At 47.2% G+C, this 286,034-nt stretch overlaps 6 protein-coding genes and 3 long non-coding RNA genes across 14 annotated transcripts; 5 read left to right on the top strand and 4 right to left on the bottom strand.

Annotated features, from left to right (window-relative positions):
* Window positions 1-5,932: 5,932 nt before the first annotated feature.
* On the bottom strand, window positions 5,933-18,712 carry LOC101825078 (antizyme inhibitor 2). Its single transcript, XM_013120163.3, has 11 exons — window positions 18,445-18,712; window positions 17,822-18,005; window positions 16,878-17,051; window positions 15,716-15,888; window positions 14,874-15,008; window positions 13,408-13,573; window positions 12,172-12,319; window positions 8,117-8,217; window positions 7,217-7,434; window positions 6,713-6,769; window positions 5,933-6,218 (listed from the first exon to the last, which is right to left on the bottom strand). The coding sequence occupies exons 1-10, from the start codon at window positions 18,453-18,455 to the stop codon at window positions 6,745-6,747; spliced, it is 1,335 nt and encodes a 444-aa protein (XP_012975617.2). The 5' UTR covers window positions 18,456-18,712; the 3' UTR covers window positions 5,933-6,218; window positions 6,713-6,744.
* A 163-nt stretch (window positions 18,713-18,875) lies between these two features.
* On the top strand, window positions 18,876-20,135 carry LOC121144141. Its single transcript, XR_005881448.1, has 2 exons — window positions 18,876-19,022; window positions 19,570-20,135. It is a non-coding gene; the product is annotated as an uncharacterized LOC121144141 (long non-coding RNA).
* A 25,857-nt stretch (window positions 20,136-45,992) lies between these two features.
* Serinc2 (serine incorporator 2) lies at window positions 45,993-69,971 on the bottom strand. Of its 2 annotated transcripts, none has more exons than XM_040756525.1 (10): window positions 69,957-69,971; window positions 58,915-59,076; window positions 58,120-58,310; window positions 57,123-57,202; window positions 56,508-56,645; window positions 53,745-53,914; window positions 52,026-52,116; window positions 51,077-51,212; window positions 47,807-48,016; window positions 45,993-46,517 (listed from the first exon to the last, which is right to left on the bottom strand). In XM_040756525.1, exons 2-10 carry the CDS (start codon window positions 58,948-58,950, stop codon window positions 46,382-46,384), a joined length of 1,188 nt encoding a protein of 395 aa, XP_040612459.1. In that variant the 5' UTR covers window positions 58,951-59,076; window positions 69,957-69,971; the 3' UTR covers window positions 45,993-46,381. The 2 variants fall into 2 exon arrangements, with proteins under 2 accessions (XP_040612459.1, XP_005079567.1); XM_005079510.4 differs by lacking the exon at window positions 69,957-69,971 and adding an exon at window positions 69,757-69,878.
* LOC121143917 lies at window positions 68,910-70,311 on the top strand. Its single transcript, XR_005881221.1, has 2 exons — window positions 68,910-69,707; window positions 70,062-70,311. It is a non-coding gene; the product is annotated as an uncharacterized LOC121143917 (long non-coding RNA).
* Window positions 70,312-103,170: 32,859 nt separating this feature from the next.
* On the top strand, window positions 103,171-109,942 carry Fabp3 (fatty acid binding protein 3). The gene is made up of 4 exons (XM_005079513.4): window positions 103,171-103,319; window positions 106,823-106,995; window positions 108,687-108,788; window positions 109,658-109,942. The coding sequence occupies exons 1-4, from the start codon at window positions 103,247-103,249 to the stop codon at window positions 109,709-109,711; spliced, it is 402 nt and encodes a 133-aa protein (XP_005079570.1). The 5' UTR covers window positions 103,171-103,246; the 3' UTR covers window positions 109,712-109,942.
* A 546-nt stretch (window positions 109,943-110,488) lies between these two features.
* On the bottom strand, window positions 110,489-158,225 carry Zcchc17 (zinc finger CCHC-type containing 17). Of its 4 annotated transcripts, XM_040756521.1 has the most exons (8): window positions 158,114-158,225; window positions 150,964-151,084; window positions 144,639-144,696; window positions 133,625-133,725; window positions 132,214-132,305; window positions 122,503-122,603; window positions 120,499-120,644; window positions 110,489-111,232 (listed from the first exon to the last, which is right to left on the bottom strand). In XM_040756521.1, the coding sequence occupies exons 2-8, from the start codon at window positions 151,027-151,029 to the stop codon at window positions 111,074-111,076; spliced, it is 723 nt and encodes a 240-aa protein (XP_040612455.1). In that variant the 5' UTR covers window positions 151,030-151,084; window positions 158,114-158,225; the 3' UTR covers window positions 110,489-111,073. The 4 variants fall into 4 exon arrangements, with proteins under 4 accessions (XP_040612455.1, XP_040612456.1, XP_040612458.1 ...); XM_040756522.1 differs by lacking the exon at window positions 150,964-151,084 and having other exon boundaries at window positions 158,114-158,191; XM_040756524.1 differs by lacking the exons at window positions 144,639-144,696; window positions 150,964-151,084 and having other exon boundaries at window positions 158,114-158,199.
* A 157-nt stretch (window positions 158,226-158,382) lies between these two features.
* On the top strand, window positions 158,383-187,249 carry Snrnp40 (small nuclear ribonucleoprotein U5 subunit 40). The gene is made up of 10 exons (XM_005079514.4): window positions 158,383-158,578; window positions 161,204-161,333; window positions 163,206-163,299; window positions 165,950-166,115; window positions 170,379-170,501; window positions 178,560-178,680; window positions 179,123-179,205; window positions 180,551-180,612; window positions 184,213-184,316; window positions 186,774-187,249. Exons 1-10 carry the CDS (start codon window positions 158,435-158,437, stop codon window positions 186,821-186,823), a joined length of 1,077 nt encoding a protein of 358 aa, XP_005079571.1. The 5' UTR covers window positions 158,383-158,434; the 3' UTR covers window positions 186,824-187,249.
* Window positions 187,250-200,069: 12,820 nt separating this feature from the next.
* Nkain1 (sodium/potassium transporting ATPase interacting 1) lies at window positions 200,070-242,298 on the top strand. Of its 2 annotated transcripts, none has more exons than XM_005079515.4 (7): window positions 200,070-200,213; window positions 233,944-234,081; window positions 236,002-236,082; window positions 238,449-238,646; window positions 239,687-239,747; window positions 240,218-240,299; window positions 240,484-242,298. In XM_005079515.4, exons 1-7 carry the CDS (start codon window positions 200,160-200,162, stop codon window positions 240,491-240,493), a joined length of 624 nt encoding a protein of 207 aa, XP_005079572.1. In that variant the 5' UTR covers window positions 200,070-200,159; the 3' UTR covers window positions 240,494-242,298. The 2 variants fall into 2 exon arrangements, with proteins under 2 accessions (XP_005079572.1, XP_040612454.1); XM_040756520.1 differs by lacking the exon at window positions 200,070-200,213 and adding an exon at window positions 232,803-232,910.
* Window positions 236,792-238,449, bottom strand: LOC121143916. The gene is made up of 2 exons (XR_005881220.1): window positions 238,237-238,449; window positions 236,792-237,876 (listed from the first exon to the last, which is right to left on the bottom strand). It is a non-coding gene; the product is annotated as an uncharacterized LOC121143916 (long non-coding RNA).
* Window positions 242,299-286,034: the final 43,736 nt, after the last annotated feature.

The following is a 286,034-nucleotide window of genomic DNA, read 5'->3' as shown; positions in this document are numbered from 1 at the left end:
TAAGGATGAGAAAGGAACACAGATTCAACAGATGTTAACAGAGGTTTGTTCAAAAAGGCCCCCAAGGGGCTGAGAGACGGCTCAGTGGGTAAAGAACTTGTTGGGAAAGCACAAGACCTAAATTTGGATCCCTGGTACCTGTGTTAGAAGAGCCAGGAGTGGTGGCTTGTACTTGTAACCCCAGCAGTGGGTGGGGCAGAGACTTGTGTATCCCTGGAGCTCACTGGCTTGCCAGTCTAGCCCAATGGATGAGTCCCAGGTTCAGGGAGAGACACAGTCTCAAAAAAATATAGTGAAGAGTCACTGAGGATGGAAACCAATATATCACCTCTGCTCTTCACTTGTATACATACATACATACATACATACATACATACATACATACATACACACACACACACACACACACACACACAGGAGCACACACATGCACACACACATGGTCTCTATAGTCCCAGCAGATATTAACCTAGGGATTCTAGAATGAGAAATCAGGATTGTAGGTAAGTCCCAGGAATTCTTACGATGGTTTGTTAGCTTGCATTTCTCCAACATCTCATGTAATCGCACAATAGACTATAACAATAATAAACAGCAAGCCATTTTCTTTGAGAAGGTTATACTCAAGTTTCAGACATTTCCCTTTTTGGTTGTGAGTCTAGCCTTTAATGGCCGAGCCATCTCTCCAGCCCGGCATTTCCCTTTTTCTACGAAGCTCACATGGTGGAGTGGTAGCACATGCCTGTAATCCCAGTAAGCAGAAGGCTGAGGCAGGAGGCTCATGAGGTCCAGGTCTTCTCTCGACCTCCTAGGTCAACCCAGATCTGTCCGACTCTCTGGTCATTGTTACTTCTCCCTTCTGGGCCAGGCTTATCCCACTTTGCACTTTGTCACCCGTCTGGTGTGTCCTCTGGTGCCATCTCCCAGTCACCTCTCCTTCTCCAGCCATTGTCTGAATTCACATTCTATCATTCCCTATTGTATTTCATTGTCTACTTCCTGTCTTCCTCTGCCCCTGCATGGAATGTTCTTGCTGAATGGAAAATGGAAAAAGAAATAAAAAGGAAAGGAACATGACTGGTCCCGGGTTTGGATGAAAGAAAAAAAAAAGAAAGAAAAAGGAAAGGAACATGACTGTTCCTAGGTATGGTGGAGGAGAGGGTTTATTGTAGATGTGTGGGAGAGTGTAGTCAGAGTCAGGGACATCTGGGAGAGTCTAGAGTGGAGATGGCCAGACTGAGCTGGGCTATGTGGAGTGGGGAGGGAAGGGAGAGGGGAGAGACAGGGACCAGTTGTAGCCTCCAGGAGGCCCAAAACACAAAAATAAAATGGCTAAATTATATAAGGAAGAGTAGCCCAGCCCCTGGGCTGGAGAGTTGAGGGTAGGGGTGAGTGTGCCAGCCTGGAGGACCCCGGAACAGGTGGTGATGCGGGAATGCAGGGAGAGCCTGGTGACCAGATCCACTTTGAAATGTTAAATGTTATCCCAAGAAACCTAACACTTGCTAAAGAGTTTCCTGACTAATCCTGGTGCCCACAACAATGTGTCTCATAGTGTTCTGTAATCCTTATGAATGAATTGGATTAAATGGAGAAGGACATACAGCTACTTAAAGTCATCTCTCTAGATTCCTATATAGTTCCGTGTTAGAGCATTAGCCTAGCATACACAGAACCCTAGATTAGAGTCCCAGCACCTGGCAGGGGCCAGGGTGGGGGTGGTGGGGTGGGAGAGGGTGGGGGGTTGGGGTGGGGATGGGATGGGTGTTGTGTGGCAGGGGTTACAAAAGAAAAAGAAGGAGGAGGGCTGCAAAATGGATCAGCATGTTTTGCCACCACTGTTCTTTCTTTTTTTAAAGAAACCATCTTATTTCACATATCAATTCCCCCTCCCTCTCCCTCCCATCCTCCCATGCCCCCATCAATCCCCCCAACCCACCCCCATCCACTCCCCAAGGATAGTGAGGCCTTCCATGGGGGACCATCAAAGTTTGCCACATCATCTGGGGGGAGGGCTAGGCCCTCCTCCATGTATCTGGGCTGAAATAGTATCCCTCCATAGGAAATGGGCTCCCAAAGTCCATTTGTGCACTAAGGATAAATACTGGCTCCACTGTCAGAGGTCCCATAGACTGCCCAGGCCTCCTAACTGGCACCCACATTCAGAGAGCTTGGTTCAGTCCAACGCTGGTTCCCCAGCTTTAGGACTAGGGTCTGTGAGCTCTCACTAGGTCAGGACAGCTGTTTCTGTGGGTTTCTCTAGCACGGTCTTGACTGTTTTGCTGGTCCCCCCCTTCCTCTCTACAGCTGGATTCCAGGAGTTCTGTTCAATGTTAGCTGTGGACCTCTGCTCCTGCTTCCATCAGCTACTGGATGCAGACTCTAGGATGACAATTAAGGTAGTCTTTGGTCTCACTATAGGGGAAGGGCATCAAAGGTGGCCCCTCACTACTGCCTAGATTCTTTTGTTTTTTGTTTTTGTTTTTAGAGACAGGGTTTCTCTGTATTGTTTTGGAGGCTCTCCTGGAACTCGCTTTGTAGACCAGGATGGCCTCGAACTCACAGAGATCTGACTGCCTCTGCCTCCTGAGTGCTGGGATTAAAGGCGTGTGCCACCAACACCTGGCTACTGCCTAGATTCTTAGTTGGGATTATCTTTGTGGATCTCTGAACATTTCCCTAGTGCCAGATTTCTCTTTAAACCTATACTGGCTTCCTCTATTAAGGAATCTCTCTCTCTCTCTCTCTCTCTCTCTCTCTCTCTCTCTCTCTCTCTCTCTCTCTCTCTCTCTCTCTCTCTCTCTCTCTCTCTCTCTCTCTCTCTCTCTCTCTCTCTCTCTCTCTCTCTCTCTCTCTCTCTCTCTCTCTCTCTCTCTCTCTCTCTCTCTCTCTCTCTCTCTCTCTCTCTCTCTCTCTCTCTCTCTCTCTCTCTCTCTCTCTCTCTCTCTCTCTCTCTCTCTCTCTCTCTCTCTCTCTCTCTCTCTCTCTCTCTCTCTCTCTCTCTCTCGCATGTTTTGCCACTAATCCTGATGACAGGAGTTAAATCCCCCGAACCCAAATGATGGAAGAGGAAGGAGAGAACCAACTCCTTTAATTTATCCTCTGATTGTCACATGATCACCAGGGCACGAGCATGTCCCCTATAAACACACTCACGCACATACAAAATAATAAAACATCGTCCAACCTTTTTAAGTCGGCCATTGTTAGCTGGAGCCGGAAACCTTAGTGACCCTCAACTCAGGCTCAATTCCGATCATGATCAGTAGGTGGCAGAAAGGGACCATGGCTGAAGTCTAGACTAACCCGTGAGTATGGAGTATCTGGGTTTACCCAAGAGCCATGCTTGCTCTGCGCAGGCCATGCTGGGGCGGGGGGGGCGGGAAGGGGCACCGAGGACATTTGACTTCAATGCCTGGCTTTGGCAATGGTTAGGTGACCCACTAAAGTTGCTCCTATATGTGGGTAGGAGAAAGCCAGGAGGACTTCCGGGGCTGTGGGTAGAGCCTGAATCTGCAGAGATCCCACCTCAGGCTTCAGGCGTCTCCCTGTCCTTGTACCTCCCGCAACCTCCGCCTACTCTGCACCTGTGGCCACGGCAGGACACGGGCGAGGGCGAGCCGCCAGCTCGCTGACTCCCGCGGTCCCCAGCTGCCCCTGCACAACCTGCTGAGGTCTGCAGGCGCATCCTCTCCCAGCCTTGTTCTGGCTGTCGTACCTGTTTCCTTCTGGGAACGCAAAACTCCTCCTGCCCCCTTCTCCTCTCCATGACCTTGATACTTGAATCACTGGGAAGTGAATCTGATTTCCTGACCTCAGATTTCCTCAGCCTGTTCGCTCCAATCCTCTGCACAGGCACAGATGCACCATGCACCTTCCACCCTGCCCCGCCTGGCTTGGGGGCCCCGCCTACTCCCTGCAAGTCTTCTAAGTGTTCTCACCCAGTAGGATAATGAATATTGGCAAAGGACTTGCAGTGACTTTTTGGGAACGATTAGTAGCAATTATCCCAAAGCAGAGAGAATCAAATTCATAAAGAAAACAATTTGGATTCTTCTGCGCATTGTAAGAAAAACGCCTATCTCTGGGGTTCTTACATTCTACACTGATGCAAACAAGTCAGGTAAGGCAGGTTATAAATCTGGAAATATAAGTAAAATAGTTCAAAGCCCTTACAGCTCTGTACAAAAGGCGGAGTTGTACGCCATTCTCATGGTACTTAAAGACTTTACAGAGCCTCTTAATATAGTTACGGATTCTCAGTATGCAAAGAGAGTTGTCTTACACATTGAGACTACAGAATTTGTTCCTGATTATACAGAATTAACCTCATTGTTCCTACAATTATAGGAACCCATCAGAAACAGGACTCATCCTATATCTATAACACACATCAGATCCCATACGGGTCTGCCAGGTCCTCTAGCACGAGGTAATGATGAGATTGATCGTTTATTAATAGGAAGTGTGTTGGAAGCGTCAGGATTTCATAAGAAACACCATGTTAACAGCAAAGGCTTAAAGAAGGATTTTTCTATCACTTGGCAACAAGCCAAGCAGAAGTTTTGCTCTTGAAATTCAAACCGTGGTTTCTTACCTGAAAGTGAGCCTTCCCTTTCCCCTTGGTCCCCTTTTCCTGCAACTCCCCCATTCTCCTTTCTGTTGCCTCTGTAGCAACAGAGATGGTGGCCTGTGCTGGGCAGCTCTTCCCCTACTGTCTTTGCAGCCCTCAATGGCATCAGAGTTCTTCACTCGTGTCTCAGCTCACCTCTTACCTCAGCAGCCTTGGACAGAGCTGAGCATCCTTCTCTTCCTTGGCTCCAAGACTACGAAGGCCACCCAACACGGACCCCTCCCACTCTGGGTGTTTCTCCTCTTGACCTCTCCTCGGAGGCTGATCTTTGTGGGACCCACTTGGAGGTTTGTGCATCTTGTCAAACTTGATGAAGCAGTCTTGATTCCCGCCCTCCTAGTCCCCTCCCGTACCCTGTCCAGGAAAGGGCAGGCCTGGCCCTAGACCCCAAGGTCTGTTTTTACTTCCCCTCATCTCCTCCTCTTCTTTTACAGGGCTGAGAGGAACCTCCCTGCTGCCTCTGCACTCATCCCTGCACCCTGCCTTCACTGCTCTAATTAACATAAAACCCTTACTTAGTAAGATGCTTGACTGGCATCGCTCCCATGTCACTTTGTCATTTACCTATGTGTTTGTTTATGCTGTGTCCTACCTGTAAGGGAAAGCTTTTCCTCTCATGTTGAACATGGGTCCCTTGGGCCTAGAATGGCATCAGACAGGTGCATGCATGGATAATGGACAGACGGATGGTAGATTGATGAATGGTGGATGGATGCATGATGGGTGGATAGATGAGGAGTGATGGCTGGTGGGTGGCGGGATAGTTGGAGAGATGAATGATGGATGATGAATGGGTGGATGGATGATTGGCAGATGGATAGTGTATTGATGGATGGATGAACAGGTGGGTGAATGATAAGAGGATGGATGGTGGATAATGAGTGTATGGATGGTGGACATGGAGGCATGGTAGGTATGTGGAGGCTTGTGGTGGGCATGGTAAGATGTGGAGGCATGAATGGATGAGAAATGGATAAATGATAGGTGAATAGCCAGGTGGTGGTGGTGCACACCTTTAATCCCAGCACTCAGGAGGCAGAGGCAGGCAGATCTCTGTAAGTTCGAGGTCAGCTTGGTCTACAGAACAAGTTCCAGGACAGCTAGGGCTACAAAGAGAAACCTTGTCTTGGAAAAAAATTACAGATGAATAATGAATGGGTGGATAATGGCTAGCTGGCTGGCTGGAAGGATGGACAGATAGATAAATGAATGAGTGGTAGATGAATATGTAAATATTCATAGTTCTAGAGAATTAGACCCACAGAACAACAGACCCACAGACAAACAGAACACATCAGCTCTTGCATCTAAACACAATTTTATATTTTCACCAAAGCCAAGTCATATCTCTACTTTTAAAACCCTTTAGTAGATAGATATTAACATTTCCACTCCCAATTTGCAAGCTCTGCAGAGGTCCAATGGGTAGCACGCTGTCCTGAAGGCGGAACCTTTCCCACATCCATGGGAGGTGTCTGCAACCCACACCTTCCATGGGCTGTCTGGGGAGAATTTTCTTCAGCTCAAAGATGCTGGAAGATTCGTTCAGACAGTGGAGCTATTCTGTGACACAACCTGGCAGAGACTGTGGATCCCAAAAAGCCTCATCAGGTAAAGTTTGGAAAGCATGCAGGAGATGGTGGCTTTGCCCCGGGTCCATTCCCCTCACCCCACCCCCACGCATGCATGATCACCACAAAAGATGGACCCGAAGCACTCCCAGGTTCACTTTTGCTAGTGTCCTTCCCCAGGAGACACAGTCTCCGCCCCCACCCCAGATTAAAGTACCTTGCCCTGAAGGGGGTTCTCCTGTGTCAGCACAAGTCCTACTGTCCCTGACTCCCTCACCCCCCACCACCACCATGGGGATTCCATTGTCTAGGGAGATTGAGAGTCAGAAGGGATGCCAAACCAGCCACCCAGGACATCCAGCTGGTACTTCAAGCCCACTAAAGAAGGACAACAGTTTTCATTGTGTAAAAGGGTCTGCACTAAGAAGAGGCCAGGCCTCTATTTTTCCCCCAAGGGCCTACTCCACCACCCTCTGACTTAAGCTTTCCTCATTGGGCATTATCATACCAGGTGCCTCTCCATTCTGGCCATGTCCTGGCCTACGGTGCTGTCTCCAGTAGGCTCCTGTGGAAAATTACTACAGTTCAAGAGGTTCATAGACCCTCCACCCCCACCCCTGCCCCACCCTACCCCTGGTGCTGAGTACTGAGCTGGGCAGAGCAGGGGCTCCTCTGAAGTGATCCTGAGAACTGGGAACCTATCAGGAGCCACCAGAGCCAGCAAGGTTTGGCCATGGCACCAAGGGCTAGATGGCTGCTTGATTCTACTTCCACTGAGCCATCCACATGGTGCAGCTACCCAGGCAACCTCTGACTTAACCTGGGGAGAGGCCAAGACCCAGTCAACCCCATAGACAGAGGTCAGATCCATTAGGCCCTATTAGGGTCAATGTGAAGATCAGAGTGTTTCCTGTGCCCAGGCTCCCAAGTTCAGCCACCAGCTCACATTGCCAGGTCTAGAGTCCAGAGGAAGCTCCCCATAGCTGCCCCCCATAACCTTGCCCCGGGTCACCTGAGATGGGGGCCCATGGCTTCATAGACGGTTATGATGGGGAAGCCGTTGAAGGTGGAACTCATGGAGCTTGTGTAGGCACCCGTGTCAGGGAAAATCAGCCAATCGCCCACATCCAGCTCCGGCAGCTGCACCTCCTTCAAGGAGAGCCTGTCAAAGGCATCACACGTGGGGCCATAGAGGGTGCAGGGGAGGAGGCTGGGCTCCGAGGGGAACTCCTGCAGGGAGAAGGAGATGGGGTCAGAGAAGGAAGGGTCTCATTGCGTTGCTAGGATGTTAGACATGGCCCTGGGAGACATGTGACCACCCAGTAAGGACAGCACCATTCAGCCACAGTGAACAGTGACAGAGAGTGACTTTCTGTGCAAGCTTCGAGCTTGCATTGCATGGGGCCATGTCTCAGCGTACAAGTCCACAAACACATCACGTGTGCATGAGCCGGAGACCGTGTCTCAGAGTCCTCTGCACCCTGGAGTCACCTGGGGAGTTTTAATGACAAATGGATGCTGGATTCAACCTGGGGATTTGAATCTATTTATACATGAGAGAACATGGCTGGACAGTGGGGACTTTGACAGCTTGACAGGTGGCTTTAATGTGACGGGAGCTTGGGAACCACCACTCTCCAAGTCTCCTGCATCTCCTACATTCCAGAGTTCCAGAAACAAGGACAGTATATAGAGAGACGCACATGGAAGCATCCAGAGCTGATCAGACCCACGCAGCCTCCACAGACACACGTGCCTTCACAGACCTTAATCACCAGGCGTGCACCGGGAAACACGTACAGATGTGTACATGCAGCGCCTTGCACCCATGCCCAGCATGACAACCTGCAGAGCAAGGGTGACCTGACACCCTGCCTCTTGGGTCAGCAGCTGGACTTGATGGCCTCCTTACCTTCACCGCAATGGGTATCCTGGAGACAGGCTCCCTGAGGAAGATTCGGAAGGCACCATAATAGCCCTCATTGAGATAGTATTTCAGCTTCCTGTGGCCTCCTGGGAACAGGAAATGGACAGGATGAAGTGTGCTTGGCAAGGTCTCTCTAATGAGTCCCAACTCCCTTGGAAGAGGCAGGCTGCCCAGTGAGGCAGAACTCCAGCCTTATCCTAAGGGTCTTCCCCAAACCTCTCCCGTCACAGCTAGGCACACGGCACCACGCCCCACTGCCCTCCACTCCCCCCACAGGAATACTGAATGGTGGCGATGGGTGTGGGATGATCTTCTTTAAGCCCCTCATGTGTGGAGAACACGAATCCTCTTGTCTACACTTACTGGGTACCATGACCCCTGCATTCCAGTTTGAGAAACTGGGTCTTGCCAGAAGTCTCCAGGAGTCCCCAGACACAGGTGCAGGTGCTTGGACTAGGTCCCTGAGCACCTACTGTGTGAAATGGGACAGGGACTTTTTTTTTTCTTCAGTTCAGGACATGCCAGTGTGTACATTTCCTTCCTTTTAGGGATGCTTTTGTTAACTGCATTTCCCTCCCTCCTTCCTCCCTCTCTTCTTCCTTCCTTATTTCCCTCCCTCCATTCCATTCCATCCTTCCTTTCTTTTTTCCTTCCTTCCTTCCTTCCTTCCTTCCTTCTGTCTTTCCCTCTTTCCTTCCTTCCTCTCTTTCTTATTTACATGGTGTTGGTGGATTGAACCCAGGGCCTTGCTTTGCTGGGCAAGTGTTCTACCACTGAACTATATCCTCAGACCTTAGCTTTCTCAATGGGCTCTTGCCACGTAACCAAATACAGAATTGAAATTGTGATCTTTTTGCCTCAGCCTCCTAAGTGTTGGGGTTGCAGGCATAAGACACCACACGCCACTTTATCTTATGTTTGTTTTTGTTTGTTTGAGACAAAGACTTATAGCCCCATTGGCCTATGTAGTGTAGGCTTGTCTTGAACTCATGATCTGCATCCTCATCCTGAATGCTGGCATAACAGGTGGGTACCGGCCACCAATGCCCAGCTGTTGGCCATGTTTTTTAAACCCTTTTACTCTTTGGCAGGGGCACCACCCAGCTCCCAAATAAGTTCACAGAGGTTTATTCTTACTTATAAATGCTTGACCTTAGCTGGGCATTGGTGGCACACACCTTTAATCCCAGCACTCGGGAGGCAGAGGCAGGCGGATCTCTATGTGTTCAAGGCCAGCCTGGTCTACAGAGCAAGTGCCAGGATAGGCTCAAAAGCTACACAGAGAAACCCTGTCTCTAAAAACCAAAATAAGTAAGTAAATAAATAAATAAATGCTCGACCTTAGCTTGGCTTGTTTCTTGCCAGTTTTCCTTAAATTATCCAGTCTACCTTTTAAAGCCTCTGGGCTTTTATCTTTCTCTATTCTATATACCTCTCTTTACTTCTTACTCTGTGGATGGCTGTGTAGCTAGGTGGCTCACCCCTGACATCCTCCTCTCCTTCTTTTCTTGTTCCTTGATCCTCCCTTCCTAGATTTCTCCTCCTATTTATTCTCTCTGCCAGTCAGCTCCGCCTATCCTTTCTCCTGCCTGGCTATTGGATGTTCAGCTCTTTTTTAGACCAGTCAGATGTTTTAGACAGGCAAGGTAACACAGCTTCACAGAGTTAAGCAAATGCAACTTAAAAGAATGCAACGCATCTTTGCATCATTAAACAAATGTTCCACATCATAAATGAACATAACACATCTTCAGCTAATATTCCACAACAATGGTGGTGCACATCTGTAAAACTCAGAACTAGGGAAGTTAAGACAGGAGGGTCAGAAGTTTAAAATCATTCTCGGCTACATGGCTGTTGGGGAAACCAAGAATGTTAATCACTTAGGGGTGTCTCCTCAATGGAGAAAATAAAATACCTGCATCCCACCCAGAAAGCTTGGAGTGAGGGTTGTTAATGACCTGGTGACCTTTTGCTATCTGTAGAGGCAGACTTCACCCAAGCAGCCCTCACCCAAATCCCCGAATGTCTATCCCAGACTGTCCCTCCCCAGATCTTGATTTTCAGCTCTCAGTCAACAGAACCCACCTTAGGGAGATGTCACTTGTATTTTATGGCTTGCTGACTTCTATGCTATCTCGATCAGAGCCCTCACTAGATTCTGGGCCTTATAGCTATAAAACCCACTCTCGTCATCACGTGTACTCTGTAAAGGAGTTTCTATGGAGTCACACCTTAAGCTTTATTGTGCACCTGGGATTGGAATGATTGATGCCTGGAAACCTTTCTCCAAATTCTATTGTGTTTAAATATGCCAACAGTACACCACCCAGTATTAGACTCCCTGAAGTCTGACCCGGGTTGATGGGCATCAATCTGAATCGAGTTTTCGTTATCACTTCTTCAAGGATCGCTTCACTGCCTGCCTTGACACCTGCAGAGACCCCTCACATGGCAAGTTCCAGGTCAGCTTAGACTACACGAGACCCCATATCCACAAGCAAATGTCACAGTGACGATGCTGGCCTACTCTCCCTTCTCACCCAATCCACTCTATGTGGATAATTCATGCAGGAACTCCTGTCCCTGGGAAACTGTGTGTGAAAATTTATCTGAGGCAGCTGTCTCCATGTAAGTATGTCTTGTCATAGCTAATTAGAACAAATCCTTAGGACAAATCCGGGTGTGCTATGAAACAGCACCCACTCTGACAGCACCAACAGCTGCAGATGGCTCCCTCCCTCACAACGTGCTGCCTCTACGGATATTACTCAAGCAAGCCCGTGGCAGCTTTTTCCCTAGCCCCCTCACATTCTTGTTACATGACTCCCAGATCCTACGGGCACAATGGTCTACCAAGCCTGTTCTTCACAGCCATCTTAGTCTGTCTTCCCATCCTTGCTCCTGATCCTGCTGCATTCAGGATTCCAGTCGGACTCTGTCAACATCTGGGCAATCGGCGGCCACTTGAATGCTGACTCTGAGTACAGACTTTTTCACCTCTGGTTTCCTTTCTCTCTCCTCCCTATCTCCTTAACCCCGATTCCAGTGGCACCCAGATCAATTCTGTATTGAGTTCATCATAAGGCTAGAGATGAAGGGCACCAGCTCTGGAGTCGGGAAGACATGGGCTGGCTGCTTTGCTGACTAGCTGTGCTGCCCTGGACAAGTCACTGCCTCTCTTGGAGTCTCCGTGCCTACACATCGGGGGTGAGCAGACGTGAGGCAGAATATGCATCTCAGCGTCATTGACTTCTGCAGATTGGCGGCCTTTGCTTTAGCTGACGTCATGAATAACAAGCTCCCAAATCCTTGTAATTGGGTGAGATGACTGAGGACAGGTGCGCTACACCCCCAGCATCCCCCGAAGAGACACTTCATCAAAAGAATGAAGGGGGTCAGAGTGATGGGTAAATATTTACATGTCAGTGTCACTCAGTCCTGAAGAGCAAAGATGGCTAATCCAGTGAATGCAGACCTGGGAATAGTCTCGATTTCATCATGAAAACAGTTCTGATTCATTCTCTGGGAACATGGCAATACCACCTTCCTCCCACACTCAGAGGCAAAAAGCTGAAGAGTTCTCCTGGGAGACACGGTGATGAGTGTCAAAACATACCATCGCCAGAGGATGTCAGCCTTCGGGATGCATCCGATCACAGGCAGTCAGCCCTGCTTATCTGTTGTGGGAGCTTGTACTCAAGCACTCTGTTATTGATAGAAACTGTCACCCCCTGCACCCAAGGGTCTGCTCTTGGCTGACTAGATTTAGTAATGGGTGTCTAGGGCCTTGGAGGCTAAACCTTGCAATTGCTCGCTTAGGGTTGGGTAGACTTAGACCTAGAAGAGCACCTTGGTCTCTGTCCTTCCCCTTCCCCTCTTCTGGGGAACAGTGAACAGTGCACACATGGGGCCGATGCAGTGCCAACCTTTGATCTCGATTCCTATAATTAGGCTCCCAGGGTATACCCCCAGACCCACAGTCCAACCTCTCCCTGAGTCCCAGGGACACCCGGACAGTGGCTACGCCTAGCGCCCACCTGACTCCAGTGCAGCCTTCTTGGCTATGATGTTCACAGCTGTTGTGCATACAGACTCCATATAGAAGCGGCCAGGCTCTGCGATGACCTCAACACCAGTCCCCTCCGGGAAGTACTGAGCCCGGGCAGCATTGATCACTCTAGCCATCTGTGGAGACAGATCCGGCCTCTGCTGTGTCCCGAGTCTATGCACCTGCCATGAGCAGCCCCCTTTCCCGTGTCCCTACAATAACCCTTCAGACATCAAGCTTGCCTCATCTTATTCAAGAAGAAACAGGTAGAAATGAAGCTGGGGGAGGCCAAAGCACACAGCCAGTGTGTGGCTCTGGCACCCTGAGGAATGTGACATTGCAAATAATTGGCACATGGTCAGCAGAGACAGAATGTCTTTGTGGTCCCTGAAGCTAAGGGACCATGAGTGTCCACCAGGCCTATCCAAGGCCAGCAGCTAATGTGTCTAAAGAAGGACACAGAGGGGCTGTGGAGATAGCTCGGGGTATAACACCCACCTCATGTGAGGCGGGGATAAAAAAGGAGAGGATAGGGGGAGGGGGAAGAAGGAGAAGGAAGAAGAGAGATGGGGATGGGAGGAGGACGGGAGGGGAGGAGGGTGAAGAGAAGGAAGAGGGAGGGGAGGAAAAAGAGAGAGGACGAGGAAGAGAAGACCATTGTTAGATGTAGCTCCTGATCCTGGACTAGAGCTGTGAGGCAACAAAAGAAGCACAGCAAGTAGGTGTACACACTCAGACACACTCGGGTGCACACACTCAGACACACTCAGGTGCACACACTCAGACACACTCAGGTGCACACACTCAGACACACTCAGGTGCACACACTCAGACACACTCAGGTGCACACACTCAGGGGTACACACTCAGACACACTCGGGGGTACACACTCAGACACACTCAGGTGCACACACTCAGACACACTCAGGTGGACACACTCAGACACACTCAGGTACACACACTCAGACACACTCAGGTGAAAACACTCAGACACACTCGGGTGCACACACCCAGACACACTCAGGTGCACACACTCACTCATAGCTACACATGTCATCAGGTGAAGATGCCTGTCAGAATCAAACCACAGTGTCCACAGACAGACTCCCAGTTATGCAAGGTTCTATGTACAAACACAGGCATGCGCACACAGCACACACTTATCCCCCGACCCCAAGCTGCTACACCCAGACTGTCACTCATGCCCTGGGGCCATCCCTCTCACCTCCTCAAATCTAGCTTTGGAGCCCTCAGTTCCAGGGAAGCCCCCTCCAAGATCCAAGAGGCTCATGTGGTGGCCAGCCCTCCGGCCCATCTCAAACACACAGTGGCAGTCGGCAATGGCCTGCTGGTAGCTCTGGGGCGTCTGGCAGTCGGAACCCACGTGGAAGCTGAGCGTGGCCGTTGGTGTGGAAGACCCAGGTGGAAATTCGAGTCAGTGTGAAGACAGTTACACTGAGGAACACCCACCCACCGGCTGCAAGACCAGTGCTAGCCAGTGACAAGATAACACAGGCACACCAGCTGTCTTCACAGACACACATATCCCATAGTCACCCAATGGGCTGTGACAAAGTAGTGTTTTCCCCTAACTGCCCACTCCAGACACCTTTGTTGAAGGGGTTCCCCTTCTCTTAGCTAGAACCCCACAAACCAGTGCTGCCCCTGAAGATAAACTGAGAAACCAGTTCATGTCAGAGGGGATGAGGTGAGTGAGGATTTCCTATCACATGCAAAGTCTGGCTGGCTGGATGGCTCAGAGAGTAAAGGCACTCACAGCCAAACCCTGAGATCAATTCCTGAACCCCACATGGTGGCAGAAGAAAAGTGGCTCCTAGAAGCTGTCCCCCAACCCCCACATGGGCACCATGGCATGTGCACACACAGGCACACACACAAGTAAGCAAATGTAAGAAAAAATTCAATTACTTTTTAAAAAAATTGTAAGGGGTCATGAACACACATAGCAATTGACAGTAGTCGCTCTGTCTCTCTTTTTAAAATAGTATCTCATATAGCACAAGCTATCTCCAACTTGTTATATAATCAAGGGTGACCTCTAACTTCTCACCCTCCCATTTCTGGAGAGCTGGGATTACAGGATGCTTACCACTCTGGTTTTACTCGGTGCGTATATGGTGCATATACAAGACAAGAACGCTACCATATGAGCTATGTCCCTAGCCCCAGTCCCCCTCTTTGAAATCAGGTTTCCTAGTGTCCAGCCAGCTCTTGATCTTGTCACCCTCCTGCCTCTGCTTCCTGAGTGCTGGGATTACAACTGTGTGTCCCCACATCCAGGGTTCAGAATCCCTTAAAGAGTAAAATGAATGCATGTATCCTGGAGGAATGATATGTAAAAATTTTCCAAATGAGACTCTCTCTGTAAAGTGATTAGACCCCAAGGGAAGAAAGGAAATCAGCGACATCAATCCTAACTTCATCTAAAATTCCAATTTTTTCTCATCTTGGAGACTTTGCATTTGTTTTGATTTTTTTAAATACTGTTTGAAAATGTTGTATATCTGGAGCGTTAAGTTTTTGATGTTTACTTCAATGTGCCCCCTAGGCTATCAGGGCCTCACATCCTCAAGGCCTAGGAAACACACAAAGCAGAGGTGTCCCTGAGAGTCCTTGGCTGCCTAGGGACAGCAATAGACATCAAGACAGGAAATGCCAGTGCTCACGTACGAGGCCCCCACCACGGCCAACCCCAGGTCTCTGGCAGCCTGGAGCAAGTGTCCGCATGCCTCCAACGGAGCACCAAACTTGTCGTTCAGCGGGAAGCTGCTTTGACTCTTCTGGATCTGTATTCGGAGGACCAACCTGGAAGAGGAAGGAGGAGGAGGGTGGCATGGGTACACAGGAACCCCGAGGGGTACACAGGAACCCCCAGGCCCTCCAGCCTTCCTACCCATCCCTGCCTAGTTGCTCCCAACTACCTAGCATGGAGACCAAGGAGTGGACACATGCTATTTACAGAATTTTGCCTGGCAAAAGCAAGTAGGGTAGAATCACAATTAAACTTTCTAAAGAATCTGAGATATAGGCTGGGTGGTGGTGGCTCATGCTGCTAATCACAGCTCTCAGGAAGTAGAGGTATGCAGGACTTTGAGTTCAAGGCCAGTCTGGTCTACAGAGTGAGTTCCAGGGTAGCCAGGGCAACACAGAGAAACCCTGTCTTGAAAAACCAGAGATGTCACACAACTTTCCTAAGATCACACAGCATATGGCTAATGAATCTGAAATGTGAGCCTTGGTATGACTCGAGAATAAGTACTTTTTCTATGGCATCATGGATGCCAGACCTTCTCATGCCAAGCTCTGTCCAGTGCCGGTACAGAGATAAGTCGTTTGGTACTGATGTGCTCCCGAGAAGGCACTGGCCTCCTGACTGAACCTTTGTGGCTGCCATCTGGCCCTCTGGTTGCCCAGAGGTTTTCTCGGGGCCGCCTTCTGCCTGGTTGCTGAGGTCCAGATCCATCTGTTGGAGTCCCTTGGCCCACGTTCCCGGTGTACCTCTGCCATCTCACCTAGCCCCAGGGTGGTGCTGGGCCACCTTAGCCAGTTCCTCCTCACTGTCGAAGGTCAGAAGCTGCACCCCGGAGCGGGCTGCGTACCGGATGTGGGAGACGGCCTTGCAGGGGTTGGCGAAGATGATTCGTGAGGGGGCCACGCCCAAGCCCAGCACCTGCTCCAGCTCCCCCTAGCGTGGGTGAAGGCCAGAATTGGAGCTGCTCTGTTGTTCCTGCCTTCCCTGACTCTTCGGGGACAGGACCTTAGCCTGAACTAGTGGGAATACCTTCAAATGAATCCCAGGTCCCTTACTGGGAGAGCATCAGGTCCCCAAGAAACCTCCAGATAAGTCTCACTCAGTACCTGAGGCCCCTCCCAGCATTCCTCACCCTGACCCCTACCCTGAACCTCTCCCACCCGGGGCTGGGATTCGCTTCCCTTCTCCAACCTCTGGTTCCTTTGATTCAGGCATTTTGTCTGTGACCTCCTCTTCTCTCTCTTCTCTTCCTCTAACCCTCACCCCTCACCCCTTCTCCTGGTCCAGTCTGTTCTGCTGGCCATGTTCTTCCAGATGCCCCTGGCTGTTCCCCTCTTCATGTCTACAATAAAACCTTCTCCTCAACCATACCTAGGAGCCGTCATGTCCTCGTTTTTTTATTCAGTATTGGTTCCATTTTAAACAGGGAGAAACTGAGGCTCAGAAGGGTGGCTGCCTGTGCCAGGAAGTGACCCGGTTCCCTAGTTCAGGTTACCTGGTCTTGTCACATAGCCAAGTGCAAGGCTGACCACAGCAATTTGCTCATTTATTCATTTAAAAGCATCCAAGGGACCAGGCTACCGCTCAGTTGCTAGAGTGCTAGTGTAGCATGCACAAAGTCCTGGGGCCACTCAGCACCGAGTAAACTGGTGGCCTGTGCCCATAGGAAGGTAGAGGTGGGAAGACCAGAAGTTCGAGGTCACCTTTGGCTGTGTAGTGAATTCTAAGCCGGCCCGGACTACATTAGACTCAGAACAAATCAAAACCATCAGTGGAACAACAACAAGTCTTGCGCCTTCAACCTGCCAGCCGCCATCTTGGGGACCACAGTCCCCATCCCTGATCTCCTGACCATTGGGCAGTGTTTCTCCAGAAGGTGATAGGCCCATGGAGAGGCGATTGGCAAGCTGGCACAGTCTCACCTGACTGGCACAGTCAAAGCCAGTGCCCAGGGCAGCCAAGACTCTCAGCACCCAGGGCCTACTGTTGCACTTCACTGCGTAGAAGGGCTGGACTTGGGGCAGGGCCTGGAGGAAGGTCTGATGGCGGCCGACCAGTGCATCCAGGTCAAGCACCATGAAGGGGTCTTGGCAGCCCTGTTAGGACAAGAACAGGAGAGGGAAGTGGGGGAGGGCTAGGTCCTGGAGTCCTCTTCGCTCTATGACAAAAGCATTATAGTTCCTCTAATTTTCCTTTCCTCTCCTTCCATTTCACTTTGTGGGGTGTTTGTTTGTTTGTTTGTTTGTTTGTTTTTTGAGGCAGGGTTTCTCTGTGTAGCCTGGCTGTCCTGAAACTTGCTCTGTAGACCAGGCTGGCCTCAAACTCACCACTGACTGGTATTTCTCCCTTTTCAAGGGTCAGGGAAAACAAAGACTTAGTTAAAAAAAAAAAAAAGTAAGGTCACACAGTAAGAATATGACAGAGAGGATTTGATTTTTTAAATTTAATTTTGTCTTTTGAGACAGGGTCTATGTAGCTCTATCTGTCCTAGACTTGCTGTGTAGTCCAGGCTGGCCTCCAACTTAGAGATCAACCTGCCTCTGCCTTCTGAGTTCCGGGATTAAAGAAGTGCACCACCATATATGGCAAAGAAAGGATTTGAACTGGTCTTTTTATCTCTTAAAAGAAGTGCAGGGAGGCAACTATCTGTAGACTAAAGCCAGAGACAGATGGCTTCAGTCCCTGGCAATGACTTGGTTGAGGGCAAACCTGGGTGCCAAGGAAGGGAACATAAATGACAGCAGAGCTTGCTCAGAACCCCAGCACAGGCCCTGGGAGAGCCTGGTCTGATGACCTCCAAACTGTAAATGGGAAGCCTTCTTGGGTGCCAGCAATGGAAGGGGTGGGGCTCACCCTGCCTCCTTACCTTGATGGTGAGTTCCTGGATCTTCCTCGGGACCAGCTGCCAGGCAGATCCCTCTTGTTCCAGGATGATGGGCTCTGATGGCAACAGGCTTCCCACAGCTCCCAGCTGTTCCTTTGGGTTCCCAGGGTGGGTGTTCATCCCTGAGACTCCAGTTGAGGTGTTCTCTTGGCACAGTTCTGGCATTCTAGAAAGGACAGCTCTGTGGATCCTGTCTCTTGCAGTCATTGAAGCCTGAACCCCATTCATCTCCAAGAACCCCACCATGCCCTGTGATATTTTCCATCTTTACAGCAGGCTGCAGATGGCATGTGGCCTGAGCCATGGATGCAGGTGATAAGCAGGGCACAGTGGTCATCCCTCAGAAGGGAATCCAGCCTCCTTCCCACACGCTCCACATTCAAGAGGGACTCAGTAGAGCGTCCCAACTGTATGTCATAGGACATTAGAAGTGAGACCTTGACCACTATCACCAGGAAAGAAAGGGACTTGCCTCAGGTTGGGTGACCACCTGCATCCCCTGGAACAACTAGAGATCCCTCAGACTAAAGTGGAGTCACCGGCATCCAGAGGGCATCTGGTGCACAGCAGGGACTGCATCCATGACCCTTCCACACGTGACTCACCTTGCGGCCATGATGACCGTTTTCCTGAAGTACAGCACGGAGAGCTGGGGAGATGGGAAAATGCCTGTGGGGAAATCTGGTTCCAACAAGATCTCAGGGTGCAGGAAGCCTTCACCAAACCTCCAGGAGAGATCACACCTCCCAAGGTGCGCCCACTGGCAGGTGTTCAGAGATGGGAGCACCTGCCAAAAGCAAGCACTTTCAGAGGCAGGAGAGCCCAGAAACCCTTTCACCTCTCGCCCTCCTCCCCAGAGGTGTCCAGATCACTCCACGGAGGGGGTGCGTCTGGGAGCAGAATCCACAGCTAATCAGGTGGCCCTGCAGGCTGGAGCATGCGCTGGGCTCTCCTGGCGCCTCTTGCTCTCTGCTGCCAATTTAACTGGTGAGCCCATCTGTGCTACTCCATCTTGCCCCACCCTCCCTGTCCTTGCCCTCCCTCTCTGTGAGAGCCTCTAAGGACTCTCTGTGACCTGATGACCCTCCCAGGATGGAACCATCACCTTGGAGCAGGACCAACTCTAGGATGTCATCTGTCACTTTTTGAAGGCTTATACCACCACCTTCAAGCTACAACCCAAGTAAGTCCAATATTATTTCAGTAAATGATGGCTATGCTCCTCTTGACTCTAACCTCACTTCCTGGGCAGAGTGGGTACACCAGGGACTAGGTCTTCCTATGACAGGAGAGCTAGAGACATGGTCTGTCTTAACCTAGAAATAAACCTACTCATTAGTCCCTTCCTACAACCTGCCTCCTGCCTGCAGTCCCTCTGTGGTCCTCCCTCCCCAGGATAGCAGATGGCAAAGCCTGCCTTCCCACTCTAAAAATGTAGCCATGGGTGCATCAGTTGACTGTTCTGAGCTTCAGTTTCTTCATCTGGAAAATGGGACCTCAGGGGGCAAGAGGCAGAATGTGAAATAAGAAGCAATGCAAGGCCTTGCTGCCACTGCTGTAGAAAGCTTTGCTTGAGTGGAACACACACACACACACACACACACACACACACACACGTACACACGCGCACATACACGCACACATGCATGCACACACGTGTCTTTTGAGGTCTCAGAGTCTCCTGTGTTGATTAAAATGAGAACAGAGTAGAAACAGTGTGTTTCGCCCAGCCCACAGGACCCGGCATCCTGCAAGGACCATGGGGAAGAACAATGGTCCAGAGACAGACTCTGAGCAGGAGGCTTCAGCGACTCACCAACAAGAACAGGCTCCAGAGCAAACTGGATGGTAGAAAGAAGAGCTGGTGTCAAAAAAATTCAATGTGAAAATGTTCAGAGAGTTAAATATGCGTTACATGTTTGGTGTTTTGCCTCCGTGTATGTCTATGCAACATGTGCATGCTTGGTGCCCACAAAGGTCAGAAGAGGGCCCTGGATGCCCTAGAGCCAGAAGAACACATGGTTGTCAGCCACCATGTAGATGGTGAGAATGGAACCTGAGTCCTCTGAAAGATCCGTCCGTGCTCTTAGCCACTGAGCCATTTCTCCAGCCTCTACATATGTGTTCTTTAAAAAGCCATAAAGCATACTCAAGAGAGCAGAAGGAAATAACATATCTATAGGGGATGACCTTTTAAGCTCACATACGATCAGAGGACGCTGTAAGGGTTGGATTACATCAATTCATGAATAATGCAATTTCACAATAATAAAGCCCAGTGCTTCTTGGCATCACAGGATCTGGGAGTTGGTTCTCACCTAGCTTTGACTTGATGGTGGTATGAATTAAGTAGGTGTGCCTTTGATTTATGGATGTATTATTTTGATATCTGAGATCTAAGGTCCCATAGCTTCTTGGCTTTTGGGTGGAGGGTAAACGTAGTATTGAATCTTTCTGTAAAAGATGTGGGTTTTTAAAAAGATTTTATTTATTATGTACACAGTGTTCTGCCTGAATATATGCCTGTAGGACAGAAGTGGGCACCAGATCTCATTTCAGATGATTGTGAGCCACCATATGGTTGCTGGGAATCAAACTCAGGACCTCTGTAAGATCAACTAGTGTTCTTAACCACTGAGCCATTTCTCATTTCTCCAACCCCAAAAGATGTGTTTTATTTATTTAAATGTGTGTGTGTGATAGTATATGCACATGTGTGTGTGCTTGGGTGCACATGCCTGTACAGGTGTGAGGTTCTGTGAAAGCAAAGAAGCCAGATGATGTTGGATCCCTTGGAGTAGGAGTTACAGGCATTTACAGGATGCTTGGCTCATTACATGGGTGCTCAGATTTGAAGTCCAGTCCTTGTGATTGCACAGCAAATATTCTTAACTTCTGACCCATCATTCTACCCCCTAATGTTGAATCTTAGACACCAAGAAGCACTGGATATTGCCAGGTGCCTAATAGCAGCTGGCCAGCAGGTCCCTTGTTCATTAGACAGGGTCAAGGTGTTCCTGTGGGCTCAGGAGAGGGATCTGGTGATCCTCCAGCTGAGAACCTCCAGCCCTTTCCTCTCCCATCAGGGGCCAAAGCTCCCAGGCTCCCAGGGACTCAGAAGTTCAAGTAAGGATAGCAGGAGGAGCCTGGAGTCAAAGGAGGATGTTTAGTGAATCAAGAGAAGATCCCTTAGCTACCAGGGCCTCCTGAATTCCACTGCCAAACCATGGAGAAGCCAAGTAAGACCTCCAGCTTGTGGTTCCAAGCAAAAAGGTGAAAAGGCCCTTGTTTCCATGAGACACCATCCTCTCCTACCAGATGACTCTGGAAAAGCCTATCTCTACCTTCGTACCTTCCCAGCTAGACCAGACCATGGGGAGTTGCTTTTGTCCCCAAAGCCTCAGTTTCATCATCTTAGGAAGGTCCTGAGGATGGGTTGGGAGGAGATGGGTTGGGATGAGATGGGATGGAATAGGGTGGGGTGGAACGGGATGGGATGGTGTAAGATAAGATCGGAGGGGAGGGAAGAAGGTGGGATGAGATGGGTGGGATGGGGTGAGATGACATGGAATGACATGAAATGACACAATGTGACAGGTGACAGAAGGTCTCACCTGTGAGTTCAGTTAAGTGCCTGGTTCTACTAATAACCAGGACAATGAAGTTGATGGCAACAGTAGCAATGGCTTTTAAGAACCATCAGTTCACCCTTTCTTTGTCGGAACTTTTAATCCTTTAGGTTTTCATTTTACTTCGGGGGTGCGGTCCCCAGAATCCCAGGGTCTCCCACCTGCTAGGCAAACACTTCATCATTGAGCTACACTTCCAGCCCAAAACTTTGTTTGATTTTAATCGACACATAAACAATTATTTATGGAGTACAGTGTCATTTTTCATTAATGTAAATACCACAGAATAATAAACCTGGAGTCATTAGCATGTCCCTCACATTAAATGGTTACTGCTGCTTTGTGATGAGAACAATTCAAATAGCCTCTTTAGCTGTTTTATTCCCTAACTTTATTGTCATGGTGTGTGTGTGTGTGTGTGCATTGTGTATGTGTGTGCAGGCATCTATGTGCCACAGCACTCCGGTGCAGCTGGAAGATAACTTTCAGAAGTGGGTTTCCTGCGAGATTAGAGTCAGGTTCTCATGCTTGCACTGCAAACATTTCTCCCCACTGAGCCGTTTTGTCTGCCCTCTTTCAGCTGTTTAAAAATACATGGTTTAAAGTACATTCTTAACTTTATGACTGGGGTGTGTAGCTCAGCTGGTAGAAAAGTTGCTGGGGTTTGACACCTGGAGCTGCGTAAACCAAGCATCATGATGCATGCCTTAAATCCCAGCACTTGGGAGGCAGAGGCAGATGGATCTCTATGAATTCGAGGCCAGCTTGGTCTACAGAGCTAGTTCCAGGCTAACTAGGGCTACATAGAAAGATCTTGTCTCAAAAAAAAAAAAAGAAAGAAAGAAAGAAAGAAAGAAAAAAATAAGAAAATTTAAAGACAAAACAAAACAAACAAACAAGAAGAACCTCAAGTGATGGGGGAAGTCCTGTGTATATGTCAATAAAGCACTGCTGGCCAATAGGGAAGCAAGATAGGTGGGACTAGGAGTCCAAGAGGACTCTAGGTAGAAGAAACACAGGAAGTCAAGATGTAACTGCCATAGGGATAAGAAGCCCGGAAACTTTGCTCCGGTAAGAGAAATACTTAGATTAACAATTATGGGGTAAATACTTAAGTCAGAGCTAGCCAGTAAGAAACAAGCAAGGCCAACAGCTTCATAATTAATATAGCCTCCTGTGTGTTTATTTGGGACTTATGTGGCTCTGGAACCAGGCTGGCGGGAAGGTTTCTCTTTACACTCAAGAGTCAAAGACCAGCCCAGATTACATGAGACCCCCCCCCCATCTCAAAACAGACAAACAAAAGCGCTCTGAAGCCCGGGGTAACAGCCTTCTGTGCAGTTGTAGTTGGTCCTCGCTGCCCCAAGTCACCCCTTTCCTCACCACCCACCCCAATGTCCCCATCCTCACCTATGTTCTGGGAACTTCTGCTCCATTCTATATCTTCATAAGCCTGACTCTTAGATTCCACAGATAAGCAAGATCGAGTGATAGGCACGCCTCTAGACTTGGCTTATTCCACTTAGCAAGGCTCATCCATGCTGTTGCAATTGACAGAACTTTACAATTAAAACAGGGAACACAAAACAGGCTCTATGGTGTTTGTTTGATTGTTTTTGTGGGGGTTTGGGGAGGTAAATTTTGTCTTACTGATTTTTTGTTTTGTTTTGAGAGAGAGAACATGAAGTTGGGTGGACAGAGAGGCTCTGGAAAAGTTTGAGAAGCAAAGCTTATGATCAAAATATAGCGTAGGGGAAATTTTATAATATAAGTAAATAAAACTGTATGTAGTTGCATACATGTTTACATGTGTGTATATGCATTATCTGGAGGCCTGAAGTTGACATCAAGTATTTTCCTCAATTGCCGTCCACTCTTGATTTCACTTAGGTAGGGTCTCTTGCTGAGCCTGGAGTTCTGGCTACCAATATGCCCACAACCTACTTTACCTTTACCTCCCAAGCAATGGGGTTGCAGGTGGCCATCATGTCTGCCTGACTTTTTTGTTTGGTTGGTTGGTTTTGGTTTCTTTGAGACAGGGTTTCTCTGTGTAGCCCTGGCTGTCCTGGAACTCATTCTGTAGACCAGGCTGACCTCCCCTCACAGAGATCCTTCTGCTTCTGGCTCCTGAGTGCTGGGATTAAAGGAGTCCGCCACCATCGCCCCACCTGCCTGACTTTCAGATGGGTTCTGAAGATCTGAACTCTTATCCCCATGCTGTGCAGTGAGTGCTTTACCTAATGAGTTGTCTCCCCCTCCTCTTAAAACACATTTAAAGCAACTCATCAATGTAAGACAGAAGAGATATTCACAGTAAAAATCAATGGCTGAGAGAAATAAAACGAAAGATAAAGGCACAGCTTACCGCTTTCCCAGGACGTACACACCAAATGCTCTATCTGGGTGACTATGGAGTCTCCATAGGAACACAGTGAGGCAGGGTCTGTCTGGGACCAGCTACATGGCTGAGAGGACTCAGAGCATTGGCAAAAAGTAATGTCTAATAAATATATAACCACCTTTGCAGCACACTAGCTTAGCACCTGGATAGACAGTAAGCAAGAGTCTCCTTGTGAGTCCCCTGCTCAATACTCTGTGATGCTGCCAACATGGGCAGGACAGCTGTCACCTGGCACTGCCCAGAGAATCTGTGGAGCCCCAGCATCTTGGCCTCAGAGAGATGGATGGAGTTGAGCTAATCCAGGCCCTTACTTGGACTGTTTCTCTTGGACCTGGAATTTATCCATTAAGCTAGGCTGGCTGACCAGTGAGCCTCATGGGCCTCCAATCTCTGTATTCCCAGAACTGAGATTACAAACACACACCACTATCTCTGGCCCCCACGGAACCGTTATTCTTTAGAGTAGGATTGTAAATCATTAGGACCACTTTGAAAACATGTGTTGGTAATACCCACAAATTAAATGCACACACACCCTACAGTTTAAGAACTCTACTTCTACCTTTAGTCCCAGAACTCGGGAGCAGAGGCAGACAGATCTCTGAGTTTGAGGCCAGCCTGGGCTACAGAGCAAGTTACAGGACAGCCAAAGCTACACAGAGCTGAAGTTCCTCTCTCTCTCTCTCTCTCTCTCTCTCTCTCTCTCTCTCTCTCTCTCTCTCTCTCTCTCTCTCTCTCTCTCTCTCTCTCTCTCTCTCTCTCTCTCTCTCTCATACACACACACACATACACACACACACACACACACAAAAACACAAAACCTAAAATAAAAATTAAAAAAGAACTCAACTTCAGAGCAGATGTCTGTAAGAAATAAGTGTATGTGTCTATCAAAAATATGCATCAGATGTTCATCTATAGGAGGGACATTTGTAATACCTCAAAGTAAAAACCAGCCAAAAATCCATGAGTAGTAGAATTTATAAGAAAATTATAGTCTATTCTATGGACTAATACACAGGAATGAGAAGGAACAAGCTAGTGCTAAATGTAAAAAACATGAGTGAATCTTGGACATAATTTTGAGTTAAAGTAGCCAGACTCACTACTACTACTACTACTACTACTACTACTACTACTAATGCTAATAATAATAATAATATCTGCCATACACATATACTTGCTATAATACTTTATGATTTCACATGCTGGGTAAACACTCTACCAGTGGCTGAAATTACCAGTCCTTAATTTAAAGATTTTTATTTTGAACTGGGCATAGTGACACATACCTTTAATGCCAGCACTTGGGAGGCAGAGAAAATCAGATCTCTGTGAGTTGAAGCCAGCCAGAGCTATACAGAGACAAGGTCCTACTAAGTTGGTCAAACCAAACTGGCCTTGAATGCTCAGTTCTCCTGCCTTAGCTTCTAGAGTAGCTAAGGTTTCACATTCCACCACGGCCAGAATGTATGGTATTTTTTAACATGAAGTTCAAAACCAAGCCAGCTCTATGCTAAGGAGAGTTGTTACTGTTGAAGAAGGCCCTGTTGATGTAGAGGGGACACCAGAAGACCTTTTTGGGATACCACAATATTCTGTGTCTATATCTTGTTCTGGGTGGGTGGTATTATACAGATTATATTTTCGTTGAGTTGAATTCTCAAGATTTAGAAAACATTGTTTAGGATCTAGGAAGATGGCTGTCAGTAAAGTGTTGTCACACAAGCGTGGAGACCAAGGTTTGAATCCTCAGTGTCCACAAAGAGCTGGGACCTCTAATTCCAGCTCCGGGAAGCAGGGACAGGAGGATCCCTGAGGCTTGCTGGCAAGCTAGCTTTGTTGAACTGCAGAGCTCCAGGCTCAGTCAGAGACCCTGGCTCAAAAAGAACAGTAGAGAGCTGTAGGGGAGACTCCTGATGGCTGGCCTCTGTGTGCACACATGTACCTCCACCCACATATAGATGCATGCAACCACACATAGGCATGCAACAAAGTAAACAAAATTTTTCTACAAATTGTCACGTCAGACCCTTCGATTCTTATATGAAATTAGAATTGACTTGGTTGGCAGCATCTCAAGATATATTATGTGGCCATTCAGGAAGATTTACAGGCCTCTCAAACTCTAGCCCTCAGATCGCATCAAGCCTCCCTTGTCAGCACAACTAATCTTCTTCCTGGGTGGATGAGTTGTTTCTGACTCTCTAAGAACCCTGCTGTGACCTTGTAAAGAGCTGTAAGTGACAGTCATTCCCTCCCTGCTCCACCCCTTCACCCCGCCTCTTCTGGGGATCTATGAAGGCTGTCCCCCAGGGCAGTGGCCACATCAATCCCAGCAGGGAAAGCTGTAAACCTATAATTGTAGGTTTTACATAATTTGCATTAATAAGTCCCTGCAGGATCTGAAGCAGTGAACACTAAGGAAGCCAGACCCAGGGGCACAGCTAGATCAGACCCCTCCCTTCACAGGAACTCGGTCACCCAGGTTCTGCCTTTTACACACTAGCTCAGCCCTGACAAAGGGTCTGTCTGGTGTGTCCAAGCAAGGGCCTGCAGGCCACATGAAGATGAAGAGACCATGACTGTAGCCCAACACAAAACTGTAAACTCGACAAAAACGTTAGACTCTGGGTGACCATCGGTTTGTTTTGATGTGTGTGTGTGTGTGTGTGTGTGTGTGTGTGTGTGTGTGTGTGTGTGAGAGAGAGAGAGAGAGAGAGAGAGGAGACGACAGACAGACAGACAGGCAGGCAGGCAGGCAGAGACTCAATTGCATGTTTCTCGAGAATGACATTTAATGGGTGACAGCATCCTGTGGCAATATCAAAGAGTTGGACATGCCTGCTTGAACCATTTGCTCAACTGACCAGCTACACCTTGACTGAGTAGTGACCTGGAGTAAATGAAGTTCAATGGCTTAATTTCCCCAGTACAAAGGAATGCAGACACAAGGGGAAACTATTCCAACAGCCTGGCCGCCCCCGGTGTCGCTACACAGACTCTGAAGTATAGCGTCTCTGCTTGTCCAGGTTAGTTCTCGTTAACGTGACACAAACCTAGAGATCTGTGAAGATGGAACTTGATTGGCTTGTGGGCACATCTATGGGACATTTTCTTAATTAACAATTGGTATGGGAGGGTCAAGGCTACTGTGACTGGTGCCACACCTGGGAAGGTGGTCCTGAGTGGTATAAGAAAGGAAGCAGGTCAACCCATGGGAAACATACCAGGGGTCCCTTGAAGACCCGATCATTCTGATTTCAACTGCATCTGACTGGCTACCATGGCAGCAGCCTCCACACCCCTGGGGTCATGTACCCTGTCCTGCTCAACAAGACCTTGCCTTTCCTTCAAAGCATAAACATTGTCTATCTACTCCAGATAGGGGACTGATGAAAGACCAAACGAGTCTACCCTGGTCCAGCTTAGTTAATTAGTAAGTCTACTGGGGTTTTTCATAGACTCGTGGATGAGGGTTACTTACAGGAGCATAAGTGATGGGACAGCGGCATCACTGGAAACCCACTATGGTGTGGTGACAAATCACAAAAGTAGCATCACTGGAGCTCTCTGCCCAACATGTAGACAACTCCCAACACAAAGGAATGCAGGACTCTGCTCCCCACAACAGTTATTTACTGCTTATGCAAACCCAGGAAGGGGCCCTTGAGTCTTGAATCTTTCTTGTGAGTTTTGTGAACTTCCCAGCTTGTCCCACAGTGGAATGTTGAAAACCGGAGGGAGCAGGTCTGGGAGATTGATGAGAATATTTAAGACTATTCTTGGCAAATTTCAAATACACAATCCGCACTGTCCATTGTCCATGCAGAATGCCAGGTCTCCATAGCTTACTCACCTTACAGAAATGGAAGTCTGTGATCTCTTCCCTGATGAAGGATGTCCGTCTGTATATATGTTTCTTTTATTGGTTGATGAATAAAACACTGTTTAGCCAATAGAGGCAGGAAAATAGGCAGGGCTAGAAAACAAGAAGTCTAGGAAAGGTAAGCAGAGAGAAGCCTTGAGGAGACGCCATGTAGCCGCCAAAGGAGCAACAGGTCCAAGCATTCACCAGTAAGCCAACACCAGGTGGAAATACATAGATTTATAGAAATGGATTAATAATTAAGACAGAGCTAGCCAATAAGAAGCCCTAGCCATCAGCCAACAGTTTAATAATTAATACAAGTCTCTGTATGTTTATTTGGGGCTAAAGTGGTCGCGGGCTAGGCGGGAAAGAAACTCCAGCAACACTCCCCATCCCCACATTCCCCTGCACCCCTTCCTCTCAGGCCCTGGTCATGTGACCCTGTGTCTCTGACTTGAGGTTTTGAATTCTACATGTAAGTGATGTTCTGCAGTGTTTTGCTGGCGTATTTCACTTTGCATAACATCTTCCGGGTTCGCCCGTGCTGCACTCAGGAGGCTGCCTTCGTTTCTGGGCATGAGTGATGCTCCACCCATTGCTTTGTAGGTGCTCAGGATCATTCCCATGCCTCAGCCATTGTGAAGAGCACGGGAGAGCAGAGTATCAACCCTAGCGTATCAACGACACTTCCTTTGGACACACCCAGGCATGGGATCGTGGGGTCACACCACAGTCCTGTTCTTAATATTTTCAGAACTCTCATGTTGCTTGTCACACTGACTGTTCTGTTCACATCCACAGGGACATCTCATATAAGAGGCAGCTTCAACTACACTTGCTCTCCTTTGGTTTTTTGAGAATGGCCACTCTAACAGGTGTGAGGTTAAGATCTCACTGTGGTTTTAACTCACATTTCCCTGGTGATTAGTAGTAGTACATTTTTTTTAAGTAAACCATTTTTTTTGAAATTTTTCTTTTACGTGTGTGGATGTTTTACCTACATGTATGTCTTTGAACTACATTCATGCAATGCCTTTGGAGGCCAGGAGAGGGCATCAGATCCCCTGGGACTGGAGTTACAGATGGGTGCTGGGAATTGAACCCTGGTCCTGTGGAAGAGGAGCTAGTGCTCTTAACCAATGAGCCATCTCTCCAGCCCCTTGAAATTTTGCACATCTTTGATGACCTGTTTATTTTCTTTTGAGAAGCATGTATTCTGGTTATTTTTCTCATTCTTTTTCAGTATTTTTTAAACTAGTTATTACTTTAACTAAAATTATGATCAGACATGTGGAGCAGAGAATTAGAGCCCAGGCCCCAGGTACAATGTCTCCCTGCTGTGTTTAAAGCAGGGTTGTGAAGTGGCATCACGAGTTCTAATTCAAACACAGAAATGCAGGCCGGGCGGTGGTGGTGGTGCACGCCTTTAATTCCAGCACTCGGGAGGCAGAGGCAGGAGGACCTGTGTGAGTTTGAGACCAGCCTGGTCTACAAGAGCTAGTTCCAGGACAGCCTCCAAAGCCACAGAAAAATCCTGTCTCAAAACAACATAAAAACAAAACAAAACAAAAACACAGAAATGCAAATCATGAGGCTGGAGCTGAATTGGCAAAGACCTGGGTTTGATCCCCAGCACTGCATAAATTGACTATGCTAGTTCAATGATGCAAACCCAGAGCTCAGTGGAGAAAGATGAGTCAGGAGTTCAAGGTCGTCCTTGATTATATAGACCCTGTGGGGGGGGCAGGAGGGAGGAAAGAAGGAATGAATGAAGGAAGGAGGGATGGAGGGATGGAGGGAAGGAAGAAAGGAAGGAAGGAAGGAAGGAAGGAAGGAAGGATTGCAAAATGCTCCCAAGGTAGACCTCTGGGAGACAAAACCCAAAGGGAAAGAGATAGATTAGGATTCTGTTTATTGTTTTGTTTTTAAGACAGGGTCTCTCTACTGTCCTAGAACTTTCTGTGAAGACCAGGTTGGCCTGGAACTTACAAAGATCCACCTGCCTTTGCATGATCTAGGCAAGGATTCTATTACCAACAACAACAAAAAAGCCATGGGGTTAGGCGATGGCTGGGCTAAGAGAGTGCCTTCTGCACAAGCCACAAGCACAAGCGTGGACCCCCCATTAAAACTCACCTATTTAGGAGGGAGCAGGTAGACTTCCTGCAGCTCATTGGCCAGCCAGGACAGTCACATCAGTAATTTTCAGGTTCAGTGAAAGACCCTTTCTCAAAAATAAAGATGGATGGGGGCTGGAGAGATGGCTCAGCAGTTAAGAGCACTGGCTGCTCTTCCAGAGGGCCCAGGTTCAGTTCCAGTATCCTGTGTCTCACAACTGTCTATAACTCCATCCCCAGGGAACCTGATGCTGAAGCTGTCTTCTGGCCTCTGAGGACACCGGGTGTCCAGGTAGCACAAAGACACATGTGCAGGCAAAACACCCGTATGTGCAAAATAAATAATAAAGATAAATTAAAAGTAAGTAAAAGCGGAGAACAATCACAGGGAGATACCTATGTGCCTTCCACATACCCCCCCACATGCATGTGCACAGGTATGTGTACCCATATGCACCTATGCACACTACCACAGTACATATTCCACACACACAGTGACGGCCCTGTAGACCTGTGTTCTCCTTGGACACCCCTCCATACACAGCCTATAGCTGTCTGTGGATGGGCCTTTCTCCATCCAAGACAAACATCTTTGGCCGAATGTCCCCAGTTCCCACAGGCCTGTCCTCTTCCCTCTCTTGTGGAGGTGACTCAACTCTCACCGCAGGTCACACAGAATGGCTGCCATAGTTCAGGGACTGTCATGGTTCAGGCCTCCTTTGACAGCAGGAAAAGGGCCTTCGCAGGATGGTGCCTGTCAGTTTTACTGTTGTGACTCAGTTTCCTGGATGACCCCCAGGGGAGCTGGAGAAGATTAGAATTCTGTGATTCATCGTAGAAGAAGCACCCCACACCCACCCCTGATTGAGGATGGGCAGAACCAACCCTCCTCACTCTACTCCAAGCAGGACCTGTGTCCTGACCTCTCTGAGCAGATGCCTGCCTGTTCTGGAGACTTCCCCTCCCCCATCCGTTTTTCAGGTCAGCAAACTGAAGTTAATGGAGCGCAGTGACTCTTACTAAGCACCGGAGCGAGCAGTACCTGTGATCTTCCACGCCCAATGACTCTGCTTTGTAAAAATGTGGACCAAAAGCAACTGTTTCGTGAGGTGACTGTTGAGTAGGAACCAGGCTGACTGGAATCTATACACCGAGTCACAGATGTAAACACCAGAGGGCAGTAGGGGGTGGAGAACGACTGTCCAAATCTTATGCACCAGGAGCTTGAGGTTTACAACCTGGCCTGGTACTGTATGCCTGCAATTCTGGCATTTGGGTAGTGGAGGCTGTGAATCAGAAGTTCCAGGTCATTGTCCACTAAATAGTGAACCTGGGCAACATGAAACCCTGTCTCAAACAGCATTCCATACCCGCACACATGCTCGCACTCACAAGTGCGGTGAAAAAGACAAAGCCAGGCTTATCTGCCTTGTGCCTGTAACTCCCTCCAGGGCTAACATGGACGCCTTATGCAAGAATGTTCACAGATACTGACAAGTTGCTCCAGGAAACAATGTTACAATGGCATTGGAGGCCCATTTTAGGGGAGGGCGGCTACGGGATCACACTTAAGAGGGATTTTTCCAAAGCCACACTAGAGACAAGGTGAATAATTAACCCTTTAATGAGTTAACGCACTTTCCTTCCCAGAAACCCCACCCTCTGTGCAGTCAGCACAGAGCTGTCCTCAGGTTCTGAAAAGTCTGCCCGCCTCTCTGAGCACTGACTCAGAAAGGTGTGACTTCCTTTTTCTTCTTTTTCCATCTTTCCTTTGTCCGGAGCCTGGCCGCGCCCTCTCTCGCAGGCTTCCTTCCTCTTTCTCTGTCCTTTCGCCAGGACGCTGCTTGTTCACTCTGTGGGTTGAGCACACGGGCTTTCTCTCTTCCTGGTCTCCATCTCCTTCCTCTGGGAAGCTGCCAAGGTTTACAGCTTGTTTGCCCTGAGGTTTTTCTTTTAAACACGTACTTTAGTGGCTGGATTTTAGCTGGAGATTCTAGGGTTCAGAGTCTGAACTGGGGCAGGAGGTGGCATGGCTTACCAGTGGTTCTCAACCTTCCTGATGCTGTGACCCTTTAATACATTTCCTCTTGTTGTGGTGACCCCCCAACCACAAAACTATTTTCGTTGCTACTTCGTAACTGTAATTACTGTCATGAATTGTAATGGTAATATCAGCTATGCGACCCCAGTGGGGTAGTGACCCACAGGTTAAGAACCACTGCCTTAGATAGACAAGGTCAGGACAGACTGAATGAGAGCTGAAATTTAAAGTTTGCCTTACTTTGGGACTTACCCTGGTCAGAGGCAGGAGGCAGAAGGATGGATTTGGTCTAGAATTCAGTGTTGGACACTGAGCTAGTTCCCCGGCCCTTCAGTTGTGTGAATGGGGATAAATGGAAGAGCTTTGGGACTGGAGACGTGGCTCGGGAGTCAAGAGCACATACTGCTCTTGCAGAGAACCCAAGTTTGGTTGGAGATCCAACCCCCTCGCCTTCAATGACACATACATACACATAAAAACAGAATAAATCTTAAAAAAAAAAAAACTTTAAAAGGACCAGTGCTGCCTGGTTTTATTTCAATTTGATCCAAGCTAGCATCATCTAAGAGAAGGAAACCTTAAATGAGAAAATGCTTCCTGGAGACTGGGCTGGTGATCCTGGGTGCTATAGGAAAGCAAACTGAGCAAACCGTGAGGGACACGCCCATAAGCAACATTGCTTCAGCTCCTGACTCCAGGTTCCTGCCCTGAGTCCCCACAGTGATGGACTGGACTGTTACCAGGAAGTGTGCCCTGAAATAAACCCTGTCCTCCCTAAGTTGTTTTTGGGCATGATGTTTTATCATTGCAATAGAAACCCTAACTAACACAGGACCACTTTAAAAATACAAATTTCCCCACATCTTTCTGTTCTCCTTGTAACTCATTCTAAGCTAAGGAGAAGTAACATTTATTTAACTGTACCCATTTCTCCCCAGAGAGGCTTTTAATTTGTTTCAGTTTTGTTACAAATAACACTGACCAGCAGCATCTTTGATATCTCCACCCTGCCATGCCTGTGTGTGCTGTTTCTCTGTCTGCTTAGCAGCAGCTCCTGAATCTACTGATAGTTAACTACCATCTGTGCCTTCCTGTTCTGTCAGCATGGGTTCAGCTGCAGCTATAGCTATGCAGCCCTGAAATGATGTTGTCTTATCTAAGTTGTTTTATTTACCAATAAAGACTCAGGAGTCAGATGTTGCATTGAAAACCTACAGGATCAGAGAAGCCAAAAAGTAGCCAATTGACCTTTCTTTTTGACTGGAGACCCAGCAAGAGAGAGAGCCTCTCTACAGAGTCACAACCCAAAGACACCAAGAATCTCTAAGTCCCTTCCTACTCCTTCCTGTGTCTCTTTATCCACGTTGCTGAGTCCTCCATTTTCTCTATGGCTAATTCTTATCAATTAGTCACTGGCTCCGCCCCCTGATCCAAGGTTAATTTTTTTAAACGTAATCTGGGAGTTTCACAGCTTGATCAAATATCCCACAACAAGTGGGTGGTACCAGCAAACTGCCATGCTTGTGTGTGATACCTGCATCCTGTCATACTGTGTGTACCTGCATGCTGTCATGTTTGTGTGTGATATCTGCATCCTTCCATGCTGTGTGTGTGTGATATCTGCATCCTTCCATGCTGTGTGTGTGTGATATCTGCATCCTGACATGTGTGTGTGTGATATCTGCATCCTGCCATGTGTGTGTGTGACACCTGCATCCTTCCATGCTGTGTGTGTACCTGCATCCTGACATGCTGTGTGTGTGACACCTGCATCCTGACATGTTTGTGTGTGATACCTGCATCCTGCCATGCTGTGTGTGTGTGATACCTGCATCCTGACATGTGTGTGTGTGATATCTGCATCCTGTCATGTGTGTGTGTGACACCTGCATCCTTCCATGCTGTGTGTGTACCTGCATCCTGACATGCTGTGTGTGTGACACCTGCATCCTGACATGTTTGTGTGTGATACCTGCATCCTGCCATGCTGTGTGTGTGTGATACCTGCATCCTGACATGTGTGTGTGTGATACCTGCATCCTGCCATGCTGTGTGTGTGATACCTGCATCCTGTCATACTGTGTGTGTGTGATACCTGCATCCTGACATGCTGTGTGTGTGATACCTGCATCCTGACATGCTGTGTGTGTGTGATACCTGCATCCTGACATGTGTGTGTGTGTGATACCTGCATCCTGTCATACTGTGTGTGTGTGATACCTGCATCCTGTCATGCTGTGTGTGGTACCTGCATCCTGACATGCTGTGTGATACCTGCATCCTGCCATGCTGTGTGTGATACCTGCATTCTGCCATGCTGTGTGATACCTGCATCCTGACATGCTGTGTGTGGTACCTGCATCCTGCCACACTTGTGTTTTGTACCTCCACCCTTCCATATTTTTTTTTTGGTTTTTCCAGACAGGGTTTCTCTGTGGCTTTGGAGGCTGTCCTGGAACTCGCTCTGTAGACCAGGCTGGCCTCGAACTCACAGAGATCCGCCTGCCTCTGCCTCCCGAGTGCTGGGATTAAAGGCGTGCGCCACCAACGCCCGGCTCCCTTCCATATTTTTGTTTTGTTCTATTATGAATATTACAGAATTGTCTAGGTAAAAGTACATGGGTGACTTTCATTTAATCAGTATTGTAAGGTTGCTATGGCACTATACAATAAGTTCAAGGCCAGTCTGTGCAACTTGGTGAGGTCCTGTCTCAAAATAAAAAAAATTATAGATATATAGATATAGATATATACATACATACATATCACAGTAGTAGAGCACTTGCTTGGCCTGCTAGAGAACTTAGGTTCATTCTCTGATACTGAAAAAAAAAACTTGCTTTCCCAATACTGAAAAAAAAAATTGCTTTGGCAATTGTAAGGACCAAGTGCCACCAGCAATGGGCATAGGTCCTTCTTCTACTCCTCATCCTGACTGTTTCAGTCCAACGCTCTCCCTGTCACCACTCTACCGGCGGAGGTTTCTTTTGCTCCACCTAGATAGAAATTGTAGATAGATACAAAGTCTACAAATTCTGCTCCCAGGTGACTTCCCATCCCTTCTGTGTTTGGCTGCAGAGAGACTTACCAGTAGACAGGCGTGAACAGCAGCAAAGAGCGCCCTCTAGTGTTAGACTCGCTGTGCAGGCTTCGGAATCAGGAATCGCTGGATCACTGGGTGACCCCCAGCACCAGCGCAGCTGGGCAGGTTCAGGTCCGTGGGTGCAGCTAGTGAGTAGTTCCGAGTCCTCCACAGACGCTCCTTCAGCTGTCGGCTGTAAAGCCCCCTGATCCTTTAGCAGTTGTACAACATTTATGGACCCTGTGCTGAGAAGCTAGGGCCTTGGGCTCGGCAACCAACCAGGTGCCAGTCCCAAGCAGGGCTCTTTGAAGGCCTAACCACAATGAATGGAATCTAGGTAAGAGGTGCCAGAACTGCTTCCAAGACCACCAGTTGCCCCTGCTCTCTTTCAACTGTTGTACAGTTACCGCTTCAGCTATCAAGCCACTGGGCCTACTACTGCTATAACGATGATGTCAGCTGATACCATCTGCCTCCGCTGCTGCTGCTGCCTTCATGTTGCCAGCAGGACCTGCGGTACTGAAAGCGGGCAACTCCAGAGATGCCTCTAGTACCCCAGTGTTGCAACCTCAGGAAAGCAATCATTGAGCCGTTCATTCTAGACCAATCACGGGCCAGTCCCGGCTTTGCCTCTGTAGCATCAATCACAGCCTTTTATTTATTTATTTGTTCATTTATTTATTTAGTTATTTTCGAGACAGGGTTTCTCTGTGGCTTTGGAGGCTGTCCTGGAACTAACTCTTGTAGACCAGGCTGGTCTCGAACTCACAGAGATCCACCAGCCTCTACCTCCAGAGTGCTGGGATTAAAGGTGTGCGCCGCCGCCGCCGCCGCCGCCACCGCCCGGCTTCCAATCACAGTCTTTAACGCTTGTGTTTTGCTGCAGTCATGACCTTGCCTCTTACACACTTCCTCCCCCAGAAGAGCTTCTCCTCTGGCCAAGTTGGAAATGGTTGCGGGGTTACCTAGAACACCACTTTACCGCCACCTTCTCCTCCTCCCTTCACTCCTCTTCCTCCTACTTAATACAGAGTCTCATGGAGCCCAAACTTGACTCGAGCTTGTTAAGTAGCTAAGGATGGCCTTGCACTTCCCATCCTCCTGTCTCTACCTGCCACGTGCTGGGATTACAGATATGCACCACCAAGCCCAACTTCATTCAGTGCTGGGGATGAAACCAAGGGCTCCGTATGCTAGGCAAATTCTCTGCCAACTGAACTATATCCCCAGTCCTAGAGTACAACTTCTTGTGTGTTTAATTTTTTTTACATTAAATTTTTTATTTTCTATGTATGTTTAGTTTACATGTATGTCTGTTCACTACATATGAGCCTGGTGCCCTTAAAAATCAGCAGAGTGAGGCTGCAGAGATGGATGGCTCAGTGGTTAAGAGCACTGGCTGCTTTTCAAGAGGTCCTGAGTTCAATTCCCAGCAACCACATGGTGGCTCACAATCATCTGTAATGAGATCTGGTGCCCTCTTCTGGCATGCAGGAATACATGTAGACAGAACACTGTATACATAATACATAAACAAATCTTAGAAAGAAAGAAAGGAAGGAAAGAAGGAAGGAAGGAAGAAAGAAAGAGAGAAAGAAAGAAAGAAAGAAAGAAAGAAAGAAAGAAAGAAAGAAAGAAAGAAGGAAAGAACGAAAGTTGAGTCTCCTGAGACTGGAGTTACCGATGGTTGTGAGCTATCATGCAGGTGCTGGGAATTGAACTAGGTCCTCTGTAAAAACAAGTGCTCTTAACCCTTGAGCCATCTCTCCAGCCCCAAAGCAAAGTTTCTTGAACTGTGGGTAGTAACTTCATATGGAATAGCATAATAGAATAGGGAGGTCATAAAATATTTGGCAACAATAAAAGGTTTCTGACTTCAAAATCAAATACATAATGAATTTGGGGTGTTTCTGGTGTAGCTCCCCTGCGCTGCATCGTGAGACCCTGCTGCAGCATGTCTGGGGCATGCCACAGGGCCACACAACTCCAGTGCCGCCTGCAAACCTCAGCTCGTATTCGGAACTGTTGTATGCTATGAACTTAGACGTCTTCACTGCACACACAAAAACCTCCTGCTCTCTGGGCAGTGGTAACACACACATTTAATCCCAGCACTCAGGAGGCAGAGGGCAGCCAAAGCAACACAAAGAAACCATGTCTTGAAAAACAAAAGCAAAATCTCCTGCTCTTAAACAGCCCTGATCACCTTCCTATACTCACACCTTCTTATGTTTATACCACTTTATACTACGTATTTATGTGAATCTATGGTCTCAATATTGACAATTATAAAATCAAAATGTGAATCGACTCTGAAAATGCTGTGTCCTGTAGTCTCAAAAATGTAGCCAAGATTTAATTCTTTATGTAAAAATAAACACCTATGTGAGGAGGCCTAGGGAATCTATTGAGCCTTGGGCAGCAGATCAGTACCCATCCCAAGTATACACACGGACTTTGGACTCCCATCCAACAATGTGAGGTGCACTCTCATCCTGAACTCTTGGGGAAGGGTCTAGGCCCTGACCTATATGAAATGACAGACTATGGACACCCCCATGGAGGGCCTCACCCTCCCTGGGGAAATGAGGGGATAATAGGGGGGTTGGGGGGAGGGCACGGGAGGAGGGGAGGGAAAGGGAGAGGGACTTGGAACTGACTTGTGAAGCAACCTTGCTTCTTATCTAAATTTAAACTGAAAAATAAAAAATAAAATAAAATAAATAAAAAATAAACACCTATTACATAGGTATGCAAGTCTGTTTTTGTTTTAATAATTTGAAAAAGTATATATGTGCAAAGAACTGTTTTAAAATAATTGTTATATAAATGTTTGATCTGTATATGATATGTATATCTATGTCTATAACTATATAAGTGGAGTCAAGTAAAATTTCTTGGATAAAGAGGGTGGTGAATGGAAAAACTATAGGAAGTCTTAATCCAGACTTATACTTCAAGCCTTGTTAGAGCAAAAAGTCTGGTACAAATTGTTTCAAGCATCCCTGGCTAGGACTGTGCCCTCAGGAGCCAAGGAAATCAGCTGCCATCTTTTGTACAGTTGTTCAAGGCATCTGTGGAAAGTTCTAGAAGGCTGGTGCTGGCATTAGGGCAGTCAGGCTGGCTGCTTGCTCAAGGCAGTTGGGACAACAGGAGTTCAATAGCTGCTAATTAGGGAATCAAGTTGCCCATTCTCAGTGTTTTGACCAATTTAGAGGGAAATGAATATCAGAAGGGGTGGCCCCAACTAAACTTGCCACTTAGCTGGATGTAGTGGCTCAAGCCTTTAATCCCAGCACTTGGGAGGCAGAGGCAGGCAGATCTCTAGGAGTCTGAGGCCAGCCTGGTCTACATAGTAGTTCCAGGACAGCCAGAACTAAAAGAAACCATGACACACACACACACCAAAAAAAATTGTTGTTTTTGGTTTTTGTTTGTTTGCTTTGAGACAGGATTTCTCTGTGTAGCACTGGGTGTCCTGGAACTACTATCTATGTTTAGATACTTGTTTTTATTTTCATGTGTACAGTTTTTTGCCCTCATGTATTGCTGTGCACTGCCTGCATGCAGTCCTAGATTCTGTGGGACTGGAATTACAGATCATTGTTTAGCAGCTATGTGGATACTGGGAATTGAACCTGAGTCCTCTGGAGGAGCAACCAGTGCTCTTAACTTCTGAGTCATATTTCCAAACACCCATTTATTTATTTTGCCACAGAATCCCACTGTGTAATCCTTGCTGTCCTGGAACTTGCTGTGTAGACCAGGCTGGCCTGGAACACACGGAGATCCATCTACCACTGCCTCCTGAGTGCCACCATTCCAGGCCTTATTTATTTATTTGTTTGTTTGTTTGTATGTATGCTTATATATGCATCACATACATGCAGTACCCACATAGGCCAGAAGAGGGCATTTGATTCCCTGGAACTAGAGTTGCAGGTGGTTGTATTGCTCAATATGGGTGCTAGGAACCAAACTCAGGTCCTCTGCAAGAGCAGAAAGTGCTGTTAACCACCAATCTACCTCAAAGGACCCTCTTCAAGGAACAAAATGCAAAAGCACTCCACAAACCCACTGCACCCATCTCCGGGTCTCTCGAGAGGCTAGAGAGCAGAAGGTGTTATACAGGTCTAGGCTTCCTTTGCTTTGTGGTGAATTGGCTTTGGGTGTGGGAACAGCTAGACAGAGCCTGGAGATTTGACTGAGCATCTGCAGCAAACATGGGCATCCTTTTTTGTGCTGCTGCCCCTTTGGGGCCAGAGTGCCCAGTGCCGAGGTCTGATGGAGGCTGGGATTCCAAGAGAATAAGAGGTGTCAAGAATTCATTCCTTTCCAAGTCACCTGCTCTAGGCCTGCAGGGTAACACCACTGGGCATCAGCACCACTCTGGTTTTGCCTGTTTGCCTGCCCTTCATGACAACATCGTGGTTCTTTGTGTCTAGTTGTGTTGATGGTTGCAAAAATTAGTGGTGTTTCCTGGATGGGCTCTATTCCCTCTGCACACACTGGATTCCCTCCTGCCTGAATTTCAATTGCAGAAAGAAGGGTTCCAGACATGCTGAAGGCTAGCCTTCATCTGGGCTTGTTGTCCTGGGTAGTTTTTACTGTCAACTCAACACAACCAAGAGTCACCTGGAAAGAGGGGTTCAAAACTTAGGGATTGCCCAGATCAACCTAGCCTGTGGCCAAGTCTGTGGGAAACTGTCCTGACTGATGATGGATGTGGAAGGGCCCAGCCCACTGTGGGTCATGCCGCTGGAGCAGGTTCTGAGGTCTGTAAGAAAGCTGGAGGAGCAAGAGCCAGAGGAGAAAATTGGTAAGCAGCCTCCTCCATGGCTCCATCTCCAGGTCCCTGCCTTGAATTCCTGACCTGACTTCCCTCACTGATGAACTGTGGCCCAGAAGTGTAAGCCAAATAAACACTTCCCCACTAAGCTGCTATTGGTCCTGGTGTTTTATTACAACAATAGAAAAGCAAATTACAACATCACACACACTCACACTCACACACTCACACACACACAGACACACACACAGACACACACAGACACACACACAGACACACAGACACACACACAGACACACACACACACTCACACACACACACACACTCACACACACGGCTGTCTTTCATCAGTTCTCTTTCTCAAATAAGTTGAGGAGCAAGTCTCTAACAAAAATAAATTAATAATAAACACACTTTTGAATGTGTTAAATCCTTGAGTGGTCATGGAAATTCCATGGTCACAGATCCTAGATAACTAAAAGAACATTTTTAATTGAAGTAAAGTTCGCATAATATAAAGTCAACCATTTTCTTTTTATTACCTTTATCTATTTATTATTTATTTGGGGGAGGGGGACATGTGTGCCCTGACATGCTTGTGAAGGTCAAAGGACAACTGCATGAATCTGATTCCCTGTCACCATGCGGGTCCCAGAGATAGAACTCAGGCCTCACCCACATAAGCTTGATGCACTCTCCTCTTGTGTACCCTACTCTGGGTAAAAGACTCTGGCTTAGATATAAAAAGAATAGGAACAAAACTCCTTAGAAATGATACTACAAATCTCAACTCAGAAAAATTGACCAGTAAAACCAAGTAGTCCATCTCAGAAAGCTAATACATTATTAATTTGAAATAGTCATATATACACCTATATGTATAGCTATACATGAAGTATTTTTGGAAATTGTATTCCCAGAGTTGCTAAAAATGAAATGTTTGGTGGGTCAGGACTCTGCAATCACAGACTCCAAAATCAGAAAAGCCTTTTTAAAAAATCACTTCTTGTGTCTGCTTTTCAAAAAGACATTTCCTGATTGAGACTAATGCTCAACCCAGATGAATGGGGCATGAGAATCAGATTCCACCTCTCATTTGATGAACTAGCAGAGACTATCCAGCCAGGTTTAAATTTCTACAGTCTCAGGAGCCACTATGGAGGGTGCTGCCAAAAAAAAAAAAAAAAAAGAACTCAGGCCTCAGGCTTAGCAGCAAGCACCTTTACTCACTGAGCTGCCTTGTGACCCCCAAATACACTACTTTAAAATGTACAGTTCCATGGTGTGCATTTTTGCAGTGTGATCCCATCCTCACCTCCATCTGGCTCCATGTAATTTTCATCACCCTAAAAGGAAACCCCTGCCTGCTAGGCAGTCACTATACACTCTCTTCCCTGACCCTGGCAGTCACTGATTGGCTTTCCCTCCCTGTAGATCTGTCATTCCGGGTGTCTCAGAGCAATGGAACCAGACAGCAAGAGACCATTTGCTTATCCATTCATCATCCATTAAAGGCTATTTGGGCTGTTTCTGCTTTTAAAAAATATCTTGCCGGGCGTTGGTGGTGCATGCCTTTAATCCCAGCACTCTGTAAATTCGAGACCAGCCTGGACTACCAAGCGAGTTCCAGGAAAGCCTCCAAAGCCACAGAGAAACCCTGTCTCGAAAAAAAAACAAAAAAAAATATCTTTATGTGGGGGCAGGAGAGATAGCTCTGTGGTTAAGAGCACTGACTGTTCTTGCAGAGGACCCAGATTCAGTTCCCAGCACCCACATGGCAGCTCACAACTCCAGTTCCAGGAAAATCTGGTGCCCTCTTTTGGCCTCTGTGGGTGCTGCACGCATGTGGTGAGCATACTTGCAGGCAAAACATCAAACACAGACTAAAAATAAATCACTTTAAAAAAGAAGAAGACAGGAGTGGTAGCACACACATTTAACCCCAGCAATTTGGAGGCAGAGGCAGGTGGATCTCTGTGAGTTTTAGGTCAGCCTGGTCTACAGAGTGAGCTCCAGAGCAGTCAGGGCTACACAGAGAAACCCTGTCTCAAGAAATAAAAAAAAAATCTTTGTGTGTGAGCACAGGATGTGTCTGTGTGCAGAGCTCCCCAGAGCACACGTGGAGGGCAGAGGACACCTTTGCACGCAATCTTCACCTTCCACCTTGTTTCAGACAGGAGCCTTGCCATTCACTGACGTCTAGTCCAGGCTGCCCGCCCACAGATCTTCCAGGGATTCTCTGCCCCCACTTCCTATCTTCCATGCTCAAAACCATGCCCAGCCCAACATCGTTCCAAAGGACAAGAACTCAGAACCCCACAGTTGTATGTGAAACACTCACACCCACATGACCATCCTCCCACTATTTTTAGAAGAGAGAGAGAGAGAGAGAGAGAGAGAGAGAGAGAGAGAGAGAGAGAGAGAGAGAGAGAGAGAGAGAGAGTATATATGTGCTCATGCTTGCCAGTTCCTGCACAGGTGCATGTGGGTACCCGAAGCCAAAAGAGACTGTTGCTCCCCTGGAGCTGGGTTATGGCACCCAACATGGGGTGTGAGGAATCAAATTCAAGTTCTGGTCCTTTGCAAACAGCGCACACTTTTAACCATGGAACTGTCTCCTGCCTCTCTGGTAGACTTTGAGGCAGGATTTGCAGGATATTCTGAACTGGCCATTCCTCCCACTTTAGTCTCAAGCCTAAGGCTTACACCACCAGGCATGCACCACCTGTGGCTGGCTTCCCATGCTCATTGTTACAGAGAACCTCCACATACTCTGCCAGCCTCAGCTCCAAAGTCATTTCTTAGGAAAGTCCTCTGACCCTGTACCCCTCAGTCGCAGAACTTGAACTTCCTGACCCTACGGATTCCTCCATTCCCACTATTTCCACAGCCTTCCTGTGCCTGTTCCAGAATCAAAGGTGCACACTCAACTCACCTGACTTGTTCTCAGTGCTTCTCATCATGTGGCTCTGTTCTAGGCCCCAGGGGAGCCACAGACAACCAGTGAGTATAGGTTCTCGTTTGTACTGGCCTTGGAGAGAGTTGGACCATACAGTGACAGTCACACAAGTGGATCCAAGGGTCATACAAGAAATAAACAGAGCACTAGGAGAAATTTGTGCTGATTAGACTCAGGGTCAGGGTCCTATTTGCTATTATTATCCCTAAAATTAGTGGCCAGTAAATTCTTTCAGTTAGTGTGGGGATTTGAATGAGAGTGGCCCTCACAGGTTCATATGTTTGAATGCTTGCTTGGTCTCCAATGAAATGTTTGGGAAGGATTAGGAGGTGTGGCCTTGTTGGAGTAGATGTGTCACTAGGCTTTGAGGTTTCAAAAGTTCATGCCAGGCTCAGTCTCTCCCTCTCCCTCCCTCCCTGCCTCCCTTCCTCCCTCCCTCCCTCCCCTCTCTCTCCTTCCTGGGTCTCAGGATATAAAGCTCTCGGTCACTGCTCCAGTACCTGCCTGCTTCCTGCCATAATGATCCTGAACGAAGCTTCTAACCCTGTAAACAAACCCCCAGTTAAATGCTTTCTGTTAAAAGAGGCTATGGTGTCTCTTCACAGCATAGGACAGTGACTAAGACACTCAGCAATGCATTCAGCCACACAGAGCTGATACCTAACAAGAGTTACATATACTGGAGTTGGTTCTCCTCTTGCAAGAGAAGTCAGAAGCAGGCACAGCAGAGCTCCTATGGGCATCAAGAGTCCAAACTCTCCCCATTCTCCTAAGACAGACTTCCCATCCACAGGTTTGCAGTCTCATCGTCCCAAGAAGGTTGCTGTGGCTCCAGGCATTGCTTTGAGTTAAAAGACAGGCACAGCAGTACCTTATAGCAGGAAGGCAAACAGTTCAGCAGTCCTTCTTACATCTGATTAGCTCAGAGCAGCTGTAACTTGACTAGGCAGGAAAGGGAGAAGGAGCTAAGGATGTCCACTGTGTACCTACTGTGTGCTAGGACAGAGAGAAGGGGCTGAGGATGTCCACTATGTAACTACCGTGTGCTAGGTGAAAGCAAAACACTTTAAGGATTACAAGACAGCTACGTTGCCACGCCATGAAAACTGTAGGTAAGGCACAGAGAAGACAACAGCTTGCTTCCTATCACACAGTGAAACATTCAGGCAGACAGAACTAGCCAAGCCCAGAGCTCTCCAAGTACTGACTGTTTTCAGTGTGATCTATACCAGCTTTGAGCTCACTTTGCCCACATGTCACTGCACAACCGGAGTCCAAAAGATGCTACAGGCAGGCGGGGCTGAGGGACAGCAGCCTGGGCCTGAGGATAGGACAGCGCAGGCCCTCAGACTTAAGGACAGTTCCTTCCCAAGTCCATGGCCAGCAAGGGGCTTGCAAGCAACAGAGCTGGCACCCACAAATGTAGGCCTCTTCTATAAATGTACAGAGGGGAGTGACAGACAGGGAGAGCGGCGGTGTACAAGGAAGAGAGGGTGAGGGTGGTAGGAAGCAAGAACAGAGGAGGGATGGGCAGAGACGGGTGGAAGCCAGATCGCTGGGCAGCTGGAGAGCAGGGGCCACCTAAAGACAGCTAAGCAGGACCCCTGCCCTGGTGGGTGGGGACAACCCACCTCCCCCAACTCAGTCACTGCCATGCTAATGAGCATGACAGCACCTCACTTCACTGAAGATGAAGGTGAAGTCCTTCACCCACTCAGAAGAACGGGTGTTTCTTTGTTCTGTGACCCCTGTCCCTCTGCTCTCCCCGACACACACATACCACCAGCATGGCCCAGCCCAGCCCGTGGCCTACAACACACTAGGTGCATTGCTGACTGAATAATCTGGGGCTATAGCAGGCCTACAAATCAACCACTTCGACAAAGGTACAGGTCACCAGGACACCCAAAGGAGAAACAAGGAAAGAGTAATATGTGTGCCTCAAGGTGCTCCAACCACCTCATGGAGAAGGAACCACATATCCTCCAGACCCATCCCTGGTGACAGAGCCTTCTCCTCCAGACCCATCCCTGGTGACAGAGCCTTCTCCTCCAGACCCATCCCTGGTGACAGAGCCTTCTCCTCCAGACCCATCCCTGGTGACAGAGCCTTCTCCTCCAGACCCATCCCTGGTGACAGAGCCTTCTCCTCCAGACCCATCCCTGGTGACAGAGCCTTCCTTAGCTTAACCCTGTCTGGCCTTCCACCTACCCCAACTCACCCGGGAAAACCTGTCTAAAATACAATGTGACTTAGACATCTGGGAGATCCCATCATCAACTCCAGGCTTTCCCCTGGCTCAGCACCCATGGCTCCCCTCTGTCTTTGGGATACCTAGACTCCCCACAGCTCCCGAGGGTCTGTGCCGTCCCACCCATCTTCTCACTCTCCTCTGACCCCACCTGCCCTCTGCCCTCTGCCCTTGCTCTTGAGCCCCACCTCCTCGGGCTGTGTACCTCCAGCAATTGTTTCCTGTGCTTTGAGCTGTCACTCCTCTTAGAGCTCTACCTGCATGTATGCAGATCTCTTACACGTGGTTGTGAGCCACCATGTGGTTTGCTGAGAATTGAACTCAGGACCTCTGGAAAAGCAGCCAGTGCTCTTAACCTCTGAGCCATATCTCCGGGTCCCTCCAGGCAAGACTGTAAAGAGCATCCAATCAGACTATCAAAAACCTACCTACAGTCCACACCCACGAGTGGGTGGGACGAATGACCTCTACTGGATAAACAGGAGCCTATCTGTGACCCTCACACCACTGAGCATCTCTGGCTGAGTCTACTGCACAGGCCACTCCTCGAGCCATTGCAGAAGCTGCTGACCAACCCGGCAGCACCACTCTCCCGCAATCACTGAGGAGCTAGATACCCCAGCCTGCTCAGAGTAGCAGAGCTAGGCACGCTTGGTGGCTTCAGATCGCAAACACTTCTCTAGGTATTCCAAGGTCTGGGACTGTTCTGGATCTTCTCTGGACTCCCATGGCATCAAGTCCAAGGACCATTGCAGCAAGAAGAGAAGTGAGTGTAGTGACCAGGCCCAGACTATCAATATGGGTCTGAGGGGAGCAGAGCAGAGGGGCAGACACTGGAAAGCAGGGTCCTGAACCCAGCCCTTTTGGCTCCCTGGCATAACCCATGCTCTCTATCCTGCCCATCATACTCTTCAAGACCCTTGTCCCCAGGCATGACATTCTACTCTCCACCCCCAGGTAGGTTAAGGAGGCACAGAGCCTCCCACCAAGGGTGAGGAGCACAGGACATGGAATTCATACACGTGTACAGGCGTGTTTATTGGGTGGAGTCTTAGAGACTCAGTAAGGCACATGGTCTAGGAGGGGGTGGATTCTGAAGGCCTGGAGCACAGGCCTTGGTGTGGGCACCCCAGTGGGGTGCGTACTCCTGCCAGATGAGCAGCTCTGGGCCACTCTCTCTTCTAGGGACCCTGAGAACAGGGTTTCTTCTGTCTCAAGGGTGAATGTACATGGCCAAGGCAGGGGTGTGGGGCTTGAGCATAATGTTCCACAGACCCTGGAGGCACTGAGAATGGAGGGGCCTGACTCGGGCAGGTCCTAGAAGAGGGTGGGTGGGTGTGGCCAAGGGTGGGGTGGCCCTTGTTGAGCCCCAAGGTACCAGTGGGCAGGCTGCAGGGCCTTCTCAGCTGAAGTCTCTGTTGGGCAGGAGCAGGGGGGCCACCAGGGTCCACAGGTAGAGCAACAGCCCCGCCCAGCTGGCACAGATCTTCACCCACACAGAGGTCCATGTGCTGATCATCTTCCGGGTCTCACCAGGGCTGGAACACAGCATCAGGTTCATGAGCCTGGCCCCCAATCTTGGCCTCCCATCCTGCAGCCTCAGTCTTGTTCCCTGACTTGACGAGCCAGCTGAGACATCTAAATTCAACCCTGGCTCTTACCCCACACCTCCAATCCCTGTGTCTCACACTAGAGACACATTGGCCTTGGGACCCTGGGCCACAGAACCAATCTTGACCCCAATTCTAATCTTGACTGGACTCCCAGGCCTTGACTTGACCTGCCTCCTGGTCCCTCACGTTGTCACCCTGAGCTAGGCATAGAGATGCACACCTAATCCTAGCATTTGGGAGGCAGAGGCAAGCAGAGTGGGAGTTCAAGACCATCCTTGGCTACATGGTAAGTCTGAGACCAGTCTGGGATACACGAGACCCTGTATTTCAAAAGCAAAACAAAAAAGTCTGAGAGCCAGTGGCCCAGGCCTGTAATCCCAGTCTCCCAGGGAAGTGAGGCAGGAGGATCTCAAGTCCAAGGCCCACCTGGGCTACACAGAGAAGCCCACCTTTAGTACTTTGTCACCTAGTTCTTTGGCATCACCCCTCACCCCTGAGGACCGATGAGCTCTGACCTTAATCCTGCCTGGCCTTGACTTTGGTCCTTAATCCGATGACTCAGCTTTGACCCCTGACTTCAACTCCTTGCTACCCTATTGGCTTGATGACCTCTGAGCCTCAATTTTAACCAAATGACCTAACCCGAGTGTCTGCTGATACGCTATTGTTCCCAATAGTCTTGACAAGGTGGGACTCTCCAACGGTTCCAATCCCAACTCTGGACCTCTTGACTCTAACACTTGATTCTGTGACTTCAATTCTGATACTGTATCCTAATCCTGCCCCTCCATGCACCCCCACACTGGACTCCCCCACAACCAAGGTCCATTTTGGTCTCTCTTTTTTTTTTTTTTTTTTTTTTTTTTTGGTTTTTACGAGACAGGGTTTCTCTGTATTGTTTTGGAGGCTGTTGGTCCAGCCTGGCCTTGAACTCACAGAGATCCGCCTGCCTCTGCCTCCCGAGTGCTGGGATTAAAGGCATGTGCCACCAACGCCCGGCCCCTTTTTCTCTCTTAGCAAAAGTGTGAGAAGCTGGGCCGATGAAGACACATCAGGGAAACTAGGAAGAACAGGGTAGGCTTTGTGGGGGTCTAAGACAGGCCCTGCTGCCTAGGTTCCCAAGCTTGAGAAGAAACCGGAAGACCCAGGAGTGACTGGAGGAAATACACAGTGAGTCCCCCCAGGCTCCCGCCCACCAGGCTGCCATAGCACACCTGTACCAGTTGGTAAGTGTCATCATGACATGCAGGGAGGCCAGCAGCAGGCAGAAGTGAAAGAAGGAATAGCTGTAGGTGACGCCATCCTGCTCGTTGTCATAGGCTCGGCCCTCACTGACGGCCACCTGCTGCTGCTGCACAGTGTCCAGGGGACACTCCTCCGTCTGCATCAGGCTGTTCACCTGCCGGTGGTCAGAGGACCGCAGGCTGTGGGAGAGGAAGGCAGACACAACAGAGTGTAACCCTGTGAGTCAGGGAACCTGTCACAACAGACTCAGGTGATTCAGGAGGCCCAGGAACCAACAAACAGTTCAGTCTACTCCAATCCTGACGACCCAATACAACTCTTCGAATCCTTGATTCCATCAAGTATGTCACAAATGCCCAGTACTGGGTATAAACTAAGTAGTCACTTCACCATTTCTAGAACAGGCGCTGAGTACTGAGTACCAAGTACTGTGAGCACCAAACCAGAGCTTCATTCATTGAAGTTTGGCTGGGTAAGTTTTTGACACAAACTAGGGTCATCTGGGAAGAGGGACCCTCAACTGAGGAATTCCTTCCACCAGATCAGCTGAAAGCAAGTCTTTGGGACATTATCTTGATTAAGTATTGATGTAGGAGGGCCAAGAAGGACCCAGTTCACTGTGTACAATGCCATCCTGGGCCGGTAGTTCTGAACTATATAAAGCCAGCTGAGGCTGGAGAGATGGCTCAGTGGTTAAGAGCACTGGCTGCTCTTCTAGAAGACCTGGGTTCAATTCCCAGCACCCACACAGCAGCTCACAACTGTCTGTAACTCCAGTCCAGAGGAGCTGGCATCTTTATACAGATACACATGCAGGCAAAACACCAATGCTCGTAAATAAATGAAAAAATTTAAAAGAAAAAGAAAGCCAGCTGAGCAAGCCATGGAGAGTAAGCCAGGAAGCAGCGTTGCTCTGTGGCTTCTGCTTCAGTTCCTGCTTCCGGGTTCTTGACTTGAATTCTTGCTCAAACATCTTCCTGTGAGGGACTGTTTGTTGCCTGGAAGTGTGAGCCGAAATAAATCCTCTCCTCCCAAATTGCTTCTTATCATGGCATTCATCATGGCAATAGAAAGAAAATTAGCCAGGCGGTGGTGGCGCACGCCTTTAATCCCAGCACTCGGGAGGCAGAGGCAGGTGGATCTCTGTGAGTTCGAGGCCGGGCTGGACCGACAGCCTCCAAAACAATACAGAGAAACCATCTCATAAAAAAGAAAGAAAGAAAGAAAATTAATCCAGGTTGTTTTTTGAGTGGGAGGATGTATGTGTATGTGTGCATGTATGCATGTAGGTGTCCTTGTCTGTAGGGACATGATGTATATATGTGTGTGTACATGTGTGTATAAGTGTGTATGTGTGTATATATGTATGTAGATGTGTATATGCATATGTGTATATATGTATTCATTGTATGTATATGTGTATGTATGTATGTATATGTGTATGTATATATATCTGTGTGTATGTGTATATGTGTATGTATTTGTGTGTATGTGTGTATATATGTATTCATTGTATGTGTATGTGTGTGTGTGTGTGTGTGTGTGTGTGTGTGTGTGTGTGTGTGTGTGTACACATGTAGGTCAGCAGATAATGTTAAGTTTCTCCCTCAACTGTTCATCCACTTTCTTTTTTGAGAGAGGGTCTCCAATGAACCTGGAACTTAATATTTCAGATACACTGGCTGTCCAGCAAACTTCTGAGCCCTTCCTGTATCCACCCTGCAGTAGTAGGGTTACAGTGGTATGCTGTAGGTGTGTGCTGGGTTATAGTAGTGTGCTGTAGGTGTGTGCTGTAGGTGTGTGCTGGGTTACAGTGGTGTGCTGTAGGTGTGTGCTGTAGGTGTGTGCTGGGTTACAGTGGTGTGCTGTAGATGTGTGCTGTAGGTGTGTGCTGGGTTACAGTGGTGTGCTGTAGGTATATGCTGGGTCATAGTAGTGTGCTGTAGGTGTGTGCTGGGTTACAGTGGTGTGCTGTAGGTATATGCTGGGTCATAGTAGTGTGCTGTAGGTGTGTGCTGGGTTACAGTATGTGCTGTAGGTGTGTGCTGGGTTACAGTGGCGTGCTGTAGGTGTGTGCTGGGTTATAGTATGTGCTGTAGGTATGTGCTGGGTTACAGTGGCATGCTGTAGGTGTGTGCTGGATGTAAACTCAGGTCCTCATGTTTCCACAGCTTGTACTTTCCACTGAATCATAATCACTGTACTCTGGTTATCTTGTGTGACAGTCTCATGTAGTCTAGGCTGGCCTGAAACTCAGTCATTATGTAGCCCAAATTGTTCTGAAATTCACAGCAATCCTGCTTATGTTTCCCAAGGGTGGGAATTAAAGGCATGCGTCATGTCTGGAAACTTTGAGCTTTGTTATTCTTAGGTATTTAGTGTTAGGGATTGCCTTCATGTTTATGAAAAGAAAGCAGAGGGAGGTCAGTGGCAGAGCATTGGCCCTGGCTAGATCCCAGCACTGAAAACAAAGACAAAAAAAAAAAAATACACGGGTTGACAAGATGGCTCAGTGAGGTAAAAGTTCTTGCTGCACAAGCCAGGAGACCTGAGTTTCAAACACAACCCATGTACAGATGGAAGGAGAAAAATGACTTCACAAACTTATCCTCTGACCTCCACATATGTACAGGCACTCACACGCACACATCATGCTTACATATGCAAGAATACTTTTTTAAACGCCTGTATTTTATTATCTGGGTTCTGGCCTTTCTTGGGCTCTTGGTTAGCTAATGAATGAATCACTACATTAGACATTTTGAAGTTGTACTTGGATTTTTTTTTTACAGCTTGTACCTTAATACTTTCATTCTTTGCTGTTTCTATTGGCTCATAGCATTGTTTTAATAAATTCTATGAAAAAAATCTTCATGAAAATAATAAACAGAGCCAGGGGCATGGCTCAGCAGGTCAAGTCACCTGCTGCCAAGCCTAATGACATAAGCTCAGTCCCAAAGGATTGAACTAAGAGGGGTATTTTCTTGATTGATTGATGTGGGAGGGCCCAGCCTACCGTGGGTGGTGTCATGCCTGGGCAGATGAGCCTGGATTGTATAAGAAAGCGAACTGAACAAGCGTCGAAAGCCAACCAATAGGCAGTGTTCCTCCATGATGGACTGTGACTGAGATACACACTCTCAGTAAAGTCGGTTTTGGTCATGGTAATTATCACAGCAATAGAAAGCCCCCAGTCCTCCCTCACTCCCCAGCTAAGTACCCCCCCAAGGCCATGGTACCTAATGAAGAAGGTGCACAGGAGGAAGACGACAAGGCCCACGATGCTCGGGGCATCCCACCACACGGTGCTGTAGTCCTCCAGGTCCACCTGGCTTGTTCCATTTCTAGTGGGCAGGTGAGGGTTGCATTTTTGGTCTGGGAAAGAAACACAGATACCTTTAACCTTAGTTGACAGGATCTAGAAGACAGGGAACTCTCACTAAAGATGTGTTAAGTATAATAGGTTTGAAAGACAATAAAAGATAATTTGATAATGCAAATTAGAATAGAAAGTAAATTAGGTACAAGACTTTCGAATCATCAAGAAAGATTAGATGATGGAGTATTTTGTCTGAAGTGGTCAAATGCTATAGACTAGACATTGCTGATGTACTTATTGCCTGTATATATTGTATATAGTTATTATACTTATTGTGTATACAGTTTTTTATATTAATTATAACTTTTTAAAATTTTAGACAAAAAGAGGGGGATATATGGTAGTATCTTGCTTATACAAATAAAGCCTGTCTAGCTAACCATAGAGGTCTGGAGGTCTGTACAGACAGACAGGAAGTGAGGCTATAAGTAGGGAGAAACAGGAAATCTCTTTCTTGTCTGCTAAGGCGATAAGGAGATAAGGTGTGACTGTGGCTTGCTCCTTCTTCTCTGATCTCTCAGCATTTTCCTCTATATCTGACTCTGACTTTTTATTATCTAAACCAATTAAGAACATCATTTACATTTTATGAGAATAGAGAGAGAGCTGACCCAAGCGGAAAGACAGACAGACACACATGACCCTCTAAGGCCCAGCAGTAGACAGCAGATGGCAGGTACAATGAAGACAGATTAACAACTCTTCCTGTCTACCCCCAACCAAGACTGAGCCTCTGGGTGTCCCGGACCCTGTGACAACCCTAACACTTCAGCAGGCCACTGCTGAACCAGCGCCTGAATCACACTCACCGGGGACGTTGGATAGGGCCAACCAGGTGACAAACATGGTATACAATGTGACGATGGAGGCCTGCAGCAGACCTGAGTTGGGCTGGGCATTCTGGCAATAACAGTTCATGGGTTAGAGCTCAGCCCACCAGATCACCCGCCGCGCCTCCCTACCCAAAACCGGAGCCCTAATTCTTTCTCTTGACACCCCAGATTACCAGCACCATTTCTTCTGCAAATGCTCAGGTCAGCCACTACCCCACCGTCACACTCCAGACACCCTGATACTTCAGTCTCCTCTGCAAATCTCTCCTACCTCAGCACCTTTGAAACGTGACACATCCCTGCCCCCACTGTCCCAGGGCGGGGATGTGTGTAGTGGTAGGGGAGCTGGAGGTGTGTGTGTGTGTGTGTGTGTGTGTGTGTGTGTGTGTGCGCGCACGCGTGTGTGTGTGAGCATGGAGGCCAAAGACAACCTCACCTGTCATCCCTCAGGAACCCTCTCTCTCTCTCTCTCTCTCTCTCTCTCTCTTTGGGAGACAAGGACTTGGGCTGAAGATGGCTCAGCCATTAAAGGTTAGGCTCACAACCAAAAATATTAGTGACAAGGACTCTCAGTGGGATCTCGTGCTTGCCAATTTGGCTAGACTGGCTGTCCCCACCTCCCCAGCTCTTGAATTATAAGCATACCCGACCTTTTTTATACGGGTGCTTTAAAAACCCGGTTGACTTTGGTTTTTAAAGCAAATGCTTTAAATGTGAAACATCTCTGCCGGGCGTTGGTGGCGCACGCCTTTAATCCCAGCACTCAGGAGGCAGAGGCAGATGGATCTCTGTGAGTTCAAGGCCAGCCTGGTCTACAAGTGCCAGGATAGGCTCCAGAGCTACACAAAGAAATCCTGTCTGGAAAAAAGTCAACCTGCAAGCCCTACCTGCCTAAGAACCAGGTAACTTCCTGGAATGCTGGGAGTTGCAGTTGTTTGAAAATAACAGTGTCACATACGAAATACAGTGGTCATATGGTTTTGTCCTTTAAAAGCCCCAATCCCTCTGTACTCCTTAAACTGTTTGTTCCTCAGTAAAGTGGAGATGACGATGACGGTTAGCTATTACTCTCTCTCTTCCTCTACTTCCTCACAGCCACACCCCCAACCTGTAGAGCAGATCTTGGTGACAGCAGTGCCCACCAAATGAGTGTGCATGCATCGCCTTCATAGGCTTCAACTTTCACCGTGGGACAAAAGAGAGGCCCCCAACCTTTGTACTGACTCCCCAAAACTTAAGTTTCCTGTCAACACTGAGATCCAAACTGGAAAATACCTGCAGGTACATACAGTGGTCAGAGATACTCTCTGAAGAGCTAAAGACCCTTCTGCCATTCCTGTCCACTGCCTCAGAGGGTCGATATCAGGAAATTGCACCCCACTCCCCAGTACCTCCTCCTGAACTCTGAAAATCATTTTTCTTGACTGGCACAACATTAATAACTACAGCTACAGCTGGAGTCCACTTGATACCTATATGTCTAATCAGACCTCAATCGTGAGAGCAACCCCAAAGAGCATTTACACTTGAGGAGGGAGGAGCACTTTCCCGAAGATGCCCAGCATGCAGATATGACAGCCAAATCAGGAGACCAGGAGCTTAGCTGGTCTCTTTGACCTGTCAGCCCCTGTCCTGGGACCCAGCTTCCCACATGAAGTCCCACCTGCAAAGGGGTTGTGCCAGCTGCAAGCTCACCTGGACCTTGGGCAGGACAGCAACAATGGAGACACAGACACAGAAGGTGAGGTTGAGGCTGATGAAGACCTTGCCCTCGTGGCAGGCACCAGACTCCGTGTAGTAGATGAACATCAATGCCACAGCAGCAATGGACAGCAGGTAGAAGAGGAATGTGAAGAAGAAAAGGCCTGGGCAGAGTGGAGATGAGCAATGGTTCAGAGGCAGGAGGCAGAGGCAGGACCATCAGCCACCCCACAGGGCTGCAGCCACCCTCCTGCCGTGGGCCTCAGGTCCCTGAAATATGGAATGGCACCTTTGTGAGTTCCTGTCCCAACCCAACCCATAATGACTCACATGTTATACGGAGGTGACTGCCACTCCAAGAACAATAAAGACAAACAGAGCTATACTGGGCATCATTGCACCACTGTGATTTGAAAAGAACTTGCTGGTAGGGCTGCAGACAGCGCAGCAGTAAGAGCACTTGTTGCTCTTACAAATGCCTGGGGTTTAGTTCTTAGAATCCACATGGTGACTCATAACCATCCATAACTCCAGTTCCAGGTAGTGTATCCCCCTTTTTTAACCTTCACAGACACCGGGCACACACACAGGCAAACACCCATCCACATAAAAGAAAATAAACCCAAGATAATTTGCTGGTAAAGCCCTTCAAGACTATATAGAATATGACGGATCCATCTTGTACACCCCATTATATGTTTAATCTCCGCCTAAAGTTCAAGTTTGGGTTAGACAACTTCAGCAGTCTTAGATCTTGAATATGCAAAAATTTTGTAATCTAGAAAAATAACTAATGATGAATAATCCAGCAATAAACCCAGGCTCCAATTCAGGCTCAACCAGGCTCAAACTCAAAATATACCATTTTCTAAAACAGTCTCATTCACTTATCCTCTTATTGTTATTATTCTGAGATAGGGTCTCTCTTTGTAGCCCTGACTGTCCTGAAACTTGCCATGTAGACCAGGCTGGCCTCGAACACACACAGATCCACCTGCCTCTGCCTCCCAAGTGTGGGGATTAAAGGTGTGTGCCACTACCACCAGGCTAAATTTATTTATGTATATGTTTTGTTTTAATGTATGAGTCTCCTGCCTGCATGCCAGAAGAGGGCATCAGACTCCATTATAGATGGTTGTGGGCTACCATGTGGGTGCTGGGAACTGAACTCAGGACCTCTGGAAGAGCAGCCAGTGCTCTTAACCTCCGAGCCATCTCTCCAGCCCCAAACTTTGGTGGGTTTTGCTGTATTTCCTTGGCCACAAATTAAATTCCCTGGCCATAAATAATGATGAGTGAAATAGCAAGCTTGCCTTCAAGTTCCTGCTTGAGTTCCTGCTTGAGTTCCTGCCTTGACTTTCTTCAACAATGGGTTCTAACTTTTAGGCTGGAAAGAAAGAAAGAAAGAAAGAAAGAAAGAAAGAAAGAAAGAAAGAAAGAAAGAAAGGAAGGAAGGAAGGAAGGAAGGAAGGAAGGAAGGAAGGAAGGAAGGAAGGAGAGAGGGATGAGGGAGGGAGGGAGGGAGGGAGGGAGGGAGGGAGGGAGGGAGGGAGGGAGGGAGGGAGGAAGAGGAAAGGAACCTTTTCTCCACGAGTTGTTTTGGGTTGTGGTGTTGTATCACAGCAACTAGAACACCCACTGAGGAAGGGTCTTGCTATAGCCACTTAGGCTGGCCTTGAACTTCTGAACTCAATTCATCCCCCTGCCTCAGTCTCCCAAGTAGCTGGCTCTGCCATCACTTGCTGCCAAGACCAGCTTACCTTAGTACTTTAAGATGACAATGCAAAGCTTGTAAAACACAGGCTTCATAATCTCACAACCTTCCTAATAATTTCACAACCTTCCTAATAATTTCACAACCTTCCTAATAATTTCACAACCTTCCTAATAATTTCACAACCTTCCTAATGTATCCCAACCATCGTTTCTCTCTACACTCACACAATACCGACACTTGATTTTGTTATTGAGCTCTCACCATTGCTGGGCCTGGGGTTGCACACAAGTTCAGGCCTGCCTGGGCTATAGAGGGAGTCCCAGGCTAGCCTGGGCAACTTAGTGAGACTGTGCCTCAAAGTAAAAAGTAAGAAGTGGGCCGGGGATGTAGCTTGGTGGTACTGTGGTTGCTTGCCCAGCGTGTTCAAGATCCTGGGTTTAATCCCCAGTAATATTTTAGAAAGGTTGCCAGGAGGTGGTGGGGCACACCTTTAATCCCAGTGTTTGGGAGGCGGAGGCAGATCTGTGTGAGTTCAAGGCCAGCCTGGTCTACAAAGCAAGTTCCAGACAGCTAGGGTTGTTACACAGAGAAACCCTGTCTCGAAAAAGGAAAGAAAGAAAAGGTTATACTATGGAATTGTCATAAGTACATGGTAAGATTTTCCTTAGTTGCTCACAAAACAAGGGCGTTGTCAACAGCTCATGAGACCTAGCGATTGGACCAGCAGGTTCAGAACAGTGTGAAGGGCAATGAGTGTAGCCTAGGCTTTCTTGGAGACTTCCGGTAAGTGCAGGGGATTCAGCAGGACAATCTGCTGCTAGACTTGCAGTGACACCGCTTAAAGTATGGCTGAGCCACCACTAAAAGGGCCTGGCACATCACTGCTCTGTGTAGTCTGCCCCTCAGAAGCTATGAACCTCAACCCCTCAGGGCCCCTCAGGCAGCTTCCCACGGCCAGGCCTTTCCTCCAGACTTCAGCACCAGACCCTGATCCAGCACGGCACCCAGCCCCTCAGGGTGGAGGCCAGCACGGCACTGACCTGCGTACCAGGCCGGGGAGTCACACTCCTCAGCCTTGCACAGCCACCGCTGATTCCAGGAGTGGGCGAAGTCAATGAACAGGATCAGCTGGATGAGGATGAAGAGGAAGGAGCCCACGACGCCAAAGTAGAACCAGACTGTGGGGAGAGAGCAATGAGGCAGGTGGCCGGGGCCGTAGGAGTGACTGACTGTGGGGACAGCAGGTGGCTGGGGCAGTAGGAGTGACTGACTGTAGGGACAGCAGGTGGCTGGGGCCGTAGGAGTGACTGGGGACAGCAGGTGCCCAGGGTTCCTAGCATGGCTTCACTCGGGTGTCCTCTCTCAAACACACAGGCTCATTCGAGAGTCACTCATGTCTTACGCTTCATGGGGCACATAGAGAGAAGCAGAGTCCCCCTCTCTTGGCGTGGCTGAGTTGGACTCAGGCTAGGTGTCCCCCGCCCCCAGTTACCCCAAGGCTTCAAAGCCTAGCTCCAGGATGCTGTCCAGGGAGAGAATGTAGGGGACCATCAGCCACCTGGAGTCAGTGTGATTCGGGGCAAAGAGGCACCCCCACTCTCCCACCCACCCCACCCCCTCTCCGCTGCCCCTCCCTTGTCTTCAGATCCACCTACTCTTGGGAAAGGAGCCATCAGGGATGTAGAAGGCACCCACGGTGATACCCACGAGGATCAGGAATTTAAAAAACCAAAACCTGCAAGAGAGATGAAGGGGGAATCTGAATGGGGACATTGACATATGGAACCAGAGCACAGGCAGCCCAGAACCCCCCCCCAGGGACAGGTCCTGGGATGGATGAAGGGGCATGCTGGTGATCTGATAGACACAGGGTCTTTTCCTCTCCTAGAAAAAGCCTGGAACTCACGACAGAGGGAAGAACCAAGCAATGAGATTATCACTAAACTGCTGTGTGATCTCAGCAAACCAATAGTCTCTGAGCTTTTTCCTCATTTGAAAAAATGGATTTGAGTAGGGGTAGCTATGTGTCACGAAAGCATGAGACTGACATTTGATCTTCAGCACCCACATAAAAACCCAGACATGCTTGTCGCTGGGAGGCCTGGCCAGGCTAGTGTAATCAGCCCCAGATGAGAGATCTTAGAGAGAGAGAGAGAGAGAGAGAGAGAGAGAGAGAGAGAGAGAGAGAGAGAGAGCAGACACACAGACAGACACACACAGAGAGACAGACAGAGAGAAAGACAGACAGACAGAGAGTAACAGAGAGACACAGAGAGAGAGAGAGAGAGAGAGAGAGAGAGAGAGAGCAGACACACAGACAGACACACACAGAGAGACAGACAGAGAGACAGACAGAGAGAGAGACAGACACAGAGAGAGTAACAGAGAGAGAGAGACAGAGAGACAGAGAGAGAGAGACAGAGAGAGAGAGAGACAGAGAGAGAGAGAGAGAGAGAGAGAGAGAGAGAGAGAGAGAGAGAGAGAGAGAGAGAGAGAGAGAGAGAGAGAAGGTGTAGTGGATGGCTCCTGGGTACAGCTGAGGCTGACCTCTGGCTTCTACCAGTGAGGGCAGGGTACAGAGGTCTCGGGACAGGCAGAGGGGAGGAGAGCCTTCCAGGGGAGTGTGCCAGGGGGCAGGTGGTCGCCGCTCACCCATTCTGGATGGCCGCTCGCGGGTCCCGGCTGCTGCGGACGCAGAGCATGAGCAGCATAAAAAAGAAGAAAAAGGCCGCGGTGGCGAAGCACATGCGGTAGACAGCGCGGAAACCCAGCAGGGAGCCGCAGTCCAGGGGGCCCTGTAGGACCACGGGTTGCTGGGTCCTGTCTTCACACACCCAGGGTAGCTGTGGACACAATAGGGTAGCTTGAGGGCCACGCCAACAGAATCCTGCAGCCTCCCATCAGGTCTGAGCCTCCATTCCCATGGCCTGTTTCCCACTCCCTTTGGGGCTGAACCCTAAGAGAGGCTGCTAGACTCCTATGCCATAGCAGCTCCCTCCTAACTCACCATTTCCCTGCTGTCACAACCGCCCAACCCCTATCTCAGTGTGTGAAGCTCTGCTTCCCAGGGTGGTCTCACTAAGGGGCCTGCGGGACCACCACCTCCCCACCACCACCACCCCGCCCCCGGGAGAGTTGGCCTTTCTACGGACTCCGCAGGGATCCACACCTATGCACAAATCAAGAGGTTAAGTTTTGGGTCTAAAAGCGCCCACTAGAGGCGCATTAAGATCAAGTCAAGATTCCTGCCCAGAGAGCTTCAGTATTCACGGGGAGACGCACTCTCGCGACCTGCCTCTAGAGGGCAGTCTCGATGAACAGAACCATCCTGAAGGAAGGAGGCTCGTGTCCGCCCACCCCCTGCCACCTGCCCATTATCAGCATCTTCCCTTGATTATGGAGGCCCGGGCAATCCGGGCGCCTCCCAAGCCCCTCCGGGACACTCACCTTGTAAAGCTGACTCTCCACCCCGGGGCTCAGCATGATGATGGACACCAGCACGCCCAAGAAGAGAAAGCAGGTGAAGAGGAGGCGGCTCACCGTGGAGTTGCGGGTTGAGGGGCAACAGCCGCATAGGATGCAGGGTGCAGAGCCGCAGAGGCAGGATGCCTAGGGGAGGCAGGGACGGCAGCCCGGTCAGTTCCCTTCACTGCATGGACACTCAATACAGGCCACCTGCTCTATCCTCAGTCTTCAAGCCTGTGCTGAACTGGGGAGAGGACCCTCATTTAACTTTCTAGCCCGAGATTAAAACTGAATCCACATAGGACCACAAAGCCTGTGGCAGCAGAAGTGAGGGCTGGGCTCACGCTATCACTGAGACGGAGGGAGTGATTAAAAAGAAAACCAGAAGGCCAGCTGTCACTGATGAATGACCTGTGTGAGCTGTATTTCCCCTTCCATAAAACAGGGATCATGAAGGTAGCCACTTTTCACAGGGTAGTTGTGAGAAGGAAGTAGAGTGTTTAACTTGTTTTGTTTTTTTTAGATTTATTTTATGTATACTGATGTTTTGTTTGCATAGACATCTGCAGACCAGAAAGCTTTGGCTCCCATAGATGGTTGTGAGCCACCAGCCATATGGTTGCTGAGAACTGAACTCAGAACCTCTGAAAGAGCAGCAGCCAGTGCTCTTAACCACTGAGACATCTCTCTGGTCCTGGTATTTAAACTGTAAACCCAAACCAGGTGTAGTAACACATGCCTGTAATCCCTGGGGTAAAAGGATTAAGTGTTCAAGGCCAGTCTTAGTGACATAGTGAGTTTGATGCTGCCTGGGCTACATGAGACCTTGTCTCAGACAGACAGACAGCAGACAGACAGACAGACAGACAGAATGTAAGCTCCTTGGGATCCCTTATCTCTTCCCCAGATCATTTTTCTCCATAGTTCTCTACTATTCTTTGTATCTCACTTGTCGGTCTGCATCTTCCTTGTAGCCAAGATGGATTTTGGCCTGCTTTGTTCACTGGGTCAGACCGCGAAACAGTGCCAAGAACCTACTAGGGGCTTATAACTATGTGTTCAATGAACATGAAGTGTCTGGCATAGAACCAGATACATGTTAAGCCCTGAAAAACCAGGATGTTTAAAACATCCGAAATGGAGACTTCCCAGTGGCGGCGGAGCTGGGGCTGAACCCATTGTGGACAGCTAATGGTAGCTTAGCGCCTCTCACCATCCACTGCCTAGGCTGCAGTCTTCCTGGGCCGAAACCACTGAGGGGTCAGGGAGGCAACACCATAGACACCATAGTTGAGTCAGTGAAGGGACTCATCCCTCTGGGAAGCCAGGGCCCAAGCACAAAGCCTTGAAGAAACAGCCTGTAAGGCATTACGCTGGCCTGCCCTGGCAGAATGCACTCAGGCAGCACCCTGGTCAGCCCAGGGTTCCATGACTACTAGTCTGCACGCAGGTGCAAAGGACCCTTTAAAAGAAAGTCCCCGCCCACTTATGCCCTCCTTTCTGGTCTCTCTTTCCCTCTCTCTTTCCTGCTGTTCCCCTGGGGCAGACAGGACTCTTCCTGTCTCCCTCTTCTCTTCTGTCCTTTCTCTGTCTCTCTGTCTCTGTCTCTTTCCTTCCCCCTTCCCTCCCCTTTCTAATAAAACTTGTCACTTAAACTCTGCCCAACATGTTTGTCCCCGAGTCTCAGTCACCCTCATCTGCCATGGAATCCGCCAAGGTTCCCCACTCTCTTTATCATTACACAGCTTCCCTGCCCAGCCACAAACAGCCCAGGTCCTCACCCAGGTGTTTAAGAACCCAAAATGAACAATCCTCCATGGACCAAAAGGTCCTTAAGCCAAAAGCTACCACCGTTTAGTAAGCTATTGGGATACTTGAGAGATCCCGTTTCTGTAACAGAGCAAGCCAGGCTGGTTTTGACTGGGTTGTCAAGTCCTCAAAGAAGTGAGCTGAGGGCTGAAGGGCCAGGAGGCAATACCAGACCCAGAGAGGGAAAGCGCTCCTGTCCAGGGCAGCAGGGGCTGTTGCCTTTGAGGAACGAATGGAGAAGGCGTAGTGAGCTGGCAGTGTGATGTCTGATGGGCAGATGGGACCAGACAGGACCACACAGGACCACGGTTTCCATCCGCAGGACACTGGACACCTGCCAAGAGTACACAGCCCTGGCTGCAGAAATGAGCTCGCCCCGTAGGGTCAGCTTGGCTGACAGAAGCTTTAGAGGCTCCTCTGGGAACTTTCTGGACCCATTGGGGACACAACACTCCATGTGGCTGCCTTCCCATCTGCCTCTTCTCCAAGACTGAAGCATCCCTGGAAATCCTGTCACTCACAAAGCCGAGTGCAACACGGATGCTAAATAAGTACAAAATAGTTCTAATCCAAGTCTTCCAGATGCCATAGCCATCTTTGGGTAAGCCAGAGACACTTCCCATTTTACACATACAGATGATGAGGTTAAAGGTTAAAGGGCTTAGCAGAGGTCATACAGCAATACAGTCACAGCACTGAGGCTGGGAGACAAAAGTGGCAGGAAGGGCTAGCTGCAGGGTGAGTGGAAAGCATGCCATTCACCCGTGGGATGGTTCCCATCTACAAATGAAGAAAAAGACTCAAAAGGGTGACAGGAGACAGGGCATGGTCACACACACCTAGAATCCCGGCACTCCAGAGGCAGAGGACTGAGGGAAGAGGATAATGACCTGAAGACTATGTTAAGCTAAATAATGCATTTGAAGCCAGCCTTTCCATCTCCATCACCCCCCCCCCAAAAAAAAGTTTCATATGACCGAGATCTGTAAATCAGCCTAGGAGCTAGGATTGCAACTCAGGTCTTCGCTGCCAAGGCCAGGCTTTACCCACAGACACCACTTCCCAGCCCACAGGCTATGATGAGAGTGTCATTTAATTTCTAAACGCCCCAGCCATGCAAACATTCCCTGCAAAGCTAGAGTAAACCACGAAGGCCTTCCCTCCTCAGGTGCCTGGTTCCATTAGGCCCCACCTCTGGCTCATTGAGTCCACTTTCACTTTGTGCCACTTGGAACAGTCAGACATGCAACCAGGTTCCAGCGAGATGCTGTTTCAGTTCATTCTGTTTCATAGAGGTCAAAATCCAGAAGCTTTCCCAGAGCGTCCTGAGACCTGAAATGTCAGTGTCTCAGGTCCTGATATGGAACCAGAGGGCCCAGGTTAAGAGAGACACAGGCCCAACACACTGCTCCCCCGTGTGCAAATCCATAACTGTTTCATCTACCGGCCACCCTGGCCCTGCCTAGACCAGCTCCCACCAGAGCTGCTTCCTACAGACACACTGGCCTCTGGGCATGAGGGAGAGTGGCCACATGAGCTCACAGGAATACTGGAAGTGCACCGTGGTGCTGTACAAGGCAGGAAATAACTGAAGGAGGCTGACAACCAGGCGCCTGTCAAGTACATTATGGCACTTCACGGCAGGGTTGCTCTACTGGTGTGTGTGTGTATGTGTGTGTATGTGTGTGTGTGTATGTGTGTGTATGTGTGTGTGTGTATGTGTGTGTGTGTATGTGTGTGTGTGTGTGTGTGCTGCAGCACATTAGATCACCATCTGCTGATTTCACAGACATGAACATAATAAAGGTTTCAGTCACATGCACACCTGTCACATCAGCTGTTCAAGAAGCAAGGCAGAAAGGTTGTAAGCTCAGGGCCAGCCTGGACTACAGAGTGAGGTCAAGGCGAGACCCTAGTTCAAAGTAAAAATTTTAAATATCTGAAGATGTAGCTCGGTAGTGCTGGTTTGGCTCAGTCTCCAGTATTACAAAAATAACTCAGTCATTCTTTCTGAGACAGTGTCTGCTTGACCAAGTTGGCCTCAAATTTGCTACACAGCTAAGAATGGCCTTAAACTCCTGATTTCAATCTTCCAGCCTCCACCAAAAGCTTTTTTAGATAGGATCTCACTACGTAGCCCTAGCTAGCTTAGATCTTGATATACAGACCAGGCTGGATGTTACTCACAGAGGTCTGCCTGCCTCTGCCTCCTGAAGGCTGTGATAAAGGCATGAGCACCAGACCCTGTTTCTTAGCATCTATCTGACTGACCCTGGGGAAGTCTCTGCAGGGAACCCTCAGAAAGCAGCTGGCCAGCCTCTGTTGCCTGCTGACAGCAGTGGAGAGTTTTTCCTCCCCCAACAAGCCACACAGTTTTGGAGCCAGGTGGGCAAAGGTCATTCATCTTCCTGGCTGGTTGCCCCTAGAAACACTTGTAGGGCACTTGGTAGGCAGAAGAGGTAGCTCAGAGGCCACAGTTTTGGGCTGTGTTTAAAACAAAATGGCCTTCACTCCTAGCTGTACATCCAAAAGAAATCAAAAGGTACTCTCAAACCAATTACTCACACACATGCACCCATGTTTGCACACCGAACACCAAGTTCTTGGATGAGTGAACAGATAAAGTTTGGTCTAAATATACACTGAGTGTCAATATAACTCTTACAAAGGAAAAGCTGGGTGTGGGTGGAACACACCTGTAACCCCAGCAATTGGAAGGCAGAGACAGTGCAGGGCCAGCCTGAGACACACCGTGAGATGTGCCACACAAATAAATAAATAAAAATTCCAACACAAGCTACAACCTGCATGACATGACTCCGACCGTCATAATCCAGGCGCCAAGGACATGAATGGCATAAGGAACTCAGAATAGCTGAATTCGTTATTGAGGGGAAGTTTCGGTGCGCTGGTGTAGTGACCAAGGCCTGCACCAGGGTTTCGGTCTACGGAAGTGAAAAGGCTACTGCAGACAATGCTGGTGATGGCTGCAAAGCGGGGTGAACTGTAGTAAAACTGGCTAAGTGAAGCCAAGGGAGACTGAGGTAGGAGAAACCCTTGCACTCTGGTGGCCGAGGCTGGTCAGCGTCACATATTAAGTCCTGACTCAAAAGAAATAATGGCTGCAGTGGCAGAGTGTATTTAACCACAACGGGGGCAGAGGCAGTGGCTGTGATGTAGCACAGGTGCCTAACCTGGCCAAAGCTTTGTTTTTGGTACTGGGTGAGGTGGTACTCCTGTACTCAGGAGGTAGAGGCAGGAGGGTCAGATGTTAGTCTGAGGCTAACCTGGGCTACACGAGACCCTGAAGGGGTGGGAAGAAATGAAAAGAGAGTGAGGAGAGAGAGAGAGGAGGAAAGAGAAGTGGTAATAAACGGAAAGGAAAGGAGGGCAAGCTGCCTCACCTCCCTGAACCTGCTGCCCCAGCTGGGATGTGAGGTAGACAGAGGCACAGATAGCACTTGCCTTGAGTGCAATGCCTAGTACGCAAACAGACAAAGCTAGAGGTGATAGCCCACACCAGTACTCCCAGCACTTGGGAAGCACAAGCAGGAGGATCCAGAGTTCGAGGTTATCCTCAGCTACATCACAATAATCCAAGACCAACCTAAACTATGTGAGACCGGGTCTCAAAAATCAAAACATAAAACCAAGGAGGAGGAGGGAGGGGAAGGGGAGGACAAGACTGTAGAAGCAGCAGCCACCGACGCCACTGGATTTTCTGGATTTCTGCAGGGGCTGAGTGGTACTGGGAGGTAGCCACTGTTCTCGAAGCTTACACCAGTGAGTCTGGATTCACCCCCAGAGGCAATGGGATCCACTGCCAAAGAAGAGTGACAGCAGCTTTATACTTAGTGACAGAACTAAAATGAGGAGGCAGATGGGGAAACGGGTGCAGGGAGAGAGTCACTGGCTGCTCTGAGTCACCCAGAAGACAGAACTGACACCAAGAGACAAGATGGCAGTTATCACTGGGTGCCTGCACTGACAGTATTCACTCTGACAATGCCACTTGCCTGGGCTGTGTCATTTAACTAGGTCTGTCTGGGAAGGTAAATGACAAGGTCCTTGAGGACTAAAACAAAGATCAAAGATCCAAATGGTAGGCATTATACTATATAGTATGGTATGATATGATGTGATATGCATTTCTTCACTATTTAAAAGCCAAAACTTGGCGCAGGGATACACCCTACAGCCTCCACAAATCACCGTGGTCTTGTGAGCACAGAGGGAGAGACAGCTGAAGGCTCCCACACCTCTCCCTGCAGGCTCCCAGAGCTGGCTTGGCACCAACTTTTCCAGCGTTTCCCCTCCCTGGACTCAGCATTCTTATATATGAAATGGCTCTTGGGCAGGACACTAGCTTGGCCAAGTTCAGGCTCTGCATATGGACAGCTCTGAGCTTCATGGTGTTCTCTGATGTCTCCACTTCCTCACCGGCAGTCCTCAGTAATTCACCACTGTGTTGTGCCTATGGTTTGGCTGCTCCATGTTGGCTTAATGCAAAATATGTCCATGCACCCCTCTCGGTACTGTTAGGGAGCCCTACTTGGAAAAGTTGTAGGTTTATTGACTATAAATGACTGGTTGTTCCTGTCCAAAACATTCTCAAGTGCCATTACTTACCTCCCTAATAAGAACAGCTGTGGAGTTCTTTCCACGGCCCTTTGGGGGCGTGTTTTATATTTGTTGGGCACACATATAGCTGTGGACAGTCAGGAAGATGAATTCTGCTTAAACTGTATAATTTTGATGAATAGAAATACTAGGATATTTTCCATTACTCAGACTGACACAGCCTTTAATACAGACAAGCTAACTTTAGACTTCAAAGCAGAGTCAAAGCAGGCTGGTTGCCTCCTAGAGACAAGGCCTTTTTCCCAGGCGTTGTTTTACTGATTCAAGGCCAGAGCTTGAAGCAACTTTAGTCTGCACATACTCTATACCACTCACGGTCCAGCTAATTGTTATTGTTAAGTCTTGAATTCTAATTCCATTTTCTCTCTGGGAACCCTCACCAACCTAGAGCTACATGCATGGGTCAATGTGACATCGATAGCCTAAGGGAAACTACGTGACTTATCATGTGTTATGAGAAATGGGTAGAGCCCTGAAAATGTAATTTATAATTGTCCAAGTTTTGTCTGAGGGAGAGTGGAGGCAGCTGAGCAGCAGTGGCCGCCAGGCTAGCAAGCAAAGAGAAGGATCTACAGCTAATTAGGAAGCTACATAGAGGGGAGTTTTTTGTTGTTGTTTTACTTTTTGTTGTCTTGTTTTGTTTTTCAAGACAGGGTTTCTCTGTGTAACAGCACTAGTCATCCTGGAACTTGAGGAGATCCGCCTGCCTCTGCCTCCCAAATCCTGGGATTAAAGGCGTGAGATAACACTGCCTGACTTGAGGAGGCATTTTTTAAAGAAACAGGAATGAAGAAAGTTAGCTTTAGATCGTGTGAACCTGTTCTTTCCCTAAAGCCCTTTTTAGATAGATAAGAATTTTTCCTAAACCTTTACTACTCTGAGACTTTCTTTTTATTACCTGGAGCAGATCTAGGAGCTGGCTTTCCATGGTCTGTGTCAACAAGCAACAACAACAATTTAAAAAATTTTTTCATTCCCATGGGGCAACTTTTCCCAGAAGCAGAGTACTGCTGGCATCAAGGAGTGTCCCCCTGCACCACCTACTACTATTTTGCTGTGAGGAAATCACTGAATCCCTCTGCCCCAGCTTCTTCATCAGAAAAATGGAAATCAATTTTTTGAGACGATTCCCAGGCCCAGGACTCAAGCTAAGGATGACCTTTGAACTTCGGATCCTTCTTTTTACTTCTTTTAATTTAGTGAGTTTGGAGTATTTGGTTGGTTGGTTTTTGGTTTTTTGAGACAGGGTTTCTCTGTATAGTCCTGGTTGTCCTGGAACTTAGTCTGTAGCCCAGGCTGACCTTGAACTCAGGGATTCTTCTGCCTCCACCTCCCTATGCTGAGATGATCAAGCCCAGTTTATGCTATACTAAGACTAGAACCCAGGGCTTCATGCATTCTAGGCAAGTACTCTACCAATCAAGCTACAGGCCCAGCCTGAAATGGAAATAATGCCAACTACATCACTGGGATCTTCGGGAAGATTAAACAAAAGGACATATATACAGGGTGACAGTTCATGTCAAGTGTCAACTTAAGAGGACCTAGAGTAATCTCAGAGACAAATATGTAGGCCTGTGTATAGGGGGGGTATCTAGATTAATTCCCTGAGGTGGGTAGACCTGTGTAAACGTGGCTGACAACATCCTGTGGGCTGGGGTCCCCGACTGAAGGGCAAAGAAAGCTGAGCACAGACATCCACATCTTTCCACTTCCTGATTGTCTGGGCAATGTAACCAGTGGCCACAAGCTCCTGCCACCAAGCCTGCCCTGCCATAACAAATGGTTGCCTCAAACTGAGAGCTGAACTAAACCTCCCTCCTAAAGTTGCTCTTGTTGGGTATTTTGTTGCAGCAATGAAAGCAAATACTTATAAATACATAAGTGTCTTTCTTGCAGTGCTGGGCCTGTGCCACAAGATAGCTCCATTCCTGTGTGGTGGTGGCCACTGTTGGCATGGTCACCTGTAAAATGGAATAACAATGCCATAGGATTTCTGGGAGAATCAGTGAGACAACATGACCAAGGGCATTGATACAGGACCTGGCATACTAAATGTCAGAGGGCACCAAAGGAAGGGGGCAAGTCCCTTACAGATACTGGATAGTAACTGGTTTCCTACTCTGCCCTAGACCAGCTATGTCTCTAAGCAACCAGAGTGGGGGAGGGGAGTGAGGGAAGAAGCCTGGGCCAAGAATCAGATTTTTTAAAAATTATGTATCCCAGGCTTACTTGAAACTCACTATGTAGTAGCAGCTGACCTTGAACTCCTGGTTCTTCTGCCTCTACATTCTGAACACTGGGATTATAGATATGCATCACTATGTCTGGCTTCAGACTTTAAATTTTTATTTTAGATTTATTTTTTATTTTATGTGTATGAGCATTTTACCTGCATGTATGTCTGTGCATTCTGTGTGTGTGTGTGTGTGTGTGTGTGTGTGTGAGTGTGCAGTGCCTGAGGGAATCAGAAGAGGGCACCAGATACCTTGGAAATGGAGGTACAGACAATTGTGAGCTGCCATGTGGGCATTGGGAATCCAACCCAGGTCCTCTGGACTAGCTGCCGATGTTCTTAACTGCTGAGCCATCTCTCTAGCTCTCTGGCTTCAGATTTTAAACCTGACTGTAATTCCCTCATATTTTCACTGTGTGTCCTGAGACAAGAGAGCTAACCCCTGTAAACTGAGGGTCTGAGCAAGCCTGTCTGGCCTCAGCTCTGACAACTGTGCACTGGGTGACTCAGAGCATGTCTTGGCTCTGTTCTCCAAATGGAATTCTCCACTTACATGTTCTCCAAAGTAACCACAGCTCCCACACTGCCCACTGGCCGTACACAGGAGCTGGGAGGCAGTCTCCATCCCTCACCTGTCCATCTCCCCCAACAGCATATATACCAAGGGAAGCACTGTCGTGGCCTGCAGCTCACTGATGGGGAGACCAAGACACAGGGAATGGCAGGCAAGTCTGCCCTCACAACCCCCACCACCCAAGCAGGGCATGGGTAACCAGGCGAAACCAGATGTGAATCTTGTGGGCTGTGAGTGGGAAGGTCTCCCTCCCTAACCAGGAAACAATTCTCTGGAAAGGACATGGATATCAGCAAGTAATATCCTTGCTCATGATCACCAGCACACACACACACACACACACACACACACACACACACACACACACACACACACGCCAATGGAAACAGAGGCCCAAGAGAGGGCAAGAGTTGTGTCCAGGGACCCACTCCATTGCCTGCCTAGACTGAGCTCACTCTCAGAAAATGACTACAAAGAAAACCTCTAGATGCCCAGCTCTCTCCTGGGCACCCACTCCTAACACGCACACAAATCAGGGACAAAGGAAGCAAGTCCTGAGCCTTCCTTCAGCAGTCAGCCGCTGGAGCCCCTCTCCGCCCCTCTTTGTGTGGGGCCAGAAGGGGAGGGAGCTGTCTGAATGAACCTCAGATTTAATGAAGGGAAGGAAAGGGGGCTGGGAAAGGGAAAGAATGGGCCTCCCAGCCGGGTATGACTGAATCCCCTCCCCTGTGCTGGTTGCTGCCCCAAAACAGAGCTGGCCACCCGCCTGGTCCCCAATACAGGCGACCAGGTGGGCACACACAACCTCCTTCGATTTCTAGGTCTTCGCGAATCCAAAGTTTGGCCCAGGTGGTCAGTGACAACCGACACCAATCTCGCTCAAGGGAGCAGAAGGGGGGTAATACCCAACCCCCACCCGTTTCCCAGCTCGGGCCGGAGGAGAAGGGTCCAGCATTTACAGGGGAGTGCCCAAGAAAGAGCGGGCCAGACTGCGCGCAGAGAGAGGATGCAGACGGAGTCGGTTACGACGCTCAGACAGACAGACTGAGCCCGAACCCTAGGGACGCGGGCAGGACAAACACAAAGAACAGACTGAGCCAGTGAGCCAGGCGACAGGGACAGACAGAATGACGGAGGCTCTACCGGGGGGGCGGGGGGACAGAAGCGCAGTCAGAAGGGAGCCGGGACTTTGCCAGTCACACAAAGAGTCCCCGCGCCCCGGAGAGAGACGCGCCACGCATCCGGAGGCCGATCCGACTTGCGGCGCGCGCGGCGGCGGCGGGGCTCCCCGCACCCGCTGCGGGCCTCAGTGTCCCGGTTCCCGGAGCTGAGACGCCCAGGGCGTCCGGCCGCGCCCCACCCCTCCCCCGCAGTCACCAGAGCGGCGACCAGCTGTCCAGCGCCCGGCTACCGATGCCGAGTGGCTGCGGGATGAGGATAAGAAGCGCGCCCATGGGGCCCTGGAAAGACAAGTTTGGAGGAAGCAAAAAAGAAGAAAGTACTTGGAGGACGAAGGTAAGGAAAAAGTGAGCGGGACCGCAGCAGGGACGGGGTGGGCACTCACGCAGCTGAGCAGGGAGCAGGCCCCCAGACAGGCCCCCATGGTTGAGCGGGGCGCCGGGCGCCAGCCTCGGATCCCGGATCCTGTGAGATTCCAAGCGCTTGGCTGGCCCCACCCAGGGCCCCGCCCCGCCCTGGCCCCGCCCCACCTGCCGAAGTCACTCGACACTTTTCGGCCACGCTCGGAGGCCTCCTAGGACTCACCTGGGACAGGTGCTGGAGCTAGACTTTACCGAAAGAGGTTCAGATGGGGAAAAGCCAAGTACTTATGTGGGCGGGCGCAACCCCACCCAACTCTGTCTGATCTAGGCTTGTATCCTGAACCAATGCGAGGATAGGAAAATACACCTGGATTTGAACATCGCCAGGGCCATTGTGTGACCGACCGGACCCCAGGAGCTGTCACTAATACAGGAAGAATCTAAGAGGTGGTCCTCGGTGACTCCCTTGGACTGTGGCACAAAACCTTTGCTCGATCTATGGGTGCTGAATGATAAATTATTGGATAAAAAGGAGGGCGGTAATGAAGCTGAGTCAGTAAAGTGCTTTGCTTACAGAACATGCATGAAGCCCTGGGTTTGATCCACATAAAACGGCATGGTGACTCATGCCTGTGATTCCAGCACTCGGGAGTCTGTGGAGTCAGGATTAGAAATTCAAGATCATCCATGGCTTCGTAGCCAGTTCTAGGTCAGCCTGGGCTACATAAGATTCTGTGGAAGGAAAGAAGAAACGGGGGGCCGGGGGGAGGAAAGGAGAGAGGGACAGACAGATGGAAGAGGAAGATGGGGGAGCTGCTTTTCTTCTCCAAGCCTCAGTATCCACTATTGAAATGAAGTTACTTACCTCATGGGACTGTTACAACACACAGCAAGTACTCAATAAATAGAAGCCCTCATCATCCAGTCCTCTTTAAGGTCCCCAGCCTCATACATACCTCCTCTCCACCTACCTATTCTTCTAACTGCTGGCCCTGCCTTGGGCCACTCTCTCTCTCTTCTCTCTCTCTCTCTCTCTCTCTCTCTCTCTCTCTCTCTCTCTCTCTCTCTCTCTGTCTCTGTCTCTATATCTCTATCTCTGTCTCTGTCTCTGTCTCTCTCTGTCTCTGTCTCTCTGTCTCTGTCTCTCTCTCTGTGTCTCTCCCTCTGTCTCTCTCTCCCTGTCTCTCTCTGTCTCTCTCTGTCTCTGTCTCTGTCTCTGTCTCTCTGTCTCTGTCTCTCTGTCTCTGTCTCTCTGTCTCTGTCTCTGTGTCTCTCTGTGTCTCTCTCTGTCTCTGTCTCTCTCTCTGTCTCTCTCTGTCTCTCTGTCTCTCTCTGTCTCTCTGTCTCTCTCTGTCTCTGTCTCTCTGTCTCTCTGTCTCTGTCTCTGTCTCTCTCTGTCTCTCTCTGTCTGTCTCTGTCTCTCCCTGTCTCTCTGTCTCTCTGTCTCTCTGTCTCTCTGTCTCTGTCTCTCTGTCTCTCTGTCTGTCTGTCTGTCTCTCTGTCTCTCTGTCTCTGTCTCTCTGTCTCTCTGTCTCTGTCTCTGTCTCTCTGTCTCTGTCTCTGTCTCTCTCTCTCTGTCTCTCTGTCTGTCTGTCTGTCTCTCTGTCTCTCCTCAATACTCCTTGCTCCTTATCCATTTGCAGCCACAACCTCCTAGCTCAGGGGGTCACTAGGAGGAGGACATCCTGGCAGGTCATCAGGGATGAGCAGAGATCTGTAATTATGGTAGCTCACCCCCAGCCTTCTCCTGCATCAACTCTAGATCATATAATGTTAGGGAAGGAAGTGCATAGGCTTTAGCTGGCCCCAGGGGCCAAAGATCTTGCCCAACTGCTTCCCTGGGTGATTCATACAGCACCTGGCTGAGCTGGTAATTGTGCCAGGGCAGTTCTGCAAATACCCTACACTTTCCCCCCTCCACACATCAGCCCGTGTGGTGCCTTTCTCCTGAAAGTCCTTTTCTTTATCCACTGGTGGTGCCTTCAAAGAGCTGCTCACATCCCACATCTTCTGGATGAAGAGAACCATGACCACAGCCTACGACCTGGCCCAACTAGGAATGAAGCTCTGCCCACTTCCCTGGCGCTTCCAGAACAAAAGGCCCTCACATATAATTCACCTTATCAGAGTTCAGGCAAGAGCCACGCTCTTTTGTGGCACCGTTTGAATCCGTGTCTGTGCTACCAGTAGCACCCCCTTTCCATGACCCAGCACGGTAGGATGCCCGAGACACAGAGGGGTGACAGCTAGGGTTCCTACACTGTCTGAGCCTCCCAGCGCCTATGCCATCTTGGGGACACCTCACCTACTCTGCCTTGGTCCCCTCCCCTAAAGTATGGGTGGTTACTCTGCTCAACCCCACAAAGTAGGTATGAGATCCGAAAGCATTGTCTAAGAAGTAATTGCTTTTGGGGGTGCTGGGGTGGTTGAGGCAGAATCTCACTGTGTAGCCTTGGCTAGCCTAGACTTGATTTGTAGAGCAGACTGGTCTCGAACTCACAGAGCTCTGCCTGCCTCTGCCTCCCGAGTGCTGAGACTAAAGGCATGTGTCACCATGCCCGCCCAGCTGAACAGCTGCTTTCTGAGAAGAGAGGGCATTAACGTGGCTGGAAATTTCCATGACAGAATTCTGAGCTGTCATGGTCCTGGCCTTACCCTGGCCTGAGACTGAGGCCAGCTAGGCTCTGGAATCCCCCTCATCACCCTGTAGGAAAGAACCAGCCCTATGCAGACTACTCACTGTGTAGTCCTGTTCCGGTGCCCCCTCCTCTTTCAGCCTCACACTTCTCATCTGTAAAATGGAAACAATCATTTTGCTCAGGTTATCTCAGGGGCTGGTTATGCTATAAAGAAGGGGATTGAAAGGTTTGTTGACTTGGCAACCTCAGCCCCATCAGATTTTCTCTCAACCTTCAACCTCCTGTACGGGACTAGAATAACCGTCTCTCACACCTCCAAAGACAAGATCACAGTCAGCAGCTGTGTGACCATGACAAGTCACCCAGCCTCCCCGAGCCTCACAGGAGTGCTAGGATGCTGATTCAGCTCCTCCACTTAATGCCATGGAAACTGCATTCATTGAGAAAAATTGCAAGAGCCATTTGGTCCATCCCCTGTGCCCAACACCCAGGTGAGACATGCTCAGCTCCATAGTCCCCAAAAGCAAGAAAGCCCTGGCTTCCATAAGCCATTTGCCCCAGTGTTCTCTGACACACTATCACTTTACAAATCTGAAATATACGAACTAGGCCCTCCCAAGTCCTTAATGCCCCCTAACTTCCCACAATCCACTGGTACCCAATCCTCTCACCATCCTCCCGTCCATGAGGACTCAGTTGCACTCCTGCTTTGAGCCTCCTGTCCTCTGGGCCTCAGATCTCTGCACTGGCCTCTACTTCCTGCTCATGACCCATTTACAGAGTAGAGATGAGGCCATCCCTTATGAATATGCATGTAGGGTAATGAGGGCTTGGGATTGGGGGAGCACCTGGGAAGAGGCATAATCACTATCTACCTTGCTCTCTCCATCCAAACTCCCAACCAGGATGGTCCTTCCTCTCAAAGGTGCATGGGAGCTGAAGCAACAACCCCAACATGGGCAACAACTGTTCACAAGTGCCTATGGCTACTGCACTTGGCAAAGAGCATCTCCTGTAAGACGTACCAAAGGTGGGACGTACCCAGTGGAGCAGAGCCGGTATGGAACCCATGTCCTTCCAGAGGATGGGACATCAGAGCTGCAGTGTTTAAACCCTGCTGCCAGGTGTTCAGCTGAGAACACTGAGCATATGGTCTTAGAGCCGCATCTGTACATTGCATGCCTGTTAGGTGACCAAGGTGTTTGAGGACAATTCAGGAACATGACGTCTCATGCCTGTGGTCCCAGTACTTGGCAGGAGGGTTGCCATGACTTTGAGGCTAAACTGGACTACAGAGTGAGATCATGTCTCAAAAAAACTCAAAAAGCAAGAAGAAAAGAAAGGAGAAAGGGCCGGGCGTTGGTGGTGCACGCCTTTAATCCCAGCACTCGGGAGGCAGAGGCAGGTGGATCTCTGTGAGTTCGAGACCAGCCTGGTCTACAGAGTGAGTTCCAGGACAGCCTCCAAAGCCACAGAGAAACCCTGTCTCGAAAAAACAAAACAAAAAAAAAAAAAAAAGGAGAAAGGGGGCTTGGAAGGAGGGGGAAGAAAGAAAATAGGGAGAGGCAAGGAGGGCAAAGAGAAGGGAGGAGGGAGGGGGAAGGAGGAGAGAAAACAAAGGGAAAGGAAGGAAGGAAGGAAGGAAGGAAGGAAGGAAGGAAAGACAGACTCTGACGGAAATGACAACATAGCAATACATCTGCATGTGTAGAGACAGCCAGATGTGTATTCACAGTGCATGTTCAACACATGTATGGGATACACATGTGGCATCATTCGTGTGCAGATGTCCAGCACACACATGTCTGTTCCACTTTGGGACCCTTTTTCAACCACCAGTCTCAGAGGGCAGGGTGTGGCCTGGATGCTGAGGATGAAGCGGCAGCCATGCTGATAGTCATTGTTGGTCGACAGAGAATGATCTAGTCGGCCCTGTTCCCCACTCCAGAGGGTAGAAGGAGTCTGGGATGAGAAAGAAAAGGCTGACGAAGGTGGAAGAGGTGGGCAAATAGCGGGGTGCTGTTAGAGATGAAGATGGCGAGGGTCTGCAGATGTTTCCCTGAGGACATCGGGAGTCTGCTCTGAACGCAGCCGAGCAAAGGTGCTCAGGAGTCTGCTCTGAGCAAAGGTGCGTCGCACAGAGCAAGGCAATGCTTGATGCGAGGATGTATGTGGCTACGTGCACGGAGAGTGCACGGGTGAATTTGGGATGTTAGTGAGTCACATGCAGTGTGTATACATGTGGGTGTTAGCATGTGCATGTATGAAACAGGATATCTTAGTGTGGGGAGAAAGGAAGACAATAAATATTACTAGGCTCAGTCTTCACATTTGTTGCCTGGAGGTGGACTGGATAGGGAGATGGATGAGGGAGGGATGGGGTGGAGGAGGATGGGTAGAAGCATGCACAGAGAGACGGGTGGAAGGACAGATATAAGACAGAGCAAAAATACTAAACAGTGCTCACCATGGGCTTCAGGTCGTACGTGCATATGTACTTTTCTTTCTTCTTTTTGTTTGTTTGTTGTAGCTGCTAGTTTTTCGAAGTGGAGTCTCACTGTATAGCCTCTCACAGCCTGGAACTTGCTGTGTAGCCCAAGCTAGCCTGGAGCTCTTGGTCTTCCTGGCTCTGCCTCCCAAGCGCTGAATATAGACCACCATGCCCAGACAGACTGCACAATTCTTTTAAGCTTTCTGAATGCTTGAAAGATTTTTTAATAACAAAATGTATATTCAGGGGGCTGGTGAGATGGCTCAGTAAATAAAGGCCCTTGCTGCCAAGTTCCATGACCGGGGTTTGATCCCAGGACCCACATGGTGAAATGAAAGCACTGACTCCCGCAACTTGCCCTCTGACCTCCACATGGATCTTGTGGCATGTTCCCCACCCCCAAAATAAGCATACCTTTCTCAAAAATGTATACACAACATGAGTTAAACGCCTACTCCAAGAGAACCATGGACAAGGAAAGAGCTGATCTCAACACAGGCAATTTTAAGCTCTCCTCCTATTTTCAGACGTTGCAACGCAGCTATAAACCCAGTTTTTAGTTTGGTTTTTTTTTCATTTTTTTGAGACAGGGTTTCTTATGTAGCCCTGACTGTCTTGGAGCTAGCTATGTAGACCAGGCTGGCCTCCAACTCACAAACATCCGTCTGCCTCTGGGATTAAAGGTGTGCGCCACCACTGCCCTGCTTGGAATGCTAACTTATTAAGCAAAGCATGCCATAACCTGCTGGAAGACTGGGCTACATGGCCATACTTTTCAAAAACTAAATTAAATTAAAAATCCAGGCTTGGTGGAGTACAGCTCCAGTCCTCGGCACTGGGGCAGTAGGGGTACAACCACACAGGAAGTCAGGCCGAAGCCCCAGCTTAGCCTGCTTCTATTTCCTATGAAGCCTCCTGGTCTCTATGAAGCCAGCACCATTCCTTGGGTAAAGGGGATGTACTTGTGTTGAGGAAAGGCAACCACCAGCCCCAGGGCAGCCATGGGGACCAGGAACTCTGTCATCTACAGCTTGGACACGCTCTGACCAAGCAGCGTCTCCTGGCAAACAACAGGAGTGTGGGTGTCTGAAACCCCAGAGTTTCCTGGAGGAAGCCAGGGCAAAGGCAGGTATCCAGAGCCCCATGGAGCAGTGACCTCTGTCTCCTTCTCCCATAGTCATTACCTCCTGCCCTGTCCATCATCTTCCCTTGTCCTGTGACTTAGGTTCAAGCTTTCAGTAGGACCTCACTGCGCAGAAACTGGGGCCTGGGAGAATGGTGCTGCTTAGGCTGCCTAGCTAGTCTGGAGTAACACCAGCCCACAGCCTGGGGGCACAGCAGGAGGAGGACCAGGTCCCACAGATCCAGGGAGGAGGCACAGAGTACCTTCCTACCTATAGGACATTCACGGGACCTAAGCCAGGAGGAGTGCGGGAACAGCATATGGCTTGGGATCTCATCCCAGCATTGCCAAACGGTAACCCTGGGCAGCTCCCTGCCCTTGTCTGTACTGGAGTCCATCTATAAAAGAATAGTTGGTGGGCCAGCAAAATGGCTCGCCAGGTGAGGTGCTTGCCACCAAGTCAACAAGCTGAGCTTGATCTCTGGAAGCCTCATGATGGGAGGAGGGACCAACTCCAGAAGTTGTTTCCTGACCTCCATGCTTTTGCTGTGAACTTGCTGACCACCACAAATCGGATCCATCATGGTCCCCGAGATCCCCCAGAACAATGCATTGGGGCAGCTGCTTCCCAAATTCCTTAGGCCCGCCTGTCTCTGCAGCTGCTACAGAATAGCTGGACTTCAAGGGCTGCCAGCAGGCTCCTGGCCCTGGGGATGGGAAGCCCTGGCTCCCTGTAATCAGGCTCAGCCTCAGAACCAACCCATCTCATCATTAGACACTCTCTCCACCTGCTCAGCCCCAGGCTGTGACCCAGCTGCTCAAGGCCCAGGGAAGGAGACAGGTAGGTAGCCAGTCTGTCATGCGGCGGAGCCCTCCTCACTCAGGGTTTAGGGAAGGGTATCTGGAGACACGAGCTGGGAGAAAACACAGTCTGTCCAAAGCCAAGCCCCCACTCCGACACCCAGGCAGCAGTCAGCCCTAGGGAACAGGGCTTTGTCTCAGAGGAGCCTACAGTCGCTACATGATGAGCTCTCATTCCACCTCAAAAAAGAAAGGGGTGGGGTAACTCAGAAAGGGAAGTGTTTGCTGTGCAAGCACGAGGACCAGAGTTTGGATCCTAGAACCCAGGGAAAGCCAGACGTGGTAGTGCACATCTGTAATCCCAGGGTGCCTACATAAGAAACAGAAACAGGAGAGTCTCGGCAAAGTTCAGAGGCAACCAGCTTATACAGTGATGACAGGGATCTGGTCTCTGGGTGGCAAAGGTGACAAGAGATCTTGTCTCAGGATAGAAAGCAAGGACAGGCACCCAAGGTTACCCTCTGATCTCCACACATGCATTCCCCAACTTGGACACACATGAACTGACAAATACATACACACTACACACACATTTTAAAAAAGAAGTATGCCAGGCATGGAGGAGCATGCCTTTAGTTCCTGCACTCAAGAAACAGAGGTGGATCTCTGAGTTGGAGGCCAGCCTGGTGTACATAGTGAGTTCCAGGACAGTCAGAGCTACAATAGAGAGAGACCTATCTCAGAAAAACATTAAAAATTAAAAAGAAGAAGGAAAACCAGGGTTGGTGAACCACAGACAAAAGACAGGTACAAAAAGGGTGTGGGAGAAAGGGGGAACCTTTAACCATTTGAATTAGAGCAGACATTAGGGAAGACAGTGTAGAAGTTCCTCAAAAAGTTAGAAATAGAACTATCATGTGATTGGAGGGAACAGTCAAAGCAGGGGAAATAGAAGGAAAACGGTGTTATAAAGGGGGAAAGAGGAAGAATGGAGCAGAGAGGATTAAATGGGGTAGGGGATGGGAGGGCAGGGCACAAGAGGAAGGGTAGGGATGGCTAACACTAAAGGCCTTTGAAAAGGCCTGCTGATGTAGAGGCATCTGTCTGTGTGTGTCTGTGTGTATACCCGTGTGTGTGTGTGTGTGTGTGTGTGTGTGTGTGTGTGTCTTTTATATAATTTTTATAGATGTATATAATATAATATGTAATGAGTTTGAATGGAGTTACCCCGTCACAGGAGACAAAAACCCAAGTTGATACCTTATGCCAGTAAAGAAAACCCCTAGTAACCAGGAATGGGTCACCTATTTTTCAGTTGTTGGCTAGTGAGATCCCATAGACCCCAAACACTATAGGCTATTGCCATTACTCTCCATTAGAACTGGATAATGAGATCCTATTGTTGAAGACACAGAGTACTTGAGCCATTAACATGGAGAAATCAAGTAGATACTGAGCCAGAAACTTCACTTACTGGCTAGCCTTCATAGCCCTGGAAGGTGAGGTGCTAGGCATGTTACTAGAAAAGTAAGGCCAGGCATAGTGACGCACACCTTTAATCCCAGCACTCGGGAAGCAGAGACAGGTGGATCTCTGTGAGTTTGAGGGCAGCCTGGTCTACAGAGTGAGTTCCAGGACAGCCGAAGATACACAGAGAAGCCTGTCTGAAAAAACCAAAAAGAAAAGAATGAAAGAAAGAAAAGAAGGAAGGAATGAAGGGAGAAAGAAAGAAGGAAAGGAAAAGCAAACATCAGAGAGCTACCACAGTGGCTGACCTGACAAGACGTGTCCACTAGTGCGAAAGTGGCATGAATTGCATAGGAGTAACCAAGCATTCTCTGATTGGATTTAAAGCCTGCTCCATAGATGGAATCCATACCAGTGTTACTGTGGCCAAGAACCTGTGGCAAGGCCAAGTGTGGTGGCACACATCTTTAGTCCCAGGACCTGGGAGGCAGAAGTAGAAGGATCTATGTGAATTTGAGACCAGCCTGATTACAAAGTGAATTCCAGGACAGCCAGGGCTATGGATTGAGACTCTGGCTCAAAAAAAACAAAACAAAAACCAAACTCAACATGAAAAGAACAACACTGTCTCACAACTACTTGCATAGCAGATATGTTGCATTAAGGCTTTATTTATTTATTTGTTTGTTTGTTTTTTTGAGACATGGTCCCTCTATGGAAACTTGACTGCCCTGGTACTTGATATGTAGACCTTGCTGGCCTTGAGCTCACAACAATCCACCTATCTCTGCCCAGAACTGAAGGTGTTTGCCCCCACACCAGCTTGTGTTAGGTTTTGATCAAAGATGACTTAAGGCACTTGTGAGGTTGTGTGCAACTGTTCTTAGATCAGGTATCCATGGCAGTCTTAGAACCAATTCCCCATGGACACTGAGGGGCAACTGTATACCTAAAGCAGATAAAGTCAGTGTGCCCACTGGGGGTGGCTACGTGTCCCTCTAATCCCAGCACTAGAAGGCCGAGAGAGGAGATCCTAAGTTAGGGGCAAGTCTGGAGCGTATAAGGAGTTCCAGGCAGCCCGGGCTACATATGGAGACCCAGTCAAGGAGGAAGAAGAGGAGGATGAGAAGTATTCAGTATGCTGAAGCAGTGAGCACTCGTGGGTTCACTTCATGGTCTCATCACATGTGAAATCTAAAAGTGATGAACTTGGGCAGAGAGATGACTCTGTGCATCAAGGTGTATGCCACCAAGCCTGATGATCTGAGTTTGACCCAGAAGCCTCATGGTAAAAAGAGAGAACAGGTTTCTATAGACTGTCCTCTGACCTCTATACACAGCTGCTGTGGCATGTCCCCACAACTCCCCCAGCCACCCCCCCCCACACACACACTGGACATACACATACAAAACAAATAGAAACTTTTAAACATTTTTGAAGTTATTTACTCATGGAGGTAGGGCATAGAAGGGTGGTTAGCAGGCAGATGCAATCAGGGCATGTGGGTCGAAGGGTTTGTGATTTAAAAAGAGGAGTAAGTCCCAGAGACCTATTGTACAGCATGGTAACAATGAGCCAGATGTAGCCATGCTCACCTATATAATCCCAGAATTTGGAAGGTGGGAGAAAGAGATACAAGTTCAAGGTTAGCTACATAGCTAGTTTAGGCCAGCCTGAAATACATGATACTCTGTCTCAAAGCACCAAAACCAGGGCTAGGGAGATGGCTCAGCAGCTAAGAGCACCTGCTGCTCTTGCAGAGGACCCGGGATAGATTCCCAGAACCCTCATGGTAGCCAACAACTGCTTGTAACTCCAGCTCCAGGGGACTTGACACCTTTGGCCTCCTCAGGCACGCACGCATGTGTGGCACATACCCAATAGACACATAAATAGAAATAAAATAGAAATCTGGCACTGCACTCACATGGTACACAAACAAACACACAGGCAAAAACACCCATATGCACAAAATAAATAAAATTTTCAGTTCATCCAAGAGGTTGTGCATTCACCACCACTAGGGAGATCCAGAACTTTCCATTACTCCAGACGGAAACCCAATGCCCAGTAAGCAGTCACCCTCATCCACACATACTCTCTGTAGATTTCCCTTTTCTAGATATTTAATTTAAATGCACTCAAACAAAATGTGACCTTTTTGTTTTTTCTCACCACTTATTTATTTATTTGTGTGGGAAGCAGAGCACATGTGCAATAGTGTATGTATAACATTAAGAGGACAACTTGAGCAAATTGGTTTTCTCCTACTATGTGTGGGTCCTAAGGATCAAACTCATGTTGTCTGACTTGGCAGCAACTGTCTCTACCCACTGAACCATCCCACCAGCCCGTTTTATAACTGCTGGCCTTCTTTCACTTTTTTTTTTTTTTTTTTTTTTTTTTTTTGCTCTGCTTGTTTGGTTTTAGAGATAGAATCTCCCTGTATAGCCCTGGGATCCCGGGTGCTTGGATCACGTGTGTGCCACCACACACCCAGCTTCTTCTGTTTTTTAAGTTAACAATGTTGATGAGGCTCATCCACATTGGTGCTTGTATCAGTACAACATTCTTTTACTGACAAACAATACTCCATTGTCTAGAGATGCCCTGGGTATTTTTAACAGCTGGTAGGTATTCAGACTGCTTCCAGTTTGACCTGCTAGCAGAGAGTTTAAATACAAGTGTTTTTGTGCGCAGTTGTCAATTCTCTTGGGGAATACCTGGAAGGGAAATTGCTGGGTCATCTGGAAGCCCTATGCCTAACTGTTGAGGATCTGCCAAACTTTTCCAAAGCTGCATCCCCACACGATTGCTGCAGTAGCTAGGGTGCCTCAGGAGGAAACCTTTCTTATCTCAGAAGCCAGGACATAACCTGTTTCTTAAGTATCCTCCTCAAAGAAGCTTACGATTCCCACTTTTATTTTAAAGACTGAAAGTCTGGGTCTCTCTGTGTAGCTCTACATGTCTTTGAACTCCCCTGAAATCCTCCTGCCTCTGCCTCTGTCTCCTGAGTTCTGGGGTTAAAAGCTTCCTTCACCGTGCCTGGTGTAATGCTCACGTTTGAGTTTTACCAGTGTCTTGGTTGCCAGAGAAGTGTGCCATGGGGCAGGCACCGCTGGTGGGAAGTTTCCCTCTCATCCTGGATGCAAATCCTGGTCCTGATTTTGCTTTAAGGATTAGGGTTTGGATCCCTAGGACCCACTCGAAAACCAGGAAGGCGCTGAGCAGCCTGTAGGTCCAGCATCTAAGACGCCCAGAGCAAGCGAGTTAGCTAGACCAGCCAGAACCTGGGAGGTTCAGTGGGAGACCTTGGCTCAACAGTAAAGTGGAAAGAAGGGAGGAAGCCCCGACCAACTTCTACACACACACACACACACACACACACACACACACACACACACACACACACACACGGCATGATGTCACGCCTGCATGCCTGCAAACCCAGAACTTGGGCTGAGCAGGACTGTATAATGAGTTCAAATTCACACTGAGCTACTGACTAAGACTCTGTCTCAAACAAGCAAATAAATCATGTGATCAGACCGTGTTTAGCATTTTGGGTTGTGCCTCCATTTTAGTTAAAGCCCCACCTGCCACTGGACACAGTCATGCAAACCTGCAATCCCATCATACGAGGCTGAGCAAGAGAACTGCTTGGAGTTCAACCTGGACTATGTAGTAAGACCCCATCTTGAAGGGGAAAAAAAAAAGGAAGAAAGAAAAGATGAAAGTCATTCCCAACTGGCCCAGGTCTGCAGCTGTTCTTGGCGCTTCTCTCTCGCAGTGCTGTCTGGGAACTTTCAGTTTCCAAAAATAGGTGTGCAACCTCTCTCTCCTGACTCCAGCATTGTGGATATGACCTCTGCTCCAGGGAACTCCCCATACTTCCACCCCCAGCTCTGCCGGAGTCCCTGCTAGCAAGGCCAGCTTCCCCGGTGAGGTGCACGGCCGCCTCCACAGAGGGGCCCTCTGATCAGGAGGAGCTCTGGGCTGCCTTAACTCTCCACTGTCACTCTTGAAAGGCATCATAATGTTTTAACGAGGGTCACCAAGTTTTCATTCTGTGATGGAACCTGCCAATCAGGTGGCAGGCCACGCTTTTCCTTCTGCCTCTCACACAGCGTGGTGCCCTCTTTGACCTCGGGGTGTCCTGGTCCTTCTTCTTTGAACCACAGGGCCTGGTGGAAAAAGAATGAGTGAGTGAATGAGTGAATGCTCAAAATGCATGGCTGAAAGAAAGTTTGGGACCACAGAATGGAAGGGAAAGAGGGAGAAGAGAAGAAAGGATGGATGGGAAGAGAGGAGATAAGGAGCCTATTAGATCATGAAGAGCATGAGGAATTTCAGTGTAAACGGAAGTTGGGAGGGGCGCCATGAGGTAGAAGGACCAGCACTGGCAAACATCATTAAAAGAAAGAAATTCCTGAGAGAGAGCCTTCTGGGCAGAACCCCGCTGCTGCATTGGCTTCAGCTGAACCCCAGATGCGGTGAAGGAAGAGAGGTAGGGCAATGTACCTTCTGGAAGCAACCGTTTCCTGGCCCAGGGCTGAGGGAAAGGCCTGGATGAGAAAGACAAACCATTAATAAGTACCCTGAGAGGGCCTCTCCTGCCACTGAGGAGGTGGCAATAGGTCAAGCTAGGAAGTCAAGGGGGCTGATGGGATAGCTTGGCTCGAGTCAGACCTCCAGGGTGTGGTCATCTGAATGACCCATCAGAGTCAGGTCAGCAGCTCTGCTCTGACTCCGCATCAGCTGATAGGGTGTCCCTAGGCCCAGGCCATTATCTCAGTCAGATCTTGGCTTCCCAGCTCACCATCCCAGAACCTGGATGGTTCTCAGGGCCCGGGACTGGAAGAACCAGTCAGAGAGAGGTTGGAGTGGCTCCTGCAGTGGGTGCCCCAGTGGCCTGTGGGGGTGGGGTGGTAATGACCTCTTAGGTTTATGAACTGAGACTGCAGCAGGGCCTAGCAGGAGCAAAGAGGCCAAGACACTCTCTAGGGGTAGCCATTATCAGGGTCACCTAGCCCAGACACTGGCATCCATAGAGGAGACTGTGTAGTATTCTTTTCCATCACTTTGCCTTACTCCCTTGAGACAGGGTCTCTCACTGAACCTGGAGTTAGGCTGGGAGCCAGCAAGCCCCAGTGATTCTCCTGTCTCCACCCCACACGGGGCAGAGATTAAACTGTAGCATTAGGCCAATGCCAGGATTTTGCTCTTACATGTGGGTGCTGGAGGTTTGAACTCAGGTCCTAATACTTGTCCAGCCTAATACTTGCCTTCCCTGCTGAGCCATCTCTCCAGCCCCTCGCTTTATAATCCTTTTACTTTTATCTTTAATTATGTGTTTATATGTGAATATGTGCGCACGAGTGCAGAACCTGCTGAGGCCAGAGGCATCAGATCCCCCGGAGCTGGAGCTAAGGCGGTTGTGAGCTGCCTGACATGGGTGCTAGGACCTGAATGCTGGTCTTCTCCCAGAGCAGTGCAGGCTCTTGACTGCTGGATCTCTTTCTAGCCTCCAGGTTTATGCTCACACACACCCAAATGATGTGTGTGTTTATATAAATACATATATTTAAATTTTTAAATGTGTGTGTGTGTGTGTGTGTGTGCGCGCGCACACACACACACTCAAATGCAAGAGTGTGTACATGTGCCCTCAAAGGCTAGAAGAGGACATCAGGCTGCCTACAGGAGTTACAGGTGGTTGTGAGCCCCCCAATGTGAGTGCTGGGACTAATTCCTGGTCCCAGGAAAGAACAAGAAGCAGTCATAACCCCTGAGCCGCCCATTCAGTCCCCCGTGTTGTTGCCATGACATTCATTTATTCTGAGTGTGTGTGGCTGCGCGTGTGTGGAAGCACACTCGGATCACGATGCTCACGCAGCCATCAGAGGATAGTTTTCATGAGCTGGTTCTCCCCTTCCACTGTGAGGCTCCCGGGGCCAGACTCAGGCCAGCAGGCTGTGACAGGCACCTCTTCCTGCCCCGTCACCTCCCTTTCCCGTGTGTCGGATGCCCACGCTGTCTTTGGCCACATGCTCCAAGTATTGACAACAACATCACACTGCATCTTCTGTGAGAAACCCCTTTGGCAAACCTTCCACGCATGTGCCTCTGATCACCAGTGTGACTGTCCAAGAAAGTGTTTTTAGGCAGGAGTGGTGGTGTAATCCTGTCACCCCAGCAATTGGGAAACTGAGGCAAGAGGAACGCCAAGAGTTCAAGATCACCTGGTCAAGACTTTTTCAAAAATCAAAGGATGAGAAGGGGGAAGAACCACTTTCATATTTATCCTTGTTGACCCAAGGACGTTCTTACAGCAGCGCAGGGACAAGGCAGGATGTGGGCTGGTGTAGGGCTAATGCTACACCCAAACTCGGCCCAAGAGCATCTTATGGTTAGAGACACTGTCAGCCACCAAGGGTATGCATGCAGCTGACTGGAGTCAGAAGGCTCAGCCCAAAACCCAGTTCTAAACCCAGCTCTCAGGGTTTAGCTGGAATCCTTGGGACCTAGTCTGGCCCAGGTGAGGATGAACTACTGCTGCTCCTAACCTGGCTCCTTGGTGCCCCCTAGAGGGTACATTGGTGAATGATGTCCTTATTTCCAGGGTGAGCCCTCCTGGCCCTGGAGAAATTCAGGTGTCCACGCAGCACCTCATTTCCAGAATTCAAGAGGAAGAGAAGGAGGTCTGAGTGCCAGAGAAAGCCTCATGTCTGTCCCTGTCACCTACTCTCAGTCCTCTTTCTGAACCTGTTTTCCTAACTCTTAGAAGGTCGTGAGTGGGATGGGCCCAAGGATTGGAGTGTGGCAAAGCTTCTATTGAGCAGGCATGAAGTCCGCTTTGTTCCACAGCACTGTGTAAACCCAGTGTCGTGCACACCCATAACCTTAGAATTCAGGAGTAGAGGCAGTAGGATCAGAAACTCAAAGTCACACAAAGTTCTGAGACAACTTACTCAAGACCCTCTGTCAAAATAAAATAAAACAGGACAAGTCCAGGCGTTAGGGCTTAGGTTCAACTACTCACTGATACCATTAAAAATAATTAATAAGAAACCAGGCATGCTCTTCCTGCCGTTTCTCTGAGGAGACAGGTCTCTCTGTCTCTCTCTCCCTCTTTCCCCTCTCTCTGTCTCGCTCTCTCTTCTCTCTCCCCTCTCGCTCTTCCCTTCTCTAACTCCCTTCCCTTCCCACAATAAACTTCCTAATAAAGAAAGAAAGCTGGGAGTAGTGGCGGCACACGCCTTTAATCCCAGCGCTAAGGCGGATCTCTGAATTGGAGGCCAGTCTGGTCTACAGAGCAAGTTCCAGGACAGCCAGGGCTACACAGAGAAACCCTATCCTGAAGAAAAAAACAAAAACAAAATTAATAAGGCCACATATTATAGGGCATGCCTTTAATCCCAGCTCTTGGGAGGCAGAGGCAGGTGGATCTCTGAGTTCAAAGCCAGCCTAATCTACAGAGTGAGTTCCAGGACAGCCAGGGCTACACAGAGAAACCCTGTCTCAAAAAAAAAAAAAAAAAGAAGAAGAAGAAGAAGAAGAAGAAGAAGAAGAAGAAGAAGAAGAAGAAGAAGAAGAAGAAGAAAAAGAAGAAAAAGAAGAAAAAGAAAAAGTGTTTTGCAAGACGTAAAGCTTGGCTTGCTTTGGCTCCTGTAGGTGTGGGTAAGTGTGTACTTGTGGGGGCGAGGGGGGAGCAGAGGGGGCACATGTGTGCACATCTGGAGGTCAGAGGGCACCCTCGGCTCTCCATCCTCAAGTGCATTCTGCCCTTTGCTCCAGGCCGTCTCTCACTGGCCTGGAGTTTCACCACAGAGGCCAGGCTAGCTGGCCCACAAGTTTCCAGAGATCCGTCTCTCACACTGCCATCACTGGGACTATGGGGACATGCCACCACATCATGCCTTTTGTTTGTTTGTTTTGTTTTTCAAGGCAGGGTTTCTCTGTGTCGCCCTGGCTATCCTCTGTACACCAGGCTGGCCTCGAACTCACAAAGATCCACCTGCCTCTGCTTCCCAAGTCCTGGTACTAAAGGCTTGCGCCACCGCTGCCCGGCACATGCTGCTTTTTATGTGGGTTCTGAGAATACAAACTCAGGTCCTTATACTTTCAAAGTAGGTGCTTTGCAACTAAGCCATTTCCCTAGCCCAGGAGTTGGTTTCCCATGGCAACACAGAGCTGTGTGAGCTCAGGACCGCAGGACCTTGCTGGCTCTGATGTTCAGGAATTGAAGTGGGAACAAGGGGTTTAGGGTGAAAGTCATCTCCCAGTTGGGCAAGATGCCTCACATCTGCTATTCCAACACTAGGAGGCTAGAATAATGCTCCATTTGGGGCAGTGTAGCCACTACCAAGTGAGTTCTAAGCCAGCCATGGTCGCCATGTGAGATCTTGTCTCAAAAGAAAAAAATCATATCACAGGGCAATAGAAGACCATCTAGCATTGAACACACAGGTCTCTCTCGCACACCTCTCCTGTTTTGGGGATCAAACCAGGGCCATGTGCGTGTTAAGCAAATACTATCACTGAGCCAAATTTCCAGTCCCATCATTTTTAAAAATAATAGTTTAAAAAAGTGTTTGAAGTGGGGTCTCATTGTAGTCCAGGTGGGCCTGGAACTTACTGAGCCAACACTGGCCTTGAACCCCTGATCTTCCTGCTTTTTCCTCCTACCTCTGAGTGCCGGGATTACAGGAATTCTCCATCATGCTCAGTTTAACATTCAGATATTTTAATCTGACGAACACTGAGAACATGTTCCATGCTGGACCTTGCAGTGGGTGCTGGCAACAAGGCATACGCTTTGCCCTTTACAGGCTAGTCGAAGGCACTGTGGAGTGCACAAATATTTACACTCCGGTCTGAATAAGCAACAGGAATGTGGACAAAGTAAGCATGTTATCGGGGTGAACACAGACAGCCGGTGACTATGGTGAGCAGAATGAGTCTCAGAGTGGGGTGCAGAGCTGGATCGAGGCCAAGGGTAAGACAGGTCTGTCCAGATCTAATAAGGAAAAAACAAACTCACATACTGATCTGCAGGAAAAAATCGGTGGGACTTCATTGGTCTGCTTGGATCAGGTGGTTCCTGCGTGGGTCCTGAAGATATGGAGAGCAGCCGTTGGAAAGTCCACAATACAAAGTCGGCCTCAGGACCGCACCTCCTGGGGAGGGTTAGGGTGAAGCTAGATCATAATCGAGGCACGTTAAAAAGGCACTGTTCCGCCGGGCGCTGGTGGCGCACGCCTTTAATCCCAACACTCAGGAGGCAGAGGCAGGCGAATCTCTGTGAGTTCCAGGCCAGTCTGGTCTACAGAGCGAGTTCCAGGACAGCCTCCAAAACAATACAGAGAGACCCTGTCTTGAAAAACAAAAAAAAGAAAAGAAAAGAAAAGAAAAAGGCACTGTTGCCTTTGTTTCTCCCACTGAGACAGTCCCTCGCCAAGTAACGCGTCTGTGACACTCCTCAGTGGAAATGCAGCTGACAAAAATACCAACTACAGCCCCGTAGTGGTGGCACAAGCCTGTAATCCTAGCACTTGTCAGGCAGTTCAAGGATAGCCTTAACTACATAGGTAGTTCACAGCCATCCTGGGCTACAGGAGAACCTGTCAGGAAAAAAAAAATTGGTGGTAACAGGCTAGCAAAACAGCTCATGGAGGGGCGGAGCTGGAGGCGTGCGTGCCTGTGTGATTAGGAGCACTCGCTACACTTGCAGAGGACCCTCGTTTGGTTTGAGGCACCTGTATGGAAGCCCACAAACATCTGCACCTCCAGTCCCAGGGATCCAGTACCCCCTTCTGACTTCTGGGGGCACCAGGCATGAACATGCTGCATAAACCTATATGCAGGCAAAATACCCAGACACTTAAAACAATAAATCTTAAAGAACAAACCACCACCAACAAAAAACAGCTAGCCAGGGTCCAATCCCCCAGAACACACATAAAAGTGAAAGACAGACCTAACACCACACAATTGTCCTCTGACCTCCACACGTATACCACTCTCCACACATACAAAATAAGTAAACACAAATAATTTTAAAATTAAAAAACTAAGCCACAGCCAGGCGTTGATGGCGCACACGTTTAATCCCAGCACTTGGGAGGCAGAGGCAGGAGGATTTCTATGAAGTTGAGGCTAGCCTGGTCTACAGAGCTAGTTCCAGGACAGGCTCCAAAGCTACAGAGAAACCCTGTCTCAAACAAACAAAAAATTAAAAGCCAAAAAGTGTTGTCACACGCCTTCTTAGGTCTGGCCCTCAGGAGATAGAGGCAGGAGACAGGGAGTTCAAGGTCTTCTGACACTACAATACAAACCCAGTCTGAGGTCAGTGTGGGCTACGTGAGGCCCACTCTCAAGACCAACAGGAAACACAGAGGGGACTCAGGCTTCAGGATCCTAAGTTTGAGTCCAGATTTGACTGCACAGTAAGTTCCAGGCCTGCCTGGGGTACATGTCTTAAAACATGACGGGCCGCCGGGCGTTGGTGGCACACGCCTTTAATCCCACCCAGCACTTGGGAGGCAGAGGCAGGTGGATCTCTGTGAGTTCGAGGCCAGCCTGGTCTACAAGAGCTAGTTCCAGGACAGCCTCCAAAATCACAGAGAAACCCTGTCTGGAAAAAAACCAAAAAAAAAAAAAAAAAAAAATGACGGGCCGGCCAGGCATTGATGGCGCACACCTTTAGTCCCAGCACTTGGGAGACAGAGGCAGGCAGATCTCTGTGAGTTCAAGGACAGCCTGGTCTACAGAGCAAGTTCAAGGACAACCTCCAAAGCCACAGAGAAACCCTGTCTCAGAAAATGAATAAATAAATAAATAAATAAATAAATAAATAAATAAATAAATAGAGCACGAGGAGCCATGGTGAGGGCCGTACAGCGAGCAAGAGGACAACAGGACATGGATGCTGTCTTTATCACATGTTTAACTGTGGACTTGGTAGGGCTAGATCAGTCAGGCTTAGGGATGCATTCCAAAGTTTTATGAGAAAGTCAGGTGGAGGGATGGCAAGATGACCCTGAGAACCCAAGTTAGATCCCTGGGACCCACAGGGTGGAAAGAGGAACAAACTCCCACAGGCCGTTCTCTGACTTACACTTGAATACACAAACACACACACACAAATAAATGTAATGTTTTATGTGAGACAGACAGTCTTACAATGTAGCTGTGGCTGGTCTGGAACTAAGTAGAACAGACTGACCTTGAACTCATAGACCTGCCTACTTCTGTCTCTGGGGAGCTGGGATTAAAAGCCCATGCCACAACCACTCTGGCCAATAAACTTAATATTAAAATAGAGAGAGAGAAGTCAAGAGGATGTTAAGTTGCATTCCTAAGTAGACAATAGACACCTGTTAAAAGGGCTAAAGGTCATGGTGGACTCTGACCCATAAGGCATCTCTCCACAGTTATAATCTTTTATCGGACACAGCCAGCCTGCAGGGACTCTAACATGGACTGTTCTGTTCACCAAGTCTTCATTACAGGCTAACAGTGTATTAGGGAAAGCCCCCAAACGGGGTATTAGGAGAGGGGCTTCCTGAGGGTCCCATGGGAGCTGAGCCCATTTTCTGAGGGGCTTGTGACACTCCTTGGCTCCTTTGGAAGGGTCACAGAGGTGGATAAGGCACATTGCTTCCCTCAACAAGCTTCCCATCTGGGCTTGAACAATAGGGAAACTGGGTCTCCCCAAAGCTAACTCTAGAAATTCTCTTTCATGTGTGTGTGTGTGTGTTTGTGCAAGTGTATCTGTATATGTGTGTCTCTGTGTGTAAATGTATATGTGTAAATGTTTGTGCATGTTTGTATGCATGTGAATGTGTGTATGTGTGTGAGTGTATGTTTGTGTATGTGTGTGTGTGTGTGTGTGTATACATGCAAGCCATAGGTTGATGTCAACCTGTTTTCTTTTTTATTACTTTTTACTTATTTTTAAATTTTGTTTTATTTATTTATTTTTTTACATGTTTGTGTGCCACGTGTGCCTGGTGCCCCTAGAGGCCAGAAGAGGGCATTGGATCCCCTGGACCTGGCATCACAGTTGTGAGCCACGTGTGGACACTGGAACGAAGTCCGTGTCCTCTGGAGGAGCAGCCGGTGCTCTTAATGGCTGAGCCGTCTCTCCAGCTCCAGGCTGTTTTCCTCACTCACATACTTTTTTATTTTTTTTCTTCTTTTCTTTTTATTGTTTATTGGTTTTGTTGTTGTTGGGTTTTTTGTTTGTTTGAGACAAGATCTCTTCTCAAAGTCTGGAGCTCACCATTTTAGCTAAAATGGCTAGCCAGCAAGCCCCTGGAATCCACCTGTCTCAGCCCTTACTTCCAGCTCTGGGACAACAGGCCAACAAGTCATGCTGGATTTTACATATGTGTTGGGGACCTAAATTCAAATGCTCATTCTTATGCAGAAAACACATGGCCCATTGAGCCATCTCCCCCATAGACACCACCTTGCAAAATAACTCCGTTTTGAAAGAAATCAAATAGAGGTATTTTTTAAGACAAATTATAGCCCAGGAACACAGATTCACTGCAACCTGAACAACTTCTCCTACAGAAGGGCCTATATAGGACATCAGGGAAATCCCTTTTTGAGGCTCAGACGTTGTTTTCTTGGGTTCTTAGCCTTAGGGCTGGTGCAGGCTGGAGTTCTGCAGAGAAATTTATCTGTTAGTCACCAAACATCAGGTCAGATGCAAACTAACAGGGCTCTTGAAGAAATCAAGATGGCCAGCAGCAGTGATTTTGTCTTTAAGAAATTAAGATGGCCTGTGATAATTTTGTCTTAAGGGAGTCAAGATTGCTGTCATTTTATCTTAAAGGAATTAGGATGGCTCCTGGTAGTCTTGTCTTAAAGGATTCTAGATAGTTCCTGCTACATTCCACATCTCCACTATCACCATACTCAGTCCAGCTGAGGTCATGCAGTCTGCAGGGTCTTTAATACAGCACCTCACTTTATAATACAAGCAGGAAAAGGTTCACAGCGGTTCTCAACCTGTGGGGCACGACCCTTGGAGGCCACCTAAGACTATCGGAAAACACGGATATTTATGTTACAGTTCATAACAGTAGCAAAATTACAGTTATGAAGTAGCAACGAAAATAGTTTTATGGTTGGGGGCCACCACAGCATGAGGAACTGTATTAAAGGTCGCGGAGCTAGTAAGGTTGAGAACCACTGGTACAGCAAAGGAGAAAAAGGAAAAGTACCAGCAGGTTCAACTCAAAAGGACGGGGATGCAATGCCTTCCCTTTCCAGAAGGGGGCGTGTCGTCCACGGTCACCTGAAGATGCCGGGCTGCGAAGATGCACTCTATCCAGAGCAAGGACTGATGTCTGCTCTACTCTTTTGTTTGTTTGGTTAGTTGGTTGGTTTGATTTTTTAGACAATGTCTCACTATGTTGCCTCGGCTGGCCTGGGAGCTTGCTATACAGACCAGGCTGTACTAGAACTCACAGACGTCTGCCTACCTCCCCAGGGCTGAGATTAAAAGCAAGTACCTCCACACCAACCCCTGCTTTGTGATTTTCGTATCCTCTGGCAGGAGGGCACGGACAAGCAATTCACAGATTCCAACTGGGAAGACCGAGGTCCAAAGGGGGGGGGGGCAGTGGTGACTGGAGGCCTGGGGTTTCCTGGAGCTGAGTCAGACCTCCTCTTCAAAGTGACCTTGACTCATAATTAGTTGAGAACCCTAGCTTCTGCCAGAGGGCTCCCAAAGTCTACTGTCCTATAGACAGGATAAGGGAAGGGACTCCAGGCTGGGCTTCACTTTTTACATTTTTTATTCATTGGTATGTGTGGGGGGGTGCACACATACAGGTCAAAGGACAACTTCCGAAAATTCCTTCTACCATGTTTTCTCGTTCTACCATGTGGGTTCCAAGGGTTTGAACTCACACCGTCAGTCTTGACGGTAAGTATCTTTGTCTACTGAGTCATCTCATCGCCATGGGAATCACTTTCTTATTTTAAATTTATTTATTTTATCTTATATGTATGGGTGTTTTGCCTGCATGTAAGTCCATGTACCACATACATTCTTGGTACCCAAGAAGGTCAGAAGAAGGTGTTGGATCCTCTGAACTGGAGTTACAGACAGTTGTGAGCCACCATGTGGGTGTTGGGAATCAAATCCAGGTCCTCTGGAAGAGCAGCCTGTGTTTTTTAACCACTGAACCATTTCTCAAATGAGTCCAAGGAATCATTTATTTCTTCTCTCTCTCTCTCTCTCTCTCTCTCTCTCTCTCTCTCTCTCTCTCTCTCTCTCTCTCTCTCTCTCTCTCTCTCTGTCACACACACACACACACACTCACCAAACCACTATGTCATGCTCCCATTATCTTCAGCCCCAGCTAAGCTATGGGATTTGGTGGGAGGGGCTGAAAGGCACATTTCATAGAGCTGGTGACCTGTATGGGTGCCTCAGTTCTCACTGGGAACTCAGATAACACTGTTCCAGAATTCTCTTAGAAACTAAAAAGAGCAGTCTGTGGTGGTGGCGCACACCTTTGATCTCAGCACTCAGGAGACAGAGGCAGGCGGATCTCTGTGAGTTCGAGACCAGCCTGGTCTATGGAGTGAGTTCTTGGACAGCCAGGGCTACACAGCGAAGCCTGAAATATCCTGGGTCTCCCTCCGTGTCCCAGGCTCTTCTCTGAGCCCTCAAATGAGACAACTGAAGCTCAGAGAAGATGAGCAATTTGTCTGTCCTGCCGGTAGTGCTAAAAAAAGACTGCAACTCAGGAAAGTATCTTCAGAGAAAGACTGAATCATGTGGCAGAAGCCATCAGTCCTCTGGCCATCTTGACCACCTTGTTCTAGTGTGAAAAGCTCTATCTAGTCTGTGGCCAAGAGGTAGGTGTATGTGTGTGTGTGTGTGTGTGTGTGTGTGTGTGTGTGTGTGTGTGTGTGTGTAACAGTTCTGCCCACTTTAGAACCAGTGGAGGTTTTTCCCCAGACTGTCTCCCTCCTACTGGCAGGTGTGGGTGTAGGTGCAGTGAAGCGTCCTGGACCATGAAGACTGCACAACCATCGCAGCTCCTAACTACCTCCCTTCCAGTCCCACGAGAGAGTCAGAGCATTATTGTCATAAGATAAGCGGATCACAGAACCCACACACACAAACCCTGGGCGGCTCATGACTGCTTATAGAAGACCAGGCCCCTGCCCTGTGGGAAGGTGACTTCCATCTTTCCCCAGACCTCTTTCTGGTCTCATCTCTCATCAGTTTTCTCCCCCGTCCTCATCCCAGGTCAACCCTTAGGAAAGGCTCATCATTCTGCAATGATCTCTGTTTTCTCTGCCTTCCCAGTTCCCAGCCCACACTTAACAGACACCTATGTGTCCTTCAAGGCCCGGTCTAAGAGTTGCTCCTGTGTGAAGTGTTTTCTGACCCTCCTGACAAGTGAATGACTTCCTCTTCTGGTCTTCCCTGGCACACCTGCAGTCCTCTGTGTTTGTTAGCGACAGCCTCATATGTGACCACTCCTTTCATCTCTCACAGGGCCAAGTTTGGGTCATATGCTGGTTATTGTACCCGGCATCGTGCCAAGCACTAAACCCCAACGGGCAGCCGGGCTCAATGAGAATCGAGAGATGTTACATGTGCGTTTGACTGTGCATGTGTGTGCCCATGGTCTGATCTGGCTGGGAGTCCAGGCCAAGGAGACAGGAGGAACATTTAGAAATAGCCCCAGCCCAGGCCTGGTGCCCAGATAAACTGATACCGCTTGAGCGGGTGGGGGCTAGGGTAGAGTGTGGGTCGGATAGGCTGGGCCACTAGCCCTGTGAGTCCGTCAGTCAAGGCTACAGGCAGTCCGGGTATTCAGACCCTGGTGACCCTCAGTGACCAGAGAATATTTTGGGCTGAGCCTGAGCATCACCTGCTCCCTTGGATGCACTTGTAGGGCAAAGGGGAACCTGCCAGCCTGTCCACTGATAAAGGCTAATGACAGGGACACTGGAAAAATCTGTCCTTTCTGCGCTCTGCTCCGTATTGCCCTCTTCCCTACTTGGAAGTGCCCTTCCTGAATCATCAGCAGCAATGCTTGAAGGATTTAGGAGGTCATCAGGTCCACCCTTCCAAGGAGCTAGGAGCTCTGAAGGAAAGAGACAGGCCCAAGGTCACAGGGCAAGGCAGGAGGAAAAAGAGCAGCATAGCGGCTGAGCCACGCCACCTCAGGAGCCCATCTCAGGAGTCTACGTCCTGGCTGCTTTGTGAGCACACATTAAAGGACAAAGATGTTTGCCACACTGTTGTAGCCATCATGGTGAGATGGGGACATCTCTACAGGGGCTCTAGGTCTGTTGTCCCCAACTGGCCTAGACCTTCCTGGGAGCAGGCTCCTTATTCTGGATACCCAATGTTCTTGTTAATTATAGAGTTCCAGCCAACTTTCCCCACAGTCCTCCAGCCAACCAAGGAGTCCAGGGTAGCACAATGGATGACAGCTTTGGCTCTCTGCCTGTTTCCTGGAACGTATGTGATCCTGGATTGCTGAGGCCCAGATCCTCTCCTTGTCAACCCCCTGCCACTCAGGAACACACAATGGTCACCTGTGCTTGTGAACCAAGCTCAGCAGCCTCCTGGAACTTTCTGGGGTTTTCTAGAATCCTGGACAGACTGTATCTGAATAGAGTACACTCTGAGATGTGATCATTGAGACATGGTGCCAGGAGAGGAGCCAGAATAGCAGGGATGGAGGCCACAGGCTCCTGGGCCCTGGGCAGGTGAGGTGCTACGTATTTTTTTAATTGTTTTTGAGACACAGGCTCATTATGTAGCTCTGACTGGCCTAGAACCCAATATGTAGATCAGGCTGGCTTTGAACTCAGAGAGATCCACCTGCCTCTGTCTCCTGATCACTGGGATCAAAGGTATTGTACCACCACACCCAAGCCAAGAGGTGCTGTTTTTATTAAGCATTCAACTTACTTTTCTCCCTATGTGGAAATCTAGACTTTATTGACCACTTCATACGTGTGTACATGTGTCTTGTCTTAGTCATATCCAACCCAAACCCCTCCCAGAACCCCCACACTCCACTTCCACCTTCATGTCTTCTTTTCTAAGCCTGAGTCCACTCAGGAGAGCTGCTTGCACGCCTATGGCTGTAGGGCCATCCATGCCAGCATGAGCAACCCAGCAAACCCCAAAGAACAACAACTCCCGATCCCCCCAGCAGCCACCTGCTGCTACTGGCTCCTCAGCTCAAGGCAGAGCCTCATGCATCCCCCTCCCGCCCACACTGCGGTGTTGACTGTCCTAACTCCTGTTGTGAGTTCAGGAGCGCAATGGTGTTCTGCATTTCAGCGTTTCACATACTCCTCCCCACCCTCTGGAGCTTGCATTTTTCTGAGCTCTCTTCTGCCCTGTTCCCTTGAGCCCTGAGAGGGAAGGAGCCTACAGAAATGGCCCACTTAGGGTTGAGTCATGTGTTCACATACGCATGCACTCGACAGTCCCCTATTCTCAGCACGCTGGCCAGTTGTGAGTCTCTCATTGACCATTACTCCTGAGCGTCTCTGATGGAGGCTGAAAGACTCCAGTCTGGGCACAGATTTGCCTTTCTGGTTATTTTACCTAGTCCAATATCAGAGGTTATGATTTTTGCAGAAGAAATCTTTTCATTTGAGGGCTTGGTGAAGGAAAGAGGAACCAGTGTGAGTCCCAAGCCTGAGACCCAGTTTCACTACTTTCTGGAAACAGCCCGTTCCCCCAGAGAAAGCTGCCTTTGAATCCAGACTGGCCAAGCAGTCCCAAGGGCAATTCTCACCTGGGAAAACCTGGGGCTCGGGGATGGGTTGAGAAAGGAGGACAGGAGATAAGATCCCCTGGCAGAGGGAAAGTGGAGAGGGGGTGTGGGAGGCTCTAGGAGAGGACACTGAAGAAGGGCCCTCGGGACAGACAGATGGCTCAGGGGATAAAGGTGTTTGCTGCCCAGCAAGTCTGATGTCTCGAACCAGGTAACCCAGGCAAGAGTGAAATAAAAAACTGGCTCCACAAAGTTGTCCTCTGAACTCCACATGTGTGTTGGTACATGCACACCTAAGTATACATCGTGTATGTACATGCATGTGTGTTCACATACAACAATAATAATAATACAAAACAACTTGATGTCTCTGTATGTATGTGGGTGCTTGTGCCAGCGTGGAGGTCAAAGGACAACTTGTGGGAGTTGGTTCTTGTCCCAGGGTTCCACTCAGGTCATCAGGCTTGAATAGCTAGTACCTCTAAGGGCCCAGTGAGTCATCTGACTGGTCCAAAAGCAGAAGAGAAGGGGAGGAGCCAAGAGCACAGAGGTTTGCTTTACTCCGGTCAGTTCATCAGATATCCGAACACTTGGCCAGGAAGGCCTATGTACAGCAGGGAGGAACAGACCCGCCCAGTTGGAGAATGGCCTCCACTGAACAGACAAGACAGGTCCATAGATCCCATGGAAGCAGGGTGCTGTATGTGGCAGCTAAACTGAGAAATGAATCTTAACTAAATGAAGGTAGGGGCTGGGCAGGAAGAGCAAGGATGCTGGCCAGAGTCAAGCATGCCACTCCCTGCACAGCACAGGCAGGCGGGGTGGGGGAGGGGTTGTCGAGAGCCCTGGGAGGTGAGCAGAAGCCCTAGCAAGGGGACCCGTGCTGTGCAGCCAGCAAGAGAGTCCTGAGGATGGTGCTTGTTGCATACTCCCCGCTGCACTCTGTCTTCTGAGTGCTCAGAGGGCCATCTTGCCGGGGATCTTGATGACTTTTACAGATGAGTAAACTGAGACCCAGGGAAGTCGTGAGGTCACCCAGCTGGTACATATGTAACGGATGTGAGAAGGCATCAGCCTCCTCTAGGGTCCCTAAGGCTAGACTGGTATGTGAACTGAGGCTCCCTGAAACGAAGGCGCACCTGCCCGCGCTGAAGCTACCTGCCATCTCCAGTGAGAACCTGGTGACTGTGAAGACTTGAAATGTTTCAGACTCAACCCAAAGTATCTTGGGCTGTTGTTAGTCCCTAACATCTTTGTAACTATCGGGGGGGGGGGGGGGAGGATCTTTTGGAGTGATTCACTCAGCTGAGCAACAACCTCCACCAAAGGGTGTTATCAGACAGGATCTGAGGCTCTTGCATTTGCTGTAGCACGCACCTTGGGTCTGGCAAATGCATTGTTGTGACTTTCTTTGGTTCTGGGACTATCAAGAGTTCGTGCCGGCCTGAGGAGATGGCTCAGGGAAAGTCTGATTGCCCACGGCTGATCTGTAATCCTAGCACTCCTAGTGAGATAGAGGCAGAAACGAGAAATCAGCTTGAAGCCCTCGGCTGTCTCACCTGCTGCACACAGCCCAGCCGCAGAAACCAGAGAAACTCTGCTGGACAAAGGATAGGGAGAGCCAGCTCCCCCAGAGTTGTCCTGTGACATACATACATGCACTCACACACACAAGTAAGTAAATAAGAATTTTAAAAATGTAAAACAAAAATGCTCATGCAACTTTGCATAGAAGAATATAAATATTTGGGGTAAGAGGAATGCCTTCTCCCAGGACAATGGTTGTTGATAGCCATTGATAATAAGGCAACTCAAGTCTTTTAGAGTGGGAGTGTGTTGACAGTGGCTAGATTCACTCTCTCGCTTGCACATTTGCTCATCCAAGTGTTCATTCGCTCCATATAGGAACCCACTCTCTGACACACTCTTCTTCCTTTTCTGTTTTTTCGTCTTATGACAGGATTTAGTAATAAAATAGAAAAGGAGAGAGTTAGGAGAGAGCAGGCCAGTGATTTTGGGTTTTATTCTGTGAGCCACCAAGAGGTGGGCTGTTTTCCCAGAAGACACGGTGTCCTTCCTCTCTGAGCTGGGTGTCCCTGGACAGGGAAGGAGACACCTTCTTCCAGGGAGCACCTGTCCCAGGGCGGTTCTCAGAAGCACACTGGTGATGAGTGCACCTGTGCCCTTGCCATCACTTGTCCTCTCAGGCCCAGAGCTCCAGAACTCTTGAGGAACAAGGAAACAGATTTCCTAGTGGCAGAAGGAAAGAAGGAACAGTCCCCCCCCACCTCCATGGCTGTGTTCCTGTGTGTGTGTGCGCGCGTGTGTGTGCTTGCGTGTGTGTGTGTGTGTGCATGCACGCCTGCGTGCCTGTGTGTGCATGTTTCTGTGTGTGTGTGTGTGTGTGTGTGTGTGTACATGTGCTGAGCTCAGCTCAAGGAACAGTAGTAGAAGGAAGGACTATTTAAATAGACAGAAATGCAAAGATGAGGAAACTTCTCTACAATTCTGAAGGCCACTATATGGCCTCAGTGAGAAAGGATATACATCTTTTTCTGCTGACTCAGGGTCTTGGAAGTATCCTGGGGAGTCCTGTGAGGGAGAAATAAAGGAAATTACCATTCATTGAATAGTAATGTGTTGTTTGCCAGACAGTGATGGTGCACGCCTTTTATCTCAGCACTGAAGAGGCAGAGGCAGGTAGATCTCTGTGAGTTCAAGGCTAGCCTGGAGTGAGTTCCAGGACAGGAACCAAAGCTACACAGAGAAATCCTGTCTCAAAAAGACAAACAAAACAATGAAAAAGAAAGAAATGAATATTAATGTGTTGTGATTTCTATTTATTTATGTTCATTCCCCACCCCCTCTAATGTAAGAATCTAGGCAAGCCAGGCATTGGTGGTGCACGCCTTTAATCCCAGCACTGGGGAGGCAGAGGCATGCAACGTTTAGTCTTCCTTCAGTGGCCACAGAGGCAGGTAGATGTCTGTGAATTCGAGGCTAGCCTGGTCTACAGAGCAAGTTCCAGGACAGGCTCCAAAGCAATACAGAGAAACCCTGTCGAAAAACAAACAAAACAAAACAAAAATCTAGGCAAATGTTCTGTCTGTGAGCTATACTCCAAATCCCATTAATTCTGTTCTAATTCCATGCTCTGAGAATCCAAAGACCTTCTTTTATGGAGGGGAGAGAAGATGTGGCGTCAAGGGGATTGTAGGGATATTCTAGGTAGTAAAGGGCAGGTCTGGATATACCAAGCAGGCCTCTTTCTGACATGAACATGCCATTCACTAAAAGGGTCTGCCCGACAGTGGAGAAAGAGCTAAGACCCAGTGGCTCCCATCAGGCAGAGACAGACAGCCCCACCACTGTTACCATAACAACTTCTGTTGTACAGAGTAGGGATGGGCAGAAGGAGGCTCCCCATGTCTCTAGATTGATGGAGCTCTGGTTCAGCCTCTTTGGCCTCTACCTCTAGGCTCTCCCCCATGCTAGTAGACACTCCCATGCAGAAGCATCCTTGTCTGGGAGGGCCCAGAAAACAGTTGGAGATGAGGAGCGTGCTGCTCCCCACTCTATAGTCCACCCCACTGGCACCTTCCTGCTCACTCATCTCTCCTCTTTTCCTTCTTCCCAGCCCATGGTTGCTGTGGAAACCTAGAATAGTAACATCACCATAGGGGAAAGCTGGGGAGATGCTGCTCTTACAGACACTGTTGCCTGCCAGATGTTACAGCCACATCTAGATCTACTAAAGGCAGGAAGGGTAAAAAAAGAGACATGGCTCACTCCCGCCCTCTGATGTAGTGAGCATAACAGATGAGGAAAATGTGTACACTCAGAAACATGCTATCCCTACATAGAAAGGGAGAATGAGCCAGGCGTTGGTGGCGCACACCTTTAATCCCAACACTCAGGAGGCAGAGGCAGGCGAATCTCTGTGAGTTCCAGGCCAGTCTGGTCTACAGAGCGAGTTCCAGGACAGCCTCCAAAACAATACAGAGAAGCCCTGTCTCGAAAAAAAAAAAAACAGAAAGGGAGAATGAGCCAAAGCTGGTGGTACAAAGCCTGGGAAACTGAGGCAAGGAAATTTCAAGACCTGCCTGGGCTACAGAATGAATTCAAGGTCAGCCTGGGCAACTTAGTGAGATCCTGTCTCAAATTAAAAAATTGAAGGCTGGAGATACAGCCTCATAGGAGAGTACTTAACTAGAGACAGGCAGAGAGAGAGAGAGAGAGAGAGAGAGAGAGAGAGAGAGAGAGAGAGAGAGAGAGAGAGAGAGAGAGAGAGAGAGAGAGAGAGAGGGACAGAGGGAGGGAGAGAGAGAGAACCAGGTAATGACCCAGTGACTAAAGCTCTTGCTGTGACAGTCTCATTAAGTGAGTTTGATTCCCAGAACTCATAGTAAAAGCATAGAACTGAGTTCTGAAAGTTGTCCTCTGGCCTCCACACACATATCAGGACACACACGCCTGAAGCTCACACACACACACAAACAATACAAATGATAATAACCTGGTGGGAGGAAAGAATGTATGACTTAGAAATCAACCTTAGTAACACAGGCCAGAGCTTTGCAGTTACAGCACAGGTAACTGTTCTCAATTTCTCAATCAAGATCTGCTCCCGCTCAACTTGGGCAGGGCTCAACACAAGGAGCAGAGGGACATGCCAGCAACGTGTCTTACTTGCACTGAGGCCTAAGACCTCACTGCCCTTCACAGCAGCAGAGTAAGTAACCAGGTGTGTCAGGTACCTTCCGTCACTCCCCGCCACACCCCCTTTTTTATTGAGACGGGGGTCTCTCACTAACAACACTGACTGGTGGCCTGGCATCCACAGATATCCTCCTGCCTCTGCCTCTTCTGGCCTGGGATTAAAAGGATTAAAGGTTATGTTGGTGGTGATGCTCACTTTATTTTTGAGACAGGGTTTCCCACTGAACCTGGGAGGTCACCTTTTCAGCTATATTGACCCCGGAGGTTATGGGGTTACAGGCATGAGCAATCATGCCCAGTTCTTATGTGGGTGCTGAAGTCCCCATGCTCGCACAGCAAACACCTTACCCATTGAGCCATCTTGCCTCCCTAGCCTTGCAGAACTATTCTTTCTTTCTTTAGGCATTTTCATTTTTTTTGTTTTTTTTTTTGTTTGTTTTTTTCTTTTGAAACATGTTTTTTCTGTGTAGTCCTAGCTGTCCTGGAACTCACTCTGTAGACAGGCTAGCCTTGAACTCAGAGATCTGCCTGCTTCTGACACCCGAGTGTTGGGATAACAGGTGTGATTATAGAAGCAGGTAGATCTTTGAGTTCAAGGCCAGCCTTGTCTAACCCTAACTGCTCCCACCCTGTGCCCATGTCGTGCCCCCTCCCTGCCCTTGGCACCTGCTGTTAAACTGAGGTCACCAGGGCTCCAGGCCCAGCCCTGAGGGAGGCCTGTCCCTGTAGGCAGAATGAAGTCTCTCAAGTCTTCTGGCAACTGAAGTCTCCAAAGGAATCAAGACCTGGGGGGTGGGGTGGGTGAGAGGACTCTTCCTCATTAGCCTCTTTCCTAGAACAGCCAGGGGGTAGAAGGAAGAGACTTCCACAGGAACAAGCAGAGGCCCAAGAAGGAGGCTTTGTCACACTGCAGGTGTACTGGTCAGGCCCCAGGGCTCTGGTGATGGTTCCTGAATCGTCCTGGGCGCCCTTCAAGCACGTTGAAGTTGTGTGCACACCACTCCTCGAACAACTCCTCGAACACTCAGGAGTTCATTCATGCCCTGAGTCCCCAAGTCAGGGTAGGCCCCGCCTCTAGTCATGAGTTGCATGATTCTCGCAGAAGGGAATACTTCAGCCTGTACCTTCTTCCCTGTGGTCTTTCCCAAACCAGGGCTGGCACAAACCAGGAATTTATTTTGAGGCAGGATCCTGCCCTATGTAGCTGCCTGAATAACTGTTGAGTCAAAGCCAGGCCAGCGGCACATGGCATTAATCTCAGGAGACAGAGGGAGGGGAATCTTTAGTTCAAGGTCAACCTAGGCTGCACACTGAGATGTTGATTTGGTAATTATTAAACAGAAACCCGCTGAACTAAGCAATGGCCTCCACTGAGTTTCCTTTCCTCACCAGTAAAAAGGGAGTAGCACCAGCTAGCAATGGAGTTCGCTGTGACCGGGTCCTGAAGCAGCAGGCTACAATCATCACTAAAGTGGGTCTCATTAATAAAGTGCTTTAATGGGACAAGCAGGCTAGTGGAGAAATCAGAGGAAGGACTGAAATCAGAGGGCTGCAGCTTTCTGGCAGTTAAGTTGGCCAGACCTGAATAGACAGAATTTCTGAAGGAGCTAAGCATAGAATGACCTCAGGGCAAGCTCAGAGGTCAGAAAAGCCCGGAGCTCTCTCAGGGAACTGTGGGGAGCAGGACCGCGCGGGGGGAAGGGGGGGGGGAGGCAGCAGGAGACATTCCGCAGGGAGGGGCAAGCACGTGTGGGGCTAGCCGAGGGAAACAAGGTCACGTTCATCCAGTTCAGGTAAGGCACTAGGCTCTCAGCCACCTACGGTGTCCAGGGCGACTCCTCTCCACTCGGCGGGCGGGGAGGAGCACGCGGGCTCAGGGGCCACTAGACCGTGCTTGCTGTCTGGGCTCCAATTCGCGCCTCTCCGACAGGAAGATGACCTAGGGCTGGTAAAATAGGTCAGCAGGTAAAAACATTTGCTGGCAAGCCTGGCGACCTCAGTTCGATACCAGGACCCACACCGTGGAAGGAGAGACGTGATCCCCCCGAGTTATAATGTTCCCCCTCAATACACGTGCCTTCATACGCACTCACACAATAAGTGTAAAACAACGGGAAAAAAAAAAAAAGGTGGCCTAAGCTTCAGACGGCATTTTCCCAGCGTCGCACCAGCTCAAGAGCGAGTTTCCTTTCTGTGTGGTTGTGGTTGTGGTTGGTGCGTGCTCTTCTTGGGTTGCGGGGAGCGCCCCGCAGCCAGGGTGGGGACGGGCTAGATGGCACCGGCAGGACCACGGACGGCGCCGACCGCAGGTGCCCGGCGGTTTGCGGGGGGAAGGGCATCCTAGCGGGAGTGCAAGCCCCGGCTTCCTATTTCGGGAGCAAGGGGTGTGGGCCACGCTCATCATGTGATGCGAGGGTTATTTAAAGAGGCTCTTCGGCCGGGAGCCGCGGTTCTGAGTTCCTGCACGCCTCGCCTCTCATCACACCATGGTGGACGCCTTTGTCGGCACCTGGAAGCTAGTGGACAGCAAGAATTTTGATGACTACATGAAGTCACTCGGTGAGTGAACCGCGAGCGCAGAATCCCGGGTGTGGAGGGCCGGCAAACCCGACCTGCCCCTGACTTCCAGCTGGTGTGCCCCGAGCGCCTCTTGCACGCTCCCTGTCAGTCCAGGCTGGAAAGACCCGCGTGGTCTTTCCAGGGTGGCGTGGGCTGGAGTATCCCGGCCTCCTGGGAGGGGGTTGTCATGGTCTGAATCTGGGGAGTGAGGTAGGTAGGGAGAAGGCGCTCAGGGGAAGCAGCTATGGTCGCAGAGGTCCGGGCTGGGTGGCACTTTCTAGGAAGCGAGGTATGTGATCGGAGGTGAGATGGGAGTTGAGTGAAAGAGCAGAGAGCGGGAGGCTGGGAGAAAGCAAACAGGAGCATGGGTGGCCTAGAAACTGAATCCGGAGAGGGAATAGAGCAGATGTGCATGTACTGTAGGAGGAAATACCTAGGAGCCTTGAGGAAGACTGAGGGAAATCAGGGAGTTCGATCTGGGAAGAGGTGAAGACGATGGGGCAGTCAGCCATGGTCTCTCCCCCTCCATGTTGGATAGTGAAGGTGCCCTGGTTCCCACCAGTATGTTCACCTGCAATGTGTGCAACCCTCCCCCAGTCAGTTTCTAAGACGCTGCTGGTAGGGTAGGGCAAGACTACCAACACACGTGGACCTTCCTACCACAGCAGTGTCCCACCTATCCAGTGCCAGGGATAGGGTGAAGAAAGCTGTTGTCTGGGATACAGTAGAGGGTGCCAGAAGCAAGGTCAGACTGTGAAGGGGGAGTGCGGTTTGGGGATCAGGAAGAATAAGGCTTCCTAGAACCTCATTGGTAAGATCTGTGAAAAGGAGCTCCAGGCCTTGCTTGACTAGAAAAACAGCCCAGTGAGAGCAAGCTCATCATCAGATAGGAAAGCCCAGGATTTCTTTTGTTTGTTTGTTTTGGGTTTTTCGAGACAGGGTTTCTCTGTATTGTTTTGGAGGCTGTCCTGGAACTTGATCTGTAGACCAGGCTGGCCTCGAACTCACAGACACCCGCCTGCCTCTGCCTCCCGAGTGCTGGGATTAAAGATGTGTGCCACCAATGCCTGGCTCCCAGGATTTCTTTCCATCGCTACTGAAGACTGAACTTAGTGCATGCCAGGCAGGCACTTGAACACTGAGTCATACCTTCCTCCCTTTTTACTTGGTGTGACAAGGTCTCACTAACTTACCCAGGTTGACCTCGAACTTGTAACCTGCTATCCCAGCCTTCTCAGTGGTTGAAAACACAGAACCATCTAGAGTTCTTCCCATTTCAGCATAGCCTGGGAGATGACGTGCACATGGGGAATGTGACCCTAGCCCTTCCTTTCTTGCCTTGGCTTAGATAAAGGTCCTTTCTGTGAAGTGCTTGGCTGTATCATCCTACTCTACTAGAATGGGATCCAGAAAACTGGGTTGTGTCATGACTGAGCTAGATTCCATTCCTTCTTCCGAGGAAGGAGGGCTGGCTTATGACATGTTGAGGGGTATGTGTAGGTTCCTCTCACCTACTTCCGGATCTTCACTGAAACAGGTCCACAAAGCATTTTTGTCATTTTGGTTTTGGGATTGGAACCCAAGGTCTTGCACATGCTAAGCAAACACCATGACTCTGAGCCTCCACCACAGTCTGAGCTCCCATCAGCACCTACACAGAGAACCATACATTCTCTAGGACAGAAGCTGGGCTTCATTTTTGTTTTGAGACAGGGTCTCTGTAGCCCTGGCCATCCTGGGAGCTCCCTATGTAGCAGGTCCTCTTGCCTCTGCCTCCCCAGCACTGGGGTTAGAGGCATGCACCTGTATCCAGCAGGTTGGCCATTCTTGATAGGGTAGGGAGTACTAGATTTCCCAGGTTTAGTTCTCCCTTCCCAAGCCAAACTGCTGAGTCTTGAAGTGGAGCTGCAACTGCTTTTCCAACCTTCTTTTTTTGCCTCAATGCTTGCTATCTCCAGGCTGTTGTGCTTGGGATTCTGACAGAAACCAGGGTCTTCACTAGACTGAGCACTTGACTGTTGCAAGCTGCACCTCGTCGCAAAGCAGCTTCTTCTTTTAGGAGACAGATTCCATTTAGCCTGAACATACAGAAAGGCCAAAGCCCAGCTGGGCAGTGGTGGTGCACTCGGGAGGCAGAAGCAGGCAGATCTCTGTGAGTTTGAGACCAGCCTGGCCTACAAGAGCTAGTTCCAAGACAGCCTCCAAAGCCACAGAAAAACCTGTCTGGAAAAACCAAAAAATAATAAACAGCTGGTTCACTGCTGAGGCCCAACTCACTCAGATACCAGTAGGCAAAGCCTTATCGTATAGAACCAAAGCAGCCCAGCCTAGTATGTGACTACAGGTACAGATGGTGATTTTAAGACACTTTAGGAATCTGGGTTACTAAACACTGATAGTTTTTTCTTTCCTTTTGGGAACAGGGTCTTACTGTAGCTCATGTTCTGGAGCTATGCAGCCCAAGGTGGCCTTTAATTCTTGGCATTTCACCTGCTCCAGCCTCCTGAGTGAGATTCTAGGCAGGAGCCACCAGGCTCAGCTTGTTTGACTTTGGATAAGACAGTGCACTCTCCTGGCCTCATTTGTAAATTGCAAGTAATAAAAGCTATGCTCAGGACTGTTTCAAGCATTAGTTGGCTATCCACGCAGGCTTGTGCAGCATACATAGCAAATGCACAGGGCCAGGCAAATATTCGGAGGTGCCATGCTATATCCCCAATTGGGCTGCTCCTGCCTCATTGGTGAGGACAGCTCAGCATGTACTGGGGCCAGGGGACAGGTAGTCAACAATGGAAGATTCCAAGGAAGCTACAACCCAAGGAAGTGAAGGCTTGGCCTACTGGGTCTGTGTACTTCACCTGCTTGTGGACACCTAGGACCTTGCCTAAGACTCAGATCCGACGATTACGTCAGAAGTCTTCTCCCCAGGGACTTCCACTCTATCCCGCAGTCTGTAGGAGGCAAAACTCCCTTGTACTGCTTTCTAGCCAGGAGGCCTTGAAGCTGTAGCATTGCTACACAGAGGGTGGAGCACCAATGTCCCCAGTTTCTAGGTAAAAAACAGCAGACATCCATGCCCAGGAGACTCTAGAAGGCTGTTGACGATTTCTTCTTTCTTCATTTTTGTGGTCTGAATGTTCAGGAGGCCAGAGGCTCTGGAGGTGACACAGGGCTTAGCATCTTCAATCTCATTTGTGACCCTGGGCTTAAACTCCATCACCGGGTTTTATATCTACAAATCCTTGCGGGGACAGGACTGAGCAAGGGGCCCTATAGGTGGTTCATACCCCTTGATACCTCACTCTGATTTCCGTTGTTGTTGACCTTCCCTGACATCAGACATTCCTCGTGTTTCACATCAGCCTAACAGCTGCAGAGCTAAGGAAAAGACTGAATGAGAAAATAACCACACAAAGACACTGGCCACTATGGTCCTCCTTCCCCATGGTTGTACAACGCCTCTTTACCCCTGCTAATTTTCAGTCATCTGCCTCTGCCTTTAGGTGTGGGCTTTGCCACCAGACAGGTGGCTAGCATGACCAAGCCTACCACGATCATCGAGAAGAACGGGGATAATATAGTCATAAAGACACACAGCACCTTCAAGAACACAGAGATCAGCTTCCAGCTGGGAGTGCAGTTTGATGAGGTAACGGCAGACGACAGGAAGGTCAAGGTGAGTCAGAGAAGTGGATAAGGGGATGGAGGGTAAGAAGCTGGCCCTGGCTTAGCACCTTGGCTCTGTACCTAAAGGGGCAGGCTGTCATAGATTTAAACCAACAAGGTTCATTAAGCCTGCTCAGTGCTGGGATGCCCCATGGGCCAAGTGCAACCTCTGACCTGTTTTCTCCTCACCTTGCTGGGAAGGATCTGTCAGCTGCCACTGGAGTGGGCAGCAGAGCCAAGATGTTCTGACCTTGTGTCTCCAGTGCCAGCTGGGTGACCTTGTGCACCAAGATATGCAATAGCTCTGAGAACTTCAGCAGTCAGGGCTGTGACCTGAAATGCTTTAGGAATGATGCCCACAAGTCAGTGCCCTGGATTAAGGTCATTCAGGCTCTGTCAGCAAAGGAGGAGTTGGGAACAAAATGTTGAGTCCTATTTACAGGTTTCCTTTTCTGCAGCTCCCAGGCTAGGGCATTGACCCTGACAAACTGTTTCCAGGGTCACCAGTTGACAGCCAGAGAGCCAGGCTCTAGGATATGCATTCACCAACATGAATGTTGTGGGTGTTTGTAGTCTCCAAGTATCTCAGGGTATGGGAGGGAGCACCTACCACCAGTGTTGCTATTACCTCATGGTGGTTATCTTGGCAGCTTGCTAAAACCTCCCAGCACTGGATCAGGCACAGAACTTAGGGTTGCTGACATCTATATCTATAGGTTATTCCTATATCCCCTGCATTGTAACCCTAAAATTGATCTCTTCAGTTCTTTTCTCTGCACATCTGCCTCCATAAAGGACAGGGCAGGTACTGGTCTTGCAGATGCAGAGGAGCTCAGGACCACACATTAGGCTAGCAGTGGCACAGGGATGGTGCCCTGAGATGACAATCTAGATAGGATGAAGGAATTTAACTATATCCTTGAACTTGTTACCTTTTTGTGGGACCAGAACCCACATTAAATACAACAGTGGACCTCTGGGATGTTTGAGCCAGAAATTAACTGCTGAGTTGACAAAAGACAATGGGGAATGAAGATTCCATAAGGTGGAATAAGACAGAACAAGACAAGAGTGATCAAACACAACCATCACCTTTCTAGACTCCTACTCAACAAACCCTGCTTAGTTCCCTAGTTCTGGCCTTCAGTTCTCAAATTCCTGGAGAAGAGCGATCTGGGGAAGCTGCCAAACACAAAACAGCTGATATAGGCTGGCAGTGCTGAGGACCAAAGGGGCACTGGAGCCAGAGCTGAAGAACACTCCAAGGACACCTGGTCCTGGGACCTTGCAATTGCTGCTCTTTTGCCTGTCCAGGGGATCACTTGATACAAAGGAAGTCTAATTTTCCAATATATCCCAAGGGTCTTTTAGAGACTGATATGCACAAGATAGATCTTCCGGACTTCTTTGGTTGTCTCGGAGAAAGGGATGGACTTGAGGGGACCCAGGACTATATGCTCTACTGAAGTACATCTCAGCCTGAGCTTCTCTTGGAGGCTTGTGCCAAGGGCTGAGCTGCCTGTTGCACCCACTGCCTGAACCCTCCCCCTGTAGGCGGCCACAGAGCAGGAGCCCTGTGCAAACCGTGTTAGAGGTAGGCTGCCTGAACGGCCATCCTAGCACTAGCACCAGTTAGACTCCTGGTGGGTCTTGCCCTTCAATTCTGGCTCTGGTCACAGCTTAGGCTCTCTCTTTCCACAGTCGATCGTGACACTGGATGGAGGCAAACTTGTCCATGTGCAGAAGTGGGATGGCCAGGAGACTACGCTGACAAGGGAGCTATGCGATGGGAAACTCATCCTGGTAAGATGGGCAGTGGCAGTGCCTCACAGCAAGTGCCATGCTTTCTTCAGCCCAGGTCCTCCCCTGGGAGCCAGAGGAACTAGGACAGAGAAGAAGCAGGGCTTGGGATTCACACACGTCTTGGTTCAAGTCTCAGCCTAAAGGCTGCCTGGCTCTGGACACGTCCCCTTTGTAACCTTGAGAGCTGCTGGGAAGACATAGCCAAAGGCACCATCGGAGTGGGAAGAATGTAGCAGGTGCCCACAAAAACTTCTTGCCCGCTGCTCCCCAAGGACAAGGCAGGGCCAATTAGTCCCAGACTCTCTAGGAGCAGCTGCCACTCATGCAGACATCTGCAGGAACAGGCTTTGCCTCTTATTCACCCACTTGTCTGTTTCTGGCTTCCTGCAAATAACTATGGCCTAGACAGGGGATACAACCAGGCCTGCAGATCTGCTTTGGGACAAGTTTGAGAACCTCACCAGGAGAATGTAGTCTTGTAGGACGGCACCTGCACCAGAAGCATGGAGAGCAATATCAGCACCACAGACCTATTGGGCTCAGTGGAACCTGCTATTGCATCATAGTCCCATGAGCCTGGAGTACCCACTGAGTTAGGAGTGAGGTGCCTAGCTTTGGTAGGGAGGTAACAAACAGGACCATACCCTCCTGTGTCACAATGATGGGTGATTATGGGAGGGAAAAAAGGTTGGTAGGTTTCTTCTTTCAAGGGTCCATTTTCCCAAAAATCTTTAAAATGGGAATTATAACACCTATCTTAAAAGATCTGTATCAGAAAAAAAAAAAAGTCAGGTTCCTGGCAACAGGTATTCAAGTGCTGACACTCCCTCTCTTGCTCTGCCCCCATCTGACCCTGTCTTTCCTTGCAGACACTCACCCATGGCAATGTGGTGAGCACCCGAACATACGAGAAGGAGGCGTGACACCTCTGCACCGCGCTGACTATTCCTCTGCCAGCTGGCTACCCCTCGACTCAGCACCATGTTGCCTCATTTTTTTCCTCTGGTGTTTTGTATAAATACACTTCGGTTGGGATTTTTCTGGAGATTGGGGCACCAGCCTGGATCCCAGTTCCCATTGTGTATGTGGTTTGTTTTTTAAAACTGTATCCAAAGGGTGCTCTGAGGTCAATAAAGCAGAACCAAGGCCACCCAGTTGCTTTTGCCTTTGGTCTTCCTTTCCTGTGTGTCCTAGGCTGAAATGATAGCCCGAGGTCCACTCGGTGAACAGCGCTGGTAAGGAGCCCAGGTGGACAGTCTCCGCCAGCAGTGAGGGCACAGCAGCCCTGTGCAATGCCATGGTTGGATGAGCTAGCTGCCTCGAGTGACTACTTCACACCCACTCCTGGATTGGCTCTATGGTGTGCTGTGGTCACCCTCCTGGAGTACAGGCTCAGGACAGGGTCCAGGGACCCATGTGGTGGGAGGTGACTGCTAACTTCCCATTCATGCCCCAGTGAGCCCCCAAGGTTACATCTTACTAGTTTTCTACTCAGCCCAGGGGAAGAGGGCGAAACTATGGAAGAGAGGGCTTTTAAGTGATCTCAAGAAAGCTGTGGCTTGCTAGTGGCCTTGGATTTGTGCCTCAGCTTGGCTTCTTTTCAGGGTTTTGGATAACATGCTAAAGTGTTTTCTGTGAACTAATGTGTTAAGTCTGTAAGTTACCCAGGAAGGATTATAGGAATAAGGCCTTCTGGAAAGTTTAAAACCAAACACATTTCCATTTATGCCAGGAATTTAAGCAGAGACCTGAAATGGAACTAGTCACTCACATGGCGACAGACAGAAAGCAGAAAATGACCTTGGCTTCAGATCTCTGGTTCAGCAGTCACTGCAAAGACTATTGTCCGCACAGCCTTCACTTGAGGGAATGGAGACAGAACACTTCTCCCGCCTGCCTCTAATAGAGGCCACAGAAACAGGCAGGCAGGGGCTGCTCACTTTGCTCTCCCGCCACAGCCAGGCTCACTTCCACGGTAGCACCTGTGGCTCTAGCCTGGACCCCTATAAGGAATCTAGCTCTGGCAGTAGCAGCCGGGGAAAGTACTAGAACCTTCTGCTGAATGAGGGACTCGTGTACATGAATGCAATGGCTGCGGGGGTCACTTGCAAAGGGATGAGAAGCAATAAGGAAAAATCATTTTGGGAGCAGCACTTTAGCTTTTCTAGCTGCTTGTTGCACGAGAAGCCATCTGAGACCAGAGGGACACAGTCAGTGGGATAGGAGGCCATCTTCTCACTACTGAGTCTTTCCAGGAGCCAGGGCTGTCATGGCCCATCCCACCCTCACTCCTTATGCTTCTTGTGCTTCTTCTTCTTCTTCTTCTTCTTTGTAGCCTTGCTGTCTTTTGATGCATGCCTTGCCTTCTTGCCCATATCACTCTCAGAGTCAGAGCTGTCACAGTCAGATGACTTCTTGTCTCTGTGTTTCTTTTTCTTCTTTTCCTAAAGCGGAAATGTAAAGTTTCAATATACATGTGTCTATCTCCTTTAATATCTAAACCACAGCAGGTAACCAATAAGTGAGACACAGCCGAGTGTATCTCACTTTCCAATCCTAGCACTTGGAAAGCGGGAGCAGGAAGAACATGAGTTCAAGGTCAGGCAGGATAGCATAAGACCCTGCAAAAATCTGTGCAGTGACAGTGTACCAGCCAGATTTCTGAGTTCAAGGCCAGCCTGGTCTACAGAGGGAGTTCCAGGACAGCCACGACTATGCAGAGAAACCCTGTCTCAAAAAACCAAAACCAAAACCCTGCAAAAAGAAACCTGAGCAAAGATACACATGCCTATAAGCCCAGCACTGCAGGAGCAGATTTGGGAAGGTGTACATAGTAAGCTCCAGACCAGCTAGGCTATAAAAGGCAGTAAAATCAAGAGAGAGAGAGATTTGTAGATTTTAACATATTTAAACCGTGTTGAAATTGTGCTGATGTGTACAACATAGACATGCTACCATGTTTACACACACACACACACACACACACACACACACACACACACACACACACACACACACTCTACCCAGAAGACTCCCCTGGAGCTGAAGTTAGTTACAGGTGAGTGTGAGGCACACAGTGTGAGCTCTAGGAACTGAACTCCAGCAGCACATGTGCTTTTTTTGGGGTTTTTTTTTTTTTTTTGGTTTTTTTTTTTTTTCTGAGACAGGGTTTCTCTGTGGCTTTGGAGGCTGTCCTGGAACTAGCTCTTGTAGACCAGGCTGGCCTCGAACTCACAGAGATCCGCCTGCCTCTGCATCCCAAGTGTTGGGATTAAACCGGCCTAGCACATGTGCTTTTTAACCCAATGCTTCTGTTTAAAAAACAAGTCTACTCTTCTCTGCTCTGTGATGGTTAATGTCCTTCTGTATGCTGTGAATATATGCTTCTTTTATTGCTCATGGTTAATGCTGTTTTAGCCAATGAACAGGTATGATTTAGCTAGGTGGGAAATCCAAACAGGGATAGAGAAAGGTAATGGCGGAGTCAAAGAGATAACTTGATGGCTGCCAGAATGTAGACTGGAGACCCACTGTGATTCAATCTTGACCCTTCCCCTACGGCAGTCCCACTGATGTGCTGGCAATGGAAATGATGGCCTCTCTCACCCCTAAAGGGTAATAACCATCTTAGCTACATGAACTGTAGAGGGGCTTCTGGAGGAAGCATGGTCAAAGGAGGAGAAAATACGTTTCCTAACATGGCTTTTCCTCACACTCACACAAAGGAAGGACAAGTGCTGTGAGAAGGATGGGAATGTGCCAGAAAGTGTTCTAAGGTAAACCAACATTTCATGGCTTTGCAAAGGGAACTTTCTTTTTTTCACAGGGGGTGGTCCTGAAGTTAGACACCCCTAAGCACGACCATGTCACCAGAGATAACAGCATAAACCCAGAGTTGGGAGACTACTGCAGGAAGAGGGAGGGAGCACCAAAGAAAAGTATGGCTCCTGCTCCTGCAGGCTTTCTAGCCAGCATCCTGAAAGCCTGTTTGCCTGTGTGACCCAACATGTGTCACACAGACCTAGCCCTGAGTTCTAGTTACTTTTCTCTAGCCTTGGCAAGTCATCTCACGTCACTGAAGTCTAGCTGCTACAAATGGAAAACAGATAAGAATAGCACCCATGTCACATAGCTGTAATGATTCAATGAAACAGTATCCATGGCATGGAGAAGTTGGAAGCACTTGTCCCAGATTATAGAGGCAGGGTTGAAATCTGCATGTACATGATGGAAAAGAAGTATCTCTTGAGAAGAGCATGGCCTCTCTCCCATGAACATAACAGGAAGCCTCACAGTATGGTGGTCAGAACAGCAATCTTAGAATAAGACAATTCCAGCTCTGCCACTTGAGTCACCCTGTCACTGGGACAAAGGACTTGTTCACACAGTATTACTTTGAAGGAATGCTATGAGGGTAAGTTCTAAGTCTAACACATTACAGACACCCAACAATACCTAACAGCTCTCCTTACACCTAGTGCTGGGGACTGAGCCCACAACCTTGTGCATACCAGCCAAGTGCTCTACCATGGACTTCACCACCAACTACAAATATTGTTTCTTTGTTTTGGGGTGTGTGTGTGTTGAGACAGGGTTTCTCTATGGCTTTGGAGGCTGTCCCGGAACTCTTGTAGACCAGGCTGGTCTCGGACTCACAGAGATCCACCTGCCTCTGCCTCCCAAGTGCTGGGATTAAAGGCCTATGCCACCACCACCTGGCCAAATATTGTCTCTTATTTAAGTAACTCCCAGGGTCTTATCACTGTCTCAGCAACCAAATTAAAGTTTTCTTCAATAAATATTGTAGAGAGTAGAGAAAATGCTTTTTAGACCTACATTCCCAAATTCTAACAACCACGGCTAGGAGCAGCTGAAAGGTGACAAGTCCATGGTTTGGTTTAAGTTTGGCACCTTCCTGGATACTGTGGGCTTGAGAGTCCTGGGAAAATAAATGAGCCCACAGCCTGGCTCAGCCTGGGAGGGGAAGGAGAAGAACAACACTTCCAGATCCCTTATAATAACCTGCCAGCATTTTTACTTTAGCTTCTGTATTTCCAGACAGTTTCACTATTTGCCCTGGCTGGCCTGGGCATGATGTAGATCAGGCTAGCCTCTTAGTTCTGCTTTCCAAGTGCTGTGACTATTGGCAAACCCTCTGATAGCAAATTTATCTCCACTAGTTTACCTCTAGGCGATCTCAGACATGAAGAGTATCGATACACAGATACCTCCCATATTTCTATCTTTTACTTTAGCTTCTCTCCTGAACCCTGACGTGTATCAAATGCCTATTTCATAGTCTACTCAGTATGCGTGAGGTACCTCAATTCCTATGCTTAGCCCCTCTCTCAAACTTAACCTTGTCCAGCTCTCCTTCCCATCTTCATAGACAGCAATACAAATTAACCCCGCCCCCCACCTCCCCAAGACAGGGTTTCTCTGTGTATCCCTGGCTGTCCTGAAAACCGATCTGTACACCAGACTGACCTCGAACTCCCAGGGGTCCTCCTGCCTCTGCCTTCTGAGTTCTGGGATTAAAGGCCAAGCTAAACCTAAAACCTTAACTGCTTCTCTAGTGTTTCACCCCTTCAGTTACAGTCCAAAACTCTTGATGTCAGCTTTATCAGTCCCTTTCCTACCTTACATCCAATCTCTCAAAAGAGTCAGTCAACTCCACCTTCAGAACACACCCGCATCAGCTCCTTTCTCATCATCTCTACAGCTGTCACCCTAGTGTAAGCCCCAGTGGCCTTTCATGTGGATTATCAGTGTCTGTCAACCTGCCTGCTTTTAGCCTTACTTTCTAACCAGCCAGTTTCCATATAGCAGTCAGAATAATCTTAAAAAGGAAGGTCAAAGCCAAGCTGGTGGTCTACAGAGTGAGTTCTAGGTCAACGAGGGCTATATAGTGAGATCCTGTCTCTAAAAGTCAGAACAGGCTATCTCTACTGAAAAGTTCTACCTCCGTAGAAGCTGAAGTCCTTATACCAGCAACAAGGCCCTCTGTGGTCCCTAGATTCCTTTCCTTCCACTCACTCTCTTTTACCCTATCCACACTGACCTCCTCACTGCTCCCCAAGTGTGCCGAGCCCATTCCCAGCCCACAGCTACTGCACCACTGAAGTCTCCTCTCTCCACCTATCTAAGTCATTTGCTTCCCCACTTCAGATAAGTGTACTTATCCAAATAATACTTACATTTTTTTTGAGAGAGGGCCTTGCTATATGCAAACCAGGTAGGCCTTGAACTTGGAATCCCCCCGCCTCAGCTTTTCATGTGTCAGAGTAACAAGGGCACACCATTTACATGACTTCTGTGACAGTTCATAAGAGTGGCTTACCCAAATAGCACCCTATCTAAAATGCCAAAACAGGCCTGGGGTGTAGGTAAGTGGCAGACCACTTGCTTACCATGTACAAGGTGCTGGGTTCAACCCCAACATCACAAAGCAAATAACGCCACAACTATTTTCTCTGTGGCATTTGCACTACTTGATATATTAATGTCATGTAGTATTTGCTACCAGTTCACTGTCTACCACCTCCATTAGATCACAATGCATGTTCTCCATTTTCTACCTCAGTGACTAGAACAGAGGTACGTAGAAAGAAGTCCCACGAGTGCACAAAGCTGAAGTACAGTGTGTGTGTGGGAATAGTGGAAGATCATTTCATATTGCAGAAATAATATGGGTGCAGGGGCTCCACTTATAATCTTAGTATCTGGCAGACAGAAACAGGAAGACCAAGCATTTAAGATCACCCTCCACTACAATGAGTTGGAGGCCAGACCATGTCTCAAAAAGGATACAGGGAGAGAGAGATGGCTCAGCAGGTAAAGCACTTGCTGTACAAACCTGGTGACCTGAGTTCAACTGCCAGAACCCTTAGAAAAGTAGGAGAAAACTGGTTGTCCTCTGACCTCTAAACATGCATGCACTATGGCACACACATGCCAGCACTCACACGTCATAATACACTAAAGAAACTGAAGCACCAATAGCTTCTAAGCAGACTGCACTGGGCAGCTCTGTGCTGGCAGGCCAGGTAGTCTGTTCTAGATGGGCACCATTAGTTCTCTAGACAGTAGGATAGCATGGCCAATGATGTCCCTGCTTCTCATTCTTCTGTAAATGGCAAAGCAGACAGCGATTACATTATCTAAATCAAAGGACACAATTACATTGGAATAAATGCAGTTAGATTTTACTATAATTAGTAGGCAGTCTGGTCCCTAAGATACGTGTTTCCTCATAATTTGGCTCTAATTTATAAAGATCCATGATGATCTATAAGTCAAAGAGTACAGCAATTTCAGACCACAGATTGGAAGGAGGTTATCCAAAGGGGCTGGCAAGATGGCTCAGTAGGTAAAAAGCAGTCCAAATCCTATAGTGGAAAGAGAACCGACTCCCAAAAGAAAGATGCGCACACGCACACACACACCGCACACACACACAAAACTGACTAAAGGTGATATTAATATCTTATTATATCAAGTGACTGACACTCTCTTGGAAACATGTGAGGCAGAAGTCATATAATTTTAAGATGCTTAAAATACGCCCTCTTCAGGCATAACTACAATGCCAACAGCACTCAGGAGTCCAACAGTAGGATCATCAGTCCATGGCTAGCCTGTGGTACAAGCAGTCAGACACAAGGAGGAGGAGCAAAAGGAAGAGGAGGAGAAGAAGAAAGAAGTACTAGCAGGGAGCTTTGGCAGGACCTATGACAGTGAGTGTGAGACAGAATAAAATGAGACATACGGCTTCTCTCTTAGGAGGACATTATTGCTGTTGCATAAATAGAAGGGCAGAAACAAGGGTGGTATGAATGCGTGTTGTCAGAGAGTTCATAAAAGATTATGGGGGCAGGAGAAGTCATGGAGAGATGGTTCATAGGTTAAGAATTAGGGCAACTCTAATAGAGGACCCAGTGTCAATTCTCGGCATCTACACAGCAGCTCACGACCATCTGTAATTACAGTTCAAGGCCATCTGACTCTCTCTATGGCCTCGGTTGGCACTAGGCACACACACGGTGCACAGACATACATGCAGGTTAAACACTCATGGACAATAAATAATAAAAACAAACAACAGCCCCCAGCCTGGAGAGATCAGAGATTATGGCAGTGTGTTTAAGAGTGTTGGAGCTAGGTGTTGTGAAGAAGCACTCCAGAGTGAAGGCAGGAGGATTAGTTTAAGGTCAACCTGAACTACATAAAGAGTTTGAGCTCAGTCTGAGCTATGAGACAATGTCTCCAAAGAAAATCAGTGTCAATTAGGAACTGACTTGTCATCACTTTCTATTTTGAGGAGCGGGCATCACCCCATAGGGAACACTGCCAAAGATTACAAGAATCCCACTCTGCAAATGAAAGAACTGTAGTTAGTTTAAACTTACAAGCCAGTCACAAGTTCCCAAGGACCTCAAACTAGGTTTAAAAGACTCAGGCCCAAGTCTAAGAACCTGACAGATCAGGCCCCAGATTAGGGATATGGAGAGAATACACAAATCAGTGACTTTCATGCTACTTGGCTAACTGTTCTAATGATATAACAGACCCTTTTCCTTACATACAAAAATGAAAATAATCTTTCACTGTGATGATGTCACTGAGGGAAAAGATTACACTAGAACCTTTCACTCCTAGAGCTTGTAATTAATGCCTAACACAAAATTACCACTGAACAAATTTTTTAAAGGCTGGGGATGGTGCTCACACCTGTAACCCCAGCATTCAGAAGGCTGAAGTAAGACCACTGCTGGAAATTTAATAGCAACTGGGGCTACAGTATGAAACTCAATCTTTTTTGTTGTTGTTGTTGTTTGTTTGTTTTTCAAGACAGGGTTTTCTCTGTGGCTTTGGAGGCTGTCCTGGAGCTGGCCCTTGTAGACCAGGCTGGTCTCAAACTCAGAGAGATCCGTCTGCCTCTGCCTCCAGAGTACTGGGATTAAAAGCATACACCACCACCACCTGGCAACGAAACTCAATCTTACAGCTGGGTGTGGTGGTGCACATCTGTAATCCCAGCACTCAGGAGGCAGAGGCAGGCAGATCTCTGTGAGTTTGAGGATAGCCTGGTGATGGGAGATGTCATTCTGTAAATCTGTCTCTTACTGGTCTTTGAATAAAGCACTGTTGGCCACTCTACAGCCTGGTCTACAGAGTTCCAGGACAGGCAGGGCTACCCTGTTCTCTTGAACTCCTCAAACAACCAACACCACCACAACAGAAAAACAACAACAAAACAAAACTCCACAGAAATATCCTACAAGTTAGGAAAACACCTACTTGTTGACCAACTACAGCACAGCTCTTTGACTTCTTTGCATAGCATGTTACAAATCTACTTTCTTTCTGTACCACAAAAATCTGCTGTGTGAATCACTGTGTGTGCTCTAAGCAGTAAAGAAGATAACTAAAGCTGGGCGTTGGTGGCGCATGCCTTTAATCCCAGCACTCGGGAGGCAGAGGCAGGTGGATCTCTGTGAGTTCGAGGCCAGGCTGGACTGACAGCCTCCAAAACAATACAGAGAAACCCTGTCTCGCAAAACCAAAAAAAAAAAAAAGATAACTAAAGAAGAGAGGCGCTGTTCTCCACTGATGGGAACAGCTAAGTACTTCCTGGAAAAATCTGATGAAGTCTATCAAGAGTCTTAAAGTCTTTCTTTTATTTATTATTTAGTGTGAGTTGTTTTGCCTACATATGTTATGTGTACCACATGCATGCTTGGTGCCCATGAAGGTTAAGAAAAGGCATCAGATTCCATGGAACTAGAGTTATGGATGGTTGTGAGCCACCATGCAGGCTCTGGGAATTAAACCTACGTCGTCTGCAAGAACAAGTATTCTTAGCCACTGAGCCATCTCTCCAGCCTCAAAAGCCTTTGTGTGTGTGTGTTTGTGTGTGTGTGTGTGTGTGTGTGTGTGTGTGTGTGTGTCCCTGTCCACTGGTTCAAGACAGGGTTTCTTTGTGCAATAGTCCTGGCTGTCCTGGAACTCGATTTGTAGACCAGGCTGGCCTTGAACTTAAGAGATCCCTCCTGAGTGCTGGGATTAAAGGCATGTGCCACCACTGCCAATGAGCCCTAAAGTCTTAACTTAGTATGTTTTTTTGTTTGTTTGCTTCTTTTCTTTTGTGACAGTCTTTCTCAATGTAACCCTGCAGTCCTGGAACTCTCTATGTACACCAAGCCAGACTCCAAATCACAGAGATCCACCAGCCTTCCCTCTCCTCCCCCAAGACAGAGTGACAGTCTGCAGTCCCCAAATGCCTGGAACTCACTATGTATCATACAGTGGCCCTGAATTTGTGGTAATCCACCTTCCTCTGCTTCCTGAGAGTAAGATTACAGGTGTGAACTATCATACCTGGTTCCCTTAACTCGGCAATCTTCTCTGAGGATTTACTTTTGTTTTTTACAATTATGTTTAAACATATGCATATCTGTGAATGCAGGCAGGCCACAGAGACCAGAGGTGTTAAGACTTCACTGCAGCTGGAATACAGGTCATTGAAACTGACATGGGTGCTGGAAACTGAACTTAGGTCCTCTGGAAGAGCAAGACAAGCTCTTATCCCATGACATCTCTCCAGACCCTCTCCCCTTTTGAAAAGATTATTTTTATTTTATGTGTAAGGGTGTTTTGCTTGCATGCATGCATGTACACCACATACGTGTGTGTAGTGCCCTTTGATACCTAAAGAGGGTGTTACATTCCCCTGGAACTGGAATTACAGGTGGTTGTGAGCCATCATTGGGAACTGGCAACTGAACCCAGGTCCTCTGTAGGAGCAGCCAGGGCTCTTACCTACTGAGCCCTCTCTCCAGCCTCAACTCAGTAAGCTTACCCAGGAATACCAAAGAAAAGAAAGGCGGTATAGCCAGGGTTAAAGTTGGAAGTATTAAGTGTTAAGTAATATCAAAATAAATTAATAATTACAGCCAAGCACATTGGCACACCTGGGAGGAGGATCGTTTAAGGTCATCCTGGGCTATATAGCAAGTTTGAGGCCAATCTGAGCTACAAGAGAACCTGTCTCAAAACTAACACACAGCCAGGCAGTGGTGGTGCATGCCTTTAGTCCCAGCACTCAGGAGGCAGAGGCAGGCAGATCTGTAAGTTTGAGCTCAGCCTGGTCTACAAGAGCTAGTTTCAGGACAACCTCCAAAGCCACAGAGAAACCCTGTCTTGAAAAACAAAAAACAAAACAAAACAAACCCAAACAAACAAACAAAATAAACAAAATTAAAAAAAAACTCACTCACTCACTCAATCTTCATAGTTAATGAGTGAAACATTATATTATGTGGCTTTTGTTTGTTTTTTGAGACAGGGTTTCTCTGTGTAGCCCTGGATGTTTGGAACTCACTCGGGCCTTGAACTCAGATATCTGCCCAATATGTGGCTTTTAACATCTAGTGTTTTAAGAACACTTAAGGATAGTGAAAAATAAAAAACCGTAGAGAATAAACTACGCCTACAATGATCATAATTTTATATTATATGTATATACATCTATTTATATTGCTAGCCAGGAAAAGAATTAGACTATGTCAAAACTGCCAATACAACTCTCTCTGGAAAGATTATGAGAGCTTGCTTTTTTCATTTTTCACTATTTCTAAAATGCTTACACAACGCATTTATATTTTAATATCTGCAAAAATGTGATCAATAAAAGCAAGCCAGCTCTTACCTTCTTTCTTTTCCTGGAAGAATTCTTTGTGGGGTCAGGCTTCTCAACTCCTTCTTCCTTTGCCTCTTCTTTTTCCTCCTCCTCCTCGGGGATCAGAGAATACTTGGTTCCACCTGGCTGCATGAAACAGTCTTTTGCAAAGTGGCCTGTGGAAAAGAAACAAGGGCTAGAGAGGGAAGGTGCTGCCCTTCTCCGCAGGCTGATGCGGCCCAGAGGTTCCTGACAAGCCCACTGCTTCACAGATATTACTGAGTTCATCTGCAGTGGCGCTTCTGCCTCCTCAAGGTGGCAATATTCACTCAGCCTGAGTTGGGTGAGCAGCTGGTGTTAGAGCTGCAGGAGACCCTCATGCTGCTTTGGAAATGGCAGAAGATACGAGCAAGTCGGCTTGAGCTGCCCTCCCTTAGCAATGGGGCTCATTAATTTTTAAAGGTCTATTTTGGAACTTACTTCTGACAATGAAAGGCTGCTCCAGAGAGCAGGATGTTTAACAGAGGGAACTGAATTGCAGGCCAAGCCCTATAGGAAGATGGCTGGCATGAAGTGGGCACTCAATCCAAGCCAACACACACAGAGACAGGCAGAGACACCCAGGGTGACTGAAAATTCAGACTGTCAGGTCTGGCAAGGGCCTTAGAGATCGTGAAATCCAACACTCCGCATTTGCATCAGATATGAAGGCCTAGAGTTAAGTAGCTCAGAGTCACACAGCAGCAAAGCAAACACTTAGCTCAGGTTGGATGTCTTCCTACTTTGTGCTACTTTTGATGAACCAAAACGAACTAACTGTCTTCAACCTGACTTTTGCTGAATGGGTCAAATCCTACTTCTTGACATTCTTCTCTGCTCCATGGAGCATCAGGTAGATACAAGTAAGGGGGCTCCACACTGAGCCTGTGGTGGTACTGAGGGTAACTTTTATTGTTTTTGAAGATGAGTTGGTTTTTTGTTTTAAAAAATTATATGCATACATGCAAATCTATGTGTCGGTATCTACACCAGCACAGCTGTCCAAGAAGACCAGAAGATGGCGTCTAATCCCTTGAAGCTAAAGCTACAGGAAGGACACTTCATCTCAAGAGTAGGAAAGAAGTGCATGAAGTAACCACAGAGCTATATGTAAAAGTGTTTGTATTTTCAGCCTAGAAGTTAGATGAGGCCCAAAAAGGGGACACAGCACAGTTTTCCGAAGTAATCCAAATACCAAATATCCAAATACTACCACAATCTCTTCAGGGACTATTGTTTCTCTCACTGTTACATTCTCCTTCTCTCCCTACAGCATAAAAAGCAGGGGCTTAAAACCTCACAAATTCAGGGCTGCAGAGATGGCTCAGCAGTTAACAGCACTGGCTGTACCTCCAGAGGACCAAGGGTTCAATTCCCAGCACCCACATGGCAGCTTACACATGTCTGTAACTCCAGTTACAGGAACTGACAGCCTCACACAAACATACATACAGGCAAACACCAATGCACATAAACAAACAAACAAATAAACAAATCCCAAAAATTCAACCAGAACACAAATCTGTTACCAGTCATTGCAGAAAAAATGAACAAAGCATGATGGATGGAAAGCTGGGGAGGAGAGGTGACAAATTGAGGTCAGTCTGAAAATAAGAAGATGACAACCTCTCTCATTATAGCTTTATTAAGGGAAGTCAGGCTGAAAACCTTTAATATTTAAGTAAGACTAGAAGAAAGCTGAGGAAATAGAGGAAGTGACAGTCCTCTATTACAAAAAGGACACTGTATTCAGAAGTCTGAACTTAAAGAGATAAAGAGAAAGAAGAAAGCATCTAATTTGGATCCTTAGGGGATGTATCTCCACGTCACCTAATTTCTACACAAGAGTGATTGTGCTTGAGGATAGGTGTGGCAGAGGACGGTAAGAGTGAGTGGAGGCAGCGGTCAACTGAAACACACTGAGCTGCACTGACATGGTCTTCTTCAGCCAACAGAGTGCGAGGGGAGGAGACAGAAATGGCAGGCTTCCTGTACCTTTGCAGCCACACTTCTTGCAGGTAGTGTTCAGGACAGCCTCAAGGGTGATCTTCTGCCCAGTGTAATCCTGGAAGGAGCGCCTCCGCCTCTCTTCTTGCCTGTAATGAAAGAGATCCCAACCACTGGAGCTTTTCAGAGAAGTGGCCAGATATATTACAACATAATGCTGCTAGTTGGTTTTCTGTTTTGCTTTTGGCAAGGAAGAGGGAGAGAGAAGAAAAGCATTGGGCAGAATGAGACCATGAAATAGCTCCCTCTTTTTTTTTTTTCTTCATGTTTAGAATAAGCTTTGTTTTTGTTTGGTTTTTGGAGACAGGGTTTCTCTGTGTAGCCTTGGTCATCCTGGAACCCACTCTATTGACCAGGCTGACCTCAAACTGACAGAGATCCACCTGCCTCTGTCTCCTGACTGCTGGGATTAAAGGTGTGCACCACCACTGCCTGGCCCAGAATGAGGCTTTGAATGAACAACTATGAATGAGACTAGATATCCTCTCAATAATATACAGGAAAAATACTTGAAAGCAGAATTGGTAGGTGGTGGTGGCAGCTTTACAGGCTTTCTAAAAATCAAGTCCTTATAAGACCTTGGTGTTGGGGCTTTCAGTTTGTGTCAAGCCTACTTCTCCAGCCTCCTCTTTATTTCACTTAGGCCCTGGCCAGCAAGTCAGTTCTACTTTGTCCAGAGCTTCAGTACCTCTCCTCAGGCAGATCCCACTCTAAAGTGCCTTGCCCTCCCTTACTCTACCTGCACAATGCACTACCCGGACATTCCAAGGTTCTCTTCTTCCCTGAGTCCCTAGGCCATAGGTGATTTTTGTTTCTATTCCTGTTACACTCTTTCTTTCTTTCTTTCTTTTTGGTTTTTACAAGACAGGGTTTTTCTGTATTGTTTTGGAGGCTGTCGGTCCAGCCCGGCCTCGAACTCACAGAGATCCGCCTGCCTCTGCCTCCCGAGTGCTGGGATTAAAGGCGTGCGCCACCAACGCCTGGCTCCTGTTACACTCTTAATGAGTGTAAACTCCTGTATAAAAGGCACATGTGGAAGGCACTTAGAAAGTATAAACTCACTTAGTTTTCACAGTCCGAACTGTTCCATATAACCAGTGCTGGGACTGATAACACAAACAAACTCTCCTAAAACAGACATCACAGTCAGGCAGTGGTGGTGCATGCCTTTAGTCCCAGCACTCAGGAGGCAGAGGCACATAGGATCACTGGAAGTTAGAGGCCAGCCTGATCTACAGAGTGAGTTTCAGGACAGCCAGGGCTACACAGAGAAACCTGGTCTCCAAAAACAACAAAAACCAGGCATCTCATGCTCACTACTAGTCATCAAGCCTATTCCCAGAATAACTGCCATTCTTCCTTCTAACAACACAAAATCACTTTTCTCTTTATAGTAGCTGGCAGTGATGGCACACACCTACAATCCTAGGACTGGGGAGGCTGAGAAGTTTCAAAAGTTCAAGACCAGCCTGAGCAATTTAGCAAGGCTTTGTCTCAAAATAAAAGTAGTAGAGTACCTGAGATGTTAACACCATTTTAAGAGAACATGCCTAGCATACAGAAAGTCCTGGTTTCAACTTTCAGTACCAAAAGATATATTTCCTGCACCTAAACACACGCCTTCCTGTATAGTTCTATTGTTCATGAAACATATCCACATTGTTGTCTATAGCTATGAATTATTTATTCTCATTGGTATGTGGTATTATTGTGCTGTTGTCAAAGACAAGCCAGCCTTAACCTTTCAGAGATCCTCCTGCCTCTGCTGGAACTGAAGGCATGTGTCTAGAAAAGCAATTTGGTCTAACTAGAGAGACTTCTTGTCAAAATCGTCAAAAATGAGGTTTGCCCACAATATTTATCTGTAACTAATTTAAACATGAGCCCTAGAGGCCTATTTCCTAATCATTTATGACAAATGTTACAAAATTTGACAAATTAAAAAATGTACATATGGCAATTGATAGATATTCAGGTTCTCTGATGGTCACCACAAACTGAGAGAGTTACCAAGCATGTGATGGATCACTGTTTAAAATGTTTTGCTTACATGGGAGTTCCAAAAGTGATAAAGAACAGACAATAGGTCTGGATATTCAAATAAAGCATTCAACTATTTTATGCTCAACCAAAAATTAATCACAACAGGTATTCCTTACAGTCCTCAGGGAGTTGTGGAGCATGCTCACAGCTCCTTAAAAATGCAACTTCTACAAAACTAAAAAGGGGGAGTAACAGTAATGTCACTAATCCCTACCTGGTAAGTTTTTACATGTGAAAATGAAATGGCTTATTGCATGATGACTACAAATTGGACAGGGTATGTTTATTAACTACCCTTCTCCCAGATGTAGAGTTTATTTCAGAAAGTGAGCCCATAGATTATCTTATTCCTAGACATAAGAGAGCCATCTAATTCACACCCCTGTTAATGGGACTTGATCGGGCCTTAGCCACCAGCTCCGCAAGCACGGGAGTAGCTATTCAGACATACTCTACAATGAACCTTAGTCACATGCCAACTGCAAAAATGGCTATAAAATCACCTTTTGGCCAGGCGGTGGTGGCGCAGGCCTTTAATCCCAGCAGTCGGGAGGCAGAGGTAGGCGGATCTCTGTGAGTTCGAGGCCAGACTGGTCCGACAGCCTCCAAAACAATACAGAGAACCCCTGTCTCGTAAAACCAAAAAAAAAAAAAAAAAAAAAAAGTCACCTTTTGTCTCCACATGATGCATTAAATCATACAGTCTTCATTTTAAATTTTTTTAAATGTGGATGCCAGTAAACAATCTGCTAAAGACAGATTCTAGCATGATGGAACTCGAGTGACTTTTGCCCAGGTCAGATAAAGACATCCATACACTAGGTAGTAGAAAAGGCCCAATTTGGGGTGGAGGGAATGTTTGTGCTCTCTTACAGGGAAAGAACAAAGCTTGGCGGGATGCATGGAGCAGAGAAAAAACTGGATCTGAGACTATGGAAAGCAGTTCCAGGGAAACATGCTGAACCAGAGTTCCTGAATCTGCATAGCCCCTTCCCTGCCCAGTTTCCAAATTCCCTCAACCCATCCCACCTCTGCAACCTCTCTTCAGGGATACTAACTCCTCCTCTTATCTGATCCCTGAGAACGGTGGGCCTGTCAAGGATGGCCTTACTACCTGCTAAATTCTGCCCCTATGTTTTATATTTTAGTTAAAGTGATTCCCTACCTTAACTATTATTCTAACTAGATGTGCTTTTGGAGCTGGGAGCCATGGAAACAGGCACTAGGATTCCATTCCTTGTGCTCTCTTACAAAGAGGAATCTGTTTCTCTGTTAACAAAACAGGGAGAGTCATAGTGTGAAGAAAAACAGAGAGGGTCTAGAGAAAAGAGAAAGAGGGAGAGAGCAACAGGGGAGTTGATGTAATAATTGGTTTTCCACTTCTCCCTGGCTATCCCTATCGCCCAAAAGTTTGGGTCCCATATTAGGCTTTATATTGCTTATTTCCTTTGGCCCATGGGCCCTTAGGCGCCTGACAGACCTTATTAAGCAGCAAGTAGATAATCTTGCGGCAAGGCCTATCCAGATCCATTATCAGAGGCTGGCCATGAAAGAGAGTGGTCCTTATCAGAAAGCTGAGGACAGCGATGGCAAGGAGGAAGGCGAACTTAGCCTAATGTTCCCAGTCTCCCCATAGCAAAAAGGAGACAAACTCCCCTGGGGCACATAATCTGCTCATGCCCCCACTTGCAGCCCCAGCCGGGGCCTTAGAAGGCCCCTCTACCCACAAAAATAACCACCCTATTGATGGCAGACCGAAGACGGGCTCCCTTCTGATGCTTTCACCCCCTAATCCAGGAGCTTTGATGGCTGGCAAAGTAATCCGAAGATGGTTAAGGTGGAAGCCTCTCAGATCCATCCTAAAACAGGCTCCATCATTACCGTGGTTCTCGGGTAACTTATAGTCCAGCTGCACCTAATTTCTGTTTAACCAGAAAAGGGGAGATGTCAGGGACCTCTGGCCATCAACCAGGTACGCTGCCTCACGTACTCTTCAGAAAAGACCCTTATAGAAAGTACGTGACTCGGGACCACCCTGCTACCTGCCAAATTCCAGAAACAGACCTGCAGCTTATCTAGGGCGTAGGCTTAAACAATCGAAGGTGGAATATGAAAGATAAAGTTAGAGTCTGCAGTTAGGTTACCAGAGGACACAGGATGACCTACCCATCCCACTGACCTTCGCTCTGCCAGGTTCATCAAAGCTATAGCATATCCCCCCATTCCCTCCCCTCCTCCCTTCCCCTATATAAATCCCTTTGGGATGAATAAAGTTGTCACCTTGATGTCCGTCCTTGTATCCCTGCCCCCCATCTTTTTCCTAGGTGTCCACCAGACCCACGATGAATGTCCTGCGGGTCGGGACAATGACCTCTGTGAAAGGTTGCTCACTCTCTCAGTGGTCTCCATGTTTCTGTGGTTTTTTTCATCCAATTCACTCAATTCAGCTAGTAAGTGGTATGTGCTAGTGTTAGTACTGACAGGAGCAAATGAGCAAAGGGCATATGCCTGGGATATACTGGCCTGAGGTTCATAAAATCATAAAATGCTGGACACAATAAAGAAAAGAAGGCTAGTGGGGGCCTGGAGAGACAGATGTGATTGGTCACCTCTCCCACTCACAGGACCCGTCCCCCACCTAGCGTGCTGTTGCTTTTCTGCTTATGCCTTTCCTAAAGTCATTTCACTTCCCAAAGCACCACTCCTTCTGCTTCCTGAAAAGGCCATATCCATTCCTTTGGTTTGTTTGTTTGAGACAGAGTTTCGGGCTGGAGAGATGGCTCAGAAGTTAAGAGACAGAGTTTCTCTGTAGCTTTAGAGTCTGTCCTTGAACTTGCTCTGTAGACCAGGTTGGCCTCAAACTCACAAAGATCTGCCTGCCTCTGCCTCCCAAGTGCTGGGATTAAAGGCGTGAGCCACCATGCCTAGCCCATATCCAATCCTTAAGAACTAGGTCAAATGTCACCTTCTCTCTGAACATCAGGACCTGAAATAAACTCCTCCTCCTCAAACTACATCGTAATGTTGGACAGATATTAAATTAATGTTTTGATGAAAAGAACACTAGCCAGGAGGTGTAGTGCTAGCCTTTAATTCCAGGACTTGGGACACACAGGCAGGCGGATCTCTCAGTTTAAGGCCAGTCTGGGTTACATAGAGAAACCCCATCTTGAAAAACCAAAAACCAACCAAACAAACAAACAAACAAACAAACAAAACCCACTAGACGTTGGGACACTGGGCACTACAGGAGGGTAAGGCAGGCACCTGTGCTCATAGGCCACACACATTCCTTCAACAGAAAAAGTGTCAGTCTCAGTACTGGGAAAAGCAAAAAGGTACTTAAAATAATGACTACAAGCAGCTATCTATACTAAGTGTTTATGATAGACTTGCTGTTAGGATGGCTACCTGCTAATAAGAGTTTTCTTAAATAATTCTGTCATTTTTATTTCATTACGTTTACGATGTGTGCACAGGGCATGTGCAGAGGGCAGAGGGCAGTTGCGGGAGGCAGTTCTTTCCTCTAGGTGGGTCTTAGTTGTCCTTTACCCATGGGTCCATCTTGAGGGTTCTCATTCTGTTATTTCTGAAATGTCTCATTATTTCTGTTTTATAGAAAAAAAGCTGAGTTTATTGAGATTAAGAATCTGCAACAGGGGATGGAGAGATGGCTCATAGGTTAAAAGCACTGACTACTCTTCCAGAGGTCCTGAGTTCAATTCTCAGCAACCCCATGGTGGCTTACAACGATCTGTAATGAAACCTGGTGCTCTCTTCTGTCATGCAGACAAAAAAATGTGTACATAATAAATAAATCTTAAAAAAAAATCTGGAACAGGTCAGGAAGTGCTTTTATCCTAGCACTCAGGAGGCAGAGGCAGGCAGATCTCTGTGAGTTTGAGGCCACCCTGGTCTATAGAGTGAGTTCCAGGACAGCCAGAGAGCAGTTACACAGAGAAATCTATCCTGAAAACCCAAAAATGATAATAATAAAAAAACACCCCCACACACTGCCTGATGCAGGTGGGTGGATGCCACCCACAGGTTAGCCTGGGTCCTCAAGGCCTGGGCTGGCTGTCATTCATGGTCCTGCCTGGCACCTTGTGGTACTGGACAGGAGGGCGCCATTATGTTGAGCAAATGTGCAGTGGAGAAACGGGAAAGAGAACCAGAATGGTTCTTGTGGTGTGGAAAGAGGTTGAATGGATGAAGGGGAGGCTGTGAGGAACAGGATGATACGGGTGGCCTGCTTGGTGCCATTGGGGCCTGAGCGGGGTGACCCCAGCAAGTCAGGTCTGACCAGCTCAACTACCATCCAGGCCCACATCCAGGGCCTTGGGTTGGTCCACGGCAACATCTAACCCCATGTATGACTACTATTAGGGCATGTGAAGGAACTGGTCCTTTGGAATGATACCTGCAAGGTCTCCATGACTTGGGGTGGCTGAGGGATATCCAGAGAGGGATTTCAGTGAGGGTATAGTAATGATCGTATACCAAAAACCAGAGAGGTCTGAACCCGACCAATGACTCATTGTGATGAACATTTGTAAGTAAAGCTGAGTGGACAAAAGGGTGCACTGCTTGACACACCATGACTCCCAATGCCACTAAAAGGGGTGAAGAGGTGTTGGTGAGGCAGGAAAGACGTAAGAGCAAAATGGTTTTGTTTGCTTTGCTTTGGTTGTAATTTTTTAAATTTTCTTTTGGGAAGGGGATGCTGCAAGGATGAAAGGCAACATGGAGGAACTGGGAAATGAGGAACTGGGGTACATGATGTTAAATTCCCAAGGAATCAATAAAGAAATTATGTTTAAAACAAAAATCTGCCCAAGACCATGTCTGAAGAAGAACTCAGGGCAACTGAAGTCCTTCCAGGCTGCCTTCCTGGAGGCACCCACAGTTTATCACAAGTTCAGCCACTTGGCTTTTACAGAAATAGCCTCAACACAGACACATCCTTCAAACAGAAAGGCTTTCTCTTCCTATCCTTTTTTCTTTTCTTTTACTTGTTTTATAGTTTAACACCATAAGAGTGGCTTTGAGATATTCACTTTTTTTTTAATGTGCACTGGTGGAAGGGTATTGGATCCCTGGAACTGGCGTTACAGACAGTTGTGAGCTGTCACGTGGTTGCTGGGAAATGAACCCAGGTCCTTTGGAAAAGCAGCCATCTCTCTAGGCCCGAGAAATTCACAGCTTTTTAACTAGTCTGCGGGGAACAGGATTCCTTGGGAAAAAGGTAGTTTTATCACACTGCAATCAGTAAATGCCAGACTAGCATTTCTAAGTTGAGTTATAAGAGATTATCACTATAAACTGAAAAGTGTTTTTGCAAATAAGCAGACCTACAAATACATCAGTATTTAGAGATAAACTACAGAAATATGAAAGGTTTAGTCACATGGAGAGGCTAGGGACACTGTAGTGAGTAGGGCCTGTGCTTTAACACTGGGTCCTACACCAAAGGATCTGGCCCATAAAGTTTGCTACATAACCACAGTTACTCATCTCCAGCCACAAACTAGAAATATGAAGAAAAAGAGAAGACAATGCTTAACTCACAGCCACTGATGTACACCTGCCTTGTGTCTGCTACCCAGTCTCTTCTCAATAAACACTACCTCTCTTCTTAAAATGCCTTTGTAGCTGAAACAAATTTTCTTGGAGCTATAAATATAAGAGCTTCAATTTTTTTTCTGCAATAAAGATCTCATTCAAATTATATTCATTATTCTTTGTGGGTATGTTTCCAAGCCAGAATCTCAATATGAAGCACAGAATGACCTCAACCTCGCTATGTAGCTCAGGCTAGCCATCGCCGTCATATCCTCTTGCCTTAGTCTCCCAAATACTGGGATTATAAGAATGTGCTATTAGATCTGGTTTATTTACTAATCAATGATGTTTAACATCAAAATCAACAAATACCATGGTTAACCTGAAGATAAATGTGTGATTTAGTTAACTTGCTTGAAACACTGGAAATAGTGTGTGTGTACACTTTACGGAGTTGTGTTTCTCCTTCCGCCTTTACATGGGTTTCAGAGACTGAACTCAGATTGACAGGTTATACAGCAAGTGCTTTTACCCAGTGGCCATCACAACCACCCACCATCACCAAACAAGGGGTCTCAAAGATTAAGGAACTTCGAGATAGAAATTCAATAAAGAGACAGGAACGGTGGAACAGCCTTCAATCTCAGCACTGAGGCAGAGGCAGGAGGATCTCTATGAGTTAGAAGTCTACCCTGGTATTCACAGTGAGTTCTAGAACAGCCAGGGAGACCCTGTCTCAACACCAACAAATCAATTAAGGGGACAGGGTAATAGCAGCTTCCCTGTAATTGAAACATTCCCCCTTGGGTAGGGCAGGAGGCTCATGAGACTCGGAGGTAATGTTCTACTGCTGGGATGTCTGGGAAAACTGAAATGTGCCAAATTCAAAGACCCCCTCCCCAGCTTTACAGAAACAACAAACGCTGCTGAAGAGGAGGCTCTGCCCATGGCTGGGGAAAGAAATTCGCAGGCCTGTAGAGCGTCCTGTAAGTGATGCAGAGAGCTCCGGGGTTGCATTTCAGTTGAGTTGTCACCAGTGTTAGGGTGTTGTTTTCAGCTATGTGTCTGCTTTTAAGCTACCCCTAACCCTATAGGGGAGTCCTTACCAACCTCCTGTTTGTAACCCCAGAAAAACTCGGTAGTTCTGTCAGACTCAGGGGTAGTCATTACTCTGATCTGCTGTGGACTCACTTCCTGGGTGGCATTACACTGGTGTGTGCCATTCCCCAGAAAAGTCGCTTACACAAAGGACTTACCAAGTAAAAGTGCTTCAGTATGCAAGGTGACACACACTTTTTAACCCAACACTTGGGAGGCAGAGGCAATGGATCTCTGTAAGTTCAAAGCCAGCCTGGTCTACATAACAAGTAGCAAGCTAGCCAGGAGTACATACAGACCCTGTCTCAAAAAACAAACACCTTCTCCCTCTCAAACAAAACAAAACAAAGCACGCTATAAAAGTCTGAGGCTCTGAGTTCTACTCCCAAGGCCTGAACGATAGAGGGAGAGAGTTGCTCCTGCTCCCACAAGTTGTCCTCTGACCGCCCCACATGCCCAACAAGTAAATCAATGTAATTTGTTTTTTAACAAAAAGAAATTCAATAAGGATTTGAGTCAACAGCAAGTTTCCTGCATCTCCAGACATCACTTAGATCAAGAGGAAACCTTTCATGTTGAAGTGAAGGTGTTGTGTTCAAGGACAGGAGGCAAACACTCTGCATCTGTGCCCGTCATCAGAGCAGTGCAGACATCACTGAGGAGAGGCGAGCCACTAGAGCCACTTCATGAGAGCTCCCTGCTATCGACTGCAGGGGGAAGCAGAGAGAGAGGGGAAAGAAAACAAACTACTGATCTGTGGGTGGTCATTTCATCCTGCAGCTCCACCAAGTAGGCCATGTGGGGCATACACACTGAGAGTTTCAGGTCACCCAGGCTACATAGTGAGACTCTGCCTCAAAACAGACAACAAGTGCACTTTACACCTATAAAAACCAAAAGTCATCAATGCTGTAATACTCATTCATATCACAGCCTACTCTAAGTTCCTGCAATCTGTACTTATGGGATTTCAGCTCTTCCAAACCCTTTACCTACTCAATGATAACGTTGTTGGGATCGAGGTCTTTCCCAGTTCCTTGGTTGACAACTTTCATGGAGAGGGACACTTTTATTCTATCATTTTTCATCTGAAAAAGACAAAAGAAGAGTCACCAAAACCCGTGTGTGTGTGTGTGTGTGTGTGTGTGTGTGTGTGTGTGTGTGTGTGTGTGTGTGTGTGTAGAGGGTGTTCATGTGGGTGCACATGTGTATAGATCAACCAAAGATCAACATGAGGGTCATCCCTCTGGAACCTCTACCTTGTTTTTGTTTGTTTTGTGAAATGGAGCCAAGATGGCCAACCAGTCTGTCTCCAGGATCCTCCTGTTAGCTCCTCCTCAGCACTGGGATCATAGGAGTGCACCACCACACACCACTTTCTATTTAGGTGCTAGTGTAACTGAACTCAGGTTTTCATATTTGCATGGCAAGCATTCACCAACCAAGCTATGTTCCCAAGCCTCCAAAACCCTCAGGAACCTGACTACTGATTTGTAAGAGTCAAGCTTATAATTATCTGAACAAACATAAAATGGACTAAAGACTAAGTTAACAACACTGGAAGTACAAAGAAGTAGAAAGGGCCAACTTAACGGTGAATGAGATATAGGAAGTGACCTTTATCCATTCCTATCTTGGGGGTAAAACAGAGGCCAGATGCCAGTGAGATAGCTCAGTGGGTAAAGGTGACTGCTACCAAGCCTAATGACATGAGTTCAATTCCCAGGATTCACATGGGGCAGGGGGAAGGGGGAGCTCCAGCAACTGTTCTCTGACTTCCACACATACTATGGCCTGCATGTGGGGATAAGTGCACAGAGAGCAGACATACACACACCCATGCCTCAGCCTCCTGAATGCTCAAATTACAAGGACATGATGCCAAATTCAGCTCTGGTTCAGTCTTAAAGATATAAAGCCCAACCCACTGAAAGCACTCTGTTTTTTCAGCTTTTAATAGTTTTTCTTCCTGCCATTCCCTGATAGAACACAGAGGGTATGCATTCCCATGCCTGCACTGCCCATTCCATTAGATGGTACCAAACCCTGGTGAAAATGGCTGTAAATCGTGTGTCCTTTCCACTCTGGCCCAGCTGAAGTGTGCCTGACAAGTACTCTTTGAAGCTATGGCGAAGATGAAATCTCCTTTGGTTCTTTTCTTTCTGATTCTCAGGAGAGTTTTATGAACACACACACTCCTGTCACACTTCTATATTTCATGCTATTTCTCCTAAATCTGCAGGACAAACCACCAGAAGATTCCAACTCAGACAGAAAACTGAGGCAAGATTTAAAGATAAAAATGTCAGTCATCGTGAACATTTACACACTCACCATCAAAGAATTCCAATAAAACCTCAGCTTTTTACAATCCTTTCAAACCACAGTAAGTTACAGGAAACTTTACCTCTCGGCCAATCAGCTTCACCCACACTTTGTCTCCAACATCTACTATCTCAGAAGGCTTGTCCACACGACAGGATGACATGTGAGTTCGATGGACCAGACCTGGGCACAAGAAAGAAATAAAAAGTTATACTCTGATTGCTTGGGTAGGAAAAAGAAAGGAGCTGGGGAATACAGGGGGGAAATTTTTAATTTTCAATGAAAACGTTATATAGATTAAAACTACAAACTAAAACAATTCAAGACCATCTTTTAACCTAATCAACCAACCAACATTGTTTAAATTACCTTACTTTATGGTATGAGTGTTTTGCCTACATATCTATCTGTACATCATGTGTGTGCCTAGTGCCCCGAGAAGGTGCTCTACATTCTGCAACTGAAGTTACCGACAGCTGTGAGCTGCCATTTGGATGCTAGGAATCAAACCCTGGTCCTCTGGAAGAACAGCCAGTGTTCTAACCACTGAGCCGTCTCTCTAACCCCAATAAATGTTGATTCAGTAACTTCTGGCTGGGGTACAGCTCAGTAGAAGAACATGTGCTAGAACTAGGCTGGGGATATAATTCCTAGCACCAAAAGACAGAAGAAAATAAAAAGTAAATGAAACACTATTCAGTGCTATAATATGTAATAAAACAAAAGCAACCACATAAAGTGCTGACTTTTGTTTTCTTCCAGTACTTGGGAGGCAAAGGCAGGCAGATCTCTGAAAGTTCAAGGCTAGCCTGGTCTACAAAGCTACACAGAGAAACTGTCTCAAAAAACCAAAAAATAAAAACAGTCTCAGCTGTGTGATGGCGGCACAGGTCTTTGATCTGCATTTGGGAAGCAGAGGCAGAACTCACAGTGAGTTTGAGGCCAGTCTGGTCTACAGAGTTACAAGACAGCCAGGGCTTTTACATGGAGAAAGCCTGTCTTGGAAAATCAAATAAATAAATAGATTTAAAAAAATTTTTTAGCTGGGCGTTGGTGGCACACGCCTTTAATCCCAGCACTTGGGAGGCAGAGTCAGGCGGATCTCTGTGAGTTCGAGACCAGCCTAGGCTACAGAGCGAGTTCCAGGACAGGCTCCAAAACAATACAGAGAAACCTTGTCTCGAAAAAGCAAAAAAAAAAAAAAAAAAAAAAAGTTTAATGGTCTATATAGCCAAGACTGGCCTTCTGACTCAACTACATGTCAATACCACATACCCTGGCAAAGTACTATTTTTAATGGACTAAATTGGCAACAATGCTTAGAAAACAACAACCAATATTGGTGAAAACAGAAAAGTAAGAAACATCATTAAAATAAGAATTAACTTTTAGAAGTTACTTAACAATAACTACCAAAACATGGTAAGCCTGGGAGTAGGAGTAGCACAGGAGTAGGAGTAGCACAGGAGCAGGAGTAGCACGGGAGCAGGAGTAGCACGGGAGCAGGAGTAGCACGGGAGCAGGAGTAGCACGGGAGTAGCACAGTGCACTTGCCTAACATGTGTAAGGACCTGAGTTTTATCTGCGCACCACAAAAATACGTTTAAACTATGTAATTAAAAAAATTTAACTTTGGCTGAGCACAATGGCACACACCACTAATCTCAGCTCTTGAGAGGCAGAGAGGCAAGTGGATCTCCATGGGTTCAAGGCTGGCCTGATCTACAAAGAGAGTTCCAGGACAGTCAGGGCTATGGAGAGACTTGTCTCAAAACATAAAACACAACAAAATTTTTAAAATTATTCTTAAATTGTGTGCGGGCATGTGAGCACAGGTGCCCACAGACGCCAGGGCGTCAGCTCTCTCAGAGCTGGATTTACAGGTGGTTGAGAAACACCTGATGTTCTAGCAACTGAACTTGGATCCTCTGGAAAAACAGTCCAAGCTCTTGACCATCAAGCCATCTCTCCAGTCCCTTAAAATAATTTAAAAATACCCCTTTCTTGGCTGTCGAAGGCTGACTCCTTCAGAGAACAACCTTCTTTCTATATTCCAAAGTGACCCCCAGCTGTGGGCACAAGACAGTCTAGTGAATCACAGTCCTATATCTTCCTGACCATAGAAATTGGGTGGTTCAAAAACAGGTTTACCCACTACAAAAAGCGGACAATACCAATCTTGACCAGCAGGTGGCATGAGTCTGTCAGAGGAAAATTTAAAAAATGAAGAAACAGAGCATACGAGTATAAATTGAGCTAAATCAGGTCTGGTGGCACTCAGCTGTAATCTAAACACCTGTGAGAGAGGTCAGAGATTTAAGCCAGCCTGGGCTATGTATGGACACCCTTTCTTTAAAAGCAGAGCAAAACACAAACAACTGATACATCTGACACTAACCAAGGATGAAACTACAACTCCCCAGCAATATCGGTCAAAAACATGTATCTGGCACTTTGCACAGGAGTTCCAGCTAGCAGTCTCACAAACACTTCTAGGAAACTGACCTAAGACAATAATCAATTTGGACTGTGCTATTCATCTTTGGCCATGAAGCAGACTCAACTACTTGCCTGAGCCCCGAGTAGCTGGGGCTACAGACACATGCTGCTATGCCAGCACAATACATCCAGACGGGAATTTAAAAGAAACCTAACACCCAACACAAGTACAGTTATTATGTCAACTGTGGGCAGTCACTAGCCAAACATGCCAGTAATTCATTTCATAGCAAAAATCAGTCTAGTACTGTATACACCTAGCATTTTCCATGGTAAGAACAGTACAAAACAAAATTATATAGTGTAACTACAAATGTTTAAAATGTTAAGGAATAGGCTGGGCAGTGGTGGCACACACCTTTAATCCCAGCACTTGGGAGGCAGAGGCAGGAGGATCTCAGTGAGTTTGAGGCCAGCCTGATCTACAAAATGAGTCCCAGGACAGCCAGAACTGTTATGCAGAGAAACCATGTCTCAAAAGAAAAAAGAAAAAAGTTTAGAAATTACCCAAAATAGTAACAATGGGTATAGTATCTCTGCTGGCTAGTTTTATGTCAACTTAACACCAGATAGGGTCACTTTGGAAGAGGGAATCTCAACTGACAACATGCCTACCAGACTAACCTATGGATCCAAGCAGGTGGTCCTGGATGCTATAAGAAAGCAGGCTGAGCAAGCCACAAGGAGCAAGCCAGTAAGCAGTACCCCTCCACAGCTTCAGTTTCAGTCCTGACCTCCAACTTCCTGCCTTGACTTCCTTCTATAATGCAATGTAATCTGAGAGTTGTAAGCTGAAATAAATCCTTTCCTGGCAGGTTGGTGATGGTGCACGCCTTTAATTCCAGCATTTGGGAGGCAGAAGGCAGGTGGATCTTGGAATTTAGAGGCCAGCCTGGTCTGCAGAGCAAGTTCCAGACAGTAAGAGCTACACAGAGAAACCCTGTCTTGAAAAACCAAAAGCCAATGTCTTAGTCAGGGCTTCTATTGCTGTGAAGAGACTATGACCACAGCAACTCTTATAAAGGAAAACATTTCATTATGGTGGCTTGCTTACAATTTCAGAAGTTTAGTCTATTATCATCATGGTGAGACATGGTGGCCTGCAGGCAGACATGGTGCTGGAGCCAAGAGTCCTTACATATTGACTCAGAGAGAACAAAAGTGGTCTGAGACACTGGGTGTAGCTTGAGCATACAGAAGACCTCAAAGCCCAGCCCCACAGGGACACACTTCGTCCAACAAGGCCATACCTCCTAGTAGTGCCACTTCCTATCAGATTATGGGGGCCAATTACGTTCAAAATACCACAATCTAAAAAAATCAAACCAAAACAAAAAATCCTTTCCTGCCTAAGTTTCTTTTGTTATGTTTTGTTGAATACAGTATCACAGAAGAACTCTTTCACTTATTTTTAAATATTTTGTAATTTACTTCTGAAGAAAATGAAAATAAGTAGTTATCTTGAGACATAAGTTAGGAATTGTGTCCAAAATAACTGCTCTCTCTAGTAAATTGACAGACTTTTTAATTTTGTTTTTGAGACAGGTTCTCGCTATTTAGGTCAAGCTGGCCTAAAACTTGTGAGGCCTGCCTCAGACACTAAATGCACTTAGAAGCATACACTACCATATCTGGCTATTTAAGAGTCAGCTCCTTCTCTCAAAAACTTGGGTGCATAGACATGAGTGTTTATATATGTCTGAATTTCAATGTGTTTATCTTTTTTAATTGGGGCTTCTCTTAAGAGCCACTGTTTTATTTATCTGTGGTCTCTTACATCATGTCAGTCTGTAGAAAGTTGATTCTGAAGACTGATATTCTGTCTGCAAAATGTTAAAATGTTAATATATAGATATAAGCTGTTTTTAATTAGGTCATCATATGCTCTCCAAATTTAGTAAAATTCTACCCCCCAACCATGATGATATAATGAGCAGTCTTGCCTAACTGAAAAGTTTGAAGAGGAAATTCAGATCCTTGAAGAAAAGGGAAACCTCACACTTTGGTAGTTTTGGCTAAAATTGTCTGTTGGTTATTGAAACTCATTATGCTTCCTCTATCATTAATGTATAATGTGAAGGAAATTAATGTGCCTAAGATACCTAACAGAACATAATATTTCTTCCCTAAAGCTGAAGGTCTACTTACTGGAAGCCACAAGGAAATACTGGTTCTCTCACCAAGCGTTATTGGTAGTCTTTTGATCTAGGATACACTTGCCATTTCTGGCAGAATAAACAGTGAAAAAACGGAAACATTAAAATGATTACTTTCTCAAGGTGGTGGCACACGCCGTTATTCTCAGTACTTAGGAGGCAGAGGCAGACAGACCTTTGTGACTTCAAGGCCAGCCTGGTCCACAAAGCCACACAGAGAAACCCTGTCTAGAAACCTCTCCTTCCCCAACCAAAAATTATTATTCTCACCCTCTGAAATTGTAAGCCCCAAATAAAGTCTTTCTTCTATAAATAGCCTTGTTTGTGCATGGTGTCTTAGCACAGGAGAAGAAAAACAGCCAGTCAGGGCAGCTATGCAAGCTAATTTGTGTCAGAATACTCAGTGCCTGCAAGACAACAAAACTGCCTATTGGAACACCTGTCAAACGAATCCCCATCATAGCAATGTGAGACAAGAAAAGAAGATCTCAGATGTTCCACACATATACTGTTTCTGTCTTGTTTTGAAGCCCAGGCTTCCCTCAAACTTATCATCCGTATGCTTCCCTCCAGGACTGGGATTGTAGAAGTGTGCCACCAATCTAGGCTTGTGACTCCCCCGCAATACTTTTGACTCAAAGTTGGCTGAATACATGGACACAGAGTCCACGGATACATGGTTAACTAAAACAGACATGGAATTTGAATGAGTCCATCAGTGCTCTCATACTATAAAGATATGTCTCTATTTTCTATCACCGAGATACATCCATCATTCTTTGTACTAAAAAGCAGAAAGAGTAGTTTGCCTACAGGCAGTGGACTCACGCTGTTCTACTCTAGCAGATGCTCAAATGCAGATACAAAAATGCTTGACTTTCTCTCCCGAGACTGAATTCCAAGCCTTGGGCATACAAGGCAAGCACTCTTAAGCACTGAGCTTTACTCTTGGCTTCTGTGCCTGGATTTCTGACATGAAGCCACAGATGCCCAAAGGGCTTATCAATTTCATCATCATGTTCAATAAACCCAACATGACACTTAAACAGAATGAGTCCCAACTGAATGTCTGTCAGTAAAAGAAGAAAATAACATAACCCTGATACTGATACTTGGAAAGAGCTGGCTACTCAATCACTATATAAGACAGTGAGCTTATTACCACCCCTTGGAATGTTCTCCCATTATTTCAGGCTCAATAATAACCTGTTTCACAACTTCAACTGCCTAGAAAGCAAGAAGGTAAAATTGTCAATTCATGAGAGAATGGGTAAAATGCCAAAAACTGGCAAACTGAAAGCTCTCTTTTATCTTTTATCTCTAGAATTTCCTGTGAGTCATCTCCAGTGAGTAGCAGATGACAATAATACAAGCAGAGAGGTCAGAGCTTCATGCCCTTTATCTGTTGGGATTAGAGATGCAGTCAAACATTTACTAATGTTAACTGCAGGCAAAATGGATCCAAAGATGAACGAAAGACAGTTCTTTCAATCAAATAACCAGAGTCTAAAATATGGGCATCATTCCCATTCCACAGATAAGGAAACTAAGACTAAAAAAACCAAATGATTTGCCCAAGTCAAGAAAGTAGTAAACAGCAGAGCTGGAACTTGAACTCATGTATATATGTAATAAAACTTACTGATTGTCTACTGTATCTCAGACACTGTACTAGGCCCTGAGCCATCTGAATGGTGGCCTAGGGAAATTCAAGGCAGTCTCCCTCACTTCTTTACACACTGCTTTAATTTGTTCCCATGTGTAGCTGTATAGGGCTCCACTGTTGACTACGACAGTCATTAGCAGCATAGTTATTTTACATTTAATTGTTTAAAAAAAGTCAGCAGCTTACTGAACTGGACTGCACAAATATGGCAAAACATAAAACAAAAACACACTTAGTGCGGGGCAGTAGTTGGTGTGCATGCCTTTAGTCCTGGCACTGGGGAGGCAGAGGCAGGAGGATCTCTGTGAATTCAAGGCCTGTCTGGTCTACAAAGTGAGTTCCAGGACAGACTCCAAAACTATGGACAAACCCAAACCCTGTCTCAAAAAAACCAAAATAAGCCAGGTAGTGGTGGTGCACACCTTTAATCCCAGCACTTGGGAGGCAGAGGAAGGTGGATCTCTGTGAGTTCAAGACCAGCCTGATCTATAAGAACTCATTCCAGGACAGGCTCCAAAGCTACACAAGGAAACCCTGTCTCAAAAAAGAAATATATATAAATAAATGTATTTGGCTGGGTGGGTTGGCACATAACAAAAATCTCATCACCTAGTAGCCTAATATAGGATGACTACAGTGAGTGCTGTCTTAGGATACAGTGTGAGATCTTGCCTCAAAAAAATAAAATTGGCAGCAAGCTATCAGATCCCTGAACCCCATACACAAAAAGTCAAATGCAGTGGCTCATACCTGTAATACCAGCACTCCTACAGTGTGATGGTAGACAGAGACAAGAGTCCCCTAGAGGCTCACAGGCCAGCCTGCCTGGAGTATGCAGCTAAACAGAAATAGGAAACAGCATAAAAAAAGGTAGAAAAAGAGAATTCCTCCCAGAAATTGTCCTCTAATGTCCACATGTGCATTATGACACCAATGTATGCCATTAATAATAAAAACTAAAAGCATATATTTGTGTATATGTATGTTTATGTGTATGTATATATATATATGTTGTGTATTTATGTGTTGTATGTATGTGTGTATATGTGTGTTTGTGAATGTGAATGAGAATGTATGTGCACATGTGTGTGTATGTTTATGTATGTATATGAGTGTATGTATAAGTATGTGTATGTGTGTAATGTTTTGGTCTTTGTCCTTGTTTCCAGCAAAGAATCTATGAAACATGATTATCTGGGTAATTTTATTAACTGTAAGAAGCCCCCTTTGGTGTTTATGGCACTAATGTGACAGAATGGGTCCCTAGATAGTCTCTGGATGGGGTGGTCACAGGAAGAATCAATGATTTCAGGGCTGGAACATTCAACTCCCTTCATCGAACTCCTGCATTAACAGGAATGGAAGAGTGGGTGTGGAGGGAACCTCAGAACAATCCCTTCAGAGGTCTGTGTAGCTCTGGGGCTGGTGAAGAGTATGCAGTGCTGGGCAGACACCAATACCTTCACCTGTTCCTGTCCTATGTGTCCCTTCCATTGTTTTATTCTTGAACTGTGTTTCTCTCATCACAAACCAGCAAAAGTAGGAAAATTGTTATTTTGAGTTATGTGGACTTTTACTTTGGTGTTTGGGGCTTTTGTTTGTTTGTTTAAAATGGTCTTACTGTGTAGCCTTGGCTGTCCTAGAATGCAATATACAGATCAGACTAGCCTCAAACTCGGAGATCTGTCTGCCTTTGCCTCCAGAGTGGCGCTGGGATTAAAGGTGTATCTCACCATTCTCTGCTCAATAGTTTTTTAAAACAGGGTATCAAGTAGCCCAGGCTGGCCTCCAATCCATTATGTCGATAAGGCTGGCCCAAATTTCTGATCCACCTGCCTTTGTTTCCTGTGTGCTGGAATTACAGATGCACACCACACCTGAATTACCAATCATAAGGTGAGGGTCAAGGAAACCTCCAAGTTAGAACTGGCTGGTCATCTTTAGGAGCACCTGTGGGGTGGCAATCCTATGGGACAGAGGCCCTTTTACTATGGGATCTGATATTAATTCAGGGTTGATAATGTCAGAATTGAAAGTTGTTGGACATCTTGCTAGTGTCCTGAAAAACAAATGAGAACAGATCAGTAAAGATATGATCAGCACATAAAGTTCTATGGAGTGACACCAAAGAGCCAAGGATGAGGTCAGGGAGGTGATGGTTCAGTAGGTAAAGTGCTTACCACCAAACCTGATGACCTGAGTTCAAACCTGGAACCCACATGGTAAAAGAAGAATACCCCCAGCTGTACTCTGATCTTCACAAAAATGTTATGGCATGTCCCCAAGTCACATGTGCATAAACAAAACAAACAAATGAATGTTAAAAAAAAAAGGAAGACCTAGTTTTGATCCAGATACCAGGAAGAGGTCTTCAACTCAACAGCGGTTAAAGAATTCTGAGACAGTAATTCAAATTAGCACCTCCCTGAACTAAAGCCATTACATTCTGATCCGACCACAGCTACCTCAATGCTTGATCCTTTCAAGGTGGGATGATATCCCCCCTTGGAGAAGCTAAACACACTGTAGGGGAGTCAACCGCTCAAGTTATCCACAAAACCTACACAAGATGCTAGGATTAAAGCTCACAGTTCCCGCCTAATTATTCGTCTCCCCGAGCTCTCGCTGTGAGTCTGACACAGCTGTCAGACTGACAGATCCACTTGTAAACTGTCAGCCACTATCACAGGCATTATCTGACAGGGAACAGACACAAGTGAGGTAAAAACTGACTGCTGAAAGGTAGCAGTTTTTTCATCTCCGCCAAGTCCCCAAAGTGTCACATAAATGCCCACATGAAACTGGCACTAGCAGCATGGCGAGTACACTAACAAGAAAATCTGTCTTTAGGCAGTAAGAGGTGCGAATCCTGGAGGGTGGGGTGAGCTCCACCTCACTAAGTCCCAGCCAGCATAAAACAAGGAACTTAATTACAGGCTGCTGACTGCCAGCTTGAAAACCACTGGTAAGCCACTTAATGCGAGGATGAAATACACCGCACAGTGGTCTCCGAGGCTAATGGCATAGCTTTATGAGCCATGGGTCTACACAGCCTTCTGACAGGAATAACTATAAAAGACTCTAGAAAGTGAAAAATCCCTCCCCCATGTCTCACTCTCAGCAAGCCAACTACCCACAGGAGGGCACTGGGAGGAAGAAGTCAGTATGCTCAATATTCTTCTGAACACACACGATCATTTAAAATACAGAGGCTGGGGTGCATACTCTTAAAAGGGGCAAGGGAGGAACACACCACACAAATATTCCACAACTGGTTTTTAAAATTCTTAGTAATTTAGAAATCTTCCCATGTCAATAAATTGAGATCTGCCTTGTTTCATGTATGCATTTTTTTTTTTGTGGTTAATTTTTTTGAGACAGGGTCTTTCACTATGTAGCTTTAGACGGGTGGCCTGGAACTCACTAAGATCCCCCTGCCTGTGCTTTCTCAGTGCTAAGATTAAAAGTGTATGCTACCATGCCCAGCTTTTAGTTTTTACTGGCTTGCTTTTATTAGGTTTTTACTAATTTTTATGTGCATGTGGGGGACACTCATGTGGAGGTCAAAGGACACCTTGTAATAGTCAATTCTCTCTTCCTACCATGTGGCTTCAGGGTATTGAAGTCGTCAAGCTTGGTGGCAGGTGCCTTCACCCACTGAGTGATCTCACTAACCCTGATTGTGTTTCTGTGGCAGGGTCTCGGTGCCCCAGCTGGTCTCACACTCACTGTAATATACCTGTCATAGACCCAGAGAGCTTGAATTAAAGGGATGAGCTATGAAGCACAGCTTTGTTTCATAGATCCTAAACCATGTGGTCCAGACTAGCTCCAAGTTCAGTCCTGCCTCTTGTGTTGTTTATGGGAATATGCTACAACATCTGGCAAGACTCATTTTCATTTCCTCATTCCATAGTCTCTGAAATCAAGATACTTTTTGCTTGTGTTTGGAGGGGTGTGTTGTGCATGCATGGAGTGTGTGCCAGTGCGTGTGTAGGTGCGCACGTGCATGTAGGGGCCACAGCAGGTCATCAGATGTCTTACTCTATCACTCTCTGCTACAGTGCCAAGTCAGGGTCTCTTCAACAGGAAGCTTTCGGTTCAGGCTATACTAGCTGGCCAGTGAGCTCTTGGGGAGCCACTGTCTCTGCCCTCCAATGCTGGGGTTACAAGAGTCTATGCCATGCCTGGCTTTTGATGTGGGTTCTGGAGATTTGGACTCAATTCCTCATGTTTTCAAGGCCATTTCCTTAGCGGCCCCTCCCCCCAAGACAGGGTTTCTCTGTAGCTTTGGAACCTTTCCTAAAACTATCTGTAGACCAGGCTGGCCTTGAATTTTCAGCGATCCACCTGCACCACCAGCTGGCTCCTTAGCTCCTTTTTTGTTGTTGCCTTTTTATTTTTTTGAGGCAGAGTAGTCCTTGGCTGTCCTTTAACTTGAGGCACCCCCCCTTCCTCGGCTTCCTGAATGCTGAGATTACAAGCTTGGGCCACTACATACTGCTAAAATGCTTCTCCAGTCTTTTTTAAGAACAAACATCAATTTAGTGTTCATTTAGTAGAGGCTGGTAAGCCTAAGATCAAGGCACACACATAGTGCACATACATACATATTCCCAGGCAAAACACAAACTCTTTATCCCTATTGATATATTGAAAATAAAGTAAAACGAACAAGCAACTATGTGAAAACTTTAAGTCCTATAGTGGGAATGTGGTGGGGCCACAGCAGAATGAGTGCAATGAGTGCTGAGTTCCCTGTTATGGGCTCCCACCTTGCTTCCGACAGCCTGGGATTTTGATAAAGGCTCCATAGTCTGTCACCATAGCAACCTATAAAGACAAAATAAAAAATCAATGTTGTACAACTGAGAACCAATCTTTCCTCCTTGTATTTTCACAGAGGATCTCAGGTAATGCAGGCTGGCCTCCAGCTCACTGACTGAGCAATGCTGAGCATGAAGTAAACTGCCTTCTTCCCAGACCCTTTCATCCCTCCACTTAAAGCAATCACCATTTCAGCCTCAACACAACAAAACAAAAAGGACTCAACAAGATGCTCACTCGCTCTGATGTTCACTAGCATTTTAATAGTCACTACATACAGACACTTCAAAAAGTCCTCATGGCTGCACAGAGTTGATACTGTCATTCACATAAAACTGATAATAAGCTGATGCATGGAGAGACTACCCAAGTCCAGAACTCTAGAGTAGAAGCCCTGGAATCTGAACTCAGTCTTAATTACACAAGAGCTGTTCCTGGGTTCCTTCTCATAATAAAACTGTAAGGGCCAAAGGCAATGTGACAGTTGTGATGTATGAGATCCTGTTTTCTCCTGGCAACAACTAGAAGTATGCACGGGAACATCCTATGTTGCAGATGAGACAATAAAGTAAGGGCTTTGCAGTGGAAGGAGGCTTCTAATCAATCCTAACTTTGCCATTTCCTACCTGTGGCCTAAACTCCATTTGCTGCTATAGGTACCAAAAGATAAACACCATGTACCTGGCACTGGAGTCTAGCACATGATATACATTCAACAGTGTATCATTTTTGATAACTTATAATTCAACACGATGAAGTACAGAGAGACTAAGGCTTGTAGAATCAAACTAGGGACAGAATTTGGGTCCCTGGAGCCCCAGGTATCCTGCTTCACCAAACGTCAGCATTACTCACTTCAATACTAGATGGTATAATTTTTTTAGAATTTCATTCTCCTCTTAATCACTGTTTATTTATTATATTTTTAGTCTTTTGTTGCAATACAGGGTCTTACACTATAGCCCAGGCTGACCAGAAAGTCATGGCAATCCCTAGGCTCAGAATCTCAAGTGCTGAGAATGGATGTATAAGCTACTATAACTGGCTTTCTGCATGTTGTTGCTCTTTTTGAGACAGGGTCTCACTATGTAGCTCTGGCTGGCCTCGAACTCATTATGTAGACCCGGCCTTAAACTCAGAGACATGCCTGCCTCTGCTTCCTGAGTGCTGGAATTAAAGACATTTACATTAAAAAAAAATGTTATTACTTTTATGTGTATGGTATAGATGTTTTGTCTGCATGTATGTCTGTATACCATGTGCTTGTAGAGCCCACAGAGGCCAGAAGCAAGTATTGGATCCTCTGGGACTAGAGTTACAGACAGTTGCATGACACTACATGGGTACTGGGAATTAAACCTGGGTCTTCTGAAGAGCAGCCAGTGCTCATAACCATTGATCCATGTCTCCAGCCCAATGCATTAAAAAAAAAAAAAAACTTATTTTGTGTTGTGCATACACATCCATGTCATAGCATGTGTGTATGGGAGTCAGGGGACAACTCACAGAAATCAGTTTTCTCCTTCCATCAGCTAATTTTAGGAATCAAACTCAGGTGGTCAGCTTGGTGGCAAGTGCTGTTATCCACTGAATTATCTTGCTGGCAAATGGGAATATAACAAACAGGATGCTTGAACTAATTCTCTAAGAGACACCACAAAGGAAGAGTTATAACCCTAAAGTTCTATACTCCTGGAGTATACAGACGAATAAGCTTTGAGAAAGTAAGAATTGAAAAGTTCCAAAACAAAAACAAACAATAGTACTGTTATCAAATAATAACAAGGTGGAGCCAGAAGGGTTTTAAGAAAGATATGACAGGGGCTGGAGAGATGGCCCAGTGTTTAAGAGTAGCTGTTGTTCCCAGCACCCGCACAACCATTGGTAACTCCAGTTCCTGGAGAATCAGTACCCTCCTCAGGTCTCCAAGGGCACTGCACGCATATGGTTCATAGACGCATGCAAACAAAACACTCTTGCATATAAAATAAAGATAAATATTTTTAAAAAGAAAGATATTAGATATTAGCTGGTCCAGCCAGGCACAGTGGTGCACACCTGCAGATCTAATAGCAGGGGATGCGGGAAGGGGCAGTAAGTATGCAGCAGGAAGACTGCCATGAGTCCAAGCTGACAGAGTGAAATCCTATCTCTAACCAAGTTCACAAAGCAATTTGTTCTATGTGAAAATGGCCCCAGATGAAGAAGCGGTTCCCTTTTTTTAAAAATTATTTTACATTTATCTATTTTAGGAATGAGTGTTTTATCTGATGTACATGTACTACACGCATGCCTGGTGTCCAGACAAGTCAAAGGACTGGTTCCAGGTGATTAAGTGCTACCATATAGGTACCAGAAAAAGAACCTGTGTCCTCTGTAAGAACAGCAAGTGCTCTTAATCACTTTTCAGTCCTAAGACTTTTCATTTTTAGTTAAAAATAAAAACAAATGTCTCCTTTCTGTCTCATCTAAAGCACTTTGATTGACATTTGCTCTAGGATTCCAAAACACAGGTTGAGCAGTCTCTCACCGTGTGGCATTATTAAGGAGCACAGTCACCTGAAAAACTTAACAACAGCATCTGGAAGTTAGGGCCCAAACCACCTTGCTGCTGTAAATTAAGACAAAATGACTTCTCAATCCTGAAGCTCCAGGGTCACATCGTCTTGAGAGGTAATAACAGACTTTAATTTTGCCTCTCCCGGAAGGCAAGGTTACAGAATAGACGCACCCGACTCCTCAGTAAGGAAAAGGTATCCTAGCACCAGGTGTTTCCAGCATTGTGTCTCCTAGGGTGCATCAGGGTTGCAATGAACAACAGGATGGCACCTGCCACAGATGAGCATACAATCTTCCTGGGTCCCAAGAATAGTCACTCAAATGACTCAGGAGGGCAGAAGGAAGGGGGAAATTCAGTAATTATCTCAACTGAAACTCAGGGCCTGGGTAAAATTAATTTCCATTTTTAGAGAAGAGTCTGCATTGGCCTTGAAACTTGTTCTCCTCATAATGTAAATGATGTACCTGAGGCTCAGAGTTCCCAGTGCAAAGTTAGAGACTAGCAAGTCCAGGCACAGAACAGTGATTTAATTTTACTCCAGTGATATTTCTACCACATCAACACTAATCACCCTCCAGTGTTCCTTTATCTGTGGCAAATCTAAGAAGACAAACCCTAGCTCCCATTGCTATGTTTAATAAGATACTGCATCAAGATCTCAGAGGACAAACGAGAATGGCTATTGACTTCTCATCTATTCAGTCTGCACGCTGCTACCATCCCTGCTAAGCCCATGAACAGATAAATCCTAGAACACAAGCTGGACCAGTTTCTCCAAGGACAACACGTCCTACCAGCTGGAGGCACAGTCATATTCCAATATTTATATAGCAGCTATATATGCCAGGTACCAAGCCAGAGTTTGAAATAGAAAAACTTTTAAAATAGATGCCTAACCTGTTTTTAAAAGAATATGGGTTGCCAAGATAAATCACTACAAGCAGTTAGTGAATAAAACTATTACTGAGCAGCATGCAAACACCCTGACCTACCATCTACCTGCTCACTGCCACTCACTTCAAACAATTCTCTCATGCAGCTTCCAGTTCCTCCATACATTTCAGTGCAGTCATAAAACCCCAGCTAGAGCTTGGCAAGAGCAGATTTAGATGATTTAGGACCCCAGCTTGGTCATTAATCACTGGGTGGTTTCTTAGCTTCTGAGAAGCATCTCCTTAGCCTCTAAAAGGAGTTAGTTTTATGGAGTTATTCATAACACTGACTGTGTGCACATGTGTACATGGGCATGTGTCTATGTGTGCTAACAAACTTTAGGAGTTCATCCTTTTTTCTAAATTTTGTTTGTTTGCTTGTTTTTAGATAGGGTCTTACTGTGTAGCTCTTGCTGGCCTAGAACTTACTATGTACACCAGGCTAGCCTTGAACTCAGAGATCGGGCTGCCTCTACCTCCCAAATGCTGGGATGAAATGTTGAGACGGTCCACCTGGCCCTTGTTTCCAATCTTAATGTAAACGGTTGTCCATGTAAATATTACCTGATGAACTCAACTCTGTAGACCAGGCTAACCTCAAACTCCCCTGCTCCTGCTTCCCCAGGATTAAAAGGTGTACACTACCATGCCTAGCTTGTTTGTTGAAGACAGAATTGATGGGGGAGGTCCTTCTGTATGCTATGATTATGTTTCTCTTATTGGATGATGAATAAAGCTGTTTCGGGCAAGGGACAGGCAGGATGTTACAAGGCAGGAAGCATAGGTGGAGCTACCAGACTAGGAGAATGCTGGTAGGGAAATACAGAGAGCTGTCAGGGAGCTGCCATATAGCTGCAGAAGGAGTAACATTCAGAGCATTACAGGTACACCACAGCCTTGCAGCAATATAGTTTAACAGAAATGGGTTAATAATTAAGAGAGAGTTGGCCAATAAGAAACCTAAGTCATTGGCCAGTATATAATTAATATAGGCCTCTGTGTTTATTTGGAACTAAGAGACTGCAGGACCAGGTGGGAGAGAAACCACCATCCATAAAGAATCTCACTTTGTCGTTCAGGCTGGCTTCAACAGGAATGATTCCCTTTCATGAACTTCTCAAGGGCTGGGATTACAGGTATGCAAAAACCGTCCTCTTCCACCGTGTGCTGCTAAGAAGCAATCAGAACTATGAACTCCTTCAACATTCTGGAGTTCCCAAGTTGGCCTGGATTACACAGTGACTTCTAGAATGTCCAGTGTGTTGTCAACATAGCACAAGATGGAGTTATTTGGGAAGAAGGAACCTCAACTGAAAAAAATGTCCCCACAAGACTGGCCTATGGGACATTTTCTTGATGACTGATATGGGAGGTCCCATCGCCCTGTGGGTGGTGCCACCCTGGGCAGGTGGTCGTGAGTTGTTTAAGAAAGCAGGTTAGGCAAGTCATGGGAACAGGGCAAAACTGCCTCTGCTTCAGTTCCTATTTCCAGGACCTACCTAGAGTTTCTGTCCCGACTTCTTTTATGGACTGCAATGTGGAAGCATAAGTGAAATAAACCGTTTCCTCCCCAAGTTGCTTTCAGTCAACATGTTTTAATAAAGCAACAGAAATCCTAAGAAACACAGAGACCAGCCTAGGCTACCTAGTGAAGACCCTGTCTCAAAAACAAAGAAAAAATAAGAGGCTAGGTGTGATGATAACATATGCCTTTAATCCCAGCACTCAGAAGACAGATGAAGGTGAGTGTCTGTGAGTTTGAGGCTAGCCTGGTCTAGAGAGTGAGTTCTAGGCCAGCCAGGGCTACAAAGTGAGACCCTGCTGCAATAAATTATTTTTTGAAAAGCTGTGAAGTTCTCTCTTCTCCCAGACCATTCTTCTTTATAGTAACTCATAAAAAACACCTATTAGGCCAATTGTGGTAATTCATGCTTGTAATTCCAACATGTGGAAGGCTGATACAGGAGGATTGCTGTAAAATGTGGTCAAGGCTTGACTACAAAGTGAATTTGGGACCAGTCTAGGCTATAGAGTGAGACCTGTCTCAAAATCTCAAAATTAACCAAAATCAGGGCTGGCAAATGGCTCAGCAGGTACAGTGCTTGCCACCGAGCCTAACAATCTTAGTTGAACTCCTAATCCTCCTGCCTCCTCCTCCTCAGTGCTAGGCTTGCACTATCATACCCTGTTTTTGTGGTGCTGGGGACGGATCCCAAGGACCTCCTGCATGTTGGGCAAGTATTCCACCAACCAAGCCACATTCCTAGCTATGATCTGTTTCTGAAATATTATTCTGGGTGCAGTGTCACGAACAGATTGGAGAGCTGCTGCAACAGAAGTGGGAAATTCCAGTCAGAGCCAAGCAAGAGATGAAGAGCTTGGACTAAGGGGTGGCAAAGGCATAAACAAGCATATAGACTGGAGATACAATTAGGACTCAGGGAGGAACTACAGAGGAAAAATCAAGATCAAATCAAAGGGTGAAATCAAGGACAATGACCAGATTTCTAGCTTTGGCACCAAATGGGTAACAATTCCATCTGCTGAAATAGAAAAAGACAGGTAAAGAAAGCTAAGTTAGAGATGCTTTCAGGCACCAGAATGAAGGTGTCAAACACACAGAAGTCTGTAGCATAGGGAAGGCCATATATGTGTACCAGAGGGTCCTAAGTCTTTTCCATTCAAGGTAACTTCAAGTTTACAAGAGAATAACCCCAGATGCTTTCCTCCCTCAATATGTTAATACACTCTAAAAGGGAAGTTTCAAAGTAAAAAACATACCTCTCCTTGAAAAATAGTATAGAGTGCAGGCAAGTTTTCCATGGTCTCAGGCCTTCCTGAATTCATCCTTAATATTCTACGGCTCCTCCATTTCTCTTCTGCTAAAGCTAATTCAAATGTCCTTTTAGAAAGAAACAACAATTAGAGAGACATCTGTATTAAAAAACAAATGAGGGGCTAGGGATATGACCCAATCATTAAAAAGCCTGCTACACAAGCATGAGGACCTAAGTTCAGATCCACAGAAAGCCAGGCACACAGGCACATGTCTGTAACCTCAAGGCTAGGGAACAGAAACAGAAGGATCTCAAGAATTCATTGACCAGATGGCCTAGCCAAACTGATGAGCTCTAAGTTCAGTAGGTATGGTGGTTTGAATAAAAACAGTCCTACAGGTTCATAGGAAGTGGCATTATAGGAGATGTGGCCTTGTTGGAGGAAGTGTGTCACTAGGGGTGGGCTTTGAGGTTTCAGAAGACCAAGCCCAAGCTCAGCGGCTCACTGTCTCTCCTGCTGTCTACGGATCACGATGTAGAATTCTCAGCTCCTACTCCAGGACCATGTCTCTCTGCATGCTGCCATGCTTCCCACCACAATAATGGATTAAGCCTCTGAACTGTAAGCCATCCCCAATTAAATGTCTCCCTTTATAAGAGTTGCTATAGTCACAGTGCCTCTTCACAGCAATAGAAGCACAAACTAAGACAATGGGTGACTGTGTCTTAAAAGGCAGAGGCCAGGAATGGTGGGACAGACCTATAATCCCAACACTTGGGAGGCAGAGGCAAGCAGAGCTTGTGAGCTTGAGGCCAGCCTGGTCTACATAATGAGTTCCATGATAGCCAGAGATACATAGTGAGATCCTGTCTCAAACAAACAAACAAACAAACAAAAAGGTTAGGTGAAGAGTGATCAAGAAAGACACCTAACATTGACTTTTGGCCTTCACACACATCCCCACACATGCATGTACACCTACATATACACCCACACTCACACACACGGAATAATGAATGGGGATGGATATAAAGGTCAGTGGCAGAGAGGTTCCCTAAAATGCAGCATGAAACCTTAAGTTCATCCCCAAAGTCACAAAGAAAGAAAAGTGCAGACATTCCATGGATAGCCTCCAAAAAGTAATACCATTAGAACACACCATGTACTCTCACCCATATCTCAGCATTCTCCTTGTGAGCATTCGGGAACCTGGACGTCCCTTCTTTCTGATTTGTTACTTATCCAAAGTTATTAGAGTACTGGAATTTCAGCTTAAGTAAAGGTTTTGTTTGTTTGTTTACCTGAGACAGTCACCGATTTAATTTTATTTGTGTTTATTTGTGTATGTGGTGCACGGGCATGCCTGTATATTGGTATGCATGCCCGCATATGTTCATGGAGGCCAGAGATGTCAGGTTCCTACTCTAACACTTTCCAATCTTAATCCCTTGAGACAGGATCTCTCCCTGAACCTGGAGCTAGGCTGGCAGTCAGAAGCCCCAGTAAACCCTGTTTCCTTCCCTACAGCACTGGATTTATACACAAGTAAGCACAGTTGGCTTTTTATGTGGACTCTGGGGTTTTGAACTCAGGCCCTCACACTTGCATAGCAAATATCCTTACCTGATGAACCATCATCCTAGCCTAGTTTTTTGGTTTTTGAGACAAGAGTTTTCCCACGTACCTCAGGCTATCCTTGAATTTGAGGAGATCTCCCTGCATCTGCCTCCTTGGTGCTGGGATTATAGGCATGTGCTACCTTGACTGGTATTGCTCAGGAGTTTTTTGTTTGTGTACAATAGGTATCAAATCTAGATCCTGCATATGCTAAGCAAGACTTGACCACTGAACTGCAACCCCCTTAGCCACTGTTTTGAGATGTGGTCTCACTACATTGCCCAGGCTACTTCTAGACTCCTGTTGAACTCCTGAGATGAAGCAATCTTCCTACCTAAACCTCCCAAATCACTACCACAGGGACATGCCATCACACTTGGGTGGTTTCATTCTTTTTATTACTATGACTGTTATTCATTTATCAGGGGAAGACTTTTGGAAGAAAGAGTATGTGTGCCTAGATCTGATACATATCAGAAAGAGACATCTCAGACCAGTGCAGTAAGGGATGTTTTTAATCCCGGCATTTGGGAGGCAAACGTAGATCTATAAGTTTGAGGTCAGCCTGCTCTACAGGATGAGTTCCTAGGACAGCCAGGGCTACATATAGAAACCCTGTCTTGAAAAACAAACAAAACAAAAAAGCTCACATTAAGAATGGTAATAAGAGGCCAGGCAGTGGTAGCACATGCCTTTAATCCCAGCACTCAGGAGGCAGAGGCAGGCAGATCTCTGTGAGTTCGAGGCCGGGCTGGACAGACAGTCTCCAAAACAATACAGAGAAACCCTGTCTCGTAAAACAAAACAACAAACAAACAAACAAACAAAAAAGAATGGTAATAAGAAAAGAATGAAATACATCCTTTTTTTGGGGGGGAGGTGGTTAATGACAGGATTTCTCTGTGTAGCTCTGTAGACCAGGCTGGCCTCAAACTCACAGAGATCCACTTGCCTCTGCCTCCTGAGTGCTGGGATTAAAGGTGTGTGCCACTACCTCCTGGCCAAATACATCTTAAGACACAGGTTCTGTTCTTATTATGTCACTAATGATGAAAGGCTTCTAGGAATCAGATCACTAAGCTTATGCCAGAAACCTAACAATGAAGCTGGGTATAATGGTCCCTGCCTGTATTTCCAACAATCCTAGCACTTGGGAGGCCTAAGGCAAGAGCCAGTCATGAGTCTGAGGCTAGCTTGGGCTACACAAAAGTCTGAGGCCTATGACTGGGGATATAGCTCTTACTTGCTTAGCATGCATGAGTAGTGGGGTGGGGAGAAAAAACAGAAAGTTTGAGGATGATCTCATAGTGAGACCTTGTCAGAAAACAACAAACAAAAAGCCAAAACCCTAGCAACAGTAGAATTTATTTGATCCCAGAGTCTAATGATCTTGGCCAGTATTCTAGACAGAGATCTGGAAAACATCAAAGAGAAATCTTTAATCCCAGGATTTAGGAGGCATAGGCAGATAGTTCTCTGAGCTTGAGGCCAGCTTGGCCTACATAGTGAACTCTAAACCAATCAAGGTTATACAGTAAAAAGGGAAATTTTGTTTATTTTATTTTACATGTGTGCAGGCGCCACAAAAACTAGAAGAACATCAGATCCCTTTGAACTGGAGTTAAAATTGGTTGTGAGCCATCTAATGTGGGTACCAGGAACTGAACCCTGGTCCTCTGGAAGAGCAGCAAGAATTCTTGATGGCTAAGCTATTTCTCCAGCTTCTGTATGTGCTTCTAATGTAAAATATACAACTTTGGGGGCTGGTAAGATGACTTAGTCATAAAGTGCTTGCCAAGCAATTATGAGAACCTGAGTTCCATCCCCAGCACCCAAGCAAAAAAGCTGGGCACAAATGTGCAGGCTCGCTGTCTCAGCAGCACTCAGAGGCAAGGACAGGAGAGTCCCTGGGGTACAGTGGCCAGCAAATCTAGTTGACTCAATGAGTACCACATGTAGTGACAAATACTGATGGAGATGTCCTTCTGTATATATGTTTCTCTTATTGGTTAATGAATAAAACACTGATTGGGCAACAGAGGCAGGAAGATAGGTGGGGCTAGGAGACCAGGAGAATTCTGGGTAGAGAAGGCTGAGAGAGGCCGCAGGAAGAGACTCCATGTAGAGAATGGGAAGATAAGACACATGAGGTGTTCTCTGGCAAGATAAAGCCATGTAGAAATACACAGATTAATAGTTATGAATTAATAATTAAGAAAGAAGTAGCCAGTAAGAAGCCCTAGCCATTGATCAACAGTTTTTAATTAATATAGCATAGTGTCTGTGTTTATTTGGGACTGCGGGACCAGGCTAGAAAGAAACGTCAGCTACAAAATACTGTTTCAATAAAGTAGAGAACAATTTTAAAAGACCTCCAATGTCAATCTCTCATCTCCATAATACATATGCATGCATACCTGCACACAAGAACATGTATACACAAATAAAAACACACAAAATGGAGGCTAATCTGTCCATACTTAAGAAATGCCTCATAAACAAGTTATTTTTAAGTTTTATAGTCTGAATTCCACCTCTCATTTCCTGCCTATGTAGTCTCATCCCCAGACTTTCCCTTCTTGCCCAGCAGCCCTTGCCTCACATGCCAGAACAGGTGTTATTAATTGGAAGTCTATGGTTCAATTAAGAGACCTTTATTAATCCCTACAACACTTGAAAAGCTAATTAGTGAAGTATAGAATCTGCAATAGCACTGGGACAGCTAAAATGAGGGCAGACATTGTAGTTCCTCTCTACACAAAGTCATGGAAGGAGTGATACACAGGGAAACAGATCTAAGTGTTTCTTGCAGAATTAGGCTGAGAGTGTGAAGAGACTAGAGAGATAGCTTCAGCAGTTAAGAGCACTGGCTGCTCTTCCAATGGAGCCAGATTCTATTCCCAGCACCCACATGGTAGCTCACAACAGTATGTAACTCCAGTCCCAGGGGATCTGATGCCTTTTTCTGACCTCTTCAGGCACCAGGTTTATACACGAAGCACATACATACATTCAGGCGAAACATCCATACACATAAAATGATAATTCTAAAAAACAAAAATCTAAGGAGTATGAAGAGCTACTTCTAAAGCTTTCTTTTTTCTTTTTGACAGATTCTAAGTAGCCCTGGCTGTCCTGGAACTTACTCTGTAAACCAAGCTGGCCTCCACCTCACAAATATCCACTGCCTCTGCCTCCTGAGTGCTGTGATTAAAGGTGAGCACCACAACCTGCCTAAAGCTTTTAGTTTGCTCCTCCCACAGAACAGAAACCTTATGCAGTTTTTTTTTGGGGGGGGGTCTTGTTTTTCTTTTTGCAATACTAAGGATTGAATCAGAGGCTACATTCCCAGTCCCTGGTTTGTAAGCTAGAATCTCACTATGTAGGGGCTAGAGAGATGGCTCAGAGGTTGACAGTATGTGTTACTCTTCCAGAGGACTTGGAGTTCGGGTTTCTAGCACCTACATGGTGGTTCACAACCATCCATAACCTCAATCCAAGAGACCTGACGTCCTCTCCAACTACTGCTAGCACCAGGCATTCACGAGGTACAAATGCATACATGCAAGCACTCAGGAGGCAGAGGCAGGTGGATCTCTTGAGTTCAGGGCCAGCCTGGTCTACAGAGCAAGTTCCAGGACAGCCAGAGCTACAGAGTGAGACCCTATCTGGAAAAAAAGAGAAAAAAAAATGCCCTAAAAACTTGTCAATGAGACATTTTTTTCACTTTAGATTCCCTCCCCTCAGATGACCTTATCTTCTGTCAAACTGACATGAAACCAGTCAGGATACTCACACACATAGAATAATTTTTTTTTTTTGAGACAGGGTTTCTAACAGCCCTGGTGGTCCCGGAACTCACTCTGTAGACACCAGGCTGGCCTTGAACTCACATAGAACCACCTGCCTCTGCCTCTGGAGTGCTGGGATTAAAGGTGTGAACCACTACCACCCGGTTACAAATAAATCTTTTAAAAAACATTAAAAAGGAAAAAGACTACCACTATGTACCCCAAGCTAGCTTCAACTCAAATTCTACTGCCTTTGCCTCCCAAGGGCTGGTATCACAGACATGAACCACATCTGAATCCCTGCAATTCGGGGAGGAGGATGAAATAAAGTGTCATTCTAGCAGCCTGGTATAGGTTGAAAATCACAATGTTGCCCAGGCTAGGCTTGATTTTATAGCAATCCTGTGTCAGCCTCCAGTGTTGGCATTAAAACTGTAATCCTCCACGCCTTTAATCCCAGCAATCTGGAGGCAGAGGCAGGAGGATCTCTGTGAGTTCAAGGCCAGCCTGGTCTATAAAGTGAGTTCCAGGACAGGCTCCAAAGCTACAAAGAGAAACCGTGTCTTGAAAAACAAAACAAAACGACCGTAATCCTCTCTTTCATCGAGTCCATCACCAAATCCTATCAAATTTGCTTCCCAACTATCCCCAAGATACTGTGAAACTGTCTTCAGTCCCACCTCCAGCTTGGTTCTCACTGACACTGCTGATCACAACTACTGTGTGTGCTCCCAAAGTGGTCCATTTGCCTCCAACAAACCTCCCCTCATCTCCAATCTCCTAACACCATCAAGCCTGAAGGAGCAAGCCATCTCCTCCTCCACATCCCACGCCCTGGAGGGGAGACAAAACTTTCATTGGTTTCCTATTCATTGTAAAGTTAAAGCTACAAATCCCTGCAAATCTTCGCGACCTCCAGGTTCATGGCGTAGCATTCCTCCATCTTCAAGCGCTCCTGCAGCAGACTTTCGTGCCTCTTAGTCATCTTCTTCCAGAATGAGAGTGCACTACTGCACACGCTGTTCTGTGAGGAACCTTCTGCCTTCTTCCTCTCTTCCCCTAATTAGAACTGTCCCATCAACAGCAACAGCTCAGGCATCTTTTCCCCTGGAAATCCCTCAAGCTCATTATTTACTCATAGCATGAGGCATCGCTTGCTTTGCTACTCTTCCAATCAACTAACTGGTTAGATTTGTTTAAAATGTTTCCCACACAAACTCCAAGAGACACGAAAGCCCTGATGTTAGGGACCATGTCTCGTCAGTGTCCTCCAATGCTGGGCACGATAAATATCACTTACAAGAAGGCCTGGTACACAAAAATAATCTTTTTCAACAAAATTGTGCTTTGGAGGAACCATCGGATATTTCCTCCATCACTGCCTGTCTGCGGGCATAAATTAAGCCTTTAAACAAGACAGCCGAACCAATGGTATAAACTAAGTCCGCCTCCTCAGCCAAAGCCGGCACTGAAGCCGGGAGGCCGGGAGCCGGGCATCACGCTAGGACAGCGCTGGAAGCAAAAGCGGCCTTGCGCGAGCAGCTAGCTGTCAAGGGATAGCGGCCTTAGGGTCGAGTCCTGCGGTCAGAGATCCCAAATCTCGGCTCTAGCCTACCAAGGGACTACTCTTTCCGGAACCCTCCCCAAACCCCGCGGCAGGACCGTCAGCTGAGAATGGTAGGTTCAGACCTATCACCTAGTCGCAGATTAGAACAGCCACCCTCCTCGTTCCCCCACACACTTACTCCGCGCCAGCTCCTAGCCTGGCAGCCACTTCATCGCCAAGAACGCCGAACCTGCTCCGCTCGTTCCCAACCCACAATGCACAGCGCGCCTAGGAGAGACGTCACTACACGCTCCAATCCCAGAGTTGAGCCCTCGTGGCGTCATTAAGAACGGACCAATCGCAAGAGCGCATTCAGAGGGCGTTGCAGAAGAGAGTGTTGGGAGCCGATTGGTTGCTCGTCTCCGGAAGTTCTAGAGGAAGAACTCAGTTGGAGCCAATTGCGCGCCGCCTGCGGCCGGCGGCGCGGTCAGTGGCGGCGCCGAGGAGAGTGGCTACCGCCATGATCGAGCAGCCAAAGCGCAAGGGCCCGGAGCTGCCACTGGTTCCTGTCAAGCGGCCGCGACATGAGTTGCTGTTGGGAGCCGCGGGGTCTGGCCCCGGAGCCGGACAGCAGCAGGCGACTCCGGGAGCTTTGCTCCAGGCGGTAAGTGGGGAAGCATCCCGCCTTCGGCCCTCCGCTCCTCTCCCAGTAGACCTTACCGGCGCTGCGGGAACGGAAAGACAGTGAAGCTGAAGTAAAGCAGGCCTACAGAGGTGCCCTGCGTTCTGCGTCTGTTTCTTACGTGTTTCCCCGAGGGTCGCCTGTTTTCAGCCTTTCAATCGCCCTGTGAAGAGCATTGAATCATTTAAAACCTTGGCCTCAAAAATCAGGATCCAAACTTCCGCATCCTAAATCTCCAGGGATTCAGCATAAAATAAACATTCAGAAAAGTTTGTAAAGTGGACGAATGAATGAATGAATGAATGAATGAGCGAGGGAGGAGCAAGGGAAATGAATGATACAGGCTCGATTTGCTACCTGGTACAATTTATTTTTCTCTTTCTCTGAATTTTCATTATTAACAGTAAATTAACATCCGTTGACTCTTGTGTTAGATGTTTTGCATGTGAAATTTCCATTAATTTTGGTAACGGCGTTTCTTGTAAAATAATGATCATACCTTCACTACCATGATATTAGGTTCAGATACGGAGATAAATGTGCCTCCTGTCCCAACTCTTTAAATTCTGCTGGTGTGGTCTTTAAAATATATAAATAAAATTGGCAAGTGGTGTGGGGCTGTAGTTGCGTCTTTTCAGAAGGCTGACAAAATTTTGAGGGAAGGATTTTGAGGCCAAGCCTGCAACTCTGGACTGACAATCCTACTTGTCAAATAAGAATAAGTGGACTACCAGTAATCTGAAATGTCATTGGTGGATTCCAGTCTAATAACTTATTTTTCAACACAACAAGGTCCCTGTCTCAAAAATAAATCAATAAAAAGCTGGACATACAAATTTATAATCATCACTCAAGAAGCTGAGGCAGGAGGATCAAGGGTTCCAAGCCAGTCTAAGCTGCTATAGCAAAACTCTCTTGTTGAAAGAAAGAAAAGAGACCTGTTTAACCAAAATCCTTACCTCCTAGTCAAACCACTTTTATGTCATAGGGCTTTGTTGCAGGTGGGGCTTATTAGTATTTCTGGTTTTGTCTTTGAATCAAGGATCAATTATTATCTGGTAGCCAGAGGAATCATCAAAGCATTAAATCACACAAATCTCTGCCGAAAACATTGTGTTGGCTTTCTGTTTCATTCTGAATTAAAGGGGGATCAAATTCTCTATAATAACTCCCCTTTCCTGTGCCCATCTACCAGTTTCTAGCATGTCATCTTACTCAAATAACACCAGCATGTGTGCTGTTACATTTCATTGTTGTTGTTGTGTTTTCTGGAATGTTATTCCAAATGCTCACATGCTTACCTACTGGTTCTTTCAAATCTTTGTTCAGTTTTTCAGTGGGCTCTCCTGACCACTGTATTTTTAAGTTGAAGTACCCTGTACTCTGGTACTCTATTATTTCTTTCCATTGCATACAGCACTAGGTCTTTTATCTGTATGTATCTGTATGTGTGTTTATCCCATGTATGTGGGTACCCTCATAGGCCAGATTGGATCCCCTGAACCTGGAGCTACAGGCACTTAAAAGCTGCCTAGTTTGGTGTTGGGAACTGAATTTGGGTCCTCTGGAAGAGCACTAAGTGCTCTTAACTGCTGAGCCATCTCTGTGGCACACGTATTATTTTAACTAAGTATGCTAGATAATATGCTCATGGTACATTATTTACATTACTTTGTATAGTTAATACATGATAATGAAAGTAAGTTAGTGCCTGGCGGTGGTGGTGCTGGCCTTTAATCCCAGCACTCGGGAGGCAGAGGCAGGAGGATCTCTGTGAGTTCGAGGCCAGGCTAGACTGACAGCCTCCAAAACAATACAGAGAAACCCTGTCTCGTAAAACCAAAAAAGAAAGTAAGTTAGTACACTGCAACCTACCAAAGAGAGTTCAGGATTATTGGTAGAACACTTATTCTTATTTGCCAAGTAACATTGTCAGCCCAGAGTTGGAAGAATTGCCAAACTTAGCTTAGCATCCAAGACCCTAATCAGAAACTGCTTTGCTAAACCAAGCATAGCAATTTACACTTGTATTACCTGCACTCAGGAGGACTAAAAATTTAAGACCAGCCTGGGCTACATGTCACATCCCTGCTCACACACCCCCAAAAGTTGTACCATACAGGGCTTTTCAAAAGCTAGGTGGGTGAACTAGAGTCTGAGAAATGTTCCTGTACTTCTTTGGGGGGTGGGGGATGGGGAGACATGTCAGCAAAGACATGGGGAAGGAAACAAGATAGCAGTGGACCTAATGGACAGTGGTGGGGAGATGGCTGCTACTTTTGATGTTAAAGAAGGACTCTGGGGAGGTCATATTTAAAAGGAACCCAATAGGAGGAGAGCTCTGTGGGAGACATCTTTGTTAAGATCCTGAGGCGTAAATGAGATCAGCGTGATTAAGCAGTCAGAAGTTGGCTGCAGAACAAAAGCAGAGTTGGGGAGGAGAGTGGTGTGGTGGGCAAATGCTGGAATGTCCAAAGGGTTATGCAGTGAGAATCGGGGTTCTGCGAGCAGAGATGCCATTCCCTAACCGAAATGAAATGCCTGCTCCGACTTCGCAGTTTCCTTCGCCTATGTACTGTGGCTGCCTCACACTCTTCTTTGGTTTAGGGACCTCCAAGGTGTTCTTCCCTTCAAGCCCCAATCATGTTGCTCTCAGGACACGAAGGAGAAGTATACTGCTGCAAGTTTCACCCCAATGGATCCACCTTGGCATCTTCAGGATTTGACCGACTCATATGTAAGGCACAGTTTTTGAGTCTAGAGTTACTGCTTCCTACTAAATAATGACTTTTTTAAATTTTATATGCCATAGAAGGCTTCAGGCATCAGTCCAAATTTGCAAGTTAAATTATAGTGGTAACACATTAAAATGGGCGTCAAAATAATGAGCAATCATGCAGGTACAACGGTACATCCACATGGGAATAAAAAGAAGGAAACAGTTTACTAATTGGGAAGTGGTTTGCTTTGGTTTGAGTTATATATATTCTCTCTCTATCTCCCTCCCTCCCCCTCTCTCCCTCTCCTTGTCTCCCTCCATCCATCCCTCCCCCATCATTCTCCCTTCTCCCTTTTCCCTTCCCCTTCCTCCTCCTATCACTCTCATGTAGCCCCAGCTGTCCTCAAACTGTAGTGAGAATGACTTTGTAATGTCTAATCCTCCTGCCTCCACCTCCCAAGTGTTGGAATTGCAGACCCATGCTACCAAGAGCAGCTGAAGATATGTTTTCCATGGAGACAGCTCTTGAGATGATTTAGCAAGAGCATCAGTTTAGTATTAGTGGATTACTGAGTGCTAAGAGGAAAGAACTTTCCTACTTATAAAAGCATGAGACCATCATCCATACCTAGGATCCTAGTATGTGAGGGAGAAAGATGGAATCCTCAAGTGGTGACTCACTGAAGTCATCTGCTACCAGATTCTCAGTTACTCATTAGGAATGCCCATATTTGAAAAAAAACAAGTATGGTTTGAAGAGATGGTTCATCAGTTAAGCACATTTGTTAGCAGGGAGTGGCTGGGCCTTTAGTCCCAGCCCTCAGGAGGCAAAGGTAGGTGGATCTCTGGATTTGAGACTAGCCTGGTTTGCAAAGGGAGTTCCGGAACAGCCAAGAAACACAAAAACCCTGTTTCGAAAAGAAAGGTAGGAAAAAAGCACTTGTTGTTCTTCCGAAGGAACTGAGTTCACTTCCCAGGCCAACATCAAGTGGTTCTGCCTATATACAGGTTCAAGGGATCCAGTGCTCTCTTCAGACCTCTGAGGGTATCTGCAGGCACACTTCATTTACACATCAATAAATAATAAATCTTTTAAAAAATAAATAGAAAAATGAAGCTAAGGTGATATACCTCAATGGTTCCATTTTCAGGCTGTCTATAGACTGAGCATACAAGAAAAGGTACCAATTTCTTAAAAATGAAAGCTGAAGGGGTTGGAAAGACACTTCTGCAGTTAAGTGCATATATTGCTCTTGTAGACAGCCCAGGTTTGGTTCCCAGTACCTACATGGTGTCTCGCAACCATCTCTACCTCAAGTTCCACAGAATCCAACTCCCTCTTCTGGCCTTCATAGGCAGGCATGGCATGCATATGGTGCATATACATATTTCCTAGCAAAACACGCATACACATGAAATAAAAAAATGAACAAATCTTGTCTAATAAGTTAAGGCTGAAAAAAATAGCTCAGTCAATTAGGACCTGAGTTCAATTTGCAGAACTCATAAAAGCTGGGTAGGGTGGCATGTGCTTTAATTCTCGACTCTGGGAGGGTAGACAGGTAGACCCCTGGGGCCTATCAGCTAGCCAGCCTAGTCTACTTAGCAAGTTCCTGCCCATTGAAGAGATCCTGTCTCAAAAAGAAAAAGGTAGATTATGCTAGCTGAACAGCACCCACAGTTGTCTTCTCTGGCTTCCATACATGTGCACTCATGTGCATTGACAATGGGGCACATGAGCACACGTGCACACACAGATATTTTAGTGTTAGGAAGATTGCTCTCATTGGTAGAACCTTGATGTTCCATAGGCATATAGTTTCAGAAATAATTTTCTGATTATTTTATATTAACCTTACTCTGGTGATGCTTTTCTTTTCTTCTCAACAGTGCTGTGGAATGTCTATGGTGACTGTGATAACTATGCTACGTTGAAGGGACATAGTGGAGCAGTAATGGAATTACATTATAACACAGATGGCAGGTGAGTATTCTGCATATTGAAATGACAACGGCTTCCCATAGTAATGCTTAGCATCTCTTAGGAAACTTTGTCAAAAACTGCTGCGTTTTTTAGCATAATGGCATAATCCTGTAATGTCAGCACTGAGGAAGCTGAAGTAGGAGGATCACAATTTTAAGGCTCATATAGGTAATGTAGTATACAATTAAAGCACATCATCATTTATCTTCTAATATGCCAGTACTCAAACCGGTGTTTTTTGTTTTTGTTTTTTTGTTTTTTGTTTTTTTTGAGACAGAATTTCTCTGTGAAACAGTCCTGGCTATACTGGAACTATTTTTGTAGAGCAGGCTGGCCTCCAACTTACAGAGATCCACCTGCTTCTGTCTTCAAGTGCTGGGAATAAAGGCATGCACCACCACTGCCTGTTGACATGAAGCAAATGAAATTTGAAATTAGCTCTTGAAAATTTTTTATTATGGGGCATAGAGGTACATGTCAGCTCTCAGAAGGCAGGGGCAGGCAGCCTACTCTACATAGTGTGATCCTGTCTCAAAAAACCAAAATTTTTATTTTTATCATGTATGCACATGATGTTTCTGTGAGAGGGGTACACATGTGGAGGTCAGGACAGTCTTGTGTGGCTGTTTTTCTTTGTTCGCCTTTATTCTAAGACACATTATACTAATTGCATATGATGGCATTTTGGGGGTGAAGTGCGTGTGTGTGTCCATTGGAGGAAAGAATGGCATCGGGTGTTCTGCTTTATTCTGGTTTTGTTTGTTTGTTTCAAGACAGTTTTGGAGGCTGTCCTGGAACTCACTCAGTAGACCAGGTAGGCCTTGAACTCACAGAGATCCTGTCTCTGCCTCCCAAGTGCTGGGATTAAAGGCGTGCGCCGACACCACCCAGCTTGTACTTTAGCCTCTTGAGACAGGGTCTCTCACTGAGTCTAGGGCTAAGTTGGTGAGCAGCAAACCCCAGTGATCCTCCTGTTTCTGCCCCGACAAAGAACTAGGGTTACAGGTATATATGATAGACCCAGTGTTTTATGTGGGGATTTGAACTCTGGTCCTTGTTCTGAGCCATCTCTACAGCCCCTTTTTTGTTTTCTTTGAATCATGGTCTTGGTAATTTGGTAATGTACTCAGGCTGACTTTGAATTTGCAATCCTCCTGCCTCAATTTCTGAATAACTGGGATTGCAGGTGTATGACACTGCACCTTGCTTATTTTACATTTCTGATCTCCAATTTTACAGTGTTACATTACATTTAAAATTAAGGAAGTATTATAAGGGACTGGAGAGACAGCTCAGAGTTAAGATCATGCCTTTGTTAGGATTTCTATTGCTTTCAGGAAACACCACAACAACTCTCTTTTGTTAGTCAAGGCAGGGTTTCTCTGTAGGTGGGCTAGACTGGCCTCAAACTCAGAGATCCACTTGCCTCTGCCTCCCGAGTGCTGAGATTAAAGGCGTGTGCCACCCCTACCCAGCAAACATAGCAACTCTTATAAAGGGAAACATTTATTTGGGGCTGGCTTACAGTTCAGAAATTAGTCCATTATTGTCCTGTCAGAAAGCATGGGAGCACATGGGCAGACATGGTGCTGAAGAGGTAGCTGAGAGTTCTGCATCTGGATTAGCAGGCAGCAGGAAGAGAGAGTGACACTGAGCCTGGCCTGAGCATCTGAAACTTCAAAGCCCACCCCTACTGACAAGTCTGCACCTCCTAATAATTTTTTCTTCAGCATTATATTGGGTGTTATTGCATGTAGTCTTGGGTGGTGAGGGGGCAGAGCATCTTGAGTTCAAGACCTGCCTGGGCTACATAGCATGGTCCTGTCTCAAAGGAAAAAGAAGTCATTATAAGATCAAGTTTAACTTAGGAATCATTCCCATAGTCAGAGCAAAGGGTTGGAATTACTCAGCTCTTAAATCTTGAATTACCAGTCAGGTTCACCTCCACCACAACAGAAAGTGCTTAAATACTTCCATATGAGAGGGTATTGTATCCATGTGTATCACAAAGAAGGAAAAGATGGATTGATAAAACTGCTTTATTTGTTGTGTGGTGTGGGCGAACCTGATAGTGAATCTAGAAGATAATTAGAATTGCCAAAGATAAGCCGGGCGGTGGTGGCGCACACCTTTAATCCCAGCACTCGGGAGGCAGAGGTAGGTGGATCTCTGTGAGTTCGAGACCAGCCTGGTCTACCGAGCGAGTTCCAGGACATGGTCCAAAAAACAATACAGAGAAACCCTGTCTCCAAAAACCAAAAAAAAAAAAAAAAGAAGAATTGCCAAAGATAGGATGAGGCACACTGGGTTCATGAGCTAAATTTACAATGCAGCATGCAGTGATCTAGAAGAATTTGACAGGTTTTGGCAAGTGAAAAGGAGAGTTTTCCAACCCCTCCCCCTTGTTGTTGTTGTTTTTTTTTTTTTTTGAGATTGTCTTTTTTATTTTATTCATATAAGTATTTTGCATGCATGTATGTCTGTGCACCTGTGGTGGCATCAGATCCCCAGTAGCTAGAGTGACAGCTGGTTGTTGGCCCTTATATAGGTGATAGCAATCAAACCAGGGCCTCTGAAAGAGCAGCCACTTAACCACTGAGCGTTTCTCTAGTCCCTATTGTTTGTCTTATTTTTTTGTGTTCTTTTCTAGCATGCTCTTCTCAGCATCAACAGATAAAACTGTGGCTGTGTGGGATAGTGAAACAGGCGAGAGGGTTAAAAGGTTGAAGGGTCATACTTCCTTTGTGAACTCCTGTTATCCAGCCAGACGGGGCCCACAGCTTGTCTGCACTGGCAGCGACGATGGTACAGTTAAGGTAGGTATCATTTCATCTGTGTTGGCAGTTGGATTGACATAATGTAAACTCTTGTCTCTCTACCAACATTATGCTCTTCTCTTAGTTTTAACTTATTTTCCAAAGCACACTTAAAAATTTCCCAATTAAGGGCTGGAGAGATGGCTCAGAGGGTAAGAGCACTGGCTGCTCCTCCAGAGGTCTTGAGTTCAATTCCCAGCACCCACATGGTTTACAAACATCTATAATGAAGTCTGGTGCCCTCTTCTGGTATACAGGAATACATGCAGGCAAAAGACTGTATACATAACAAGTAAATAAATCTTTAAAAAAAAAATTCCCAATTAAGCAGGCAGTGGTGGTACACACTTTTAATCCCAGGACTTGGGAGGCAGAGGCAGGCAGATATCTGTCTGAGTTTGAGGCCAGCCTGGTCTATATAGTGAGTTCTAGGACAGGCTCCAAAGCTACAGAGAAGCCCTATCTCAAAAAAAAAAATCCCAATTAAAATAATACCCTACTGAATTCTGTTAGAACCATAATATATATTGCTACTTGGAATCAATGGACTGCATGGATTTGATTCATGGCTCAATTATGACTTGTGTGTCTTTGAGCAGTTCACTCTCTGAGCTTCGGTGTTTATTTCGTTTTGTTTTGTTTTGTTTCTCCCTGAGACAAGGTTTTTCTATGTAGCCCTGGTTGTCCTGGAACTCACTCTGTGGACCAGGCTGGCCTTATAAGCCACTACCATCTGGTGCACTTTCTTAGCCTTTCGAACTGTAACAGTAAAAAGTGTCTTACAAGGTTGCTGTGAAATAACAGCTGTCTAAAGAACTCATCAAACAGTCTTAGTGGCCTAGGATGGGAACTTACCCATCATTTAGTTCGATGATTCCCAAGCTGTCTGTGTTAGGATCACCTGAAGAACTTACTAAAAAACCCAGAGTAGAACCAGTGCTGGCAACCTCAGCGGTGTAGTAAGACAGTCTCAAAGGACAGACAGTAACAATAAAAATACCCAGAGTGGTGGTTGTTAAATTCGGAGAATGGTCATCCTGAGATGCCTAGCAAGAGACTCTGTCTCAAGAAAAAGAACTAATTAAATAAATAGTAAATAAGTAAAAACTAATCAGAGTCTGGTTCGGTGAGTCTAGAATGGTCACCAGATATCGAGTGTTATTCCGCTGAGATTTCAGAGCCTAGTGATCCTCATCCAGAATGCTCATTTCACAAAATAAAATGGGGCCTGGGAACAAGGGGGAACAGCAATCAGGTTATCTCAAAGGCATGATCTTCATAGTATCAGCTGTATTGTGAGTTTCATTGTGACCCTTTCACAATACATATCTTTATACCATGTTCATACGCACACATGCACATATTCACACACGGTACCTTACCCTTTCCTTTGCTCTGGCTGCCACATTCCCTGGCTGCTTGTTTTTTAATTTTTATCCTTCTTTTCTACGTATTTTATATGTTTGATTGTTTTGTCTGCATGTTTGTACTTGTGCAACATGCATTCCTACTTCTCCATAAGATCAGTAAGTGTGGGGCTGGAGAGATGACTTAGCAGTTAAGAGCACTTGCTGTTCTTGTAAAGCACCTGGGTTTGATTCCCAGCACCTGCATGATGGCTCACAGCCATCTATGACTCCAGTTTTAGGGGATCAGGTGCCCTCTTCTAAACTCTGTTGGCACTAGGCAGGCACATTATACCAAAACAGCAATGCAAGCAAACTACTCATACACATACAATAAATAAATCTAAAAGTGAAAAAGAAAAGAGCAACAAGTGCTCTTAACTGCTGAGTCCCTAGTTTGTTTGTTTGTTTGTTTGTTTGTTTGTTTGTTTTTGGTTTTTACGAGACAGGGTTTCTCTGTATTGTTTTGGAGGCTGTCAGTCCAGCCTGGCCTCCAACTCACAGAGATCTGCCTGCCTCTGCCTCCCGAGTGCTGGGATTAAAGGCGTGTGCCACCACCGCCCGGCTGATTATATCTTTTTATAAACACTTTTTATTATATATTTAAATTAGAAACAAGCTTGATTCCCATGTCAGTCCCAGTTCCCTCTCTCTCCCCCTCCCACGCCCACTCCCCCCACCAGCCCCTCCAGCCCCCTACTCAATCCCCACTCCATTCCCCGGGGAGGGTAAGGCCCCCCCTGGGGGATCTCTAGAGTCTGTCATTCCGTTCAGGGGAGGGCCCTGTGTGTGTCTGTGTGTGTCATGTACCCATGTTCCATCCATGCTTTGTACCCACAGACATTAAAAGGCATTGGATCCTCTGGAACTAGAATTACAAATGGTTGTGAGCTGCCATGTAGATGCTAGGACTCAAACCCAGATCATCCACAAGAGCAGTGGGTGCTCCTAACTTCTGAGCCCCCTCCGCAGCCCAAAGTACATTTTGTAAAATGGGCAATATTGCATATCATGTAAAGATGACTGTTTTTCATGTAGTTCTTTTTTCCATATTTTGTTCTTATTTCTATGTATGTATGTGTGTGTTTGTGTACATCCTGGAACTGAAGTTGTAGGCACTTGGTGAGCCTCCATGTGGGTGTTGGGAATTGAACCCTGCTTCTGCTTCCTGGGTGATGGGATCAAAGCCTGGCTTGCCTGGCTCTTTTTTTTTTTTTTTTTTTCTTTTCTTTTTAAGATTTATTTATTATTGTACAACATTCTGCCTCCATGTATTCCTACATGCCAGAAGAGGGCACCAAATCTCACTATAGATGGTTGTGAGCCACCATGTAGTTGCTAGGAATTGAACTCAAAACCATCTCTCCAGCTCCCCTCTCTCCCCCCTTTTTTTATTTTATTTTTTTTCTTTGTCTCGAGACAGGGTTTTTTTCTGTATAGCTTTGGAACCTGTCCTGGAACTCGCTCTGTAGGCCAGGCTGGCCTCGAACTCATAGAGATCCACCTGCCTCTGCCTCCTGAGTGCTGGGATTAAAGGCGTGCGCCACCACCGCTCAGCTAACTCATTATTTCTTGTCTATGCTTTGCCACGTGACTTGGTACCTATTCTCAGTACTGCATGCCCTTCTTCCCATCATTCTATTTGGCTCTCTCCCAACTTTATTCTGTCCAGCTATTGGCCAGTCAGTTTCTTTATTAAACCAATCACAGTGACATATACTTCCACGGTGTAAAGGAATATTCTACACCCCACCTCAGTGTGTAAGGGGAACAGGCGCCTAATGTCAACCTTCAGCTTCCACAGCGCACTCGTTAAGTGTTTGTATATCACACATACTTTAATATCCATCATGGGTGCATGCTATACAAGTATGCAAAATTTTTTCCCACAGCCGAATGTGGTGCTACACTTGTGTGATCATGGTGCTTGTGAGGGGAATCAGGAAGATAAGGAACTCTTGGAATTTTTGGTTTAGTTTTTTGACAGAGAAACTGAAAATATTACTAAAATGACTTGTTCTTCCAGGCTTCGTTAGGTGAGAAAAGTTGATCCTCATGTCATGAGATACTCTTGCTTGGTAATGAAAGCACTGGAGACAGTGGTGAGATCAAGCCAGGCATCAGCCTAGAATGGCAGGCATGCTGCTTCAGTGCAGAGAATAGTTCATAAACTGAGCTGACACATGACCCTCCTCATTCCTGAATTATCGGGAGTACAGCTTTTTTGTTTGTTTGTTTTGTTTTTCAAGACATGGTTTCTCTGTAGCTTTGGAACCTGTGCTGGAACTCACTCTGTAGACCAGGCTGGACTCAAACTCACAGAGATCCACCTGTCTACCTCCTGAGCACTGGGATTATAGGTGTGTGCCACCATTGCCCAATACAGTCTTAGGTGTCATCTGGGTCTTATTTTTCTCTCACACTTGTTACTTTTACATACTGTTTTTGATTAAGTTTTTTTTTTTTAATTTTATATGTACAGGTATGTTGTCTGCATGTCTGTTTGTACATCACTTACATGCCTGGCACCTATGGAGGCCAGAAGAGGGAGTCAGATCCTTTGGAATTGACTGCCATGTAAGGGCTGGTAGTCGAACGTGGGTCCTCTGGAAGAGCAGGAGCCAGTGCTCTTAGTCACTGAGCCACCTATCCAGCCCCCATGGGCAAGCTTGACTGTTTAGTAATTCACTGCCCTAAACTTCTAGCTTGGATGGGAAGATTCAGGTTTGGGAATAACTGAAGTGCTAAGCATTAACAGGGCTCCAGTGTTTCTGATTCCTTTTAAGGTGGGCCTGGGGTGTGCTGTGTGATTGCTCCTGGGAATGATGTTACTGATGGTGCCTGTTTTCTGCTTCAGCTTTGGGACATCCGCAAGAAAGCAGCTATCCAGACATTTCAGAATACATACCAGGTGTTAGCTGTGACCTTCAATGACACAAGTGATCAGATTATCTCTGGTGGAATAGACAATGATATCAAGGTATGGTTGTTTATGTTGTATTTACCTTTCATGTATATATAGCAGAAGGAATCTTTTTAAAATTTTGAGATTGTAAGAGGTTGGCATTTAATGCTAACTAAAAGAAAGTTAGTGACCTGAAACCTTCTTTTGTACTAATTACTTCCTAAGTCAAAGATTACATATAAATGTATATAGGCTCATAGAATTGCCATCAAGGGCCAGGTGTTTAATATGAAATGTGTAATCCTTGTATGGCGGGGAATTGTGAAAAATACAGAGTATGGCCAGGCCTGGTGGTGCATGCCTTTAATCCCACACTGCTCAGGAGACAGAGGCAGGCGGATCTCAATGAGTTCAAGGCCAGCCTGGTTTGCAGAGTGAGTTCCAGGGCAGTTGGAGCTACATAGAGATCCTTTCTTGAAAAAAACAATACAGAGTAAGTTCATTCCCTGACTAGTTATCTGTTTACTCGGTTTTAATTACACTTATTTCTGTGTGTCAAGGTCAGAGAACAACTGGTAATCAGTTCTCTCCTGTCTTGTGAGTCCCAGGGGTTGACATCAAACTGTTGGCCTTGGTAGCAAGTGCCTTTACCTGTTGAACATTCTTACCCCACACAAGACATTGACAATCGTTTTTAGCTCTCTGGTCTAATGAGACAGTAATTAATCACTGTTTCCCCTCCTCCTCAGTATGGTTCTTTTGACAGTGTGGAAAGGAAGTTTCCTAAGCTTTTCCAAGAAGAGGGAACACACTGACATTGTGGAAAGGTCGTGTACCAGTCCTAAAGTCCGACCAATTCCTCCTTTGTGGTTGCCGTATGTTCTTCAGCTCCTTTAAGCCCCAGTTTCTTTGAGTGAACAGCTAAGGTGGCGATGAGAGCAGCGTCTGCCTCGTGGGCTTGTAAGGTTCAGAGAGTCATAGACAGCAAATGCCAGTTGGCAGGCAGTTCTGGAGCTGCAGTTGGTGTCTGCCTCTGCCTGTTTTGAGTCTTTGAGGGGCTCCATCGGCTTATTGGGCTTTATTGTGCCCATAATAATAGTTAGATAATACTCAACCTCCTGTTGTGACCCTGCTTAGAAGCTGTTACATCCCCAACCCCCTCTCCTTTGTTTTACTAGATGAAATGTCCATCAGCTTCTTGCTTTACTTCTTCGCGCGCGCGCGCGCGCACACACACACACACACACACACACACACACACACACACACACACACACACACGGTTGCTGGTCTGCATCAAGCTTTCTATTTTCTTTTTTTTTAATAGCAATTCTTTTTTTATAGCAATTTTTTAATATTTTATTTATTTATTGTGTATACAGTCTTCTGCCTGCACGCCAGCAGAGGGCACCAGATCTCAGTCAAGGTGGTTACCATGTGGTTGCTGGGAATTGAACTCAGGACCTCTGGAAGAATAGTCAGTGCTCTTAACCGCTGAGCCATCTTTCCAGCCCAAGCTTTCTATTTTCTGTGTAGCTGAGGATGGTCTTCCCTACTCCTCCTTGTCGGAGGCTGTGGGAGTATACAGTAGGTGACAGCTAGCATTTAGATGTCAATCTATCAGAGGAATGATTCTCTGGTGGAGGAGAATCCTGTTCAGATAAGGCTAATGGGACCATTAACCTTGGGAACTGGTGTTTTTGTCTGTAATTTTACTTGTGTAAGAGTAGCTATCATGAAACAGGCAGTGATGAATCTTTGTAAATTTGAGGCCAGCCTGGTCTACAGAGTGAGTTCCAGGACTGGCTCCATAGCTACTGAGAAACCCTGTTTCGAAAAACCAGGAAAAAAAGTAGCTATGGTATCTCCCCAATAGCTACATTGTAATGTGTAATCTTATGTGATATGTGTATGTAATTTTATGACTATATCTAAATTTTATGGGCACATATATTAGTAGGTGATCAGGAAGATAACTTTTCACTAAACTGATATATAGAAAATATACTAGGATATGTTTTATAACTAGATCTATTGTCCCATGAGGACTGTATGATACTTAAAAGCCTACTTTGTTCCTTTTATTTAGATTAATTTTTCCTCAGTCTAAGATAAGCTATACATAATTAGTTCATTTTTATCTCAGATCAAATTTAAACGAGCCTGAATGTTTCTGTAAATGAATTATAAGTTAAAAACTTTACACATATATACAAGGACATAGTCACAGATGTTTAACCAAGGTTATTATCATAAAATACCCTAAAATATATCAATTTCGCCTGGCGTTGGTGGCGCATGCCTTTAATCCCAGCACTTGGGAGGCAGAAGCAGGAGGATCTCTGTGAGTTCAAGGCCAGCCTGGTCTACAAAGTGAGTTCCAGGATAGCTTCCAAAGCCACAGAGAAACCAAAAAAATATATATATATACATATATATATATATATATATCAATTTCTCTAACTAAACTTGGCTGCTAACAGGCCAACAGCCATTTTTTATTAAAATTTTTAACAATTAACATTCTACTTACGTTTTTAATCTCATTTTATGTTATAAAACTCAAGTTTCAGCTAACTAATTATTTAATTGCTTAGGTCCCAAATAACAATTACTCAATTAACCAACTCCAAAGAAAGTTAGTCTTATGTCCAGCTACTGTGCGTAAAGTTTCGCAATTAGCCAGGGCTATAAAGGATGGTCTGGCCTTGTAGCCAAAGTTATACGGTTCCTTCCTTTTCTATGTTCTGGGGTTACAAACAGGATAAGGGAATATATTTTTAGGGTTGAGATGTTTTCAATGCCATTCCCCAGGTGCTGTCAAGGTTATGTTTATGAAGCAATAGGGCATTGCTTGTCACTGCTGTAGAGGCAGTGGGACCTGGGAGAATGGAGCCTATAATGAGACAGGCTGGGGACTGGAGAGTTGGTTCAGTGGTTAAGAGCACTTGCTGTTCTTATGAAGGACCTGGGTTCAATTTCCAGCCACCCCCATAAAGGCTCACCACTTCCTCAGGCACCAAGCATGCATCTGCTACACAGACAAGACATGCACACAGGCAAAAGACTCATATTCATAAAATGAAACAATCTTTAAAAAGAAGAAAGGAAATACTAAAAAAAAAAAAAAAAAAGAGGCAGACTAAAAGCTCATGCAATAGCCAACTCTATTCAGAGCCCCCAGACAGTTTATACTCTGAGGACTAAGAAGGGCCACATGAGTGAAGTTCTCCTGAGTTCAGGCTGTATACAATTAGAAGGACAAGCTGCATGTGGCAAAAATATGTTTTTCCATAGAGGCATGTAAAGGATTGTAACACAAAAAGTAAAGACCTAGAGACAGATATTGGGGTTCAAGCTTCAAGCTGAATATCAGAGAAACAAAACAGCCAAGCCACTAGATCTTACCTTTACCTCAGGCTGAAAGGGTTGATCCTGTCTCCAAGAGCTCTCCTCCAAGCCTCAAACTCCTGCCCTCTCCTCAGTGTGACTGGAAACTAAATCTCAGAAAACAGCCTGAGACACTGGTCTTTTATATACCTCTCTAGGACTGGGATTAAAGGCATGAGTTCTAATTTTTTTTTAGACTGATTCATTCTTGCATAGGCCAGGGTGGCCTTGAACTCAGAGTGATCCATCTGCTTCTGTCTCATGAGTCCTGGGATTAAAGATGTGTACCACCACTGCCTAGCTTTTATAGCTAACTGGTGTGGCTGACTTTGCAATCTGATACTTCAGGCGATCTTTATTAAATCATAAATATTAAGCCGAGTGGTGGTGGCGCACGCCTTTAATCCCAGCACTCAGGAGGCAGAGGCAGGTGGATCTCTGTGAGTTTGAGGCCGGGCCGGACCGATAGCCTCCAAAACAAAACAAAGAAACCCTGTCTCGTGCCGGGCGTTGGTGGCGCATGCCTTTAATCCCAGCACTCGGGAGGCAGAGGCAGGCGGATCTCTGTGAGTTCCAGGCCAGCCTGGTCTACAGAGTGAGTTCCAGGACAGCCTCCAAAACAATACAGAGAAACCCTGTCTCGAAAAAAACAAAAAAAAATCATAAATATTATATCACCAAAAAGGATAGTTTAAATATTTAATTGAAGCCAGGCGTTGGTGGCGCACGCCTTTAATCCCAGCACTTGGGAGACAGAGGCAGGCAGATCTCTGTGAGTTTGAGACCAGCCTGGACTACCAAGCGAGTTCCAGGTCAGCCTCCAAAGCCACAGAGAAACCCTGTCTTGAAAAACCTAAATAAATAAATAAATAAATAAATAAATAAATAAATAAATAAATATTTGCTTGAATAATAGTTGAGCAATCTAAAGTAAATTTGCTCCTATCTGCTACACCTGGGAGGAACACGAAAACACATTCCAAGAACAATTCCATGTTTTGAAGAAACTTAGGTCATAAGACTCTTGTTGGAGTGTTCTCACAAGCACACAGAACTCTCCTCACAAGGTCCATTTCTGGACCATGTTTCAACAATCACCCAGTGATTTCTTTGTTGCTAAATTCTGAAGCCTTTTAAAAAAGCCTTTTCCCCTTTCTTAGTATAATCCCCTTACCACAGACGTGACCCATCTTCCCTAAGTTCTGTGACAACGGCCTTAGCACTCTGGTAGGTTATTCCCCCATCATAGGCTTCTGTGATCTTCTCTCTCTAGGTTTATGGCCCCCACCACCACCTTCCCTTCCTTAGTTCTGAGGATAAAGCCCAGGTTTCTATGTATGCTCTAAGGTACTGCTTGGGAGCTGGTGAGATGGCTCCGTGGGGAAAGGCACCAAGCCTGACCATCTATTCGGTGCCCAAAGCCTATGTGGTGAAAGAACAGAGCCAACTCCTGCAAACTGTCCTCTGACCTCCACATGTGCACACCACCTAGAGAGACGCTTGTATGTGTCGCATGTCCTCTCTAAATAAATAAATGAAAAAAATTTTACCTTGGTGTGCCCCTGTAAAAATGTTAATGTTTGCATAGATTTCCTATGGATATCAAAACTATCATCTCCATAATCCTAGCATAGGAAGGCTGGGGCAGGATGATCACACTCTTGAGGACAATCTGGGCAACAAAGTAAGACCTTATCTCAAAAAACAAAACAAGCCTGATAAATTACCAGTGTGTAGGACAATTTCCAGCCTCCCCCAGAGCCAATATTGCCCTTTGTGCCACACCTCATTTCTGATGTCTTCCAACTATTGATGTCTTTGTCATGTAGTTCCTTTTCCAGAATATTTGGAGTATATGAGTGTGTAGCGTCTGGGGGGACTAGGTTCTCTTATTAAGCTTCACCACAGGGACAAACAGGCAGAATACTTGTATTTATCTTCTTACGACAAACAGTATGGATCATCACAAAGCAGGATAGCCTGAAGGTCTGCCTGCTCCTCCTGTGGTTTTTCTGTCTTCTTGGAGACAGTTTGTCATACCTCTCTTAAGGTGAACTCTCTGCAGGAATAAATCCTAGCCATTGTATGTTGAAATATACTGGTTTTCTTCTGGAATTTGAACTTATCTCAGATATGAGGAACATATAAATATAGTTCCATGAATATTGCGGTTAAATTTAGCTCTTTATTCTAAAATATCCATCTCTATGTTTTTGGAAAGTGTCCTGATCGTCATAGCCATGTGACCTTCATCTTTCTAAACTAAGTCATGGTGTGGTGTTCACTAGTTTTGTTTCAGACAGTAGACATGGAGCTCTGACTGACATTGCCTCCTGATGCTGAGATTAAACGTGTGCACCACACCTGGCTTGTTTTGTTTGTTTTGGTGGCAAGTTCTCACACTTGCAATCTTCCCATCTTAACCTTCTGAATACTAGCATTGTAGGCATGTATTTAAACATTCAAAGTAGGTTTTTTAAAAAGTGTGTGTGTGTGCGCGTGCGTGCATGTGTGTGTGTCCGTCCTTTAGGAGGCAGAAGAGGGTTCCAATCCTCTTCTGTAGTTGCTAGCCACCCAGTGTCGGTCCTGGAAAATGACCCAGAAAGTTCTCTTAACCACTAAGCCACCTTTCCAGCCCTAGTATTCAAATTTTTACATCAGTACATGCACCTAACTCCTTTCTAAATAAAAGAAAGTGCTGTGCTTTAGGGGGATATCATATATTTTATTCATTTAGAAAAATTACATGGCAGTATTAAATGGATTTTTTAATAATACCTATGACCTTCAGAAAATTGCTAATCTTTTTCCTTGTGACATCCAGGCTATTTCTGTTCATGTTAATGTTTATTTTTACATATTTGCTTAATCGCTTATTATGTAAATATATTTATATTTTGGCTTTAGAGTTATTTTTAGGAACTGCTAAATAATATTTAGAGCCTGCCATGTACCAGGCTTATGCAAAGCATTCTTACTTGTAATCTTTCAGAATGGGAGACCACTTGCCTAGGGTGCTTCAGGCCCTATGTTCAATCTCCAGCACCACAAAAATATAAAAGACACACAGAAGACATGCAGATACTGTTGGGGCTGGAGATGGAATCAGTGGTAGAGCACAAAGCCTTGGACTTGAACCTCAGTGATGGACAAACAGCGAAGGACAGAACTCCTAGTTACTCTTTGTGACTGTCTTCCAGAAGAGGCTCAAAGGGCTCTTTGCATAAACATGCTTTTCGATTTCTTTTTTTCTAAACATGTATATATACACATGCATACATATGCATTGTTTCTATATGTATATTATAAGATGAAAACTCCTAGCTGTTTTCAGTTTCATGTTTACTTTATATAATTTTGAGCTTTGCTTTCAGTGAGTCGTTTCCTGATTGTTTCCCTGGTTGGCCTGGGGCTTGCAGCAGTCCTGCCTCTGTCTCTAGTGACAGTTTTTTGTTTGCTTTTGAGACCTCTGACCTCAAATATACTATATAGCTAAGGGTATCTTTGAACTTGTGACCCTTCTGCCTTTCCTCCCAAGGGCTGGAATTCAGGGGTGCACTTGGCTTTTTTTTTTCTTCCCCCAAGACAAGGTTTCTCTGTGTAGCTCTGGCTGTCCTGTAGACCATGCTGGCCTCTAATTCGTAGAGATCGTGTCTTCATCTGCCTTCTGAGTGCTGGAATTAGACATATACCACTAAGCTGGCATCTGGTGTATATAGTTGTTTTTCTTTTTTTCTTTTTTTAGATTTTTATACTTGAACATTTTGCCTGCATGTACACATGTATGTGCACCACATGTGTGCCAGGTGCCAGAAGAGGTCAGAAGAGAGCACTGGATCCCCCTGCAACTAGGGTTACAGATAGTTGTGAATCACCATGTGGTGCTGGAAACCAAACCCACGTCTCACGCGGTGCAGCAAATACTCTTTTTTTTTTTTTTAAAGATTTATTTATTATGTATACAGTGTTCTGCCTCCAGGTCAGAAGAGGGCGCCACATCTCATTACAGATGGTTGTGAGCCACCATGTGGTTGCTGGGAATTGAACTCAGGACCTCTGGAAGAGCAGTCAGTGCTCTTAACCTCTGAGTCATCTCTCCAGCCCCAGCAAATACTCTTAACCTTTGAGTCGTTTCCCCAGACTTAGTTTGTTTGGTTTGTTTGTTGTTGTTGTTGTACTGTTGTTTTTAATATAAGATCTCTTTCTATGTGACCCTGTTTGTGATGGAACTGGCTCTGTAGGTAAGCCTGGCCTTGAACTCAGAGATCTGCCTGCTTCTTCCAGAGTGCTGGGGTTAAAATCCTAAGCCACTGAGCCTCTACTTCTCTGCTTTTTGCTTTTATTTTCTTTCTTTTTCTTTTTTTTTTAAGATTTATTTTTTATTATGTGTACAGTGTTCTACCCACATATATTCCTGCAGGTCAGAAGAGGGCACCAGATCTCCTTACAGATGGTTGCAAGCCACCATGTGGTTGCTGGGAATCGAACTGAGGTCCTCTGGAAGAGCAGTCAATGCTCTTAACCTCTGAGCCATCTCTCCAGCCCCTCTTTTCTTTCTTTTTTAAGATAGTGTCAATACAGTCCTGGCTGTCCTGGAGCTCACTTATATAGACCAAGCTGGCCTCAAAATCACAGAGTTCCTCCTGCCTCTGAGTACTGGCCTTAAAGGCATGCGCCACCACACCTGGCCCTTCTCTGCTATTTTTCAATTTGAATATTGAGTGCAGTTTTGTGTTTTTATAGGTTTGGGACCTGCGTCAAAACAAGTTAACTTATACCATGAGAGGCCATGCAGATTCTGTAACCGGCTTGAGTTTAAGTTCTGAGGGATCTTATCTCTTGTCCAATGCAATGGACAATACAGGTAACTTTGGAGAACAAAGCTGTTCTGGGGCTAGTCTGTTGACCCTAAAAAGGGGGAGGAGTTAGTATTAAATAAAATGCACTGGGGAAGCTGCAATACAACTCAGCTAGTTAAACTACCTGCATTCAGACTAGATTACTTGAGTTTGATCCTGGGACTCGCAAGCAGCTAGGCAGTGATGGTGCATACCTTCAATCTCAGCGCTTGGGAGACAGAGGCAGGCAGATCTCTGAGTTCAAGGTCAGCCTGGTCTATAGAATGAGTTCCTGGACAGGCAGGGCTGTTAAACAGAGAAACCCTATCTTTAAGGGAGGGGGAAGCCTTAGCAATTATTATTGTGTTGTTGGACCTCCTCACCCAGGAGACAGTATTTGTTACTGACATGGAAGCTGCTGGCTCATAGTTGTGTTTGTTGCTTGACTGGTTTGGATTTACTTTGTAGTGCGAGTCTGGGATGTCCGGCCCTTTGCTCCCAAAGAGAGATGTGTGAAGATATTTCAAGGAAATGTACACAACTTTGAAAAGGTGAGTGGTACCTGCCACGGGGAATGGTTTTACTATCCATTTGATCTGAAGAAACATTTATAGTGATGCTAAGGATAGAGAATTGTTGACCCACTGAGAATGAGTGAAGTCTGGTAACCATCTTCATTGAAGCTGCCCTTTCTCCTGCCTTGGCCTCCCATGTGCTCAGATCCCAGGAGCATGCCACCGTGCCTGGCTCAAAGCTCTTTTCACCAGAAGTAACGCTAATACAGCACGTTGGACAAGGCAGCCACAGGGATAGATAGCACTGGAGCCAGTCCTCATTCACAGGACCTCTGACTTCATACCTTCCTAACGGAGCAAGCTTGGCTTTTGTTCCTTGGGGACCTCAACCCTGTAAATCAGTGTCTGTGGGCCCCGGGCTCATGTCGCTGTTACCCAAATGCCAGCTCTTAGAACCCTGTGTCCACACCCAACCTTGTTATCACGCATTCAAGAGAGTTTTTCTCAAACCCTCACATGTCTGGTCAGCTGTTTTGGAAGCTGATTCTTCTGTCATTGAATTTCTTAAGAGAGATTAATGATTTTCTTTTGATAGTTCCCTGAGATTGTTTTGCCTTATAAATCAAATCTCATTTTTGTTGGGTTTGGGGTTTTTTGTTTTTCTTCAAGATAAAGCAAAAAAGAATTAAAAAAAAAACAGGATAAAAATATGAGGATCAAGATAAGTGAACCGGGGCTGGAGAGATGGCTCAGAGGTTAAGACTGCTCTTCCAGAGGTCCTGAGTTCAATTCCCAGCAACCACATGGTGACTCACAGCCATCCATGAGATCTGGTGCTCTTTTCTGGTGTGTAGACATACATGAGGCAAGATGTTGTATTGATAATAAATAAATAAATCTTTAAAAAAAAATAAGTCAACCAAAGGGAGCCAGGCTTGTTCTTAATAACTAGGTTTAGCATTTCTGTATCTAGTTTTTGTGTGGTATAAAATTACAAATCGGGTTGGAGAGTTGGTTCAGTTGAGAGCACTGTCTGCTCTTGCAGAGGACCTGAGTTTGAAACCTGACAATCTCATGGCAGCTCACAGTTGTCTGTAACTCCAGTCCCAGGGGATGCGATGCCCTCTTCTGGCTTCCTCAGTCACCAGACACACATCAGACTACAGACAAAACACCTAAAATAATACATATAAAATGCCATAAATATTTAAAGCAAAATAAGTAAAATTACAAAGCATGCTGTTTTGAGTAGGGATATATTATTAGCTGATGTTCGTTCTGGAGAGATGCTCAGCCTCCTAGAAATTTTAGTAAGTTGACTCCTAATACAGCTAGAAGAGTTTGACACATTACCTGTCCTGTGCATTCCTGCTCATTACAGAACCTCCTACGGTGTTCTTGGTCACCTGATGGAAGCAAGATAGCCGCTGGCTCAGCAGACAGGTAAGGGTTCCTGGGTGTAAGGTAGGGAATGATGTGGCTATTCAGGTCTCACATTTAAAGCCTGTGTTAGACAAACTTAAGGGTTGTCTGTCTCTGTTTCCATTTTAGACCTTTGCATCTGTTGGAAACTCATAATCTTCCAGCTCTCCCAGTCTTCTGCCCTGCTTTACTTCATTCGGTACATTTGAGACTGCACTCTGTGGCCAGTGCTGCACTCTGATGGGATTGTCACCTCCCTGTGCATTCTCACCCCCAGGCCCTCTCATTCCTCCCCTCTCTACTCTCAGACTCTGTATCTTCCTAGTAACCACTCTGCTATATCCAAACTTTCCCTGGCACTCTCTCCCCCTTTGTCTCTTTGACATAACACATTGCTCTTTGCTGTACTCATAAGAATGAATTCCTACGTCAGAGATGGCAGTCAAATTCCACCCTTTGTGTCAACCCAAAATTGGGTCGTAGCTGCCAGTGTTGAAGATGATTCAGAGCCAGATCTGGGCTCAGTGGAAAGAGCCAACATTGCTGAGGGAAGTGGGCTGCATGTCATCCATCTTTGCCAAATTAATAGGCCAAGACTTTCTAATGTGTGAACTTAAACTGGTTCAAGGCCTTAAGTTATGAATGAGAGGCAGAGGGGAGAAAATTTACCCATCAGATGCTGTTGTTTTAGTGGTGTGTACTAAGGATTCTGGGGGCCAAGCACAGTGGGCTTATAGAGATTCCTGGAGACTCAGTAGTAGAGGCCTGTAGGCCTGGTTGTTCCCTAGCTCATAGCTTTTAGCACACTTCAGGATTCTCTTTGGGGACATGCTTGAAAACTTTTTTTGTTTGTTTTGTTTTCAGGACATCATCTCCATATATAGCTCTGACTGTGCTGGAACTTACTCTGTAGACCAGGCTGGCCTTGAACTCACAAAGATGCATCTGCCTCTGCCTCCCAAATACTTGGGTTTGAAAGATGTACACCACTACACCTGGCTTATGCTTGGAAAATTTTATGACCTTTTTCTACCAAACAAATTTAATGTCAGGAAGACTTAACAAGTATTCAGACTGTTTGGGACAAGTGGTTGCCTAAAGGAAACAGTGCTATATTGATGGTTTGCGTCTCAGAGGCTCAGAAACCCTACCCTGAAGAAGGTGTTGAATTCCTTGAATCTGGAATTACACATGGTTGCTTGTAAGCCACCATCTGAGTGCTGGGAATCAAACCCTGGTCCTCTAGAAGAGCAGCATATGCTCCTAGACACTGACCCATCTCTCTGGCCCCTAACTATATCTTTGTTTGTCTGTTTGTTTGTTTTCCTCAAGACACGGTTTCTCTGTAGTTCTGGCTGTCCTGGTCTCAAACTTACAGAGATCCTCCTGCCTCTCCCTCTCAAGTGCTAGGATTAAAGGCCACCACTGCCCAGCTAATTGTATCTTTTTAATATTATATCACACCTTTAATCCCAGCACTCAGGAGGTGAATCTCTGTGAGTTCAAGGCCAGCCTGGACTACAGAGTGAGTGCCAGGATAGACTCCAAAGCTGCACAGAGAAACCCTGTTTTTTGGGGGGGTTGCATAAGCTGGTTTTTTGGGGGTTTGTTTTTGTTTTGTTTTTTTTACAAGAACAGTTTTTTTTTCCCAACATGAGCATATTCTGATTTTGTTTGGTTTGGTTTGGTTTTTAGGAGACAGGGTTTCTCTGTATTGTTTTGGAGGCTGTCGGTCCAGCCTAGCCTCAAACTCACAGAGATCCGCCTGCCTCTGCCTCCCGAGTGCTGGGATTAAAGGCGTGCGCCACCACCGCCCAGCTGTTTTTGTTTTTTTAAGACAGGGTTTCATTATGTAGTCTTGACTGGCCTCAAACTTGCTGGGTAGACCAGGCTGTCCTTGAACTCAGAGAGAGCCGCCTGCCTCTGCCTCCCAAGTACTAGGATTAAAGGTGTGTACTATCATGCCTAGCACATTTTCTGATTTATGACACCCTCGCCCCTCTTCTTCCTCACCATTCCTTACATGAGGGTGCATGGCTGGGTCAAAAGGAAGGCCTGTCGCCTCTGCTGGCCTTGGCAAGATTTCATAGACTACCTCGGCCTGAAGTTAGCAAGCAGTTCTGTTACATAAGTAGTCTGGTTTCTACGAAATGTTGACATGCCCAAATGTGGAGAGAACAAGGAACCCCTCTAAATTTAGCATGTAACTGGCAGCCATGAAGAGTGAGGCCTTGAAGTAAACCCTTGGAGATCCAGGCTTCTGCTGGCTTCTGTGTACTTGAGAGAGAATATCCACTTCAGAAAGCCGCTTTCCAACCGAGTCTGGCTTTGGCAGATTTCCCCTTTCTGCTTACAGATCACCTCCTCGTGTGCACTTTAATCCTCCACAGCCCTGTCACAGACACTAGCCACGCTGGACCAAGGGGATTTGGGCCAGCCTGCTGACATGTAGTTCTAACTTTATAATACTTGTACTCATAATAACAGCAGCAATCATTAATTCTGTGTGCCAGACACTTTGCATATATTCTCATTTTTCTCAAAAAGCTATAAACTCACTTTTTTCTCCATCACTGTAACGGAAGAAAGAAGCCATGGCCTTAGCTAGTGAATCGCTGCCCTGGAGCTCTCCCAGGCTTCTCTGATTCCAGTACTGTCGGTCTTCCACTTTGCCTTTGGTGGGCTGTGAGGGACAGTGGTTTGCGTGTGGCAGAAAAGAGGGCATGAGCACCAGCTAAGAGACAGGGATAAGTGGAGTTCTGCCTCTTGTCTAGAACATTTAAATTTAGGGATAGGGTAGCCTCAAACTGACTGTGTAGCCAAGGATGGTTCTGAATTGCTTGTCTTCCAGCCTGCTCTTCCCAAGTGCTAGGTTTATAGATGTGTACCAATATAGCCAAGTATTCCAGACTTTTTTTTTTAAGATGTAAAGATTTATTTAAGATTTATTTATTTATTATGCATGTAGTGTTCTGCCAGAATGTATGCCTACATGCCAGAAGAGGGCACCATATCTCTTTATAGATGGTTGTGAGCCACAATGTGGTTGCTGGGAATTGAACTCAAGACCTCTGGAAGAGCAGCCAGTGCTCTTAACCCCTGAGTCATCTCTCCAGCCCTGTTCCAGAACTTTTACTTATTTGCTCTGGAGCCTTGACTGTGAGAGTATGAGGGTGTAATTACTAACCCTGTTTGCTTAGAGGGTATGGGGCTTCAGAGCATCTCACAGTATATCCTAGGCGAGCCTCAAACCCATGATCCTCTTGACCTCCCCCTTCCCAGTGTTGGGATGGATCTCATATATATATGCCTAGTTTTTCTGGATTTTAGAGTAAAAGTATATATAGGTTTGTGCTTTTCCCCCCCACTCCATGTCTGCAGCCTATTATGAGCAAACTGTGTCAGTAACATAGATATGTTTATCTTTCTATAATTTCAAAATTTTGTAAATTCTGTGAATAACAAATTCAAGGGCTGAATCAATTTTGTTGGTTTCAAGCCGTCAGATATTCTTAATTTGGTACAGCCCTGGTTTCTAAAACATTCCCATTTTACTTCAAGACCCAGGTGTCCTAACCCCACTTCTAAGGGACCTGCCCTTGTCTTTGTGGCCCCTTGCAGGTTTGTGTACGTGTGGGACACCACAAGCAGAAGGATCCTGTATAAGCTGCCTGGCCATGCTGGTTCCATCAATGAAGTGGCTTTCCACCCTGACGAACCTATCAGTAAGTCCACATCTGTCCTCACTGCTCCAGATGAGAAAGCACTTTTGCCTGGGGCCATAGAGGCAGGCAGGGAGACACTTATGTGAATCTAATGCTAACACTTTGGAGGTTTTTGTTTTTGTTTTTTAAGTTTAAATTTAGATTAGAAACAAGGTTGCTTCACAAGTCAGTTCCAGGTCCCTCTCCCTTTCCCTCCCCTCCTCCCGTGCCCTCCCCCCAACCCCCCAGGGAGGGTGAGGCCCTCCATGGGGGTGTCCATAGTCTGTCATTTCATCCAGGGCAGGGCCTAGGCCCTCCCCCAAGAGTTCAGGGCGAGAGTGCATCTCACATTGTGGTTTGGAGGTATTTTGTGTGGGTTTTTTTTTGTTTTGTTTTGTTTTTTGTTTTGTTTTGTTATTTATTTGTTTTGGATTGATTTTTTTTTCTTTTTTATTTTTGAGGGGTGGTTTTGACCATAAGAGAAGGCAGTTGTCAGCATAAAAAGAGAGGCCAGTGCTATAGCAACCCTCAGGTGAAATTAGAACACACACACACACACACACACACAAGACAAGGTTTCTCTGTGTAGCCCTGACTATCCTGGAACTTACTTTGTAGACCAGGCTGGCCTTGAACTCACAGAGATCTGCCTGCCTCTGTCTCCCGAGTGTTGGGATTAAAGGTGTGCACCACCATAGCCACCACCAGGCAAAACTGCAAATCTTATTTTCTCCAGCTAGGATTGTACTATGTAGCCTTGGCTTGGCTGGTGTTCACTTTGTAGCCCATGCTGGCCTCACACTTGAGGGATTCCTCCTACCTCAGACTCCCAAACACTGGGCTCTTCAGAGGAACCCAGCACTTAAACCACAGGAAGGGATCTCTGGGAGAGTCAGTATAAAGCAGTGTTGCAGTTAATTTCGGGAAAATTTACTCTGGATTTAAGTGGTACTTTAAGCGAAAAGCCTAGAGTGGACACAGGCATCCTGAGGAGGATTGCTGCCATCTATAGCCTAATCTTGAGATTGCTGTCCTAGATGATGGGTGGCATCACCTCAGAGAAGGCTGGCGAGGCTGTTGGAGTTCTTTTGTCACTCCTCAGTTCAGGTTCTTTCCATGACTTAGTCTCTTAGAGTGGCAGGGACTGTAGACAAAAATAACTTATGAATATTTAGAATAAAATTATAATAAATTTGATTAGCTAACCCAAGTAATAGGCTTTAAATTTAAAGATAAAAACATGTTAACTTTCTCCAGGGCTTTTAACATGCATAAGCACATTGACCAAGTGGGGTGTATGTAGATGGGAGTTTCTGTCCTGCCTGATCCCTCAGCCGTTCAGTCCCATACAAACACATAGAGGCTTCTGTTAATTATAAACTGTTTGGCCAATGACTCAGGCTTCTTATTGACTAGCTCTCTCTTTTAGATTGATTTATTTATTATGTACACAGTTTTCTGTCTGTATGGATCCCTGCAGGCCAGAAGAGGGCACCAGATCTCATTACAAATGTTTGTAAGTCACCATGTGGTTGCTGGGAATTGAACTCAGGACCTCTGGAAGAACAAACAGTGCTCTTAACCTCTGAGCCATCTCTCCAGCCTGACTAGCTCTCTCTTAATTATTAATCCATTTCTGCCAGGCGTTGGTGGCTCCCAGCACTCAGGAGGCAGAGGCAGTCGGATCTCTGTGAGTTCAAAACCAGCCTGGTCTACAGAGAGAGAGTTCAGGACAGCCTCCAAAATAATACAGAGAAACCCTGTCTCGAGAAAACCAAAAAAAAAAAAAAGTGCTAGCTCATCTCTATTAAGCCACGAGACTGTGGCTTACCTGTGTTACTCCTTCAGGGGCTACATGACATGTCTCTGTCTCTCTCTCTCTGTCTCTCTCTCTCTCTCTCTCTCTCAACGCACTCTCCTTGTTCCTCCTCCCTGCCCATTGGCCAAAACAACTTCATTCATCAACCAATAAGAGACATATATATTCACAGCATACAGAAGGACATCCCCCATCAGGTGGACACTTGTAATCCCAGCCCTCAGTAGGCAGAAGCAGGAGGATTACTGCAGACTTGAGGCTAGCCAGGGTACATCACAGGTTCTAGATTAGCCTGGACTGAATAATGACTGTCTCAGAAACCATGTCTGAGAAAGCTCCAGCTCCAAAAAATGCTCACGCACCTGCACCTGTGTGTGTGACTGGCACAGACGTGGACAAGGAAGCGCTTTTTCTTGGGTCTGACTTAAGAGCATCGGGATTTGAGCCCTGTCATGGTTCCCGTGGCACAGCCATCGTCAGGTTTCAAGAGGACTTGGATTGAAAAGCCAGGGTGCAATTTCCTGTGTGTAGTGTTTAGGAGAACTGAAGTGCTAAATCCAATTGCTTTTATATGTCACAATTGTCTCTTGACACAGGGCTCTTGAGTCCTAAGTGTTCCCAAGCCTTCATTGTCTCCTGTTGTGGTCTTTTTCCCTCAGTCCTCTCGGCATCCAGTGATAAGAGGCTGTACATGGGTGAGATCCAGTGAAGATGTGGGAAGGAAGGCTCCCAGGCTGTGTGACCTGAGACTCCAACTGCATGACTGGCCAGAGTCAGATGGTGTCCCGGCTGATCTGCCTTCAGATGACTGTCACTAGCAAGCAGCTGGAGGTGATGGCCTTACTCCAGCAACCACTTGTACCCCATTTACCAGAACAACTGTGGCCTCTGGTACCACTTGCCAGATTTCAGGGATTGGTCTCTTTTTAAACAATAAGATTTCTTCGGAGGGACAAACATTAGTTTGAGGTCTCCTGTTTTTTAATCTATGCTGGAGACAGGAAATGTCGATTGAAATGTGTTAGTTGGATTTGTTTTCTGTTTTATTTTAAGTTGAGTAACTGGCTTGTATATTTTTCTTTCTGTGTTTGAGTATTTTGTATTAAAAATCCAAACAGATACCTTTTTACAAGAACATTGTGACTGGGATTTCTTATTTCTTGCTGTCTTTTCTGAGGCTTGATTGCTGTATATCAGAGCAAGCGTATGTCCAGGAGATACAACCCATTTACACTTCAGAGACACTGTTCACTTAGAGCCCCCCTTCTGTTTTTAGGTTTCCTCACTCCTGTGAAAATGACATGATATAATTATCAGTAGCTGTAACTACAAGCGGAACATGCAGAAGGCAATAAATGAGGTTCAGAAGAGTCTGACTCTTGTATATTTTGGCACAGTCTCTAAACAGGGCCTGTCTGCTCTGCCTTCTGCCCAATGCACTTTTCTTATCTGCAGTCCTGTGCTCAGGGCCCCTGGAGAAGGCAGCTGTGGCAGCCCCAGTTGGTGCCCTTGGCCAGAGTGTAGCTTCACCAGCAGCCCAAACGGGAGATGGATTTTTCACAGGCTTTGGCCATGGCATTTTCAGAGGCTTTTTATGATCCTGTTTACTTGTCTGACTTTTCCTTTTCCTGCTCGGATAGAGATGTTGAGGAATGCTGTCATGTGCCTTCTTCTAAGACAGGTTCCTACCTCCCTGGGGTCTCTGGTTGACTGTGTCCAGCACACAGACAGACACTAATGAATCCATCTGCTCCTAGGAAGTAGAATGTGCATCTGTCAAACCTTCTATTTCTAAGCAAAAAGTCTGCCTTTCTTCAACAGTTCTGAACATGTTTGGCTCTAGACTTTGGGCTCATGAACTTGGATCATATTTATAATAAGTCAAAGAGGGTGCTACCCTGGGTTTAGAGCATAGTCATTCAACAACACCAATCCCTGTTAAGTGACAGGCAAAGTCATCATTGGTGAGGACAGAAACAGAAAAGATCTTGTCCTTGCCATCATGAGAAGTACACAAACCAGTAGAAAATATTGTTGGAGATAAACCGCTTTTTTTATTAAGTGAGCACATGCCAGAGATTTATTTAACTCATTAATGAAGAAGCCAGCGGGATAGTAAAGCTCTCAGAGCAATTACTTCTAATACAGTGAGTGAAGTTTGAGTAAAGCCCACTGGAAACAGGGGGAAGCGATTTATCGTGCCTGCGAGAGAACAAAGAAGCATCGTAGATGCTGTGATTATGCTTGGATATGAACAGAAAACAAGGACAAAATACAAAAACCAGACACAAACCTGAGGGGATGGTGATGTGTCTCATGAGCCAGAGGACATAAGTGTGACTGGAGATGGGGACATCAAAACAGAGCAGCCAAATCCCATAGAGTGTAAACTTCGGGTACTTGATCCTGTAGAGTGAGCTACCCAGGGTGTGTTCCTCAGACTTCTCCTGAGTTTAAAGATCCCATTGTCAGATACATTTGGGAAAGACAAGGTTAAACAGCATGAAACTGATTTCATTCCTTTGAGCCATTACCATGCAAAGTATTGTGTACTATTCCATCAGGCCGGACATAGCACTCAACTGTAATCCCAGCAGTTGGGAACTAGAGTCAGGAGACTCAAGTTCAAGGTCATCCTCTGCTTGATAGCTAGTTGGAGGCCAGCCTGAGTTTGGTTGCCAGAATCTGAATAAAAATCCAGATGTAGTGGTGCTCATTTATAATCCAAGCATTTGAACATCGAGAGCTGGAGGCAGGAGGATTGTCTAGAAGTTCCTAGGCTGGCTAGCCTGAACAGCATGACACACACAAAAGAAACCCTGCCTGAAAACAGTAACAGTGGAAGAAAAGAACTCATTACACACACACACATACATACACACACAAACACACACACACAGGGTCTTGAAAGGGAATAGTGACCTTGTTATCAGGCCAAGCACTAGATAATTTCATATATGGCTATGATAACTTTCTCCAGGAGAAATGTGGCCCCAAATGGTTTTAGCCTGATCTTCATTCCTCCACAGAAATCACAAATACCCTTTTTTTTTTTTTTTGGTTTTATGAGACAGGGTTTCTCTGTATTGTTTTGGAGGCTGTCGATCCAGCCTAGCCTCAAACTCGCAGCGATCCGCCTGCCTTTGCCTCCCGAGTGCTGGGATTAAAGGCGTGCGCCACCACCACCCGGCCACAAGTAGCTTTTTAAAAATAATTTATTTTTATTTTATGTGCATTGGTGTTTTGCATGCGCATGTCTGAGGGAATTGGATCCCCTGGAACTGGAGCTAAGGATAGGTGTGAGCTGCCATGTGGGGTGCTGGGAATTGAACCTGGAACCTCTGAAAGAGCAGCCGGTGCTCATAACCACTGAGTCATCTCTCCATCCCACAAGTAGCTTCTAAACACCCCACTTTGTTTAATTTTTAATCTATGTGTATGTGTCTGCTTATCTGTATATGCATCATGTGCATGCAGTATCCACAAAGGCCAGAAGAGGGCATTAGATCCTGGAGAGCTGTGATCACAAACAGTTGTGAGTAACCTGATGTAGGTGCTGGGATCTGAACTCAAGTCGTCTGAAAAAATAGCAAATGCTCTTAACTGCAAAGCCATCCTCCAGCCCTCTTTAACCCTTATCAACACAAGGTCCACATGCCTCAGTCCAGTCCCTTCTACTCACCTCCTGTGTTTGTGAGCATGATGTGTATGTGTGGGTACCTGTGCCGTGACACACGTGAAGAGGAGTTGATCCCATGCACCTTTACATAGGTTCCACAGGTTAAACTTGGGTCACCAGACTTGCACCAGCAAGCACCTTTATATGTGTGGGGGTGAACACATGCCATGCCTCGATGCACATGTGGAGGTCAGAGAGTTGGCTCTCTCCAGCCATGTGGATCCCTTGGCTTGAACTCTAATTGTCAGGCTTAGCTGCACCTTGAGGCACGGAGCTATGTCACCAGCCTCTGACACTGCACTTCCAAAGGCCCCTCCAGTCCCTTGAGGAGTGATGCCTGGAGGGTAGCAGGCCTTGGAGGCTGAGGGTGTTTCCTTGAGCCCCTTGGTTGATCCTTCCCAGTTCCTTTCAGGGCTGAGTAGGAGCCATTAGCAGGAAATGGCAATAGCACTTAGGATTGAAGAGAATAGAAACCCTAGCCTGGGAATAAAGATTTAAGCATAAAACATCTCCAGGGGGTGCAAATTGTCTCCTCTCTTTGGGAGAGACAGATTGCTCCCGGGTGAGTAATGGCATCTCTGGCTTTCAGTTAATTTCCCTTTGTGACTTCCAGGCTCTAGCACTTAATACCGTGGCCACTTAAAGCCAAACTTCTTTTTCACTGGGTGGCTTTTTGTGAGCTGAATTGTGAGGGAGGTGAATTTTTAAGTCATTTTTACACACACACACACACACACACACACACCGGCACAATTACTTCTCCTAGCCCGTGGCCCCAGCTCTATCTATCCCAGCTTCAAACAGTTGATTTGCAAACAGTTCATGAGAGCACAGGGTGACCCTGTCTTCCTTCCCTGCTTCCCCTGGTTGCAGAGACAGTTGACCCTTTCAGCGGCCACAGTGAGGGATGAGTCTCCTAGAGAGGGAAATCCAGTGATTCTTTGTCCCATGTAATCAGATGACAGGCAGAGCTGACTTGTCTAGAGTCAGCTGTCACTTGTTTCTTCACAGCAAAACCACCATATTTGAAAGTGGGGAGGTGATGGCACACACCTTTAATCCCCAAACTCAGGAGGCAGAGGCAGGAGGATCTTGGTGAGTTTGAGGGCAACCTCATCTACAGAGTGAATTCCAAGATAGCAAGGGCTGCAAAGAAACTCTGTTTTGAAAAATGAAAAAAAACGAAACCAACAAACCAGTATTTGCTAACCAATAGGCCCAGAGTCTGCTGCTGCTTTTGTTTTTTTTGTTTTTTTTTGTTTTTGTTTTTTTTTTTTTTTTTTGTTTTTTGTTTTTTGAGACAGGGTTTCTTTGTATTGTTTTGGAGCCTGTCCTGGAACTCACTCGGTAGACTAGGCTGGTCTCAAACTTACAGAGATCCACTGGCCTCTGCCTCTGCCTCTGCCTCTGCCTGCCGAGTGCTGGGATTATAGGCATGCCCCACCGATGACAGGCCTGAGTCTGCTGCTTCTTAAAAGGGGGAGAGGGAGAGAGAATCCCAGTATTTGGGAGGCAGAGGCAGGCGGATCTCTGTGAGTTCCAGGCCAGCCTGGTCTACAGAGGGGAGTTCCAGGCCAGCCTTTATACAGAGTGAGTTCCAGAACAGCCAGCACTTCACAGTGAAACCCTGTCTCAAAAGAAAAAAAAATGAAGAAAAAGAATTTAAGGGGAAGATGATATTCACAATCTGTAGTTTTTGCTGGTAATTGAACCTTGTACCTCATATTCTAGCCAAGTGTTCAGCCAAAGTACACCTCCTGGCCTGCATCACCCTGGTGGGCCTGGCTCACCTGTGAGAAGCGTTGTGTTCAGAAAGTGCTGATCTGTCTGATCCTTCCAAGGGGCACTGGAGATGTTTCTCCTATTTACCCCATTGTTATCCTTCACTATCCTCTGGCCTTTGAGGTTCAGCACTGTGCATTGCATTATCCGGTGGGGCATCAAATCCAAAGAAGGGAAGTTATTCACCCAAGATTATCCACCTAGTACAAGGAGAGCTGGCTTTTAACCTAGCTGGATCCTTTCCAGTCACCACTGTGTGGACTTTAATGGCTTCTTCTTGTCTTGAATGCACACTGGAATCACACGGGAGCCTTTAAAAGCCCAACTCAGGCTGTGCTCCAGACCAACTAACCCTGAATCTTGGCGATGGGCCTCAGGAAAGCTCCTTAGTGACTCTAAGGAGCAATCAAAGCTGAGAACACTGGCATTGGCCATCCTGAAACTACACCAGAGGGCAGCATAAAGCCTGTGACCCCCTCATGCACACACACACACACACACACATACACAAACACAGTACACACAATTACCCATTGTCTTGCAAGAAAGTCACTGGCTCTCACCTATGTTGTGTGAGCCTCAGAAACTGTCAAAGCCCCTGGACATAAATTCAGGAGCTTAGCCAAAAAAGCACAGTGGTCAGCTCTGCCTGGTGGACTATGCAACCTTGTGTAAAATAACCCCTGAAAAGGATCCTAACTTCTTTCAAGTCCCAAGTACAAGGGCTGTTGGGTGGCTCAGTGCTAAATAATTGCTTAACTTACATGTATAAGGCCTTGGGCTCCCTCGCTAGCACCTCATAAAGAAAACAAGTGGGGTGTCTTGGTGCATACCTGTAATCACAGCACTCTGGAGGCTGGGACAGGAGGACTGCCTTGAGCTCAAATCCAGTCTAAGTTACATAAATACCAGGGCTATAGAGTGAAACAGTCTCAAATTTAAAAAAAAAAATCCCAGGTACATCTGGGTGGTGGTGGCGCACGCCTTTAATCCCAGCACTTGGGAGGCAGAGGCAGGCGAATCTCAGTGAGTTTGAGGCCAGCCTGGTCTACAAATCAAGTTCCAGAACAGCCAGGACTGTTACACAGAGAAATCCTGTCTTGAAAAAAAATTTTTCCTACTGAGGAAATGGCATGTGAGGTGAACCTTACAGCAGTGGAGATGTGGAGATGTAGACTAAGGAACAGCTGAGGGTAAGGACTGTCTATCCAGGTCAGGGGAAAGCACAGGCTGGCAACTGTATTGGCTGGCACATGCAAAGCTGGCAGAGCACACTGGATTGGAGAGTAACAGGTAAGCAAGAGCTTTCGAATGGCTGGGACAGTCGCAAAGGACACCAAAGACAGTTGGAAGCTCTGGCTTCATCCTGGGGAATGCTCTGCACAGGAGGTCCCCAACTGAGCATGTGCTTGCTAAGGGCTATGCACTCACAGCCATTGTGAGAGGGAGGGAAGAGAATCCTGGGCTTCTGCACATCCTAAGGCTGCCTTGCAAAGCCACCGGCCTTTTTAAATATTTATTTACTTGTTTATTTTTGTTTTTTTGTGTAACAGCTCTGGCTGTCCTAGAACTTGCTTTGTAGACTAGGCTGGCCTCAAACTCTCAGAGATCCTCCTGCCTTTAACTCCCAAGTGCTGGTATTAAAGGCCTGTTCTACCAGCATGCAGTGAACTTACAAGCTATTTAAGGACACCTTAAAGCACACAGTGGTGATGAGTGAGTTACAAGAAGTTTTACACTCTGAAGGCAGAGGCTGGTGGATCTCTGTAAGCTCAAGGCTATCTTAAAAAAAAAAACAAACGGGCCATCATTCTCACTTTAGATGCCCTTTGTTCAGTCTAAAGCAAGAACCACTGTGTGTGTGTGTGTGTGTGTGCGTGTGTGTGTGTGTGTGTGTGTGTGTGTGTGTGTGTGTGTGTGTGTGTGTGTTGTGTGTTATACATAGCCCTGGCTGATCTGATATGGGACTCACCATGTAGACCAAGATAGCCTCGAAAAAACAAACAAACAAAAAAAAAGATTTTATTTTATTCATTATGTATACAGTGTTCTGCCAGAAGAGGGCACCAGATCTCATTATAGATAGTTGTGAGCCACCATACGGTTGCTGGGAATTGAACCCAAGTCCTCTGGAAAAGCAGCCAGTGCTCTTAACCTCTCTCCACCCTGATGGCCCACTTGCAATCCTAACATTCAGAAGGCTGAGGTTAGAGACTTTGAGCCTGGTCTAGGCTATATAACAAGACTATCAGTAAAAGGGGAAGTAGACTGGGAAGATGACTCAGTCAGTAGAATGTTTGCCACACAAGCATGAGAACCTGAATTCCATCCTTAATACCCATTAAACAACAGCAACAAAAAAAGCCAGATACGGTGGCTACACAGGGCTAGGGAAATGGAGACAAAAGGATCCCCATGGCTTGTTGACCAGCAATGCTAGCCCTACCAACCACCTCTGTGTTCAGCGGCAGACTGTCTCAAAGAAATGTTAGGGCTGGCAAGATGGAACTACGTGTAAAGGAGCTTGCCTCCAAGCCAGACAGGAGAACCCACTCTCAAAAGTTGCTCTGTGACCTAAACACACATCCCTACACACATATACACACACCCCACACATGCACACACACATACCACACACACAACATACACCACACACACCACAAACTACACATACACATATACCACACATACACTACACACACCAAACATCACACATGCACACATGCACGCACGACCTGCAGAGATATTGCTTAGCCTTTCCTGGCCTGGGGCCCTGGCTGTTCAATTGTAGGTGCTCAGGTAGACCTGCTCAGTGAGACGTCTCTGGAGCCTTCTCACTGCTGCCACTCTATGGTTTTAGGATAGCCTTTCCCTAGAACCTACAATGGTCATCTCAGGCTCCGATAGACTGCTGAGAACAGGTGCCTGGTGATAGAAAATGACCAGAAGTGGACAGCCAGCAGGGAGCGGGAATCCCAACAGAGCATTTGAAACCCGCTGGAGGGCCTAGTCTGAACTGACTCCATCTGCTTCCTCTCTGCTGTTGGCCCTGGGACAAGCTCAGCGCAGCATAATGAGGGCCCAGCAGCAGTGTGGGACTCTGCTGGGGAAGGGCCTCACCTCATCTCTTAAGTCCCCCGCTCAGCTGGCCTCAAGGCCTACTTGAGCTGAAAGCCCATGTGTCCTGGTGGGAGAGGAGATTTATCTTAGCTGTCAACAGATTCTATGCAGGATACTCGGGGCCCCACAGCCGAGAGAGGTCACTTTCTGCAGCACCATTTAGGATCCTGACCTTCCATCCCTGTACAGCCCTCCCTATCCTCCACCCCACCCCTGCCTTTTGTTTTCTATTTTTGAGATAACATCTCACCATGGAACCAGCTACTGAGGTATAATAACTTGCTCGGGTTTGTTCTTCAACGCCTGGTATAGAATCCACTAGTGCCTTGGAGCCTCTTGAATGATAGAGGTATCTTTGGTTTGATGCAATGACGGAACCCAGGCCCTTGCACATGCCAGACCCACACTTTAACAGCAAGACTGTCTTTTACTTACATTTAATTTTTTGTTATTTGAGGCAGGGTCTCCCTCTGTAGTCCAGGCTAGATTGGAAGTTACTTTTTAGCACAGGCTGGACCTAAACTCCAGTCAATCCTCCTGCTTCAATTTCTCAAGGGCTGAAACAAAAATTATCACCAAGCCCAGCTATTCAGTTTGCTGTGTTTTTCCCCTTCACATGTACTTATTCTTTATTGTGTGTGCATGCGTGTGTACTTACGTGAGGTCAGAAGACAGCTTGCAGGAGTCAGTTCTCCACTTCCATCATGTGGTTACCAAAGTTCGGACTCGGGTTGTCAGGCTTGAAGACAGGTACCTTTCCCTGCTCATTTGCTCACCAGCCCCCCACACACACCTGTTGAGACAAGGTCTCATGTACCCCAGGCTGGCCTCTCCTTAGCTGTATAGCAGATGGTGCCTTTGAATTTCTGGTCCTTCTGCTTCCACCTCCAGAGTTCTGGGATTAGAAGCATGCATTGCAGAACCCTGCTTTGTATGATGCTAGGGACTGAAACCAGGGCGTTATGTATACTAAAGCAAGCGCTTATCAACTGAACTACAACCCTAGATCCCATTAAGGGGAATTTTAAGGCTGGATCTATGTAATCCAGACTGTCCTTGAATTTGTGATCCTCTTGCATCCTCCTTTGGAGAGCTAAGACTAGAGGGTGTCTTAGTTAGGGTTTCTACTGCATGACCATGGTAACTATTACAAGGAAAAACATTTAATTGGATGACTTACAGTTCAGGGGTTCAGTGCATTATCATCATGGTGGGATATGGTGGCATGCAGGCAGACATGGTGCTGGAGAAGGAGTTCTACATCTTGACCAGAAGGCAACAAGAAGTGACCTGAGACACTGGGCATGACTTGAGCATATATGAGACCTCAAAGCTCACCCCCACAGTGGCATACTTCATCAAGGCCACATCTACTCCAACAAAGCCACACCTCCTAACAGTGCCATTCCCTATGAGCTTATAGAGGCAAATTGCATTCAAACTACCAGAAGGGGTGTACCAGAAGGCTGTATCCAGGGGTGTCCTTTGATAGTCACGAAGTACCTCTCAGCTCTCCCAGAGCTGTCCTAACCCAGTCATCAGAAAGGCAAAATGACTAGCCAGTTGGAACCGTTAGCCCCACCCACTGTTGTCCTTGAGGACTGGAGATGGGGTGTCTGCAAACCCTTGAGCAAAGAGCTCTCTCTGGAGCTTCCAAGTTGATGAATGCTGAGCACCCCAACCCCATGGAGACAGAACAGCTCACATTGAGGACCCCCCAGGTCCCACCCTAGGTAACTCTCTTTTCCTCTGGCCATTCGTTGGTATCTTTTATAATAGACCAGTAAATATAAGTCTAGTACCTGCCAGGGTTCTGCAAGTCACTCTAGCAAATTATGGGACATGAGGGGGGGCATGAGAGCCCATGGACAGCTTGTCCATCAACAGGACAAATGGTAGCCAGAGGTTTAAAACCGGTCTCTTGCAAGGGTGCTAGCTTTGAGACTGAGCCCTTCGCCGGTGGGGCCTGTGCTATCCCAGGTAGTTCAAGCCATAACTGAATTGAATCATCAGACACCCAGCTGGTTTGAAGAATTGGTTAGCAACAGAAAATGTCCCAGAAGCTATAATTAGTGAGCATATTCAGCCCTCCAACACGAGGGGAGGGGAGTTACCAGGCTTATCATTCAGCTGGTTCACAAAGCACTGTTCCAAGGGCTTTCAGTTTCTCACTCTCAGAGGGCAAAACCCCGACCCTGCCTAGCCTTGGGTTAGAGCGGGGGATCTTTCCAGTGCCCTCTTCTCATCACGTCTGCCAGACTTCCCTGCAGGCCTGACCGCGATCCTGCCTTCACATTCAGGAAATGTGGCTGGGCTCTGAGTCACGGCTGTCCTTTTCACTGTGCATCCTACTTCCTCTTTCCCGCAGCTTCCCCTAGGCCTCCGTTAGTCATCCCTCATGGTACTGATGGCAAGCCCCACCCCATGTCATCCCCAGCTCTGAACCTCTTGCCAGAAATGACTGCCTCTTGTCCAGTTGTACCGCCTCCTTCTGAGAATCTCAGACTCCAGAAGGAAAGGGGACCCACTGGGTTCCAGGGTTGGAAAGAGATCCAGGTGCTGGCTAATTTTATGTTAACTTGACACAGGCTAGCGTCATCTGACAGGGAGGAACCTTAACTGAGAAAATGCTTCCATAAGATCAGTCTGTAGGCAAACCTATAGAGCATTTTCTTAATTAGTTATCGAGGGGAAGGGCCCAGCCCTTGGTGGGTGGTTCCATCCTCAGATTGGTGGTCTTGGGTTCTATAAGGAAGCATGCTGCCAGACGATGGTAGCCCACACCTTTAATCCCAGCACTCAGGAGGCAGAGGCAGGTGGATTTCTGTGAGTTTGGGACCAGCTTGGTCTACAAGAGCTAGTTCCAGGACAGCCTCCAAAGCCACAGAGAAACCCTGTCTTGAAAAACAAAACAAAACAAAAGAAAGCAGGCTGAGCAAGCCATGGAGAGCAAGCCAGTAACCATCACTCCTCCATGGCCTCTGCATCAGCTCCTGCCTCCAGGTTCCTGTCCTGTTTGGGTTCCTGTCCTAACTTCCCTCTGTGGTGGACTATAGATGCAGAGGCATAAACTAAATAAACCTTTTCCTCCCCAACTTGCTTTTGGTCATCATGTTTCATTTTAGAAATAGTAACCCAAACTAAGACACAGGGTATGACAAGTATGCCACCTTAGTCCCCTCACATCTGAAGGCTCCTGCCCCAACCCAACTCCTGGGGAGGTCAAAGTAAGTCACAAACATAAGTGTCCTCATTGGGTTCACAGTCTACTTCAAGAAACAAAAGATGGGGCTGGAGAGATGGCTCAGTGGTTAAGGGTACTGACTGCTCTTCCAGAAGACCCGATTTCAAAACCCAGCACCTACATGCAACTCAACACTATAACTCCAAGATACACTCTCACAAGATGTACCTGCAGATAAAACACCAATGCATACAAAATAAAAATAAATAAATCGGACAGCCTCCAAAACAATACAGAGAGACCTTGTCTCGAAAAACCAAATAAATAAATAAATAAATAAATAAATCAAAAAAGAAAGAAAGAACTGGAAAAAAAAAAAGAAACAAAAGCAAAGGAGGTTCTAGAACAAGCTATCATGGAAGTATTGAAGGTTGGGATGAGCCAGAGAGGGGACTACTGACCTGGAGTCCGTTGCACTACAAATGGGGATCCCAGAGTAGAACAATCTTGGGCCTGAGATGGCTTTGGGTAAAGGACACTTGCCACTGAGTACAAAGATCTGAGTTTGATCTCTGGGACCCATGTGGGGGAATCTGACTCCCATAAGTTGTCATCTGAGAGTCATGATGGAACTCTAACATGCTTGTGTCCAAACACAGATGCATGACATGAATAAATAAAAAAAAAAGTGACCCTAAAAGTGGGGATGGGCCAGAGAGAGTGGTGGCCAGGATTCAGTGGGGCAGGGTGGGTTAGTGCAGACTTTGAGTGAGTTGGTCAGGCCTTGCGCCTGTGACGTACAGACGTTCAAGAGCCTGACAGCGCTGGTCAGAACTGAGCAGAACCCTGTCTCGGGGAGGAGAGAGACAGTTTTGACCACTGCTTGGATCGGTGAGCGTTGACTAGCATTCCTAAGACTATCTAAGCACACTGTCTGCATGGAGGTGGGAACCGGTCTGGGCTCACTGGAAAGACTGTAGGGGATCCCGCGGGGGACCCGTACTCCTGGGGATTGGCTCTTCTTTTGCGGAAATCAGGACTCTCTGGAGACTTTGATAAAATCTGGGAGCCAGTCCCCACACAAAATTATGCTCTGTGTATCATTTTAGGGACTTCACAGAAGCCTGGCTAGTCAGGGAAACAGGCTGGGCACAGCTGTCATTCCCTAACAATGGCTGAGAAAGTCCCCACTGTTATCCCAGTTGCTTTTTGTGTGTGTGAGGTGGGGTGTGTGTGCGTGTAGGCGTGTGTGTCTGTGTGGGTGCGGGTGTGTGGGTGCTCCAAGCATGTGCGATGATGTTGCCTCTGGGAACAACCTACAAGGCCTTTAGTTCTGTCATTGTTGACAGTGCTAGGATCAACTCCAGGGCTTGTCTTGCGTGTTTTAAAACATAACATTTAGTTGGGCATAGTGGCTCACATATGTAATCCCAGGATTTGGGAGGCCGAGGCAGGAGGAGGAACACCTAAACGTCAGCCTGGGGGCCTATTCGGTCCCTGAACTTTGAAGATTCGTAGGAACTGAAGTTTACCTCTGGCTCCCAGAAACCTGGCATACAGCAGACGGAGAGGGAAAAAAGAAAATGTAGCTGGGAACCCAGGAGGGCTGGCAAGCTGTGCTAAGAACACAAATGGAAAAAGAGGACAAAGTTGGAACCCCAGGACCCTCCTGGCAGGGTGGTTCCAGCTCCCTCAGCAGGTCAGGCTAAGGGTTAACGCTTGCTTTGCTGCCTGCAAGGGACTTTTTCCTACTTTGCTCGCCCCCACACGGGGGGGCATGGGGGACGGAATAGCCCAGAGAAGTAATGTGATCTGCCCAAGGTGACACAGCCAGCCAACAGCAGTCTCGATGCGACCCAGAGCGGCCAGCGCGCAGGACCCGCACTCTTCCTCTTCATTCCACGCCCCTCCCCTCCCCGCCCCCCTTGTTCTTCCGCCCCTCCCTCGCCTCCCTCCGGGGTGGCGGCCGAGCCACGTGGTGGGCCGGGAAGCGGCAGCCGCCGAGCGCCCGGGCGGCTGCCCCAGCTGGGCAGTGCTGCACCGCGCCGCGCTCGGTGCCTGCGGGGGCCGCTACGAGCTGGCCGGCGCCGCGGGCGGGAGGTGTGCCGACGGCCGGCCGCAGACAAAGGAGGCGCGGCGGAGCCCGCGCGGACCGGGCGCACCATGCACTCGGGGCGCGGGCGGCCGGCCGCGGCTCTGGGGATCCGGCCCTAGTCGCCGGCCCCGCCGCCCCGGGGCGCCATCGGGACGACGCGGCCCCGCGCGGCGCAAGGAGGAGCCATGGGCAAGTGCAGCGGGCGCTGCACGCTGGTCGCCTTCTGCTGCCTGCAGCTGGTGAGCGGTGCTGGGCGGGGTGGGGTCGCGGCCGCGCGTGGGCGCCACCCGGGGTGCGGGGTGGCCGGGCGGAGCCTGCCCCGCGCGGGCTGGTTTGTCCCTTTGTGTGCGCTCCTCGCCTCAGCCCCGCGCTCGCGCGCACGGTCCAGCGCTCCCGGGCTGCACGCGTCCGCTCACACTGTGCGCGTGGGCTCCCGTTGGGGCTGCTCCCGGGACTGTGGCTCCCTTGGGTCTGGGGGTGTGTCCGAGGCTGCTCTGTGCACTCAGCGAGGTCCTTGACCGCATTCATGTTCCCCTCTAAAGCGCTGGTTCCGTGGGTACCTCAGTCCTCTGGGCTCCACCCCTGTGAGTGAGTGTCTCTCACAAAGTCTCTTTCTGCTACTGTGTGTATGTGTCTCTGGAATGTTTTTAGATTTCTGGCCATTTCTGCTTCCTGTTTGTATGGTGGGACCTGAGACTCCTAAGAACCCACAGTCGTCCTTTGTGCTTCTTTTCTACCTCTTGGAACCCTTCTAAATGGGTGGCCTGAGATGGAGAGCTACCTCCTTGAGGAGGGTCACCAGGAATTGATGTATCTATCTTGAGCCAACCTGACCTGGCAGGCACGCGAACCATTCCGTGGCTTTGATCTGGCCACCGAGTCCCCCAGCGTCCCAGGAGCCATCTGTTCCATCAACAGCGGGGTGGGGTCAGGTAAAGAGTTCCCTGATCCCATTGGATGGGGACACTTAGGTGTCCTGGGAGGAATCAGATCATATGGGGGCTCTGTGCTGGCCCCAGTTTGGGGAAATGAGGTCTTTGACCGGGGCGGGGCCGGGGGCATCAGAGTGAATCTGGAGGTTAAGAGTCGTTGAGGTCCTGGCCTGTGAATTGGCAAGGTGATAGAGGAGACGCAGGGTCTCCTGCCTCTCTTGGAGCTGGGGTCCAACACCTATGGGCTTTACTTCTCCTCTAGGCAGTGTTGGGTAAGAACTACTGACAACGCTCGGGTTTAATGAGGAAGGGGGCAGGGTGCCTCGGTCTCTTTCTTGTGGGTCCCAGCATCTGCGTCTGCTTTCTGGCCTGCATGTGCCGTATGCCGTGTCGCCCCCCCCCCCAGCACACACACACACACACACACACACACACACACACATATGCACGAGCGCGCAAAGGATGAGTGGGTTGTGTCGGTGGCCCCTGTCCTCTTGATTTCCTTTTGAGCAACCAACTGCAAACCTGCCATCCACAGCGCTGTCCTCTTGGGCTACACTAGAACCTCTTCTCCCCCAAGATTGGTGTTCTGGGACTTCCCCTCACAAGGCAACCCAGTCTGTCAAGCATCCATCCTCAAGGACGGTAGAGGGGGTTAATCACCACCAGATAGGATGAAAACCCAGAAAGGGCAGAAATAGCCCATTTTGTTCTTGTTAAGACCCCAGCAGCTGGACGGCACTGGACACCTCATTAATATTTGTAAACTAAGTGAAGAACTGGTTACTTGGCAAATCTGGGCTAACGGTAGGAACAGTCTCCTGTATCTATTTTGAAGAACATAAAATGCCAAGTAATCTTCAAACTTTTCCTAGGATTCCTTTTCTTTAAACGTTTTTAGAGATTTATTAATTTTTAGATTGTGTGTGTCTGTGTCCGCCTGTGTAAGTGCAGGTGCTCCAGGCGTCCTGAAGAGGCCGTTAGGGCCCCTGGAGCTGGGGTTACAGGTGGTGAATGCTGAGAACCAAACTCAGGTCTTCTGCAAGAGCAGTGCACTTAACCACTGAGCCATCTCTCCAGCCCTAAGGATCCCTTTCTGTTTTTGTTTGCTTCTTTGTTTGAGACATGTTCTAACTCTGCAATCCAGACTGGTCTTGAACTCTCTGCAACCTTCCAGTTTAGCCCCCCTGAGTGACGGGATTACAAGATGGCTAATTTAAATTTTAAACTGTCTTTTTGTTTGTTTGTTTTGTTTTTTCAAGACAGGGTCTCACTATATAGCTCTGACTATCCTGGGACTCATTATGTAGACCAGGATGACTTTGAACTCAGGGACCCACCTGCCTCTGTCTCCGAGTGCTGGGATTAAAAGCGGTCGCCACCACTGTCCAGCTTTAAACTACATTTTTTTAAACTCAAGAAATGATGTGCATGCCGGGCGTTGGTGGCGCACGCCTTTAATCCCAGCACTCGGGAGGCAGAAGCAGGCGGATCTCTGTGAGTTCGAGGCCAGCCTGGTCTACAGAGTGAGTTCCAGGACAGCCTCCAAAGCTACAGAGAAACCCTGTCTCGAAAAACCAAAAAAAAAAAAAAAAAAAAAGAAATGATGTGCATATGTGACGAAGTGAATGAGTAGGTGCTCAGAGCATGGGAAGCAGGGCAAGTTTTCTTCTCTCTGTGCCTGATGCCCTCCCATAGGACCTGTGAGCAGTTTGTCCCATGCTCACTCTAGAGTACTGTTGCTAACTCACTGGTGCCAGCTGCTCTTGTGAGTGATTTTTCCTGAGTTAATTCATTTAACCTTCATTGTCACCCAGTGATGCAACTTGCTTAAAGGGATCCAGGAACTGGGATCCAGGCTGGTCCTCTGTTGCCTTAGCTACTGCATAATAAGTAGCTCTGGCCTTGGTACGGTAGGGTTCCTAGAGAGGTGCTCACCCATCTTGGGAAGCAGAAGTGATATAGGGGGTCTCCCAGCCTCCAAGATTTCCTAGCCAAATCCATGCCCATTCTTTCACCAACACAGAGATGGCATTCGACAGGACCTGGGTGGGATTGCTCTTCTTCCATGCCTTGCCCGGGTGGCTTGGGCAGCTTGTGCAAGCTACATAAGACAATTTTGGAAGCATGGGGGCGGGGGTGGCTTGAAAATTGGTCTCGTCTCTGTTGCTCTGTCTCAGCTGATTGCAGAGAGGGTCCCTCCAGCTGTCACTCACTAACCCCCTAGAGCCCATGCAGCCTGACAGCTTCCAAAATGTGCTCTCAGGATGGTAAATGTGCCAGCCTAAGGGGAGAAGGAGGCTCAGCTTTCTCATCCAAAGGACTGAGGGATTAAAGAGGCAGTTAGCTAGTTTTCATCTGAAAACGTAAGAAAAGGAAAGGTCGCCGGGCGTTGGTGACGCACGCCTTTAATCCCAGCACTAGGGAGGCAGAGGCAGGCGGATCTCTGTGAGTTCGAGGACAGCCTGGTCTACCCAGCGAGTTCCAGGACAGCCTCCAAAACAAACCTTGTCTCGAAAAAAAAAAAAAAAAAAGGAGAGGAAAGGTCCTCTTTTTCCACTGGCGTTGAGGCATTGTAAGGAAGCAAGTCGGTTCCAGACCCTTCTCTGGGTAGAGCTGTTTTGGGTAAAGGGATAGAACACAAGGGGATGGAGCATTAGAGGAAGCAGATTGGGACTGTGCCTTTGAGGTGGACAGGTGTAGAATAATAGTTGAGACTCGGGACATTTGGGTTCCAGGGTCCCTCTGTCACTTAGTCACTTCCTGGCTATGTGATCTTGAATGAGTGTCTACGTCTCTCTCTTGTTTTCTGTTTTGTTTTTAAATTTATTTAGTGTATGTGTGTGCAGATGCCACGGCATGCATGTGGGGGTCAGAGGACAATTTGCAAGAGTTGGTTCTCTCCTTCCATTGTGTGGGTCTCGGTGTTCAAACTCAGACTGTCAGGCTTGGCAGCAAGTGCCTTTACCCTCTAAGCCATCTTGCTCAGCTGTTGTTGGTTTTTTGTTTGTTTGTTTGTTTGTTTTGGCTAAGGTTTTTTATTTATTTTGTTTTGTTTTTAATTTTGAGACAGGGTTTCTCTGGGTAGCCCTGACCATCCTGGACCAGGCTGACCTCAGATTCGCCTGCCTCTGCCTCCTAAGTGTGGGATTAAAGGTGTGCACCACCACCTCATGGCATGGGCTTGTTGTCATACTTATTTATTTGTTTGTTTATACAGTGTTCTGTCTGTGTGTATGCCTGCAGGCCAGAAGAGAGCACCAGCTCTCATTACAGATGGTTGGGAATTGAACTCAGGACCTCTGGAAGAGTAGTCAGTTCTCTTAACCTCTGAGCCATCTCTCCAGCCCGGCTTGTTGTTGTGTTTAAGACAGAATTCACACCTTGGCCAGGCTGGCATGGAAGGAAATATGTAACCCTGCCTGGGCTTGTGGTGATCCACCTGCCTCAGCCTCCAGAGTGCTGGGATTGTAGGCGTGGGCCACAAGCACTTCTCTAATCCAAAGCTCACCTTTGTTGTCTGTCATTACAGTCCCGAGGGTGTGTGGTCACAGGAGTTCACATGCATATGAAATTTGAAGGCCGGTTACTGTCAGTGTCTCCCTCAGCCCCTTCCTCCTGTTGGAACTCACAGGGCCTCCCACTCACCCTGATTTCACTGCTTTGCTAACCTGGCAGGCCAAAAACACCAGAGCTCCTCTTGTCTCTGCCTCACACACAAAGCTGCACCGGACTCTTTTATGTGGGTGCTGGGGTTTAAACAGATCTTTATGCTTGTGTGTCAAGCATTGTATGTATGTATGTGTATATATATATATATGTGTGTGTGTGTGTGTGTGTGTGTGTGTGTGTGTGTGTGTGTGTGTTTGTTTTTCCCCACCTGTGTGTGTGTGTGTATGTGTGTGTGTGTGTGTGTGCGTGCTTGTTTGTTTTTTTTTCCCCACCTATGAAGTATGGAGAACTTGAAGCCTGGTTCCTGGGGTCCCAGCTCTGTCTGATTGGGATCTGCGAGGACATCTGGGCTGGTGTGGAGGTTCTGTAGTTCCCTCTGTTTTTAGAACTCTGGCCCTTTGGTTTCGTGGGTTCTAATTACTGTAACATGTTGACGTTATTAATTCAGTTCATGCCCTGATTTTTACTCATTTGCATATTTCCTCTCCCTTCTCACCTCCTTCCCAAGCTCGAATGGCCACTCTGTTCTTCCGGTAAGCGGATAAGGGGATGAACCAGGGACGTTTGCCCCAGGGACTCGTCATCGGTTTCTTCATCATCATCATTATCATTCCCGTTTCTGGAGGCCTGTGCTAAGCACTTTGTATGCATTACCTCATTTAACCAAATGAGCTTACATATGTAAAGTGCTTGGCAGAGGGCCTGGTACATGTTAAACGATCAATAAACGCTAGCCATTTTCTTGCCTCTACCCTTTGCATTATCTTAATTCCACACTCTGAGATGGTTGGTTTCATTATCCCCTTTTTCAGATGAGGAAATTGAGGTGCCCGGGGTGAGGAGCTTTGCCCAAGGTCACCAAGCTAGTTGGTGACAGTACCTGAATGCCAGCCCTCTTCTGCCCCTTGATAAAGGTCATGAGATCATACAGTTCCAGTTCTCAGTTTCCTCGTCTCAAATGAGGTATTAATGGTCTCGTATAGTATGGTGCCCCACTATGAGTTGACAAGGGTTTCCTGCTGTGGCGGTTCTTGTCCCAACTCTGTGTGACCTTGGACCCGATTCTAATTCTGGTCCCCACCTCACAGAGTGATGGAAAGGCTTTCTTAGCCAGACACATAGTAGGTACTCAGAAGAAATATCACAATCACCTCCCCCCCGCCCCCTTTCTGGAAATCTCTTTGCTTTCTGGAAGGTGGTGGGTGAGTGAGGGGAAATAACTCGGCTTCCAGCTGAGCCGAGAGTAATGGCGTGAAACGTGGTCAAGCTGATGGATGTCGTTATTAGCGATAGTGATGGTGGGGCTGGAGGGAGGCGGCTCTGGGGGCCTGCTCTCCACAGCAGCTGCAGCTGCAAGCCTGTGGCTCATTCTAAGGCGCTGAGTCTCCACCTGGGGCTTGAGGTCCTAGGGCTGGCTTCCCAGGTAGGGGTGTGCAATTGTCCTGGTCACTTCTGTTCTTCAGTTCCTTGTAGACAGAATGAAGCTGGGAGATCTACTCCCTGAGCAGATGGACAGACTTAGGCCAGAGGACTCTGGGGGCCAGGGATGGTCCCTTTGCAGGGTGGGTGGCATAACTCTTTGATCAGGTGGGCATTGCTGCCACCCTCTCATCTATGGAATAGAGCAGCATTTCTGTTGCATGGCAGTCTGGGGATATGGTGTGGTGATGTCCTGAAAGTGTCAGGCACGAACCTGGCTGGGGAAGGTTGGATGCTATTTGGACTGCTCATTCAGCCCCATCTCTGCCTAGATCGGAAGTTTTATTTATCACGAGCATTCTTATAAATGATCCGTGTGTATCCAAGTTTGTCATAGTCCTCTGCCACCTCCTTTTTACTTTTATTACTTGTTTGTTTTTGAGACAGGGTTTCTCTGAGTAGCCCAGGTAGTCCTGGAACTCACTTTGTAGACCAGGCTAGCCTTGAACTTGGAGATCTGCCTACCTCTGCCTCCTGAGTGCTGGGATTAAAGGCATGTGCCACCACTGCCGGGCTCCTTTGTACTTTTTTTTTTTTTTTTTTTTGGTTTTTCGAGACAGGGTTTCTCTGTAGCTTTGGAGGCTGTCCTGGAACTCGCTCTGTAGACCAGGCTGGCCTCGAACTCACAGAGATCCACCTGCCTCTGCCTCCCGAGTGCTGGGATTAAAGGCGTGCACCACCAACGCCTGGCTCTCCTTTGTACTTTTTAAAAGAATTATTTTTAATTATGTGTCTGTGTGAGCGCAGATGCCCTCAGAGGTCAGAGGTGTCAGATCCCCCTAAAGCTGGAGCTACAGGGGTGTTGGGAACTACATGATATAGGTGCTAGGAATCGAATTTGGGTCCTCTGAAAGAATAGCAAATGATCGTAATCACTGAACCATCTCTCCAGCTCTCCGCTTCTCTTCTTCCTCTCTCTCCTCTCCCTCCTTTCTGTGGTTTTTGTTTTGGGGCTTTGTTTTGTTTTAAAGACAGAGTCTCATGTAGCCCAAGCTTGCCTCAAACTCCTGATCTTCATGCTTCCCTGTCCCAAATGTTGGGATTATAGTAGAATGTATGGGACTTGGTGGGTAGTAATCTTGTCTTTCTATGTGGTGTCTGCTGTGAGCCTAGCATTGTGTTAGATGCCTGCCCCTTGATGTTATTTGGTTTATTCATGACTACATAAGTAGTAGATAAATGACAGCTCTATACCTCAGCACTCAAGAGGCTGGGACACGAGTGTTGCTGAGAGTTTGAGTCCAGTCTGCTTTGTATAGTGAATTCCAGGTCAGCCCAGGCTATAAAGTGAGACCCTGTCTTAAAGCAAGTAAACAGAAAACCACATACACAAGAGCCAGGAGTGATGGCCCACGCCTTTAATCCCAGCACTTGGGAGGGAAGAACAGGCAGATCTCTGTGAGTTCGAGGCCAGCCTGGTCTACCTCCAAAACAATACAGAGAAACCCTGTCTCGAGAAACAACAACAACAAAAAGCAGAAACTACAAACAAACAAGCAAACAAAAACAAAAGAAACTGGACTGGTGGTGCACATCTCTAATCTCAACATTCTAGGAGATGGAGACAGCAGAATCTCTGTGTGTGGATCTGAGGCCAGCCTAGTCTGCATAGCAAAATCCAGAGCTCCAGAGTGAAGCCTAATTTCAAAAAGGAACAACAAAATAAGAGGCCAGTAACACTGCTCAGCTGGCAAAAGAACTTTGCTAAGCAATCCTGGCAACTTGAGTTCAATTCCCAGGACCCACATAAAGGTGTGGGGAGAGAAGCCAACTCCGCAAGTTGTCCTCTGACCTCCTTTTGTGTCCCACAGCATCCCATCATGTACACACACACACACACACACACACACACACACACACACAATATTTGTTTTTTCAGTTTTATTTTGTGTGTTTGTGTTTTGGCTTTTGTGTATGTCTGTGTGCTGTGTGTGCCTGGTACCCATAGAAGTCAGAAGATGGCCTCAGATTCCCTGAACTGGAGTTACAAACAGTTATGAACCACCATGTGGGTGTTGGGGATTGAATCCAGGTCCTCGGGAAGAGCAGCCAGTGCTCTTAACCACTGAGCCATCTCTCCATCCCCTACAAAAAGAATATTTTTAAAAGGGAGGCCAGTGAAATGGTTCAGCTGGTAAAGGTGCTTGCTGCCAAGCCTGATGTCCTGCCTGCATGAAGCCTTGGGTTCAGTCCCAGCACCACATAAACTGAATGTGGTAGTACATGAACACACACTTTAGGGAGTTAAGGTAGACTAGAAGTCCAGGTTACCTTTGACTACTTAGTGAGTCTGAGGCCAACCTGGACTACATAAGACCCTGTTAAAAAGAAGGAGGAGGGGCTGGAGAGATGGCTCAGAGGGTAAGAGCACCGACTGCTTTTCCAGAGGTCCTGAGTTCAATTCCTAGCAACCACATGGTGGCTCACAACCATCTGTAATGAGATCTTGTGCCCTCTTCTGGCCTACAGGGATACATGTAGACAGAACCATGTGCACATAATAAATAAGTAAATCTTTGAAAAAAAGAAGGAGCAGGCTCCAAGCCATGGAGTAGAACTGAGTGTCTTGTCCCTGGCTCCCTGCTGCCCTGACCTGGAGCAACAGGGGTTATTTGGAGACTGACTGAGAACATTGAGTGTCAACACACACCTCCCTTCTGGGGACATTGATTTCTGCCAGCAGGGTGGGATATTGAACACAGAGGTTAGCCTTGGTGGTAGGTTTCCAGTCCCCTGGCCCTGCATCTCAAACAACAAAACAAAACAAAACAGGAAACTGATAGCTATAAGGGGTACAGGTGTGGATTGGGAGAACTTAGGCTCAAGGTCAGTCTGGGCTCCAAGTTCCAGTCCTGTCTTTTGTCGCCCAGTGACCTTGGGCAGAACAGGGTCTCTGAGCTTCCACCTAGGTGACTTCCTGCATATGTAATAAATCTGAAGATGACCCAGGTTTCTGGAACCACCAGATGGTGGGTCATGAGAGGACTGTGCCAGTAGCACAAAATGATGTAACAAATAATGAAAAGTGTATTCTTAGGACCCTCTACTCTGAGCCTGTGCCTTCCTGACCCCCTCCCTAATTCTGGGCCTGGTGGAGTTCTGAACCCTGGAAGCAGAAAAATGAAGAGTATGTGGACATTTTACCCCCTGCCTGAGAAGAGGCAACCTGAGTTTCCCAGAGTCCGGGTTGGCTCCTAAGTCTTCTTTGCTTTGGGGAGGGTGGTAGGTTCTGAAGCCCCAGCCTGAACCAGAGATGTGGGTTTTCAATTACACAATTAAATGCACAATTAGGCATAATTACCAATGCTCCGAGCCTGAGACTGCTCATAACAGGCGTGTAATCTACTGCAGCCTCTGTTTATACTACTCAACGCACTCCCTAATGATGCCGAGATGCCTTCACACTGCACTGTTGCCATGGAGATGAGCCTGCCGCCACCATGCAAAGCTGACAAATGGTGCTGTGGTCCTGGGCCCCTGGATTGTCTCCATGGCCTCTGCAGCCACCTTGGGAGGAGAGGGGCTAGCTAGGTGGGTCAAGAGGGCAGGTCAGTACTCCTGTCCTCCGACACTCCTCCCTGTGCAATCCAATCTTGGATCCACCAGGAAGCTCCTGAATGGTCCCTGAGCTACTAGCAAGCTTCAGGTCCCTTGGAGTCCTCCAGTCCATGAGCAAGATGGCTCAGTTTTTTGTTTGTTTGTTTGTTTGTTTGTTTTTGTTTTTCGAGACAGGGTTTCTCTGTATTGTTTTGGAGGCTGTCCTGGAACTCGCTCTGTAGACCAAGCTATCCTCGAACTCACAGAGTTCCACCTGCCTCTGCCTCCCGAGTGCTGGGATTAAAGACGTGCGTCACCAACGCCCGGCCAAGATGGCTCAGACTTGTGGAAATCTGTTCCAGCATCTCTGAATTGTTGGAGATGCTGAGGTGTGGACACTCTTAGTGTCCCTGGCTCTGTGACCTTAGACAGCTCCTACTCCCTCCCTGGGACTCTGTTTTCCCCACATATGAAGTGGAACACAAGGTCTCTCCATAGAAGTTGACAGGCATTTAGGACACACCTCAGGTTGTAACTGCTATAGCCCATGTGTCTTCCCTTTGCTCCTACGTGGGGACTCATGCCTGGTGGACCATCCCCCTTTACAGAAATAGCATCTAAGGACTACGGTGGTCACCAGGCAGTCATAGCGGGGCTGGGATCCAAGGCCCAGGGTCATGTCAAGCCCCTACCACAGCATTACCTTCTCCCAGCTGAGGACTCCAAGAATGAGCGGAATCAAAGAGCGGCATCTGCCTGGTGCCCAAAGTCAGGGTTTATTTATTTATTTATTTTTGGTTTTTTTTTCGAGACAGGGTTTCTCTGTATTGTTTTGGAGGCTGTCCTTGAACTCACTCTGTAGACCAGGCTGGCCTCAAACTCACAGAGATCCGCTTGCCTCTGCCTCCTGAGTGCTGGAATTAAAGGCGTGCGCCACCAACACCCGGCCAAAGTCAGGGTTTCACAGTGCAGTTTCTTTTTTTTTAATGTGTGCATGAGTGTTTTGCCTGCATGTATGTCTGTGTGCCGCATGCATGCAGCATCTGCAGAGGGCTCAGATCCCCTGGAACTGGAGTTACAGATAGTGTGAGCCACCCTGTGGACTCTGGGAACTGAGCCCAAGTCCTCTGGAAGAGCAGCCAGTGCTCTTAACCTCTGAGGTATCTCTCCAACCCCATACACTGTGGCTGTTAGTATAAGTAAAGACGAATTTAAAAGATTCCCTTCCACTGGTGTGTGCTGAGGAATCCCTGTCATCCCCACCTGACCTGACCCAGCTGCTCAGAAGGGGAGGTGGCCCAGGTCCCTTAGACCCAGCACTATGCTGTGAGCCCGAAAGAAAACTGGGGTCTATCTGGGCCATGGTGACACACGCCTTTAATCCCAGCACTCAGGAGGCAGAGACAAGTGAATCTCTGTGAGTTCGAGGACAGCCTGGTCTACAGATGGAGTTCCAGGGCAGCCAGGGCTACACAGAGGAACCCTGTACTGAAAAACAAAACAAAAACCCTTGGGTCTAGTTATCTACCCAGCAAACCCTACCTAGATCAGGAGAAGTAGAGTATCCTTGTTATTGTTTTGAGACCGTTTCTTGTAGTCTAACTGCCTGCAAGTTGGTAGCCAAGGGTGATCTCAAACTCCTGATTCTCCTGCTCCCACCTCCCATGTCCTGGCGTTACAGGCAAGCACCACCACACCTGGCTCTTGTTTTTTGGTTTTGTTCTCTTTTTCTGTAATTGAGAATATTATTGTGTATTTATTATGATATGAGTGTAAATGTGTGCCACACAATGCACGTGTGGAGGTCAGAAGACAACTTTGTGGAACTCTCCTTCCCTCTTTATATGGGTTCACACTCAGGTCCTTCATTGCAGCACCTTTTCCTACTATGCCATTTCACTGGTCCAAGAAGATAATTTTGGTGTGTGTGTGTGTGTGTGATGTGTGAGCCTGCCTGTATTTGTGCATCACATGCATGAAGGAGCCCAAGGAAGCCCAGAGAAAGTATCTAATCCTCTAGACTGGAGTTACAGGTGGTTGTGAGCCAACCCCAGATCCTCTGCAAGAGCATCAAGGGCTCTTATTAGAGCTTTGTTTCCAGCTCCCTGACCAATATTATTTATGGGCACCTACTACAAGCTAGTTCCTAGAAACACAGATGGGTCAGACAAAGTAGGTCACTTAATGCATGGTATTGATCAGATTACCTTAGCATCTTCGTAGCTTGGTTGGGAGTTTTGTGTGGTCGGTTGGTTTGTTTTGTTTATTTGTTTGTTTTTGTGTTTCGAGACTGGGTTTTCTCTGTAATACCCCTGGCTGTCCTGGAACTCACTCTGTTGCCCAGGCTGTCCTCAAACTCACAGCGATCTGCTTGCCTCTGCCTCCAGAATGCTAGGACTAGAGGTGTGCACCAGCACCACCCAGCATTTGGTGTTTTATTTTGTAGCGCTGATAACTAAAGCAGAACCTGGCTCTGCCTGGAGACCACACCCCCAGCCCTACACCTTAGTGGCCTGACCCATAATGCAGACAGCAGTTTGTTCCTTATGGAGCCCGTGGTGGTGTTAGCAACCCTAACTGGTACTGTATGTAGACTGAGGTTTGTCTCCCTTTGTGAACCTTCTCCACACATCACTTCATAGGTGGAGCAGCTTGTGGCTCAGAAGGCTTAAGAGCTCTGTCCAAGACCTCACAGCCCCTGAGGGACAGAGCAGACACTCAGCCACCCTGTATATCACCCCCGTTGAGGCGTCATGTCTCTGGAGCATCCTGTCAGTTTTCCTGAAAGAATGCAGCATTTGCTTGAAAGGTCAGTTGCCCACTTGGCAAAGCTCAGGACTGTTCTAACTTTTCAACTTCCTAATTGGCATGTGAACAATAGGATTTTTAAAAACTTTTTGTGCACTAGTGTTTTGGGTTTTTTTTTAGTTTGTTTGTTTTGTTGTTGGTTTTTTTTTTTTTTTCTCGAGACAGGGTTTCTCTGTAGCTTTGGAGGCTGTCCTGGAACTCACTTTGTAGACCAGGCTGGCCTCGAACTCACAGAGATCCGCCTGCCTCTGCCTCCTGAGTGCTGGGATTAAAGGCGTACGCCACCAACACCTGGCTTTGTTGTTGTTTTTTTGAGACAGGGTCTCTCTGGCTTTGGAGGCTGTCCTGGAACTAGCTCTTGTAGAACAGGCTGGTCTCCAACTCAAAGAGATCTGCCTGCATCTGCCTCCCTAATGCTGAGATTAAAGGTGTGCACCACCACCGCCTGGCACATTAATTTTTTTTTGGGTTTTTTTGTTTGTTTTCTTTTTGCCATGGAAAGGTTTGTGTCTCCTGAAGTTGGAGTTACAGACAGTTGTGAGCTGCCCTGTGGGTGCTGGGTGTTGAACCCAGGTCCTCCGGAAGAGCAGTCAGTACTCTTAACTGTGGAGCCATCTCGCCAGCCCTCCCCCCCCCCTTTTTTTTTTTAAAGAGTGGTCATCAGACATCAACTCTACCCTGGCACTAACCAGAAAAGCTAAAGCCTAGAGAGATGTCTGTTCTAGACTATCCTGTAATTTAGGGGTAGCACTGGGATCCAAAGTAAGTTTGGGACACTAGTCTCAGCCTCCATCATAAATAAGCCTTACCAGTTTGTTGTGAGGTGAGGTTTTGTTGTTGTTTGAGAACAAATGCCAATGGGATCTCCAACTCCTGGTCATCCAGCCTCAGCCTCCCAAGGGTTGGGATTGATGATACAGTCACCAATCTGTTATAGGGAAAGAGGAGTTTGTCCGTAGCATGTACACATGTTTGTATATATCCAAACTGCAGATCCGAGCGTTTGTGGGGCAGACTCTGGCACGGAAAGATTTGTGGATCAATAAACATCCTTTCCTGCTTCCTCCCTCTTCATTTATTCATGAACTCTGAACTCCCTGGCTCCCGAGAAACTGCCTGGAAGAAAGCAATTAGAGCGTAATTAGAGCCACTCCTATCACCAGCAGGGGTGGGGCAGCCCAGGGAGTTCCCTGTAGCCCCAGCTTCTGCAGTGGCCACTCAGCTTCTGCTCAGTCATAGAGACAGGGACACCCTAAGCAGAGACAAGGACTACTTACTCTCCAGAGCCACTGAAGCACTCAAGGACTGCACTGGGCTCAGGAGGAGGGCTCTCTCTCTCTCTCTCTCTCTGCATTGCACTCAGAGCGGGGCATTCCTATGAGGAGTCTCCCTCCCGGTATCTGAATGCTGAGCTCTTGGGCTCACCCTCCTAGGAATCCCCAGCCATGCATTGCATGAAAACTAAAAAGCCTCATGGCTCCTGCTTTCCAGCAAGCCCGCTTAGCACACTATAGTGAATGAGGAATGCCAGGATGGCAGAACGTTATAAATCACCTGGAGGGAACCATTTACCAGCCAAGGCTCTGTTCACTGCCAAATAATTAATATTAATAATAGGCTGGGTGTAGTGGTGTACACCTCTAATCCCAGATCTCTGGGGACCAGGACAGGAGGATAGAGAAGTTGAGGCTAGTCTAGGCTTTGTAATATTAAGACCTTGCCTCAAAATCCAACAGAAGTAGTACTTGGGAGGCAGAGGCAGAAGATCACATGGTAAATGTCAGTCTCAGCTACATAGGAAGTATGGGACCATCCTGGACTAGGTAAGACACTGTCTCTAAAACAAACCGCTACAAGAATAATTAATAATGAAGGGACCCTTGGCCAATACTTGTTGGACTTCTTGTTGTTTTTTTTTGAGATTGTGTCTCACTACTTAGCAATGGCTGGCCTTAAACTTGTTATATAGACTAGCTGGCTTCAGACTCCTGGAGATCTGCCTGCCTCTGCTTACTGAGAGCTGGAACTAAAGACATGCACACCGTGCTCAGCCTTATGGGACATTTCTGAGCCAAGCTGGCTGCTCTTCCCCATGGGGTGACCCACTAGCAAGGAGAAGCCACCAGATTCAGTGTGCCTCTGTGAAGGTCAAGCAGACCCCTCCCTCTTGGTCCATTTTCTTGCTTTTCTGGTAACCTTGGATGGTAGCACCATTGTGTAGACATTGACTCTGATGTACAGATGGGGAAACTGGACTCGGGACAAGACAAAGGTCTGCCTGTTGGGCCCTCATCATCCTGAGCTTCCTTGTTGAGGGTCTTGAAACAGTGTTCAGCTGCCCTTCCTTGTGAATGACGCATCCCTGTTCCATTTTTACTTGCTCTGTGCCCCACCTCTGGCTTGAGTCACCATCCCCAGACTGTCCACTGCCCCCAACCCCAGCATTCTTGGCAAAGGAAGGCAAAGGCCCTGGCCTCTTGAGGGGAGATCACCATGGCTACCAAGGTTGTAGCCATGGAGACAGTCCCCAGCCCATGGGCTGAGACCAGAGGTTGTGGCTTCCTGATGGAGAGAGAAGGCCCAGATGGGCAGAGCTGGGATGGTGAGCTGGATGGAGTCAGAGGAGAATGTAGGGGCCAGTGGTTTAGCGAACTCCCTTCTGCAATGGAGGGATATGTTGGGGCACCTGAAGACAACCAGCCTTCTTTCTTCCCTTTCCCTGACCTACCTTAGGGGAAATTGCCATGACAACCAGCTTCCCCTCACTGACCTCTCTGTGGGACCTGCCCCCTTTCTCTGAGTGACAGGTAGTCACCCTGGCAACAGGCTCTGTGCCTAGCAGGGGCCTGTGACTTGCCATGCTCCTCCCTTTTAAATAGAAAGCTACATTGTACAGCTGGCTGCAGCTATGTCTAGCTGGAGATGGGTCCTCTACATCCTGCCTGCCCTCCCCATCAGCCCTGAATCCATCTTCAGCAGCTGGCAGCATCTTAATAGAATGTAACGTTGATCCCCTCTGCCTAAAACTCTCCATGACTCCTCATTGCCTTCCTGCCATCTAAATGAGGCCTGAAGCCACCTTCTCAGACTTGAGTGTGCATCAGGATTGCCCTGAGGGCTCGCTGATTTCTGAGAGATGGGTGGTAGCACCTGTAATCCCAGCACCTAGAGAGGGGGCAGGGCAATTTCCACAAGGCTAGCCTGGGCCACATGGTGAGATCTTGTCTCAAAGAAACAAGCTATTTCTAGATCTTACCCACCCACCCCCCCAGAACTTCTGGCTAGCAAAGTCTGAAGTGTGGCCCATGAATTCGAATTTCTAATGATTTCCCAGGTGGCAATGCTGCCGCTGTGCTGCTGGTTCGGGTTCTAAATAAACCAGTGGTCTAGACTGTGGTCAACCCAGGCTGTCCTACTGTGCTTTCTTTCTGTTTGTCATTTACTTATTTATTTTGTGCATGTTGGGGTGTGTGTGTGTGTGTGTGCGTGCATGTCGGTGTGAGTTGTCCGTGCACACACACCTGTGCTCTCCATGGCTTGCCTATGGAAGCAAGAGGACAACTTTAGGGGGTAGTTCTCTCCTGCGGGTCCTGGGGCTCTTACTCAGGATCAGTCAGTCAGGCCTGGCCGCATTCCTCTTTACCCACTAAGCCGTCTCACTGGCCCTGGACTTTCAGTCTTGACTTCCCACCATTTCCATGTCCTCACGTTCAGCCATGCTCACCTGAACACCTAGGTCCTTCCTTAGCTCAGCCCTTTGCTTTCACTGTTTCCTCCTCATCTGATAGGCCAGCCCGTCCATTTTTTTCTTCTTGACTCCTTGTTCCTGCCTCCTCCCCCAGGCTTAAATGGGATCCTTTCCCAGAGTCTGTCACCAAGCATGGCCCACTGAATACCCTTGTCGACTATGGGGTACTTGGATGAAGGGCTTCATGGTTCATTTGGCTGGTGAGTCCTTGGCTGGTCTCTGTGCCAAGTGCTGGGGCTCAGTGGTGCCAGTGGTAATGTGGAGAGATACTATGAGTGCTGGACCAGAGGAGATGCTGTGAGTGCTGGACCAGAGGAGATGCTGTGAGTGCTGGACCAGAGGAGATGCTGTGAGTGCTGGACCAGAAGACAGAGGGATGCAGGGCAGGGAACGTGGCTCAGTCAGGAGAGTACTTGCCTAATAAGCATGAAAAACTGAGTGTGGCCCAGCATAGTATCCATGGTCAGTCGGTCGGCTTTCAACCTAGCTCTCAGGAGGTAAAGGCAGGAGGTTCAGAAACTCAAGGCTATCCTCAGCTGTAACACAATGAGTTCAAAGCCAGCCTGGGCTTCATGAAACTATCTCACAAAACAAAACAAAGGGCAGGCTAGATGTCTCAGTGGGTAAAGATACTTGTTAAGAGCTGGCAGTAGTGGCCTTTAATCCCAGCACTCGGGAGGCAGAGGCAGGTGGATTTCTGTGAGTTCTTGGCCAGTCTGATCTACAAAGTGAGTTCTAGGACAGGGTCCAAAGCTACAGAGAAACCCTGTCTTGGAAGAAAAAAAATAAGATACTTGCCAAGGAATTCTGGCCTCCCCAAGTTAGGTTCCTGGAACCTATGTAAAAGTTGTCCCCTGTCAGACGGTGGTGACACACACCTTTAGTTCCAGCACTCGGGGAGGCAGAGGCAGGGGGATCTCTGTGAATGAGAGACCAGCCTGCAGCTAGTTCCAGGACAGCCTCCAAAGCCACAGAGAAACCCTGTCTCAAAAAAAAAAAAAACAAAAAAACAAAAAAAGTTGTCCCCTGACTTCTACACTTGTGCCCACCCCACCCCCACACACACTCATACAACTATTTTGAAGAAAAAAATGGATATGAAGATGCCATGGAAAAGGCTTCTTAAATACCCTTGGAGGTCAGCATGGACTGATAAGTCTGTGTGTAAGCAGGGCATGGACCTTCCTCAAGCCATAGTATTCACTCCTCATTTCAGCCAAGGAGCAAGCTGGACTCAATAGAGGAGTTTTCTGGGCTGTACCTGTTAAATGGCTGAGTTGGAACGTGAACCTGATATTCCTGATGCTGAGCCTCAAGCTCTGCCCCTCTGTAAGCTGAGACTCTCCTCTGAAAGTATTTTCAGTGAGGATTTAGCAGTTTGCTCCTACCAGACACCACAGTCTTTACAGGGGACCTGGGCATTGCTAAGGGACCTGCTCTGACCATACCCCTTGCTGTTGGACAATAGTCTGCTCACTCAATAGCAGAGCCCAGGAGGCAAGCCAGCTGCTAGGGGACAGGCCAAGTTCAGCTGTTGCTACACGGTTTGTTGTCTTAGTACATAACCGTTATTTATGTTTGTTTGTTAGAATAGGATCTTGCTGTGTAACCCAGGCTGGGAAGAACTTGATATGTAGCTGAGGCTGGTCTCACACCTATAGCGATCACCTGGCCTGTCTTCAGAGTCCCAGTATTACAGGCATGATTCATTACAGCCAATTGTTTATAACTTAAATGTTCAGATACAAATGTGTGGGTCTCTGTTGCTATTCTTCCCTGATCCAGAGGCCTGCAGTGTTAAGGGAAGGTCTGAACTTGGGAGTAGGGTGCGGGCTTAGACTCCCCCAGGGGCTTGATCAACCTCAGTCACCGCCACCTGCTCTGCCTGTCACTGCCTGTTTGCTGGTCAGTAGCCTCACAGGCTGAGTGGACTGCAGTCCACAAGCTGCCACAAGCTGTCATCCCCAAGACAGGCCACCAGGGACAAGGATCTTCTGCCGAAGTGAGAAACTGTCTGAGGTTGGGCTTGTGGGAACGTGGGGCATGGCAGGATGGGGAGACATGGTTTATGAAGACTCAGGAGGGGCAAATGCCTGATGAGGGCCCCACACTGCTCTGGGTGTGGTGAGCTCCCCCCACCTCTTACTTGCTTGTTTGTTTTGTCTTGTTTTTGAGATAAGGTTTCTCTGTAGCTTTGAAGCCTGTCCTCAAACTCACTCTGTAGACCAGGCTGGCCTTGAATTCACAGAGATCCTCCTGCCTCTGCCTCCTGAGTGAGTGCTGGGACTAAAGGCGTGCGCCACCACCCAGCGATGAGATGCTGCCATGTGCTACTGCTCCCCCAGCATGAGCAGCAGCCACTTGCTCTGCCTCCCCTAGCCAGCCTCCTCCATAAAGTGGAGGCCCCCAGCATGAGCAGCCACTTGCTCTGCCTCTCCTAGCCAGCCTCCTCCATAAAGTGGAGGCCCCCAGCATGAGCAGCCACTTGCTCTGCCTCCCCTAGCCAGCCCCCTCCATAAAGTGGAGGTGCTGATTAGCCACACATAGCACCTAGTTTTTTGTTTCTTTGCACTCACACCTGTGCAAGTATGTGCATACATGCCATGGTCATATGTGGAAGGGAGCTCAGAGGAGAACTTGTATACATTGATTTTCTCCTTCTCCATGAAGGTTCTGGGGATTGAACTTGGGTCATTGGCCTTGGCAGCGAACATGGCTACCCATTGAGCTGTTTCTCAGGATGGAACTCTGTAGCCCAGACTGACCTCTTGCCTCAGCCTCCTAAGTGTTGGGGTTACAGATGTGAGTTACTGTATCCAGCTGGATTTAAGTAAGGCTTTGCAAACAGTGGCTGGAATAATATTGGTCTCTATACACCACCACCAGGATCTCTGCAAACGTCTGTGAAGCCTGGGGTCATGATTGCTGGATAGAGTGAATACACTCTACTTTTTTACACAGGCTTCTATAATACCAGAAGGGTCCCTGACAGTATCTCTCCAGCATAGACCCAGAGAAGGGGATGGCATCCAGTCCCTGTTTCCTTTCCTCATTTTTTCAGTGAAGGACAGGGGTGCTGGCATTAGGGGTCCCTTAAGGACTGTTCTAGAAGCAGGTTCATGCCATTCCTTCTGAGGATCCAGTTACTGGACAATTCTAGACAATACCCTGAAGAGTGGTAGCTGCTGCCTCCTCTCTGCGTGAGGACTGTGGACAAGAGTCTGCTGTTCAACATTGCTCTGTGGTCTTGGTGCTTCTGGGGACAGTCCATGGGGAACAGGGTGGGCAGGTGATCCACAGCCTGGAAGTCTCCCTGAATAAGTCATAACATAGACATTCCCAGGAGGGAGGGCTCCAACGCACTGACACCCATGAACTCAGGAAGGGTCTCATTCATGAAGAGAAAGTTGACCAGTTCATGGGCAGTGAGTGTGATAAGAGCTGGGACTCAGCCAGAGACCCTGGTGGAAATCCCTGGCAGCCCCGTGACCTCACGTGCAAAGACCCGGGTCTGTGAGTTATGTCTGTGAGGGTTAACTGAATCGAGGTTTTCTAGAACTAGGAGATACATGGTGTAGAGGTGTTGCTGATGCTTTTTCCTTTTGGCATTCTGGAACTGTAATACAGATGAGCCCTTCTCTGTGTTAGCACATAGTAGGTTCTATGAACAAGGTCTCCCCTATCTGCTCCACTCTGGTCTCCTGAGAAGCCAGCCACTTCCCCAACCCCCACATAGATTCTGCCAGCCCTCTGGCTCAGGGCCAAGAAATGATTGCAAAAGGTAGCCAGGCTTTGTCCCTCCTGCCCCCTCCCCCTCTGCACTCCTCTTTAATCTCCAGGCCTACCCAGGGCAGATTGTAGGTATCTGGTTTAGAGCTCAGACTCTGGTCATACCATCTGGCTTGCTGAAGATCTCACCCTTTAGCCTTGAGATCTTGGGCTAGAGATTGTCATCCATAGAAGGGTGGGATGATGGCCCATTTGTCACGTGCAGTTGTGAGGGCTGACTGAGATGGTGCATACAAGGGCTTGGCACAAAGCCGGTACCATCGGTGCACTCGAAATCTTAGCCATTGTCATTATGCTGTGCTCAAGTTCAATTCGGAAATCCATCAAGCCTGTTCAAGGGGGTATCCCTTAGGATGCCCTGTACAACTCTCCCTTCCCCCACAGCCCCTCCTCACACTCTGAGCCTGCAGATCCCAAATAACTTTTCACAGGGTCCTCACTTGGGCCAGACTACCCCCTATAACCAGGGAAAGTGAGTGTGAATGTGTGAGATACACTCCCTCCATTTATTTATCATTGAGTCCTTAAAGCCAATGACTCTAACACCTCTGCATATAAGCCTTCAGCCTGTGGAGGGTTAGTGCAGTGCAAAGGGAAGGATGCTAAGGGTTAGGCTCTCTAACCCCTTCAAACCTCCACACCCTCCATCCATCCCGCAGGGTTAACACTAACACGTCCCGGGCGTCGTAACTCCCAATCTGCACCTTTCGGGGCTGGGACACTAAGTGTTTGGGATCCTTCGATGGAGGGTCTTTTGTGCACCTTTGCCTGCTGGCTCCCACTGCTCTGCTGTTGCTGGGCAGACTTCCCCACCTGGCTCTTAGGCAGAAGTGCTTGCGGTTGCCATAGCAGTGAGGCTGGTTTTCATCAGCATTTCCTTCCTGGGAGCCACGAGGCAGGAGAGCCTCTAAGTCAGCCAAGGATAGGGTGCTTTCCTCCCCTGCTTCAGGTCACAGGAAGGGTGGTCTCAGCAAGAGAGGTGACCCCACTTCAGGTGACGGATGCTTCCGGGGGTAACGTTTAGCCCTGCTGGAGTACCGCCCTGGCCCAGGCTGCTTTCCCACTCTGCTCCAACCCTGCCAGCTCTGTCCTCTGGATACTGTAGCCCTTCACATTGTCTCCGGCTAGTGGGTGTATCCAGGCCCCCTCATTCCACAAGATGTTTGCTTTAATCCTGTTGCCTCCTTACCTTCAGATCCCATTCTCAAGCAGGCCTTCCTGACCACGCCCACTGCAGCTCTCTTCCTGGACCCTTCCTTCATAGCAATGAGCACAGAGTGATTTTATTCACTAGTGTGTGTGTGTGTGTGTGTTCATGTGTGCATGGGTATATCAAAGCCTCTCTCTGAATGGGGACTCCTGAGGGCAAGAGATGGGTCAAGGTCTCTCTTTCTCTCTCTCCATCCATCTCTTTCCCTCTCCCTCCCTTTTCCTCTCCTTCTCTCCTTCTCTCCTTCTCTCCTTCTCTCTCTCCTTCTCTCCCTCTCTCCCTCTCTCCCTCCCTCCCTCCCTCCCTCCCTCCCTCCCTCCCTCCCTCCCTCTCTCTCTCTCTCTCTCTCTCTCTCTCTCTCTCTCTCTCTCTCTCTCTCTCTCTCCCCAAACTTGTTATGTACCTGAGGCTAGCTTTTGAACTACTTTCCTGATCCTCTGTTTCCACTTCCCAAGTTCTAGGATCACAGGCATTCACTACCATTCCTGGTTTCCTTTTTGAAAGTTGAGCTATAGAAGCTGGAGAGCTGTCTCAGCAGTTAAGAGCACTGGCTGCTCTTCCAGAGGCCCAGAGTTTGAGTCCAGCACCCACATAAGGTGACTCACAACCACCTGAAACTTCAGTTTCAGGATCTAACACCTTCTTCTGGCCTCCTTGGGCACGGCACATATTTGATGCCTATACATACACAAATAAAATAAAAATGTCCGAATTTGGAGGCCAGCCTGGTCTACAGAGCTAGTTCCAGAACAGCTAGGGCTATTACACAAAGAAACTTGTCTCAGAAAAAAAAAGTCTTTAAAAATTAAGATGCATTTAAAATTTAATTGTTAAAATTTCTCTTGTGTGTGTATATATGTATTTGTGTGTGTGTGTACACAAGTGCATTCAAATGTACTGCTCATGTATTACATGCTAAGAATTCACTCACCTACCAAGCCCTGTTACTTTTTTTTTTTTAAAGTTTTTTGAGACTAAGAATCATATAGCCCTGGCTGGCTTCAAATTCACTCTAGGGCTGGAGAGATGCCTCAGTGGTTAAGAGCACTGGCTGCTCTTCCAAGGGACCCAGGTTTGATTCCCAGCACCCACATGGCAGATCACAACTGTCTATACCCTCAAATAGACATTCATGCAGGCAAAACCCCAATGTACATTGAACAAATAATATTTTAAAAAAAGCTAGCCTCGGGCTGGAGAGATGGCTCAGAGGTTAAGAGCACTGGCTGCTCCCCCAGAGGTCCTGAGTTCAATTCCCAGCAACCACATGGTGGCTCACAACCATCTACAATTCAATCTGGTGCCTTCTTCTGGTGTGTTGACAGAACACTGTATATGTAATAAATAAATCTTTTAAAAAAACTTATTAAAAAAAAAGCTAGCCTCAAATCCTCTGTTCTTCTCAGGGCTTCTTCCTAGAAGAGAAAAAACAAAAACCTTACTCTATAGCCCAAGCAGACCTTGAACTCCAGTTTCTCCTGTTTCAGGCCCGACAAATTCTTCATTTTCTTTTTTCTTTTCTTTTTTTTTGGGGGGTGGTTGAAACAGGGTTTCTCTTTGTAGCTTTGGAGGCTGTCCTGGAACTCACTCTGTAGACCAGGCTTGGTCTCAAACTCACAGAGATTCGCCTGCCTCTGCCTCCTGAGTGCTGGGATTAAAGGCATGCACCACCACTTCTAGGTTCAAATTCTTCATTTTCATGATGTGTAACTTGCCTGCTTTATTATTCAGCTGATTGTGATTTTGATATCACAACAAAGGAACTGTTGTCTAATCTAAAGTCCTGCAGAGTTACATCTGTACTTTGTTTTGTTATTGTGGTTTTTGGAGACAGGGTTTCTCTTGTCTAGTCTTGGCTGTCTTAGAACTCGCTTTGTAAACCAGGCTGACCTAGAACTCACAGAGATCCTGCTGCCTCTGCCTCCTGAGTGCTTGACCACTATGCCCCGCCCATCTCTTTAAAACCAAGGTTGTTACTATTTTGATGGAGACTATGCAGAGTCTGAAGATGAATTTGGAATATGCACCCATCATTGGGCTATTAACACACCCTCTTGGCCTCTGTCAGTTACTAGCCATGTGGCCTCTCGCAGTGTAACAACCTCCCTCAGCCTCCATCTCCCATCTACAGAAAGGGAAAAAGGACCAAACCTGTTTTTGTTCCTGTTTCCCCAACCTCATGTCCCTCCCACTTAGCACTGCTGCAGCCCAGAGTTCTGCCATAATTAATCCTGTGCCTAAGTGCCGACTCCGTTAAGGTGCTTTCTGTCGGGGAGCTTTTGGCTTAATTATAGGGTGGTGTGCATTGCACTTAGTCAGGGGATCTGATTAATCGCCGTTTTATTTATCTGGATGTTTGTCTGCAGCCAGCATCTCTGTCTTTGTGCTGAGTTTTCCTGGCTTGGAAGATCTTCCACTCCTCCTGCCTTCAGGGCTCCTCTTCAGAGGACAGCCTCCTTCCAGGCCTTCCCTGCCTGCTCCAGAGCCTGAGGGGTGGGGGTAGGGGGGCACTGCTTTTGGAAGCTGGGCCTCAAGAGGACTGGATATAGGAAGATGAGCAATGTCAACATTGCCAGGAATTGAGAGTCCTGGGAGAGTTGGAACCCAAGCCTGGAAAAGAATTCTGGGAGCAGTCCTCAACTTGCCAGGAACATCCCACACATGTTCCCCTCATCCCCCATCTCCAGTCCAGCTTCCTCAAAACCCCAACTTTCATGGCTGTCTGCTTAGAATTTCTCTGCCTCAGGAAGAGATGACTCTGTAGCTAAGAACATGTTTGGTTCCCAGCACCTACATCAGGTGGCTCAAAACTGCTTCTGATTGCAGGATCTGACGCCCTCTTCTGTCCGCCATCAGGAATGCACTCACATGTGTGCACACATACATAATTAAAAATAAAATCTTGCCTGGTGCTGGTGGTGCACGTCTTTAATCCCAGCACTCGGGAGGCAGAGGCAGATGGATCTCTGAGTACGAGGCCAACCTGGTCTACAGAGCGAGTTCCAGGACAGCCAGGGCTGTTATATAGAGAACCCTGTCTTGAAAAATCAAAAAAAGAAAAGAAAGAAATCTTGAGGGAAAAGGAAGAACTTTCTTCTGCTCCTAGACCACAGATGGAGTCCTGAGCCTGAGGTCCAGCCTCAACTTCCCCTTCCTGTCACCTCTCACTGCATCCGTCCGGTCATCTATACTATCCCAATTTGGTCCAACTTGCCCAGGACTTGGTTGTTCGTTTCTCCAAGAAACCCCCAGGCAACAGGGAAGGTTGGTCCGCCTGCCTGGCTGCAGGGATTCACTTGTGTATGTTTGTGGCTTTTTTCATGCCGTCCTGTTGCTTCCTTGCGCAAGATTACTCCTCCGAGGAAAAGCCCTGCAGAACCCTGATTGAGCCTCAGAGTCCCTTCCCCCTTCTCCTCTCAGCATCCACAGGTTTCTGCAGCCTGTCTTCGCGTCATACATGGCCCTGCCCCCTCCTCATACCCTCTTGTAATAACTGGCTACACTGTGTCCTACTGTGTGTAAGCACGGTGCTCCGCCAAATTCACTGCCACTTCTGTAAAGCCTTCCCGAATGCCCCAAGGAGTTCCAGGGGTTTTCTCTTTTCCTTGTTCCACAGTGCTTTGCGTGGAGCCCAGAGGTGGTCAGCCTCTGGTGCTGTCCAGGGGCCGTCTACCTTGTTTGTTGTTGTTGGTTTGGTTTGGGCTTTTTTTTTTCCTTTTTTAAAAAATTTATTTATTTTTATTTTATGCACATTGGTGTTTTTCCATGGGTGTCGGGCCCCCTGGAACTAGAATTACAGACAGTTCTCAGTTGCCATATGGGTGCTGGGAATTGAACCTACCCCCATTTTGTTTGTTTTTTTTTCAAGACAGGGTTTCTTTGTGTAGCTCTGGCTGTCCTGGCACTCTCTCTGTAGTTCAGGCTGACCTCAAACTCAGAAGTCTGCCTGCCTCTGCCTCCCGAGTGCTGGGAATAAAGGCGTGTTCACAACCTCCACCCACCTCTTGTTCTGTTTTAATATGACCTCTTTTTAAATTGGGGGTGGGTATTTACTTTATTTTATGTGTATGAGTGTCTTGCCTGTGTACCATGTACATGCAGTGCCCTCAGCGGCCAGATGAGGGCGTCAGATCCCCTGCAGCTAGAGTTCCAGACAGTGGTTAGCGTTATGCGGGTGCTACAAATTGAACCTGTGTCTTCTGGAAGAGTAGTCAATTCTCTTAAGCACTGAGCCATCTCTCCTGCCTCCTACCTTGGTTTTGTTTTGTTTGTTTGTTTGTGACAAGGTCTCTCATTGGAACTTGAAGCTTACTGTTTTTTTGTTTTTAGTTTTTTTTTTTTTTTTTTTTTTTTTTGGTTTTTTGAGACAGGGTTTCTCTGTGGCTTTGGAGCTGTCCTGGAACTGCTCTTTTGTTGTTGTTGTTGTTTTGGGTTTTTTTTTCCAGACAGGGTTTGTCTGTATTATTTTGGAGGCTGTCCTGGAACTTGCTCTGTTCTGTAGACCAGGCTAGCCTTGAACTCACAGAGATACACACCTGCCTCTGCCTCCCGAGTGCTGGTATTAAAGGCATGCGGCACCACCGCCCGGTGAGGCTCACTGTTAAGGATGGCCAGAGAGCCCCAGGGATCTGCCTGTCTCTACCTCTTCAGCACTGGGATGGTAAGTGTGTGTGCGCCACAGACTGGAGAGATTGCTCAGCCATTGAAGGCTGGGCTCATGACAAAAGGACAAGCATTTGCCATCAGCCTCCGCTTTCTACATACATTCTGGGATCCAAATAGAATAGTACTCATCCTTGTGTAGCAGGAACCTTGTGGACTGAGCTATCCCCACTCAGCCCTCCCTATCACCATCTTAATAATAACATAGGTGAACTCATTTAATTTTGCAACTCTAGGAAGTAGGGAGGGCATAGGATGGAGAAACTGGGGCTTGTAGGGAAAATGAACCCAAGCTCACACAGTGGACAGGTAGCATCATAAACTTGAGCAGCCTGACTTCAGAGTACCTTCTGCCTCTTGCTACCACCATGAACTGCTTCTTGCTGTCCAAAGTGAGTGGTGCTGGGCCAGAGAAGGGTTAGGGCCCTCTGCTCTGACAGGGAGGGGGGGTTAGAGGGTGGGCAATGTGTTCCCTCAAAGCCAAAGCTATTCACCAGAAAGTCAAACTATCAGATTCATTCATATCCCTGCCATGCCAGAACCCAGAAATGAGGGTCCAGGTCTAGGCAGGTGGCATCCAGGCTGGACGTGGGGCATTGCAGCCCCAGATTCAGGTGCCAGCTCTACAGGGCTTCTGTGGGCTCTCCTGGGTAGAGAGTGAGTGACAGGGCTGTTAAGTTGGTAGTCTTGGGGTTTCTGAGTCTCCATCCCTGGAGGAGAAACTGAGTCACAGGGGCCTGATTGCCTCCTGCTCTGCCTCCCCCTGTGGCTTCTAAGGGTTTACCAGGCGGTGAGCGAAGAAACAGGCCCAGTGGGGTGGTGGGGGTACTTTGCTTTTTGTTGGTTTTCCCCTTATAGTCCTGCCCTGGGCTGTTCTAGGGTTTATGCAAATTAATGTAGATATATGTTAATTGGATCACTACCAGTCAGCACTCGCTAATGGAGCTGCCAGCTCAGAGATATAGTGAGACAGAGCTGTCCAGAAGGGGCCCAAGGAGCGCCCAGCTGAGAAAGGGGTATGGGTCAGTGGTCACTGAGATGAAGGGGTAGGGTTGCCATGGATACAGAGGCCAAGGCCCTGCCTCTTGACAGGGCCAGACTGGCCAGATCAGCCTGCTGGGCCTCACTAAAGCTCCAAGCTGGTCTCAGAGGATTAATTACCCAGAAGGTGAGAACCAACTGCTTTCCGGCTCCCCCCTGACCCAGTCCAAGTGGAGGGCTGGGCCACAGCAGGAGTGCCGGAGGACAGACAGATGGTAGTCTGGGGTTTGGATACAGAGATCTGAAGTGAGGAGGAGGGTGCCTACTTCCAGAGCAGAAGGCCCCTCCAGCAGGCCTCTTAAGGGGTTGGGAGTATTAAAGCTGAAGCCTGCAAACAGGCTCAGTCGCCAAGCTGTGAGTGTGTGTGGCAGGGAACAGCTCTGGCCACACAATGGCTGGAACTTGAGTTCTGCAGTGTCTTCATACATGAGCCTTCCACAGCTCAGTCTACATTAGTACCTTGGGGTGGGGTCAGAGGATGTAACGTGAATGTGAAGGTTAGTATATAGTGTACTTAATAAAGTACACTAAGGTAGACCCTGGAGGTTATCACTGTCCTGGGGGCTTTAGTTTGTCTCTTTGTCTGAGAAGGACACTCCTCACTTGTCCATGTTCCTCATTCTCTTTCTCTAGCTTAATGCTAGTGTCCTTAGAGGAAAGAAATGACATGAACCATGTCCCCAGGATAGGAACTGAGCTCATTTTCACCAGGAAGTTTTCAGGACATGGTCCACAAAAGGCACTGAGTTGGCTCAGCTGGTCAAGATGCTTGGTGCCAAGCCTAACAGCCAGAGCTCAATCCCTGGGAGACTACATGGTGGAAAGTGAGAACTGACCTCTGAATGTTGTCTTTCAACCTACAGACACACGCACATGCACACACACACACACACACACACACACACACACACACACGCCCACACGCACACGCCATGATAAACACAAATGAATAAATGTAATATTAAAAACAATCTTTATGCCAGGTGATGGTGGTCCACACTTTTAATCCAGCACTTAGGAGGCAGACGCAGCCAGATGTCTGAGTTCGAGGGCAGCCTGGCTTACAGAGCAAGTTCCAGGACAGACAAGGCTACACAAAGAAACCCCATCTCAAAAAAAAAAATTAAAGAGCCAGCTATAGGTGAGTAAATGGATGCTGTGTGTCGGCAGGGAAGCAATTGTTAGTGGCAGGGTGACTCAGGAGATGTCCTCTGATCTACTCTGTCACCTCCCCACACTGTCCAGAAAAGCAGTGGACGCAGGACCTGGTTCCAAAGTCAGCCACCTCATGTTGGGTAACAGCAGCAGGGACAGGATGCTCTTGGCCTGTGGCCCCTGAAGGAGAAGAGGGAATGAATCTGGATGAAATCAGGTTGGAGGAGGCAGAGCTGGCAGAGGGCCAGGAAGTCTGGAACAGGCTAGCCCAGGGACTCGAGAGTCATGTGGCCAGGCTTCTTGAGAGTCATGTGGCCAGGCTTGGCAGCAACTGCCTTTACTCAATGAACCATCTCACCAGCAGCCCAGCTCATTCATTCATTCATTTTTTGAAGCACTGTCTTATGTAGCCCAGGCTGGCCTTGAATTCAATATGTAGCTGAGACTGGCCTTGAATTCCTGATCCTCCTGTCTCTACCTCCCCAATGCCAGGATTATAGGTGTGTGCTACACCTGGCTTGTTAAAATCTTTTTTACATAGGTGTTGGTATTTAAGTCAGCCTCATACACTGCCACTCAGCTGTCCTCCTGACACTCAGCTGACCCTGACACTCAGCTGACCCCCCCACTTTAACGTTTTTTTTAAAATTATTTATTTTGTGTGCATTGGTGTGTTTGCCTGCATGTGTGTCTGTGTGAAGGTGTTGGAACTCCTGGAGTTGCAATTATAGACAGTGGTGAGCTGCCCTGCCATGTGGGTGCTGGAAATTGAACCCAGGTCATCTGGAAGAATGACCAGTGCTCTTAACTGCTGAGACATGTCTCCAGCCACTGAACATTAATTTTCTTTTTATTTATTTATTTGGTTTTTCAAGGCAGGACTGTGTAACAGTCCTGGCTGTCCTAGAACTCACTTTGTAGACCAGAGTAGCCTCTAACTCACTGAGATCCTCCTGCCTCTGCCTCCAAGCGCCACCAACGCCCTGGTGACTTTAACATTCTTAAACACATTGTATCTTAGTTGTGAGCCTGTTCACAGCTCCAGGTGTTTGTGTGTTTAGAGCCTCGTCTCCTGTCCCCATCTCTGCTCCCCTGAGATGACCACTCACAACTGTTGTCTTTTTCTGGCTCTTGATGCTGTGTTTACTGTCGCCCGCATTTGGTGTCTTTTTCTGGCTTTGTTTTTTACACAGTGGACTCATGCTGCTCTTTTAACTTAACAGTGATAGTTTTGGCTGGTTTCCAGTGGGATCTGGGCTAGGAGGAGGGCTACCCGGGCTCTGTAAAGAAGGGAGGGACATAGTGTGTATATATATCAAAGCACCAGTGTCCCCAAAGGCCACTAGACACAGAGGAGAGGGCTCCCTGTACAGTAGTCCCCAATTCTAACCACCAGGAGGCCATGGCCTGTCTCTCTCCTCCCTCTCTCTCTCTCTGTCTCTCCTGTCTCTCCTCCCTTTCTCCTCCTTCTCTCTCTCTCTCTCTCTCTCTCTCTCTCTCTCTCTCTCTCTCTCTCTCTCTCTCTCTCCCTCTCTCTCTCCTCCTTCTCTCTCTCTCTCTCTCTCTCCTTTCGTCCTTCCGCTTTCTTTTCTTTTCTCCCACTTCTGTTTTTTTGAGGTATGGTTTCACTGTATAGGCCAGGCTGACATAAAACTTGCAGTGGTCCTTCCTGCCCCCCCCCCCAAGTGCTGGAATTACAGGTGTGTGCAGCCATCACATCGTGAATGCCGGCTTTCTAAGACAGAGGCCACATGGTTTGTTCACTGTCTCACATCCCCCTGTCCTTAGCCCTGGGGCCCGGAACAGAAGGTGCGTAAGAAATCTATTCAGTGGATTCAATCCTTCCTCTGTCCCTCTGTCCCTGGTAAAGCCCCTCCTGGTCTCCACCACTCTTCCTTTAAACCGGCTAAGGGGCTCTTTCAGCTGACACACAATAGTGCTGGCCCCAGGTGGAGGCCTCCCTAGGTGGCTCCAGGTTTGGAGCTGGGAGCCTCCTCCCCTCAGGCAAGTGGCTGTCCCTCCCAGCTGTCACTGTGCTGAGCCCTAATGAGGGCTGTACTAGCGGATAGCGGATCTCCGGGCTCCTTCAGCTTCAGCCCATCCCCTCATTTCACGGATGAGGGGCTGAGTCAAGTGTAATTTTGTCAGCTGCTTCAGAAATCCGCTGGGAAGGGGGGCTTCAAGGCACAGGGGAGGCTGCTGCCTTGTACTGAGACACCCCGGTAGCTGAGCGCTTTATGTGATAGAACACTTTGCCGTCAAGGAAACCGAGGCCCAGAGAGGGAGAAGAACCTGCCCAGGGTTGCAGGACTAAACTGTTTCCTTTCTTCTGCGGGACCCCAAATGGGGAGATTTGCTCCCCCAGTCGGTCAGGGCAGAATAGGACTGCACTTTCCATTCCTCTGGGACTCTCAGGGCACCACTCTGAAGAGGAGTCTTCCCCCAGACAGCCAGACTTCTGCAACTAAGGCATATGGCCACACACTGGGATCCTGGCCAGGGAAGTAGTTGAATTGATGGGTAAGGACTGAGGTACCCGAGGCTTCTGATAAAGTTCCAGGGCCCTTTGCCCAGCCTCTTCCCTGCCTCCGCCCTAGCCAGCTTCCTGGGACGAGGGCAGATCCATCTGTATTACTCCCCACCCCCACCCCGGTTCCCACCTGGGATTGGGCTCCTGGGGTTGGAGTCTAGACAGACAAGAGCATCCTACTGAGACCAGAGGCAGCCCTGACAAGGGACTGAAGGTTCCCATAGCAACAGCATCCCCCTCAGCTGGCAGCCACCTGATAAATAAATAATCAGGGTTTGGGGGTGGGGAGCTAAGGGCCAGGAGAAGGGCAGCCAGGCAGACTAGGTCTTCACTTGGAGAGAAGTCAGGTTTGAAATAGTCTGGGAGAGGAGGGTTGACACATCTGGGTGAGAGAAAACATGAATGGTGAAAGTGGTCAGGTGGGAGATTTGTCCCATTAAGTGGCCCCTAGACTTGGGGATATTAGAGAGCACGAGGCAGGCTTGAGTCAGAACTGGAGTTTCTAACTCTTGCATCTGGACACATCAGGGGAGTGGGTACTGGACATGGACCAGGTCCAGCAGGTTAGGTTTACAGGGAATACTTCACATGATGGAGTGGGTTTGTAAACCCAGCACTCCCGAGGCTGAGGCAGGAGGATCTCAACTTCCAAGACAGCCTGGGCTCCATAGCAACATCCTATGAGCAGAAAACAAAATTTTTTTCAGAGCTAGGGCAAGCCCTGGAGAACAGTAGGTGACGTGGCCTGAAGTGAAGGTGGCCAAGTAGCCTTAGGATTCAAAGACTGCCAGCCACTGTTGGGACCTTGGGAGCAAGGGAGGAGGGAAGAGAAGCAGACTTCCTGAAGAAAGGTAGGAAAGGGACAGGGCATGGGACAGGGCCAAGGACAGGGGATGGCAGTGGCACAGTCAGGGGACGCCACACATCACCCCATGGGCTCAAGGATCAGGAAGACGGTCAGAAAGTTTTTGCAAGTGCAAAGTCAGCTCACACTGAGCTACTCACTGTCCACCCAAGGGTGGACTTGAACTCTGATTCTTCGGCTTCCACTCCCAGGTGCTGGGGTCATGGTTGTGTACCACCACTCCCAGCAAACTCTTTAGCACCCAAGATGGTGTTTGCTTTTCTGAGGCAGGGTTTCCCTGTGTAGCCCTGGCTGTCCTGGAACTCAACTCTGTAGACCAGGCTGGCCTTGAACTCAGAGCTCCACCTGCCTCTGCTTCCCAAGTGCTGGGATTATTAAAGGTGTGTGCCATAATGTCAGACAGTACCCAAGATGTTTATTGGGAATGCTTCCCATTCATCTTGAGTCAAGGTGCATTTAGCTGGCAAATTAGAAAAAAGTTTTGTTGTATACATCTCTCTCTCCGTTTATGAAGTGTGTGTGTGTGTGTGTGTGTGTGTGTGTGTGTGTGTGTGTGTGTGTGTGTGTGTTGAGACAAGGTGTTACTTTGTAACCCATGCTGGCCTCTCACTTGGAATCCCTTTGTCTCTGCCTCCTGAGTCCTGGAAGTAATGGCGTGTGCTACCACACCTAGGTAAAAGTCATCTTTATGTCTGTCTCACTGAGGCCTGGGGCTTGGGCTTGTGCTGTCTGATTTCCTGTCACTCTTCACACTGTTTCCAAAGGATGAAAGGATGGGGGCATCAGAGCCTGCACAGGGGACGAATACTAACTGTTCTGAGATGTTGAGGATCTAGTGGACAGGACACACTGAATGGCGAGTGGAGGGTGAATCGGTCAGAGCTCAGTGCTGGAGGGGATAGGTGATTGTCATGTGGGGCAGGGACAGCAGCATCCAGGGTTAGGGATAAACTCACCAGGGGTCCTGGCCCCCATGGAGGGTGAGAGGTGAGTTGTACTTCACCACCCAGGAGGACTTGGAAAGTAAAGGGGGTAGAGGCTCCAGTTCCAATCTCACTTGTTGAAAGAATAGAAGTCGGAGGACAGCAAGATGGTATAAAGTCGCCGGGCGGTGGTGGCGCTCGCCTTTAATCCCAGCACTCGGGAGGCAGAGGCAGGCGGATCTCTGTGAGTTCGAGGCCGGGCTGGACCGAAAGCCTCCAAAACAAAACAGAGAAAGCCTGTCTGGTAAAAACCAAAAAAAACAAAAAACAAAAGATGGTATAAAGTCTGACAGCATGAATTTTAAACCGAGGGCCTACATAGTAGGAGAGAAACGACTCCTACGAGTTGTCCTTTGATCTGCATTTCTTGAGTGTGGGCGCGTAAAAATGTTTTGTTTTATTTTTTTTTTTTTAAAGACAAAGAGTGGAGCCAGGAAGAGGACAAGCCTAGAGAGTTCCTTCCCCAAGATTAGCCAACCACCCAATCAGGGCTGGATATTGGAGCCCATTAATCACTGTGTATAGGTGAGGAGCCTGAGGCCCAGCAGGGCAGGCAACCCGGCCAAAGTCCCCCAGCAGACGGAGGCACACGCCCCACTCTCCACCTGTGCCCCTTGACTCCTGAGCCAGTGCCCGCTGGGAAGCATGGCACCTTGGTACCTAGATGAGACAGGTGGCAGAGAAAGATCTGTTCTGCCACCTACGTGCTGTGTGACCTTGGGCAAGTCATTCGTCCTCTCTGAACTGCATGTTCTCTTTCCTCAAGATGACATAACAATCCCAGGTCCATCTTCCTGCCAAGGCATGTGCAGGGCGAGATGAACTTGGGATGCCTATGACCATCTGCAGAACCCTGTGAGGGTTGTCACCAGGGAGAGGCAGATGGGAAGGTGCCAGGCTTTGGCCTGGCACTACCAGGCTCCCCTCATGTCCTGCCCAAGCCTGCAGCTTCTTTGGTCTCTGCCCAAGCTGTACCATCTGTGTGGTGGCATTAGCCTGTACTGCCCTGCTGCCCTGGCAGGAAGAGTCTCCAGGATCTCTTCCTTGACCCAGATCCCCCAACTCATTACTAAGCAGACACTGCCTAACTCGGGGTATGCTGTTCTTTGTTTTTAGTGCTGGGGAATGAACCCCAAGGTTATGCGCTTGCTAGACAACCACTCTACCGCTGCTGATTTAAAACAATTTAATTACACTTTATATTTATTTATTTGGGGTAGCACTTGTGCATATCAGAGGACCAATTGTGGGAGTCAGTTCTCTCACCATCTGGGCCCTGGGGACCAACCTCAGGTAGTCAGGCCCAGTAGTCGGCACCTTTAACCTCTGAGCCAGCTGGCCTCCACCCCATGTCTCCTTGTTTGTTTTGTGAGGCGGTCTTGCTGAGTTGCCCAGGAAGGAGAGGCTAGGACCCTGGCTCAGAGTTACACCCCTACCCCAAGTCATCAGCTGTAGAGACCTTGACTTCCTCTTTCATTATCCCTTTGGGGCTGAGGGAATAGGTGTCTGAGTCTCCGTCCTTTTGTGGGGCATTTGTCTCAGACTGTCTCTTTCACAGGTGGCTGCACTCCAGCGGCAGATCTTCGATTTCCTGGGCTACCAGTGGGCTCCCATCCTGGCCAACTTCCTACATATCATGGCTGTCATCCTGGGCATCTTTGGCACTGTGCAGTATCGGTCCCGGTATCTCATCCTGGTATGTCCCTTTCTTTGCCCCCACCTCTCCAAATTTAACTGTCTCCTACCCATAAGCCCAAACCTCAAAATTATGCACTCAGAGCACACCCGGGTGCTAGTCTTCATTACAGAGTCTCCCCAAGGGATAGTGTAAGATATGTCAACCGTCCAGGGTGGGCCAGGCAGAGTGCACAATCCTACGTTACAGCTGCTCCACCACCTCCCCACACAGCTGAGGAAAAGAGGCTGGCTCAGAGTGGTTAAGAGTCTACCTAAGGTCACACAGCTAAGGCTGAGCTGGGTCTGGATCGAGGGCTCCCACACTGTCCCCATCTGTAAGCTATGGGGACAAAGAATTGGTGGGCCTCATCAGTGTTTTCCAGGGCAGCAAGGGAGCATCAGGAAGTCATGGCTTCTGTCCCTGCTGACTGACGTTCACTGAGGACAGGGGGTGTGGCAGGAGTGGCGATGTGCATCTGCAATCCTGTAACTTGGGAGAAAGAGGCAGTATCTTTGAGAGTCCAGGATAGCCTGGACTACACAGTGAGACCCTATATCCAAAAAAAAAAAAAAGACAACATGATCTGAAGATAGCCTGTGTGGCTTTTTGAGGTCGGCGGTTCCTATGCTCCAGCCCCCGATAGCTCGGTCAGTAGAGCATGAGACTCTTAATCTTAGGGTTGTGGGTTCAAGCCCCACGTTGGGCACCAGATGTTGCGGGTTACCCTGCTCAGACACCCCTTGGGGAAGGGGGTGAGAAGATGCAGCACCCATGACACAGGCACTGGGGATCAGTGAGGAGCAGAGTGTGCTGCTGACTTGTTTGTTAAGGAGGTCAGACCTGCCTTTATACCCCCTCCCCACGTCCTGTTGGCCCAGGCGGCTGACTCTGCTGCGCTGTGCTTTCCTCGTTGGTGTCTCTTGGTCAGCAGTCAGCAGTCTCTGGGTGTAGAGGCAGGCTTGGCTCAGGGAGGAAGTGCCAGCCACGCTTGCTCATGTGGGCAGGCCTGGGCACCTGGGCAGGGCAAATGTGACTTGGGTAGGCCTGCGGCAGTTTCTCCTACACCAGGGATATGGTGGCATTCCCAGAACCTTCCATTGCTAATGGTCTTCTAGACTCCTAGTCTCAAACATCCTCAGCCATGCTCTGTGCTGGTCCTCGGTGCCTCTTCAGGGGGCCATATCAAGGAAAAGGGCTTTTCACTAGATTGACCTACATCTGTCCTTGTTTCTGTGGTACCAAGACATGCAGAGTCACTCATGCTCATTCTAGGTCCTACCGTCTCTGGTGCCAAGTGTCCTCACCCACTGAGCCATCTCATCAGCCCTTGCAGAAGGGGCGCACTTGAGTGTGGGTACCTGAGGAGGCCAGAAGAGGGCATTGGATCCCTGGGCTTCAAGTTACAGGTGGTTGTGAGCCTGCCCTTGTGTGGATGCTGGGAACAAAAATCTCAGCTACACTGCTGGGCCCCAGTTTGGTTTTGGTTTTTGTTTTGTGTTGTTTTGTTTTGTCTGTTTGTCTGGTTTTTTGACAAGGTTTCACTGTGTAGCCCTGGCTGGCCTGGAATTTACTCTGTAGACCAGACTGGCTTTGAATGCAGAGATCCGCTGGGATTAAAGGCGTGTGCCACCACCGCCCAGCTCCCCATTTGTATTTTTAATAAACTCCTCAGAGTACCTGAAGTACACATAGAAGAGGTCCCTCTCAGGGACCCGGGTCAAGGGCCAGCCCTTCCTCCTAGCTGTGTGATTCAGAGAAGCGGAGCCTGCCTCTGGGCCTTAGTAGAGGGGAGATGACAGGCCTGCCTGCCCTGCAGGCCTGTGAAGGATGCATGTGCACTTGAAGCCTCTACTGCAAAGATCCCCCTGCCCTTGAAGTCTGTCTCCATTGACTGAGCAGCCCCCAGCCCCACCCTGAACTCACCTCTGCTTCCCACAGTATGCTGCCTGGCTGGTGCTCTGGGTTGGCTGGAATGCCTTCATCATCTGCTTCTACCTGGAGGTCGGACAGCTATCCCAGGTAAGCCCCCGGCCTGGTGGTGTGCAGAGCACAGCCTGACCTGCGCCGTCCCTTCTGGGGCCTGGGACATCATGTCTTCCACACACCTTTTCCCCTGGGGACACTCAAAATGATCCATGCGGCCCGCTTGACCTCCATTTTTGTTCCCAGCCTCTTCTCCCTTCTCACAATGACGGAACTGATGAGGCTAAAGAGCATTTGCTGTGAGGATGGGGTGAGGGCTCTGTTGACCACAGGCTCGGTAGAGGCCGGCCTTGTGACAGCATGCCCAGGAAGGAAGTGAAAATGTCGTACATGCGTTCTTTACCGCTTAGGCAGGAAGATGGGGTGGGTCCAGGGCTGGTCGATATTTTTCAGAAAGGAAAGACTAAGTGGCATTTGTTTGGGGAAAACTGAACAAACTGTGTCATGTGGAGAAGAGAAGAAAGTAGAGGTGCGTAGCTGGCCGACGAGCAGGCCCAGAGAGACACAACGTCTATTTTTAGATGTGAAGGAGGCCAAATATGTGAATAAGAACCTTGGCTCCATGGTTTGATCCTGCTCCATTTCCGTCCCTGCTGAGCATTGCCCAGCAGTTTGACACTGTGGCCTCTTCTCTCTAAGTTTCACTTTGCTCTTTCTTTAGATTCATTTATTATTTATTTTGTGTGTATGGGCGTATGGTAGTTACTTTTCTACTGCTGTGATAAAACATCATGACCAATGCAGCTTACAAAAGAAAGAGTTTAATTTGGGTTTCAGAGGGTTAGAGCCGATGATTGCAGAGCAAAGGTTTGCAGCAGAAACAGCTGAGAGCTTGCATCTGGGTCCACAACCCGAGGTAAATAGAGAGGTCATTGGACTATTAGAACCTCAAGGCCCCGCCCCAGTGACACACCTCCTCCATCAAGACCACACCTTCTAATCCTTTCCAAATAGTTCCACCAATGGGGACCAAGTGTTCAAACACATGAACCTATGGGAGCCATTCCCATTCAGACCACAGTGCTTTGTCTGCATGTCTGTCTGTCTGTCTGTGTGCCATGTGTGTTCAGTGCTGGCAGAAACCAGAAGAGTGCCAATGAACCCTGGCACTGGAGTTACAGACAGATGTGAGCTGCCATGTGGGTGCTAGAAATGGAGCCCTGGTCCTCTGGAAGGGCAGCCAGTGCTCTTAACCGCTGAAACATCTCTCCAGCCACACCCTCTTTTTTTTTTTTTTGGAGACAAGATCTCTTTTAGCCCATGCAGGCCTCAAACGCTCTGTAGCTAAGGATGTCTTTGAACTCCTGATCCTCCTATGTGTTCCTCCCAAGGCTTCCTGTGTACTGAATAAACACTACCAACTGAGCCAGGTCCCCCATCCCATCTCCTCATCTAAGCCAGCCCGGAGAGACTTGGTTCAGTTGGTCAAGTGCCTGAGTTCAGACCTCCAGCGCCTGCATAAAAGCCTTCCATTGGTGTGGATCTGTAACCTCAATGCTGGGGAAGGCAGAGAAAGGGGTGCCCAAGGGTTTTCAGGTCAGCCAGTCTAACCAAACTTGTGAACTCCAGGGTCAGTGGGAGACCCTGTCTCAAAAAGTAAGGCAAGGTCAGAGAGATAGCTCAGTGGATAAAAACGCTTACTTTGTAAGCCTGATGACCCAAGTTCATGGAAGGAGAAATGAGAACCAAGGCTCAAAAGTTGTATTCAGGAGACGGTGGCTCACGCCTTTAATCCCAGCACTCAGAAGGCAAAGGAGGCAGTTTTCTAAGTTCGAGGCCAACGTGGTCTGCAGAGCAAGTTCTGGGTCATCCAGGACTACACAGAGAAACCTGTCTTGGGGGGGGAGTAGAGACCATAGCAGCCCCATGTGGTTACACAGGAGACGAAGCTTGCTCAGGGGCCTGTGTTTGGTTCCTTGTCAGCATGGTGACTACCAGTCTGACTGAAGGAGTGAAGGCACCGATGGGCACATACCCTCTGTGAACAGCTGCCAGCCCTTCTCCTTGTAACAAAGGGGAGATTAAGGACCAAGGAGAGGAGAGATTTGTCCAGTCACACTAAGGAGACCAATGAAAGCCCATTGGGTTGTACGGGAGCTTGTAGTGAGGATTCCACCAATGCCTGGGGAGTTAGGCCCTGCCCCTATGAGTGTCCCTTCTAATTCTGAAATTCGGAGTCTCAATGCCTACCCTTTGCAGTTCACGAGTAGCAGTGTGGTGTCTGGATGGTCATCTACTGCCCCCTGCTGGCGATGTATGGACTTGCAGGTGTAGTCTTCTTTCCCTTCACAAATCAAGCTAGAGAGGATCAGGCTGAGAGAGTTCAGATGGTAGTGAGAGCCCGGGGAGTATCCTCCTGTCCCTCCCCACTGCTCAGTATCCCAGGCCCCTCTGCCCCCCAGGACCGGGACTTCATCATGACCTTCAACACATCCCTGCATCGCTCGTGGTGGATGGAGAATGGGCCCGGCTGCCTGGTGACTCCCGTTCTGAACTCTCGCCTGGCACTGGAGGACCACCATGTCATCTCTGTCACGGGCTGCCTGCTTGATTACCCTTACATCGAAGCCCTCAGCAGTGCCCTGCAGATCTTCCTAGCTGTAAGTCCTGTTCATCATCCAACCCATATCCCCAGAAGTGCAGTCTCCAACCCAGTCCATTCTTTATCCCCAGTTAAGAGAGGACAAGCCAGGTGTGGTGGCATATACCTGCATTTCCAGTACTCAGGAGAGGCAGCGGCAGGGGGCTCAGGATCACAAGTTGGAGGTCAGCCTAGATTACATAATGAGTTCCAGACATCCCCCAGCCACCCTCCCCCAAAAAGGGAAGGAAAAGAAAGACCAATCTATGTAGTCCAGCCCCCCTTCGATCCTGCCTGAATCTGTGTCTTGTGACACCTCTCTCCTCCCTCCACCCCTCCCCTCCAGCTCCTAAGAAAAGCATGGACAGGCTTCATGAATGGGATGAGACAGACATCAGGCCAACTCCTGCTGGACTTAAATATCTAATATGCCTTGGGACCTTGCATAAACCATTTGCTCTTTCTGAGCTCTCTTCCATTTGCATAAAAAGGACACTACCAATTTTACAGAGATGTGAATAAGAAAGGAGCTCCAAATAGGGGCCACTGCCAGGCACTGGGGCATACACTGTAACCCAGCACTTGGAAGGTAAAGTTAGGAGGATCCAGAGCTCAAGGCCAGCCTAGGCTACTTGAGACCATTAACGAGAGAGCCGGCCCTGTTCAAGGCACTTTACACAGGCAGGGTCACAAAATCTTCACTTAACAGTCCAGTGAGGCACGGACTCTGGGAAGACTGAGACGCACGGAGGTGAACTACTTTTGTCTGAAGTCACATTCGTGCAGTCTTTGGAGCGTTAGCATTTAACTTAAGTGCTTGCTTTGGCCGGGCGGTGGTGGTGCACGCCTTTAATCCCAGCACTCGGGAGGGAGAGGCAGGCGGATCTCTGTGAGTTCAAGGCCAGGCTGGACCGACAGCCTCCAAAACAAAACAGAGAAACCCTGTCTCATTAAAAAAAAAAAAAAAAGTGTTTGCTTTGGACAGGGTGCTGAATCGGGAGGGTAGAGGGTGCAGGGACAACCTGTCTTACTCTTCCTGACTGTCATCCCCTCCCCCAGCTCTTCGGCTTCGTGTTTGCCTGTTACGTGAGCAAAGTGTTCCTGGAAGAAGAGGACAGCTGTAAGTGCATTTCCACGGCCGTGGGGTGGCCTGTCTTTTCAGTGCTGTGGACAGGGCTTCCTCCCCTCCGGGAGCCCGGGGTCAGCTGGGGGACCCATTCCTAAGCAGAGAGGGCAGGGATGGATGGGGTCTGCGTAACCCCTCTGGGTTAGGACTCCAATGGCCAGGTGCTCAGTCCAAGGCCCCAGAACTACCTTTTCCCATTGCTGGATCTAACCCTATCGAAGGCTGTAGAGTCTTAGGGCCTTCCCTCAGGCTGACTGCCTCTCCTGCATCGGCTGCACCCTGAGCACACTTGACCCACCCCTCTCCCACACGCTGCCCCGCTGCTCTAAGTCCACATCCTGAAGATGGGCGTGGCCATTCCTGGCACCACTCACTCCACACGGGGCTCCCAGGAATTGGGGCCCTATCTGGGTTCTTCACTTTCAGAACCCAGTCTCTCATAGCTCACCCCTTCCTTTCCGCAGTTGACTTCATCGGTGGCTTTGACTCCTATGGGTACCAGGCGCCACAGAAGACATCGCATTTACAGCTGCAGCCTCTGTACACGTGGGTCCCTGTGCACGGGACGGGACGGAGCGGGGGATGGGGAGTGGGGGGGGGGATGGCCGGAGATAGAGTCTTTAGTGTTGGTGGAGAGAAGGACACAAGGAGGCATGAGCACCCGGGTCTCTCTGCTCGCCTACTTGCAGACCTGCAGATGTACCCCCTAACTCGCCTTTGTTTTCTGCAGGTCAGGGTAGCCTCTGCCACGCGGCCACCCTCATACCTGGGCAACTGGAGTGAGAAGCAGCACTGTAAAGGAGCTCGGATCACGGTGGGCCGGCGCGCCCCCTTGCGGCCCATCGACTGACTGCAATTTGTGGAGCCCCTCCTGGATCTGCGGGGCCACTGGAGCAAATACGGACTCAGACTAGGACTTGGACTTGACCCTGGCTCTGGCCATGACCCTTGGCAGCTGGACTTTAGGGTTGGGGCAGGACGGGACGGGGGGAGGGGGAATTGCTGGGTTTGTATTTTTTTTAATCTCAGCCTTGGTATGTGCCTGGGCCTTCCTCTTTCTTCAGCTTCACTCCTTACCTAGTATTTGCCCTCAGTCGAAACAGCAAGACAGATGGACTCACCCCATCTCATCCCTCATTCACCTGCACTGGGGAAAGATACTGTGAACTAGGAGCAGGAGTCCTGGGCTCCAGCTGCAGCAGCATCACTGACATCCTGTGTAACATCTGGCGGAGCCTTCGCTCTCTCTGGGCCTCAGTTTCCCCACCTCACATAATTAAGATGATCCCTTAGCAGGCGACACTTGTGGCACTCTCATTTGGCTGTCAGTTCGCTGGGCTACAGTGCAGATATGGGAGCTAAGGCCCAGAGATGTGAAGAGACTTGCTGAGAGCCTCACAGTAAGGCCTTAGCGGAGGCAGGCTTTGACTCTTGTGTTAGACCCTGCTTCCCAGGGTCTGGCCTCTGTACTTGGCTCACAAGCCCCCTTGTAGCTTGGACATTCCTGTACACTCACATACCATCACCACCACTCACCAGCAACACTCTAAAAGCAATATACAAGTTTTCTTCTCTTGTTCAAGGGAACCAGACAGACAGAGCCCAAAGCCTTGAGTTCAGCCCGACCCACAGGAAGCCTTTGTAGACTGAGCTTGCCCTTCGTTGGCAAACCTTCGAACCTCGTCCTCCAGGAAAGCAGGACCAGGTCTCACCCTACAGTCCACCAGAAAACTAAGCCTGTGTCTCCTATCCCATGATCCTCTGCTGACACACCCCACTCACCACCCACCACCCACCCCCAGCAATCCCACTGACTCTCGATTCCTCCACCTGCTTCACCATTGTGGTCTCAGAGGGGAAGGCGATGGTGTCCGGGAGTGCTGACGGGGCAGAGTGGAGGTGTGGGTGACTGTGGTCAAGAGAGTCAGCACCCCGCCTTTCCCCAGGACAAGCAGAGAGGAGGGTTCCTCTCCATCACCTCCCTCCACCCAGGCACCTGAGTACTGCTTGGTGACTAATGTGCAGAGAGCAGATGTCAATGCCCCAGTCTGTGGAGCTGGAGCCACCCTGAATCAGGAAACGCAGCAGAGCGCTTGGGCAGTAGAGACAGTTCACGCCACACTGGTGACCACATCCCTCCCCGTCCTCCGCTGCAGGCTTTCCTGAGCTAGGGTGGCAAGCCCACTCCACTATCCCATCCAATATGCCACCCAGATCAGCCTGGCCCAGGATCACCTCTATCCATCACCGGTCCCTGGGTGGTGAACCTAATCAGAGGGGGACAAATTTCCTTTAGACCAGGTTGCCTCTTGCCACTGGTCCACCTCCCCCCTGCAGCCCTCCCACTCCCCCTGCAGCACTGGATTCTCCCATCCCTTCCCCAAGGCCTCTTCGACTCAAGGGTTTAGTCACTGGTGCTTTGGACCTTTTGGTTTATAAGCCGGGTTTTGCAGGGGGACTGGGTTTGTTTCTCAATGAGACCCTGTGGACTGGGACCTTCCTGGTATCCATGCAGGTGGGTTGATTAAAAAAAGGTGTTTTCTTCGCTGCGTGTGTCTGTCCTGCCCTGTTGGTCAGAAAGACCTCCAAAAATTGGGCAAAGCTGCCTGGTGAAAATGGACAAAGCTGGGTGGTCATTTCACATTTAGCATATATGCATACATTTATCTTTTTGTTGTTGCTCCTTGAGACAGGGTTTCTCTGTGTAACAGCCCTAGCTGTCCTGGAACTCACTCTGTAGACCAGGCTGGCCTCAAACTCACAGCGATCCACCTGCCTCTGCCTCCCAAGTGCTGGGATTAAAGGTGTGCACCACCACTGCCCAGCTACATTTATCTTTTTGTTTGTTTGAGACAGGGTCTCTCTCCATATAATGCTGGCTGATTCAGATCGTACGATGTAGACCAGGGTAGCCTTGAACTCATAGAAGTCTACTTGCCTCTGCCTCCGAACTGCTGGGATTAAAGGTGTGTGCCACTACACTTGCCCTCCTTTTAAAAATATTTATAATACTGTGTGTTGGGAGCTTGTGTGCCAGTGTTCACGTGGAGGTCAGAGGAAAGTTTTGTGGAGTTTGTTCTCCTTCTGCCTTATTTTTTCTTTTACTGTTTGTTTGGTGTGTGTGTGTGTGTGGTGTGTGTGTGTGTGGTGTGTGTGTGTGTGTGTGTGTGTATGTGTGTGGTGGGGGGTGTGGGAGTTGAGCACAGAAGCCACAGAGCACATATGGGAGTAAGAGAACCATCGGCTGGAATCGGTTCTCTTCTACCATGTGAGTCCCGGCTACCGGCCTCGCGTCCCAGGCTTGCTTAGCAAGTGCCTTTACCAGCGAAGCTGACGCCCCTCTGTGGGTTTCACAGTGTAGCCCAGCCTGTCCTCGAATTCACAGTCTTACTGCTTCAGACTCCTCAGTGCTGGGTTACAACTGTGCAGCACCATGCTTAGCCCTTGTTTTATATATATATAAATATATAAATATATATATATATATACTCATAAAGCCCTGGCTTCTGCCTCAGACTGGCTTTGGCCACTGTCTCTTCCTTCTTCAAAACAGCACAGAGGTTGCCGGGTGGTAGTGCACATGTCTCTGATCCCAGTACTTGGGAAGCAGAGGCATCAGTTCTTGTAAATTTGAGGTCAGTCTAGTCTACAGAGCAAGTACCAGAACAGCTACACAGAGAAACTTGTTCCCTGCCCCTCCCCCAAAAAGGAGAGGGAGGGGGAAAGAGAGAGAAAGGAGACATGCAAAATGCTTTCTGCTTTGTTTTCTCGGTAAGTGCCCATTCTGATGATATTTCTGGGTCTCTTTTGCATCTTGGCTCGTCTCTCTCTTGACAGCTGAGTTCCTGGCTTTGAATGAGCTGTGCCTTAGTTACTGTTCTGTTGCTGTGAAGAGACACCATTACCACAGCAACTTATCAAGGAAAGCATTTAACTGGGGGATCGCTTACAGACTTAGAGGCTGAGTCTCTGGCCACTGTGGTAGGTAGGGAGCAAGGTAGCAGACAGGCAGGCATACATGGGTCTGGAGCAGTAAGTAGCTGAGAGCTTACATCTGATCTGGAGATTGCAGGCCAGCAATACCGCCTAGTGTGAGCTTTTTAAACCTCAAAGTCAGCCAGACAGGTGGCGCACGCCTTTAATCCCAGCACTCAGGAGGCAGAGGCAGGCTGATCGCTGTGAGTTCCAGGCCAGCCTGGTCTACAGAGAGAGTTCCAGGACAGGCTCCAAAGGTACACAGAGAAACCCTGTCTGGAAAAAAACAAAAAACAGAGCTTACAGAGATCTGTCTGCTTCTGGAGTGCTGAGATTAAAGGTGTGCACCACTTCACTCAACTTTAATGCCATTTTTTTCTGCTATGGATGGAATTGATCATCTCTGAACTGTAAAGATTTATTATAGTAGTGATGGGTCTTCCGGGGCTAAAACACAGACAGCTTCCCTTTTTTGGAAGCTATGGAAGGATTCCAGCTCTTGGATTCTTTCTTTAGCTTCCACACAGTTGCAGCTCCCTGTCCTGCAAATGTCCTATTCTGTCATCAAGATCCTCTGGTCTTGCTGGGCAGGGTACACACTTGGAGGGCAGACATAGAGGGAACAAGAGTTCAGGCCAGGGCCAGAGACACGGATCGGCAGGTGAAGGCACCTGCCACACAAGCTTGACTGCCTGAGTTCGATCCCTGGAACCCACATAAAAGTAGAAGAAAAGAGCCAACTCCCCAAAATTGTCCTGTGACTGCCACACGTGTGCGTGGTTCACAAGCCCAAATATACGTCATGTACAGGATTTCTCATGCATGTACACATACACACAGATCGTTTCTGTGTGGCCCTGGCTGTCCTGGAACTTCAGTCTGTAGACCCATGCTGGCCTTGAACTCACAGAGATCCATCTGCCTCTGTCTCCCAAGTGCTAATATTAAAGACATGCCACCATGCCTTGACTGGCCCTAACAAACTCCAGATCCTCCTAACTCAGCTACCTGAGTGCTGAAATTACAGGCATCTAGTACAACACCCTGCTGATAAATATTTTTGAATGAATGAATAAATGAATGGTAAATAATTAGAAGGTAATTACATGGGGTGAAATAGACTTTAGAAATAACTCAGATTCCAGATACGTCCTGGTTCTACCACTCACAGCTGCGCGGTACATGTCCATGTCGCTGGGTAAACTCAGTTGTGAAATACGGAGAATGTTACAGGGTAGTGTGGTGGAGTAAGTGCAAGCCGCTCTTGAATATTACACAGCTATTAGTACAGTTTCTTAGTACGTACGAAATGCATAGTAGCGGAAGTGGTAAATCCTACTCAACCTCCAGCCTCAACCTACTACTAAGCTCCTGCAAGACAACGAAGCCCTCGGGACCGGGAGGTACTTGACCCAGGATTATGCAGCTCCAAAGCGGGGACCCGCTAGGACTCTGAATGTTTAGGACCCTAATGCAAGCAGCGGAGTAACAAATCTGCGGAGCAAGCCACCCGAGTCTTCCAGGCCAGCCGCTTGCACCGGCTCCCCTTCCCGCGCCTTCCCTCCTAGAGTCACCCCATCTCCGCCGGGGTGAGACTCTGGACCCAGAGCTCCCAGCCTCAGTCCCACCTGTGCCGCCTCCCCCCACCCCCGCCAGCTTTCCCCCCTCTAAGTCTATGACTTGGAAGGACCTCCTGCCCTCCTCTGTCAAGACAGAATACCATTTTCCAACCTCTCTATGCCCAGCTCGGAGCTCCACCCAGACTCCACTCGGGAAATAGAGGACACAGGCACTGCTGCTTTCTGGCCCCGGTGCCCAAGGTCCAGCTGCGATCAATCCCGCCCAGTCTACCTTGGGTCCTCCCCTGGCCGTATCTCGCCACGCCCCCAGATGGGCCCTTGTCCCACTCTCCAATACAATCACTAGTTCTCCAGGCTCCGCCCATAATTTGACCCAGCCCACTGGGTCAGCTCCTCCTGGTCCCGCCCTGACTACGACCCACTCGGACTCCGTCCCCAGTTCGGCCCCGCCCCCAGATCGTCCTGGCACCGCTCTCTGTTCGGCTCCCACTCCGCTTGGCTCGGCCCCACCTCGGCCCCACCCCTGCTCTTCTTTGTTCACGCAGGGAGTGCCGCCTTCGCGGGGAGCCGCGAATTCTCGGCAGCGAAGCCTGGCCGGCCTAAGGTCCAGTTTTCCCGGGTTCCGCTTTGTGTAAGAGGCGTGTGCAGGCGCTGGGCCAACCCTTCCTTTGTTCCCTAGAACATTCCTTTGCCCAGCCCTCCCACCTGGGGAGTCCGGATTATGAAGGACTGAAACTGATCACTTTACAGACCCCTACCCTCTCAACCTTCTTCCAGCTTCAGGTGGGAGCAGAGAAACCGGTACCCGGTACTGGTCGGAAGGGTACCCAGCGTGCTTGCAGCCGGCACTCGCCTTCTCAAGGTTCCCGCCGAGCGAACTCCCGCCCCAGGCCCCCCACTCTGTTTCTCATTCCACCCGTCCCTCAGCCCACACTTTATATCCTGTCTTTGTCAGCCCCCTTATTTTTATTTTTATTTTATTATTATTTTTTTTTTTGGTTTTTCGAGACAGGGTTTCTCTGTATTGTTTTGGAGGCTGTTTATTTTTATTTTTAATGTTTGGGGTGCTGGGGTTCATACCCAGGACTCTTGCACCAAGCTACAAACTAGCCCTGGGAATTGAACTCAGGACCTCTAAACAGCCACCAGTGCTCTTAACCTCTGAGCCATCTCTCCAGCCCCCTTTTTTTTTTCCTTATCAGGGGTGGGGAGGAGGTCAGAAGAGGGTGTCAGATTCCCCAAAACAAGTTACAGACAGTTGTGAACCTCTGTGTGGATACTGAGAGGCAAACCTGATCTTCTGTAGGATCAATAAAGTGTTCTTAACTGCTCAGCCATCTCTCCAGTCCTGTTGTTTGTGGGGTACAGAGTGGTATTTCAGTATAGATTTATGAATTTATGAATTTTTTTTACTTTTTTAAAATGTTAATTTTATTTAGTTTTTGAGACAGGGTCTTACTGGGTAGTTCTGACTAGCCTGGAGCTCCCTATGTAGACTGACCTCTAACTCAGAAATCTACTTGCCTCTGCCTTCTGGATGCTGGCAGGTATCAAAACACAAACAATTCATTTGGCAACAGCTAATTGATCATGGCAGGACCTGAGTCTGAAGTCACCACCAAACTCCAAAATGATTAGGAATTACCAACACTTACTGCTATACTTCACTCTCAAACTGCAGGATGGAAACATTCGTCCCGACAATTACAAGGGTTTTCCGCTTATTTTGGGGAGACTGGGTCTGACGTCGCCCAGGATGACACGGAACTGGCTATGTGTCTGATGACAGTCTTCAGCTCTGGGTCCTCCTGTCTCTACCTCCCTGAGTGCTGGGAATATAGGCTTTTGTTTTATTGTATGTATGGTATTTTATAGGATGTTGCTATATTGCGCAGATTGTCTTATGACCCACATGAATTTATGAATTTTTCATGCCCTTATAAAGATACAGAGAAGGTCTAAAAATTAAGTAAATAAATAACACAGGGCTGGAGAGCTGAGTAGTGGATAAGAAAACTGGCCGCTCATCCAGAGGACTGACATTTGATTCTCAGCAAACACATGGCAGCTCATCAGTGTTTAACTACAGTTCCAGGGATCTGATGCCCTCTTCTGGCCTTCAAGGGCAATGCATGCATGCTGTGCATAGCCATAAACATCCATACATATAATAAATAGAACTGCTGCCTGAAGCTGAGTGGTGGTGGCGCAGGCCTTTAATCCCATCACTTGGAGCATTTGGGAGGCAGAGGCAGGTGGATCTCTGTAAATTTGAGGCCAACCTAGTCTACAGATTAGTTCCAGGACACCCAGAGCTACACAGAGAACCTTGTTGTGAAAAACAAAAACAAACAAACAAAAAACCCAGCTCCCTGGACGGTCTTTGGGGTCCCTTCCCAGTGACTTTATCAGCTTCAACATTTGTCATTATAGCCGGGCGTTGGTGGCGCACGCCTTTAATCCCAGCACTCGGGAGGCAGAGGTAGGTGGATCTCTGTGAGTTCGAGGCCAGCCTGGTCTACAGAGCGAGTTCCAGGACAGCCTCCAAAGCTACAGAGAAACCCTGTCTCGAAAAACCAAAAAAAAAAAAAAAAAAAAAAAGATTTTTCTTTTGTTTTTATTTCTCTTGAGTAAAAGCAGAAAGGTTGGGCCATGGGGTAATTGTGTGTGATTTTATCAGAAACTGCCAAACAGCTGTCCCAAGTGATTCTACCATTTCATAGGCTCACCAGCAATGCCTGAGTGTCACTTTTGCCAATACCCTTGTGAACAGTTGGCATTGCCAATCTTCTTTCAGCAGTTCTCTTGGGTGTAGTTAACTCTTAATGGTATTGGCTTTCTCTCTTTCTGTCTTTCTATGTATATTCGGTGTGTATGTGTACATATGGGTATATAGACATGTGGACATATGAAGGCCAGGGGTCAACATCTGGGGTCTTTCTTGATTTCTACCTTATTTATTATTATTACACTTATAATATTAATTTGTGTGTATTATAGGGATGGGACTTGTGCCAAAGCATGCATGTGGAAGTCAGAGAATAACTCAGGGGGTTCCATCCTCTCTTTCCACTTTGTGGGTCTCAGAAATGAAATCAAGTCAGTAGGGCAGGATTACCCACTGAACCATCATGCTGCTCTCCACTTTATTTCCTGAGACAGGGTCCCTTGTAAACCCTGGAGCTCATCCGCTGGACCACACTGGCTAGCCGGTGAACGCCCAGGAGACTCCTGTCTCTGTTTCCCACTCCTGAGGTTATGAATGGCTGCTCTGCCAGGCTCTGACATCAGTTGGGGGATTAGAACTCATGCTTGTGTGGCAGGCACTTTACCAACTGAGCCATGTCTCCTCAGCATTACTTTAAAAAGGTGATTAATACAAGCATGAAACTGCAATGAATAAAAAGAAGCTACTCTAATACCAGCACTTGGGAAGCAGAGGCAGGTGGATCTCTGTGAGTTTGAGGCCAGCCTGGTCTACAAGAGCTAGTTCCAGGACAGCCTCCAAAGGCACAGAGAAACCCTGTCTCGAAAAAAAAAAAAAAAAAAAAAAGAAGAAGAAGCAGCTACTCTGAAAATGGCCTCTGTCCATCCCCTTTTCACCCCCCAAAAATGGGAATTTCAGGAGACCTCCTTCCCATTTAAACACAACTTGATCCTTGACTGTCAGTCTTTCACCAGAGCCTCAAAAGGAAAGGGACTGCCTCTGCCTCCAGCAATGCCTGGCTCGGGTCTTCTGTTTCCAAGCCTGGCTTTGAGCTCCTGATTTTCCCTCCTGCTTCCATCCCCTGAGTTCTGGAATTAGAGGCATGCCCCACTTTATTATACTTTAACTGAAGAGAGCAGCAGATTCCCTGTAGACAAAGCCCACAAATGAGTGATATCAATGCAATTTTGTTAAATGAATAAACAATGATGAAGAAAGGCCCCTGGAGGCTCCCTGCAAGCTGATTTATTTCTGGTCATTTTCTCTCTCTCTCTCTCTCTCTCTCTCTCTCTCTCTCTCTCTCTCTCTCTCTCTCTCTCTCTCTCTCACACACACACACACACACACACACACACACACACACACAAACTTCCTGTCTGTCAGCTGCTGGGCAAACACTGCAAATGCTCATCTATTGTTCTTGTTGAACAGTATTACCTCACCCTTCTGGTAACAGGATCCCTGTTTTTCTCAAGGGGATTGTCTTTCTCCACTCAACCCACACTTCCATCAACTCCAGGGCAGGTGACTCAGGCCAGGCCAGTCAGAATGTGTCAGCCCCTTGGCAACAGTGACTACCGTTCCAGGAAGTGTCAGGCCAGAGTGGACCAATGAGAGCCAGCCCTGGACTGGTGCAGGCAAGAGAACTCTATGAGAATAGCCATTCAGAGTTAATGCCCAGGAGAATTGAATCATGAGTGAAGAGGAGAGGCTAACCTTCAGAAACGGAGGGACACCCCCATCGCACTGGAGGAAACACAGTACAGGGAGTAGGAGAGGAGAGAAGCATGATGGGCCCAGGAAAGCTTCGGATTTTACAATGAGAAGCTGTTCCAATGTTCAGAGGAGGGGTGGAGGACTGAAGATCTCCAGTTCAAAGCCAGCCTGGGCTACTTAGGAGAGTTCTGGGCCACCCGACACTACTTAGCAGAGAACCAGCCTCAAAACAAAAACAAACAGCAAAAGAAATGCAAACAAAAGAAAGGCAAGCCCTGCCTGTAATCCCAGTACTTGGAAGGATCAGATATTCGAAAACATCCACCCTCTACTATGAACAAGTTCTAAAGTGAGTTTATGATACTTAAAAAAAGTCCGCAGCAGAGTTATTATGCAATCTGACCCACTTTGTTAAAAGATCTCTATGTGAGGGCTAGAGAGATGGCTAAGCAGGTGAAGGGGCTTGCTGCCAAGTCTGACGATGACCCAAGTTTGATCCCTGGGATCTTCCACACAGTTGAAAGAGTGTACTGGCTCCCTATGGTTCTCCTCCGTCCTCCACACTTGATCTGTGACTTGTGTCCACCCCCACCTAATAAATAAAAACATGTTCAAAATTTTAAAAAGACAGCACTATCCAAAGATGAGATTAGGAATGAGGGGGAAGGTAGAGGGAAAAGGGGGACTGAGGCTGTCATTGTCATCAAAGGCTCTGGTTTGGCCAAGGGTTTCAGCTATGGCAAGAATAATTTGGCGAGGCTTGTTTGAGAACAGAGGGAGGGCTAAGAAAATTGGAGTGTAGAGAGCAGCTGCTGATGACATCATTTGAACACCTGGATCCAGCTATGCCTGAGGCAGTTTCTCCTAGCTAACAATTGTGTGAGCCAATACTTTTATTACTTTTAAATTCTATTACACTGTGTTATATGGGTCATTTTCATGTACACACACATATACATATGCATGTATATATAAATTTCCTTTTATGGGACTCAGAGGTTAAGAGCACTAACTGCTCTTCCAGAGGTCCTGAGTTCAATTCCCAGCAACCACATGGTAGCTCACAGCCATCTGTAATGAGATCTGCTGTCCTCTTCTGGCCTGCAGACAGACATGGAAGCAGGATGTTGTATTCATAATAAGTAAATAAATCCTTAACAAAAAAATAAATAAATAAATTTCCTTTTATTCATTTTTGTGGATGGTTTTGAATATCTGATCATTCCAAGTACTAGGATTATAGGCAGGGCTTGCTTTTCTTTTGTTTGCATTTCTTTTGCTGTTTTTTTTTTTTTTTTCTTGAGACAGGGTCTCCCTATTGAGCCCTGGCTGATCTAGAACTTGTTAGGAAGACTAGTTTAGCTTCAAATTCACTCTGTAGCAAAAGATGGCCTAGTCTTTTAGTTCTGGCTGAACTCAAACTCAGGAATCCCCCTGACTTCTGCATTAGTATGTTTTTGTTATTTATCTTATTCCATGTATATGGATGCTTTGTCTGCATGCATATATGTGCACCATGTGCATCTCTGGTGCCTGAGGAGGTCAGAAGAAGGGATCAGATGTCCTGAAACTAAAGTTATGGATGGTCATGAGCTACCATGTGGGGGCTGGGCATGGAGTCTGGGTCCTCTGCAAGAGCAGCCTGTGCTCTTATCCACTGAGCCATCTCTCCAGCAGCCTCCATTCTCAGCTCTGGGCGGATCCACCCGATGCTCTTACTTGGCAGATCTGCCTGATCATTCTGGGCTTTGTATCTCCTGGTAATCTGCTTTCCCTTTCTTCTTCCTTTTTCTCTTTCCCTTCAAAGTCCATCCTAGGTGTTTTCTAACACTGGCGCCTCCTTCCCGCTCTCAGGCTGCACTACAACAGGGCAGTAAAGAGTGCTCTGAAGCCCAGCAATGGTTCACACAGCATAATATTTCACAGCACATTTGAAAATCACACAATAGTAACATTAAATGTAGCAATAGGGGCTGGAGAGATGGCTCAGCAGCTGAGAGCACTGGCTGTTCTTGCAAAGGAACTGGGTTTGGTTCCCAGAGTCACGTGGTGGCTTGTAACTACATGCAACCCCAGCTCCAGGGGCATCTAGTGTTTCTACTGCATACCACATGTACACACCCACACACATACATAGAATTAAAAAAAATAAGAGGTGGGGCTGGAAAGATGGCTCAGCGGTTAAGAGTACTGACTGCTCTTCCAGAGGACCCGTGTTCAATTCCCAGCACCCACATGGCAGTTAACAACTGGTCTATAAACCCAAGATCTGACACCCTCACATGAACATACACACAGGCAAAACACCAGTACAAATAGAAAAAAAATATATATATATATATATGAGGGGCTTTGAGAGGTGGCTTAGTTGTTAAGAGTGCTCATAGTTCTTGCAAGGATCTGGATTCCCAAATAAAATAAATCTTTAAAAATAAAATGTAGCAGCTGGGCGGCGGTGGTGGTGGTGGTGGTGGTGGTGGTGGTGGTGGTGGTGGTGGTGGTGGCACACACCTTTAATCCCAATACTGGGGAGGCAGAGGTAGGCAGATCCCTGTGAGTTTGAAGTCAGCCTGGTCTACAGAATGAGTTTCAGGACAGCCAGGGCTACATAGAGAAACCCTGTTTTGAAAAACAAAAAAACAAAAAACAAAAAAAGAAAAACCAAAAATAAATAAAATAAAGTGTAGCAAGAACCAGTCCTGGGTATACCAATAATTCTAGCACTTGGGAAGCTAAGGATAGAGGAGAGTTTGAGGCCAGCTGGGGCTACACAGTGAGATCCTGTTAAAGATAAAAATAAAAGACTGGGCCAATGAAATGGCTCAGTGAGTAAAGGTGGCTGCCACCCAGCTTGATGACCCGAGTTCAATCCCTGGGACCCCATGGCAGAAGGTAGCAACTGACTCCTACAAGCTGTCCTCTGACCTCTAATGCACACATAGATACACACATGCACACACACATCATAACTAACTAACAATGCATTAAAAACATAGAAAAGATAAACACAGTTGTGCTTCTTTAGAAAGCCTTGTGTATTTTGGAAGATCAACAGTGAGGGTTTTTTTTTAAAGTGTGGGAAGAACTTTTCATAACTGGAGATATAACTCAGTGGTAGAAAGCTTGCTTCACGCCGGGCATAGAAAACAACAATAATAGGCAGGGCATTGGTGGTGCACGCCTTTAATCCCAGCACTGGGGAGGCAGAAGCAGGTGGATCTCTGTGAGTTCGAGGTCAGCCTGGTTTACTGAGAGAGTTCTATGACAGTCTCCAAAACAATATAGAGAAATCCTGTCTCGAAACCCTCCCCCCAAAAAGAAAGAAAGAAAGCTTGCTTCACATGCCCCCTAAGACCCTGTACTGGAAAAAAAAATCCAGTATCGAAAAAAAGATCAGCCAGGAGGTGGTGGTACATGCCTTTAATCCCAGCACTGGGTATCAGAGGCAGGCAGATCTCTGAGGTCGAGGCTAGCCTGGTCTATAAGGCTAGTTCTAGGATAGTCAAGGCTACACAGAGAAACTCTGTCTTGAAAAACAAAAACAAACAAAATACCTTACATAAAAAATGCTTTTAAGGGCTGGAGAGATGGCTCAGAGGTTAAGAGCACTGACTGCTCTTCCATAGGTCCTGAGTTCAATTCCCAGCAACCACATGGTGGCTCACAACCATCCATAATGAGATCTGGTGCCCTCTTCTGGTCTGCAGGGATACATGGAGGCAGGATGTTGTATTCATAATAAATAAATAAAATCTTTTTAAAAAATGCTTTTAATCCCAATTTGGGAGGGGGCAGAGGCAGGGGAATCTGCCAGGACTACATTGAGAGATCTTGTATCAAAAAACAAAACTAAACAAAAAACAAGAAACAAAAAAACAAAACCCAAAACAAAAATATCTTTTTTTAAATGGTATTTTTTGTTACACATATTTGGTCACATTTTTTTAAAGATTTATTTTATTTATTGTGTATACAGTATTCTGTCTGCATGTATGCTTCCAGGCCAGAAGAGGGCACCAGATCTCATTATAGATGGTTGTGAGCCACCATGTGGTTGCTGGGAATTGAACTAAGGACCTCTGGAAGAGCAGTCAGTGCTCTTAACCTCTGAGCCATCTCTCCAGCCCCCAAAACAAAAATATCTTACATAAAAAGTCAGAGGTAGGTAAGAGCATTTTGCATTTGGGTATTGGTTTGTAATAGGTTTCTACCCCCATAATAAGTTTCTCCACCCACACAGTAAACCAGACCAAGTCAAATTGAAAAAGTATAACAGCAGGTTTATTTGAGCAAAGCAACTCCTGAGTGGGTTCTCCAATCCCAGAGATCAAGACCAGAGAAGCCACACACAGGAGCTAAAGAAGGGAGATTATATAGATTGTAGTTAAGGGGTGATGACATGTCTGACATAAGATGGATTTGTGCCCAAGTATGGTCAAAAGTTGACCACTTTAGTCAGGGACTTGAGCAGCTGGCAACTTCAGGGGAGGAAGCTGCTATAGCCACCAAGAATTCAGAACTAGGCTTTTTGGTGCTTTCCTTGTTCAGAGAGTCTATGAGTAGGCAGGGTCTGGGAAAGACAGAAATGGGGTTTTCTGGAGTATGCAGGCTGAGCTGAATAAAGCCATAAAATGCTAATCTGTTTGTTTGTTTGTTTTTGTTTTGTTTTTTTGAGTCAGGGTTTCTCTGGGGCTTTGGAGGCTGTCCTGGAACTAGCTCTTGTAGACCAGGCTGATCTTGAACTCACTGAGACCCGGCTGCCTCTGCCTCCCTAGTGCTGGGATTAAAGGTGTGTGCCACCAATGGCCAGCTAAAATGCAATTCTTATGAATCAGTTGCCTCATAAAGGGTCAGCTTCTTTGATATGTTCAGGTTTAACTTTTTATATATGTTCTCAATGTTATGCCTGAAACCAGTAACTAGTAACAAGTAACAAGTTGAAAGGTGTAAACTGAACTCAAGGGCTTCACTTCTAGTAATTTAGAAATAAAGGGACCAGACACTCACTCAGCCCCCTGCTTTATCAGCCATGACAGGCTACAGAAAAGACACGTAGGCCTCTGACACAAGGAAACTCCAGATCCTCTGGCCTCCAGGAGCCTAGGGCCAAAACTGAACACAAAGAAACTCTAGACACCACCCCCAGCCTCCTAGATACTTGGTTCCTGGGAACTGTTTGGCCACAAAAGAAACTCCAGGAGGGATCAAAACCTCTCCTGTAGTCTCCAGGATATAGTTCTAAAAACTATTGGTATCTATGTACAACAGGCCACCTACAAGTAGCAAGACAAAGCCATAGAAACCACAGAATGTTCCCTCTCAGCACTGACCAATAAAAATAATTAGTACACAGGTATTTCATGCCAAAATATGACTTTAAAAATTTCTCCTGATTGTTCCCAGATGTCAACCAATCAGAAACCAACCCGTACCTACTGATGTAATCCTGTAACTTTTGTCTTTAAAACTTTGCAGTAAATAGGAAACTTCACTCTCTCAGGAGGCTGCTGTGACAGCTTGCTAGACGGGGGTCCCCGTCTTGGGTGGATAAGCAGTTAAACCTTGCTTTTGCAGTTTAGTGGGTCTGTCTTCCTGGTGGTTTCTGGGGACTCTGCAGCTTGGGCACAACACAAGTAACAGTTTGGTATTGCACACAGTAGAATCTGAGTGAAAAGTTATTGCCGCATGTGAAGCCAGGTGGCCCCTCCGTCTCTGCTCTGTGCTCCCTGCCCTGTCATGCCCATGATAAGTACCTTCCCTTTGCCTCACCAGGAATGTGAGCACCATGAAGACGACCAGATCATTGCTCAGTAGACATGCAATGGCCTCTCTTAATGAGAAGATAAAAAGGAGAACAGAACATTTAACTCAGCTTTTCCCTGGAGAAAATCCAAGCAATTCTTGTGACTATCCATGCAATAATATGACAAATATTGTTACATATTACCAATGTTGTTGATTTCTTATATAAATTAGGATGCTTAACACACATCTCCATTCAAAATAAAAATGAACATGAGGCCGGGCGTTGGTGGTGCATCTGGCCATAAAGTGTCTAGTGCTCTTGGCCCCCTTGTCTTTCACTAAGGGCATTGTTTTCTTCTTCTGATAGACTATCACAGGACAATAAACCTGGAGATCATCATGTTAAATAAATACGTCAGATTTGAAAGGACAAGCATCCTGTTTGGAATGCTTGTGGAATTGTGGAATCTAGAGGAAAAAGTTAAGAAAAATGTGAAAGTTCAGGGTTGAAGAAATGGCTCTTCTATTAAGAGCACTGGCTGCACTTACAGAGGTCTGTGTTCACAGCTCCCGAGTGATGGCTCACAACTGTCTGTAATTCCAGTTCCTGGAGATCTGACACCTCCTTCTAGCTTTCTCCAGCAACAGGTATGCATACATACAGGCAAAACATCCATATTCGAGCTGGAGAGATAGCCCAATTTTTAAGAGCCCTGGCTGCTCTTCTAGAGGACCCAGGTTCAATTCCCAGCACCCACATGGCACCTCACAACTGTCTGTAACTCAAGTTCTGGGGGATGCCAATGCATATAAAATAAAGTTAAATACGTTTTAAAGAAATAATATGTTTTAAAAAATCCATACCCGGGCTGGGCGTTGGTGGCGCACACCTTTAATCCCAGCACTCGGGAGGCAGAGGCAGGCAGATCTCTGTGAGTTTGAGGCCAGCCTGGTCTACAGAGCGAGTTCCAGGACAGCCTCCAAAGCCACAGAGAAACCCTGTCTCAAAAAAAACAAAAACAAAAAAAATCCATACCCAAAATATGAAAACTAATCTCTTTTTTTTTAATTGATGGAATTAAGCCTGTCGTGGTAGTAAATGCCTTTAATCTCAGCATTTGGGAGACAGAGGCAGGCAGATCTCTGAGCTCAAGGCCAGGCTGGTCTACATTGTGAGTTTCAGGACAGCCAGGGCTACTCAGAGAAACCCTGTCTCAAAATAAAATAAAATAAAATAGCCGGGTGTTGGTGGTGCATGCCTTTAATCCCAGCACTTGGGAGGCAGAGGCAGGTAGATCTCTGTGAGTTCAAGGCAGCCTGGTCTACAGAGCTAGTTCCAGGACAGTCTCCAAAACAATACAGAGAAACCCTGTCTCGAAAAAACCAAAAATAAAATAAAATACAAAGTCAAGAAACAGAGAAATCAGTCACTGTGAGGTGTAGTCACCAAGGAAGCTGGCAAATGCTAGCAGGGAACTGATTGTCCTACATTTTCCAGCATACCCTAGTGACACCCACTGCCCTGACTCTCCTCTCTTACACTGAGAAAGCTTCCTGCATGAAGTGAAGGGCATGGAAGACTGGGCTTGTGGGAAGCAGATCAAGTCCTGCGGGAGCGTGTGTTGTTGACACGAGTGCAGCCATGTCAAGGAGCCTAAAGCCTCAGACCCAGGGGAATGACAAAGCTGTTCCCTGGTCCATATGCAGATGTTGACAGTGTGCAGAAAACACAGTTCCCTCCTCCAGAATGTTTGCATTCTAAGACGGCTCCCCTACAGAGACTCCCTACTCAGATTAGCTAAACCTGCCCCTTCGTTCAGCTCTATACATACAATAAGCCTGCAGTGGTTCAGTGATTCTGTGCCCAGCACCTCCCAGGACCTACCAGATCCCAGTTTTTCTGTGTGTCTGTCATCTGTTTATTGCAGTTACCCCAGTTAGATCAACCTCTAAGCCCTACAGGTCAAGGGACAGGCTCTGACCTGAGTGTGGAATCACAGGGGACATCCTTTGTAAGTATGGTGCTCTCACTCTGGAGCTCCGGCTTGGTCCTCAGTAACACAAGCCGGGGCACTCAGGGCATAGCAAGTTCAGGACAGCACTTCTGTTTCTCACACTGTGGAGTGGGATCGGGATAGAGCTGGACTCAGCAAGCTTTAATGGTCTTTTAGTCATTAGGAATGTGGAGGCTGGAGAGGACAAGGTGTCTCAGCTGGTCAAGGCACCTGCTTGACAATGTGAGTTTGATCCCTGGGACTCCCAGGTGAGAGGAGAGAATGGACTCCCGAAGGAATGTCCCCGATCTCCACATGGCACCATTAGTTCCCACACGATAGATAGATAGATAGATAGATAGATAGATAGATAGACGCTAACAAATATTTTAATAGCAAAGAAAAGAATGTAGAGACACCTGAGAGACATTTTGACTTTTTACTAAGAAAAAGAAAAACTTTAAAAATTTCTGGTCTACATAGCAAGTTCCAGGCTAGCCAGAGCTACATAGGGGGACACTGTCTCAAAAAAAAAAAAAAAAAAAAAAAAAAAAGAAAGAAAGAAAGAAAGAAAGAAAGAAAAGGAAAAAGAGTTCTGTCTGTTTGTTCCCTAGGCCAGGACCCAGAAAGTCATGTAGGGGCTGCAGCTGTCCAGAAGGGGACATGTGAAGGGACCTTTTTGCTTTACATGAATATGCTGCTGCTTAGCTCTGCATCTGTATGGGTGTGAAGGAATTGTCTCTGTAGCCTCACAGAGGTTGCCTCTCCAAAATGGTGTAGGATAGAGACAAGGACAGAGAAAGGCATCCATGTTCTAGGATACTGAGTTCATAGATCCATCCTTCGGAAGGCCAGTGTCATTATGTTATTAAACCATAAACATCAGGGCTCCTAACCACTGAGTCATCTCTCTGAGTTTTGTTTTGTTTTGTGTATGTGAATTGGAGTTTTGCCTGCACTGATGTCTGTGTGAGGGAGTTGGATCCCCTGGAACTAGAGTTACAGACAGTTGTAAGCTGCCATGTGGGTGCTGGGAATTGAACCCAGGTCTTCTGGAAGACTAGCCAGTGCTCTTTACCTCTGAACCATCTCTCAAGTCCCCTCTCTGAGTTTTTGAGATAGAGTCTCTCAATGACCTGGAATTTGCTGATTCAGCTAGGGCTACTTAGCCAATGAGCTGCTGGGATCTGTGTGTCTCTGTTTCCCATTCTCCCACCCTTACCCCAAGTAGTGCTGGGGTTATAGACACAGGCTGCTGTGCCTAACTGCTATTTATATTCCAGGGATCAAACTCAGGTCCTCATGCTTGCAAAGCCAGCAGTTTACTGACTGAACCTTTGCCCCCAGCCTGAGTTAGAGTTCTTAACTTATTCAGTAAAAGCTCTCTGTCTCTATGTCTTCCAGGCCTTTGCCTCAGGGAGATCCGACTCAGTGGGGCAATGAGGACAGCTCGCACACACCAGCTCCTCTCCCCTGCTCTTGTGCACGCTTCATCTCATCAGAATTCCCTCAGGGACACAGCTGAGATAACATCGAGAATTTCACCACAATAACATCAGAGCATTTAGACAAGCCTAGAGAGCCCTTCTGAGGATGGGGCCTCCGGAAGACCTCAGTGATCGAGTACCCCTATAGTTGACTCTCCCTGGAGGCTCCTCAATCATTTTGTTTGAAGCATTTTGCACCCCTTTGTTCTACTTTGAGACCAAATCTCAAATAGTAACAGAAAAGTTTCCACTCAAGTGTGTGTGTGTGTCCTTGGCAACCTGCCAGTTCTCTCCCAGCTATCCATTCTCCTCTTTGATAATTGAATCCCCCAACAATCAGCTGAGCACAAACACTACCTTTCCCAGACTCTCTTGCATCCAGTGTATCCAGAAGATACCACTCTCTCCAGAGAGGAAGTAGAAGTGTGGTACAGTTAAGGCTTTCCTTAAGAACTCTATCTGTTGTGTTATTAAAAAAATCACCTGACTACACCACCTGAATGACCTGGCACAACTTGGCTATACCACCTTGAATGTGCCTGATCTTGGCTGATTTCAAAAGGGTCAGGCCTGCCTGTTTAATACTTAGATGGGAAGCCGGGCATTGGTGGCGCACGCCTTTAATCCCAGCACTAGGGAGGCAGAGGCAGGCGGATCTCTGTGAGTTCGAGACCAGCCTGGTCTACAGAGCGAGTTCCAGGACAGCCTCCAAAGCCACAGAGAAACCCTGTCTCGAAAAACCAAAAAAAAAAAAAAAATACTTAGATGGGAGACCTTTTTAGCTGGGTATTGGTGACACACCTTTTTTTTTTTTTTTTTTTTTGCTTTTCGAGACAGGGTTTCTCTGTGGCTTTGGAGGCTGTCCTGGAACTCGCTCGGTAGTCCAGGCTGATCTCAAACTCACAGAGATCCGCCTGCCTCTGCCTCCCTAATGCTGGGATTAAAGGCGTGTGCCACCAATGCCCGGCTGGTGGCACACCTTTAATCCCAGCACTTTCGAGGCAGAGGCAGGTAGATCTCTGTGAGTTTGAGGCCAGTCTGGTCTACGGAGTGAGTGCTACGGCAGTCTCCAAAGCTACACAGAGAAACCCTGTTTCAAAAAACTGCAAACAAACACACTGCTCTCCTTGAACTTGTAGCACAGTGGCAGAGTGCCTCCCTGAGGCCTTGGGTTCACCACTGCACGCACACAGGTGCTCACGCACAAAGAACCCTAAGTTTCAATATGTGAACTCTTTGAAGAGATTGTGTGCAAACCGTCCCAGGGAGCCCACTTCTTTTTCTTCATCCTTTCTTGGGGTGCACATGGCTTCAGAGATCAGAGCTTTCAGATCCCTCTGCAGCTGGAGTTACAAGTTGATGTGAAAGGCCCAACGTGGGTGCTGAGAATGGACCTTCCATCCCCCACAGGAGCATCAAGTATTCTTAACTGCTCAGCCATCTCTCTAGCACCCAAATTTTAAAAAACAAAAAAACAACTTTTTTAAACCAGCAACAACAAAATTGCATGTGTATCGTCCTAGCACTCAGGAAGGAAAGGCAGGAGGATCAGAAGTTCAAGGTCATCCTCAACCACATCATGAGTTCTGATGCAGCCCTCTTTATGTGAGAGCCTGTCTCAAAAGAAACGAACAAGCAGACACTAAATATCCACACATACAAACCTATGGACTGAGGACACAGCGCAGTGATGGAGTGCTTGTCTATCACAAAGGGAGACTGTGAATTCCATTGCCAGGACCGGGGAAACTGACACAAACAAACCCCAAAACCAAATATGGCAGAACCACAAAAGTAGCTACACAGAGAGACCCTGTCTTGTAAGGCCCCACTAAATAAACAGCCAGATTGGTGGCACACACCATTAATGCCAGTACTTGGGAAGCAGAGGCTTCTGGCTCTCTTACAGAGTTGCAGGCCGGTCAAGGCTATGTAGAGAGACCTTGTCTAGAAAGCAGAAAAAAAGAAAACAAGAAAAAAACAAAAATAACAAGAGACATTTCCTATAAGCACCAAGTACTGATAGGAAATAGGCCCGCTTGCCAGGTGCTCATTCAATAACTGTCTATGGATCATCTGGAATCACCAGCTCCCATTACAGGAGCTACTCCATGGGATCCACACCCTGTGCAAGTTCCCAGTGAGATTCAGTGGGTGGAAGGCGTCTGCTCTGGTGGGAACAGAGTGTTGGGAGCAGGTGACAGGGCCTATGATCCTCTTAATTGCTAGGTAGCAGTGATGGGGGCACGGGAGAAGGAGCAACCGTTGCTGTGAGGGCAGACTGGGAAGGTCCTTTCCTATAGCCAGTAGTTCTTTGCAGAATTATCAGGAACTCCCTGCTCCAGCATGCCTTGGTCTGTGTCAGCATCTGCAGCCAGAAAGTCAGGGATGTGGTCTGATAAGATCATATACACACATACCACATCACATCACACACACCATACACACATATACTCGCACCACACATCACATCATATACATATACACCACACACATCACACACATGCACACATAACACATACACACCACATCACACACATCACATCAGGCCTGATTCCTGCCCTTTCCACACAGACAGGAACACTAAGCTTAAATTCAAAGTTCAAGAAGAAAATACCTTTATAGTGGGGAATCTGGGTGAAGTGGCACACACGATGGGGAGGCAGAGGCAGGAAGAAGGCCAAAGGTTCTGGAACCATCATAGTTCACACAGGAAGTCCAAGCCATTTAGGGCTACCTAAAAAGACCACATCTCAAAACAAACAAAAGGGGGAAGGTGGATGGGTTCCTGATGATGAAAACCCGACTATAGTGTAAAAGATTGATGAATTTGATAGAGAAAAAAATTAAAATTAAAATCACATGATGCATGAGGGCAAAAGGACACTAAAAGACAGATGCTGTGTGGGGAGACATAGTTTAGGTTGGTGATCTACATGGAAGAAACAGGGTACTTATTAATGTAAATAACTCAGAGCTGGGCTTGGTGGTATAGGCTCACAATCCCAATGCTCAGGAGGCTAAGGTAGGAGGATGGCAAGTTCAAAGTCTGCCTGGGCTAAAGAAATCCTATTTCAAAACACAAAAAACAGAAATAGTGAAATGACTCAGCATCTAAAAGTGCTTCCTGCCAAGCCTGATGCCCTGGAACCCACGTGGTAAGGACAGAACGGACTCCTCTGCAAGTTGTCCTCTGACCTATACACTCAAGCCTGCATGTACACACACACACCACACACCATATCACATCACATCAGATACATATACACATACCACATACACACACACACACACTCACACACACCACGCACATGCATACATAACACATACATATCACATTACATAATATATGCACACACCACATACACATATACCATATACCACACACACACCACATCATATACACCACACACAGATACAGCACACACATACCACATACACACACCACCACATCTTACACACACACACACACACACACACACACATACACAAAGACTAAATAAATAAAAGTACTTTAAAAAACACTATGCCCATCCAGGCCGTGGTAGCACATGCCTGTAATTCTAGGATTCAGAGGCAAAGACAGGCAGATCTCTGAATTTTTTTTTTTTTTGGTTTTTTGAGACAGGGTTTCTCTGTGGCTTTGGAGGCAGATCTCTGAATTTGAGGCTAGCCTGGCCTACAGAGCAAGTTCCAGGATAGCCAGGGCTACACAAAGAAACCCTGTCTCAAAACACAAAAACAAAAAACAAAAAAAACAAAACAAAACTGATGGGTGGTGGTGGCACATGCCTTTAATCCCAGTACTTGGGCAGCAGAGGCAGGCAGATCTCTGTGAGTTCGAGACTAGCCTGGTCTACAAGATCGAGTTCCAGGACAGCCTCCAAAGCCACAGAGAAACCCTGTCTCGAAAAACCAAAAAAAAAAAAAAAAAAAAAAAACAACCCAAAACAACAACAACAACAACAAAAAACCCAAAACCAAAACAGGAAAACACAATTCCCTAAACAAACCAAATAAGCAAAGGAACACAAACCCCCCAAATGAAAACAACTAGAGGCCAGGCATGTTGGTATATGTTGGGTTTGATCCCAGCACCACAAGCAATAACAAGAATAACAAAAAGCAAGTACAGATGAGCTGGGCACAGTGGCTTGTGTAGTCATTCCAGCAACCTGGGAAGCAGGAGAGTCACTGGAGGCCAGGAGTTTGAGGACAGCCTGATCAATATAGCCTGTCTCAAAGAAGCAAAACAGAACTTGGCATTCAGAGGCAGAGGCAGGAGAATCACTCCAAATTCAAGGCCAGCCAGGTCTATGTACTGGCTTTCCCCATTGGCCTCCTTATACACATGCATGAGATTTGGACCTGCAAACACACATGTGCACATACATACATGCATCACATCTCTCATAAATTAATCAATTACTAAGGTAAATTAAAAGCTGGGCATAGCATAGACAGCAGGCAATCCCAGCACTGGGTAGGTGGAGGCAAGGGAATCAAAAGTTTAAGGTCCTCTTCTGTCAACCTAGCTTTTCAGAGACTTTTCTCAAAAACAAAAACAAAACCGAACACAAAAGTGAATAAAATAAAAATCTAACAGTTTGACAGAGTGAGTTCCAGGACAGCCAAGGCTACACAGAGAAACCCTGTCTTGAAAAAAAAAAATCAAACAGTTGGGTGGTGATGGTGGTAGGCACCTTTAATCCTCCCACTCCTGAAGCAGAGGCAGACAGATCTCTGAAACTGAGGCCAGCCTGGTCTACAAAGTGAGTTCCAGAGCAGCCAGGGCTACACAGAAAAACTGAAAAACAAAAACAAAACAATAAAAATAGCAACAAAAAAACAGACTGGGTGACCAGTAAGGGGGCCAGTGGGTAAAAGCATTTGCCATGCAAGCCTGATGGCCTGAGTTTGATCCCTGAATCACACACAGTGGAAGGAAAGAATCCACTCCTAAAAGTTGTCCTCTGTACTGCACACACACACACACACACACACACACATACCATCATGCACCCCCCCACCCCACATATCACACCACACATACACACACACCCCACACACAAACCAAACACACCACACACACACACACACAATGAAACAAAGCAAAACAATAATAATAAAAAAAAAAAAGACCCACAGAAGTCTGAGTGGAAAGAAGGCAAAGTCCTAGGCTGCCCCTCCCCCACATGAATTGCCAATCCAGGCAGTAGCCAAGATCCAGGTGGGGCATCAGATCAGGAAGGGTGTGGCAGGGTCTACACTTAAGATAAACCCTGCAGAGGGCTCTTGGTAACAGATCAGCTCTCAACCTTACCCAGAAGGTTTTATTACTTTTTAAAATTTTATTTATTTTATGTATGAGTGTTCGGTCTTCTTGTTAGAAGAGAGCATCAGGGGCTGGAGAGATGGCTCAGAGGTTAAGAGCACTGACTGCTCTTCCAGGGGTCCTGAGTTCAATTCCCAGCAACCACATGGTGGCTCACAACCATCTACAATTCAATCTGGTGTCCTCTTCTGGCATGTAGGCAGAATACTGTATATGTAATAAATAAATAAATCTTTAAAAAAAAAAAAAGAAGAGCGCATCAGATCCCATTATAGGTGATTGTCTTCTGCCTCTGTTCCCCTACTTCTGGGGTTACCGGCAGGAGCCACCCTGCCAGGCTTTGGTCAGCACCTCTAGCCGGCACGCCTTACGTATCCTGTGTATTGCTTTTCCTCTCTACTGGAAATAGAACCTAAGACCTCACACCTGCTAAGCCAGCACTTCCACCTGTGGACTCCAGCTCCAGCCAGAGGTTCAAGAAAGGGCAAATGAACTGAGGAATTTCTTTTGTTGTTTTGTTTTGAGACAGGGTTTCTCTGTTGTAGCCTTGGCAGTCCTGGAACTCACTTTGTAGACCAGGCTGGCCTGGAACTCACAGAGATCTGCCTGCCCCTGCCTCCCATGAACCAAGGAATCTCATGATCATAGGTGGCCTGCATACTTCTGCTGACAGTTAGCTCTACCTGTGGGAGCCAGACATCTGTGATGCTCTCCTTTAGGAAAAGACCCATGTGTCGCTGTGCACCTCAGGAGGCCCCTCGTTCCCTTGGCCTTTTAGTGCAGAGAGGGCATGATGCAGGGCAAGGCTCAGGGGCTGGTTAATCTACAAGGGTGACTGGAATAGGGGTCAGGACACGAGTCATCAGTTTGTTCTGCACTCTTATGGGAAAGGACTTAGTGAACCACTTCCTGAGCAGCAAGTCCACCTGACCCCAAGAGGCCTCCTAGACTTAGTGGAAAGACTCCTACAGGTCTAGCTAAGGCCCTCACTTCCATCCTTGCCATGAAATGTGCATGCATTTAGTGATGGGAGTTGGGATGGGGTAGCGTAGAGGTTTAGCACTTACCTAGCCGGTGTGAAGTCCGGTTTCATCTCCAGCAAAAGTATTCACTCGCTCACTGCTTGTATTAACTTCAAGAGCTTGGGCTGGTGGAGAAGGACAAGGAAAGGGCAATGTAGCCCTGCCTGACCTGGAGCTCTTACACAAAGCAGACTCATTTTCAACTCATAGAGATCTGCTGGCCTCTGCCTCCCAAATGCTGGGATTAAAGGCATGTGCCACCCAGAAAAATTCCTGGGTGGTACACAGATACACAAACAGGCAAAAATATATTTATGCATAAAACAAAGGAGCTGGGTGGTGGTGATGTACAACTTTAATCCAAGCACTCTGGAGGGAGGCAGAGGCAGGCGGATCTCTGTGAGTTTGAGGCCAGGCTGATTTACAGCGGAAATTCCAGGACAGCCAGGACTACTTCACAGAAAAACCTTGTCTTGAAAAACCAAAAAACCGAGCCGGGCGTTGGTGGTGCACGCCTTTAATCCCAGCACTTGGGAGGCAGAGGCAGGCGGATCTCTGTGAGTTCGAGGCCAGCCTGGTCTACAAAGTGAGTTCCAGGACAGCCTCCAAAGCCACAGAGAAACCCTGTCTTAAAAAACCAAAAAAAAAAAAAAAAAAAAGAAAGAAAGAAAAAGAAAAACCAAAAAACCAAAACCAAAGCTAACTAAAACAACACCTAAAAAAACAAAACGAAACAAAAAAATGGAAACAAAACAAATGTGCTCCATGAAGCTGGCTCTTTGTGTGTGTGTGTGTGCGGGGAGGAGGGCTGTTTCTCATTTAGCCCAGGCTGTCCTCAAACTCTCTACTAGCTGAGGATGGTCTTGAACTTCTGACAGTCTTTTTCTCCAGCTACCAGTGCTGTGAGTATAAGCATGTGTCACCTGGGGTATTCAGTGCCGGGCTTCAGTCCACGGCCTTGTGCATGCTATCCAAGTACACTGCCAATTGAGATCCATTTCCTGATCCCAAAACAAGTTTTGTTTTGTTTTGTTTTGTTTTTTGGTTTTTTTTTTTTTTTTTTGGTTTTTCGAGACAGGGCTTCTCTGTATTGTTTTGGAGGCTGTCCTGGAACTCGCTTGGTAGACCAGGCTTGGTCTCGAACTCACAGAGATCCACCTGCCTCTGCCTCCCTAGTGCTGGGATTAAAGGCGTGCGCCACCACCGCCCGGCCTATTTTTTGTTTTTTGAGACAAGGTTCTTCTGTGAAGCCCTGGCCATCCTGAAACTCACTCTGTAGACCAGGCTGGCCTCTCTCTCTCTCTCTCTCTCTCTCTCTCTCTCTCTCTCTCTCTCTCTCTCTCTCTCTCTCTCTCTCTCTCTCTCTCTGTCTCTCTGTCTCTCTCTCTCTCTCTCTCTCTCTCTCTCTCTCTCTCTCCCTCTCTTTCTCTGTCTCTCTCTGAGACCGGTTCTCAGGTAGCCAACTGGGTTGATCACCAACTGAATTTGCTGAGGATGACCTTTGAGTCCCTAATTCTCCTGCCACTGCCTCCTAAACACTGAGATTATAGCAGGCAGGTGCTGCCCCCCCCCCTCCACCCCTGCATACTCTAACGTTTTTCTTAATGAACACAATGGCAATTAAATTCTGAGGCGATCTTGGCCCTGTGAGGGTTACCACAAGTCTTTTCAGCTAAACTTGCTTGGGAGCATAGGTCAGTGGGAGGGAACAAAGCCTCACCCTACTGGAAAGGCCCAGCGGGGAAGATGATTGCCACAGAGAAGAGAGGGCAGGTGTTCTGGAGCAGGAGAAGGACAGCCCTGATTAGGAGACTGAGAATGTAAACCTTGGGGGCTGGGGGGGGGTGGCAAAATAGGAGGCACTGGGAGCTAGCAAGAGGGAGGCCAGGAGGCTGGCCAGGGTACAGAGAACCCTGAACCCAAGCTGAGCTTTCTGACCTGTGTACCCTGGGCAATGGGAAGACAGGGAGGGAATATTGGCCGAGGTTCTCTGGTTATATCAAAGGGCAACGTGACTACAAACTTGGTTATAGATCAAATTGGCTCTTATTCTGCAAATTGGACTGAAAGTTTGCCCTGGAAAAACAGTAAGTTTTGTAAGATGGAACAAAGAAACAAAACAATAAAATGCTGATTAGTTAGCGCTATTTTTGGTAATGGTTGAACCTGGGATTTCCTTATTATGCTGACTCAAGTGGCCTGGCATCTCCTGTTTTTATAGACAGCGGTCTATTTTGGAAAATGTCTGCTTTATGAGAGTTTCCCTGTGATTTTGCAGCACATGGCTTGAGTTGTTCCATTTTGGTCAGGACTAGTCTGTGGGACCTATTGCAGAAGCCAGACCAAAACAATGGCCTCCTATGATTTTTTTTTTAAAGATGTATTTTAAGCAAGGTATGGTGGTGGACAATTTTAATCCCAGCACTCAGGAGACAGAGTCAGGTGGATCTCTGTTAGCTTAAGGCCAGCCTGGTCTACAGAGTGAGTTCCAAGACAGCCAAGGATAAATAGAGAAACACTGTCTCAAAAAAAGTTGCTAATTATAGATATATGTATGTCTGAAGAGAGGTATGTGCATGTGAGTGCAGGTGCCCCTGGAGGCCACAAGAGGTGTCAGATCCCTTGAAGCTGGAGTTTTAGGCTGTTGTGAGCAGCTTGATGTGGGTGCTGGGAACCTAACTCCAGGTCCTCTGTAAGAGCAGTGTATGCCTCCCTCCCCACACACAGTGTGTACTATTAACTGATGAGCAATCTTTCTGGTCCTCTCTTATCATTTTTCTTTAAACAGTAAAAGGATTGGGCATGCTGGTGCATACTTGCAATCCCAGATACTACAGATGTAAGGCAAGAAGATTCTAAATTCCAAGTCAGCCTGGGGGAACTCAGCAAGATTATGTCTTAAATAAAAGTGAAAAAAATGGGCTGGAAATGTAGCCCAGTAGAATGCTTGTCTGGTATACACAAAGTCTTGGCTTAGATCCTTGCAAAATGTAGCCTGAGCCGGGCAGTGGTAGCACAGGCCCGGCACTTAGGAAGGAGGCAGAGGCAGGTGGATCTCTGTGAGTTTGAGGCCAGGCTGGTCTACAGAGTGAGTTCCAGGACAGCCAAGGTTACACAGAAAAACCCTGTCTCAAAAAACCAAAAAGCAGGACAAAACAAAAATGTAACCTGGCAGCAGTGTGTGTGTGTGTGTGTGTGTGTGTGTGTGTGTGTGTGTGTGTGAGAGAGAGAGAGAGAGAGAGAGAGAGAGAGAGAGAGAGAGAGAGAGAGAGAGAGAGAGAGAGAAACCAGCATGATTGTGTGGCCAGAGGATGACCTCAGGTGTGAAGCAGGGTCTCTTGTTGCTTCCTACTGTAAATACCAGTGTCCTGTGAGCTTCTGGGCATCCTCCTGTCTCCACCTCCCATCTCACTACAGGAAAGCTAGGATTAGCCTGTGCTACTGTGCCTGGATTTCTATGGGTTCTGAGGATTCGGAGGATTCCAAATGAAGTCTTCATGCTTGCACAGCGAATACTTTACACATTGAGCCATCTCTCTCACCCTCTTTGTTTTTCTTTGATGTCTCACACTGGCCTGGGGCCTGCTAATTAGGAATCTGTCTGTTTCTGCCTACCCAGCATTTGGAAATATAGACACACACCATCAGGCTGGCAGGATGGTTCAGTGGGTAGAGGCACTTGATACAAACGCTGATGACCTGAGTTCAATTCCTAGAACCCATATAGTGGAAGAAGAGAATGGATTTCTGCAAATCTTGTTGGGTGTTTTGTTTTGATTCTTGTTGTTGTTGCTTGTTTCTTTCTTTTTTTCCTTGACAAAGTTTCTCATTGTAACAGCCCTAGCCATTTTGGAACTCATTCTGTAGAGAATGCTGGTCTCAAACTCATCGATATTCACCTGCCCCTGCTTCCTGAGTGCTGAGATTAAACGTGTGTGCCACCACTGCCAGGCTTGTTTTGAGTCTTGAGACAGGGTTTCTTTATGTAGCCCTGGTTGACTGGAACTCTCTATGTAGACTAAACTGGCGTTGAACTCACAGAGTTCTCCGTGCTCTGCTTCTAGAGTCCTGGGATTAAAGGCATGCACTACCATACCGATGTAGATAAAGCAATTTGGAAATTTATTTTTCCATCTTGGAAATTATGAAAAATCAAATCTGTTTACTAAGCATCCTGGCACATACCTCTAACCCCAGCATTTGGCAATCAAAGGCAAGAGAATTTCCAGTTTGAGGCCAACCTGAGTTTCATAGTCAGACACTGTGTCAGAAGAACAAGTACTGGAACAGACCATAGTGTGAAGTGTTTGCTCAGCATGTCCCTGGGATTGAACCAATGACTGCCAAGCACACACTTTACTGCTGAGTTATGCCCCAGCCCTACATGATTGATTTATAAGATTTGCCAACAGATTATTTCATGTTAGCGGTGAGTAAATACTTTGAAGAACTGAAACACTCTGGGTGTGGTGGCACAGGCCTGAAATCCCAGTACTTGGGAGGTAGAGACAGGAGGCCCAGGAGTTCCAGGTCATTCTCTGCAACACAGTGAGCTGGAATCTAGCCTGACCTACAGGATAATTCCAGGCCAGCCAAGGCTACACAGAGAGACCCTGTCTCAGACATCAGCAACAAACCAGTGTGTGTGTGTGTGTGTGTGTGTGTGTGTGTGTGTGTGTGTGTGTGTATGCTCGCGCACGTGTGCGTGTGCCCATGCTGAGGATCACGCCAAAGGCCTCTGCCTGTTAAGCATACTGCTCTTCCAGACTCAAAAGAGTTTAAAAAGCAGATGCATTTTCCTAGAATTACTTTTTGAGCCTCTTCTGCTGCAGTCTTTTATGGTTTCCCCACTTCTTTATTCCATCTTCATGTCCCTGGGCCCTTGATTTATTTTTAATCTACATTTACTTTTTGTAAGTTTTCCTCTGAGGATGTAGGATCCTTGCCTGGTTGAGTTTATCTGCAAAATAAAATCTCCCAAAACATTTATATGTAAATATATTTATGAAAACAACAAACTCAAAATGACTATAATATATTCTAGACAGCTTATTCCTGAAGCTGTGTGTAAAATAACTGAGTATGACTAATAGGATGGTCCAGGCCTGTAACACCAGCATGTGGGGGTGATGTGGGGGTTTAGGCAAGAGGGTTGCTATTGGTTATGATCCAACCTAGCCCACATAACAAGACCATGGCATAGAAAACAACAATAATAAGCCGGGCGTTGGTGGCACACGCCTTTAATCCTAGCACTTGGGAGGCAGAGGCAGGTGGATCTATGTGAGTTCGAGACCAGCCTGATCTATAGAGTGAGTGCCTGCCTCTGCCTCCCAAATGCTGGGATTAAAAGCTTACACCTGGCAAGAAACTCTCTCTTAAAAAACAAATTTCGGGGTGATGATGGCTCACGCCTTTAATCCCAGCACTCGGGAGGCAGAGGCAGGCAGATCTCTGTGAGTTCAAGGGCAATCTGGTCTATAGAACTAGCTCCAGGACAGCTTAAGGGCTACAAAGAGAAAGCCTGTCTTGAAAAACAAAACAAAAATAATAATAAAAATAAACATAAAGTAATTGAGCAGTGTCTTGGCCATTCTTAATTTTACATTGTTTTATTCACTGCATTTATGATTTTATTTATTTATGTGTATGTGTGTATCTGTGTAGCAGTATGCATACATGAAGGCAGTGACTACATGACTACAGAAGCCTGAAGAGGAATTCAGATCCTTGGGAGCCATCTGACCTTTGGGTGGCAACCAAACTTGAATCTTTGGGAAGGGCAAGCATCAGTGTGTGTGTGTGTGTGTGTGTGTGTGTGTGTGTGTGTGTGTGTGTGTGAGAGAGAGAGAGAGAGAGAGAGAGAGAGAGAGAGAGAGAGAGAGAGAGAGAGAGAGAGGGAGGGAGGGAGAGAGAGAGATATGCATGTATGTATGTGCAGAGGTCAGAAGAAGACTTTAGGTGTCTTTCTCTATCATTCTCTACCTGTGATTTTTAAAGATTTTAATTTTGGCCAGGTGTTGTTGGCACACACCTTTAATCCCAGCACTCGGGAGGCAGAGGCAGGCAGATCTCTGTGAGTTTGAGGCCAGCCAGGTCTACAGAAAGAGTTCCTGGACAGCCTCCAAAACAATACAAAGAAGCCCTGTCTCAAAAAAACCAAAAAAAAAAAAAAAAAAAAGAGAGAGAGAGAGAGATTTTTATTTTATGTGTATTGGTGTTTGGGTGCATGTGTGTACATACACCACATGCATGCAATGTCCTAGGAAGCTAGAGCACGGCATCAGATTCCCTGGCACTGGAGTCACAGACTGTTAGCCACCATGTTGATGCTGGAGTCTGTCAGGCCCCAAAGAAACAAAGGACAAATAGCTCCCTGTGGTGCCTGCTCAACACAGCAAAGCACACTGTTTGCTAGGCTCAGTCAGCATCACAAGTTCCTGTTATGGAACCCTGCCTCCTCTCAGTACTTCTTTTTGTGTTGTTTGAGGTCACTCTGACCTCAAACTCACAGAGACCCACCTGCCTCTGCCTCCGGAGTGCTGAGATTAAAAGTGTGTGCCACCAACACCCAGCTTCCTTTCAGTACTTTTTTTTTTTAAGATTTATTTATTATGTATAGAGCATTCAGCCTTGGAAGGCCAGAAGAGGGTACCAGATCTCATTATAGATGGTTGTGAGCCAACATATGGTTGCTGGGAATTGAACTCAGGACCTCTGGAAGAGCAGTCATTGCTCTTAATCTCCAGCCCCTCTCAATACTTCTTCCCCTCTTCCCCTACCATAAACCTCCCAGCCAGCCCCTGAGTTTCCCTTCCCCCAGCTCTGATTCCTCTAAAGCTCAGCTATTTCAGTCATTCATGCTCCTTGCTCCTCTCTCTGCCCTCCTGGTCCTCATTCTCTTGATTCTTCTCCTTCTCTTGGTCCCCTCTCTTCTCTTCCTCTCTTGATACCCCCTCCCCTCCTCTCATGGCCCAGGCTGTTCTGCTGGCCATGTTTAGTCTGGACCCTTCCAGATGCTGCTGACTGTTCTCTCATGTCTACAATAAAATCTTCTCCTCAACCATAGCTAGGAGTGGGTATGGCCTCTTTTCATTCACAGTAGCAATCTCCCACTAAACATGTAGTTTGCCATTTCAGATAGACTAGCTGGTCAGCAAGCTCCCAAGATCTGCCTTACTTTGCTTGACAGCACTGTGAGCAGAGTTGTCTGACTTTTACATAGATGCTAGGGATTTGAACTCAGATCCTCATGACTATGAGGCAAGTGCTCTAGCCCACTGAGCCGTCTCCCCAGCATCTCTCGGCATCTACAATTTTAGTCTTATTCATCTCCTAAACAATGTGTGATAATATGTTGTGCCAATATTTATATTCTATATAAACATTCTGCCATAACTGTGTCAAATTTGTACTCTGATTCTTGCCAAGGAAGAGAATTTCCCATTATCACACTAATCAACTTTTTTGGATGAATCTAGACATTCTATCACTAAAAATCTAAATCATAAGCATCATATTTCAATAACAGCTCCCTTCTTTGGTTGGTGTGTGTTTCATTTTCCTCGTGTTTATTGGGAACATAAAACAGACACTGCCGATCTTTATGTTCATTCTCATTTTGGTGTTGGTGAAATATTTTCCAGCCTAAAAAACCTTTCAGTGCACAGAAAACAATAGACTCCTTTGAGATGTGATATAACCATGATAGGGTACCACTCCTCTCCCAGTCCCTTCCTCCATGGTGACTAGAATGAGTTTTTCTCCATAACCTCAAGCATTTGAATATTTGGGTCTTAGCTATTAGCATTGTTTGTAGAGACTTAGGAGTTGTGGCCTTGCTGGTGGAAGTATGTCACTGAAGGTGAGCTTTAAGAGTTTTTGGTTTGACGGGCGATGGTGGCGCACACCTTTAATCCCAACACCCAGGAAGCAGAGGCAGGCAGATTTCTGTGAGTTCGAGGCCAGCCTGGTCTACAGATCGAGTTCCAGGACAGCTTCCAAAACAATACAGAGAAACCCTGTCTCAAAAAACCAAAACAAACAAACAAAAAAGAGTTTTTGGTTTTGTTTTAAAGATTGATTTTATTTTTGAATTATGTGTACATGTAGGTGTGTGTCTATGTCTAATAATAAGCAGATGTGAGTGTAGGTGCTCATGTCCTGCAGAAAAGCATGCCAGATCCCTTGAAGCTGGAGTTACAAGTGGCTGTGAGCAGCTTGATGTGGGTGCTTGGAATTGAACTCAGGTCCTCTGCAAGAGTGGCACAGATTCTCAACCACTGAGCCATCTTTCCAGCCTGGGCTTTGAGAGTTTCAAGACTGCCATTTTATTTCTGCTTCCTGCAAGAAGTTTGAGATGTGAGCTCTCACTAGTTCCTGCTGCCAAGGCTGTCACCTGCTACCACAATTCCTTGCTCTGATGAACTCTTACCCCTCTGGAACCAGAAGTTCAAATAAACTTTCCCTTTGATAAATTGCTTCAGTTGTGGAATTTATCACAGCAACAACAAAGTAACTAACACACCCCCTATTACTGTATTGCTTCCTTAAATTTTCTACCTGTGCCATTATTTAGAAACTGGTAAAAATATCATTTGAAATAGATAATATTTATTTGTTTATTTTGAGACAGGGTCTTACTATTAGCCCTAACTAGCTTGGAACTCACTATGTAGACCAGGTTGGCCTCAAACACAGAGATGCCTACATCTGTTTCTTTAGTGTTGGGACTAAAGGTGTGTGCCACCATGCCTAGCTTAATTTAGTTATTTTTGTCTTTTATTTTTGAGGCTTCTACCTAACTTCAGAAAAAAGTCCAACAGGAGCCCCTTTGCTGTGGTTTGACTGTGTCTCCTGAAACTTACGTTGAAACTCAATTGTCAAATCAATAGTATCACGAAACTGGTCTTTGTCAATGGTTTTAGTCCCAGTACTTGGGAGGCAGAGGCAAGTGGATCTGTGTGAGTTTGAGGCCAGCCTGGTTTACACACCGAGTTTCAAGTCAGCAGGATTGTACAGTATACAGTAAAACCCTGTCTCAAAAGAAGGAAAGTAATTTTTTTTATGTGTATGGGTGTTTTGCCTGCAGGTTTGTCTGTACGTCATGTGTGTGTGTGTGTGTGTGTGTGTGTGTGTGTGTGGTGTTCTCAGAGGCCTGGAGAAATCACTGGATCCCAAGTAACTGGAGTTACAGATGAGTGTGAGCCACCATGTGTGTGTTTGGAATTGAGCTGATGCTCTCTGGAAGAGCAGCCAGTGCTCTTTTTTTTTTTTTTTTTTTTGGTTTTTTGAGACAGGGTTTCTCTGTATTGTTTTGGAGGCTGTCAGTCCAGCCTGGCCTTGAACTCACAGAGATCCGCCTGCCTCTGCCTCCCGAGTACTGGGATTAAAGGTGTGCGCCACCACCGCCCGGCTGTTTAATGTTTTAAAGAAGACATTCTCAACCTATGGGGGTGTCACGTATCAGATATCCAGCATATCAGAAATTTACATCACAATTCATAACAGTTGCAAAATTACAATTAAGAAGTAGTAACGCAGTAATTACACGATTTGGGGTCACCACAACATGAGGACCTGTATGAAAGGGTCGCAGTGTTAGGAAAGTTGAGAATCACTTTTTCAAAGGAGCTTACCTTTCCCCAAGTCTGGAATCAGGATTAAATGCATAGCTGCCCTTCTTACTAAAGGGGCTGCTGCTCTGGGCTACTCTCTGGCCTCCAGTGACACTTCCCAAAGAAATTCTAACCAAAGCAGGTTCAGAAGCTAAGGACCCAAACTGAAGGACAGGCTGTGACAGAGGCAAATGCATGTGTGTCCCTGGGTACCCATGCACCCTTGGTGTTCTGAAGGACTAGGAATGTATAAATTAACAAAAAGTAGCTTAAATTCTTATTTATATATTTTATTTATTTGTTTGTTTATTTATTTTTATTTGAGACAGGGCTTCCCTGTGTAACTCTGGCTGTCCTGGAACTCACTCTGTAGACCAGGCTGGTCTCAAACTGAGAGATCCTCCTGTCTCTGCCTCCTGAGTACTGGGATAAAAAGTGTGTACCACCGGGCGTTGGTGGCGCATGCCTTTAATCCCAGCACTCGGGAGGCAGAAGCAGGCGGATCTCTGTGAGTTCGAGACCAGCCTGGACTACCAAGTGAGTTCCAGGACAGCCTCTAAAAGCCACAGAGAAACCCTGTCTCGAAAAAAAAAAAGTGTGTACCACTGCCTGGCAAAAGACAAAAGAACCTACTCTTGCCAGTTGTCCTCTGATCTCCATACATGTGTCTTGGCTGCACAAATAACACACACACACACACACACACACACACACACACACACACACACACACCAAGTAGAAAAGCAGCTCCAGTGAAGGCAGGGATGTACCTCAGTGTCTGAGTACTTGCTCAGCATGCAGGAGTCCCTGAAGGACATATAAATGGCATGATTGAATATTAATAGTTAAATTAATTACTATAATTTGAGCTAGAAGCTCTGCTCATGCCTCTATTTCCAACACTTAGAGACTGAAGCAGAAGCGTTGACACAAATTGGAGGCCAGCCTGGGCTGCAGAGGGAGTCTGAGGCTCACCTGGGCCGTAGTGTGAGACCTGGTCATAAACACACAAGCAAACAATCAGTGAGACTGAGGCTTACACCCTCCATGTGGGTTCCTAAATGCTTAGTTCCAATGGCTTATGCTGGAGATGTATTCCAGCTACACACTCTACCACCAAGCTACACTCCAGCTCTGTAGCCAAGGCTGATCTCAAAACTGTGATCCTTCTGCCTCAGCCTCCAGAGTGCTGGATTACAGATGTGCAATGTTATGCCTGACTCCAGGCATTCTTCCCCACCAACTCCAGGTGTCCTTGGGTTCAGGCTGCTCTTGTGGCCTGGGAGATAATGGTGGCTCCAGGGAGATGACAGCTAGATCACAAGAATTCCCCCTCCCTAGGGCCCCAGGCATCATCATGGGCCCTGACTTAACTAGTTCCTGGCTAGTCATCAGGACACGATGTCCCTCATTCTCATGACCATCTGGAGAAACTTAGGAGAGTCCTCCAGTTGTACAGAATCTCCATGACCGGAAGGTATTAAGAAGCTGGTGACGCCGGGCGTTGGTGGCGCACGCCTTTAATCCCAGCACTTGGGAGGCAGAGGCAGGCGGATCTCTGTGAGTTCAAGACCAGCCTGGTCTACAGAGCTAGTTCCAGGATAGCCTCCAAAACAATACAGAGAAACCCTGTCTCGAAAAACCAAAAAAAAAAAAAAAAAAAAAAAAAAAAAAAAGAAGCTGGTGACAGATGCCTTTGTTTCATTTGGACATGTTTATCAAGACACTGAGCATAAGCACAGTACCCCTCATTTGGACTGAACCTATATTTTCCCTGGAGAGCAGAGAAGTGGGGGAGATAAGGGTAAAGAGATTTTCCCTAGCAGGTATGCACAGCATTCTATGGCAAAGTTTATCTCTAGCATTCTTTAAGGTTGCAGCAATCCAGCCCTTCATGAAGCTCTGACCCCTAGTCAAGCTGCCTCCACTAGTAAACTGAAGCCCATCTTCGCTCAGGTCTGTATGACCAGGAAACTTTGTATTCAAGGGGCTTATATCAGTTTCTTCCCTTTGCCTTAAAGACTTCCCCAGGCTTCCAGTTTTTTGAACACACTCATAGTTTACCTGATAGGCCGCTCCGGGGTGGGGGTTGGGAGAGGAGAATAGGATAAGACAGCTTGGTCTACAGAGCAAGTGCCATAATAGGCAGGCTCCAAAGCTATGCAGAGAAACCCTGTCTCAAGAAAACAAAAGAAAATAAACAAACAACAACAATAAAAATAGAGAAGAGGGAGCAGTAGGTGGTGAAACACGCCTTTAATCCCAGTACTCAGAGGCAGTTGAATCTCTGTGTTTGAAGCCAGCCTGGTCTACAAAATGAGTTTCAGGACAGCCAGGGCTGTATACAGAGAAACCTTATCTCAAAACAAAAAAACAAAAACCAACACACACACACACACACACACACACACACACACACCATGTGAAAAAGACTGCTGAGTGGGTAGAGGGGTAGAGGTGTTTGTCACCAAGCCTGGTGACATGAGTTCAGTTCCCAGAATCCACACAGTGGAAGGAGAGATCAGACTCCTGTAAGCTGATTTCTGAATTCTGAGTTTTCTTCTGAGACAGGGTTTCTCTGTGTAGCTTTGGCTGTCCAGAACTTGCATTGCAGACCAGGCTGGCCTCAAACTCACAGAGGTCTTCCTGCTTCTGCCTCCCGAGTGCGGAGATTAAAGGCGTGCATCATGTCATCACTGCCTGGTTGTCTTTTGACTTCTATATGCTCACTGTGGGATGCAGGTGCTCTTTGGTCCCCCCTACACACACACACACACTCCCTCCCTCCCCCTCCCTCCCTCCCTCCATCTGTCTCTGTCTCTGTCTCTGTCTCTGTCTCTCTCTCTCTCTCTCTCTCTCACACACACACACACACACACACACACACACACACACACGCACACACACAGATACACATAAACACACACACAGATACATACACCCTCCCTCCCTCCCTCCCTCCCTCCCTCTCTCCCTCTCTCTCTCTCTCTGTCTCTTTCTGTCTCTCTCTGTCTCTCTCTGTCTCTCTCTCTCTCTCTCTCTCTCTCTCTCTCTCTCTCTCTCTCTCTCTCTCTCTCTCTCTCTCACACACACACAAAGATCCCCATAAACACAGGAAAGGTTATATGGACATCTGAAGCTTTGGCCCTGTTGATGGTAATGTACAATGTAAGATGATTCAGTCACTTTGTAAAACAGTCTGACATTTCTCAAATAATTAAGCAAAGTTACTATGTAATCAAGCTGGGTGGTCCACTCCTAGATATGTACCCAGGGGAAATGAAAGCACATGCCACCGAAATTTGCACATAAATGTTATAGCAGTGTTGTTCCCAGTATACCAGCATAGAAACAACCAAGCGCTTAAAGGATACATCACAGAGCACATGGTGGCATAGTCAAGTTACAATGAATTATTTGGTTATTGAAAAGGAATGACCCCAGTGGTGGTGGTGCACACCTTAATCTCAGCATTCAGGAGGCAGAGGCAGGCGGATCTCTGAGTTTGAGACCAGCCAGATCTATAGAGTGAGTTCCAGGACAGTCAGCGCTACACAGAGAAACTTTGTCTCAAAAAAAAAAAAAAAAAAAAAAAAGAAAGGTATAAACCAGGCATGGCCCACACACTTTTTTTTTTTCTGAGACAGGGTCTCTCTGTGGCTTTGGAGGCTGTCCTAGAACTAACTCTGTAGACCAGGCTGGCCTCGAACTCACAGAAATCCACCTGCCTCTGCCTCCCAAGTGCTGGGAGGTCCACACACTTTTAATCCGTGAGGTAGAGGCAAGCAGATCTCTGTATGATTCTAGCCTGGTTTACATAGTGAGTTCTAGGACAGCCAGGGATACATATCGAGACCTTGTCTATAAAATACTAAAACAAAACAAAAAGGAAAAAAGTACCATTACATAATACAATTTGGATGAAGCCAGACACCAAACACTACACAATACATGGTCCTGGTCATATAAACATCTGGAATAGGGTCAGTGGCATGGCTCTGTGGGTAAAGGTACTTGCCACTCAATAACACAAGGTTGATGACCTGGGTTTGATCCTGTGAACTCATGTAAAGGTGGAGGGAGAATATCAACTCCACATTTGTACTCTGATCTCTACATTTACATTGTGGCATGTGCAACCTGACACCCCCCAACACACACACACACACACACACACACACACTCGAGATAAATAAAATAAAAGCCCTGAATAGGGATGTTTGTATAAGCCTCAAAATCATGATCCTACTTCCTCAGCTTCTGGAGTAGTTAGATAGAATTGTGTGCGCAGAAGTGAAGCCTGACTCAGAGTAGAAAAATCTAGAGACGAAAATACATGAGTGGGGTTAGGGAGATGGCTCAGTTGGTAAAGTTCTTAGCAGGCAATTGTAAAGACCTAACTTTGATCCCCAGAACCCGTAGGAAATGCCTACTTATGGTGGCATGTGAATTTGTAATCCCAGAGCTGGGGAGTTTGAGAGAGGTGGATCCCTAAGGCTCTCTGGTCACTTGCTAGCTTATTTGGTGAGCTCCAAGTCTGTGAGAGACTGTCTTTCATAACTAGGTGAGGCTGGGGTTGGAGAGATGATTCAGCAGTTAGGAGCATTTGCTGCTCTTCCAGAGGACGTGTGTTCAAATCCCAGCACCGACATGGCAGCTCACAAACATCCCCAGTTCTTCTAGCCTCCCAGGACACTTCAGAACACCATATCCATAATATAATATAAATAAATCTTTTTTTTTTTTTTTTGGTTTTTCGAGACAGGGTTTCTCTGTGGCTTTGGAGGCTGTCCTGGAACTAGCTCTTGTAGACCAGGCTGGCCTCGAACTCACAGAGATCCGCCTGCCTCTGCCTCCCGAGTGCTGGGATTAAAGGCGTGCGCCACCAACGCCCAGCAATATAAATAAATCTTAAAAGGAATAAAAAAGGTGGATGGTGCCTGAGGGTGACACCTGAGGTTGACATACACTATATGCACATATACAAACACATATCCACCCACACTGAAAAAAAATATTTGTTGCTGAACCTGATGGTCAGAGTCTGATCCCAAGAACCACATGGTGGAAGGAGAGAACCAACTCTTGGAAAATTGTCTTCTGACCTCCACATGAGCACCGTGGTACATGAGTTCAGGCCTGTTTGCACATACACATACACACAAATAAATATAAGAATCAAAGGAAGAAAATAGATTAGTGGTTGTTTAGACTCGGGGTAGGAAAAATAGAGGGTCAGGAGTGATGGCTAACAGGGACAGGCCTTTTCTTTCTGTTCCTGTTTTTGAAACAGGCTCTTTCCAAGTCCTGATTGTCTTTCAACTTTCTTGTTTCTTTGCTTGTTTTTCTGAGACAGAGTTTCTCTGTGTAACAGCTCTAGCTGTCCTGGAGCTTACTCTGTAGACCAGGCTGGCCTTGAACTCACAGGGATCTGCCTGCCTCTGCCTCCCAAGTGCTAGGATTAAAGATGTGTGCAATTCAACTTTCTCTGTTGCTGAAGATGGCTTTTAACTCCTGGTCTTCCTACCTCTACCCCACGAGTACCATGAATCCAGATATGTTCCACCATGCTCAGCTTCAGAGCTTCTTTTGGAAGTGATAAAATGTAAAAAATATGACTGTGATAATGATTGCCTTATGGCAAAATTTAAGTATCTTTACTTAAAATCAATAAAAGGATCATTTCAATCTTTTAAGATTTGTATTCATTTTAATCTCTGTGTGTGTGAGTGAGAGAGGGAAAGAGAGGTCCTGTGCATGAACAAAATGCATGCAGTGCCCTCGGGAGCTAGAACGTGTCAAATGCCCCAGAAGTGGAGATAAAGAACATTGTAAGAAGATGGGCATGAGGCAGCATTGGTGGCGCACACCTTTAATCCCAGCACTCCGGAGGCAGAGGCAGGCGGATCTCTGTGAGTTCAAAGCCAGCCTGGCCTACAGAGCAAGTTCCAGGACAGCCTCCAAAACAATACAGAGAAACCCTGTCACAAAAAAGAAGAAGAAGAAGAAGAAAAAAAAGAAGATGGGTGTGGTGGCATGTGCCTTTAATTCTAGCACTTGGAAGACAGAGGCAGGTGGGTCTCTGTGAGTTCAAGGACAGTCAGGTCTACAAAGCAAATTCTTGGGAAAAAAAAAAAGGTTGTGAGTTGTTATGTGTCAGTGCTGCAAACCAAAAGTGCAAAAGTGAATCTTTTGTAAGAGCTGCAAATGTTCTTAACCACTGAGCCATATTTCAAACTCTGACTTAATTTTAAAAATTATATGCATAAGAGTGCAGGTGCCCAGCCGGGCGTTGGTGGCACATGCCTTTAATCCCAGCACTCGGGAGGCAGAGGCAGGTGGATCTCTGTGAGTTCGAGGCCAGCCTGGTCTCCAAAGTGAGTTCCAGGACAGGCTCCAAAGCTACAGAGAAACCCTGTCTCAAAAAACCAAAAAAAAAAAAAAAAAAAAAAAAAGAGTGCAGGTGCCCAGCCAGGTGTTGGTGGTGCATGCCTTTAATCCTAGCACTCAGGAGGCAGAGGCAGGAGGATCTCTGCGAGTTCGAGGCCAGCCTGGTCTACAGAGTGAGTTCCAGGACAGCCTCCAAAACAATACAGAGAAACCCTGTCTTGAAAAACAAAACAAAACAAAACAAAAAAATCAAATCAAATAAAACAACTAGAGGGGCTCATGGGTAAAGGAGCTTGTTGCCAGCCATGATGAGTTTTTTTTTTTTCTTCCTGAGATAGGGTTTTCTCTGTAGCTTTGGAGGCTGGAGAGATGGCTCAGTAGTTAAGGGCATTGACTGCTCTTCCAGAGGATGCAGGTTCAATTCCCAGCACCCACATGGCAGCTCACAACTGACTGTAACTCAAGTTCCAGGGGATCTGGCACCCTCACAGACATACATGCAGGCAAAACACCAATGCACGGGGGGGGGGGGGGGGGGGGGGAGGGCTCGGGAGGGAGGGAGGGAATGGGAGAGGGACCTGGAACTGACTTGTGAAGCAACCTTGTTTGTTATCTAAATTTAAACTGGAAAATAAAATTAAAAAAAAACCACCAATGCACATGCACATAAAAATAAATACATCTAAAAAAAGACAAGAGTCTCTCTATGATGTAGCTCTGACTGTCCTAGAACTCACTCTGTAGATCAGGCTGGCTTTGAATTCATAGAGATTCACCTGCCTCTGCCTCCATAGTTCTGGGATATAATACCTGATAGTTTCTATGTTTTGACAACAGAGCTGTAAAAAGACCACTTTAATCGTTAAGGTATACATTGCAATTAAAAACAAAGCAAAAGTAAACGTTATATTGTTTCCTTAAAAATATTTTTTAGCAAGGTTGATGGCTCACACTCATATAATTCCAGTACTTGGGAGGCAGAGGCAAGAAAATTAATACATGTCAAAGCTAGCCTTGCCTACATAATGAGTTCTGGGCAAACCAGGGCTACACAAAAATCCTGTTTCACAGATTCAGTAAAGGAACAGGCCCAATTCTCCCACCACAAAGCAAAACAAAAAACTATACAACCAAAGCACAGTAAAAACAAAATACTGTACACAAAGGAACCCATACCTCTCCTCTTCCTTCTCAGTTGTCAACCAAGAAAACCCTCTCTGGAAAGTTCTTCCAAATGAGAAGCTTCCTTACTCGGCTTTCCTAGATCCTGGTTTAATAAATTTCATTTTCTCCTTAGCTTTCCAATACTGTCAAACAGATACTTTTATGTGTCCCCTGTAGCAGGCTTTTTTTTTTGGGGGGGGGAGTACCAACCAGCTCCCAAATCATGTGGCGGAGCTTATTTTTAGTTACAAATACTCGGCCTTATCTTATACTCCTCTCACTAGCTTGTATAACTTAAGTGAACCTGTTTCTCTTCATCTGTTTTTGCCTCAGGTTTTTTTTTTTTAACTTTCTTTCCTTCTGTATGTCCTACTCTGTGTTTGGCTGTCTGGTGGCTGTCTGGCCCTCAGCATCTACCTTTTTTTCTCCCTTTTTCTTTTCCCTTCTCTCCTTTCAAGGCTAGACTTCTCCTCCTACTTATTCATTCTGCCTGCCAGCCCCTCCTATCCCTCTACTGCCTAGCTATTGGCCTTTTAGCTATACCAATTAGGTGCTTTAGGCAGGCAAGGTAAAACAACAACACATAATTAAACAAATGCAGCATAAACAAATGTAATACACCTTTATATAGTTAGAGTAATATTTCACGATAGTGCCCTATCCACACTTAGTTTTCCCTCAGTTGGAGGATTGCTTAGATCCTAGTGGTAGGTGCAGTTGTTGGTGAGGGGGGTTAATTAATTGAGATCTACAAGGAAACAAAGTGTCTTTTGAAAATGTTAACAGTGTAGCAATGGAAACAATGGAAGCCATTGGAAGGAGAGTCTGAGATAAGTGTCTAAGTGTAACACAGTTGGAAAACAATATTGATAACAAAATGTCTTTTCAGAAAATTACAAGCGGGAAGGCTGCCTGAGAACGTTTACAGTGTTTACAGACACCACTTTCCCCACCCATACACAGGGTTTCTCTATGTAGCTCTGGATGTCCTGGAACTGCCCTGTAGATCAGGCTCGCTTGGAACTCATCAAGATCCACCTGCCTCTGCTTCCTGGGTGCTAGGATGAAAGGCGTGTGCCACCACCCTGCCAAACACCACTTTTAAGAAATTAAAAAAAATTATTTTAGGTGCATTGGTGTGAAGTTGTCAGATTCCTGGAACTGGAGTTATATAGACTGTTGTGCTGGGAATTGAACCCCTGTCCTCTAGAAGAGCAGCCAGTGCTCTTAACTGCCGAGCCATCTCCAGTCCCTTTAAGAAACTTTTTATCACCTAGGAATACTACAGGAGAGAATGAAATTGTCCCTGGAGTCACTGCGGGCAGTCGGGTTGCCCCTGCCCTCATGAAAAGGTCCTGCCTTACAAAAGCAGAGGCCTATTTGAAAGGTCTGTCTGTCTGTCCCTTTTGTCCGTCCATCCATCTATCCATCCATCCTTCCTTTTTGGTCTTATTTATTTATTGATTGAAAAAGAGCAGGGGTAAGGGCGTTTGTGTTGGGACAGTATAGGGTTCATTGTGTCTTGCTCGGATCTTACCAAACGAGTAATGAAAGCTGAAGTTAAAACTAGGGAATTAACTGTGGACCCCAGGATAGAAGCTCGGAGCCCAGAGTCTGGGAAGAAAGTAAAAGATATCATTTTTTCATATCTGTCATTTTTTTTCTCCCTCCTGTGTAGTTTTTTTTTTTTTTTTTGAAGCAGTTCCTCTGTGTAGCCCTGGAATTCTCTCTGTAGACCAGACTAGACTGGCCTGGAACTCAGAGATCTGCCTGCCTCTGTCTCCCAAGTGCTGGGCTTAAAGGTGTGTCCCACTACTGCCAGGCTTGTGTATTTTCTTAGTATGGCTATTCAGTACTGCTCAAGGACCTGACCTGATGGGGTTAAAAGTATTATCTACTTGATTCCACAAAGTATTGTTATATAATTCCATGATTTAGCAGTGGGGGAAATGTAGTTTAAGTAATTTCTGGTCTGGCTTCAAGCTGGCTCTCTGAATACAGTATGTTCTTGAGTTTCACTGTTGAGATCTGGGGATGTAGCTCTGTTGGTGGTAGAGTGTTGTCCTACATGAGTCCTGAGTTTGGTACTCAGTACTACATAAACTGGGTATGGTTGTACATATCTGTGAAGTAGGCAGATAATAGAAGTAGACTCAGGGGTCCAAGGTAATCCTTAGCTACATAGTGGGTTAGAGGCTAGCCTGGGCTATTTGACACCCTGTCTCAAAAAAAGAAAAAGAAACTGGGCAGTGGTGGTACACAAATGTAATCCCAGCACTAGGGCGGCAGAGGCAGGCGGATCTCTGTGAGTTCGAGGCCAGCCTGGTCTACAGAGTGAGTTCCAGGACAGGTTCCAAAGCCACAGAGAAACCCTGTCTCAAAAAAACAAAACAAAACAAAACAAAAAAGAAACAAACAAAAAAAGGATTTGAGGGTTGGAGTAAAAGTAGCTATTGTTAAATGCTTGCATGTAACATGTGTAATGAGCAAAAAGCCCTGTACAAAACAAGTTACATTTATTGACTACTAGTTCTATATCACATGATACTTTCTATGTTAGTTTAACTTTCAAATCTTACTCAGAAGGAAAATGTCTTAGACTTGAGTATAGACTCAGTGGTGTACTTGTTTAGCATGGGTGAAGTCTTGAGTTTGGTTCTCAGCTGGCTTGGCACTTGTTATGTAACCCAGACAGCCCTACAAGTCATGCCAGTACTTCTGCCTCAGTTTCCCAAGTTCTGGGATCACAGGCTTGTGTTCCTAAAGCCTGCTTTTTTTGTTGTTGTTGTTTGTTTTGTTTTATTTTTCGAGACAGGGTTTCTCTGTAGCTTTGGAGCCTGTCCTGGCACTTACTTGCTCTGTAGACCAGGCTGGCCTGGAACTCACAGAGGTCTGTCTGCCTGCCTCTACCTTCCATGTGCTGGGATTAAAGGTGTGTGCCACCACCACCCGGCTTCTTCTGGGTTGTTTACTATGTAGTCCATCTGTTGATTTTTGAATCATAGTTATAATCTTTTTTTTTTTTTTTTTTTTTTTTTTGGTTTTTCGAGACAGGGTCTCTCTGTATTGTTTTGGAGGCTGTCCTGGAACTCGCTCTGTAGACCAGGCTGGCCTCAAACTCACAGAGATCCTCCTGCCTCTGCCTCCTGAGTGCTGGGATAAAGGCATACGCCACCAATGCCCGGCTGTTATAATCTTTTTTTTTCTCTTTTACCTAGAAAGGTTTCTCTTTTCCCGTATCTTCTGGTATGTTAGAGTATTGTTGTTTGCTCAAGTTTTAGATTTATCTTGAGTTTAGTTTGTGATTATAAGACAGTTTTGGGTCATCAAGATGATTCAGTGGTTAAGGTGCTTAGAAGTTTTCTGACCTCCACAGGTCACCTCCCAAAACAAATAAAATTTAATAAAAACCTGTTATTAACTAGTAGTGATTTTTAAGTCACTTTAATCAAACCACCACAGTTCCATTCATTCTGGCAAGTGGACAGAATGACAACAGCTAATAGTAAGATTGAGTGGTTCTTAGAGGCAGAGGCAGGTGGATCTCAG

The sequence above is a fragment of the Mesocricetus auratus genome, unplaced genomic scaffold (assembly GCF_017639785.1).
Source record: "Mesocricetus auratus isolate SY011 unplaced genomic scaffold, BCM_Maur_2.0 Super-Scaffold_100014, whole genome shotgun sequence".
NCBI classification, from domain to species: Eukaryota; Metazoa; Chordata; class Mammalia; order Rodentia; family Cricetidae; genus Mesocricetus; species Mesocricetus auratus.
The sequence above is the reverse complement of the archived record's forward strand: the minus strand, read 5'-3'. Positions and strand labels throughout refer to the sequence as shown.

Excerpts from the sequence above, each read along its gene's own strand:
- Fabp3 (XM_005079513.4), top strand. The coding sequence starts at position 103,247 with ATGGTGGACGCCTTTGTCGGCACCTGGAAGCTAGTGGACAGCAAGAAT. Across the intron at positions 103,320-106,822 it reads TGACTACATGAAGTCACTCG|GTGTGGGCTTTGCCACCAGA; the intron begins GTGAGTGAACCG and ends CTCTGCCTTTAG. Across the intron at positions 108,789-109,657 it reads GCGATGGGAAACTCATCCTG|ACACTCACCCATGGCAATGT; the intron begins GTAAGATGGGCA and ends CTTTCCTTGCAG.
- Snrnp40 (XM_005079514.4), top strand. The coding sequence starts at position 158,435 with ATGATCGAGCAGCCAAAGCGCAAGGGCCCGGAGCTGCCACTGGTTCCT. Across the intron at positions 161,334-163,205 it reads AGGATTTGACCGACTCATAT|TGCTGTGGAATGTCTATGGT; the intron begins GTAAGGCACAGT and ends TCTTCTCAACAG. Across the intron at positions 166,116-170,378 it reads GCGACGATGGTACAGTTAAG|CTTTGGGACATCCGCAAGAA; the intron begins GTAGGTATCATT and ends TTTCTGCTTCAG.
- Nkain1 (XM_005079515.4), top strand. The coding sequence starts at position 200,160 with ATGGGCAAGTGCAGCGGGCGCTGCACGCTGGTCGCCTTCTGCTGCCTG. Across the intron at positions 236,083-238,448 it reads AGGTCGGACAGCTATCCCAG|GACCGGGACTTCATCATGAC; the intron begins GTAAGCCCCCGG and ends TCTGCCCCCCAG. Across the intron at positions 239,748-240,217 it reads CCTGGAAGAAGAGGACAGCT|TTGACTTCATCGGTGGCTTT; the intron begins GTAAGTGCATTT and ends TCCTTTCCGCAG.
- LOC101825078 (XM_013120163.3), bottom strand. Across the intron at positions 8,218-12,171 it reads GAAGGCTGCACTGGAGTCAG|GAGGCCACAGGAAGCTGAAA; the intron begins GTGGGCGCTAGG and ends TCCTGTTCCCAG. Across the intron at positions 6,770-7,216 it reads GCCATGGGCCCCCATCTCAG|GAGCCTACTGGAGACAGCAC; the intron begins GTGACCCGGGGC and ends AATTTTCCACAG.
- Zcchc17 (XM_040756521.1), bottom strand. The coding sequence starts at position 151,029 with ATGAATTCAGGAAGGCCTGAGACCATGGAAAACTTGCCTGCACTCTAT. Across the intron at positions 122,604-132,213 it reads CCCAACAACGTTATCATTGA|GCAAGAAGAGAGGCGGAGGC; the intron begins GTAGGTAAAGGG and ends CTTTCATTACAG. Across the intron at positions 111,233-120,498 it reads CTTCCAGGAAAAGAAAGAAG|GAAAAGAAGAAAAAGAAACA; the intron begins GTAAGAGCTGGC and ends TTTCCGCTTTAG.
- Serinc2 (XM_005079510.4), bottom strand. The coding sequence starts at position 69,795 with ATGGGGGCCTGTCTGGGGGCCTGCTCCCTGCTCAGCTGC. Across the intron at positions 57,203-58,119 it reads CGAGCGGCCATCCAGAATGG|GTTTTGGTTTTTTAAATTCC; the intron begins GTGAGCGGCGAC and ends TCTCTCTTGCAG. Across the intron at positions 53,915-56,507 it reads CTCCCCGGCCTGGTACGCAG|GCCTTTTCTTCTTCACATTC; the intron begins GTCAGTGCCGTG and ends CACTCTGCCCAG.